Raw genomic sequence first — 227,626 nt, forward strand, 5'->3', positions numbered from 1 at the left:
GCACTTAGCTCAGAAGCATTTGGGAACCAAATGGCTATATTGTTAACATCCTGAGCTTTCAAATGAGTTTCTCTGCCATTTCAGTCAGGTGACAAAGGGGATAGATCAAATTACAACTTGTGACTCGAGACAAATGAGGAGGTCGTTATGGCAAACTCTATACCTGCATTTAAAGGGGGCTTAGATTCTTTCCTTGCGTTGAAAGACATCCATGGCTACAATTACTAGGTAATGCCTAATGATGTTGATCCAGGGATTTTATCTGATTGCCATCTGGAGTCGGAAAGGAATTTTTCCCTTTAGGGGCTAATTGGACCATGCCTTGTAAGGGTTTTTTCGCCTTCCTCTGGATCAACAGGGATATGTGAGGGAGCAGGCTGGTGTTGTACTTTATACTGGTTGAACTCGATGGACGTATGTCTTTTTTCAACCAAAATAACTATGTAACTATGGAATTAGACAGGCTAAACTCTCGACATACATGCAGGCTGCATGTCTCTGTTTACCTTCTGTGCTGTGCAAGAGATCTGGCCCAGATGGGGGATTAGGCAGGCTAAAGTCTCTACACACAGGATGCATTTTTCTGTTTTCCTTCTGCCCGGTGCAAAAGTTTAGGTCCACTGTAAAATTTTTGTGCCCCCCCCATGATGTCACGTTGTCTGACTGCATTACACGTTTGTTTCAGATGTGTGATTCAAAACCTACTGCAGTCAACGGGAACAGTAGGACAGCCAGGCAACTGGTATTGTTTAAAGGGGAACTGAAGTAAGAGGTATACGGAGGCTGCCATATTTATTTACTTTTAATCAATACCAGTTGCCTGGAAGCCCTGCTGGTCTGTTTCTCTGCAGTAGTATCTGAAGAACACCAGAAACAAGCATGCAGCTAGTCCCGTCAGATCTGACTTTAAAGTCTGAAACACCTGATCTGCTGCATGCTTGTTCAGGGGCTATGGATAATAGTATTAGAGGCAGAGGATCAGCAGGGCTGCCAGGCAACTGGTATTGCTTAAAAGGAAATAAACATGGCAGCCTCCATATACCTCTCTCTTCAGTATTAGCTATACCTCAGTATAGGTAGCCAGAGGTAGCCCCCTGTATTAGGTAGCTAGGTACAACCCCCCCCCCCCCCACATACACACACACACACACACACCGGTATAGGTAGACAGTCAGGACCCCCAGTATCAGTCAGAGGAGCCCCAGTATAAACTAGCCAGATGCAGCCCCCCCCCCCTTGGTATAGGCTGCCAGAAGAAGCACCCTCAGTATAGGTAGCCAGATGTTGTCTCCCCCCCCCCCCCCCCACACACACACACACAGTTTTGGTAGCACTAGCCAGATGTCCCCCCAGTATAGGTAGCCAGATGAAATTACCTTACCCGCTCTGCGGCTGTGTTGCTCCCCCTCCAGCACCGCACCCCATGCAGAAACCTACCTCCCCTACTCCTAGAAATGGCAGTGGGAACTTTATATATATATGTTCAGGTATACCAGGATAGTTGATCCTCACAAATGGTGTCCTGTAGTAAGCCCGATAGTGAGATATTGTTGGTGGAATAGATGTGTGTGCAGGCTTTACAGCTTCTCTGCTGTCAGGGAGCTGTCCATTCTATGGCACGAGCTTCTTACAACCAGCTGTTTAGATTGGGTTGCAGTTGATATGCCAGGAAAGATCCATCCTAGTTCATGATTCTTATGTAAGATGGATTGACATTCATTGGTAATCCTTCCTAACACCAGTGGCATAAGGATCCTACAGTGATGAAATGGGTTGTGTAAAGCAGTACGGACAATTCCAATCCCCTTCACACATTCATAATTTTATTTTCAATTTTGAGAAAGTCATAGTTTCCTTGAGTGAGGGGATTCAAAACTGTCAGAGCTGGCATATACCTACAGAAATCAACCAGCTCTTGATACTTTATTTTTGTTTACTTTCATAACATTAGTTAATTTCAATATTGGATCTGTTGATCTAATAGTCTATAAAACACTATTTTGACTGAATGTGTCTGTTCAGGAACAAGGATTCGAGGTCCTCACGCACTGGTACAGAACACCAGTTATCCTTCAGAAGATTTTTCAAGGATCAGCTGTTGGTGTGGCTCATCCAAAGAGGACTTGTATATTTTTTGGCATTGCCCCAAGCTGAAAGACTTCTGGAGATCCATACACATGTGGACAGAAATAATTTTATCCATATAGCGGAGCAGTGCTTTTCAGCGCTGCTAGATTTGGGCGCAGCCGGCGCCTCCATAGACTACAATAGGAATCATTCCTATTGCAGCGCTCAGTGAGTAACGTCGGCTCCGTCAGAAGACGGAGCCGAGGTTGCTTAAAAACATAATAATTCGGCCTCCAGCAATCGCTGGAAGCCGAATTATTTCATTCCCCCACTATCCATGGCGGCCTGGAGGGGGAATAGTAATTAAATCGGCCCGGACTTGTGCAGAAGCAGGATCAGCTATATACCGGCTGTATCCTGCGCCGAAGTCTACCGGCGCCGATTTCAAATGTATTCCCATATAGGTCCCTTTTGAAGCCTGTCACACTTTCTACGAAAGTGTACAAGAAAACAATCCTGGCACACCCCGTAAATGTTTTGAGTGTCACGATCCCCTACCTGTGGAAGCAGTCGGACCCCACATTTGTCTCTCATTGGTTGGCCAGGGTAGATAGAATATCCCAAGTGGAAGAGATCATTCTCTTAGCCCGGGACAGAATAGAGCAATAAACAATAAGTCAAAACCTGGGCTTGTTGAGTTCTTTTAGATTTAGACAACTACAAAACATCAATACATGATAGCCCTTCTAAAGTTTAGGACTGTTTTCTCTCTCTCTTCCTTTTCTTACCTTGCTTTTTCTCCTTCCCTAAATCTTTTCTCCCTTTTGTGCAATAAGGTTGGTGTCACAGGACTTAGTAGTCTGGCTCCATGGGTTCAGCTAGCCAATGGTTTTTGTTACCTAGTTGCATGTTACTTAGCATTGGCTCAGGTGTTAGACAGATGTGGAGTCATATTAGGTTTTGGATCTCTGCAAATATTGAAATGGATATAAATACTCTGTATTGAATGTATGCAACTGTTCAGATTGCAAGTTTGACCTTTATGACTTGCAATAATATTTGCAAAAGGCGTTGAAGAGGAACTTTAACTCAGGATTGAACTTAATTCCAATCAGTAGCTATTACCCCCTTTTCCAGGAGAAATCTTTACCTTTTCTAATAAACATCATCAGGCTGATATTGTGGTGAAACCCCTCCCACAGTGTGATGTCATGACCATGGTCCTTGCATTGTGGGAAATAACAGCTTTTTCCAAAGCAAGCTGCATCTCCCTCTGTGCATAGAACTCTCAGTAACAAACATTCTGTACAGATCACCTGGCAGAACTAAAGATGTCACCGCCAGTGATGCATTTCAGAATGTAAATCAGGAGAGGAAAGATTTTACAATGGGCAAACACTGACTAAATAATCTATGAATGACTATTGTAAACAATAAGCAATTTTATTCATAATTTTTACTACAAATGTTCTATAAATGTTAAGGTAAACTACAGTTTTTCAAAAGAAGACTTAATTTGAAGGTCAGCATCCATATTTCATAGGTTAATGCACTTTGTCTTGTAATAAAAAGTAATTTCATTGTGATGCCGGATGTTCCACTTTAAGCTTTACCTCTGTCAGAACCATAAGCATGTAAACTAATAAGGCAAAAGACAGGCACGTACTATTTAAAATTGAACCAAATTGTCGTTAGACTTGACTTTCAGCACTGGTATAAATGGTCTGACATGTTTATTACGTGGAAGCAGTGTGTGCAGTTAGTACACTATTAAAATGCCAAAGTGTAGGCGTTAATCTTTCTCATCACTTTTGTGGATTCCAGGCAGCTTGTAGCCAGAATCAGAATTATCTGGGATTTTTTGCCTTTATTGTGATACATAAAAGCACAGAACATACAAAGGCACAAAACCCCTTTGTGATTACGTACCGTAATTATTTCTACAATGTGGGAACATCTAGATATAATGGTATGTCCTTGATTCACCTAACTATGCAACATAATCCTTTTCCTCTAGCTGATACATTCATAGCTACTGTGTTGTCACAAACAGCCAGCTTTATTATACACTGACAACAGCCATAGCAATCATCACATAACTCCAGGAAGACACAAAAAAAGGTTGTATAAAAGGTGGCCAGGCGCTATAAGATCAGAAAAACAATCACAGTCTCCCTGATATTGGTAATTTAACTGCATTTCAACTGGAATGACTCAATATTAGACCCGAATCCAGGCGGAATCTAATATCGATCACAGCACTGTCAGATTTGTATTGCTTGGTGCAGTACATAGCCGTGTGGCTACTGGTCGAGCAACGCTTCTGACCATGGACACCTCCTAACACTTCCATTACAACTTCTACAAAAACATTCTCACTAGATCATTGTTCCAACGGATAAAATAGATAAACTACCAGAGCCGAAAAGGTTTGGAGAAATGGGGGAAACAGGAATGTATGGGCAGCCTCTTTCAGGTCTGGCTGAGCGCATCCCTCAGAACCTGACCGTGGCCGGGAGTACTCTACGCACAATGTAATTGTGACGTCATGCGCAGAGCGCTTCCGGCCACGGTTGTGCACTGAGGGTTGTGCGCAGCCAGGCTAGCGCCTGTGTACTGATGCCCGACTCCGGTGACCCGGAAGAGGCTGCCTGGGGGGCTTTAAGTTAAAAAAGGAAGGGGCAGAGAAGAACAGAAGGAGTGGTGGCCTTCAGGACAGCTCCCCATACATGCCTGCTCCCCCCATTTCTCCAAACTTAGTCGGCTCTGGTATTCTTTAAAGTCAGTGGCCCTTTTTCTCCTAAGTTTCCCCCTAGGTGATATTCTCACACCTTATCAACAAAATGTCTTTAAAGCCACGAGCAAGCAAGAAAATGCGATACTATAATATAATTTTGATAGCACTTTTAACCTACCATTTGGTTTTTTTTAACTGCAAAGCGCTGAAAAGGTTTTTGTTTTTTTTAAACCAAAGATGAAAAATTATCACCTGGGAAAAAAAACAGGAGAAAAAGTGAACTGAAGAATTGAATAAGTGCGTGTGTAGTGGTCCCTATTTGGACAGATTAAGAAATTACCATATTTTTAGGACCATAAGACAAATATTTTTCTCCCCCAAAAGCATTGGGTAAAGTCTGTGCGTCTTATGGTCCAAAGGTGTTCCCCGCCCCCATAAGTGAATGCTGCTGTGGTCTGCTGCCACCAGACTGACTGACACTGTCCCATATCCCCGCTCTCCTCCTATTGGAGGACAACTGGAGAGAACAATTTGGCATGAGTTGAGTCCCAGGACGAGCTATAAGCAGTGCAGATGCCTTTATTCCCTCTAAGAACTAACCAATCATGGCCGTATGCTGTTCTAACTGGAGCTGATGGTTTCGTAGGCAGGACCACGGCTTCATCATTGGGCCAGTCACTACACTTAGTAGCAGCAAGTGCAGCGGTTGGCCCAATGACGAAACCATGGTCCCACCTCCAAGACCATCGGCTAGAGTTAAAACAGCAAGCAGCCGTGGATGATTTGGTTTCAGCGCCCCCGTCTGTTTGGCCTGGAGGCTGATGCGACTCCTGATCAGCTGGATCCGTGAGGTACGCGTGGAGAGACTGACGGCGTCTGCTCTCTTCTGCAACACACTCCTGGACGTAACAGTTTTGATAAAAAAAAAATATCAGTGCTCTCCAATAATTTTGTCATATGTCATAGTGATTAAAATTACCTATTCTTTTCAGTCTGCAGCCAGCTCTTGGTTTTGAAGATAAACAAAACCCTAATTTTCCCTCGGTCTGAACAGCTCATATGTAGACATACCTAGTTACCACCTTCTATCCCGGGCATACATATAAAATTGGCGCTGGGAGAGATGGGTGCAGGATACAGCCGGTATGGCTTATCCTGCTGCTGCACAAGTCCAGGGCAAGGTTAACCACTATTCCCCCTCTAGGTTCACGTAGATAGTGGGGAATATTCGGCTTCCAGCTATAGCAGGAGGCCGAATGACAGTGTTTAAAAAGTAACTTCAGCTCCGTCTTCTGACGGCGCCGGAGTTACTCAGTGTGTGCCGCTATAGCTGTAATTCCTATTACGGCCTAGGGTGGCGCCGGCTGCGCCCAAATCTTCCTGCACTGAAAAGAACTGCCCATATCCAGACACTCCATCAACTCGGCCACTTTAAAGGAATTTTTTTTATAGTTTAGAAATTCCTTTAATCAGTTCAAATATCAAGCAATACATACTACTTGGTTTTGTTTACCATTAACAGCATTTTTCTGTGTTGTACCGCACAAGCAAATGGCACAAGGAAATGCAGAATATATTTGGTCTTTATGAGCCTTTGTATGCGCAGCGAGTGATTTGCAATAGTCCACTTATCTCTGTAATAACAATAACATGTGTTCCATCTCTGTATGCCATTATGGCAAATGCTGTATAACTGGCTTCTTATATGTTTAGTAGCTTATTTTCATTATTTATATGTGCCATCATTTTCCATGGCACAGAGGTGCACACCCTGCATGTGAAATATACAGTATATAGCAATGCTGAGATAAAATAGGATACAGTGAGTTTACAGCCTAATAGAATAATGGGTGACAAACAAGAGGGGTCATTAAGCTATACATAAAAATGTGGTACTAAATGATCCATTGAATAGCTTGGGATGAAAAACAAACTGCCTAAAATGTTCCAGGACAGATTATATGCTTTCCTGATGGTGGGTTTTTAATTAGCATCTATAATCAAAGCACGCCTGGGACAAAAAAAAAAAAAAAAAGTAAATTTTTACTTACCTGGGGCTTATTCCAGTCCCCACAGTTTTTGAGGCCATTTGGTGTCCTAAGGGTCCCCTCCATTGTGCTGCTGTTCCCTTCCGAAACATGGCTGACTTGGCTTGGTCGTAGGCAACTGCACATGCGAGGTCCTGTCCATGCAGCTCCAATCACGCTCCCGATGCCAGGAGCATTCTATGCGTGATACATTTATTCTCCAAACATGCACAGAACACTCCCAGTGACAGTAGTATGATTGATGGAGGTGTGGAAACCCGACTGTGCATGCGCAGCCACCCACAATCAAGTAGCACAACAAAGGGGATCCTGAAGACACTGAGGGGCCTTAAAGATTATGGTTGCTTTTGTTCCAGTTCAGGTATGCTTTAAAGGGACTCAGAGCTCAGCGAACTAAAGAGATTTTTACATACCTGTGGCTTCCTCCAGCCCCATAAGCTCCGATCGCTCCCATTCCGCCATCCTCAGTCTTCTGCAGCGCCGTAACCGGGTCCCCGCACTTCCGTCAGTCGCAGCCAGTCTATGCAGGAGAAGTGCGCTCTTTGCATAGCTCCAGCAGCTGCTGGAGAGATACGTAGAGGGCGCACTTCTCTTACGCCTGACTGGCTCCGACTGACGAAGTGCGGGGACTGGATCCAGGTGCTGCAGAAGACTGAGGACGGCGGCATGGGAGTGATCGGAGCTTATGGGGCTGGAGGAAGCCACAGTTCTGTATAAATCTTTAGTTCACTGAGCAGATTTGTTAGGAAATTTTGGAGAGGGAGATGCGTATAAGAAATCCATAGTTTGGGAAATGCAGGTGTCTCGAGTGGATAACAGATTAGAGAGGGCTTTGAGACGAGCGCTGGTGCCACCATAGGCCGTAATAGGAATTACGGCTATAGAGGCGCTCAGTGAGTAATTTGGGTTTTGGGTGCTGTCAAAAGATGCAGCTCAAATTACTTTTAAAGAGGAGCTGTAAGCCATACTATCTCAGAAAAGAAACATATATAAGTAGATAAATACTTGCTCTAAACATATGTATTGCACTGTCCACATTTTGATTTTAGTGATTTTTCTACAGAAAAAAGAGCAAATCCTTCTTAGCATTTCCCATATTAACGGTGGCTATTTTGAAGCCAATCCTGATGTAATTTCCTCCCTTACTCTCCTCTGCCTGATTTGCCCGCCCTTCACTATAGAAAATGCATTGTCTCAGCATGAGAAATATTGGCCAATCAGAGAGGAACAGAGGTGTGGGAGGGGAAAACAGGAGGGAAAGAGGCTTCTGCCAATCAGGCTGCATTAGTTAAGTCGGAGGGGGAAGTAGAGAAGCAAAAAAGGACAACCCAGCATGCCCTGCAACTTCCTTTTTGTGTACCAAATAAGAGTCAGGTAAACTGAGGAATGATCATTTATTAACCAGAAAAGTAATAGTGATTTTAACTTTTGGATTGCCTGGTTAGCGTCCTTTATTAATCGTTTACCAGATAAAAATAAAGAATTAATTTTTGCCCAACAGTTACATTTTAAAACACTAATTCGGCTGTCAGCAATAGCTGAAAGCCAAATAACAACATTCCCTACCATCCACGGCGACCCGGAGGGGGAATAGTAATTAACGCCGCCGTATATCGGCTGTATACTGCACCCGAGTCTCCAGGCGGCAATTTCATAGGTATGCCTTTGACAAGAGTTAAAAGGCAGGGAGCACACTTATTTGGCATGTGGAAAACATTGAATTCAATGGCCTACTCCGGAATCGCATATTTTTTGCGTTAGTTTTCCCGCATTTAAAATTCAGATGAACTCTCTTCCTGCACATTGCAAGAGTTTCCATTTCAAGGCATTTCCCCACAATCAAAAAAGTCTAGATTTAATTTTTTTTTTGCACGTTTGTCACATTTAAAAGGAAACCTGCAATCAGTAAAATAAAAAAAATATACATACCTGGGGCTTCCTCCAGCCGCCCCCCCCACCCCAATCGGTTTCTTGCCATCTGGACTGCGCCTGCGCTGACTGGGTGAATTATCGGGCCGCCTAGTGTTTGATCTCGGGGGGCCTGGGAGGACGGTGAGGGACAGATCAGCCTGAAGGGGGCTGGAGGAAGCCCCAAGTATGTATAATTTTTTAGTTTACTGGTCTCAGGTACACTTTAAAAGGCAGAAATCACAAAAAAATTTAAGTTATATAAATTACTTTTTTCCTATGTTGCTTTCACGTACAAAAGCTAGTAAAAATCTGACAGATTTTGGACTAGTGGGGATTCTCAGGTATTTATTTACAAAAGAACATATTGAGCAGCATTTGCTTAGTCTAACTACCAAAATAGTGTGCAAGTGAGTAGGGAGGCTGGCCAGCATCTTTGTATAGATCCTTTCCTGGGGAGTGCTTTTGTAAGAAAATAAAGATAATACTGAGAATATCCCATGAGGAAATGGACTAGTTTAAAATATGTCAGCTTTTGAATACCTACTGTAAGGGACTGCTACATAGGAAAAATGTAATTTATAAAGCATTTTACTCAGGGAGAAATGTACATTAGGCTACTTTCACACACCACACGGATTATACAGCAATGCAAATCTATGGCAATGCGGTAAGTGTAAATACAATACAAGTATGACCAAACTTCAGAGATGTACTTTTTGTGCAGCAGGGTGTATGGCACTGAGTGGGGGGTTGTGCTTCGCATATTACCCTATCAGTGCACTCTGCCGCAAGGTAGTATGCACGGGGTAATGGTGCGAGCCAATCATCATGCCCATGGCTCATCGCGGGACGATTGCACCACACCAGAAATTAGCCTTACATGTTTCTATTATACATTTTGCAGTTTTTCATAATGGTTCTTTTAAATGTTTCAGATAACCTCAGTAAGCCTATGTAGCCTCTCAGTATTAAATAACCAGATGTGCCCCCCAATATTGGGTAGTCAGAGGTAGACACACAAACGCATGCAAAGTATCAGTTCCTTAGTAAACTGAGGGATAAAGGCACTTCCACTTGGACACACATATTCGTAGCTCTGAGTGAAAATAGCAGCTTACTGGAGCTACAACACGTGAACATTGAGGTGAATAGTTTTCCCTGCAGCTGCTGAGCCAGCAGTCAAGCGGGGCTGGACAGCTTGTATTCTGAATATTCCACTGCAGTTAATCTGGGAGGTTCTGCTAAACTCAGCCCAGCCACCTAGGGTAGCAGCCTCTGCATATCTCCATTACTTTCCCCAGTTCCTACAGTGCACACATCACACACTCTTCTCTGAGCTGTGATGCTTGAATTAATTACAGGATCTCATGGCCACAGTGTGGAGGGAAATTAGAAAATAAAAAAGGGCAGGCTAGGGAAAGTGGGAACCCCTGCTCTTTAGCCCTATAGCAGCTGTTATAGCTGCACCTCTATTTGGAATCTCAAATTCTTAAGTCAATCTGTGTTCACCCAATGCTGCCTAACCGGTCTGCATCCAGTTGTGTGAAGAGCTCAAAGCACCCGTGATGAAAAAATGCATAATGTCAATATTTGCTTTCACAATATCATACCATTAAAATGTCAGTAGTGCTCATTGGTACATCCACACATGGCTTCTGAAGGTGCTCAAGCTCAGTGAGATACAAATAATTCCAAGTTGTACATGGTTTGTATGCATTCTATATGCAAATGAATACAGCTTGAACATGGACCAATCAAATTCCACCTTGGCAGATTGGATTTCAAGCTGCATGAATTGCATATTACTGCATCAACTGGAATTATTCGGCTCTTAATGACCATCCCTACTAAAAGATTGTTCCACGTTACTTGTAGATCTTAGTACAGCTGCAGACTTTGCATGCTTTACTTGCTAATTTCAAGCTACCTTGACAAAGCAGAAATCAAGGCTCTGCGGAGGCCATATTATTTGTAGCATCAATCCATGTTCTTCTTTCTGCAGGTAGTTTATGGGTTGGGCCAGAGCCAGGACAAGGTCCTCCAGCAGTCAAGGCTGAGACACCAAAATGCGCCCCTCCATCCCTCCCACCACACACTGATTGCTATTAAACTAAGAGGCACTCCAGGGTCCCCAACTCCCTTGAAACACCTTAATCCTTAGTTATCTGGTTTGCAGTCACTGCCATGTATCCCCATTTTCTTATTTCTCTCAGCTATCATTCCTCTATTGTGTTTGAAGCAGAGTGAGTTGTGCACCCCTTCCTTCACTGCGCCCTGAGGCTGGAGCCTCTTTCGCTTCTGCCCGGCCTTGGGTTGGGCAATTAATAAAATATTCATATTACAGACCAACTCCATCTTATTAGAAATCAGAACTTAGTAAATCCTCAACATACACGCACTCGTATTGTACATTCTTGTCATGTTCTCCACCCACCTGTCAGCCTGAGACCTAGGAGTGTTGCTGCTGTCACCCACTGACAGCTTTAACATGATGGCCAGCTTACCTGGTTCTTGCTAGGGTTGCTCACCAGACTATTAACCTCCCAGCGGTACGCAATTTCAATGTCTGCGTCCACGGGAGGATTTTTGCCTATAAAATGTTATTTATAGTCTTCAGCTAGCACTTCGCTAGCCAAGTATGCCCCCCAAGTGCCTCCGGTCCCCTCTGATCCCCCCCCCCCCGATCGCTGCCGGTAATATTTAGCCATTCGCGATCCCGCAAGAGCTGCAGCTTCTCCATGCAGCTCCACTTTCGCTATGGCGACGATCGGACATGGCGTCATCGACGGCATGCTCAGTTCCGATCCTCCCCATAGTGAAGGCGGGAGCTGATTGGGAGGCTGCGCCATCATGGGATCCCTGGGGGGTACGTATACTGGCGGCGATCAGAGGGGACCGGAGGCACTTGGGGGGCATACTTGGCTAGCGAAGTGCTAGCTGAAGACTATAAATAACATTTTATACGTAAAAATCCTCCCCAGGCCATGCGATCCCCTGCGGCGGCTAGCCCGACACTGTGTCGGGCTAGCCGCCAGGGAGGTTCATTAATCCAGAGTTCCAGTGAGCCTAGCTGCAAGCCATCTCCCATGTAAAGCAGAATAACCTGGTAGCTAATTAGCCAAGTGAGAACTAGGGTTGCTTATCACAAGTAGCTACGTCCTCATAGCCACTCGTAAACGAAATGTCCGCATTGAATCATCATGCTTCCTTCACCGCAGAAGAAGAAAGCATGGGAGTGACATGCAGCAGGATGTGAATGGAGCACATTGGTGCCTGGGTAAATCCCCCCCTCCTCCCCCAGCCACGAGCAGCTGATCTAATTACAATTTTGATTACAAGTGGCTACGTACGTAGACATAGCTACTTGTAATGAGCAACTCTAGTTCTCACTTGGCTAATTATCTACCAGGTGGGTCTGCTTCCCACAACATGGCATCTGGCTTGCAGCCAGGTTCACTGGAACACTGGATTAGTCAATAGTCTGGTGAGTCTGGTTTTCATCTGCTCTCTGACTGGCTGCCTGTGTTTAAAGCCCCATCTACACGATATGATTCTTTGTGCGATACGATTACGCTTCTATTTACGATCCGATTAAATCCGACATGTCCGATCAGCATTCAATTCGATTTGCCATTGCAAAACAAAGGCAAATCGAATTGAATCGAATCCCGATCGGACATATCGGATTTAATCAGATCGTAAATAGAAGCGTAATCGTATCGCACAAAGAATCATATCGTGTAGATGGGGCTTTAGAAGTCTTTTTCTGCCTGGACTCCACACCCGTTATGTTCAGCCAAGTGTGTGTTGTGGGATTGCTCTCTGTTTTAAAATGAACCTGAGTTAAGTTTTAAATGGAGGCTGCAATATTTATTTCCTTTTAAGCAATACCAATTGCCTGGCTGTCCTGCTCATCCTCTGCCTCTAATATTTTCAGCCATAGACTCTGAACAAGCATGTGCAGATCAGGTGTTTCTTGACAATATTGCCAGAACTAACAAGATTAGCTGCATGCTTCCTTATGGAGTACTTCAGAAACTACTGCAGCCAAATATATCAGCAGGGCTGCCCTGCAACTGGTATTGTTTAAAAGGAAATAAATATGGCAGAATCCATATCACTCTGACCCTAGGATTCACTTTAACTGACCTCTGCTTGTTTGACCTTGCTAGTTTAATGCCTGGATTGACCTCTGCTTTGGTTTGATTACGCTTCTGTCATAGTCATAGTCTTATGTCTAAAGACATGGTTTTATGATGAGTAATTACTTTTTTTACATAGGGCCATGTAGGTTTTATTTTCTTAGTAATAAATAAAATCATCACTTATTTTTTTAAGTATTTACAAGTGATATTTGTACATCACTTTTTTTTTTAAGTATTTATATAGCGCCGACATATTACGCAGCACTGTACAGAGTATATTGTCTTGTCACTAACTGTCCCTCAGAGGGGCTCACAATCTAGTCCCCACCATAGTCATATGTCTATGTATGTATCATGTAGTGTATGTATCAAAGTCTAGGGTCAATTTAGGCGGAAGCCAATTACTGTTATAATCGCTTCTGCAGCGTTTACTGCTGACTGCAGTGGTATTGCAAACCAAGCAGTTCTAATGTCATTACATGCATTTGCTTGCATAGTTTGGTTTGCACTTAAACTAGTTGCCGATTCCATCTGCAGTCGCTCTGAAGTTAATGACAGTTTAATATGCTTTTGTGTAAACAAACATTGTCTGCTGCAATGGAGGGGCAATCCCTTTCCTGCAGGCTGCATATCATTGTCTGCCTTTTCCTGCTATCAGCCTGTGATTAATTACCATTCACTTGTGTGGGAATCTGCAGGTCTGCTCCCATTGGATGACCTCAGTATAAAGAACTGCTTCCTGCAATGCCTCATGGGCTACCATAGTCTCAGATTCTGTCTGTTACTCTGCTTGTGCCCCACCTCGTTCCTAGACCGTGTGGACTGCGCTGACTCCTGCGAAGGGGTCAGCGAGTCCTCCTAGTTCTGCTCTTGTTTCTAGAAGTTGTTACTTTGCTTGTCTTGTGTCATATATTGGTTCATCGCCAATATATACGCATACTTGCACGTTTATTATTTTCCTTGTATTAGTGTTACGTTGATACATCAGTGTCGCTGATATATACGTACACGAACTGTTTATATCCTGTGTTCCGTTAGTCAGCGTTCCAGCACGCTGAGCTAGTTATCCTGTTCCTGGTCCTGTTTGTGGATTGCGTTCATCTCTGCGAAGAGATAGCGAATCCTTCTGAGTCCTGTTCCCTGTATTACTCCAGTCTTAGTCAGAGTTCCTGCTTATGTCATATATCGGTTCATTGCCGATATATACATATGTTAGTCAGACGTTACAAATAGTTTCATTGATAGCTGCAATTGTAATACGCTAGGAAATCATACTTATTGTATATTTATCTGTGTTACGTTCATCTATCTTGATCCTGCTATTTCCTGACTATCCTGTCCTGTCTTGGTGAGGCACGCCATTGCAGCAAACGCATTGGCTACCTCATTCCAGTCTGTTTTATTGTGGACGCTTGCTGTCACTAAGTAGTGGCTAGTTAAGCAAGCGTTCATTCTGTCTACCTGTCCTGATCTCCTCAGTCCTGGTTTATGCTCTCAGCGCTACTTTGCGCTGAGACGTTATTACAAAAGCATTGTTTGTGGCTGTTCGGATCTGCACCGGCTCTGTGCACCACAATCTCCTATTGGAGTCAGTCCTCTCCTCCACTATACTAGGGATAGCCTGTTTCCTTGTGCTAGTGTGTGTACCTCCTCCACGCCAGCTCATGCGTTGCATGCTGACTGTGGAGAATACACCTCCAAGCTTAACAATTACCTTATCTGTATCTTTTGGTATGTGGGAGGAAACTGGAGTGCCCGGAGGAAACACCCGCAGACACGTGTTGACCTGGCTGGAATTCGAACCAGGGATCCAGTGCTGCAAGGCAGGAGCGCTAACCACCACGCCACCGTGCTGCGCTACCCTATACATACCCTGTATAACCCTAATTCCACCTACATGCATCCACTGTAGGTGGAGTTGGGAGTATACTGGTGTGTGCAATACATGTACAAGGCCACTCATTCAATAATAACATTGTATGTATTATTTCCTTTAGCACTGTGGATTTTATTATGCAATTATTTTTGTGTTCCGGCAGAATTGGGGATCTGCTTTAGCTACATAGCTGCTGCTGAAGTCCAATTGGCAGAATTACCACTTTGCATGAATTATTATGAAATGTAGTTTTCATTTACACCATGTAATTATTCTCTATAAATTGCTGTACACGAATGATGTGTTCTGGTCTCTGACACACACCACTCCCTTCCCAAACCTCTAATTAAGCAGGTCAGTGAATATAGAACAGCCTACCTGCTCACATCGGATTATGTGTATATAGATTCCTTGAGTGGAAAGCTGAGCTTGCTAAAACCTCCTCACATTCAGACTGACAGCAGACTGTAAATATTTACTATTTGTCAATGAGATGCAACTAATTTGGATTTGCATGCCAATTGTATGTAACTTGAAACGGGCAAATCAAAATCAACAAGAAATGCATTTAACTTGCCCTATTACAAGCTGCATTCAATTTGCATGCAGTCTGGAATTATCGCCATCTCATTCACCATCTCTGTTTGCCAGATGGGCATAGGACACTGCGCTGATCGGAACACTTTTAGCCTCGCTGGACGCCGACTCCATCCATCCATCGGCTGCTGCTGCTCCACCGCAGCAGGGACACCTTTGGTTCAGCCCTTCCATGATGCTAGTCGCTACTCCGGAAGTAAGGGCTGCCGTTATCTGATGCTTCTGTGTCAGATAGATTATCTTGACCAGCCCTGACGAATTCTGCCCTGGAGTCGGGGCCCACCACAGAAATGAACACTACTGCACCTTGAGGAACACCCTGGCCAGCACTGCCAGATGCTAGCAATCGGGACCCTCAGCAGCGTCAGCCATCACCACTGGTTTCTTTCATTCAAGAAGAACTAGGTCATCACTGCTGAACCTTTGCCCCCCGTTTTTAGTATCTTAAGGATAACAGATGATTGCGAAGTGCGACTGGTGGCACAGTAGTATAGCAGCCTTTGCTCTTGGCTCTTGGACATTTTCCTCCCTTTTTCCTTTCACCATACAACCCCCACCCTTTCCAGAACCTGCATGAGCCAAAACAGTCTCCGGGTACAACCCCCCTCCCCTTTTGTACTTTGCAAAATAAATTATTTCGTACATTTCACAGTAATTCCATAGCAGCACTACATAACCCTTTAGAGCAAGAAAATACATTTACACACATACTGAGTGAAAATAACTTTATATATTATACATATTTATATACATAAAACATGGTATATGAATGTCTATAGCTGGACCACAACTTGGGAGTCGTCTGCCTCTCAATCTGTGGATTTGTTCAGGGAGTAACATGTAGCGTTTTATTCAGAAAAATAGGAATTAAAAGTAGCTACACCTTAAAAACAGCACTTCACCATAAGGGATTAGTCCTTTAAATGTGAGCTGGAATAAAAACAAAACAAAAACAGTCTTCAGAATATAGCCATCCTTCAGAAGGACCGGAATTCATGGGTGAAGGCCACACCAATGAGCGGTGTCTGTAGCCAACTGCAGAGGGCAGTAGAGAGCCACAAACACTGGTCAAGAAACAGGCCTAAACAAGAGAAGAGGTCCTCACCTCTGTCACAGACCTTGAGGCATGTTAATTGCATAAACACTACCAATAACTGTTACGGTTGTTTTTTAATCTCCACTAAGTGCAATAGAAAAAAATAAAGTGTCAATATCACAATAACGTTTGGTTTTCATGTCTGACTTTTGCCATGTGGTACACTGATGTCTCTTACAGGAGTATGCACTGAGGAGAGCAGAATTCCATATGTTCCTCCAAGATATATCGCCACATGGTATATCGGTACACAGATCCGTGAGAGCGAATGAAATATGATCTTCAGCACACAGGACCATTAACTTCTCACCAATGGAAAAGCACGGAAATCTATTGGGATGCTCTGACTATTCCAACATTTCTCAGGAACTGGATATATTTAAGTGCTTTTTAAGGAGCGAGAGAGAAAAAAAAAAAAAAAAGATTTAAAAGTGAACCTGTCAGGATAGCAATAAGAATCGGATATGACCAACTTGTTTTTTTTTTTTTAAAGGTGTAAGCTTCAGGGATGTCAGTCTTTTACTAGTGTTACCGCTGCAGTCACAGATCTACAACTAAGGCGATAGGTCAGCCAGTGAAATGTCGCTAAACCTGACCTGCAATATTTGTTCTAGGTGACGTGACTCACTATTATTACTCAATTATTATCTCCATATTTATATAGCACCAACATAGTACACGGCACCATTCACATCTGCCCACAAGACAATCCACAATCCAATGTTCCTAGAAACACAAGCACACTAGGGTCAGGTTACCGAAGATGCCAAATAATGTGAACAATAGCATGTTGTGGTAAGACTCTACAGTACGGAAAGGAATCACACGCATAACTTACAAACTCCATGCAGTGTGTCCCCTGCTGAGATTGGAACTCAAGACCTTAGTACTGCAAGGAAAGCACACTAAACACATGCACTGCATAGTGTAGACAAGCCCTTAGTCATCATGCTGTACTAACAGGAACTGATTCGCCAAGGTCCTCCTGAGCTGAAGAATACCAAGAACCTGAACATGACTACTGGAGGCAAAACTGCAATTGTTACCTTGTTCATATCAAATCATAGTGAGATTTAACGTATTGCAGTTTGAGTAACTGCAGTGAAATGCACGCACCCACAGTAAAGTTGCATATACATGCATAATTACTATTGCCTACAACAATCAGGACTCTCCTCTGGTGGCAATCTGGGGCCAAGTTTTGAACAAATACATCCCTAGTCGAGAGGCTAGGCAAGTGTTCTGTTGCTATGAATGGGGGCAAAAGGATGACGGCGCTTTGCATGAAAACGTGAAAAGGTGCCTGAACAAAGGCCTTACCCAGCACTCGTCTGCTTGGGAGTATCGGGGGCTGAGGTACGTATGCTAGATTGTAACCATCTAGCTTCTGTACAAGGCTTAAGACTGACTTGAATAAATCAATGAGAGCCTGTATTTAATAAAGGTTCTCATTGCAGATGCGTGCCTCTGCTTACAGCCGCACAACTGCTTAATTGTTCATCTTCCAGGAACTCTGCTATGTCCTGACCTAGCTACAAATGTTTTCCATGTAATGGACATTTAACAAAATGGTCTAGATTTGCATGGACACTTGTGCTCTACAATGTTTTTCAGATCAGGAGAATCTTGGTAAACTAATTCCACTATTGCATCAGTAAATTGAGAAATAAGGATAGGGACCAGGGTTGGGGGTAAATCACACCTTTCATTGAGTAACTAAGCAGAGTAGTGTTTTCAGACAACTCAGGATTCTATCAAGGATGGAGACAGTTCGGATTTTTGTTAGGAACCACATTTAATGGAGAGATCTGAGCTGTCACAAGATCTTGCAGGTGGAGAGATTGATATTTTTTAGAAGTTAACTCAATTAAAGCTGCTCAAGACATGGGTCTTCTACCCATGGCTAGCGTGGTAGAGAACTCAATTACCTGGATATGCCTATGGTACAGCACTCAACTATCAGGGTTTAACCCATAGTACATCACTCAACCACCAGGGATAAACCCATGGTTCCAGGCTCAACTATCAGGGATAAAACCATGATACAGCACTCAACCACCAAGGATAAGACCATGATACAGCATTCAACCACCAGAGATAGGACTATGGTAACAGGCTCCACCATCAGAGATAAGACCATGGTACTAAACTCTACAAAAATGGATAAGCTCAAGGTAAAGCACTCGACCACCAGGGATAAGACCATGGCAGACCACAGAACCAGGCTCAACTATCAGGCTGCTCCCATATTTCTATCCTGACAGGTTCCTTTTAACTTCTTTTTCTAAAAAAAAAAAAGAAGTAACTACATTAGTGAGCTTTGGCTACTAAAAATATATATTACATCTTTAAACATCGAAGCTTAAAAACTAAAAATTCCCTTTAACATATTAAAATAGTTTGTAGCAGCGGCTGAGTGTTCAGTGATGCGCAAGGCACACTGTGAGTGTTCTCGTAAATGTTTGCATTGACATACAGTACTAAGTGATACAACTACAACTCGTACCTTTCACTGCATAGTAAGAATTTCTTCTTTTTTTGTAGGACTATATACAGCCAACATTATTCTTTTAGTGCAAAATAATTTCAGATTGTACGAATATCGGCCTTACTGCCGAGTTCTTCTATAGCTTTTTGTTCAGTACCGTTTGTAACACTTTTACAACTACATTTTAGGCCTCCAACCATTAATGAACTGTAAGATTTTTTTAACCTGCAGTTTGCTTAACTTGAAGTCCTCTGAGAGAATCTCTTCCGTTAGTTGGACAAGTAAATTACCGTCAATTTTTTCTGAAACAAAAAATGACACAACATCTTCAGATAGACCAATAAATCGAAGCGACTTTGATACTTCTTCAATAGAGAGTCCTGATAAGTCAGATGGAGGTTGCCATGGTGAGCCATCTCCACACGACCTGGGTGCTAGCTGCATGTGCAGAGGCGATGAGAATGGGTATGAGATAGAGAATATGTCCTGCATGCCCTTTTTAGCTAAATAGTGTTCTTCTGAGACGTCTGGTGAGCAAGTCGGTGATTCTTCCTCTGCTCCATCTATTTTCATAGACAGTGAGAGTGGCTCTTGGGCAACGTTAACATCACTGGGCTTAGGTGCCCGTGGGGGTAATGCTGGACAGGACATGCTTTGTTTTGTGCTGTTATCAGGTAGGATTTTCTCAGTGCAGCTTTCCAAAGAGTAGCTTGCAGACTTTGGGCATCCAGCAGTGATGTCAGTAAATTCATTTGGTGTTACTTGTGAACACCCTGTCAAAGAATCCCCCACGCTAAAATCAAACGGAGATGGAAAATTTCTCTTTGGTGTGGCGGGGGTTTTCTGTCGAGGATAGCTGTAATAACTGCGGCATTGGTCCATGAGTAAATCATTTGCGTTCATACCTTCAGCCCCACCACAGTAGCGGTTTGGCCAGGAGAGGCGAGTCGGAAGGATTTCAGATGGTGAAGTCCCGGTAGGTAACTTGCTTTCCAGATCATTGGGCTCATTTTTGATCCAGTTACAAGGATAGCAGGAAACCTGGGCATTGTCAGAAGGAGGGGTGACTTCATTTTCTGCGACACCACTGCAAAGAAGAGATAATAAGTCTTAATACAGTACTTAAAATGTCTGCATCTGTCTCTATTTAAACCAGCTGCTTCTTGTGAAATATTATATCTGCAGTACTAAAGATAGAATTCCCCTAACTATACAGGCTGACATGTGGATCACGTATAAAATAATGGTGTTAAGGAACAGGAGTCACGTTCAGAAAACTATCAATGACTTTGTCAAAAGATTCTGCCATTCAAAAGGCCATGGCTTTCCTGCAAATGGATATGGGGCTTAAATACTAAGGTTGCACATGAACCCAGGAGATGCCACACATGGTGAGTTTTAAGATCCACAAAGAAAATCCTCTCACTGTAAATCAGCCCAAACCTCCTCGTTTGGTTATTCTGACCTATCCATGCATTTACTTGTGGACTTTTCTATTCTTTTATGTAGAAAGTAATGAGCAAAATTGGATATTATTTTTTGAATAGTGTGAAAACCGCCCAGCTTGAAGAGTTTTCTTTCTTAACAGTATAACAACAAATGTATGGATTTGTATTCTAAACGCTATAATCCTTGAGGCATATATCTGCAGCTTCCAGTGCCCGGAAGAAAGCTGAACATTCCAAGACCATCAGCTGACCACACTCATCTGTCTATATGATAGCATATTAGTGGCCAATGTATATTTAATTTGCTGTAAGTTGCCATGATCAATAATGCACCAAGGCTTCAAACAAAATTGCAAACTATGAATAAACCTAGCTGGCCCTTAACTAAAATAATGTGTGCAATGAGCTGTACTTGTGGTTCTGCCAAAGAAACAGTATTTTACTTAAAGTGAACCAGAGATGAAACAAAAGATTTTATACATACATATGGGGCTTCTTCCAGCTCCATCCGCCTGGATCACTCCCACGCCGCCATCCTCCTCTGCCCGCAGCTACGAGAACCGGGTCCCGCTACTGCAGTCAGTCAGAGCCAGTCTAGCGTAAGAGAAGTGCGCTGTTTGCGTATCTCTCCAGGAGCCGCTGGAGAGATACGTAGAGGGCGCACTTCTCCTGCGTAGGCTGGCTCTGATGAAGTCAGTGACAGGACCCGATTCTCGTAGCTCCAGGTAGTGGAATACGGCGGCGTGGGAGTGATTGAGGCGGATGGGGCTAGAAGAAGCCCCATGTATGTATAAAATATTTTCTTAGTTTCATCTCTGAGTCCCTTTAAGTCCACCTAAAGGATTGCATCCTACAGATAACCAACAAATGTCCATGATTTTCCCTCCCACCCTTTATCTTGGCTGGGTACCAATACCATCTAAATATCTTATATAGAATAAGTTGTAATTGCCTGTTCTGCAAAGTCCCTTTCCCATTTGTGACAAAAGACAGGTGGAGTCCTACACAACAGAGACCCCAAGAAATATGAATGTTGAAAATAATGTAAGGTTTTTTTCCCCTTTGGCCTGAAACCCACTAGGAGTGCTTTTCTGAGCGCTTTGTGATTGGAAAAGCTCTTGCTAATGTAACGCTATGGGTGTGATCCCACTTGAGTGATGTGATTTTATAAAAATCCTGCATAGCATTTCATTAGCAAGAGCTTTTTCAAATAACTAGCGCTTAGAAAAGGCTACTAGTGGGTTTGAGCCCTTTCTAGAATAATCTAAATATTTAAACCTTTATTTTATCCGAGTGTCATTAGCGTGTATTTTATTTACTTAGCTTTGGATCCGTATCCATCCCCAATTTTTGTACAATGCTTCCACCTAAGGCACGATTCCCACTATAGCAAAGGAGGGACATTTTTTGTCTGTTCTCCACTCGTTGCTAAGAGAAGAGTGAATGGCTGCTATGTTATACATAGGAACTGTTAAAGTGGACCCAAATTAAAAATACAAGAGTTCAGAAATAACATCTATTTTCGAAATTATAATAATAAATAGCAGCCTTTTTTCAGCTGCATGATGACAAATATAAAATATTTTACATTAATTGGAGGAACCCCTCCCTTCCTTTCATATTGCCGGGATTTTTCCAGCAAACTGGTGGAGTAGATGGTGTCCAGCAAAGGAGGAATTGCTAATGGCTGCCACCTGTATAACCCTAGTTATGCAAAGAGAAGGGTGAAAAGCATGCACTGAAATGCTCATAGGCTTGAAGGAGTGTTTATTTATCTTTGTATGTGACAGAGTGGTGCAACTAAATATTTTGAATTAAAAAAATGTTTAGCTTGGGTCCGCTTTAACACTTGTTACTCTACAACAGATCTGTTATGGGGAGGTGCATCTGCCCCAGCCGCATCACTATGGACCATCGGAGCAGACATTATACTGTCTGCTCCCGCTGGCTGCACATGATGCAGAAGTAAGTGTGAACAGGGCCTAAGTGGTGTTGCCCATGTTCTTTTTATCTAAAATCTGTAGGATTCTGGTGTCGGGATCCAGACTCAACTGATTAAATCAATTAATGGAGAAGGCTGGTGGAAAATCTGGATTGATACCTAAAGTAGTTAGGGCAAAAAAGCAAATAGCTTCTGACTATTTTTAAATCACTTGCAATGTTTGAAGTATAGGTTTAATCAGTGGGTGGGTAGATTATTTAATAAGCTAATGTAAGATGACCAGATTCCATGATAGATCTGAATGAAAATAGAGCGCTCTATAGTGTAGTAGCTTCAGAAGGTTTATTCTTAAAATACAAGTTATATTCATAAGAGTGAAAAATAAAAACACATATCACTGTAGCCTGTCTTATTATCCAAGCTTCTCACTGTATCCCGCTTGTGGCCAGGGAGGATCGTACTAATGGATCATAGAACCTAGATAGCATAGGGGAGAGTTTAGGCACCTCTACTCTATTTTCATTCAGATCTGTCACCACCCTCAACCATATAAGAGCTGCACTGTGTGTCTGGCAACAGATAGACGGTCTTGGACAATGCATCAACTCGCTGGAGCGCAATATTCTTTTCTACTTGGGGATTCCATGATAGAGCTGCAGTCAAGTCACAATCAGTTTGTTCCAAATTAACCCATTTAATATCTGGATCTTTTATAGGCCAGTCTACCGGTCTCTCTAAATGGATTGTAATATTTTTGAACATTGGGTGCAGCTAACCCACCATTATACCTAATTCTTGAGATTATTTTATAGGCCAGTCTTATTTTTACATTCCTCCATATAAAGCCTTGAAAAATGTTGTGCCAAGCACTAAACCTGGTGCTGGGGATTTCAATGGGCAAACTATTCTTCAAAAATAGGACATTTTGAGAAGTCATAATTTTAATGTTCTGCCCAATACCTTAAAGGCAACCCAAGGTGAGAGTGATATGGAGGCTGCCATGTTTATGTCCTTGTAAACAATGCCAGTTGCCTGGCATATGTAGTGTCTGAATCAAAACCCTGAAACAAGCAAATGGCTAATACAGTAAAACCTGAGTCAGAGTACCTGATCTGCATATGCTTATTCAGGGGCTATGGCTAAACCTATTAGAGACACAGGATCAGGAGGTCTGCCAGGCAACTGGTATTGTTTAAAAGGAAATAAATATGGCAACCTCCATATCCCTCTCACCTCGGGTTCCCTTTAAAGTATTGATGGTCTCAGGAAGAGACAATGGGCTACAGGGCTGACCTGTGACCTGCTGAGACAGGGGGCTACAGGTTCATTCTGTAATCTGCTGAGACAGTGAGCTACAGGGCCGACCTGTGATGTGCTGAGATGGGGCTATAGGGTAGACCTGTGATCTGCTGAGACAGTGAGCTACAGGGCCGACCTGTGATGTGCTGAGACAGTGAGCTACAGGGCCGACCTGTGATGTGCTGAGACAGTGAGCTACAGGGCCGACCTGTGATGTGCTGAGATGGGGCTATAGGGTAGACCTGGGATCTGCTGAGACAGTGAGCTAGAGGGCCGACCTGTGACCTGCTGAGACAGGGGGCTACAGGTTCATTCTGTAATCTGCTGAGACAGTGAGCTACAGGGCCAACCTGTGATGTGCTGAGACAGTGAGCTACAGGGCCAACCTGTGATGTGCTGAGACAGTGAGCTACAGGGCCGACCTGTGACCTGCTGAGACGTGGCTAAAGGGGCGACCTGTGATGTGCTGAGAAAGTGAGCTACCGGGCCAACCTGTGATCTACTGAGACAGGGGGCTACAGGTTCATTCTGTAACCTGCTGAGACAGTGGGCTACAGGGCCAAACTGTGATGTGCTGAGACAGTGGGCTTCAGGTTTATACTGTGATCTGCTGAGACAGCGGGCTACAGGGCCGATCTGTGTTCTACTGAGAGAGAAGGCTACAGGGCCAACCTGTGATCTGCTGAGATAGTAAGCTGCAGGGCCAACCTGTGATCTGCTAAGATGGGGCTACAGGGCCGACCTGTGCTCTGCTGAGAGTGTGGGCAACAGGGGCGACCTGTGCTCTGCTGAGAGTGTGGGCAACAGGGGCGACCTTTGCTCTGCTGAGAGTGTGGGCAACAGGGGCGACCTTTGCTCTGCTGTGAGTGTGGGCAACAGGGGCGACCTGTGCTCTGCTGAGTGTGGGCAACAGGGGCGACCTGTGATCTGCTGAGAAAGTGGGCCATAGGGTCTATAGATGAGAACACACTAGAATTAAACAATTACAACATTTGTGCAGCACAGCAAATGCATGTCCCTTTGTAAATGGAAAAGGGCTCAATCACTGAACATATGTGCTGCTGGACTCACTGCTGAGCAGCATGTTCTTTCCTATGGAGGAGCAGGAACAGGATTCTTCCTGCTGCAGCCATAATGCGGGATTACTAATGTAAGCACTAGCATTGGAGGAAACTTATGCCTACAGTCAACAGTAACGTGACCTGTAGCTTTACACAAGTACATTTAGTTATGTATGAGAGAGTGTCTGGTACACTTTAATTTGCTTTTTGGGATGTGCCAGTTTTATAAATGCAGTACTTAGACTCATTTTTATGTCTTACATATTATACTACATATAGACAACATTTTTATCGGCCGGAGTATAAAATTAAAGTGTGTACAAACATCCCCTGAAGTCACTGACCTCCTCTTCCATGTCACCTGTCCTCTCCCTTCCCCTCTCTACAGGACAGAACACACAAGGGGAAAACAGTGTATCTGCACACCGCTCATACACAAACTGCTGCCTGAAATCATCAGGAGAAATCATGCAGACAGCACTACAGAGAAGCACTTTTCCTCAAACAACTAGAATGGCTTATTTTAACATCAGCATTTTTCCTTACATTCCGGTGATCTTATAAAGCCTTTATATTACGGTATATACTTTCTGCAGGCTGAACAGTCTGATCATGCTGCTTCGCTAGCTGTTAATGCAAGTCTAGTGACTTCAAAGAGAGGCTTCAATTCACCTGCACTAGTTTTATTTGCTGAGCTTTACTTTATAATGCAGATCTCAGCAGTTCTACTGAACTTCAGAGGAGCGAGAGAGAGACAGTGAGAGAAAGAAAAGGAGACAGAGAGCGTGTGAGAGAGACAGCGAGTAGTGGGGAGAGAATCTCAGGGAGAGAGACTGAGACCGCTTCTGTAGAGCCCAGCGTACTCACATGCTGTGCAGCCCTGAGGAATAGTAGGAAAGCGTAGGACTGGGGGAACGTGTTTGCTGCCGGGTTAGTTTTCCTGTTGCTGGAGGAACAGATGGGGTGGGGGACGATGGTTTGGAACTGCGTGGAGGCACAGGTGGAGCATTCAGAAGTCTGCATTCTTCTTTTACCTAAATAGGAGATAATCATTAATAAATTATTACATATTTATAACTTACTGAAGCAATGAATAGCATTGGCAAAGCAGAAATCTTTTAACTGCTTTAAGTCAAATGACTCATTAAACAGAAATTTTCATATGCTCACTCTGCGCTACCATTGTAAAGATCAACTGAAAATGGCTTTTAATATGGTTTTATAGTTACACAAAGCTGCAGTGACACAGAACATCCTTACAGATCACAACACTATTTTCAGAGCATTCCCTTATTGGGGTTGTGTATAGCAGACAGCGAAATCAGAATCTATGCTAAACAACTGCAACAAGACAGAACACTTGCTGTTTGCAGCTTTTTTTTGTCTTAGCTCTGTCCATAGGCAATCAAACAATCGCTGTGCTGCTAAAAAACCAACAAACAAACAAAAAAAAACAGGCTGTGCTGTGCTAGTATGTGACTGACTTTACCTACTCTATATACAAAATATGACAGAGATTGTTTGTCATACAGTAAAATATTTACAGTACATGACATAAATCTGCAAATCTAGCTGACAGAGATAGAGTATGCCATTCTGATATTTCCAGCTAGAAGAGTTAAAAAGGATGTGTAACTAAGGATTAAACTTCATCCCAATCAGTAGCTGATACCCCCTTTCCTATGAGAAATCTTTACCTTTTCTCAAACAGATCACCAGGGGGCTCTGATTGGCTGATATTGTGGTGAAACCACTCCTACAGTGTGATGGCAGCACCTAGGTACTGACATCACACTGTGGGAGCCTTGTTGCATTGTGGGAAATAACAGCTATAAAAAAGCAGCATCTCCTTACACAGACATCACCTGCCAGCAGTAAAGATGTCGCCATGTGATAAATGTCAGAATGTAAATCAGGGAGAGGAGAGATTTTACAAAGGACAATCACTGACTAAATCATTTATAAATTATTGTAAACATTAATCACTTTTTTCATTACATTATTTTCACTGCAGTTCCTCTTTAAAAAAACAAACAACAAACAACAACCCCCCCCCCCCCCCCAAAAAAAAAGACAAAAAAAAAAGTATACAGTAATCTATCCTTTTACTTCTTAGGCAGAGAAATTGTCTTATTACACATTTACTCACCACTGACACATTTTATGCAGCACTTTATAGAGCACTTTATAGAGCACTGAATAGTGTATGTCATAAGTGGGGTTTCTAATTCTGAGGCATGCACCACAGTCCGAGGGGGGCAATTTTGAGGAAAGCAATCAGTACCAGTACCGTGCAGCTTTGCTTGTTGAATCATTCCAGCCCTATCAATTTCTTTTAAGGATTGATCTTACTGTCTTGACATCTTTTACTTCTCAGTTTGTTTAATAAGCTCCCATACAGAGTAATTATGACATACTAGTCTTGTATCTGCTCTTGAATTACTACAGTAGGACTTCATCCCACTGCAGAGACAGTAATTTATGGCCCTGGGCTATTAACCCTTACAGTGCAAAAAGAGGAAAAACACAGACAAGTTGTAAATTGCAGTTGGTATTATAGATATGTTTATATTACCATGCTTCAGGTACATGTTAAAAGCTGAAACGGATTGGTTGCTCCACTTGCACCATTATTTGTGTAATGTAACTACAATAACAACATTCTAGATATTTGCAGCCTATCACTCTTTTATGGTAAAGATCAACGCCTAAATAAAATAATGCTGTTTTACTATGGTGTAGCTAATGCTGTACGTTCACATGCTGAGCTCTGCGGCTCCTTGCACACTATACACACTGCGTTGAGATAGAATCACAACCAGGGGCGTAGCAATAGGGGGTGCAGCGGTAGCGACCGCATCGGGGCCTTTGGGCCAGAGGGGCCCCGAAGGGCCCTCCCTCAACTACAGTATTAGCTCTCTATTGGTCCTGTGCTCATAATAATCACTTCTATTGATACTTTGAATAGTGGTAATCATTAACAAACTTTCCCATCCCTTCCTTGCACCTCTGACTCTGTAGCTGCCATTGGCAGGTTTTGGTGCACCGTATCAATTGCTATGTATAGAGTGCTTGGGGGCTAGCTTAAGAGCTACAACCCAGATAATAGAACACAGCTGTGCCCACCCAAGATGAATATATATAGGTGGACTTATCTATTATAGTGGTCTCATCTGAAAGTGATTATCTTTCATACAGCCTGAACTGTGCATGATTATTTAAAATGCATTTTGAATATGCACCTTACATAACATATTATAAAATATATTATAATTACACCTGAATGGCATGTTATTCAGCGACTGCTATAATCTCCACAATGTGTTCCTTTGATTTTGCCCTGACAGGTCAGCCACATTCATGGCACTGCTATTTTGTGTTTCCTGTTTAAAGGTTGTGATTCTAATTACAGCCTAGTCTGCAGCAGGTCATCTCACTGAAACATCAATTAAATACTTTAGAAATGGCATTCCTGGCTTTGTGCCAGCAAGTCTATGAGTGGTTGTTCAAGCAGGTTCCTCTGCATAGCAGATGAGTGTCACGCAGCAGCTGTCAAACTGGCTTACATGTGAAAGCCTCATCATAAATGTGGCATAATAAAAGTATAAATTAGCGTTAAGTGTATAGTAAGTCAGTGCTTACCACTTGGGCATTAACAAGCAGTAAGGCCCCATTCACACTGGGGATCACAAAACGCTAGCAAACCCACAAGCGTTTTGCGACGGGATTTTTTTTTTGCGTTTTTTGCATCTTTTTCACTGAACAATTTCACAATTTTTGTATTTGCATTTACCGCAAATCGCCGGCGATCGCTGCAGTAGAGTCACTGCCATATACTTTTAAGTACACTAGCGCTCTTCAAAGTGCTAGCAAGTGCCTGCAATTCGGTGATCGGCGGTAAACGTACGCAAATCGCCCCAGTGTGAATAGGTGTCATAGTATTTATACACTTACCTAAAGCATTATTAGGAACACCTGTTTTATTTCTCATTAATGCAATTATCTAATCAACCAATCACATTGCAGTTGCTTCAATGCATTTGGGGTGTGGTCCTGGTCAAGACAATTTCCTGAACTCCAAACTGAATGTCAGAATGGGAAAGAAAGGTGATTTAAGCAATTTTGAGCGTGGCATGGTTGTTGGTGCCAGACGGGCCAGTCTGAGTATTTCACAATCTGCTCAGTTCCTGGGATTTTCACGCACAACCATTTCTAGGGTTTACAAAGAATGTTGTGAAAAACATCCAGTATGCGGCAGTCCTGTGGGTGAAAATGCCTTGTTGATGCTAGATGTCAAAGGAGAATAGGCCGACTGATTCAAGTTGATAGAAGAGCAACATTGACTGAAATAACCACTTGTTACAACCGAGGTATGCAGCAAAGCATTTGTGAAGCCACAACACGCACAACCTTGAGGTGGATGGGCTACAACAGCAGAAGACCCCACCGGGTACCACTCATCTCCACTACAAATAAGAAAAAGTGGCTACAATTTGCATGAGCTCACCAGAATTGGACAGTTGAAGACTGGAAAAATGTTGCCTGGTCTGATGAGTCTCGATAGTCAGAATTTGGCGTAAACAGAATGAGAACATGGATCCATCATGCTTTGTTACCACTGTGCAGGCTGGTGGTGGTGGTGTAATTGTGTGGGGGATGTTTTCTTGGCACACTTTAGGCCCCTTAGTGCCAATCGGGCATTGTTTAAATGCCACGAGCTACCTGAGCATTGTTTCTGACCATGTCCATCCCTTCATGACCACCATGTACCTACCCTCTGATGGCTACTTCCAGCAGGATGGCAGTTGGCTGATGGTGTAATGGTTAAGGGCTCTGCCTCTGACACAGGAGACCAGGGTTCGAATCTCGGCTCTGTCTGTTCAGTAAGCCAGCACTAATTCAGTAGGAGACCTTTGGCAAGTCTCCCTTACACTGCTACTGCCAATAGAGCGCGCCCTAGTGGCTGCTGCTCTGCTCTGGCGCTTAGAGTCCGCAAGGAGAAAAGCGCAATATAAATGTTATTTGTCTTGTCTTGTCAGGATAATGCACCATGTCACAAAGCTCGAATCATTTCAAATTGGTTTCTTGAACATGACAATGAGTTCACTGTACTATAATGGCCCCCAGAGTCACCAGATTTCAACCCAATACAGCATCTTTGGGATGTGATGGAACAGGAGCTTCGTGCCTTGGATGTGCATCCCACAAATCTCCATCAACTGCAAGATGCTATCCAACCAATATGAGCCAACATTTCTAAAGAATGCTTTTAGCACCTTGTTGAATCAATGCCACATAGAATCAGGGAAATCTGAAGGCGAAAGGTGGTCAAACACTGTATTAGTATAGTGTTACTAATAATCCTTTAGGTGAGTGTATACCGCAGGTCTTAGTTGCATGACATTAAAAATGGATCTCTCATCAGAAAATGGATAGTTCACAAGTAAAATCTAGAGACTGTGTTGCTTGGCTATATCCCAGCAAAACGTCTTTACATCACTCAATTCTCACCTGTCGCCTGAGGGATGAGGTACTGTACTGATCCCTAAAGGTGACAGTCATTGTTCATGTGTACACGCCCTAATGCCTGCTACACACTTTCAATTAAGATTAGCCAATCACTGACCAATTTTATCACCTCCATGTAATATCTATACTATGAACAGATTGTGCAGATACTACATGGAGGTGGGAACATTTGTCAGTGATTGGCCAACCATAGTTGAAAGTGTATCAGGCTTAAGAGGCTCTTAAGCACAAGCAACTTTTCCGCCCAACTATCGTCCAAACTTGGTTTTGGGCGATAGTTCAGCGTGTGACTAGGCGAGCCACTGATAACAGGTGGTTTGCCTGATCCAACAGGCGTATCAAGTCAAACGACTGTTGGTCTCGATATCATGCAATTGGCCGCGTGTGTACAAGTCGTTTGAATGACTTGTTTTGATTCTGGCAATATCGTGCAGTCTGACGTTCTGCTTGCGTGCACAGTATGCAAACAAATTGATTGTTCAGTTGGTTAGTGTGTGGATACATACAAGTTGTGCAACCGCTTGGTTGTGTGGTCGATCATATCATTGGATTGGTTTAGTGGAAAAGTTGCACGTGTGTATGAGCCTTAAGTAAGAGGTTTGCTTACTGCATCGGATCCAATGGACTGACAAGTGTAAATGTATCCCATGGTTTCCTCCTCACCTCTCCACACATCAGCCAAGCACTGGGTCTGTAAAAGTTTCTTATTGAAAATAGTCACCCAAATAACCAATTAACCTGTTAACAGCCACAAACGAGTTATCTCACTTTAAGATAATGCACTGCTTTTGTTTTCAGTCAGCAGAACTGTTGTGCTGTAAATATTTGGCTTGCTATGATCTCTATCTCCAAACAGGAAACATAGAAACTGAAAACAGAAGCCCTCTATTATTGTCTCACACTGCCCCCTAGTGACAAGTGGCCAGAAATACATATTACAGCAGTACTAATTAGAAGCTAGGAAACCCACCAAAGAAAAAACAAATGTGCTAAAATAAATTGCCTTTGAGAATTTGCAAGGCTCTAAATTAATTGGCTGCTAAAGGGTTACTAATCTTCAAGTGGGACAGAAAATGAGCATCTGTATGCAGTTTTAGAGTAGCCATTTCTTTACCCCTTATGTCCGCACCTTCCCTGACTGATTCCTGTCCAGTTCCTCCAACGCAGAATTCTAAAGTACAAGAACACTATTCATACAGAAGCTGAAATGTAATACACTCCTGTGCCATTTCTCTGAAAAAAATGCTTGCTTTTCTTTGCATTTAAAAAATATATATATAATGGCATGGCCTTCACTCTGCCAGTAATCCATCCCTACACATTTGTGATGCTGGCGTATCCTCCACTTCCAGGACAGTCAGCGATATTACATAAGCAGGTGTAGGTGTGAGTGTTTTGGTTGTAGCTGTTCTTCCCGGATTCCTGACATCTGTGTGGGAGGTGGGTTGAGAACACATTATAAATCCCTGTATGCTACCTGTAATTTGAAGCTTATGTTTCCACCCAAACTCATCTCAAGGGAGACGGAAGAAAAAGTGCTGCTGAAAACATAGTGTTCCTTCAGTTAGGAACTAAGGCTGATTGACATTACATATTATACACTCACATAAAAATGTACCTCACAAACATATTTGCACTCCCAGGTGCCCCTTGGCACTAAGGCATCATTGCTTGTGAATAGCGCTTGTGTCAGAGCAGCCATGGTGATGGAGATGTGGGTGTACATAGGGAAAGGCTTTTGCATGTCTAATTATCCAGATCACTCTACAGCATATCCATATTCATACACACACCCTATATTACTTCATAGAAACAAGTCATATCCAAACACATCCCATCAAATTGAGATCATTCCCATAGGCAGAGTGCAAAAGAACATATTCATCACTACAAGGCCACCAAAAGGAGAACACTCTGTCCCATGTTAACACGGGTGAACAATTTGTTCATGCATGAGTATTATAATCTAAGGCATGGGAATATTCACTGCTGTCAATGGGTGACCAACCAGGTGAAAAGAACTTGATAATTACCTTGTTTTCTTTGTATGATATTACAGGTGTTGGGTCACGGGTGGTGGTGGTAGTGTGAGTGTTTGTGTTTGGGTCAAGTGTATAATTTGCATAGGGGCCCATGGCTCTGCAACTATGCCACTGGTATATTATCCTTTCCATTATATGTTCAGGTAGCAAGGTGTTACTGCTTTGCTTCAGGACAGCTGGTGGTGGAGCCAATCATACTTCTTCAGCTGACCAAGTCATCCAGACCTACTGGTCAATGTCTGAGAATGCAACCTTAGAAATACACAGTAATGAGCCTTAACTGGCATACAGCTGTTACAGACCAGTTAGTCACAAGTGGTATACTATGGTCTCTTGTGTGAAAGACGGTGTAGGGGTTAAGCACTTAAATGAAGTGTAGTGTCAGCCTGAGGGTGTCACAGTGATCTATGCTGTGCTCACGTGTTTACAAAGCAAGCTAGATATGACAGTGCAGTTTCTAGGAGAGACAAAAAGAGTAAGGGAGAAAATGACATCAGGATTGGCTTTCGCGTCAGAGGCAGTGAGGGTGGAAAAGCCTGAAACAATGTTCTCTTTATTTAGTATATAAAATTCACTGGAAGCAAAACATGGACAGTACAATACATATGTTATGTTAGTTGAACAAGTATTTATGTACTTATATATGTGTTTTTTTTTCCTGGGACAGTAAGGCTGTTCTTGCGGCTTTAAGTCTTCAATACTGGTTAGGAAAACCTCTGCTGAGATGACTGTCTCAAGCCGAGTCAGATGAGAATCTGGTGTGTTTAGCTACACCATAACATCACTTAGCAATCTGTGTGGTGGGTCACTAAACAACAAGCAGCTAACAAGTACCTTGTTGACTAATGTGTGTCCTTCCTCCTCACCAATACAAACAATAGTTCACAATAGTTCATACTTTAGCGAGTCGTAAAGGTATACTTAAGCCTTACATTAAAAAAAATCGGTTTTACTCACCTGGGGCAGCCCCCCGCAGCCTTCCCACTCCTGCGCAGTCACTCGCGGATCCTCCTGTCCCCCACCGTCAGCTAGTGTAGTTTCGCCGACAGGCCTGGCCACGCGTAGTCTTCTTCCAGATCCCGTCCGCAATATGCGTGGCCAGGCCTGCACAGGTGCAGTGAGCTTGTCGGCCAAAAACAAAACTAGATGGCGGCGGGGGACAGGAGGATCCGCGAGTGACTACGAGGGCACGGGACGGATGCAGGGGGCTGGTAGAAGCCCCAGGTGAGCAAAACCGATTTTTATGTAAGGCTTAAGTATCCCTTTAAGGGCTGTTTGGCACTGAGAAACGCAATTCAATTGCGCTTCTCCCATTTTCCACTACGATTTTAATCTGATAGCTGGGTGTATGGTGCTATTCGGAAAAAAAATATCTTGTAATAGTGTGATTGCTATGCGATTTTCCTGCGCTCCTAAACCTTATATAGCGCACGATAAATGCAGCAGGTATGATGATTGTGATGGGGAAAAATCATGTTGCAAACACATCGCACTAATGGAAACTTCCCCGCACTGTTTCCAGTAGTTGAGTACCTGGCGTTTTGCAATCCAATAGCAATTGGAATCGCAATGCAAACTGCTGCTAATGGAAAGGAGGGAGCCCACAGCGGCGTTGCATTTGCAAGGTGATTGCAAAAGTACTGCCCACAGCATTTGTGCGATTTCCCCGGAGCGATTGCATTCATGCCAACTAGGGCAAAATTGAATCACTCAGGAATCACAGGAAAAGGCGGTTTTTCTGCGATTTGGAAATTCCAATCACCGGGAATGGGCAAATGCAGCAGTAAGTGGGCACCCAGCCAGCCTAATTGGCAATAACCAATCAGCAGCTGTATGAGGCTGTACGAGGGAAATATACCCAGCGCACATGCAATTTAAAATAAAATATTTAGCATCTACTAGAAACATAATTATGGGTTGCTATGCTATGATTTTAGCATTTTCTCTCAGATTAAAAGATAATTAAACATATCTGCTATTAAAGACTTAACCAATGTGGGATTTAGTGACTAGGCTGGTGGTGTTTTTATTTTCTTTTGAAGTTTTAACTTCAGTAAAGACATCTTGGTGTTTGCATGCAGGATGTGGGATGCTACCAGTAAATATGCCAGGAATGTGCAGTACGATGCACGCATATACATAATGTAGGATTTTGGGTGGCACGAAATATGAATTCAGTAAAAAAAAAATCCTTTTTCTGTCATTTTTAAAGGAGTCCATCAGGGTATTTCCTGTTGTTCATGACTGTCAGCCACACTCATCCAAATGTCACAGCACTTTGTTATCAGTCTCCAACCTAGCACATCACCTATCAACACCATAATGCTAATGTCAAAGGCCAACTAGTTATTTCAACACAGGAGCCCTACAAATCAAATCTATACAGTTTTAATATGTTTTAAGTGGACCTGAACCATAGCTCCAAACTGTCCCTCTTTTGGAGGGACAGTCCCTCTTTGGGAGCCCCGTCCCTATGTCCCTCTTTTCTCCTCATCTGTCACTCTTTCAGGACTTTGTCCCTCTTTCTATGTAAATATATATATATCTCTACTAAAAATGTGTTTGATTGACTCTAAACTTTATTCCCATCCTTTAAATTGATAGATTACTAATTTCAAAATGTTAATATGAAGGAAAATGAAGCAGGATAGAAAGGACCAGTGTGGTTTAAATGATAAAACAACAAATTTTCTTATTAATTTTTTATGGTATGCGTGATTAGGGGCGTGATCAGGGGTATTGCAGGGGCCTGGCTTAAGTGTCCCACTTTCTCATCTTAAAAAGTTGGGAGGCATGCCTGAACTCTTGCACAGGACAAAAGGCAAAAAAGAAAATGCCCCCTGTATGTATTTAACGAGTTTAATTTGTCTAAACCCCCCCCCCCCCCCCCCACCTCATCTGTGACTAATCACCACCGTAATTTGATCTCTCAGCTCTGTCCGCTCAGGAATCTCCTCTGCCATGGCAGAGCAGCTAATTTGTAAACACAGGATGTTAACCCTATGTCTGCTTCCAGGAAAGCAGGAAGTAGACACACTGCATTTGTATCAGTTGTATCAAAGAAATGTTTTTCTTCAACGGTTATTATGTGGTTTATTATCTATTAGAGCAGTGAGGAATTTCTGAGTTCATGTCCGCTTTAAAGGTGATTTTGCTGTTTTAACAAGGTGTATATTTGAAAGTAGTAATATGCCATACTAGCTTTGAATATAATTACCACAAACTTAGTTTTATTTATTTTAAAAAGTGAAAAGTGATGAATAATGCAAGTGAGCTCCATTGTCGCATACAGGTCCGTACACACGCCAGACTGCAGGCAACGACGGGTCTGCCATCACCTCCCGCTGGGCGGGTTTTCAGCAGACAGTCCGGCTTGTGTACAGTCTGTCGGCGGACTGATACGGCTGTTTCTGAGCGATCCGCTGGGCGCATCGCTCAGAAACAGCCGTATCAGTCTGCAGACAGACTGTACACACGCTGGACTGTTGCTGGAACGGCCACCCAGCGGGGGGTGACGACAGACCCGTCGTTGCCTGCAGACCTTAACTGTGTGTTGGGTTATCTAAAAATACAGTGGAAGCCATTGGTCAGAAGACAAACATCATACAAGTTACCACACCTAGTCAATCCAAAAATGAGTGGGTGGGTCTGAGAGTATAACCTGTGTGAATGCACGGAGGTTGCATTGTGTATGCAAGCCATTATAAGCTCTAATGGAATTAGCCCTCATGCCTTAGCATGATTAATGCCTACACAGAGGATAATTTTATCTGAAGCAAGGCCTGGTCTCAGATGTCTCATCAGGCTGTACAGTGGATGGATTCTGCTCCTGTTGATACTGTTACTAGGAAACAGTTTATGCGGCATTGGGATGAGTGGAGAACATGCACTAAAGCCAGCTGTATTTAGCACAGTCACAACTGTGTGAGCCTGACTGAGTGATTTGTATAGACTGCAGATGTATAAAAGATGCGCTGAGGAAAATGTGGATTTCCAATAAATTGTGTGTAAGAGAGCCACTTCACCTTGAGGCTTTAACATTCACTTATGCTAGGTACACACAATGCATTTTTTCGGTCGATTTTCCATTCGTTTGGTCTTCGACTCGGTTTTCTGTTCGATTTCCCGTTAGAATCTCTTATCTTTTCTTATCAATTTCCATTCTCTTCTATGAGAAATCGAGTAGTAAAACGATCGAAAGTAATATCGGACATGATGGAAAATACCTATCGAACATATCTATCGAACGCAAAAACACATCGTGTGTACATAGCATTACAGTGCATATATCTGTGTTTAAAGCTGAACGAACGGCATTAAATAATAATAAAAAAAAACAGCTATGGAAGGTAACAAATGTGCATGTGTTACCACAATCATCTGTCAATGGGCATAGATTATTGACTCATTATGTAATAGGATATGTGTGCCTGAGGGAGCTCCTCACTCCTGTACTACAGGAAGTTGTTCTCACAGAATCCCTTCTGCAGTCTACAACTGTTGCTGGAAACACATGGCGCGCGCATGTTACGGCGACAGGTCTTCCGTGTGTTTGAGGCGCGCGCAAGGAATGGTTGCTAATCAGAGCTGTCGCCAGGCGATTGACTTGGCCAATCGCCGGCAACAGCTGTTGCAGGAACCGTCGCTAGTCTCAAGTCGGTGCGGTCGCGTGTATGCTAGCCTCTAGCAACTCTTGTGAGTCCGACAGTTCATTGAACCTGCGACAGAAGTTGCCGCTATGTTGCAGACAGGTTGTTACCGCGTGTATACAATCGTCGCTTGTATACAACTGTCGTTGCTGGAGACTTTCAACTGTTGCTCGTCTCCATGCAACTGCAGACATCTGTGCCTCGTGTGTATGTAGCTTTAGAAATACATCTGCAGGGCATGGGGATAGGACAAAGACCGTTCATTTAAACATAGATCTGCAGCCTAGGGCATGGGGATGGGGCAAATACTGAACATTTATGGCCCATACTCACGGGCTACTTTTGCTGCCTGTCGCTAGCACACGGGAGCATGTGCGCGACAGTTCGGCGATAGCTCGTCGCCACGTCCCTCCGCATACACATGCGGAAGTGGGACTAGGGATGCGACGGAAGCTGTCGCCATCGTTCCTCCCCCCTGCCGGAAACTTAATGCTCCGGCTATTAGGTTGCTGTTGCTAGTCCGCATACACACGCGGACTAGCGACAGTTGCGGCGAAGTTGCGGCGGCAACTGTCGCCATGCGATTGACCACTGCCAATCGCCTGGCGATAGCAGCGACAAGCGACGGTCCGGGGTGCGCGCCTCATACTCACGGGCGACCTGTCGCCGCAACACGCGCGCGCCACGTGGTTGCGGCAACAATTGTAGGCTGTGAGTATGGGCCATTAGACATACATCTGCAGGGCATAGGGATGGGGCAAAGACTGATCTGCAGGGCATGGGGATGGGGCAAAGACTGAACATTTAGACATACATATCTGCAGGGCATGGGGGTGGGGCAAAGACTGAACATTTAGACATACATATCTGCAGGGCATGGGGCAAAGACTGTACATTTAGACATACATCTGATAAATGCTGATTACAGTCATTATGAGTCTTTGGACCTAATCCAATTCACCTTTTTTCTCCTAAGTTTTCTCCCAGGAGATTATTTTTCATCTTCTGTTTTAAATAAATTTTCAGCACTCTGCAATTGAAAAAGTACTAAAAAGTAGGTGTAACGTACAGAGTTGCTCAACTCCGAATTCGGGTGAAACCCGGATAGTTGCTAACCGGATTTCACCCTATTAAATACAATCACTTGTGCAGGCTGCGCGGGGGGGTCAATCTTACCTATCGGATGTCTTCTTCGGTCCGTCCCTCGGCACCTCCCACTATGCGGCCCACGCGCGTCGAGTACAAAAACTTTCTCCTTCAACCCGGAAGGAAGAAGTGCTTGTACTCACGTGACCGCCGCGTGGACCGCATTGTGGGTGGCGCCGAGGGATGGACTGAAGAAGACGTCAGATAGGTAAGGTTGACCCCCCCCCCCCCCCCGCCCAGCCTGCACAAGTGATTGTAATTAACAAGGTGAAATCCGGATAGCAACTATGGTTTCACCCTAATTCGGAGTTGAGCAACTCTGGTAATGTATTATTTTGAGTATATTCTTGCTTGCTGGTGACTTAAAAGGCATTTTATTTATAATGAGGAAATATCACTATGAGAAAAAGTGGACTGGATCAGGCCCTTTGTCGTGAACAGGCCATACAAAGCAGCACATTTGGGTTTTCAGAGCAACCGATTATGAACTAATTTCAGTCAAAATTGAGGTGCCAATTAATGATCAAACATTTTTTGTCCATTCTTACCATTTTTATGTAAGGTTAGGGACTACCTAAAATATCGATTCAAATTATATTCAACTCATACAACGGAAGATTGCATCATTAGTGAACACCTGACTATGGTAGACAGGGCTGTGGAGTCGGTACAAAAATCATCCAACTCAGACTCCTGAAACCACCGACTGACTCCAGGTACCCAAAATTGCTCCGACTCCGAAAGCCATCTAATTTTGAACTTCTCTGAACACAAATATAGACATGAATTTTTCAGCTTTATATAGAGCTGCAGAAAGTGTGTCAGTGATACAAAAACACATGCTGGTAATAATACAGTAACATCTACAAGACTCTAGATTTCAAAAGTCCTCAGAGACAAAACATTTTTTTACTTTAATGTAAGGTTAAGTAAAAGTTGTATACATACCTGGGGCTTCTTCCAGCACCCTTCAGGCTGATTACTCCCTCGCCATCTTCCCACGCTACCTGGATCCTCCCCTAGGAGGCCCGGTAATTTCGCAAAAAGGTTCCAGCGTAGTCCGGCCATGCACGCTCCCATGTCACGCTCCCACGTTCAGGAGCGTTCTGTGCCACTGCGCAGGTGCAGAACTCTTCTGGCTATGCGAGTGCGATTGGGCGCGAACAGCCGGGCATGCACAGTACGCCCCGACTTGCGAAGTTACTGGCCCGCCTAGCAGAGGAGAATGGCAAGGGAGTGATCAGTCTGAAGGGGGCTGGAGGAAGCCATGGTATGTATAATGTATACAACTTTTTTTTTTTTTTACTTGTTTCATGTTCCCTTTAAAGCACACCTGACTTGAGGCAAAGCTACCTAAGGTAAGTATAGAGGTATGTTCACATTGGAGCCACATATCTCTGTATGCTGTTTTTCTCCTTGTTCCCCCGGTCCCTGTAATCAATCCTTGAAAAATCTGACTTTAAGCTGAAGTCAAATTTTCAGATAGTAAGAGGCAGGCTTGCCGCGGTCTTCCTTTCTATGACCCTCCAATTCCCTCCTCTTCCCTACTCTATTCACTCCCCTCAATGGGCTGGGAAGAGGAGGGATAGGGAGGGTGATAGGACAGAACATCGCAGCCAGCCTGCCTGTTCTGGTATGAAAATTTGGTTTGAATTTATTATGGAGTGTGTGGAAGGAGTCAGAGGAATGGAGAGAACACAGGTATGTGGACCCAGCATGAACATACCTCCATGCTTACCTTTGCCTCAGGTCAGGTGTTCTTTAAAGGGATTGTCCGGCAAAAAAAAAAGTTTCACCCACCTGGGTCTTCTACCAACCCCATGCAGCCACCTGTGCCCTCGTAGTCACTCACTGCTGCTCCGGTCCCCCTCTGTCAGCTAGTTTTGTTTTTGCCGACCTCGGGGGTCGGCGGGCCGCATTACGTACATTTTTATGCATTCCCGCTGGTGCAGGAAATTTTTACACGTTGAACCACTAACGCGTAAAAACCTATGTGTTAAAGTTCCTGCACCAGTGGGAATGCGTAAAAATGAACGCGTTGAACCAGTAAGCCGTAAAAACGTATGTGTTAATGTTCCTGCACCAGCGGGAATGCGTAAAAATGTACACAATGCGGCCCGCGACCCCCGATGGGTCAAACAAAACTAGCTGGCGGAGAGGGACCGGAGCAGCAGTGAGTGACTACGAGGGCACAGAATGGCTGCATGGGCCTGGAAGAAGCCCCAGGTAAGTGAAAATCACTTTTTTTTTTGGGGGGCCGGATGTTCCCTTTAAGCTATTATAGTGTAAAGTCCCTGTTATCCGGAATTCTTTGTCTTGGGGTTTTTGGTGATGTTTGCATTAAAATACTCACTGAATATCCAGCGACGCCTTGCAGCCTTCATGTAGCTACTAGCGGCTTCCGGGATCTGTGCACAGCTCCTGGCATGTCACGTGACCCAATGCTTCCATGGATGGGGGACGCCAGAAACCTGCAAGGAGCAACAGGAAGGCTGCAAGATGTCGCTGGTGGCTCTGTAAGTCTTTAGAGGGGTAGCTTTGTGCTTTTTTCGGCCAGTTGCTCAAGCAACCGGCAAGCACATGTACCCGGCATCAGATGACCCCGGCTGGTGCCGGATACTAGGGACTTTGTGGTTTATAGGAAAACACACCAGTTCATTCCCTGAAATAACAGTTGTAGAACATTGAGCAGTGGGATACACATTGATACCCCTGGTACATATCTGGACTGTAAATGTGTAGTGAGCGCTACTTACAGCTTCTGATTTGGGAGGCACTGGAGGTGGAGGTAAGGGTATATCGCAACACTTGCTGGTCAGCAACGATCCAGGAGAGGAGAGAGAGGAAGTGCCGCATTTGGAATGGAGTGAGCCCCGGAAAGGGTCGCACTTGTTCTTCTCGCTTTGTGAACGGGTGAGCGGTTGCCCAGCTCGTTTTGCTGATCCCATTTCGAGCCAGAGTTCCTCATAGGGAAGTTCTGGTTTACTTGGTAAACTTACAGACTCTTCACCAGTTTCAGGGAAGAGGTAATCGCTTCCACTGTCACCGGAGTCTTGGAACTGTGGAGAATCTTGAGGGTACACAGCCCAGTCTCCACAAAGATCCCGACAACCGTGCAGATTCACCTCACTGTTTCCATGGAGGTTGTTTCCATAAACACAGACAGAGAGCCGATGGAAAGACTGGGTCAGCTCATCGCGTGCATAACTTAGGGAATTAGGTATGTGACTATGACCAGAACAATAGCTCTTCTTCGGGCTCTTACATTCTTCATTCCAGTCCACCTTGACATCTCTTACTGCTCGGGAGTATTCCTCTATGTCAAATTGTTCTTGGCATGAGTTGTACCAGTGCTGAATTATGGACTCCTGCCACATTTCACCTTTTGCTACATTTTCCGGAAGGCTAAACTTTGGGACAGATAAATGTAATGGGAAATGCATGGGAATGATTTTACTGCCCCGCAGCACACAACAAACCACAACAGTTTTTGTTTGAATGTTAACGAACTTATAACGGTGTCCCTCCCGGATCAAATGAAGGTCGTAGGGGTTCCGGGGAGGAGGGCTAGGCACAGTCACATTCACGGGCAGTCGTGTTTTCTCCACAATGTTGCGGATTGTGTGTTCTCCTTCCTGCATCTGAAGCTCCAGCGGGCTGCATGTGCTGAACCTTCCTTTGCACTGGAATGGAAGGCTTATGCTTTCATTAGTTCTATGATTCATGCAGATCAGGCAAGGCATTTTGCCTTTACCCAACTTGCTGATGGAGTTCAATTTTCCAATTTTCTTAAAAATGGTATTGAGACGTGACTTCTCCTTGGATGTTTTTGCATAAAGTATTTCAGCCTGGCCCATTAAAGTGAGCTCATCTCCCGTGCACAGCGTGATGTTGTAGACTTCTGTGTCTTCATTGCACTCTCCTGAAGCAACCTGAAATTCACAACAAATTACATATCAAGCGTTACTGTAGGCAGGGTGTTATCATGGAAAATAAGCGTTAAGTATCAAGACATAACAGAACACAAATCTCCGCTTATCACAAAGAATTCATAAAGAGGAATAACATACTCTTGCCTAATAGAGATCTATATCATCACAAGACTCTAAAGGGCTCTTTGATCTAGCACGGGGCCATCTATGAGGGTACTAAATTGCATACAATGTTACTTTGTTGTTCCTAGACTGAACTGTACTTCCTTTTATTTTTAATCTTGTAAGCATAATCAGTGGTTGTCAACTGATAGGACCAGGCACGACTTCTATAGTCTTGTACAAGCTCAGGTACACCACTTATGAATTCAAGAGCTAGCAATCCTATTTTTCAGAATTAAGTGACTTATTGTTCATTTTTATTTTCGGCATTTGCTCACTCTGAACCCACTGCACATATTGCCTGTAGTGGGCATTCCCAGTAGCCAGCTGCTACAACATGGTTCTTGTAGGTTTTGGTTTTCTTTTTGTCGTTCTATTCTGGACCACTTTTCCGTCAGCCCCTGACATCATTGGTTCACCCACATTGTAATACATCTCCTGTTAGCATATACAACCTCCCCAATCTTTTTTTTATGCTGTGGATGGAATTTTTACTGTAGATCCTGATACTATACCCTCAGCCTTTCCCTTCTACCGAAACTGTTGCTACGTTATACGGTTTCATACAAATCTTATACTTATGTTGTCTGAAATGATTGCTCACAAATGTTAAGTAATTATCCAGCGTGTGCACAAGGTACTCCCCAATTTCCTGAGGGCTCATTCACAGTTAGGTGCGGTGCTGACCCTCATAATGCACCGCACATAGTGTCCCCAATGTAGGTAGCATGAAAGTCTATAGACTTTCATGTTGCCATTCACAGTACACTGTGTGTTCCTGTGCACTGTATAATAAAGTGGCCGGGATCAAAGACTGTGTGTGGCATGCACCGATGGGGGATAAGATACAATCAACAGTCCTGCTCTGGACTCCAATCCACCCATGCACTGTAGGTGTCCTCCAATCTGTCTTCCAATGAGTCAGCACTGACTTCAGTAAAAATAGCTCTTTATTAGTTTCCAAAAAGGATTTAAAACATGATGCAGTAGCAAGCAGCGATAGCTCCGCTGTTTCGGCAATCAGCCCTTCCTCAAGCTGAAAAGCTTAACATCATATATCATCATCATCACAAACTCCATTTAAATAGTAAGCAAAAAGGTCAGGTGATCTATGTACTGGCCAATCAGCAGCATGCAACCTCCGGCGGACCTGATGGGGAACTTTCAGGTATAATATTTAAATGACTCTCCTAGTCCACTCCCCTTGGGGAGATCTACATATCACAACCCTCCCATCTATATACGTTAAAAAAATGCTAATGTGCAGCCATTACTAACCTTATACGGCGCTCTGGAAGTCCGAGCAAGGAGGACGCTCCAACCCGCCCCCGCCAGTACATAGATCACCTGAGCTTTTTGATTACTATTTAAATGGAATTTGTGATGATGACGATATATGTTAAGCTTTTCAGCTTGAGGAAGGGCTGATTGCCCGAAACAGCGGAGCTATCGCTGCTTGCTACTGCATCATGTTTTAAATCCTTTTTGGAAACTAATAAAGAGCTATTTTTACTGAAGTCGGTGCTGACTCATTGGAAGACTAATAAAGTGGCCGGGAACATCCTAACACACGACGCACATATTTTCATGCATTTTTTTTAATGGAATTAAGCTGCCGACGCATGCGATTTAGTGTGTTGTATCGCCCGCTTCCATGTGTTGCAAGGCATGCACAAAATCTCGTTTGTGCATGTGTTTCCCAATGTGAAAAGGCTGGTCTTTGACAATCAGACACACAGGAAAACCATGCCCAGCTGCCACTGTCATTTCCAACTGCATTTTGCTCCTCCTTGTCCTGCACACTCCTGTCTCTATAGGACAGTCAAGCAGCATGTTTTTACGAGGATTTGTTACCCACAACTATCATGGATGATAGTTTTAGGAGTTAACAATCCAAAGAGTGTAATGGGCCCCAACATTTCTCCTTCACTGTGCTCCTGGAGTCTCTTCTCAAACAACAACTTTTTTTTCCCATGAAAGGGGTGGGTGAAGGAAGAGTCACAATGATCCCTTACTAGTTCATTGCAACAGCCTTTACTAGTTGCGGCTTCTAAAGTGAAAGGTGCATCCCCATGAGCTAAAGTTGTAGGCTAATTATTACAATGCAAAAGATCAGGTGAACTGGCCAGAGTTACTTTATAAAGCATATTTGATACAGTACTTCAAAAAGCCAGGATGATGCACAAAAACTAAAACATCACAGCCAATCATAAACCATTTGTCACTACAACTGGTTGAACTTGCCAGTTAAGATTTTTACAGTATATTGTCATATCAAAAATAAATACAATACAATAACATTTGTAAAGCGCTTTTCTCCCATAGGACTCAAAGCGCATAGTTGTGTCTCACATTAATACAGGGTTGCTACATGGTGATGTTGCATAATGATATTCCAATCATTTCATACATTTTCAACTGACATCATTCAGAGAGGCAAAATTCTACTTAAGCTATTTTGTCCAGTCATGTGACTGCCCTAAGAAATAAAAAGAACAACATGACACCACACAGGACTGCAATGTTATCTTTCTTTCTTTGTTTTTTTCCATTAATGTCTGCTAAACTTTATGGCTTATGGGAAGATTACAAATCAGCAGATGGAGGAGCATATTTGCAGGAACAGATGATTACTTAATAGTCATAATGACTGTCAAGTACAAATCTGAGAGAGCAGACGGTTTAACATTCCTATTTTAGCCATTTCAAAATAGTATATTTTACTTAAAATGCGGATGTGGTTTACTTTTTCTAATTCGTACCACTTTAGGCTGGTTTCACACTGGGGGCAGCACCATACAGTAAAAAATACACTTCGGGGATTACCGCGTTAGTATGCGGTAATCCCCCTCTGGCTAAGGGCCACACAGGAAATGATGCTTGCGCTCACTTCCTGTTGAAGAAATACGGAAGTGCACGGAAGCATTTTGTTAAAATACGCTTCTGCACATGTGCGCCGCAATGCCAACATGTACATTTTCAACAATTTTTAACAAACCATTTGTTGCCATAGACTTACAAGACTTCCAGTGTGCCGCACATCACCGCAGAACCGCTCAGTAAAGTAGATCTGTCCTTGCGTTGGGATGCGGTGAAAAATCACTTCCGTCAAGCATCGCCATGAAAGGCTCAATAGACTTTCATTGGTGTGAGTTAAAATGACTGCACCACCCCAGTGTGAAACCACCCTTAATGTTTTTAAACTAATTTAGTACGGGGGGGGGGGGGGGGGGGGGGAAGACAACACAGTATTTAGAAATCAAAGAGAATAAGTAATAGTACTCATCAATGACTCAATAAACAAACCAATAATTCCAATATCAATGAAAGACACCCCAGCTTGATGGCTGCCAGCCATTTCTGAATGTAAACGTCACTTATATATAACCTTTGCTAAGCCCCATACCATGCCTCTATCAAAAAAAATTCCAGAAGACCTGAGAAAGTTTACAAAACTGTATCATTCGGGAAAAGGGTTACAGGCAATCTCTAAAACTCATGGAACATAAAGACTAATCCTATCATGTTGCCAAAAACCACCTACATTGCCCCCAAAATTGGTAATTTCCCAACAAAAAACTTGCCAGCATTGGGAAATGTGTAATTTCCTCTCCTATAAGGAACTATAACTATAAGTAACGATGATCCAAAGATTCAATAAACATGCAAATTCAACCTGGACTGGGAATCTGAACCAATAAAATGTCATAACCGCTGAACTGCCAGATCAATGCTGATGGTATTTAAGCAGCTGCAAAACCAATCTATTTTACCATATGAAGAGCTTCTGATCAAACAGGAGGGGAAGCAGTACAAGTGAAGGAATTTCTATTCAGCGTGTCAAGTGCTGCTGATGAAATGATTTGCTTACAGCAGAAAGCCATGATGAAACGTTTGCACACATCTGCAAATCTGGACATAAAATGCTGCAGCCCTGATCTGTCATGGTAAATGGGCAAAACAAGCAAGCTAATTATCTCTATGGTAATCGCTCTGCAGGAAACAAGTGACACGATGAGGGCTGCGTCTATCCTAGGCAGACGGACGAAGTAAACATGCAGCAAGCTGGTGTCGTGGTGAATTACAACAGAACAGCGTACGAGTGTGGAAGTCTGGATATTATTTCTGGGGCTTCCTGAGAGGAAGTAGTTCACAATTTGTGCTATCTAAACACCTTTAATAATTTCCTGTCCAACAAAGCAGGAAACATTGGCTGGTCCATTATTTACATTAGCTGATGAGCGCCGATAACACCAGCAGGTTCAGTAGAAGCTCTACACTGATTCAGCCAGGACTTTCACTAATATTTATGGCTGAAATGTGTCTGTGTTCTTTATCTGTAATGTCTGGGGATGAAGAACTGAAGTATGGGATATAGTTAGTAGACTAATTTGGCTGGGGGGGAGGGGGTTGGTGGGTGCTTGGTTTCTACTCAAAAAAAACCCTTACTGAAACCACACTCTTTCCTTAAATTCAGTAAGTACAATTAGGCACACATGATGTTAAAACAAAACTCTGTGCAAAAAAGGAAAAAAGGATAACACCATTTAATTCAATATCATGCTCAATAAAATGAATGACGCAAATCTATAGATTCTTGCCCTTATTAAGTTAAAGTGTAGCACATTGTATTTCCTGTATGTACATGACACTGATTTCTAGAAGTAAAAAGGCTTCAACACAGGCTACATAAACCTTGGAAAAGATTATCTTTTTGGATTGTCTCAATTGAGAATCTAGTGTATGTACAGCTGCCCCATGAGAAAATGCGCTGATCGACTAATGAGAGATGACCACATTGTCTTTTGCTATTCGCAGCCCTTCCTCCCTTAGCCATAGAACAAAAATGCTGCAGCTATAGCCAAGCAGTGTGCCTGTACAGTGCTCATTCCTAAAACAGTCTTCTTAAAGACCAAATAACAAACGTTAACCTTGATTTGAAGGTAGTAATCCTTTCTTCCCTATAATGCAACTTCTTCTATAATGCAGTTAAATCTTTCATACCGATATGGTATCCATAGATGGGGAGTAAGTCCCAGCAATAATTGCGAGAGGGTGAAGCAATTTCATAATTGCTCCACCCTTTCATAGATCACAGCCAGTGGAGAAGTGCACCTACTCTGTAAATGGCAAAATAATACAAAGTGTCTGCTGGCTCATTGTTATTCTTAAAGTGAACTCGAGACGAAGCTCAGGTTTAAAACAAGCCCTTACCCTGAAGAGAGGGAAGCTTCAGGATCCTATTGAGGCCTCCCTCGCTGGTCTAAGGGCTCATTTCCACTATCGCGAATTCGCATGCGTTTTTCGCATGCAAATTCGCATAGCAATACAAGTGAATGGGACTGTTTCCACTTGTCAGGATTCCTGTGCGTTTTTCTGTGCAGAAAAAATTCGGATGGCAGAGCCATCAGAATTCGCATACCGCATACCGCTATGCGAATCGCATGCAATGCATTTAATAGGAAATTCGCATGCGGTTTAGGTATGCGAATTTTCATGCGAATTCGCATAGAAACAATGGAAAAAGCACTCCAGCACTGCCAAGGTTAAATTCGCATGCATCGTCATCCATGCGAATTCGCATGCGACTTCGCATGAAAATTCGCATACACCCGCATGCGAAATTCGCATCCGCATGCGAATTTTTACCGCGGCGATTCGCACCGCACAAGTGGAAATGCAGCCTAAAGCCCTCCTCCACATCGGGGCCACACAGCTCCTCTTCCTGATTTATGGACGCTTAGTAGACACGCAAACCCGCCCGCGCATGCGCAGTAGCATGGAGCCCTCAGCTCTGGATTACTGTACAGGCGGTCCCACACATTCATGAATCAGGAAGAAGAGCTATGCGGCCAGATATGATTAGCGACAATGCTTTGTAGCTAATCTTTGAGGATTGCCCTCAGTGACGCAGGACATTAGGATCCGGAGGCTTCCCTCTCTTTAAGTATCCCATTTTGTACAAGAGCTTTAGCTCGGGTACACTTTAAGGCTTGTACACACACTCAACCAAACCGTCTGATTTTTGTCTGCTGGATGACAATCAGGTGTGCGTACACATAGCAATCGAGTAGATGGGCGACTGATAACAGGCTGTTTGCCAAATCCATCCGGCAGATCAACTCACACAACTATTGGGCTGATATCGTGGAGTTGGCCATGTGTGTAAAACGTCGTTTGAATGATGTGCAGTACTTGTTCTGAATGTGGCCATTCCGTGCAGTCCGTCATTTCGCTTGTGCGCGCATATGTTAATGAGTTGGTCGTTCAGTTGGTTGGTGCCCAGAAAATATAAGTCATGTAAACTGTTTGTTGTGGGGTTGGTCATATCGTAGTGTTGGTCATGCACTTTGTTGGACGTGTGTTGGACGTTGGTCATGTATTTTGTTAGACGAGTGTGTTAAAATAATACCACCTTTGTGACTAATCTTCATAATGAACTAGTACAAACTACTTCAGGTACATAAACGCCCCCCAAGTGGCCTCCACTGCTAAAGTCCTGAAAATATACCGGTATAACTGGCAGCAGCTTCAAACATTACTACTGTTTAGAGGGTATTATTGTAAACAGTGTTACTGTTGAACTACTCAAGTCTACACAACAGTGTTTTTGCCGTCGGTAGAATTGCTTATGTTTATGCTCATGATTATCTTTGTTCAAGTCTATGCAGATCACAAAAAGACTGCTAATACGAAAATTAAATGATCTTCTTAATTTAATAGCTATTATACTGTAATTTGATGACTATGTCTGCTTTTTTTAAAATTTGCTATGTGTTTGTGGGGCATGTTGTGTCTTGAAAAATCGCACCCAACTGACAGCTCTGACGTTCTGGAGAAAACAAGCAGCATTCACAGCTTTAATGTTTATTTCTGATGGAAACAAGGTCACCAGGGGGAGGATGCTGTTCTGAGCGCTAGAGCAACTCAGGATGATTCAGGAAATAGGATGATCATTAGAAACACTGTATGCATATTGGGCATTAAAGGGAACCTGAGATGGCGTGTCTGACTGTATTTATACTTACCTAGTGCTTCCTCCAGCCCCATGAAGTGTGTGGGGTTGCTCACCATCCTCTCCGTTCTCTTATAGCCCTTGGTAATCTGGGTAATCTTGGTAAGCCTCACCCACAGCTTCTCCAGAGGCACTCTAAGCCTTAGTAGCAAGGGCTTATGGGAGCTCAGTCTGGGCAGGAGGAGGTTACTAGCTAGAGATTTCAGAGGCAGAGGGGAGGAGAGAGGGGAGTGAAGTTTGTACAGGCTCAGGGCTGAAGATACAGATCAGCTTGCCTGTGTGTAATGTGACAGACAGAACATGGCTGCCCTCATTGTATCACAGGAATAAATCATAAACTGTTGAAGTTGTTAGCAGCTAGATTTGCTGTGTAAACTATCTAAACTTTAGATAAGATATATACAGTAGACAAGTTACTTGTAGTTAGTGTTTCATCTCGGATTCGCTTTAAGGGCCCTTTTCCACTTTCTGTGGTTCGCTTCAAAAAATATAGGCTGATTGTAACAGCTAGTGCGATTTGCCCAAATCTCAATTGCTGGCCTACACAATTTTTGGTGCGGTTGCGGTCCGTCTGATTGACCTTGCAATGGCTCTTGCTAGTGGAATAGTGCCCTATATGAGCGCCATCATGAACACAGACATGGAAGACACCATAAATTACTTTATTCCCTTATATCACTTGCAGTGGGTGGTGCCCTTTTAGAACCCCCGTAGGCTAGTGATGTGTCTGTACAGCACTTTACTCACAAACTGTCACCCAAGGGAGCAAGTTGGTATGGGCGATGATTCTTGTGCATTCAGTATAAGTACTCATTGGTTTTGTACAATAATGTCTTGCCTACTACGAATTAAAATAGTGGACAAAAAAATGAAAAGGACTTACAATTGAAAGGAATACTGAGGTAAAAAACTGGTGAGATAAACGTGTGCATACAGATAACTAGGCTGTGTTCCTCTTTTTTCTTTCTCTGCCTTAAAGAGTTAACATTTAGGTATACAAGGGACAGTTTCTCTCCAGTTGGTCTCAGCTGGACTATAGCTTAACCCTCACTGATAAGGAATTACCGCTATAACACTATTCCCTCACATAACAACAGCTTTTGAGAGCAGTGGAGAGATAGAAAATGTTAATAGTTCATAGATTATAGCTCTGACTTACTTTAAAGGACAAATCCGAGCTAGAAAAATGAATGAAATCTACTTACCCGAGGCTTCCTTCAGCCCCTAGCAGCTGATCTCTCTCACCCTGTAGCTCCACTCTCTGCGCCTCACCAGGCTGTCTTCTACTGCGCCTGCGCGAGCGCCGCTGTCAATCAAATACACGTTGTCCGGAGTGTACTGCGCAGGCGCAGGACTACTTTGCCTGCGGAGTACACTCCGGCTACGTGGACTTGATTGACAGAATCGCTCACGCAGGCACAGTAGAAGACAACCTCCCGAGGTCATCCTCAGCACTGAAAGCCAGTGGCAGAGAGTGGAGCTGCGGCGTGGGACAGATCAGCTACTAGGGGCTGGAGGAAGCCCCGGGTAAGTAGATTTCATTTATTTTTCTAGCTCGGACCTTCCCTTTAATGTATGTGTCATTGAGCAGAGACAACAAAACATTAAAAACTTAAAAATTAGATTTAAACATAAAATAAAATTGTGGGATAACTCAAAAAGTCATTTTGGGAGTAGGAGAATATAAACAATTGTTCCTCTCATCAAGTTATTTGCACCTTCGTATTCCTTTAAGTGTTGGCCTTGAAGAACATTTAAAGAGATTGTTTTAATCTCCTAACTAAAGCTCTGTGGGCTATTACAAGCATTCTCAGCATTCCCACTTATAAAGTAGTGTTACTTAAAGAGAATCTGTATTGTTAAAATCGCACAAAAGTAAACATACCAGTGTGTTAGGGGACATCTCCTATTACCCTCTGACACAATTTCGCCGCTCCTCGCCGCATTAAAAGTGGTTAAAAACAGTTTTAAAAAGTTTGTTTATAAACAAACAAAATGGCCACCAAAACAGGAAGTAGGTTGATGTACAGTATGTCCACACATAGAAAATACATCCATACACAAGCAGGCTGTATACAGCATTCCTTTTGAATCTCAAGAGATCATTTGTGTGTTTCTTTCCCCCCTGAGGGGGGAGTGCATAGCAGAACCACAACACTGAAGAACTTGGCAGCCTTCCAGACACAGGCTGACAAGTCTGACAAGGGAAAGATACATTGATTTATTACAGAGACTGTGATAGTACAAAGTGCTGCAGTAAGCCAGAACACATTAGAATAGCTTTTGGAACTTGTAGGATGATAAAAAACAGGATGCAATTTTTGTTACGGAGTCTCTTTAAAGAGATACCATGACCAAGAATTTAACTTCATCCCAATCAGTAGCTGATACCCCCTTTCCCATGAGAAATCTTTCCCTTTTCACAAACGGATCATCAGAGGGCTCTGTATGGCTGATACTGTGGTGAAACCTCTCCCACAATGGGATGTCAGGACCATGGCCCTGACAGTTTCCTGCCTGTGAACCTCATTGCATTGTGGGAAACAACAGCGGTTTACAGCTGGGTCCAACTGCCAAAAAATGAGCAAACATTATCTCCTGACATCACCTTCCTGCCAGCAGTAAACATGTCACCATGTGGTAAATGTCAGAATGTAAATCAGGGAGAGGAAAGATTTTACAATGGGCAAACACTGACTAAATCATTTATACATAATTATTGTAAAAATGAAACACTTTTGTATTACACTAAATCATTTACACATAATTATTGTAAAAAATAAAGCACTTTTGTATTACATTATTTTCACTGGAGCTCCACTTAAATACTTTTCAAAATATCACATAAAAATTAAAAATGAATATGTAAACAATTTACTAAGTTTAACTAAAATACGGTAATCACATAATACGAACGTCTAGACAGTACATCCTCTTTACTAGAAACATCGTATTTTGGATTTATAATAATACATTTCATGTTGTGGTTTTATACTTGGCTGACCCAGCTACCATTATTCATGTGATTATTGATTAACTGGATAGTACTAAGACAGCAGCTTTGCATGGAATGCTATTATTAGATAGAAGGAAAAAAACTATTTCCAAACTAATATTTGCCTAGCAAAATGGGATCTTCCTGTTTCAAGGTTATGTCTACATCAATGTGCTCAATTGTATGCACTGAGGTACTTCTACAAAATAAACTATTTAGGTTTAAAGCAGTGCCTGCAGTGTAATACAACCATTTGAATTCATCTATATACTGTATATTGAATACAGGCATTTCTCAGCTCTAGGAGCTACAAAAGATAGTCGCTAATGCACGGCTTTTTCCTCCGTGCTACTGCGCAGGCACAACCCTACTGGTTGCTATGCTACGGGTGCCTGCACAAACCCTATGGGTGCCTGTGCAGTGCGGCCATGCTTGTACATGTAGGGGAGCTTGGCCATGAAGGTGAAGAGAGACCCAGCTGGCAGTGGAGGGTCAAGAAGCCTCTGGAGCAAATAAAGTACCCTTCAGGTGTGTTTTAATTGATTCAATGAAAACAGCAGTTATTTTCCAGATGACCCTTGTAGTCCAAGAAGGATTGTTTTACAGACACTTGCAGAGTAGCCCATTTTTGTTTTATGGGGAGTGGCAGAGAAGATTTGTTCCCTTGTAGGAATTACAGTAGCGGCTGCCCAAGATGTTCTGAACATAAAGATCAATGGCTGGATTCTGTACTGGTTAAGGGTACCAACTTTGACATGGGGGACCTGGATTCAAATCCTGGCAAGGGTCAGTACCTATTCAGTAAGGAGTTCAAGGCAAGACTCCCTAGCACTGCAGGGTGTCCTCTTGAGCGCGTCCCAGTGGCTGCAGCTCTTGGGCGCTTTGAGTCAGACAGGAGAAAAGCGATATACAAATGTTCGGAATATTATTATTATCAATGAAGGGAAGCCATTGACATCAGGGAACACGATTACTCATGGTAGATCTTCACCCAAGATGATAATCACAATCATTTGATTTGGAAAAATTAAAATCCAGCTTTTCTGTCCAAGTAGGAATAGTTGCAAATTGATGTAAATGCACATTTTTATGATAATGTTATGTAATTCATATAGACTGAAAACAGACCAATGGAATGATGTTATTGCTGGATTTGATTGGTCCTTTTTAAAGCTGCATACTTTGTGGAAGCTGAAGTGCAATTTCCTTGTCCAGGGATCAGCCTCAAAGATTGCCCTGGAAGCTTTAAAAGGTCCATGTGTATACCAGTCGGCATCTACATTTCATTCAGTACATTCAGTCTCTAGCTGTGCATATTACATATAATGATTTATTGTAAGGAGCCAACAGTAATGTAAATTATTAGTACATGTTTTGGTAGAACAGTGCATCTAAAACAAGAAACAGTAGGCGGAAAGGCCCTGCTCTTACAAGCTTACATGCTCAAGCAGGGCTCGTTTGATTTGGCTGGGACTGGCCTTTGACAGTAATGTTAAAAATAATTGGACAAAATTGGCTTCAATTATGCTACACTGCTTAGAAAGAAAATCTTTACATATTTAAATAGCACCCATTAAGTTTTTCCACTTTAGATGAAAGAGTTACAAGAAAATTCCAACCTTCCTTATCTTTTTGTCGAGAATGTTACGGTATTTTTCGTATGATCTGTTTACTGTAACTGTGGCAACTAATTTCATGTGCAGGCAGTCTGACTCAGTAGGAATTAGCAGGGATCTTTTTGTCTCTCCTTACCTTGTTGTGAATAAGAAAGTTTACTGAAATACTTAGTCGTCATGGGAACCAGACTGCTTGACGTCAGATGCAAAACTGGCGGCACCTGACCTTTATTATTTAGACAATTCATTCCAGCTATATTGAACCCTGTTATTCTTTCAATATGCTATTATATATTATTTTCCTAAGCCAACTGGATACACCAATATAGAAGCCTGACTAGTGACTACATCACTCATGTGTTTAGTAATATAAAGACCAACACACACATAGTCATAAGTTAACTATATAACCATTTATTTCAGGAAGGGGAGGGGGCGCTATCATACTTCTCGTGGAACTGCACAGAAGCCTCAAAGATGATGGGGACTCATAAACACAAGGCTGTTTCACATAGATCCTATGGACCTGATGCACGAATGAACTAATATATTTGCATTGAGCAGCCAGTACTAAAACCAGGAGAGCAGTGTGCGTTATGCATTTAGTGCAACGGAAACATGCTAACTCATGGGGAGAACATGCCAACATTATGCAGCAATTGTTTGGCCAGTTTCACCACAGCAACCAGCGTTTTGGTTGGGTTGTGATCGGCTGACCACATTGCACCACTTAAAATGGGCTTTGGAGATGAAGCGCAGTAATCGCACCTCTGGCTGCAAGCCAAACTATAAGTGAAGCTCTCTAGTGCTCACTTCCTGTGGCCAAAATAAGAATTGCACAGAAGTGTATTGAAAAATATATTCTTCCGAGCATGTGCACCGCAAAAAAAAAATTAAAATATGTGCGTCGCTATAGACTTACATGGCTTCCGGTCAACACACATTGCCCGGTAACGCACTGTTGCTTTGGCGTCAGATGCGATGCTTCCGGCGCATCACGTCAGGTATGAAATGTCCCATAGACTTTCATTGCTTTAGCGTTACCCTGCAGTAAAAAAAAGAGTAACGCAACACAATGAAAACGTGGTAGTGTGAAAGGGACCTGAAGCCAGCACTCGAGTGCTGCAAATGTTCTTACTGCAATGAACGTGTGGTTTTGTTTCTGCTAGAGATGGTCAATGAGATGTAAATCATTTTGAGGAGATGCATGATTTAGCATGAAAATATATGCAGCTTGAAGATGGTCCAATTGAATCCTTGAAGATGGTCCAATCGTAGCCTTTTTAAAGGACACCTGAGGTGAGAGGGATATGGAGGCTGCCATATTCATTTCCTTTTAAACAATACCAGTTGCCTGGTACCCTGCAGATATCTTTGGCTGCAGTAGTGTCTGAATCACACACCTAAAACAAGTTGAGGCTAATCCCGTCAGAAAGATCTGATATGCATATGCTTGTTTGGTGTCCCTGAAAGCTAAACACATCTCTCAGAGAGGCGCCCCATATGCAGCTTGTGGACTACAGCGGCACTTTATTTGGCCTGAGGAATAGAGATGGTTGGCGAACACCTCACCCTGTACTACTTCCGGGTAGCTATGACCCGGAGTAGTACGGCTGCTCTGGGCCGGTCATGAGTGACGTCACGCTCATGTGCAGAGAGTGGCTGGCAACAGGCGCGCGGTCAAAGACGCGCACCGCCGGCCCAGCGCACTACTCCGGGTCATAGAAAGTAGTAGCGGTCCATAGGGATTCATTGGCGAACGGTTCGCCTACATCTCTACTGAGGAAGTGGGCTACATCCCACGAAACGCGTTGCCTGTGCTTGTTATTGTTAAACTGTTCTATCTAAAGTGAGTTGTCGTCTGTGAGGTAAGCTACCTCTTTTTCTTAATTTTGGTGATTTTACAGTCTTTTATATACCCATTGTGCGCCTCTTTACCTCCTACTGTACCTTAATCCCCCGCTTCTTAGCGAGGGGAATTTTACACACCAGGCCCTAGATGGAACTCCACCATATTACAGGGTTTAGAGCGTGTGAGAGTTTTTTCCAAGAGAGCGACCACCTCCAGGATCACTGGCATACCTGAGTGGAGTCAGGTTTAATACACTCCACTTATCTGGAGTGGTTCGGTTGCCCCTTATGCAACCCACCTTTGTGAGTATCCCATTGTTGAACACTTTTTGCTATATATTTATCAACCTGTGACACACTGCACCATTTGGGCTCCCGTTGTCTTTGGCCTAGTGCACACCAAAGCGGTTCGGCTGCGTTTTGCGATCCGCTTCCGGATGTGGAAACGCTTGGGTAATGTATTTCAATGGGCTGGTGCACACCCGAGCGGGAGGCGTTTTGCAGAAATGCATACTCCCGGGCTGCTGCAGATTTTGGATTGCGGAGGCGTTTCTGCCTCCAATGTAAAGTATAGGAAAAAGGCAAACCGCTCTGAAAAACGGCAGTTCAGAGCGGTTTTGCAGGCGTTTTTGTTACAGAAGCTGTTCAGTAACAGCTTTACTGTAACAATATATGAAATCTACTACACCAAAAACGCTTCCCAAAACCGCAAAATGCTAGCTGAAACGCTACAGCAAAATAAGAAAAAGCGTTTCAAAATCTGCTAGCATTTTGCGGATCTGCTAGCGGTTTTTGGTGTGCACCAGGCTTATGTTTTTCCTCAGTACTTTTTACCCTAGTAATTCTGGTTCAACGTGAGCCACCGGAGCAAGCTGTAACTTGTATTGTAGTATATTGCATTAGTGTTGGCATACCAATGCTTAAAGGGATACTTAAAGGGATACTGTAGGGGGGTCGGGGGAAAATGAGTTGAAGTTACCCGGGGCTTCTAATGGCCCCCCAAAGACATCCTGTGCCCGCGCAGCCACTCACCGATGCTGCGGCCCCGCCTCCAGATCACTTCTGGAATTTCTGACTTTAAAGTCAAAAAACCACTGCGCCTGCATTGCCGTGTCCTCGCTCCCGCTGATGGCACCAGGAGCATACTGCGCAGACCAAAGACCATACTGGACTTGTGCAATACACTCCTAGTGACATCAGCGGGAGCGAGGATACAGCTGCGCAGGTGCAGTGGTTTTCTGACTTTAAAGTCAGAAATTCCAGAAGTGAACTGGAGGCGGGGCCGGAGCATCGGTGAGTGGCTGCGTGGGTACAGGATGTCTGCGGGGGGCCATTAGAAGCCCTGGGTAAGTTCAACTCATTTTCCCCCGACCCCCCTACAGTATCCCTTTAAGTCAAAATTAAAAAATGATTTTTACTCACCTGGGGCATCCCTCAGCCACCTGAAGCTGTAGGGTGTCCTCGCAGCCTTGCTCCGATTCTCCTGTCCCCGCCGGCGGCTACTTCCGGGTTCGGCGACAGCCGCCGACAGGTTGGGAACGCGAGTGATTCTCCGCGTTCCCAGCCGCTATATCCCCCTCTATGCTGCTATAGCGTATAACATATACGCTATAGCAGCATAGAGGGCGATATAGCGGCTGGGAATGCGGAGAATCACTCGCGCTCCCAGCCTGTCGGCGGCTGTCGCCGAACACGGAAGGAGCCGCCGGCGGGGACAGGAGGATCGGAGCGAGGCTGCAAGGGCGCCATACAGCTTCAGGGGGCTGAGGGATGCCCCAGGTGAGTAAAAATAATTTTTTTAATTTTGACTTAAGTATCCCTTTAAGTAAAATAAGTGACAAATAATAATGTGGTTTAACCAGCCATGAAGTACAATTTATATTCTGAAGTTTCAGGATAAAGATGACTTTCCTCATTAGGTTCACAGTATGGTGTCACTGTGGTGTCACACAAGCACAACACAAGCTAACAATGATATTTTACAGGCTGGATTTGGGCCTCGGAGAGCCTTGTGACACAAAAGCTTAGTGACAATATCAAGACAATCACATTCCTTCAGATGGGGTAACAATTAGCATACAGAATTCCTAGAAATCAGGCTCCTTCTCCCACGTTCCAATACACAACAAGGAAGTGATAGTGAGCAAGAGAAAAATATGCACTATGCCTGATCATAATAAATCAAGCTACAGATATGGATGCAAATTGCTGCCACAGAGACCAATGTGAAGATCAATATAAACAGGAAGCTCAACAATGAAAATAGCTATGGGTACGATTAGGTTTCCTCTAAAGAGGTCAGTAGTTACACCATGGTCGATGTCAGGATGTGACCGCCAAGAGAGAGTAAAAGAATATGGGGAATTGCTTGTAGTGCCAAGCATCCTGCCTCCGTTTTTATCCCATTCTATTTTAATTCTATTGGAAAAGATGAAGCTGTTAGGGTAAAGCAGGGTGTAGCAGGGTAACACTAAATACAGTGTTACCCTTAAAAAATACCTGAGGCGGAATCCCTGCGATGATTTGGACACAGAGGCATGTTCTTGATATAACTACATGCCTCTGTGCCCTTTCCTTACCTCTGCTGGATCCCCCTGGCCGCTGTACCCCCCTCCCCCCCCCAAAAAAAAGAGAGACTCTTGCAAAACGCCCCCTCAGGCAACAGGAACACTTCACCGCCTCTTCCCTGCCCTCCATGCATTGTAAAAGAAAGTGCACAAGAGGAGCTGCTGAGCATGCCCGAAGCTCAAGCCGTCTCGTGCACTGTAGTTGGGCATGTGCTGTGACCCCCGGAAGTACTTCCGGGGTCATGGCCATCTTGGATTTTTTTGTTTCTCCTTTTTCACCCGGCGGACAAACGGAGCGGCAGAGAGGAGTGTGAAGTGGTGCGTCGGGATCCTGAAGATGAGCTGCATTAGGTAGTATGTAGTATAGGATATATAGTATAACCGCCTCGGGTTCTCTTCAAAGGACACTGTATCAAGTTTGACAAAGGTTCATTTTAAAATGTCCCTGTGGCTGGTCACTGCATTTCATCTAGCAGTAAGACTGTACAAAATAACATCTTTCTACCTCAGATGGCTGAATAGGCATAAAGAAAAAGAAAAAACCACAGGGACATCGGGAGCCCTTATAGTGTATTATCTCAGGTGAAAAAAGATTAAATGTAAGAGTATACTACTCACAAACGTGGGTTGCTTAATGAGGCAACCACTTGACTGCGCATGTGGGGAAGTCCTGTCACCACTCAGTCTTTTCCTGGGGTTGGTCGCTGCTCCTTAAAAAATTCCTCACTTCCAGAAGGTCGTAAGGGCCCCACTTGGTGGGGTGATAACCCGGATTACAGTAGCAGTAGGAGGCGCCCTTTTGTATTGTATTATACCATACTCCTCAAATAAATTGATAAGAGTAGTGGTGTTTGCCTATCTTATTTAAGGAGACTTCTAGATGAGTAGAAAATTAATATAAATACTTTATTGCGTTTAAGCACTTCAGACAACGCGCTTCGCGGCTCAAACCGCTTCCTCAGGTCAAGTAGTGTGCCTAATGTAGTGTGCAGAGACTCCGCGCGCCAAAACCTGTTATTTGAGAAGTATGGTATAATACAATACAAAAGGGCGCCTCCTACTGCTACTGTAATCCATCTTTCTACCTCAGCAGTGGTTTTCACCCCCGCTGTTTTTAGTAACTTGCTTCTGGTAAGCTCTTATCTACAGAGAAGAGTATAAGGCTATGAAAGCAACTACTCCTCCTGACATCTGCATGGACTTAGTACCAGTGGTGCAAAGGCCACATGATCAAATGCGCAAAGGGCTGGGAGGTGACATGGGTGGGAATAGGCATGGAGAGACAGTAGAGGGTATGGCTGGGTTTTCAAACTAGGTAGTGTAGCAAAACACTGGGAAATTACTGATTCAACAGAGCCACTACAGGATCACTTTAAAGAAGGATACCGTATATATTGATGTATGCAGTTCCCATTTCTTGCAAATTACATACTTGGAAAAATTATCCCACATGATTTCTTTAATTGTCTTAACACAATATCTATGATATATTTGAGCTACCTACATCGTATAAATACATCACAAATGTTTTACCTCATGAGATCTACTACGCTTGCGATATCTGGTACATCTCACTCAAACTCTGTACACTTTTGCATAAAATGCGCACGCACACACACAAGGCCAGTACAGATAATTTTGTGTATTATGGGAGCGTGGCTACAAGAAGCATATTTGGCTTAACTGTTAGGCAGGGAACACACTTGTCTTTCAGTTTTCTGCGTGCGTTTTCCTGCATACTTTTTCTGCACACCAAGTGTGTTTCTATGCAGGAAAACACACGCGTTTTTTCACAGCAGCTGATGTAGTTGATAGAGAAAACTGACAAAATGTGCAGAATCAGGATGCAGAATGTCAGTTTTTTTTCTGCGCGCGAACAACATATTAAGTGTGTACTAGCCCATTGATTAGCATGAGTTCTCAGTTTTTCTGTGCAGAAAACGCGCACGAAAACAGTCAAGTGTGTTCCCTGCCTTTAAGTGACCTGAACTCTTGCACAGGACAAAATGTAAATGGAGAAATGCACTCTGTATGCGTTTAGAGTTTAGGCTGTCCAATTCCCCCTCATCTGTGACTAATCACAACTGTAAATGTGATCTCTCAGCTGTGTCAGCTGACTTCCACGGTAGAGCAGCTAATTTGTGAACATAGGATGTTAACACTATGTCGGCTTCTGTGAAAGCAGGAAGTAGACACACTGCAGATTCATTACAGGATTTGTATCAGCTGTATAAACAAATGTTTTTATTTAAAGGTTATTGTTCTGTTGCTTTTCTTTTATAGCAGAGAGGAAGTTCTGAGTTCAGGTCCACTTTAAAAGAAGAATATTCACGAGCTCTTGCTGAATATGTTTAGAGAGATCCAGTGCTGGAATGATGAGGTGTAAGAATAATGGGAAGCCTATGGCCTATCCAGAGGCTTCAATCTACTAATAAAAACATCTATATTTTTATTAGTTTTGCTTCAGGTGCACTTTAAGAAAGATCAATAACATCAGCGCCTTGTGGTGTCTGCCATCCTATAAATACATTGGTGTTGACAGGTTTGCTTTAAATGGCAAGTGTAATTTTAAATAATATTGCTCTATTCAGCTTGTTCTACACCGAAGAAGAAAAAGTCAAACTACGTTACCACCTTTCTATTATATTCATAAAATGATTCCAACTGTCGCATCATTTCATGACTCTATGCAACACAACAATGCAATGCAGAACTCATCAGCCATAATGTGTTAATTAGCAGGCTTTATACTGCATTGTGCAGGAGGAATGGGGAGATTTACAAACACAAATCTAACCCATTACATGATATGACAAGCTTGTACAGGTCCTCATTATAATGTCTGCAGCTAATGTTATGCTAATGCGAGACTTGCACAAGATACTGATTTAATGTAGCACAATTCTAAGCAGTAAATGGCTTGAAATAAGAAAGTCCTTCTTATTCATTAGACTGAGTGAAGGTTTTATTGTATGAGACATGAAAAGGCATAAAAGGATCCTCAGAACATGACTTTCCATAAGCAGCAGTTGAATAGAATATGCAGTACATTACTGCTGCAATATTTTATTAGCGCCTACATTATATCGGCATATCACAGGGCTAAATAAGAGAAGGACCGACGCTTTCACAGGAGTCCTTTGACAAGATTTTCATGCAAGGCATGGATTTAAAATGACCAGAAGAATGGAGTAATAAAATGGAGTATTTAGGACTAAAAACATTCCCCTAGAAGTCATGGCTCTACGACAGGGCTGGACACAGCCTCGGACTCAGGCCAGGTTTTCCTACAGCGGGCTTCTAACATTTGAGGTTTATGCTAATGTTTTTCTATGGAGCTGGCTCCTAATTCATTATTTCTGGCTTCTGGATTGGACAGATTGGCACTTTAATTCCATATAAATGTGTCCACCCTTGCTGAAAGCAGTGAACAGATATCTGAAAGGGTAGAATATGGATGGAAGAAAGAAAGGAATACAAATAAAACAGCAGCAATAGAATTCACAAATGGATTATAAGCCGGGTTAATATGACCCTGGAGAAGCACACCTTTTAGCAATTTACTTGTAAAACTGGAACCCTCCCGTTTTCTGGCCCTCAAAAGGTCATCTCAAGAGATCTGACAAGGGACTTCCGCTCTTATCTTGTTGCTAACAGCTACTAAAAAATCAAGGAAGTCAAGGCACACTTAGGGCTTGTTTCCACTGTTGCGACGCGATTCGCCGGCATTCCGACGCTTGTAAAAACGCATGCGGATGCGTTTCTGCATGCGTTTTTACCCGCGATTTCGCGTGCGATTTCGCATGGCAGGGTGCCATGCGAAATTAACCATGACACTGCCAGGGCAAAATAAAATTGGAAAAGGTGCGAAATCGCACACGAAATCGCGGGTAAAAACGCATGTAAAAACCGCATGCGTTTTTACTATTAAATACATTAGCGGCGATTCGCACGGATTCCCGACGCAGGTGAAATCGTTGCCTCTTTTGTGCGTTTTTTCTCCGCAACAAAAAACGCACAACGCCACCGCAGGAGTGGAAACAGCCCCATCCACTCACATTACATGTGCGAATCCGCATGCGTTGGACGCATGCGGATTCGCGATAGTGGGAACGAGCCCTCACTAAAAGTGGCCACTAACGGTCCAATTTCTAGCGAAAAATCATTTGAGCGATCAGAAATTCTGATCGAATTTGGTTGTAAATAATGTCTGTTAATGGGCACAATCGATTATGAACGATTATAAAAATAGTCGTCCGATTGGATTTTCATCAAAACAAAATTTGGATTTTGTTGTTGGTTGTGATAGACAGGAAGCAAAGATTGGTTCGTTGATGTAGTGAACGATTTTTCTTCCGATCAGAATTATCTGATCGCTCGAACGATTTTTCGCTAGAAATTGAATCGTTGGTGGCCACCTTTAATGTAACTGACTTACAGCAATGACCTGTAATTGACTGATTGTATTGAACCCAATCATTAAAAACCCTTTAAGCATTATTATATCCTTTTAATCCTTTGATACGGTGTGCTCTCTTGCTGCTAGAATAGTGACATGTGTAGGCAGGCTGGCTGCCATGTTTGTATAAATCTTTCCAGAAAGTGCTTTTTAAACAGTAAATTAAACTTTTTGAGAGTCCCCCCTGAGAAGATGATTAGTCCAAAATCTGTTGGCAAGAGTTTCGAAGCAAGTGTATGTATGGTGTGTACAGATGTATTTTACATTTTCCAGTGTTTCACCAGTGTCCCTTTCAGCAGAATTATTTTCTGCTTCTAATAAATGATTTACATTTTTATCCAATTCTTCATGCTCTGAAATATGTAAAGTACTAAATTCTGCAGCTGCAACAGCAACTTAAAATATTGTGTTAGGAACTCTGCTTTCTTCTTCCATACAAAGCTCTACATAGGCTATTCCCTCCATACATTTCCTTATTAATCGCCAGATATTATCCATCCCGAAACTTTTGCTCCTCCTAAGAGACCCTCTTGTTATCCAGCTTGGACACATCCTCTCACGCCTGCATGCAGGACTTCTCATGAGCGTCACCCTTCCTTTGGCACTCTCTACCACAGCCTTTTGTGCTCCAAGCCTGGACATTTTCAAAACGTACAATCAGACAAACTCATAATTTTCTATATCTAGATTTTAAAGCTCACTGCCTCATCTGCTAACCCTTTTGTATACTCCTCCAGTGTCTCTGCCCCCCTCCCCCTTTTGTTTCCTGTTTCTGTGCAATTTATCAAATGAAAATCTATCAGTATTGATGATGTTACTTAAAGAGGAACTCCACTGAAAATAATGTAATTAAAAAAGTGCTTCATTTTTACAATAATTATGTATAAATTATTTAGTCAGTGTTTGCCCATTGTAAAAGCTTTCCTCTCCATGTTTTACATGGTGACATTTTTACTGCTGGCAGGTGATGTCAGTGGAAGGAGATGCTGCTTGCTTTTTTGGCAGTTAGAAACAGCTGTAAACCGCTATTTCCCACAATGCAACAAGGTTCAAAGACAGGAACCTGCGAGGACTATGGTCCTCAGTTTCCTGTGGGAGGGGTTTCACCACAATATCAGCCATACAGAGCCCCCTGATGATACGTTTGTGAAAAGGAATAGATTTCTCATGTAAAGGTGGTATCAGCTACTGATTGGGATGAAGCTCAATTCTTGATTACGGGTTCTCTTTAAACTGTATATCTATTGTATGCACCTGTACTTTTGTCACCGGTTGTCCTGATTGTACAGTATATATGATGGACTGCTCGTGTATCTATGCTCTCCATTGTATGCTTTGTAAGTTGTACAGCTCTTTGCAATATGTTTGTGTTCTATAAATAAAAAATAATGATAATAATTGTGTCAGAAACATGACAGTAAGTGTTACAAACATTGCTTTAACAGACTAGAACTAGCGCTATACTGCTGACCTGGTGTGCAAGTCATGTTCTGCTAAAAAAACAATAGTGGCAGATATCTGTGTGTACAGCAGGGTTAACTGCTTGGGTAAAACTACCTGTGATACCCACTCATCCAACGTACTGCAGATGCTAGAAAATCTATGAGCAGGGTGAGTGAGAGGAAGACCATCACACAGGTCCATAATGTGAATCTGTAACTCAATTTTAAGCATAACCTTGACATATAATGCAATATTGGTATTATGGCACTCGCTACATATTTCAACACTGGTGCAATTGTTGTACTACTACAAAAAGGAAAAAAAGAAAAGTATCTTTCCATGGCTACCTTGACATTGAATGTAATGTCCTCCATGACGTAGACCCGCTCAGGAAAGGCTTTGGCGACCTCCTCCACGCTGTTGAAATACTGCACTGGTTCCTTGATATCCCGATCTTGCTCAAGCAACTTGAACTGCCCTGGAAGAAATGAGAAGCACAAGCCTTGTGAGCTATGTATGTTAGACATCTGTCATTGTGGAAATGGGTCACTGTTTGTAAGACGCTCCATCTGAAAGGACAAAGCATTATGCAACGTAAAATATTCCTCATCAAAGTATCATTACAAATGTAAATATGGTCTCTAAAGAGAAATACAGTAAAATTTACTCAAACGGCAGCTCAGTCAAAATATTACGTAAAATAAACTCTTGTTTGATGAAGAAATGCTTTTATGTCTACAGTTTATAAGATGATCAGAATCTGTGGGGAGTAATATAGAGAATAAAATTCAAGTGACAACTTCAAGTCTAGAGGAAACTATTTTTATATTCAATAAGTTCCCTACAGAGCAGGGCTGTGGAGTCGGTACAAAAATCTTCCAACACCAACTTCTCAGTTTACGAAACTGCGACTCCAACTCCGGGTACCCAAAATGCTTGAGACTCTGTCTCCTTGGTCTAATACTTACCAGGGCTGTGAATGTTGTGCAAAAATCACCCGACTCCTTAGTTTATGAAATCACAACTCCAACTCCAACTCAGAGCACCCAAAATTGCTCCAACTCAGACTCCTGGACTCCAACTCCACAGCCCTGCTACAGAGCACTATCAACCATATATTCACTGTTAAGCCACAATTTTTACTACACCACCTTCTCAACAGGTTTGCAATCGCAGTGTAACCACACATCCTGTATATGACTGAACATGAACCCACCATTTGTACCCAGCACTGGATTAATGGCCCTGTCACTTCAGAATGCAGTTTTGTGTTTTGTTTTTCTAGTCTAAAGTTGGCAATTTTACCGTTACTAATGTGGGGAAAGCACTAAGGTAACTCGGTAATGCGTGGCGCTAAAGGGTTAATGTGCGGTTCTCCCCCGTGTTAGTAACCGTAAAATTGCTGTGTACCCCCTGTGTGCGTCAGGCCCATAAGAAATGTACACACGGTAAACTAAACTTGGCTGAAATGGATGTCTCAGGCAAGACTCTAATGATTGATTGATTGATGACCGATTCACAAAGCTTTTCTGTTGAAATATCTCACCTTACTTATTAACTCACAATTTATCTCTCCTAAAATGACTCACTTAACCCACAATTAATCTCTCTTTAAATTACTTAACTCATGGTTTATCTCATGCAATAGTTCTCCTTACATTTAAGGTAACAAATAAGTTCGTTTTGTGATCCCCCCCCCCCACTTAAAAGATCTGGTAAAAGGGATGTTTCAATGACAGCAGCCCCCGAGGTGGCAATTCTAGGATGTCTCGGAAGAGAATTAAGTAAGTGTTTAGGTGCCCCACAAAGTCAATTAAGATTTGGCATGGCGGATCCTTAAAGGGAACCTGAAGCGAGGAAAATTATTTAAAATAAACACATGACGTAGCTGCAAATGAATATTACATACTAACCTCACCATCAGTTCCTCTCAGAAGCCTCACCATTTTCTTCTTACAGTGATCTTTTCCAGTTCATATTAGTTGTTGTCAGTTATACATCAGCTGCTGTCAGTTACAACTGAATGTGCAAGGTGCAATATCCATGATTTCCTATGGCTTAAGTGGATGATATTACAGTTTAACAGTGTGCTGACCAGGAAGCTGTTATGGGGTAATGGCCATTTTCAAAATTGATCACAGTGGACAAATCAGACGCAGGAGAGGAGAAAGAGATTGAAGAGTAGACTACACAGGAGGTATGTATGACCCGTGTATGGTTATTTTGACTTTAATTTTCACTTCAGGTTCTCTTTAAACAATAGTGACCACGAGTAGTTTTTCCCCTCCCTACCCCGCCCATTAAAGCCACAGCATCTTACACCACACCATCGTTCTTCCTCCTATCTCCATAGAAACAGGCGTGTCGCTTGGCTGTTACCAGGGAAGGAGTTTGTATAAGGCAGTATCACCTGCAGGATGGAGCTCTGTCCTCACGGGTGACACTATCCTGTGTACGTAGATTTATAAAGGGCAAACAACTAAATTTACATCTCTTCTGTCATTTTGCAACTCCTATGCTTTGTGAATTCTGGACAAGCTGACTAACACCTGTGACAGATTCTTTGCTATGCTTATACCTGTAATGGGGACGGCTGTAAGAACTGATCTGGGGCAGCTACATCAGCTCTGTGCGTTTGTACTTTTTGCAGAGTGAAAGAACTGATCATTGTCCCTGAATATTTTCATCATCTAATATGACATACAGTATAGTGACAACATCCATAAGATTAATTTAAGTGACTGCAGTAAAATTTCAGAGAAACACCCTGTAGTCATCAAGATTGTGACTACAAATTGCCTCTCCCAGACAGACAGACAGACAGACAGACAGACAGACAGACAGACAGACAGACACACACACACACACACACACACACACACACACACACACACACACACACACACACAAAATGATCTAATCATATTGAACTCATATTTTTCTACATAATTGGCATAATTGTATATTTCCAATAATTTTATATCCAGCATGTACCAATTCGTTTTCTCTTTACAGTTCAGAATAGAACTGCAATGCAGCGCGCCTGTCCATATCAAGGAGAAGCTTTGCTGCTGCCTATTTTTATGACTATATGTTCTGTGTTCTCTATACACAGTGTCAATGCTTGATTTGTGATTGCCAGGTCTGGGGAAGAAAGCATAAACCTGCTGGCTAATAAAGCAATAAAAGAAACAGACAGATTCTATCACAGTGCCCTATCTTCCTTCTGTAATTTCTAAAATCCAATTCCCAACCGTATACTGCCAGCCAAGGACTTTAAACCTCAGGTGGAGAATCTCCTTCCTCAAAGCATTGGATGGAGAACAGCCAGCTTGGGATGACGCAATAGTCACTTCTACATCGTGAAAGTGGACCTGAATTTTTGCACAGGACAACAGCATAGAGAAATGCACATTATATGTATTTAGAGAGTTTAGCCCGTCTAATTCCCCTTCATCTGTGACTAGTCACAAGTTGTAATTTGATGTCCGCTGAGTCAGCTGGCTGCCACAGCAGAGCAGCTTATTGGTAAACACAGGATGTTAATGTGCTTACTTCCATGAAAGCATGAAGTAGACACACTGCAGATTTATTGAAGGATTTGTATCAGCAGTAACAAAGAAATGTTTTTCTTTAAAGGTTATCATGCTCTTGCGTATCTTTTGGAGCAGAGAGAAGTTTTGAGTTCAGGTCCGCTTTAAAAAGAAGAATGAGAGGCAGAGATCATCATATTGCAATGAAGAGTCATGTCAGGGCAGCAGCACGTAACACAACAAGGGTCACACAGAGGAGCACAGGGGCTAAGCTAGGAGGATGATTTTCCATCACGAGCTGTGATTAAATCTTGGAACAGTGACCGCCCCTCTTGTAGTTATTAGTTTGTGAAGAGATGAGCAGCAGCATGATGCACAAACTCATTGTGGTGTTATTACTTCCTGAAAGTTGCTATTTGCTCTTCTCCAGTTATAAATCCCATCCACTGAGATTAAAAAGATACAAATACACAAACAAAATTCACTTAAGTTAAAGGGGTACTGCACCTTACATATCAGGGCTGTGGAGTCGGTACAAAAATCCATTGACTCTGACTCCTCAGTTTAGGATTCCACCAACTCCTCGACTCCTCTAATTTGCATATTACAATCTTGTTTATTTAAAGTATGTAACATGAAATGAGTCTCTTAACTGCCAACGCTTAGGAATTTTAAAAGGCAAAAACTGAAGTGAGAAGGATATGTAAACTGCCATATTTATTCCCTTTAGTCATAGACTAAAACTAGTCCTTGGTAAGAGTACTTGAAAAAGGTAGACAAGAACAAAGAACATCCATCAGGCCCTAGGCAATGTAACTGTGGGTACATGTAAGAATGATGTGCAGGTACTCTGCAGGGGAATGAGGAAATTCTTCCTCTATTACACATTCTTCATGCACAATCTGAACCAGGTTTATGGGTGATAGACAACACCTCTGTGTTCAATGTACACAACATTCTCAGTGGATTCCCTGCAGCTCTGTGGGGAGTGCATATGTAGAGTGTAGTACTACTGTGTAACAAATTAAACCTGAGACAGATGAAATTAAAGTTTTATACATACCTGGGGCTTCCTCCAGCCCCCTTCAGGCTAATCAGTCCTTCGCTGTCCTCCTCCGCCACCTGGATCTTCTGCTAGGAGTCCAGGAACTTGAGCCAGTCGGGCGTAGTGCGCATGCACACACTCCACCGCCGGGAGCGTACTACACCTGCGCAGCACTATTGCGCAGGTGCAGAATGCTCCTGGCTGTAGGAGCGGCACGTGGCCAGACAGTGCTGACTGGCTGAATTACCGGGACTCATAGCAGAAGATCCAGGTGGTGGAGGAGGACAGCGAGGGAGTGATTGGCCTGAAGGGGGCTGGAGGAAGCCCGAAGTATTTATAAAACTTTTTTTTTCATGCGTCTCAGGTACCCTTTAATTCATAGTTACCAAACCAAATTTTAACATACCAAATTATTTGATTTCATGAACAAAGTACATTTGCATAAATCAGCATCAGTGCAGAATTATTTCCATCTCATTGACCATTTCTACTAGTGACACGGCTACACATCAGGCTTTATTCTTACAGCATATATGTTATTTAGTATATATAAGAGGTTCCTGTGTACACCTCATATATACTGTACAGTCACAATCAGATCTGTATATCTGACTTTAAAAATAATACGGGGACTGCTTTATTGAAGCAGCACAAGTAACTATTTTTTGATTGGTTTATTTAATTTTTGTGGACTAAGCACAGCTATTACTGTATATGAAATTATTTATGATGACTTATCTGAGAAATAGAACATTTTATCATATTTTCTATTTTAATTACAGTTTAAATTCATTAGGAGTCTGAGTCGGTGCATTTTTTCCTGACTCCGACACCAGGTACCCAAAATTGCTCCGACGCCACAGCCCTGTTACATGCAACATGTATTTACATAAGGGAAAGGTATTGACTACCATTCCTATATGTAGCTTAGTTAGTGCACCCGTGTGGCACACATACATTGCATTTCATATATACTGCTATTAATTTCAATTGAAGGAGCAACTGCTGACAGGTAAACTTAATATATTAAAGGACCACTACAGTGAAAACAGCAAGCAGTTACAAATCAGACAGAACCGACAGCTTTTGGATTAGTCCATCTCCTCATGGGGGATTTGTTGCATTTTCTTTATTCTTTAAAGCATTCTAGGATGGCAGGTGCTCGGTCCAACTGCCAAATCAATGGATGAGTGAGGAGGCTGGCATCGTAATACTTTGGCAGTTACTCACGTCCAATGCTTGGTAAGCATAGAGTTTCTCTCATATTGGTATTTTACGAACGGATTTTTGCCCTGAGGAAGTCTATGTACTCATGAAATGTGTTGCTGTAGTGCAAATTAAAATTTCCAGATTTCACATTGCTCTTTGTATCATCTTTGAGGTAAGCCGCCTCATTTAGTTATTTTAATACATCTTTGGAGCGCCTCTTTCTTCCTATTATCTTTTCACCCTCATTGACAGACGGTAATCCAGTCTTGGGTGCTGTGTATAGGGTTCCCTGCTTTTTACTTCAAGAGTGTGACCATACTTAGAGGGAGACTCAGATACCCAAGTGGAGAGGGTTGTACTCTCCACCTGCTTTATTGGTTGGTTGCCCCTAGTGATCTTATTTTAATACCAATCCTCAATCTGCTTATAGTTTACTACACCACCTGGGCTCCTGTTGTCTCTGTGTTTGTTTTGAAAGTACAGTTCTACTGTATTCCACCTAACACACCCCCATCTAAGCTTCCAGTTCCATTCTTCTTTCACTACTCCCTCCGTTTCCCTTACATTCCCCCGGCCCTACACAGCAATCAAGTGCCAGTACTTTGTCCCGTCCAATATGCCTATCTAGCTACAACTACAAATAATTATAATCTAACAATAATATGTGCCAGTCACTACATTCAGCTTGTCGTTACAAACGCTCTGTCACGTCAACTGACAGTCCCTACAATATCTCTCATACTGTAATCTCCCTAATGGTGGGGACTCTTTTCTAGCAACAACTACAATGTGCCTGAAATTCCATTACTTGGCAGAAACGTCTTTAGATTCAGGAACACTCTGAGCACTAGGACAACAGATGAGTTACAATGTCACCTGAATGCTAGAATACGGCCTCTTGATAAGAGGAAAATGTGGAGAATAATATCATAGAGGGTTAATTCCTGCACATTATACTGAGAGATAAGAATTCTTTTTTTTATTTGAAAAATGGAATAGCTTTAAACGACAACCTGAATATGCAAAATAAGAACATGTTCTGATGTGCAAGACTATCAGGAAAACTAGTTTGAATATTGTGCAAAATATGGCAATACTATTACTATGATCACCAATATCATTCATAATGGTAGACAAGTCATGATAGAAAAATTGATTCATAATACAGATATAGCTACAACAAATGTGAAAATAACTAGTATAGAGAAAACTTAGGAGATAAAAAGAGCATTGAATAAGGCCCTATTTGTTTTTTTGGGGGGTTTTGCATGTTTTTTTTTTTAAACTCGTAAATACGCATTTTTATACAGCATCCTGTAGACCAGGGGTCTCAAACTCGCAGCCCGCGGGCCATTTGCGGCCCTCGATACAATATTTTGTGGCCCGCGCCGGCAAAAGCTTCCTTATAGTTCGTTCTCAGTGCTCCCAAGTAATCCGCTGCATCCCCGCCACTAAACGAGGGCTGCAGAGCCCCCAAATCGCCCGGGGGGCAATCCGCTGGCATTTCCTGGAAGGGGCAGAGCTTTCAGCTTCAGCACTGTCCCTCCTGACGTCAATCGCGGCGCATCGCCGCCTCTGCCCGCCCCTCTCACTCTTCCTTCACAGAGAGGGGCGGGGAGAGGCGGTGATGCGCCGCAATTGACGTCAGGAGGGGTAGAGCTGAAGCTGAAAGCTCTGCCCCTTCCAGGAAAGTGCCGGCTGCTTACCTGGTAGCAGTGTTCCGGCGAGTCCTCCAGGACGGCCCCTCCTGAGATTGTGTAAGTCCCCCCTCCCAAATCGGAAACACCTTAAGAGAATTAAAATAATTAATTGATGCAGTATAAATCCCACCTCCTCACAATCTCCCACAGTTTATGCAAAGAGAAGAATAACGAACCACACTCCCCTTATAAATAAAAGTTAAAAGTCAGGGTTGGGAACTAGGCGGCCGTCCTGGAGGACTCGCCGGAACACTGCTACCAGGTAAGCAGCCGGCACTTCCTCCCTTCGTCCTCCAGGACGGCCCCTCCTGAGATTTAGCGAGAAATTTACCCTAGGGTGGGATGACTGCTTGCAGAACTTTACGACCAAAAGATTGGTCTTGAATGGAGAGGAGTTTAACTCCGTAATGCTTAACGAATGTCGAATGCCTGGACCATGTCGCAGCCCGACAATCTGTTCCAAAGAGACTCCTGACCTTTCTGCCCATGACGTCGATAAAGATCTGGTCGAGTGTGCTGTAATATGAGCAGGTGCTATTACCTGAGCTTCTGAGTAAGCAAGAGTAATAACCTCCTTAATCCATCTAGACACCGTAGCTCTAGAAACCTGAACTCCTGTTCTAGAACCTCCGAAAGCTATCAGAAGGTTAGCTGAATTTCTCCAGTCCTTGCTTCTTCCCAATGGGACATGAAGTCTAAGATGCAATATAAGTACCACCTCATTCTACCTATCCTGAGTGCATTGAATATTACCTTGAATCAGTAGGAGATTTAGCAATGGATTTAGGTGGGTATATCCATTTGTTGTGGAGGCTACGTGGAAAACTAATTACCGGTAACCATACTTTTTGGCTTCTGCTTGCCTCCACCATAGGTGACCAATGAGAGTTAGAATAGAACCTCTTCTCAGGATAGGACCACTCCAAGGATTGATTTCTTGGTAGATCCAAAACGATAGAGCTTTATGAATGTGACATAAGAGGCCCATGCGGTAGCTTCACCCTCATATCCAGTGAGCTTAATTTACCTCTTTTTTAATTGAGAAATTAGCACATAAGGAAAAGAAAGATTCTCTGATCCTTGTGGAAATCAGACCTAAGTTTCGTAGAAATAAGAGCGGTAACCTGAAATCAATTCTATTCTTCAGGACAGACATGGATGGTGGTTAAATGTATAGGGCCTGTATTTCTCCAATACACCTGGCCACCGCTGTCACCACCAACAAACATCTAAGGACTAAGTCTGTATAGTGATAGCCTTACTAATTCAGACGAATGGCAGCCTCACTTTAGGATGAGCAGACTGTTGGAATGAAAGTATACTTGAATTCTAGTCTCAGGTACTGAAGTCTAGAAAAGACTTGAGATACAGGGTCTCTTTAAGCAGAGTTTCTCAGAGAGAAATGATACAGTCATGTACCAGGAACATGTCCCTCTTGGAAGGCCACATAATGGGTTATCAGGTCTAACTGCCCCCGACAGTTAGACGGACACCATAAACAAAGCCGATATTTACAAAACATTGCATTCTTTGTAACTAGGTTATAAAGCAATGGCTTATTAATTAATGAGGTGGGTCACATGCCCATGCCAACACAAGATGCTTAATAAAGCCCTTTGAAAGGTGAAGAAGGCTGTCTCCGCTCTATCCCCTGTATGCTGATGAGTTTCTGGTGCCGGAGCAAAAGGTGTGTGGTGCTGTTGCCAATGGCAACCAGCATATACATTCTTACACAGACCATGCCTTCAGATATCAAGAGGCCACTATAAAATGGCCTGACCCTGCTTCACAAAGATCATCCAAGATCTGCAAGAACAATGGCACCTTTACCAAAGGTAGGGCTACAGCAGATGCCAAACCTGTTTTGGTCAGTCTGACGCAAAAGAACACCTGTGGTCTGATCCTACATCCCTTTTCGAAGTACCCTTCAAGGGGGAAAAAACAAACGTATGCTCCCCCCTGTGCCGCAACAAAAGTGTTCACACTCTCTGGAGAAAAAACGAACAACATTGTTCCAAGCAGAAACCAGGTAGCTGCAAATTGTCAAACATATTTGTTCGGACACCAGTTCTGAGATGGTTGTTTGCAACTCAACCTACATGCTAGAATAATATCCCTTCCTTTGAGATAAACTGATCTCAAGGAAGCACCTTGTTCACTGCCCAGCAGAATGTCTGAGCATAGGAAGTTTAAGATTATGGGTGGACTATAAGTCCCACTTGTTAGTTTAAACTGAGTCACAAGTGTAATTCCCAGTGTGAAGATTCACGAATCTGTTTTCCAACCGATTCTCTCATCTCTGGAGAGTACTCCAGACTGCCAGTAGATTAAAGAGAATATTTTCTCCAGTGAAGCACACCTGTCATGCATTTAATTGAGATTCAGATGCCCTGTACAACTCCAGAGTCTTGCATCTGTCGTAATAACGAATGGATTTTATAATCCATTCGATTGCAGATTTGGTTGAGAAGTCCATTTTTAGGGAGAGTCACTGGATCTGACATCCAGATCGATTTCTCTATCCAACCACTGACATAGAATTGCTGTTTGACATATTGTGTAGACAGTTTGTGCATAAGCAACAACTGGAATACAGGCAAAATGAAAGACATAGCTTGTCTGTGACCACCTTTGCTCTGAAAAACTATCAAGAGTGTTTTTGATCCAATCCTTTCTGCAGATCCATCCTAAATACTCTACAGTTGTAAAACAACCTGCATATTATCTTAGGCCTTCCTTCATTTTCACAGCTAGGTAAAGCTAGAAAATATCTTCTGTATACTCAGATTGCTGCGATTAAAATCATGTTCTTTCATAAAGATCCTGGGAACACTTGTAACCCATCAAGGAAGTACTCAGGACTGCAAATGAAAAAGACTTGGGATTGAATCCTGAATTGCTGTCTCAGCATTTATGTTGCGCTTCTGTCCCGACGGACGGAAGGCGTCTGAGCTGCAGCCATTAAGGTACGCTCAGTAGGCAGTAGCAGTTCCAAAGAGCCTCGCCCAAGGACTCCTTACCAAACAGGTGTAGGCTTTCTGAACAGGGAGAGCTAAGGTACTAATCCCAGTCCCCAGTGTCAGAGGTAGAGCCCTTAACCACCACACTAGCCACTGTCCCTTTAAAAAAAAATTTTTTTTTTTTCAAACTTGTCATCAGAATAACTTATGCATCAACCTTGCATCTATTTATATGCAAAAAAAAAAAACAGTGTTGCAATTCAAATGTCTATGTGCAGAATCCCTGCACATAAGTAAAAACACATCTGCTAATAGCTTGACTCCTGTGCATATTCCCTGCACAAAATGATCTTCTGAAAGCACACCTGCTACCAGCATCATTATCTGAAAAGAGCACTTGCTATTGCAAACAGAATGTCTGTGTATAATTATTACACACCATTGTTATCTGAAAATTAGCTTTGCAAACTGAAGGTTTCTGTGCATATTTTTTGCATGTAATTCTGCATTGCATTCAGAACATGTGCCAATCCCTGAACATAACTCCTATCTGAAATGCAGCATTGCATTCAGAATATCTATGTGCTAAGCCCTGCACATAATTATCTGATAAGTAGCATTGCATTCAGGATCTGTAAAGCACACCTGCTGGCAGATAAACTAAGCATGCATATAATTGTCTGAAAATGTATGCACACAAATCATTAACAGAAAACCCAAACTTGTTATAACATTTGTGCACAAATCATTACATGAAAGTATAACTGCTTTCAGAATATTATGGCCAACCAAAATATGTATGCATGTATTTGCATAATCCACACCACAGCCATTCATTGTAATCAGCCATGCTTCAATCAAAATGCACAATCCCTGATTGTGGAAAAATCTACTTTGAGACCCAGATTTAAATGATTCCAACAATCAAGCAATTGATTATGTATATGGCTGCTCCCCTGTGGTATGAACGCTTGAATTTGAGGGAATTGCCAGCACAAAAAGGTGTAGCCTGCATAGGGCAAGAGGGTAAAGCTGCCCTGAAAGCTGAGAAAGTTGTAGCCATTTCCTGTTTCATGGGTTTCATCAGGTCAAATAAAGCTACTGTGGTACTTTCAGGTCCAGGAGCATAAGACTTAGACTTGATATAACTGACCAAACAAAGTCTTAGAGGTTCCTTCAGGCAACTTGCAACCACATTTAGTACATCAGCTAGACTTTGAAGTACTTTTGAGTTTCTGTAGTACAAAACAACTCAAACACCAAGAGTCTTACTAACATGTACCCATTAACAATATGACAGGAGTCTGCAATAAACACAGCAATGTGTTTGCTTACCGGTGGATGTGACCTGACTGCTCAGTCTCACCAGTTGCAGCACTCTCCTGAGCTTCTGTGGTGGGCCCACTTGACTGCACCATGACCCCCTCAGAGCTGTAGCGTCTGCGTGTATAGCGTGGCCATGGCGGTTTACAAAACTCGCACTTTCAGCCGTCTAACACGATCAGTACGCATGACGTTTTATGCATGACGCAGTACGCACCACGCGCTCACGCGTATCCAATGATGCATACATGCGACCTATCATGCAAACTTGCGTCATATTCGGGCATGCGGAAAATCCGGCATCTCTGCTTACCGCCGCCATGCCCGCAGAAAGTATAATGAAGAGAGGGAACCTCTCCAGTCCCCTTCATTCAAAATAGGAAAAAAACAGGTAACCTCCTGCTTAGCTTCCTATTCTAGGCCGCACACCAGTAACAAGCCTAAATTATACTTTACAAAAAAATAAAAAAACAAAGAAAAAAACAATAAAAATGGTGCAGCAGGTGCCAACAGGCTTCCCCTACTGAAAGGAACAACCTTCCCTGGTGCTTCCGTGGTGAGGTCTGGGAAACAAACAAAAAACTGTGGGAGATTGTGAGGAGGTGGGATTTATACTGCATCAATTAATTATTTTAATTCTCTTAAGGTGTTTCCGATTTGGGAGGGGGGACTTACACAATCTCAGGAGGGGCCGTCCTGGAGGACGAAGGGAGGAATGCCGGCGGATTGCCCCCGGGCGATTTGGGGGCTCTGCAGCCCTCGTTTTGCGGCAGGGACACGGCGGGAGCTGCTGATTGACTTTTTTTGTGAAATGCCTTATGCGGCCCAGCCTCATCCTGACTTTGCCTCCTGCGGCCCCCAGGTAAATTGAGTTTTAGACCCCTGCTGTAGACTATTCTCCACCACCAAAGCATTATAATTGCACTGTTAAAAATGAGCCTCAATGTTAAAAAATGCTTTAAATCTGCAAGCGAATGCTGACACACAGAAACATGCAAACGCCGTGCTGTTTGCTAGGGTGAAAGGACCTTTACCGTAAAAACTCCTGCTGAACCTGTTTGCTTTGAAAACTGATTGACTGTGTCAACAGTGACATCAGCAGGTTTATATACTCCAGCTTCTGTCGCAGACCTGTACCTTACCTGGAACACAATTCTGCCTACAATAGTAAACAGCTAATCAAAACAAATGGCTCTTCTTGCCTTTATGAAAATAGGAGTATGAAGTTGAAGTGAGGGAAACAAATCAGTCAGCAAAGACTTCCAACCTGCTTGGCGGTTTTATTATTTTCTGAAAAGGTTTTAGAACAGCCTAAATATACATGGACTTCCCAGGTAGCCAAGTCTCCTTAAAAATTGCAGCTGGTGCCTAAAACCTGGTACACACCTTCAAGCTCTGAGTATACAGTTTCAGCAATGACAGCCCAATTACTATGCAAACATGCTGCTAAGTTATCGTCCACAGTGGGTACTGCTCCATGTAGAGATGAGGGTTCATAAATGGTAACCTCATAGGATCATGCGACATCAGGTGAGGGTGACGGCAGATTGCAGAATAGGAGGACATCAGCAGCAGGAATGGGAGGGGAGCGTGGAGGACATTTTACAGGAATAATTGCTTTAAGACAGCCCGGGTTATGAACTGTATAAAAATCTAGCATGTGCAGGAGTTCCGGATCTCTAAGCAACAATTGGTGGCCAAGTCCATTGTTATCCTCCTCCTCTGCCTACAGAGGCCTATCGTTCCCGGTGCCGTCGTCAAACTTCCTCCCTTCATCATAGACAAAGAATGTGTCACTTGGCTGTTGCCTAGCAACAGGTCTGTACAGCAGTGCGGCACTGCAGTGTCACCACAGGATGAAGTTCATTCCTCGCAGGTGACAAACTGTGGGCCAATTGTGCATGTATGCACCTTAGGTTCTAATCATCTCCTTACTGTTTCGGTGCAGAACTAGTTTTATTTTTCCTATAAAAGAAAGCTGCAGTGGAAGGAGTTAAGAAAACTGTCCCAGGACACAAAATGATATTTCCTCTACATCCGGAATGTGCTGTAATAATTAGTGTAACACAGTGTGGAGAATTGTTACTATTTGGAAGTAAAATGAGTTTAAAACAATTCCTGTGGGAGGAGGTATTTTCTTGTAGGCGCAGAGCAGGCCACTGCCAATACTTCCCTCTGCTAGCTGTCACTTATGCCCTGACAACTATACCAGAGAGCCAGGCATCAAGCTGCCACAGAAGCAAGCACACTGCCTGCTCTCCAATAGGTCACCAGATTTCATGTTCATTACCCACACTGGGATATTTCATGTGGATTAGTTCCCTGGGTACATTCCATCTTAATTGATTATTGTTGCCAAGGCTGAATAAGGAAACACATATAAAATAATAATACGTTTTAAGTCATCTACGCATGCAAGAGATTCCAGATGTACAGCGTACTGTGCGCAGTGTGGTTTTGTTAATACATCCCATCGCTAACAGCTCTTTAAACCAATCGGGTCACCCTCAGCAGGCAATCCTGAAGAGCACAATGGAAATGTGCAGATACCTCTTGTCCCTTTTTCAAAGTTGCCTACAGACATTGGTAGTAAACATGGCAAATAATAATTCAACTACCATCTTTCTTTTTGTGCTGAAATTGGCCCCCAGACATGCTCGCTTTGTATTACTCTTTTCTCCTAGTGGACTCAAAAAGTCAGAGCTGCAGCCAATAGGTTGCGCTCAGTAGGCAGTTAGGGAGTCTTGCCCAAGGCCTCCTACTGAATAGGTGCTGGTCTACTGAACAGGAAGAGCCAAGATGTGAACCCTGGTTTCCTGTGTTAGAGGCAGAGCCCTTAACAAGCAGGGCTGTGGAGTCAGAGATGGAGCCATTTTGGGTACCTGGAGTTGAAGTCTATGGTTTCATAAACTGAGGAATCGGAGTCATATGATTTTTGTACAAAATCCACAGCCCTGGTAAGTATTATACTAAGGAGTAGGAGAGTTGGAGTCGGAGCCATTTTGGGTACCTGGAGTCGGAGTTGGAGGTTTCATAAACTGAGGAGTCGGAGTTGTATGATTTTTGTACCGACTCCACAGTCCTATACAGTATGTAGGGTTACCCAGTGCCATAATACTTCAGCCAGCCCTACCCCCAATTGAAAGACACAAAACGTTTATATTGCGCTTTTCTTCTGGCAGACTCAAAGCACCAGACCCGCAGCCACTAGGGCGCGCTCTATAGGCAGCAGCAGTGTTAGGGTATCTTGCCCAAGGCCTCCTCACTGAATTGGGGCTGGTTTACTGAACAGGAAGAGCCAAGCTGAGATTTGTCAAACATAACCGAGGGACATGTAGTTATGTTTTGCACACATTTCGTAACACATTATGAGCAACAGAAGCGCTTTGTGAACACAAGGTTAAAAGGAAAAAAAGCCATCTCTGAGGTGAGCTTAGAAATAGGATTGCAAGCAAGGAAAACTGTTTTTAAAAATAAACTGCAATAACTGATACAGCTTGAGGATACTTATGTTGAATGCACTACAAAATTCCCTATATAAAGTTTCATTTTAGTGAGGGGTCGACTTTAATTTGGACGAATGTTTTGTCTGCTGCCAATTTGGTGTTCATTAGAAGCAGCCATCAGAGGCAGATAGACAAATCATCGTTTGTAAACTGTTGTCATAAAGCCACTGACATGTAAACGTGTTGCTTCAAGTGACAAATGTGCTGCTGGTCTTACCATTCATTATAGTGACACTGTGGGGGTGACTGTACATCTGTTCTGACGTGTTATCGGGAAAATGTCTGAGTGGGAGGAAGCCATATTGTCATGCTGCAGCTGGACGATTATTTGGTTAAACCTTTCCACAGTTAATACATATTCCCAGTGGAATTTCCTCAGGATAACTGAACGCTTAAATAACAGAAAGATATAAATTAATACTCAATGCCATCAATGGGGAAAATGTTATCGGTTTCTGAATCAAAAGCAATACGCACCATGAACCTACATTTCCTGAGATCAGTTATTGCTAAATTCTGTTCCTTTGGTAACAGCCTTTTATCCATTTATAGTTTTTAGATAGATCAACCCTGGCAAAGTAACATTTGCATTGACTATTGGCGTAACTACAGCCAAAGTTGCCCACATGATTGCTATGGGAACCAGAGATGTGAAGGCAGTGAGGAGATAGGTGATAAAAAAAAGTAATCTGCCAAGCATTTATATTGCCCCTGGATGTATTTATATATTCACATGAACCACTAACCCATCCCTTGTGCATGCTTAAAGGACGACTCCAGCAAAAAAAGTAAGAAGTTAATAACTGACAGAACCGACAGGTTTTTGACTAGTCCACCTCCTCATAGGGGATTCTCAGGGTTTTCTTTGTTTTCAAAAGCATTACCTGAATGGCAGTTTAACTGCAAAAATAGTAAGATACCAGCCAGCCTCCCTACTCACTTGCACACTATTTTGGCCGTTAGACTTAGCAACTGCCATTCAGGAAATGCTGTTGAAAACAACACTCTGAGAATCCCCCATAGGGAGATGGACTAGTCCAGAACCTGTTCTGTTATTTTAACTGCTTACTTTTTTCGCTTTAGTGGTCCTTTAACCAGTCCAGTTTGTCTAACATTTTTAGCCCGTTTTTGAACCTATTGTAAAACTCTAATTTCTTACCTACGATATGGCACCTAAAATTGTATTTTGTGTTCCACATCTGGCCACACAAGCTAATTACACAGGCCAATACTATACAGTACTAGTGTTCCAATGACCCTGTTTATGCATTCTAAAATCCTATTTGCTTTAGCTGCTGCTGCTTGGCATTAAATAGGTCTCCTTAAAGCAAACCTGTGAGGAACACAATGTTAAGAGATACTTATCCAAGTACAGTAGTGGAAAGCGTCTGATTTGTCCACAGGCTTCCCAGTTCCTCCACGACCACTGCTGCCTGCACTTCTTCTCCTGTCCCAGTAGCTTCTCCATACTAGCAGGCGTGAGTAAGAGCAGCTTACAGAATCTCTATACTCCCAGGACTTCTTTTTTAGTTTTATATAGTGTATTTTTCAGACCTTTACTGATTACCTCAATATCATTAGCAACATACTGTATTTGTCAGCTTACAGTTTTGCCAACCAGTTTTCTTTTTTTAAGTATACTTGAAGTTGTTTAAAATTGTAAAACTAAACAAAGCCAATGTAGTCAGAGTAAAAGGCTCTAAAAATGTCAATTTTATCTTAGTAAGTGTTATTTATTTTCCTAAGTGCAGAGGTAAACATTGGTGCTCATATATACATTCTGAACTGAGAAAATTCAGCTTTGCTCTAGAAGCTGAACATGGCTCCTCCCATTTCAGCTTCCTACCCACCTTGCCCAAGAATGGTGGGGGGAAAAGGAGTAACTTATCAATGTTAAATGATTATTTAAATATCACATTTATACTACTAAAGGTGCGTAACACGCACTACCAGCAGCAACGACGGGTCCGCCGGACCTTCCCGATGGGCGGACGTTCAGCCGACAGTAGTGCGTGTGTACGCGCTGTCGGCGGACTGATAAGGCGGTTTCTGAACGATCTGCTGAGCGAATCGTTCAGAAACAGCCTTATCAGTCTGAAAGATCCATCGTTGCTGGATGTAGTGCTGTGTACGCACCTTTAGATAAACATGTGAAATTGATCAGTTGTCTGGATCAAGGTTGTGGAGTCAGAGTCAAGTAGAAATTTTTGAGTATCTGGAGTCAGCGTTGGTAATCTCATAAACTGGAGTCGGACTCAGATAATTTTTGTACCCACTCCATAGCCCTGCAAGAACAGTGGAGTCAGAGTCAAGGAGTTGGAGGAATTTGGGGTACTTGGATTTGGAGTTGGTGGATTCATAAACTGAGGAGTCGGAGTTAACTTTTGTACCGATTCCACAGCCCTGGTCTGGATAACGGTAGGAAAACACATTTTTTTTTTCAAACTTTTTTTCACGTATTACCGTATATAGTTATTGGGTGCCTCCTAGACGGTTTCCTTTTCACGTGACTGTGACTATGCCGGTGCTAACGTATTCAGATCTTCACTACCAACAAGTTATGAGCTAAAATCTATACTAGAGCCACGGAAAACAAAATGCTCTGTAAGACTGCGTTGCCAGATTTCCATTACGGAGGTGTATCGCTCTAATTTTTTTCTGTGTTCCGTTTTTCACTCCTTGCGTGGGAGATTTATATTCAGGAGATGACATACTCTTGGCTCCAACAGCCAGCTGGCTGGGATTTCAAAATCTTAAGTAATATAGCAAAATTACTGCTAGCTAGACATTTCCTACATTGCAGAATTTGACCTGGCTGGTATTGCTGGCCTGCCTGTGACTGTCAACACTCCCAGGATAACACTGCTGGATTTCTACTGAACAGTGCTGATTGCAAAACAATCAAACATCTGTTCAAATGATCAAACTGATCAAATGACGCCATGGATGAACACAAGTCTGCTACCGTGAGAAAGATAATTACAAAAACAATCGAAAACAATGGGTATATTAACCCAAATACGTTTTTGCTATGCTGCTTTGGGGTAGCTCTGAAGTTCACCAGTGATCAACCACTGTTAAAGTATTGGAAAACCTCTTACTTTTTTATTTTTATGTTCATTATCTATATATATACTTATGTGAAAGTGCACGTTAAGTAGCCCCCCTTTCCAAAGGGTAAACTTTAGCCATGCTGAATCAGTGTCCGAGTCAGTCTACAAGAAAAATGATGTGTGGGCACAGATGAGTAGGATATGCTGCTGGCCTCTAATATCTATTGCATTCAAATGTGGTGATATCTCACTGCTGCTATACTCATCTTGTCTCTCCTCTTGCCATGGGGACTGTAATGGGAGAAGTCCTGAATCTCCCACTGAATTCTCTATGACATAATATGACATTCAGTAGTATGCATGAGATCTCTTGTAAAGGCTGTAACAGCTGGGAAGACAAAAGGATCAGAGTCCAAGATAAAACTAAATACCTTGAGCAGACAGTATTCCATGATATACAGTAAAAGTATACATGTGCTGGAGCGAGTAAATCAAGCAGCAAAATATTTAACAGTAATTCAGAAAGCCAATATAAAAGGACATCCATCTTGGCAAAATCTGGAGTTTCAGGAGATACTTGATTCCCATCCATCAGAAGGACATGCAAAGACTGCTGACCCATCTCCTATTCTGAACCTGTCTTGGGTAAACATTATTATTAGGAATCCTGGCATACATTTAAAATCGGCGCAACCAAGTTTAGACGCAGAAGCTGAAAGTGGAGAGGTCGGCCCATCTGCGGGTGATATATCGTGGGTGACATGTCTAACCCCCCCCCCCCATGCAAGGCTGGTGTGGGTGCATGCTGCAGAATGTATATCTACATCTTCTCGCTCGGGCTTGCATCGACATGTCTCCCCAACTGCTTCTGAACTGGCCACTAGAGCTTCAAGCTCACTGCAGTCACATGACAGTGAGCTTGGACCTGTAGCCGTCAGTTTAGAAGCTGCTGGGGAGTCATGGGGACCGGAGCAAAGGCAAGTAGATATACATGCTGCTACATGCTCCAACGTGCACTCTGCATTCTCCTGGCACACTCCAATGTGCCCTTTGCAAGGGGGAGGGATTGGCCTTTCAGGTGGGTCATAGATTTTGCCCTATTTTATAGACCCAAAGGATGGGTGGGTTGGCTTATCCATGGGATAGCCTATCCATGTGTAATATGGTATATACTAATGGGCCCCGTTTGACTCTAAACTGACCTTCTCCAATCATTGTGAGAAAAAAATGGGTCTATGCATAAAATGATGGCATAACTTCATTCACAAACTGTATGAAAAAATGACCAGAGTTGGTCAATGCTAATAATTCCAGCTTACATACAAAGTGTATGCAGTTTAGAATTCAGACATTTCCACTTTTTTTTATAAAATGGATGTTTTTTATTTGGTTTTTCAAAACCATAAACCACTTCGCTTCAAGAAACACGCCATACATTTACATATGAACATACAAAGAGAACAATCTCCATAACCAGCCCTCACCAAACAGCCATAACCTCCCTCCCACCCCTACCACTTTCTCCTCATACTAAAGTTCAAACATTTTTTAAAACCCGGTTGAAGGTCTCGGGTGGTATCAATGGTCCCTTGCCACCTAAGTTGTATCCAGGTCTAATTGTCCCAGGGTACCTAAGTTGTTCTGTAGCATACCATAAGGAATACGTAAACGGCTCTACCAGTGTCTTTAGATACCAAGCTGTTATGGTATGTACCGTAAAACCTATGGACCTAACTTTGGATCTTCAGCAAGCCTATGGACCTAACTTTGGATACACTAATATACAGTAAATATGTAGTGGAATGACCAAAGGTATGCATTTTTTTGGTGGTGAATAAAGCCGCTAAAAAGTCCCTCGGCTCTTTAAGGTTCATATTTGTACCTACAGTATACCGAGGATGCTTAATATCAGCTATCCAAACCTTTCATAGTCCAGAATCTCAAACCTTGCTGCAGATGTAATGAGCTGAAAAGAGCAGGAGCCTTTATTACTCATTATCAACACTAATCCATCAGCTTGCAGCAAATGTTGACACTCCTTTCTGCCAGCTTCTGTTTCAAAAACATTGTTGAATGCTTCTCTAATTTTAAGCTGAAATAAGGTTTGCTATTCATCCATGTAATGAGTACATCTGAACTGAAAGCATGGAGTTCTCTCAAGAGAAGTGGAATTACCCTTCAAAAAGGAAAATAAAAGTAGTTTTAGTTCCATTGTTGTTCTCTTACTCAGATCTACTTACAGACAGACCGGTCTACCCCAGAACTAGATGACATTTTTCAAAAGCTGATCACATAAAAGTTTAATTTTCCTAATTACGATCTGCACTTATATTTAAAAATGCTGCTTTAAATACATATGAAAAACATCCTGTAAAGCAAAGCATAAAAAGTCAGCTAAAAACCAAAAAAACACTACTTTTAGGCTACTTACACACCAGGATGTTGCGTTTAGGGGACGTTATAGGGCACATAACGTGCCCCTAACGCAACGCCTGGTGCTCTCTGATGTGGACGTCAGAGTGAGCCGCGTTGTGCAGCTCACTCTGGTGTCCGTGATGCGTACCCTTGGACGCATGCGGCATCACATGGTCCCGCCCGGCCAATCGCCGCACAGAGCGGCCGCTCCAGGAAGTAAACACTGCATGTCACACCGTGCAGTGAATATTAATTAGCCATGTGCCTGGCCGCTCTCCACTCCTCCCCAACAATACTGAGCATGTGCGCACAGTCTAACGCGGCTTAGCCGTGCATAACGCACAGCATGCAGCACTCTCAACGGATGTGCTGCGTTACAATGTAACGCAACGTGAGCACTGTGAACAGCCCATTGATTTTTCATTACTGTGCGGTGGGGCTGCGTTACAGGCTGCACCAACGTGCGCCTGTAACGTCTAACTGTGAAAGCAGCCTTATAGAACAACAAGTGAACTCTTTCCCCAGCTGGTAGACATATGATTCCAGTACATGAAAAACAACGTAGTGCGCTTCTAATCATTGTAATTTCACTATTGTTATTTTCCACGTCTCTTTATAAAAAGAGTATGCTGGCTACTTTCTCAAGCACTCCGTGTTCTAATCAGCAGAACATCTACTGTATAACTAATGAGAATTGTTACTCTCTATTCCTTAATCTCTGTTCTCTTAAGGTATGAATGGTACAACTGTTTTGTGTGTATTTATTTAGGAATAATATGTTCAGCAGTAAATCTAGAGTTTTATAGAAACCAATGTCTGGAAAAAAATTAATCTTCTGCATTTCCAATACTGGTAATTGTTTTATGTAATTTAGATCACATGACCACTTGAAATGTACTGAGGCACTATTTCTGTCACTACAGATCTCCTGTTGTCCCCATTTTTGCTTGATGAAGCAGGCTTGACCTGCGAAACGCGTTGCAATTCTGTGTGGGGTACCGTATAATAAATGTGTTAATTTATATATAAAAATGGGACTTCTTGTCTGCTTTTGGGAGGCAAGCCCACCACTTCCTCCAAGCATTTTTAAAGGTTTTATGGATTTATATCCTGTTGGCACCTCTGTTACACAATCAAATACACTGTGTCCACTCCTGGTGGAGGGGAGTGCTACCCCCTTTTTTGGTTCCTGTCTACAGAGAGCGACTTCTTAGCCCTGAGTGAGGACAGGCCTAATCTCCTCACCTGCCTTTATAGTGGTTGCCTGAATGGTAACCCATGTTTGTGAGTATAATTTCTCTCACTTTACCATTTAAACAAATCATCTTAACATACTGCACCATATTGGGCTCTCGGTTTTCTCCTTTTACTTGAAATGTACAGTATGTAAGCTACGTATTACGGTACATTCATTTCTCTTTATAAAAAACTAAATGTGTCAAGTTAAAACAAGAAAAAACGACGTACTCATGTCACTGTCCCTCAGACTGAGAAGGGATAGTGTGCTCCGCTCTACCATATTCGTAGCCTAATGCGCCTGCCAATCGAAAGTTTTGTATACAAGCTGCACAGAGCTAGGTTGAGCTGGACGTTCAAGGCTGTCTCGAAGAGTCTAGTGCATTTACGGGTGTAGCCAGAGAGTTTTGTACAGCGCACATTCCCTGCAGTGTTGCTCACAGGATCAAGCTTTAGTCCAAACTGTGCATGCATGCACCTGAAAGGACATTAGATCTGAAATGGTACAACTTAGATCTACTTACCATTGGCTTCTTCCAGCCCCAAATCATTCTATCTGGTCCCTTGGTGTAATTCCACCGCCCTCCAATGTTCTCTAGGCCCTTCAAAAGACTGCTAACCACAGCTGTGGTCGTGTGCTTCTGAGCATGCTTGGGCGCGCCTGGCTTCGGCTCTCTCGATAGCACTCCAGCTCTGCGCTTGTGCAGTTTACAAAGACTTAAACTGCTTAAGCGCCAAACATTCCCACCTCGGGAGCACAAGCAAGAGAGGTGTATGGACATGCGCAGAATCCCGCGACCACAACTGTGGTCAGCGATCTTTTGGAGGGAAAAGGTATGTAAGAATAGCAGTTGGTTTTTAATGATCCAACACAATGGATCCCCGATAACCTTCTATGATGTTGGGTGACACATACACTCTAGTTTTTTTTTGTTCAAGACAGTTAAGTGTGTGCATACAGTGGTGTGAAAAACTATTTGCCCCCTTCCTGATTTCTTATTCTTTTGCATGTTTGTCACACTTAAATGTTTCTGCTCATCAAAAACCGTTAACTATTAGTCAAAGATAACATAATTGAACACAAAATGCAGTTTTAAATGATGGTTTTTATTATTTAGTGAGAAAAATAACTCAAAACCTACATGGCCCTGTGTGAAAAAGAAATTGCTTCCTGAACCTAATAACTGGTTGGGCCACCCTTAGCAGCAATAACTGCAATCAAGCGTTTGCGATAACTTGCAACGAGTCTTTTACAGCGCTCTGGAGGAATTTTGGCCACTCATCTTTGCAGAATTGTTATAATTCAGCTTTATTTGAGGGTTTTCTAGCATGAACTGCCGTTTTAAGGTCATGCCACAACATCTCAATAGGATTCAGGTCAGGACTTTGACTAGGCCACTGCAAAGTCTTCATTTTGTTTTTCTTCAGCCATTCAGGAGTGGATTTGCTGGTGTGTTTTGGGTCATTATCCTGCTGCAGCACCCAAGATCGCTTCAGCTTGAGTTGACAAACAGATGGCCGGACATTCTCCTTCAGGATTTTTTGGTAGACAGTAGAATTCATGGTTCCATCTATCACAGCAAGCCTTCCATGTCCTGAAGCAGCAAAACAACCCCAGACCATCACACTACCACCACCATATTTTACTGTTGGCATGATGTTCTTTTGCTGAAATGCTGTGTTACTTTTACGCCAGATGTAACGGAACACGCACCTTCCAAAAAGTTCTTGCCAATCATTGAGATGTTTTTTTTTAGCAAAATTGAGACGAGCCTTAATGTTCTTTTTGCTTAAAAGTGGTTTGCGCCTTGGATATCTGCCATGCAGACCGTTTTTGCCCAGTCTCTTTCTTATGGTGGAGTCATGAACAATGACCTTAATTGAGGCAAGTGAGGCCTGCAGTTCTTTAGATGTTGTCCTAGGGTCTTTTGTGGCCTCTCGGATGAGTTTTCTCTGCGCTCTTGGGGTAATTTTGGTCGGCCAGCCACTCCTGGGAAGGTTCATCACTGTTCCATGTTTTTGCCATTTGTGGCTAATGGCTCTCACTGTGGTTCGCTGGAGTCCCAAAGCTTTAGAAATGGCTTTATAACCTTTACCAGACCGATAGATCTCAATTACAGTACTTTGTTCTCATTTGTTCCTGAATTTCTTTGGATCTTGGCATGATGTCTAGCTTTTGAGGTGCTTTTGGTCTACTTCTCTGTGTCAGATAGCTCCTATTTAAGTGATTTCTTGATTGAAACAGGTGTGGCAGTAATCAGGCCTGGGGGTGACTACAGAAATTGAACTCAGGTGTGATAAACCACAGTTAAGTTATTTTTTAACAAGGGGGGGCAATCACTTTTTCACACAGGGCCATGTAGATTTGGAGTTTTTGTTTCTCACTAAATAATAAAAACCATCATTTAAAACTGCATTTTGTGTTCAATTATGTTATCTTTGACTAATAGTTAACGGCTTTTGATGAGCAGAAACATTTAAGTGTGACAAACATGCAAAAGAATAAGAAATCAGGAAGGGGGCAAATAGTTTTTCACACCACTGTAGCTTTAGGTGTGTTCATACTGTGTTTACTCACCCAGTAGTGTAGACATTTCTGAAAAGCACCTAAACTGCTGCTTACCATTGTTATAAAGCCATGAAACCAAGCCATTTCATGAACTAACACCAATAAAACAGTCCTAGATGGGACTCTGATAGGCCCATTTCTATCCTGATGGGACCATATCAGCAGTTATCACATTCATTAGTGCTCCTTTCTGGGCGTGACTTGTGGAAATCACCCTAGCACATTGTCTAGGAATGTCTGCTGTTTAGATCACCATCAGTTATGACTATTGAAGGATTTCCATATTTTGACAACAGAGGACCTTTTCGGTTTATCGTCATCCCTTTAAAATTCGAACTACCTTCCTCATCTTATTAATCTACTTTTAGCTTCTGTTAATTTCTATGTTTTCTTGTAATGTAATGTTTCTCACATCCATCCACATGGACCGATCTGAGTGCTCATTAGATAACTAAACACGCGAGTGCCTGAAAGGCTGGAAAACGCCAGCCACAGGACCTTGAATCTTATCTGAGAAAAAGAAATGGATGTGGACCACTTCAGCATTTTCTAAATCACAATATGATTCCACATGGGGGTTTAGAAATCTATGACCTAAGAAATAAAATGATATCTATCCAGCAAAAAAAAGATTGCCACAGTGCATTTAGAAATAATTGCGACTACTTCAAAGTTGGGAATGTTGATGACTCATGTAAACTCCTCAAACACACCATCAACCATTATCACTAGTAACAAACAAAAAACGGCGGTTTCGCTGAGAACCAGTAAAATAGGAGGGTATCAACCACATTAAAAGACAACAATTATTGTCCATGTAGATCATTCCCTCCTGGCGGATCGGTTCAGACAATCGGTGTTGGTGGTTCGAAAGTCATTCGTATCGAACGCAAACAATCAATCACTCCAAACTAAAACCTTATGTGGCTAGAGACGCACTTCTAGGTCCTCAGTTTAGAACTTCCACTAGCGATCCGATCAGTAGACCATCATTATGCCGCCATTGAATTCATACATGCAGAGATGTTGTCCACTCGTCACAAACCATTGGGGATCACTGTTTAATGATCCGCTCAGCTGCCTGCGCAGGCAGGCAGCTTTTTGACCACTGTTCAGGTCTGCATTCTGCAGGTCTCTGGAAGAGAGACCTTTTGTCAGTTTTGCAGCTTGCTGCTGCTAGGGAATTTGCATACGTTGGTCATGCAAATTTCCTAGCCACATCCTCTGGAGGTTTGTACTATAAATACCATGTGATATCACAGACCTTTGCTGGTCATAAGGGTTAGTCCTGTGAAACACTCCTGGAGTGTCAGCCTTGCTCATTGTTTAAAGATTAGTTTAGAGTAATTCCTGGGACTGCACTAGGCAGATTCTCTAGTGCAGTTAGGATTGCATATCTGTTTTGTTTGTCTGTTGCGATTGTTCTGTCCCAGCGGTGGTCGACAGGAAGTCGTTCTGATCTTTGTTCTTGGAGTATAGCTGGAGCAGCGGTTGCTACCAGCTATCTCATCTAATCTGTCTTGCCTGGATCGCACTCGCCTTGCGCTAGTGCTGTGGATCCGTCTCTCTCACTTATTCCTGTTTTCATGTATCTGTCTTGTCTGCTACGAACGCTTGCTGGAGGCTCGGTGAGGTAACCGTTAAGCAAGCGCTCGCATCCTCCGTTTCATGTTTGTCTGTCGGTGGTTAGTTAGGCGTGCTTGTCTCTGTTGTGCTTAGCACGCGGAGACCGCACATAAACGCGTGCACTGTTGCGAATGAGTGCGGTGTTCGCGTTTAGTTAGCGTTTGTTATTTTCCTTATCTTCTCATTGTATATTTGTTGTGCATTTGCTACTCTCGTGCTCTGCCTTGCTGTAGCCTTGTGTCACCTCTGGCAATCGCCCCTCGCGTGATTGCGTTCCTACTTCATAACTGCTGTTGTGTATGCACCGTCGCAGGTTGGCGACTAGTTTGGTGCACACACATACAATCTGTCCCTTTGCTCAATCTCATTCGCAATCGCTTCTCAGGCGATTGCGTTCTCACTCAGTTTCCTTTGTTGTGTGTCCGCCGTCGCAGGTTGGCGGCTAGATTGGTGGACATACATACATTTCTCATCTGTGCTTATTCGGTCTTGTGTCGCTGTTAGGAACCGCCATCTCCGGCGATTGCCTTCTCACTTTATCTTCATGGTTGTGTGTTCATCATCACAGGGTGGCGACTAGTTTGGTGAACACACATACCCTCTGTCGCTGTGATCTCTCTCTTTCAGGGCTATCTTGTCCTGCGTTTCTTCCTTTCGTGCAATTCCTGTCTTGCATCTGTGGCAGGGCAGAGGAGCTGTTCCTCTGCACTCCACAGCTCCACCTGCCGACAGGAATTTCCCTCTACAGGTGCATTGCACCTTTTGCTGGGTTCCCTCAAATTATACGCTCATGGAGGATTTCCGCAGTGTCAGCGCACGTCTTGTGCGCTGATCACGGAGAGAATTCCACAATCGTTACACACTGCTTTTACAAGGTCAGGGATCAAATATGTGTGTATGGAGCTTCAATCTCACTCTCTCAATTTATTTTTTCCTTATTAAGAAATGCACAATTCCCCCATAATGACAAATGAAAAACAGATTATAAAAGGGGAGACACCAAGAGCCCAGTATAGTATGTACTGGAAAGAGTGAATGTGTAAAAGTAAGTATACATTTATACTCACAAACCAGGGTTACCATTCAGGCAACCACTGAAAGGGCAGGTGATGAGAATTAGACCTGTCCTCACTCAGGATTAAGAAGTCGCTCTCTGTAATCCATCAAATGAAAAACAGGATTTTTCACCATATGTGCATAAAAAACGAAATCGAAAACGATAATATCATAGTGATGTAGGTAATCAGATCCTTTAGTGTCTCAATTAAAATGTACCTTTCATTGCTCACCAAACTGTTCCTACAAATTGTTTGGCATCAACCTGTAATAAATTCAGCTGAATAAACTGGATTATAAAAGGCATACAACTGCCTGTATGGAAAGGTCAAAATGAAAACCTACTTTAAAAGTAGGAAACTTTTTTTTAAGCAGCCAAATGTTACAATTTTGTAGTTCAAACAAACTTAGTACAAACAGCTCACTGAGAACTATGTTGTGTCTCGTGACCTCAGCAATGTTGCTAGTTCCTGGTAAACAAAAAGAAGAGAATTCCCCCATTTTTAAGTGGTAGGTGTACTTGGAAAATGACATTAAGGTGAGGTCATGTCCCCGAACACAAAGAGCATCACAACTTTTCAAACAAGAGTGTGACAGATGGAAGGGAGTCTGGAATTCTGGGCACATTTCTTGTAGACACAGAACACTGTAAGTTTCTTATTCCTTTCTGACAACTGATCTCAGGCAGAAGTGTTTGTGAACGCCTACACTAGTACACCCACTCACCTCCGAGACCTGCCAATAGGTTATGCAGAGAAGGAACACAACAATTGCTTCAAGAGATCGTTTACAGTTTATGTTATTCAATACCAGGTGTTTGGCTGAAAGGTTCAGAGGGAGGATAGGACATTTTTATACCAGAGACAGAACACTTCTGAACCCTCCACAGTGAAACATATTTATAGTTAGATTTCCAAAGCAGAAAGAAATGCAGTCAGCAAGGATAGTAAACTTGCATGGGTTAAACCATTAGTAATAAAAAAAAGGCATTTATTGACACTAAATGCGTTCAGATGTCTATACTGCACCACCACAGTGGATAATGTCAGATTATAAATGGGTGCTATGATAAATCAGCTGATGGTGACACCCATGACCATATAAATGTAGGAATTTCAGCAAGCTCATTGCAGTAAGGAGTCATTCAGGTGTATGGCAGCAGAGACATGGAACAGATTACACCTTGTTGGAGTGATACGTTGCTCTAGAGATTCATATTTGTTAGGAACCAAACCAGATATAATCAACAGCAGCTGTTTGGTTGAATTGCACAAACATATAATACGGCTATGAAATCTTGCGTGTGTCATAGGCCCGCCAAAGAAAAGAGCTGCACATCCAAAGTTAATCTTTAATGGCTCAATGTAAAAGAACATGGCCAACATTTCGGAGCTACGTAGGACCCCTTTATCATGGCAATGTTTGGTAAGAGGCAAAAACCTGTCTGCTGCTGTACAAAAGTTCCTGTAGAGGAAGTGGGAGTCTCGCTCCTCTAAACCCTCGCAGGGAACCGATGTGTATTCATCAGCAGCAGCCCATAATAAAGCAGCAAACAGATTTTTGCCTCTGAACAAACATTGCTTTGATAAAAGGGTCCTACGTGGCTCCGAAACATTGGCCATATTTTTTTTTTTACATGGAACCAATAAATATTAACTTTGGAAGTGCCATCTCTTTTCTTTGTTAAATACAGCATAGAGGGCGTCATCCCTCTTTTTTTTAACTCCCCTGGGTTTGATCCTTTAGTGTGTGCAAGACAATACTACAAATATGTCATAGGCCCAATTCACACAAATATGATAGGTCACGGAGGTCTGGCAAAATACAACAATTTATTAAAATAAAGCAAAAAAATTTCAATCATGAATCTATTGGACTTAAAGTGTACCAGAGCTGAAAAGTAAAAAGATTTCATACATACCTCCAGCCCCATCTGCCTGGATCGCTCCCACGTTGCCATCCTACGATGTCTGGAGCTCCGGTACTGGGTTCCAGCACTTCCGTCAGTCAGAGCCAGTCTAGCGTAGGAGAAGTGCGCTGTTTGCACATCTCTCCTGCAGCCGCTGGAGAGATACGTATAGGGCACACGTCTTCTGCATAGCTGGGCGCGATGACGGAAGTGCGGGGACCCGGTACCGGAGCTGCAGACATCGCAGGACGGCGCCGTGGGAGGATCCAGGCAGTTGGGGCTGGAGGAAGCCTTAGGTATGTATAAAATCTTTATACTTTAGTCAGCTCTGAGTCCCTTTAAAAAGTCTGCACCAGTTTTGCAGCCAATCATAAGGCTGAAGAGAGCATGGGGAGGATGGGTGTAACCATCTGTGGCTAGCACCGTGGAGGCCACTCCCTTCCTATTACCAAGAACAGGAAGGAACATAAAAAATAGGAAACGTTTACACAGCTACTTAGACATTATTTGTACAGTGTCATTTTAGAACACTTGGTTCGATAGTGTTCCTTTAAATAAACGTTTGCACTTTTGGTTAATAAACGACACAATTTGTATTAATGATGCAACATGCCCAGAACATGATAGCTTGCATATGTATCACACCTCGTGAAAAGATGTGTTTTAAATAGATAATTGAGTGAGAGGCAGAAGATAAGAACCATCTATAACTTAAAATGATATTAATTAAACCGATAATGGTACTGCATCACAAAACATTGATTCACAGAATTCAATAGTTCAGAATACTGGGTCATTTTCGCACAGCGTGTTAGCTGAACTATGTCTACTGTGTGGGATTTAGCAGATCACTGTATAAATACCATATATTTCATTCATAACATGCATGTAGGCTTCCGCTGAGATGCATTCCACAACCACATTTGCGACTAAGCCAAATAAGGTCATGAGTAGGCTCAAGATTTACAGCATTAAGGAAAGACTTACAAAAATAATCTATGAAAAAGATTGTCAAAGTACACATAAGAACATTTTACAGTTTGGACAAAGCTATAAGCATGTATAGTAATACAGATATAGAATAATCACTTTTTACCACTGGAGTTAATGCTGTTAATCAGAGATTCCAGAGGAATTTCTGTTTGTGTAACTGCCCTTGTTCAAATGGAACATTTGATTCCAACATCCTACACTTGCACCTCCGCCTGTTTAACATGGAGCCGGGTCAAGGACACAGAAAGAACGCTCAGTAGGAAAACAGCTAAGTGATGACGGACTTGCACAGCTCCAAAGCCTAGGTGCTATTTTTTGCTTTGTAAAAATACAAATTCTAGTAAAAGTGTTCTCCGTTTCATACCTTTGATTTTGTGCTGGCATCTCAGCACTGACCGATGACAGGCTCTAATACCTACGTAGTTAACCTCCTGTGCCTGCTACTTAAATGCTAATCCTCCATCATGTCTAATAACATTCCCTCCAAAGTACATCCAACAAGACATTTTAACTCTTTAAGTTAGCTAAGCCTCCAAATAAATCCAAAACAAACTGGATCCAAAAATTTTAAGAGGTATGTTTTTTTTCCGAGTTAAATTGAGCCATAATGCTGTCACTTACAGTAGGCAGTAGATATCTGACAGAAGTGACAGGTTTTGGACTAGTCCATCTCTTCATAGGGGATTCTCAGCAAGGCTTTTATTCTTTATAAAGATATTCCCTAAAAAGGACTTAAACATTGATGCTGGTCAGCTTCTCTGCTCGCTACACAGTTTTTTTTGGAGTTGGACAGAGCAACTGCCATTCACCAAGTGCTTTTGAGCATAAATAAATTTCTGAGAATCCCCCATGAAGAGGTGGACTAGTCCAAAACCTGTTGCTTCTGTCAGATTTCTACTGCCTGTCCTACTGTAAGTGACAGCAACATGGGAGAAAATGTATGGCTCATTTTACTCTGGAAAAAAACGTACTTCTTGTTTGTAAATGTTTGCACGTATTTAAAATTTTACAATTTTTCACCATAGTGTCCCTTTAAAGTGAACCACAAGTCACAAAAAAAAAAAAGTTTTACTCACCTGGGGCTTCCCTCAGCCCTCTGCAGCTGTCCGGTGCCCTCGCAGCCTCGCTCCGATCCTCCTGTCCCCGCCAGCGGCTACTTCAGGTTTCGTCGACAGGCTGGGAATGCGAGTGATACTTTGCGTTCCCGGCCACAATAGCAATATTCCTTCCTTCTAATATCAGTATAGAGGGCGCTATTGTGGCTGGGAACGTGAAGAATCACTCGCGTTCCCAGTCTGTCGCCAAAAACGGAAGTAGCCGCCGGCGGGGACAGGAGGATCGGAGCAAGGCTGCGAGGGCACCGGACAGCTGCAGGGGGCTGAGGGAAGCCCCAGGTGAGTAAAACTTTTTTTTTGTGTGACTTAAGGTTCACTTTAAGTCAATGTAACCTCTTCTCTGAAGCATCATACATGAGGCCTGGTTCCCAGCAGGGTCGGGACTCATTCCCTCGGGCAGCAGTTCGGGGTATGTCGGATCTATAGGATCCTGAACACACAATAGATCCTCACGGTCTTTAGAGGGAGTAACAGCAGAGTTTAACTAATGTTTATTACAGGTAAACAGAATATTACTGGAGTCTCGTATTTTTATTTTCAGTTCAGTCTACTGCAAAAATTTAATTAATTCAGTTGCAAAATGAAATAAGGTAAATCTTAGCTGTTAGACCATTACAGCTCTGTCCTTTTATCAGCAGCATTTCCTTGAAAAAACAGAAGGATTTTTTCTTCGTTTTTCTTTTTAGGAAGGTGCTGAATTCTACTATTGTTCAACTGACTGATTTGCATAGATAGACAGGTACTTTTAAAACCCTTGCAAGGCAAAATACCAGTAAATAAAAAACAGAAAGGTACTTTAGACAAGTTAGATGTTTACCATATGAACCCATGAATTGCATATCTCATAATATACTATAAACTATATTTGTTGATGAACAAAAGTGCGGTGATAATGTTTTGCAAGGACGGCGCTTGGCAATATTACAACGGGCAGCGTGTACCACAATGCTATTAGCGCATTGCTACAGTTACACATTAATAATAGTAACTTTTGTTAGTAATGTGCATTACTGTAACAACTCTTGCACTACTCCAGTACCGTGGGTCACGCCACACACTGCCGGTAGTATTAGTAATAGTGCCGTTTGCTGTCCAGGCAGCTGGTACTGTTTAAAAGGAAATAAATATGGCAGCCTTCATATACCGCTCAATTCAGGTTCGCTTTAAGTCTAATTTGGATTAAAGGGAACCAGAGACGCCGGAATCCTAAAAAGAAAAAAAGATTTTATACATACCTGGGGCTTCTTCCAGCCCCATAAGCCTGCATCGCTCCCACGCCGCCATCCTCTGCTTCCTGGATCGCCGGTACTGGGTCCCGTCACTTCCGGCGGACGCGGCCAAATGTCCGCATGAGCAGGGGCTCCCTCCATACCCGTACGCATGCGGCTGTGCAGTATGCAGCTGCACGCGTACGGGTGTGCTGGGAGCCCCTGTGATTGTCCGCTTGCTGCCGCCGACTGGCCGAAACTACGGGACCCGGTACCGCCGGATACAGGAAGCGGAGGAGGGCGGCGCGGGAGCGATCCGTGCGTATGGGGCTGGAGGAAGCCCCAGGTATGTATAAAATCTTCTTTCTGGGGCCTCTGGTTCCCTTTAAGCCAATCAAGCTACCAGTATGTTTTTGGGACATGGGATGTGTCTGGTGGAAACACAAAGGGGTGTATTAATTAAACTGCATTAAAGAGAACCTGAGGTGGGTTTGAAGAATATTATCTGCATACAGAGGCTGGATCTGCCTATACAGCCCAGCCTCTGTTGCTATCCCAAACCCCCCTAAGGTCCCCCTGCACTCTGCAATCCCTCATAAATCACAGCCACGCTGCTGACAAACAACTTGTCAGAGCTGGCTGTGTTTATCTCTATAGTGTCAGTCTGCTGCTCTCCCCGCCTCCTGCAGAACTCCAGTCCCCGCCTGCATCCCTTCCCTCCCTGCTGATTGGAGGGAAGGGATGGGGGCAGGGGCCTGGGCTATGCAGGAGGCGGGGGAGCAGCTGAGACTGACACTACAGATGTAAACACAGCCTCACAGCACGGCTGTGATTTATGAGGGATTGCAGAGTGCAGGGGGACCTTAGTGGGGTTTAAGATAGCAACAGAGGCTGGGCTGTATAGGCAGATCCAGCCTCTGTATGCAGATAACATTCTTTAAACACACCTCGGGTTCTCTTTAAGCAGAATTACGTGCGTAACATCTTACCACATGATGCATAGACCAGAATGCAATGCATTAGGCTTTACTCATAGTGCATAAAACTTTATGCATGACATTCTGCTTAACACAGTTTAGTGCATCTGTTACAGGCAAAGTACAAAATCAGGCATTCTATAGAATGCCTGAAGCGATTAGGCAAAGTACGAAATTTCTGTTTCGTTACGTACTGTGCCTAGGCATTCTATAGAATGCCTGAAGTCGTTCAGGCAAAGTGTAGAATACCCGGTTCTCTATAGAATGCCTGCTTTTTTTCCCACACTTTGACTGTAACAGCTGCAATACCTATGCCTGTCAGCGAGGCTAGTGATGATGATGGGTGGATGCATGCTGATATTTAAGGCCCGTTTCCACTAAGAGCAGTGTGCACCACATGTATGCTATAACACATGCACGCCAATGGAAGAGTTTCCACTGCGTGCATGTTGTGCGGAGCGGTGCAGAGCGATCCGAGAATCTGCAGCACGCTGCAGATTCTCGCACGGCCGCAGCCACGTCCCATCTCCTCCATTGACTTCGGGAGATGCAGAAGTGATGCGGCCGGTGGCAGAATTGATGCGACGCGGCTAGGTAGCCGCATTTGCATCACCTTGTAATGGAAACCGGCCCTTACTGTTTGTGTAAAGTGCTGCTGTGAAGTAGCCTTCAGGTGCTGCCGGGGGGGTGCCCATGAGCAGGAAAGAGGAGAGAAAAGCTGGACATCATGTGCAGGGGGGAAAATGGCAGTTGGGTTTTGGCAGTTGAAGGCTACTGAGGGGGAAGTGCCTGAAAAGCCATGATGCAGCAACTAAAAAAAAAAAAAAAAAAAAGTTTAGCGTCATGATACAATGCTTTACTTGCAGCAAGAAATAAGCATGATTTTTTTGTGAGAAAATAGAGGCAGAGACTAAAGAAGAGACCAGCCATTGGTGAGACTGACAAAGCAGAGCAGAGGCACAGACAAGAGAGCACCACTGAAAAACTAAAGTAAGGAAGAGAAAGAGAGCTGCAGACATAACAGGAGAGGAGAGAGACGCCACTCACATCTACAGGCGTTTGGTTGTACAGTCACTGTATGTGTTACAGGCAAAGTAAGAAATTCAGGCAAAGTACGTAAAAAAAAACCCAGACATTTCGTACAGAATGCCTGAATTTCGTACTTTGCCTGTAACATATACACTCTAATGTTTCTGGTGGAAACTTATGACAACATGACATACAAACCCTAGGCAGCTAAAGTCCTGGCTGAGAATAACACCCAGGACTGTAGCGCTGCAAGATGCCACAATGCCGCCCCCCAAACCCGAGCGACGCTCACTTAGGGCCCTATTCCATTCCACTGCCCACAATTCCATCCTATGTTCAAATCGCAACAACACCAGCAAAGTGTTTGAAATCGAGGTTACCTTCTACCACCAATGAATTTTTCCCCAAAAAATTCCCCCCAAAACCAAACACAGCCCATGCTGCATTTTACCTGGGTAACGGGCACGCAAGAGAAACACCCACCAAAACACAATGCTATGTACATTTCTTGTGATTTTTTTTCGTGACAAAACCAATGGCACCATGAAAACGAACAGAAGCACAAGCAACAAAAATTGCAGGAAATTACATGTGGTATAAAATACAAATCTTATGATTGCATCAAAGTGCATTTGTGATCACAATGTTTAGTGGAAAAAAGCCATAATTCAATAAACTCAGTACTTATTGTTATTCTGAGCTGAACTATAGATACAAGCCATTAGAAGTTAAATCAGATTTAAAATAAACTTAAACACCTCAAATAATGAAAGGTTATCAAGTTTCTGAAAACCGCAAACATGACTTTATCAACTGTCTTGAGATAAGGAATGAGAAGATATGGAGAAACCACACACATTGCAGCGCTATTATTTCACTGACAAATGTACTAGGGTTTAATTCACAGCCACAGGACTGATACTGACAAGAAGGATTCAGCTACTCTCCTCAACAGGATACACGAGGGACAAATAAAAAAAATGCTGATCTACTTACCTTGGGCTTCCTCCAACCCTTTGAAGACTCTGTGTCCCTCGTCGCTTTTCTGCGGTCCCCTCGTTAGGGGCGCCAACTGGGCCATGCTACATTGAAGTCGGTGCACACAAACTAGCAACGCAAACTTGTTTCAACTATTAGTATCAAAATATCCTAATTTTTTTTTTGGGTGTAGCAGTTTCCAAAACAAAATAAACACTTCTTGTTGTCATTTTAGTCGAGAAATGAACATTGTTGTCTTATTTCATGGGGGAGAGGGGGGGGGGGGGGTAATATTGTTGGCCTCAACCGTACTGATCTCAACCTGCCATGTCAGTTCACATACCCCTTTAAATTCCCATGTAGGCGTACTCACCAAGCCTGTAATTAGCCAACACATTTCCTGAAAAAACGCAAACTGTCTGATACTAACTGACTTATTCAACAGCATAGTAGTTTATATTTGAGAAACATGCATTCTATTATTCTACTGTGTGTGATTTGTGATACAAAAATGTTGGTGATTCAAGAAGTTTATTGTGCTTTAAAAAAAAAAATAGAAACAGCATGACCCTTGGATAAGCCTACCCCCCACATTAAAGGGAAAGGAGATGAGGTGAAATCACCCCCAGTACAGGTAGTCAGTGGGAGCCCCCAGCATAGGTAACTGAAGTTGCTTGTGAAGCCCCCCCCCCTCCCCATATATACATCTAGAGTTGGCCCTTTTAGCATAGGTAGCCCGAGGTTCCCCCTAGAATAGGCAGTCAGTGGTAGTTGCCATCAGTATAGATAGCCACGGGTACCAGCACCCCCCAGAAATTAGTGGAGTGGAAGCTCACCTGTCCAAGCTTCAGTGATGACATCACCATCCTTCCTCTTCCAGAGTAAGGGTCTCCATGGACCCAGTAGCATTTCATGCCACATAACCTGCAGCTATGTGTTAAAGAATTGGTGTTTGAACGTGGAGAGGTACCGTTCCACTCGCACACTTCAGGGGGCCTGCCGCAAGTCTCTATGAGACCCGTAGCGGAACCCACCTAGAAAAATTCAACATGATAAAGTCATATGTATAATAACCAATGATATTCTTATCTTCAGGAAGACAGACAAAGGATTCTCATTGGTAGTTCTGAGCAATTTTGCACTAGTTCTGTTTCAGTTTTACTTCAAATCACTGGTTTGATGTGCTCCATGTTTAGCCCCAACAAATCAGCATCACCAGCAAATGTCCAACCAAACCTTGCTGGCTATTCATATAGGACAAACTGTATGCATTTTTTCTTACAGAAATGAGCCAATAATTCAATACAATTTAGAAAATATTGCCACATTGCCACAGCTTGATCACAAGCATTTTATATGGTGGTACTGAACTACCAAAAAGAGTATTCGGAAACAAGAGATCTAACGGAACAATGCCAAGAAGCTTGCCAAGCAGATTAAAAAAAAATTGTGTTTGAGGTGACAAAACAACATTAAATATTTACTCTTCCAAATGCCATAAATACAGCATCCAATATTTTACTTTTCTAAATAGCATAAATGACACAAGCGGTTTAAAGCACAGCTGAACTGAGAAGGATAGGAGGCTGCCATATTTATTTACTCTTCAGCAATATCAGTTGCGTCCTGTCGATCCTCTGCCTCTGATACTTTTAGCCATAGACCATGAACAGGCATGCAGATCAGATATTAGCGAGAGGTATGTGAAGGCTACTATATTTATTTCCGTTGCAACTGGCATTGTTCAAAAGGATATAAACATGGCAGTCTCCATATCCGTCCGTCTCCGTTCAAGCGTATAAAAGAGTAGTAGAGAAACGGAGGTGCTTATCGTGACCTTGAGACTGTACTGCATGTCCTCCTATTTGTTATTGCCTGAGGAAGCAGGAATATACCTGCGAAATGCGTTGCATGGTTGTCTGGAGTATATAAATAAACCTGTTAAAAAGCTGACAGTATCTTGTCTATTTCAAGGAGGCGAGTCCACCACCACCTCCTGATAAATTTTAAACTTTTTAGTACCTTTTATCCTACTGGCACCTCTGTTCATTCTTATATTACGAATATCCACCCCTGGTGGAGGGGTCACGCCAGCCACTACGCGTCATTACGCATTGCCCATATCTTTAGTGTATTATTCCCACTTCTGCCCTACATGACCTATAGGGAGTCATGCACTCGCATTATCTGATCTAAAATAAAGGTCAAGAAAGTTAGGGTGCCAAGCCAAGGGGTTTCACCACAATATCAGCCACACAGACCCCCCCCCCCCCCATCCCGAATGATCTATTTGAGAAAAGGTCAGAGCCTGGACAAGGTCCTCCAGCACCCAAGGCTGAGACACCAAAGTGCGCCCCTCCATCCCTGCCACCCGAGCCATCAAACACTGATTGCTATTAGACTAAGAGGCGCCACAGGGCCCACAACCTCCCCAACACCTTAATATCTAGTTATCTGGCTTGCAGTCACTGCCATGTATCCCCTTTTCTTATTTCTTTCTGCTTCAAACACAATTAGGAATGACAGCTGAATGAATTCTGCGCCCCCTCCTACACTGCGCCCTGAGGCTGGAGCCTCTCCAGCCTATGCCTCGGCCCGGTCCTGGAAAAGGTAAATACTTCCCATGAGAAAGGGGGTATCAGCTACTGATTGGAATGATGTGCAATCCTGGGTTAAAGCTACTCTTTAATGAACCCTGAATTTATGTCCATCATGTGATCTGCCAAACTACTACCAGTTTCCTCCTCCCAAATGGCTCATTTATGGACGTCTCTCTTTGTTTCTAGAAACAAAGGCTTCCCCTCCTCTTCTGTCCTGTATGTACACAAGAAAGGCTATCATGAGCACAATCTGCATTTCTCATCTTCGTGGAACTATTGAAAACCTGCATGGTTTAAAAGAGGAATACCGTAAATAATAAATGATCCATCAGGCACAAACATGAACAACATGTATGCACAATCAATCATTGGGATATATTACTGCACAGTTAAGCCCCATACACACACTCAACAGCGGTCTTTTATGCTTTCACAACTTTTGTTGTGAAACAAGTTGAAACACCTAAAAAAAAAGTATTTTGCTATTGTTCAAAGAGTTGATAATCTTATCAGCCCTATAAACAATAGCAAGAGACTTTTTAGGCGTTTAAACTTGTTTCACAACAAAAGTTGTGAAAGCATAAAAGACCGCTGTTGAGCGTGTATATGGGGCTTTAGAATGTTTGTAGAAAGAAAAGCGAACCATAGACTACACCTTGTTAATAAGCAATGTCCAGTTCTATAAAAACGATTGAATGAGAATAGGTAAGTCAGTTGGGCAAGGCCTATTTTTAATATTAAGGTGTGGATGGGTTGTAAACCTCTGTTGTCTGCTCCAATTGATTTCCAAAGAAGGCGACATTGTCGTCTGCCAGATTGGGAGACTATCACATAGTATATGGTTGGGTTATGTGTGGTGAGCATTGAAACTATCTTTAATATAAGAGTAAGTAGTAATAACAGTAATCTGAGCATCAAACAGTCTCTCATCTAGGACACAATAATACGAACAGAAGGAGTGCAGATCTGTTGCTTAGCAATTATATCTAAGTGTTTAAACCAAAGACAAGGAATCTGAATATTCTGTGGAGAGAGTGCAGGCTGGCGTCCAGGAAAGAGAAGAAGAGGAGCACTTGTTTTATAGGGGTAAAAAAAAAAAAAAATACACTATTGCTAAGAAAAATATATGAAAGAACAGGAATGCTGAGCAGATAGGACTTCAGGTCAACACAGATACTGTATCTACAATCAACACACGCATGCCCGCAATCAACACACGCATGCCCGCAATCAACACACGCATGCCCGCAATCAACACACGCATGCCCGCAATCAACACACGCATCTCCGTAATCAACACACGCATCTCTGCAATCAATACACGCATGCCCGCAATCAATACACGCATCCCCGCAATTAATACAGGCATGCCCGCAATCAATACACACATGCCCGCAATCAATACACGCATCTCTGCAATCAATACACGCATGCCCGCAATCAATACACGCATCTCTGCAATCAATACACACATCACCCTTTTAGGAAAGGTATGGAAAATAAATAAAAGTATTTCCCATATACCGTATTTTTCGGAATATAAGACGCACTTTTTCTTCCCCAAAACTGGGGGGAAAAAGTGGGTGCGTCTTATATTCCAAAGGTACGGTATTTTCGCCCCATAACATACTTACCGGATCCTGCCGCCGCGATCCTAGCCTCCTTCGTCTGTCCGCCGTCATCCAATGTCGCAGCAGCCGTCATCAGAGGGTCCAGCAATCTCATCCAGTATCCCCGACTGATCCCCGCTCTTTAAGTGTCCAAGTCGCCGGCTCCTCTTCACTGCAGTCATGCTTGTATGCAGGCTCGCGGTGATTACGCGCTGCCGGGGCCGCCTTCCTCCATAGTTACGGCGTCCTCTTCTTAGATACAATGCCCCCTTCTGTGTGACGAGCGGCGCCGGGGTCACGCATGACGTCAGGCGCACGTGCGCCGCTCGTCACGCAGAACGGGGCACTGTATCTAAGAAGAGGACGCTGTAACTATGGAGGAAGGCGGCCCCGGCAGCGCGTAATCACCGCGTGATCACCCCGGGGCTGCATACAAGCATGACTGCAGCGAAGAGGATCCGGCAACCTGGACACTTAAAGAGCGGGGATACTGGATGGGATTGCTGGACCCTCTGATGACACCTAATGGGACCCTCAGATGATGGCGGCTGCGACTCTCGGGTGATGACAGGCAGATGGAGGAGGGGAGGATCGCGGCGACAGGATCAGGTGAGATGCAGCAGGGGTGTAGTGTAGTTTGGGTTGGCTGCAGATGTTAGTGAGGGAAGTGTAGTATACTGTAGTGTAGTGTAGTGTAGTTGTAGTAGGGGTTAGTGAAGTAATGTGTAGTTGATGGGGGCAGCAGGGGTGAAGTGAAGTGTAGTGTAGCAGGTGTTAGTATAGATGGGCAGTGTAGCTTAGATAAAGACAGTTTTGGGGGAGTTAGAGGTCCATAAGAAGCCCCTGCACCATAGACGCACCTAGGTTTAGTTTATTTTTTTTTCCTGATTTTTGCCCTCTAAATCTAGGTGCGTCTTATATGGCGGAGCGTCTTATATTCCGAAAAATACGGGTAACTCAGTTTTTACAATACTTTTAAATACACTCTCTAAGTACTTTATTAGGAATGCAAAACTAATAATGAATGGAGTCATACTTTGTCCTTTAATACAGGCCGAGTCCTTCTTGGCAACGTTTGGAAACATTCTTTGGAGAGCCTGGTCCATGCTGACACCACTGTATTGTGCAAGTTCAGTAGATAACACATCTTGCACATACTGGTGATGAATCTCCTATTCTACAACATCCCAACCACCACCAGCCCAGGCTGCCGTTACAAGGAAACCTGGCTCCATGGGTTCTTACTGCTGATGACAAATTCTGGCTCCATCATTTCTGTGCCTAAAGAAGATTCATCAGACCACCGCTGCCTCTGTTCCAGGATGACCGTTACTGAAAGAAAACCAATCTTGTGAACATTTAGCTAGGCTTTTATGTCACCACGACAATCTGATTTACTGTTGCTTTTAACACTGAATAACTGACCATTGTGCTCTGATCCTGCTCAACAATAAGGAATTTTGTCGGCCTCGGGCGCTCAAATTTCCCTATACTGCCACTAATCACGGCTTTCCCCAATATTTCTTACAGTGGAGCTCTTTTTTTCCATGTCGCCGCTCACGCCCACATTTCCTGTTTCACAGTAATTGTCCCACAGACACTGACATCAGTGTGATGCTTCAAATTGCTGCACTGCCACCATGCATATCATTCAAGTGTTCTACTGTGATTTTTGCAAAGTCATCAAACATTGTAAACAGTTTACAGAAGGCCTCAGTAGATGTCATAATAAATACTTACAATGAGGATGACATGCATATATATTTATAATGGCAACGAGTGAGTCAAACGGAAGTTTTAGCGTAGTTTTAAGCTTTATACTCTGGCAACTGTGTCAGTGTATTTGTTTAAATCGGTTTCGTAACACAATGCAATTATGGCACAGAAACAAAAATATTTCTGTATTAGGCCCAGATCACACTGGCACGAATGGAAAACGGATCCGTGTAAAAACTGATCCGTGGCATGGATCACTTTTTAAAAGGCTCAATTTTCCACCCGTGACCCTCCGTTAGTGTGCGGTCAATCCTACACATCTGCTGGTCTGGAAAGAGAACGCAGCACACCCAAACTTGCGTTCCGTTGGGCAAAGCGTGCCAAACCAATACATTCAAATAGACCAATGTGAAAGATCTATTATTATTTAGTATTTATATAGCGCTGACATCTTCCTCAGCGCTGTACATAGTACATTGTCTTGTCACTTAACTGTCCCTCAGAAAAGCTCACAATCTAATCCCTACCATAGTTATCACTAGGGTCAATTTACGGGGGAGCCAATTAACTTATCTGTATGCCTTTGGGACGCGAGAGGAAACCTGAGTGCACAGAGGAAACCCAAGAACAGAGAGTGCCATGGCTGAGATTTGAAGCAGGGACTCAGCACTGCAAGAGGAATGTGCTAACCACTACGCCACCATGCTGCCCTTAGGGCCCGTTCAGACTATGTGCGTTCCTAGCCGTTTTTACAGAACGCATACAGAAAGATTTTACGCATAGAAACGGCTACTAATGTTTTCTAATGGCCTCGTTCACATGTATGTGTATGAGACGCATACGTTTCTCATCCGCATTGCTGCACGCAGTTCTGTGCGTCACGCACAGAAACGGACACAATGAAAGTCTATGGACGCGTATCAAATACGCATTTTTAGCGTACGTTTCCCTCTGCAGTTACCAGAATTGTTTTCTGTTTCCCGGGTCACGTGTGTGTGCAAAACGCAATAGAAAACGCATTAGAACGTGAGAAAAACGCATGCGTTTTTCAACTTGCGTTTCTTTGAATTTATACGCGTTCTACAAACACTGACAGTCTGAACGCCCTGTTCAGACTGTCAGCGTTTGCAGAACGCGTATGAATTCAAAGAAACGCAAGTTGAAAAACGCATGCGTTTCTCGTGTTCAAATGCGTTTTCTATTGCGTTTTGCACACACACGTGAACCGGGAAACAGAAAACAATTATGGTAACCACAGAGGAAAACGTACGCTAAAAACGCAATAGTACGCGTATTTGATACGCGTCCATAGACTTTCATTGTGTCCGTTTCTGTGCGTGACGCACAGAACTGCGTGCAGCAATGCGGATGAGAAACGTATGCGTTTCATACACATACATGTGAATGAGGCCATTAGAAAACATTAGTAGCCGTTTCTATGCGTAAAATCTTTCTGTATGTGTAAACATTGGATCCATATCTACTGGTTAACATTGGATGCATTTGCATCTGTTCATGTCCTTTCTATTATGGCCCGCTAAACCTTTCATTTTTTTTTAGGCCAATGTGAACAGGGCCTTACCATTCTGTTGCATTTGTTTTAGATGATGGAAAAAAAAGAAGAAAGCAAGCTACAAAATAAATTATCGCTGGATTATTACCAACCTTATACTAACACAATGAAGACATATACCATTAACTGAACACAATTTCTTCCATTACACAACATTTCCATTTTACACACCTCCTTTAAATGGGCTTGCTGAAGGAGAACTGAAAAGGCAGGGCAGTTCCAAGTATTCTCCCTCCCTCAGGGCTGCCTTCTGCACGGCAAACAATTGATTTGTGAGAGCTCTGAGTATTTTAGTCAGCATGTCAGGGAGAATTCCGCTTTCTTGATGAATGTGGAAAAATCCTGGAAATCACTTTTAATTTAATCCACAGAGCTGTTCTATTTTTAAAGGGATTCTAAAATGAGGGATATGAAGGCTGTCATCTTCATTCCCTATCAAACAATGCCAATTGCATGGGTGTCATTCTGAGCTTTTGGCTTTAGTTGCAAGAAGCATGCAGCCAGAGGAGTCAGACCAGAGTGAAAGCATCTGATCTGCATACTCATTCTGGGCCAGTGACAAAGTATTAGGCCCCATTCACACTTGAAAGCGCAAAAACCCTGGCCATTACCGCCGGCGTTTTGCAGGAGTGATTTTTCCGCGATTTCACAGGGCAAAATCACTGGAAACTGCAGCGATTTTCCCGCGATCGCGTTTAGCGCTTCTATAGCACTGAAATGCAATTGCCGGGAAATCGCCTGAAAATGGTGCAGGGTACGCGTTTGCGTTTGGCGATTTGTGTTAATCGCAAATCGCCCAAGTAAGAACGGGCCTATAGGGTATTAAAGCACTAGTGCTTTCAAAAGCGCTAGCGCTTGAGCATTTGGCCAACCTCCATATTCCTCTCACTTCAGGTTTCCTTTAAAGTGAAACTTAAGGTGGCCATACACAATTCTGCCAAAATGATCAATTTTTTCCTGTTTTATCCATAGAACGATAAATTGCACAGAAAAGTCCAATATAATTTTGTAGTCCCACTCACTGTGTCTTGAATTAGCAATCAACTGCTAATTCAATCTAATAAAAAAAAAAAAAAAAAAAAAAAAAAAAAAAAATGAATGAATTGATGAATGAATTGCATGTAAAAGATTAAAAAACAAAAAGGAAAAAAAGAAAACCTTGTAGGGTGTATGGCCATAATGAACACGCTCTGTATGAGTAGACTGTAAAAACATTCTAGTCGTATGTTGTGACAGGAATTCAACAAAGTGGACTTCCCTTTATCTAGAGTGACCATACGTCCCGGATTGCCCGGGACGCGTCCCGGATTTGGGGTCCGCTGTCCCAGGCAGCGGGACGTCCCGGCCTCGGGACTCTGGCCACTCTATCCTCATGAACTGGCAGCGGCGTCTATAGACGCCGTGCCAGTTCATTGCCCGCAGCCCCGCTCCAGCCTCCTTAGTCTTCCGGTGTCTGTTCCGACACCGGCAGGCGAGCAGGGATACGGCAAGATGGCTGCCGAAGCCCTGTACTGGAGACTATTTGTGTCTCCAGTACAGGGCTTCGGGCGCCATCTTGCCGTAGCCCTGTCAGCGCGGGAGACAAGAGAAGGAGGAATGTGGTCCCGGGAGCAGCGCGCCAGAGGCCGGAGACTTCTGCCAGGTGAGTAAATGCTTTCTTTTCCAGGTGAAATGTTTGCCTGCATTGCGTTTTTTTTCCAGGTGAAATGTTTGCCCGCATTGCGTTTCTTTTCTGGTGAAATGTTTGCCCGCATTGCGTTTCTTTTCTGGTGAAATGTTTGCCCACATTGCGTTTATTTTGTACTGACATGTTTACCCGCATTGCGTTTATTTTGTACTGACATGTTTGCCCGCATTGCGTTAATTTTCTGGTGAAATGTTTGCCCGCATTGCGTTTATTTTCTGGTGAAATGTTTGCCCGCATTGCGTTAATTTTCTGGTGAAATGTTTGCCCACATTGCGTTTATTTTGTACTGACATGTTTGCCCGCATTGCATTTATTTTTTACTGACGTTTGCCCGCATTGCGTTTATTTTGTACTGACATGTTTGCCCGCATTGTGTTTATTTTCTGGTGAAATGTTTGCCCGCATTGCGTTAATTTTCTGGTGAAATGTTTGCCCGCATTGCGTTTATTTTGTACTGACATGTTGCCCGCATTGCATTTATTTTATACTGACATGTTGCTCGCATTGCGTTTATTTTGTGCTGACATGTTGCCCATTGCGTTTATTTTCTGGTGTCCAGGGTAACTGTTACTGCATTTATTATTTAATGGTCATAGATGGTTATGTTTGCCGCTTTGTGGTTACGGTATACTATTAGCATCACACAGTTTCTGCACACCCATGATGCAAAGTCTCGATTGTCCACATCATGGCGTAAACACTGCTTTCTTATGCCTCGCTGTTACATCATTACGTTAGCTCCGCCCATACAATGTCATGGCCATGCCCATTTTTCGCCCCCCTCCAGTCTTCATCGCTGCGCGCTCCTCAGTCCTCCCCACTTTTCGCCGCCCCTCCCCACGCCCCCCCCTCCCCGTCCCAGGTTGGACCCACAAAAATATGGTCACTTTACTTTATCCCATGAAATTGTTAACAAATGTTATATTAGGAAAAGGTTTCGATAGGGACTAAAGGCTACATAAAGAGGAGCTACATTGAGATAATATATAGAAAAGATGGGGGGGGGGGGGGGGGGGCAATAGCCATGATCACCAACTAGAGCAATAACTAATTAACCGTGTAATATGAAAGTGAATCTGAAGTGGAAAAAAGCTGTCTACATGCACATTTATAAATGTTTCTATATATATATTGGCTATAGAGCCAATCTTATAATAGGGCTGCCAGCCACATTTTTAGGGCACCACTCTGCCTTTAGTTAGGGGGACTCCCAGGCAGCAGTGGGCTGGATACAGGGACTCAAGTAAAATATTTCCAATACCATTAAATAAAGAAAATAAATATTTACATTAAAGTGCCCATTAACCGTACAATTTTTTCACCAAATGTGACCTTTCGATTCGATTTTTACGATCGCATTGTACAGAAAATTTGCACTTTATGAAGATAATCGATAATGAACGATTCTTTGGTCGATCGCTAAATAGGATCACATTGATCCGAAAGCTGGAATTTATGATCGAATTTGAAGAAAGAAATGTTCAGTAAATGTGAACAATCAATAATTGCCTTCAGATTACTTACAATCATTCAAATCGCATGGAAAGATCACATTTAGCGAAAAAATTGTACCGTTGATGCGCACCTTAAGACACATTTTTGAAATATGTGTAATAATAATAATTTCCAAGCCACCAACTGTACTCAGGTACCGGTATATGCCCCCTCCTCGCTGTGATTGGCCATCGCGGACGGCAGGCATGACTCCCACACTCCTGCCCCGTGCAGTGTAGTGTGTGCCACCAGCTAGTTGTGAAATATAAAGATATTTAAAAACCTCACTATTTAAAGTTCACTTGGTTTTAGGCTGAGTTTGTGATGGAGGTCCAGTTCGGTGTTGCCAGGGTTACTGTGGCTTCCTGACAATAACAAATAATAAGCTGGTAGAAGATGGAGGGAGAGAGATGCGACCAGCCATCATAAGTACAATACAGAACTTAACAAACCTCTAATTGTTCCACACCTGATCAAAATCTAAAAAGAAAAAAAAAAAACTCCACATTTTTCAGGAGTTTCACTAATAAAGGAAAACGAGCAATAAAAGGTTGAAGTCGCCATTATGAAACTTACACACTCAAGTGAACATGAGTTTATTTAAACGAACCTGAAACTGCTCATCGCAGACTCCTCTGTAACCATGCAACTTTAAGCAAATGGAAGGAATTACAAGCTGGATGTATGAGTGGGCGTTAAAGAATGTGTGATGAATGAGAGTCTTGAAGGAAAAATAAATTGTGCTTAAATGCTGCCACCAAAACCATAAACAGAACATTTCTTACAATCTGAACATCATACAGCACATTATTTCTTAAAATATACACAAACACCAGCATCATCCTTCGTATGAAACACGGGTTTAGCAACTGCAGTGTTGCTTCACTAGAACAGTAAACTATGTATCCTGTCAGACTACTTAAGTCTAGGAGGACCAGCACCCAAATAGGGATCCACATGTGCTATGCATAAGTGATCCTGAAGCCCAACAGCGTCATAAGCAGTGAAAAGGAAGATTCTGCAGCACCACACATCTATATATAGCTCTTTATTAGAAATAAAAACAGAGAGGTGGCCATTTACCAGTGATGGACGCAATTTTGGACACAAGGGGCTTAATTCACAAAAGAGTGCTAACTGTTAGCACGGCCGTTTTCGCACGAATGTTCACGCGAAACGATAACGATTTTCACGCGCAAATGCGAATTTTCGCATGAAATCGATATCGTGTTCGCGCAAATATTCGCATTTGCGCTCTAAATCAATTTCAAAAATTTGCGTGAAAACGGCCGTGTTAACAGTTAGCACTCTTTTGTGAATCAAGCCCAAGGTCCATTTTCAAGTTGTGTTAGGCTCTCTCAGCCTATCTCAGCTTGAAAAAGGACCTTGTGTCTAAAACAGCATCTGTCGCTGGTAAATGGCCACCTGCAGAATCTTCCTTTTCCTAACAGACTGCTGACTGCTTGCAAGGTGCTGCCTATGGTTAAACATAGGACCACTTTTAACCTATCTTAGGCACTAGGAGCACTTTTGCATCACTTTTGGCAGAGCACTAAACCAGTGGATCCCTATGGGGAAAGTATTACTAGCAGATTTTGGGAGCGATCCCAGAGTGAACTGATGCAGTGGTTACAGTAGCCAAATCGTGATTGCTTCAGGATTCATGCATTTCTACCATAAAAAAAAAATCGTGGGCGTTTTGCAATTACCACAAAGTGTCCATAGTGGGTACCAGGCCTTACACGAGTTCATGCATTTTAATTAGTCTGTGGAACTCTATTTAGTCTACACTGTTCTTTCATGTTTACATCCAGCCATACACTAGTCAATCTTGGATTCATTTAACAGCCATGATCATTTGGCTGATTGGTCATACCACACATCATCCAGCTCTAATCACACTGACTATCGCCTGTCAATAAAAAACAGTTCCTGTGCATTGTTTATACTACTGGCTAAAGTACAAATCCATTGACTCCTACTTGGTCGGTCAAAATGTTCCATCAAACCTGTTTTTGCCTATGAAGGGCATACACCGAGTGGCCTAAGCATTATACACACACTGCTTATTTGAAAGTAAACCAGTCCAACAGTGACATAGCAAAGCAGAGTTGCTTACATAAGGAACGCTCAGCTTGGGTGATGTAGTTATCACATAAGTTAATGTCAAAATGGGTAATGCTTCATACACACTTGAGATAAAAGTCTTTGGAAAATACAAGATCACAGACCAATTTTCCCCCCGTTCCATGTAGTATGAGAGCCATACCTACACAGTCTATTCTATGGAGCTGAACTCCCCATCAGATAAAATCTTTGCAAGATGCTGCACACAAAGATGCCTGTACACACTCAAAAGATCATTATCTGCAAAACATCTGTTCCTGCAAAAGATCCATTCCTGCAAAATGCATTCATAGTCTATGAGATCTGCAGATCCTCATACACACTTGGTTTAACAGACAATCATCTGCAGATCAGATCCACCAGGATGGATCTTCAGATCTGCAGATGATTGCCAGATATGCAGATGAAGTCCGTTAAACAAGGTGTGTATGAGGATCTGCAGATCTCAGACTATGAATGCATTTTGCAGGAATGGATTTTTTGCAGGAACAGATCTTTTGCAGATAATGATCTTTTGAATGTGTATGGGCATCTTTGTGTGCAGCATCTTGCAAAGATTTTATCTGATGGGGAGAGCAGCTCCATAGAATAGACTGTGTAGAGTATGGATCTCATACTACATGAAGGTTGTAAAATTGGTCTGTGATTTTGCCTTTTCCAAAGACTTTTATCTCAAGTGTGTATGAAGCATAAGACAAAAGATTTAAGTGACTTTAACTGAGGGATGATTGGCGGTGCAAAAAGAGCTGGTGCTAGCATCTCTAAACAACTCTCTTATGCTAGGTACACACCATACAATTTTCTGGCAGATTTACCTGCCAGATCGATTATTTCCAACATGTCCAATCTGAGTTTTGATTAAAAAAAAAAAAAAAAGATTGAAAAATCGATCGAAATTCAGATCGGCCATATTGGAAATAATCGATCTGGCAAGTAAATCTGCCAGAAAATTATATGGTGTGTACCTAGCATAAGGATTTTCTTGCCCAACAGTATTCTCAGGTGTTTAGAGAGTGGCAGTTGAGAAAAAACTTCAAGCGATAAGGACTATTCTGGTCAAAAAAGGCTGGTAAACAAAAGAGGTGAAAGGCGTGTAGCACGCATAGTCCACAGCAACAGAAGGGCAACAACACAACAAATTACAGCTGAATTCAAAGCAGATGCATTACAAAGCATTTCCCAACGTACAACAAGACAGACTTTGCAAAGGATGGGCTTTAGCAGCAGGAGACCATCAAGAGTGCCTTTGGTATCACAGAAAAATAGGAAGCCGCCTGTTGTGGACCCAGGAACGACAAAATTGGTGAGCTGAGGACTGGAAAAAAAAACAACTATCCTGGTCCGATGAAGCTCAATTCCTGCTCCATCGTGCAGATGGCAGAATCAGAATATGGTACAAACTGCACAAATTAATGGACTTCTCCTGCCAAATGACAACTCTTCAGGCTGGTTGTGATGGAATTATGGTGTGGGGAATGTTTTCCTCGGATACATTGGGTCCTTTGAGATCTGTGGACACAACTGAGCAGCACAGCTTACCTCAACATTGTTGCCAATCATGTGCACTCATTTATGGCTATAATGTACCCTAATGGAGATGGTTACTTTCAGCAAGACAATGCACCTTGCCCCAGTGCTTGATTGGTCTCAAGTTGGTTTGAGGAACATCCGAGTTAAACATGCTTCCATGGCCAGCTCAGTCCCCTGACATCAATCCTATTGAGCCATTGTGGGACGAATCGAAAGATCACTTTAGAGCTTGGAAACGCCACCATCTAAACTGATCCAACTTATAGCTGCCATTATATTAGCATGGGCCAACATTCCTCAGCAACGGTATCAGCATCTTATTGAGTCCCTGCCTAGAAAAAAAAAATCGGTTGTGATCATAGCTAAAGGTGGACTAACACCTTATTAGAGAACATCTCATTTTTTTTTGTAAGGTACAACACAGTGGTGTTGGTGTGTATAAGTTGCAATACAAGGAATCCACTTTCCTTTACCCATTTAGAGCATCTATGTGGCTATACGGGCACTACAGTAAGAGTATAGCGAGGAAGCTGTGAGGATAGGATTGGGGCAGTGACTAACCTGTTGGGTTCTGGGATTCTCACTCACCTGCACACACAAGAAGCCACCTATGTCCTTGCTGGTCAAATCCCAACAAGAACCTAAAATATGTTTCTTTCCATTTAATACAGAAATGAAATACACATTTTTAATGCACAGATGAAGAAATGGACATGGTAAGGGTTAACCAGGCAACAGCTAATGAAAATAAACCCGTGCAGATTTCCAAGGCTGCGTACAGGAAGCAGAGTTGGCATGCGGTACAGAAATGTTTTAATTGTGGGTGTACAGGAACTAAAGACCACTGTGTATTCTCCTTCAGTCATCTCACAAACAGAACCATGCAACAGAGTGGATAACAGCTGAGGGCAATCTGTATGGGATGACAAACACAACACTGACATTATTCTTACAGTCCAGGAGATACGCTTATAAATAAGTGGACATGTTGTAATGCTCATAAACACGGCCCCAAGCAGAAAAGTATTCAGTTTTCCTCTCAGGAAGCTCCACTGAATATTTGTATTATAGAAACGTAAACTTATGTAAGGTAAAAAACTTTCAAGAACCTATGTGCTAATTAAATTGTGTCCTCAAGAGCTAAATGTGCTCTCTCTCAAGGCGGGGGGGGGGGGGGGGGGGGGGGGGCTGGGGCATTCAACACTATGTAAAAAGAAAACAAAATCATGGGATAAGGACCCTTAAACATGAAAAACCACTTGTCATGTCTAAGAGGAACAGACTGAACCTCTTGAAATATATGAAAATAGCCAGAAGTCCGCTTCGACCAGATGAGGCTCAAGCTACTTTCTCCATACACAACTTTCAAAGAGCGAAAAAAAAAAAAAACAAGTAATCTGCACAAAACACTACCAATTGTTATTTGTGGTGCTGTCCTCATCTTTATTTTATAATTTACTGAATAAAGCCTCATATACATACTAGTTGGAGCTCTGCTAAGGCGGTCCCACACCTGGCTGATATTTAAAAGACACTGATAAGTGCATTGTTCTTGCGCTTATCCTGCACCTTCTGGAGGCCACTCCGTGTCTAACCTCATAATCCCTACGACCCACTTCACAGAAGTGCATGCCACTCGGGTATGCTTGGGTGTACCCAAGCAATGTGTCTGTACAGTGCTTCTTGCCTGCAGTGCTGCCCTCAGGGAGTCAAACTCAATCCTTAGGTCCGGTTCACATTAGCGTTCCCTGTCCGGATTCGCCGGGCCGGATCCGGACCGTATACTGTACAAAAGGAACGTACGTTTCGCATAGCAATGCAAAGGCTATGCAGACGTTTACACGTGTCCGTTCCGTACAGTACGGAGCCGGACCGGATCCGGACTCCGGACACTTTTCCAACATGTGCTATTTTTTGGGTCCGGATCTCCGGCCCACGCACCCGGACCGGAGCCGGACCTGAGCCTGACAGCACCACCCGGAACACAGAAACCAATGGGAAACGGAAGGCACAGAACACACTGCTTACAAATACCTGACGTTCTACCCCACTTCCTATGCGTATCCAAGTGAACGGGGCCTTATAGAGGTCAGGACAGATAAAAATGCAGGGGGTGCCTCTATGTGGGTATGTGACTATGCAAAACAATGTTTTTTTGTTTTGTTTTAGAAAACTAAGATATCTGCTTTTAACTTAGCTGTAGGATTAGTAGTGGTTCCTGGTTAGTTGGTCTGCAGTGAGTATTTGCATGAGTGTGTGCAAAGGGTTAATTTATTTTGCAGTTTGCTTGGCCACACCCCCTTTTGCACATCCACTTTACCTTAGCGTCCTGACTTGAGGAGGTGAGCCTTGATTCTGTGTATCCCTCAATTCTTACAAGTGACACTTATCGAAGGTGTGTGCACACCTTAACCACTTCAGCCTACAGTGTGGAAAATCTCATGCATCCGAGCAACGCTCACCTCCCATTCATTCGCCAATAACTTTATCGCTACTAATCACAATTAATTGATCTAGATCTTGTTTTTTCCGCCACTAATTAGGCTTTTTTTAGGTAGTACATTTTGCTAAGAATTATTTTTTTTCTAAATCCATTTTAACAGGAAGATTAAGAAAGATATATCCGTCCATATAGAGAGAAGTGGTTAAAGGACAACTGATGTAAGAAGAATGGAGGCTGCTATATTTATGTCCTTTTAATCTGGATGGATAGTGGCTGGATGGTGTAATGGTTAAGGGCTCTGCCTCTGACACAGGAGACCAGGGTTCGAATCTCGGCTCTGCCTGTTTCGGTAGGAGACCTTAGGCAAGTCTCCCTAACACTGCAGCTCTGGCTCTTAGAGTCCACCAGGAGAAAAGCGCAATATAAATGTTATGTGTCTTGTCTTTGCCTTTTAATCAATACCAGTTACCTGGCTATCGTGCTGATCCTCTGCCTCAAATACTTTTACCCATAGACCCCGAACAAACATGCAGCAGATTAGGAGTTTCTGACATTATTGTCAGGTCTGACAAGATTAGCTGCATGCTTGTTTCTGGTGTGACTCAGACACTACTGCAGACAAATAGATTAGCAGGGCTGCCAGGCAACTGATACGGTTTAAAAGAAAATAAATACAACAACCTCTGTATACCCATCACTTCAGCTGTCCTTTAACATGCTGCTCAGGAGTCCAACTGTGCTGGCTGCATTACTGTTATGGATCACTCATTAGTCCTGGGTTCACCACCCAATTCACAGAACTGCCCACAAAGTGAAGGAACAGACATATGGATTGGTCCTACGTTAAGGAGCCCACTAATAATACAAATTTGACTGTTCAACCTTACCAAATCTATTTAGCAGAAGGGTAAACTGAATGAACATTTTAACAGTAGCATTGTTAGGGAGTCTTGCCTAAGGTCTCCTGATGGAAATAGCTGAACAGGAAGAGCAAAGATTTGAACCCTGGTCTCCTGTGTCAGAGGCAGAGCCCTTAACAGCACACTATCCAGCCACCATAGGATCCATTCATCATCCTTTTTCACATTATGCTGCAATCTGGCAAAATAGCCTTGTAGGGTGAACTGAGCCTTATTAGGAGCAGATATTATACTGATGCTTTGCAGTCACAGATAGTGCCAGCAACACTCCCATCCTCCTATCAGGTGCGTAATAAAACCACACATTCCATTAGCGATGATAGTTTTTGTAGATGACGCAGAAAGCATGGATCTAGATACAGTCATAACATGTTCCTCCTCTGATTTCTTCTGCAGTAAAACATTTTTACATTTCCAATAAAGTTTACATACTGTACAGTGCCATGTTTATTACCAGAAACAGTTTCCACATCCTGAAAAGCAAAGTTTATTTCCATATGAAATGCAATATAATCCAGACCATAGTAGAGGAAATACGTTATTATGCAAGAGTAGTGCTCTGACTAAAATATCTAAAGACTAACATCAGGCAGTCCTATGTGGACAAGTAATATGTGTCAGCTGTTGAGGACGTTATACTGATCCAGACCAAGTATACTGACCCAGAACAAGTAAACGGATCCCCACCTCTGAATGCAAAAATCTTGGCCGATTATTGGCTTTTTTCACATTAAACGAACATGGACTGCATCACCTGGCTACACACAAGCCCTATGCCAAACACTGATAACTCGTGTCCCTATTCAGACAAGCCCTGATGCCATTTCCCTAGATAAGTGTATTCACCAGACTTGGGTTATAATAAAAGCAGTGTGAAGGTAGGGTTTACTTATCACAATTCACAATAATAAAATTTGTCTACTGGTAAAAAAATAATTGTCTCTCTAAAATAAAAGGTCAGTGACCCACTGCATCCTAGCTGTGCAGAGAATTGTAAATTCCTCCCTCCACCTGTGATGTATGACCACTCCTAATAATCACTGGGGTCCAGTGATCCCTACCTCAATTCTCCTGTATGTTAATATAAGAAGGTTCACTACTGTGCATGCATGCGCTATGTATTTAAGACCCAGCGGACCCAAGGCACTTGTTAGTAGATTGGTTGGAACATGTCACTAGTGCACAATCCGTACGATCCTCTGCCAGTAACAGAACCTGATGAGTCATAGGATGAAACTAGTTGGGCGGAGCCTAAGGAGCGAGGGACGCTAGACGAGCTCAAGGAAACTTTATACGCGCTTTTATACCGGACTTTTGTGAGTGCACTTTTAATTTTTTATATAAAAAACGGTTTTACACTATGCTGGTCCCTGTTTGAGTCTTAGGGACACTGATGCTGGAGGAGGATCGTTGACAGTATCTGTGGAGCTTGATTGCTGGTCTGTGCTGGGTCGGCCATGAGATTTAGTGAGAAGCTTCATTGAGTATACGGTGAAGGAACACAGGGTGTTTCTGTAACATCTGGGAGCACTGGTGTTGTGATGAGCGACTTAGCCACATTGTTATTATCAAACAGTATCACACTATTTTAGTGCTTTTCTGTTTTATGCTCCCATGGTTTGAGGACACAAGAGGAGGCTGAACGCATCCAGAAGATCTTGTTCACTGGCTGGGCCAGAAGCGCCATTAGCTGATCCTGAAAAGGCAGCTTAACATCTGGTGAGCGTATATTGGTTATTGGTTATTACAGGAAGACTCTCTGCACTTTATGTAGCCTTTTAGGAGCCTGGAAACAATTGCACATGGACTTTCTTTGTGGGACGTTTAAAGTGTATGAGTTAAGCACAAAAGACAATTTATCGGTGAACTGTACTGTAGAGCGCCCTGTTTAAAGGGACTCCGAGCAGTGCAGAAACTATGGAAAGATGCAGATCATTTTAAAGCTCTCTTTCTCCTCTTTCCAATGATATATAAACCACCGCCCTACACCTTTTTAGTTTTTGCTATTTTCGCGATTGAAATTGCCGCGGCCGCGATTTCAATCGCAGAAATAGAGAAAACTAAAAGGCTTAGGGCGACGATTTAGGTGTCACCAGAAAGAGGAGAAAGATAGCTTTAAAATGATATCCATCTTTCCATAGTTACATTGTATTACACAGGGCGACTTTTTCCTAAAGTCAGCAGCTCCATTCTGCTGAATGGAGCTGCTGACACTGGGGAAAGTGTCGTCCTGTGTAATACAAGTAACTATGGAAAGATGGATATCATTTTGAAGCTCTCTTTCTCCTCTTTCTGGCGACACCTAAATCGTCACCCTACACCGTTTAGTTTTCTCTATTTTCGCGATTGAAATCGCGGCCGCGGCAATTTCAATTGCGAAAATAGCGAAAACTAAAAGGCATAGGGCGGCGGTTTATATATCATTGGAAAGAGGAGAAAGGGAGCTTTAAAATGATATGCATCTTTCCATAGTTTCTGCACTGCTCGGAGTCCCTTTAAATCTTACATATTTCATTTAAAGTGACACACACACACTTAAATACAGGAGCGACCCAGATAAACCGTAGTCATACACACAATTTTTATTAAGTTTATTAATTGAGGAGCGCACATTATAGGTTATTTTGCTGGAGACAGTAACAGTACCTGCTTCACTAACTGTTCTGCTCCACTAACTCATATAATCCGAGGGGGTAACTTTTTAGCACTTTTTTTTGTGGTGAAAAATTAGGCTTATATGCGAGTATATAAGGTATATGTGGCAAGCATGGCCGTATTTACATCTTAGAAGGTTATGGGTAAGTTCTGGTGCCCTAAACTGCATTCTCTATCACACTCGAAAATCCTGACGCGGATTCATCCACCAAACTGCACCACAATTATGCTGGTTGCCTCAGTTCCCTGGCTGCCCATTACCTCTCACCCTTTCACCTGCCTGGCTTGCCAACAATCACTATCTTGGAGGAGGGCTTATGTAACCACCCCCAGAGCATATGGAGTTGGATGGGGTGCTTAAAGGGATCCATCCAGCTGTCTATGCTCCCTTGGTGGTGACGTCAGTGCGGATTCAGAATGATAAGTATGAATTTGCTCACTTAGCCGAGTCTTCTCTGTGTCTAGGTATCTCCTTCTAGTGGGCACCCTGTGCTCTCAAATTATGACCATTGGAATTACAGAAACTGAGGGTAGTTGAACTGTCATTTTAACTTATTTCCCTTACTTTTACATAGTCCCCATATTGCTGGAACTGGTATGATGTTGGAGCCATCTCTGAAGACATAGCTGAAAGACTTTCACCTGTCACATAAGAGGAGAGAAAAGCTGATCTACAGAGCAAATAAAAAGCGGTGAACCAATAACAAGGCTTCCTAGTTATTGATGATCAAAAATGTTTCTAAATCGGCCTTATGACACATACAGAGTATACAAGTCTAGGTGCACAATTATTTGAGAGACAGTCCAAACACTGGTTGCACAACGGTCTGTCCGCCAGAGCACAAGCAGACACTTCAAGTATTGTCGCGCATAGACCAGCACACTATAAACAATAAGTTCAAAGAAACTTGTCAATTTTTATTCAGAAAGATGTTTTCAATGAATTGCGGTGACAACATATGTACGTAGCCGGGCATATAATGCATCAGTCCATTATAGATGGCCATTAGGTGACGCATGCATTATCTAATACCACAGAGAGTATCCCTAGGTCCTATAATGTCCAAACCTGCACCTCTACAATTCGGAGTGCCACAAGGATCAATCCTATCCCCTCTGCTGTTTGCAATCTACATGTTACCACTCGGTACACTTATCCTACGTCATGGCCTGACGTACCACTGCTACGCCAATGACACACAGCTATACCTGTCCTTCAAACCTGGTGGAACAGACCCTACCCCAAAAATAAACTCTTGCTTAGCTGAGCTACAGGCATGGATGAATGATAACTGGTTGAAACTGAATGCTGACAAAACTGAGGTCCTGTTTGTCCAAAGCCAACACTCGCCATCAAAACAGCTCTATCCTAAAGCAACACCAATCAGGATTGGGAATTCAGACATAAACAGCTCCAACCTTGTGCGCAGCCTTGGAGTACTAATCGATGGGGAATTGAGTTTCAGAAACCAAATTTCATCTGTAGTTAAATCTTCCTCATTTCATCTGAAGAACATTGCAAAGATTAAACATCTGATTCCCCCAGAGGATCTTCCAACCCTAGTCCACGCCTTCATCACCTCACGGCTGGACTACTGCAATGCCCTTTATGCTGGCCTCCCTAAAAAGGACCTGCGTCGCCTGCAATTAGTGCAGAATGCTGCTGCCAGATTGCTAACAAACCAGCCTCGCCACTGTCACATTACACCGATCCTTCGCTCACTGCACTGGCTACCAGTAGAATGGAGAATACTCTTCAAGATTGGACTGCTGACATTTAAATCCCTGCACAATCTGGGCCCTGGGTACATGAAAGACTTGCTGAAGCTGCACCACACCTCTCACAACCTCAGATCAGCAAGTTCTATAAACTTGGTCACTCCCAGAGTGCACCTCAAAAAATCTGGAGATAGAGCCTTCTGTCATGCTGCCCCTACTCTTTGGAACTCCCTGCCACACCCAGTAAAGACAGCACCATCCCTGGACCTATTCAAATCCAGACTGAAAAGCCACCTGTTTAGCCTGGCATTTCCAGACTTATAAAATTCTTCCTCTGTACCACGATGGTCGGAGCCATGCTTATGCGCTTTGAGTCCCATGGGAGAAAAGCGCTTTACAGATGTTATTTGTTGTTGTTGTAGTAATACCAGGTCCAGCAACATGAATGCTGCTGCAATTTTGCCCCTTTCTTGTACCTTGCCAGATGTGGTGCAATTTTAGGGTCAATGGACTAATGTATTATATGCTAGGCTATGCTTACGTGGTCAGAATTTATTGACAAAATATTTGCAAATTAATACAAGTTACTTCAAACTTATTGTTTGTAGTGTGCTGGTCCATGCAATACAATAATACGTGTGTAATAACTACAGGTTTCAGGATTTGTATGTTCATTCACCAGGGCTTATATCATGATGTTCCGAACAGCAAAAAGTACAATAATGCTGTCGCCAACAATGGTTCTAAGAAGCCTTTAAAGCTTGCATGAAACAGTTACAGTGCATTTCCCTTTCATAGCATCCTGTACAATGAGTGTAGGAGCACACGCACTCTGACTCTACAATGAACACTTCACATAGGAAGTAGAGAACAAGTGAAGCTTTATGTGTAAGTATGCAGTGATAGGTGGATAGTCATTCACAACTAGCAACCAAAAGCAAAAAAGAAGATTTAAAACCAACTTGGCTACATACAGTTCTCAAAAACACTGAGGGCAGATGCCCACCTAAAAGCGCTAGCGTAATCGCCAACGCTCAGTGCTTTTAGAAGTGATTTTTCTAAGCAATTCTAGGCATGTGCCTAGTGATTTTCTATTTATACTTAGTGATTTTTGGAGCGTTTTGGTGCAGCATTTTTTCTTTTTAGTTACAGTGGAGCTGGAAGTGTACAGGTTTTGTTTAAAAACCGCTTGGAAAATCGCTCTGTTCTATCGCTTTTCAGAGTGATTTTCCACTTTCCTATACTTAACATTGAGGCTGAATCGTCTCAGAAATGCTGCAGGACTCACGTTTGCGTTTGGGGGGGGGAAAAAAAAAAAAAAAAAAAAAAAAAATCACATCACTCTGGTGTGATCCATCCCATTGAAATACATTAGCCAATCACTTTTCAATGCGCTAGCATTTTGAAAAGCGCTCAGAAGCACTCTAGGTGTGCACCAGCCCTCAATAGGTAAGAAATTACTTTAAAACAGCACCTGCCTTATAAAAATAGTCTGCAGAAGCATGTCAACAAATTAATAGGCACAGTATGTGCATTCAAACTGCAGTACCAAATTACGCAAAGGCTGAACTGACCCCACTGTTGTCTCAAAATTAAAGAGACCCTCAACTACACATGATTGATGGAACTCTAGTAATGATAAAAACAACTTGCATGAAATTTAGTTGCGCTATTTGCATAAATCTGCATTCAGTTGCACTATTGAAGGATGTTCGCTTTCAAAATGCAAAGGCATTCCGTACTAGACCCCTTCACTACGTTGTGGTGCCTCCAGAGTTCAAGGGGCCCTACTACCAATATGTGACTTGGAAGCCAACTTACCTGTGGGGTTTTCCCAAATACAGAGGTGTGCAAAACAGGCTGGGTCCTGGGTGCTCACACCACCCAGGACCATGCTCTGCAAGCTAAAGCTTGGGAGAGGAAGATGCAGCGCAGACAGCCCACCAAAACCTGCTCTCGCCACCTGGGGGGGGGGGGGGGGGGACCATCCACAACTGCTCCCACCACTAAGGGACTTTCTGAAAGTGATTTTACACATCCTGCTATGTTAATATCATCAACTTAAAAACGGATTGCATTGTGTATTTCTGCAAGCCGCTAAAGATGCACAATCAGCGTTTGGCTCAGGGCAGAGTGCCCTAAAGATGTGCCCCCAAATAACCGTCCCACTGTGTTCTGTTGCATGGGAGTAAAGGTAGGGAAGAGGGTGAGGGGAACAATGGGCTCGGGTGTCAGTCTGGCATTACTGTCACTTATCAGCATACGATTGTTGTGATGTTGATAGACACCTGAACACACACACACACACACACACACACCCACACCTCGGTCGTGATGGTCCAGAATGGCTGCTATGGCCGCCTATCATTTAGCATGTGTAGAAGGGCTTGTGTACATGGGCAATGCAGGTGCAAGTAACAAGTTCTATTCTGATGTGGTTGGAAAGCTGCAAGTGCAGTACAACTGCAGTATGAACAGAAACACTTTTACTTATTGTGGTTTTGGTACAACTATACCACAGCCGTAGGGCTGTTTCACACTACAAGAGCTTTTTAAGCGCTAGAGATTTTGAAAGCTCTTGCTTATGCAATGCTATGGGGGATTTTTACAAAGTCACATCGCTCCAGTGTGAACACACACATAGGATAACATTAGCAAGAGCTTTTCAAATCACAAAGCGCTTAAAAAAGCTCTTGTAGTGTGAACGAGCTCTTAGGCTGGGTTTCCACTGGGGTGCTATGTGTCTTTCCAAAATTGATGGAGCATCCATGTTAATGTGAATTTGCATTCAAATTGCTCTAGCCGTATTATGCACAGCTATGGATGTTCAGATGCATTCTGCCAAAAAACTACTTGTGAGCAACCCACCAAACCAATCCCAAATATTGTCCCTTGCATCTCCCTGCTATGACCCACCCATAATCCCTGTCCATAGGTAGCATGGGAAAGATTGGCAAGGTCAGAGGCTGTAGTAAAAGCTCCTTTGAAAACGAGTGGAGAGGATATGTGAGGTGCAATGAGGCAGCACTGCAACTATGACTTGGTAGCCCTCCATAAGATGACAGCATCCTTGGATATCTCTTTATTACATAGCAGTAATGTAGGAGGTCCATGCAACTACAGTGGGGATGAGGCAAGCTGCTTAGAGGAAGTAGTCAGGTTTGGGGGGTTCTGGGACAGTAAGCATGAATTGAAACATATGTACATGGGGTTTAATGTGACCCCCAGGGCAGGAACAAAACATTGACTGAGGTTGTGATTCTCACACTAGAGGTTTGGAGTTTAAAGTTAGATTTTCTCACTTCCTATCAGTACAGAAAGTAGGAGAAATACTTACAGATGGGGACTCTTGAATAAAAAAAATGGCTGCAATTGGATGTTTTTATATTTGTTTCAGATACTGAATAGGTCAGCTTCTACTGGCTGCGCTCCTTTAGGAAGTCATATCATATGGCCAGATGACTTTCAATGGGCAGGAGGCTCCTTTAAACAGTACAAAGGCCTTGTGTTTTTATCGCATTGCTTAGAGTCAGAGGGCACAAAATATGTCAGAACTTTTCTATACTGTACTGGCGGCTGATAAATGACTATAAACAAGGGTTGTAGACAAAATAGCTTTTCATAAGTCAAATATGATTGTTGGTGCACTAAAGCTAGCTTCCTTCCCTTTGTAGATTTAACTTGTGGGTCAAGCAGGAGTGACCATGTCATGCCCAAACTGAAAGAACCGAAAGACCAGACTAGATTTCCCAGCATTACAGTAGAAATGGTTGAGAGTAGTGGCAAAGGGCAGTATATGTGGGTTTAGCAGATATGGTAAAAAGTTTGCACATTTGTTTCTTTAGCTGCACATTTCTCCAACTCATCCATACTCCGTTTTATGCGCAGGGAAAGGGCAAGATCTTGCGTGAGTCAGTATGCTGAGTTGTGGGATTCTCTGAAAAGGAAGTCAGCAAAGCGTAAGAGGGTCTTGTCCAGCTGCAGACAAGCACAGCAACACTTTTTTTTTTATTTCAAAATGAAATTGCGAAAAGTAATTCATAAAATTTACAGTAAACTCTGTGTATGCTTTCAGAATTAAAGTGTACCTGAGACGTAAACTAGTACAGCATTCATACTTACCTTGGGCATCCTCCAGCTTCATGCCATCCTCCCTGGCTGCTCCGTTGTCCTGTGGTAAGCCCCTGTAAATTGGCCAGTCGTGCTACGTTGCACATGTGCAGCCCAGCCACGCAATCGCCCCCTCACTCTCCTGGCCACGGGAACACATTAGGGGGCGTGTACACAGGCATGCATGCGCAGTGGAGCGTAACTGGCCATACCAAGCTGACCAAAGGAAAATGGAGCAGCCTGTGAGAACAGTTTGGGGCTGGAGGAAGCCCCAGGTAAGTATGAATGCTGCAGTAGTTTATGTCTCAGGTTTCAGAAGAAGATCAAATTTAAGTTTAGCTGGTCTTTAAATTCAAGATTGGGGAGAGTCCTCCACTGGTGTTTCTCATGTCTGCTGTATTTACTTGGTAAATGTACCTGTATTGCTGGATGTGACTTACATGGTTCCGCAATACAGACCGCAGGCGCTGTCAGCTGAACACAGCTTCATACACTCTCTGCAGCCTGCGCGTTAGAAACGAACACCCTCTTTTTAATGCCCAAGTGTATTTTCCCTTCATCAACTCTGCATGTGCTGAGTGAGACTAGGAGCCACGAACTGCCCTTCCTGAAAGCCTTTTATTCCTTAATATCATTCCATTCCTTAATAGTGACCATAAGAATGTAAAGTACAGAATGCTGGCTGAAACATTATTAGTATTTGTTCCTTGTATTCCTGTGGCTCTTTCCTTCCAGCTTCGGCAGTGGATCTAAGAATAGAACATCATCACTGGCAAGAACAAGTACTTTCACCTCCCCCGTTCACTCAGTACCATAAATACAGTAGCCATTTACCCACAGGAGCTGCACAATGCATATGCAAAGCATCAGTAAGTGCCTTGTCACTGGAAATCATGATTAGCATCACAAACACTGCAAAGCAACCACAATATATTTCTATGTGCAATGGCTGCTTTGCGGCATGATTAGCGAGTTTAGACGGGTTGCGCAGTGTGCTCGCATTTGCAGAAAGAAGATCACATAGCTTGCAATTTGCTATGCGATTTTCCTGCGGTCTTATGGACTTATGGGGAAAAATTTACATTTTATCATTTTGCGACTCTCAAAAAAACAAAAACAGACTTCAAAATTTTATAACAGGGATTGATTTTTTCCTCATATGTAAACGCAGTGCATGCTGAATTTTGTTTTTTATTCAAGTTTTATTACATTTTCATTTATCAAACATACATAATAAAACAGGGCAATCATCAGCACCAGCAAATAAACAGAGGTCAGTGATATGTGTAAAAAAAAAAAAAACTAAACAAAACAAAAAGAAAAAACCATGGACACCATTCATCTACTGTTGACTCATAAGGCTATCCGCAATGTGTACTCCTATGCACTTAAAGTAAACCTGAGATGGCGAGGGAGAGAAAATGTATACATACCTGGGGCTTCCTCTAGCCCCCTCCTGACTGATCGCTCCCTCGTTGTGCTCTTCTTCCACCTGGATCGTTTGGAATCTGGCCCCATAAGTTCTCTGGTCTGGGGCGTTCAGCGCATGCGATGCCGCAGGTGCCCCCCTCTTGCTCAGAAAGCTCCTGACGACTAGAGTGTGACGGGGGGGCACCTGCGGCCAGACTGTGCCGACTGGCCTCGACTGGAGTAACAACATCAAAGTAAAAACATAAATTATGAAATGAATTAAAAAATAAAAATATAAACATAAAAATTAGAAATCACATGGAAAAGCCTGTAAAAGAGGTTAAAATTCAGGAAAATAGTGATTGCTTGCATCACATCTGCGACTTTCAGTGGAAAAGGGCTGTTATTCACACTATTCACATGGCTGTGCTTGCTTTTTTATGGACTGATATTACCGGCTATAAGATACACGCTTTTATTATTTAAGGGGTTTGGACAAAACACATTCCCCCTTCCCGTCATGTCATCACCCCCTCCCTTTAGCTTTAGATTGTAAGCCTTTGGCAGGGCCTTCCCTCCTTGTGTACTATACTTGATTGTGCATCCTGCCCACAGAATAACCCAAACTTGTATTATTGGGTGCCTCTCTGAAAGGCGCCTGATCTTTGCAGATGTGATACACCCGGCACAGATTGTCGGCCTCATTTCGTGAGATGTCTGGGCTCACAAAATGCATTGCCTTGTGCTATTAAACGTTTTCTTACAGTACCGTAAGTGGTGCCATCTTTGAGGTAAGCTACCTCACCATTTTTAATTTTGTCATATTTTATTCTCTTGGGTGCCTCTCCTGCTTTGTGTCTTCACCCCACCCACCCCCAAGCTGTGACCTTTTTGAGCCTCTGGCTTCAGGTTCCTTCTTCTAGAGAGTGACCGACGTACGAGCTCAGCCCGCACCCGCATGGTGTACCCGTGCTGGTTTGGATGGTCTTGCAACCCACCTTTGTGAGTACCACAAGTGGTACCTTACTCATCAGATATTCTTCTATTTTTGGGACTACTACTCCAGTATACCATTGGGCATTGGGTGCCTTTATTTGCTCATTACCTGTACTGTTTTGTCTGTCACCCCTATTATCATTGTCAGTAACCTTATTTATAGTACAGTGAGAAGAAAAATCTATGATAAATAATATATGTTAAAAGACAAGTGATCTATGTATTTGTTCACTTTGAACAATAATGTAAATTCATTTGAATAATGACTGTGCAGCAAGAATTCCCATTCATCACAGCAGCACCCTCACTCATTGAAAGGTTCAATTCATTGATGACAAACAATACTGAGTTCATTAATGTCGAGTGTTCCGAGCGTGACGCACGATTACCTCCAATTCATGTGATTATCCTGAGAAGCGTTATGCTTCCATTTAGCTCACCTCGCCGTCTGCAGGGAGATGATTTCCAAATTATCCTTACATTAGCCACTATTACTGCTCTAGCAATAAACTGAGAGGAGGATGTTGGAGCATTGTTTGAAACCAAACTCTGCTGAGGAACAATTACTGTCTTTCTTTACAGCTGACATTTCACCAGAATTCTCAGACAAAACAATTACCCAGCGTCTTCTAAACCTGCGACAAACGTTTTCACGTTCATATAATATGCCATTTTTGCAGTAATTATATCAAAGAGTTGAATAACAATGAAAAACACAAAGAAAATTGCCAAGGCGATAATATAGATTCCCTGTGTAGCAATTTTAAGCTAAAAATAATTTTTTTAGTGGTTCTTCTCAGTATTCTATTGTATCCAGTCAAGTCATTCATTCTCTCTTTAGCAACAGGAGTTTTATTTTTTTTGACTTGAAAGCACATGCTCAGAACAGCAGACTGAATGCACAGATGTGCAGTTACCCATACATTATAGTCCTTTGCAAAAATTTCCATTGTTGTAAGTCTCTTTTACGAAAGGAGGCCAAGGGCGGTGTATTTTACCGCCTGTCAGGCAGCGTGGACATGCGCTGGCTAGCACTTGGCATGGGTGTCAGGAATATACTGGGGGGCTTATGATGTAAGGATAATATTTTCATTTTTCTGTCTGCTATGTACTTCAGATGCGTATGTATGGGTGGTCATCTGGCTTTGGGGAAGCTGTACTTGTCTGTGTGACAATGTGGAATACAATTACCCTCAGTTCCTCTGAGAGCAGGGAGCTAATTAGAAGCCCTATTGTCCCATTATACAAATCAGGACAGTGTCAGGGAACTTCAAAGGCTAACAAAGGACTCTAGAATTTGCATCTGATAGGCCTGCTGGGATGGGGAGGAAGCCTTAATCAATTGTCACCTGGAGTGGGGAAAAGACCTTTTTGATGATCTGAAAACTGATACAGGAAAGGTTTTCAAGTGGCATATCACAGGAAAGGATATGACACGCGTTATGTATGGACTAGGCCTCTGGAAATCCAATTATGACTGAGGATGTAATCAAATCTAGCTCCCCCCCCCCCGTCCACACAGGCTTACAGCCTCGAGGCGAATATTTCATTATGAAAACCAGGGGACAGCTACCTCAAATCAGTCCTCTTCTGACGGTAGCTGCGGCTGGACTCCCGGCCCAAGCTAAGGGGCTCCTGATCCAATCAGAAGGGTGTCCGTACACAGAACTCAAGTCCAAGATTCGTTTATCTTGATCCCTGTGTATTTGGGTAAGCAAATTGCTTTTGTGTGTATCTTTGTAACTCTTAATTTTGTAACTTTTTTACTTTGTTTTTTGTAATCTTTTGTATATATTCTGTTCTGCATTGTTCCATGTTTTTCTGGAATATTAAATTATTATTTAATAAGCTTGACTTCTGCCGTACTAAACTAACACTCATAGCCTAGAGGAGACTGCAGTGTAGCTGTGTATAAGTCCGTGCCTAATTGTATGCTTGAGCAACACTACCATATGAAATTGCAATTGCATTGTGTGTGTGTGGCACTTCTGCGCTCGACAGCCGAGTGGGAAGTCTAACAGTATCGTTCGGAACGACTGTTAGTGGTTTTGCTGCACGACAGTGTAACTTGCATTACAAACCATTGTCGGATTGTGCTGTGTTACTGTACAACTGTACGGTGTGTGGGTGCATGGCGTTCTCGTATTCGTCCTAAGCGCGAAGCTGACCCAAATACGAAAACGCAGATTGCGTGTTGAGCCCTCAACAGCTGAGGGGACGTGTCTAGCAACGCTAGTGGTGGCAGTGGGAAGTGTTTGAGGGGTTCCAGCCTTGTTTGTAGCTTAAATAAGGCTGTTCCCCGCTTAATCTGGTCAAACCCGCAGTCGGGAACCGTATACGCAGGCGTGCCGCGGGCCGGTTCCTGACAATGGGCAATGGAGAGTCGCCGCACTGAGTCACATCTGAGCATGGGCGAACTAAAGACACACAATGCATTTTGTTTGGTGCCAGGTAACTGCACCGCATGTAGAACACTGGCACACCTGAAGGTACAAGTGGTGCCATTCAGCCACAGTAAATTGCAGCCGAAAGGCACTCATTGGCTGGCAGACTTAATTGCCTGACAAGTGCGCAGCTCAAACTCCCATGTGAAACAGACCAGGGCTGTGGAGTCGGAGCAATTTTTGGGTACCTGGAGTAAGAGTTGGACGTTTCATAAACTGAGGAGTCAGAGGATTTTTGTGGCCCTAAGATGGCTGTGGAGCCGGAGCAATGTTTGGGTACCTGGAGTCAGTAGTTTCATAAACTGAGGAGTTGGATGATTTTTGTACTGACTCCACAGCTGTGAAAGAGACGTACATCCTAACTAACTGAATACAGGATAAACTCACAATTACACAAACTTTTACATGGCTGACATTAAGCACTGTGGAGTTTTGTACGTGGTGATCCTCATGTCTGTTTCCTTAATGCCACAATTAGGATGACGTAAAATTGGTGAAGAAATCTCTGATGGCAGGACTGGTGAGCATAACAATTCTGTGACTGGACAGCAGGGCAATGTAATTCTCCATACATAAAGAAAGAGAACCGAGAGCCCAATATGGTGTAGTAAGTCAAGGCAATTGGTATGTTGTGAAGGAGTAAAATATATACTCACAAACCAGGGTTACCTCCAGGCAACCACTGTATAGGCAGGTGAGGCGATTGGCCTGTCCTCACTCAGGGCTAAGAAGTCGCTCTCTGTAGACGTGAAGAAAAAGGGGTATCCCCCTCCACCAAGGGTGGATATATACTGTATTATGAACTGAACAGAGGCGCCAAAAGGATAAAAACAATATTTAAAATGTTTAAAAGATGCTTAGGAGGCAGTGGTGGACTTACCTCCCTCAAGCAGACACAAGAATGCTGTAATGTCAGAGTCACACCTGGCGCCTTTGTGTGACTCTGACATTACGCCGCCGTGTACTCCTAGTTTCACTGCCTGATTAAGCGGGTGTAGACCTGCGAAACGCGTTGTACTAAACCCCTGGAGTGTACCATTAAATTTACCTTTGTTGAATAACACAGCATTCTTGTGTCTGCTTGAGGGAGGTAAGTCCACCACTGCCTCCTAAGCATATTTTAAACATTTTAAATATTGTTTTTATCCTTTTGGCGCCTCTGTTCAGTTCATAATACATAATTCTCCATACAGCCACCCAGCATAGTCTCTACACATATTTTCTTTGGCAATGGAGGGGTGGGGAAGGTTGTGACAAGCATAGTCATATTGTTTTGCTTCAGCTGAATGTGAAGAAGAGAACAGAGATGACTCATTTGGAGGCTTAGTGTATTTCAGTCCCATAAAGGTGTCAGAATCAATAAGTCTTACATGTCTCTTCAGCTACATATTCCAGGGATAAATTTTGCCTTAAAAGGAACCTGAGGTGAGAGGTGTATGGACGCTGCCATATTTATTACCTTTTAACCACTTCCCTACCACAGGTTTTTCCCCTTATAAACCAGAGCATTTGTCACCTGTCAGCACTCCTCCCATTCATTCCCCAATAATTTTATCACTACTAATCACAACTAAATGATCTATAGCTTGTTTTTTTCGCCAGCAATTAGGCTTTTTGGTGGTAGTATTTGTTTTTAGTAATTGCTTCATTTTCTATGCATTTTAAAGAGAAAAAAAAGAAAAAATACACTATTTCTCCATTTCCATCCATTATAGTTTTAAACTAAACAATGCTATCATGGGTAAAACCCACACATTTTATTTGTTAATTTGTCCTGGTTATCCCAACATTTAAATTTTGTTCCTAGTACAATTTGTGGCGACAGTATATTATTTCAAAATAAAGGTGTATTTTTTCTGTTTCTTAACTTTTTATGAATGATCACTGCCATTGGCTTTGGCAGCAATCATTCACTATTTTGGGCACTCTGATTGGCTGGAGGGAACATTGTTCCCTCTCACCAATCAGAGCCCGGCGGGTGCCCATACGTGCGCGTGCACGATCGCGCACAATAAATGTACTTATGTATTATTTTTGATTGATCACAGCCATTGTCTTTGGCTGTGATCATCCTTTACTGGGAGGGGGGGGGGGGGGGGGGGCGCTTCACTGGCTTTAGAAAACACAGTTCCCGTCCACCAGCGGCTTGCCGGAGTTGTGGCCTCTCAATCGCGATTGCTACAAAAACTTTTTGTATTAATTTTTATGGATGATCGCTGCCCATCCTTTAGTGGGGGCACATATAGACTTTTGGGAACAGAGTTCCCAACAGCTGGCCGACGAGACGGCCCCTCGTGCACGCGCGCGATCGCCCGCACTGAAGCAAAACAGAGCGGTACGTATATACACGCCCCTGATCTGCAGGTGAACTTTACAGGGGCGTGTATATACGTACCAGAAATCCGGAAGCGGTTAAACAATACCAGTTGCCTGGCAGCCCTGCTGATTTATTTTGCTGCAGTAGTATCTGGATCACACACATGAAATAAGCATGAGGCTAATCTAGTCAGACTTTAGTCAGAAACATCTGATCTGCATTACTTGTTCAGGGTCTATGGTTAAACTTATTAGAGGCACTGGATCAGCAGGACAGCCAGGCAATGTGCATTGTTTCAAAGAGAATACTTATGTCAGCCTCCATCTGTCTTTCACCCCAGGTTCCCTTTTAAGTCTTTCCTGATAATGGTGGGTGATGGTTTACCTGTAATTAGTGTATTGACTAACTTGCAGTTCCTTAAAGGGATCCAAGCAGCTCTTGGCTTCAAATAGTTGCAAGGGCTGACATTGTTCAGAAGCTCAACCCCTGCTGTTTTACAAGTGCTGTTATCCAGGCTAGGTGTGACATTCTTCAACTGTAACTGATGTTTTCTGTTTGAAGTACAATGGGGGTTTGTTTGTGGTCAATTAAGTCTAAAGAGGCAATTTCTTATCTGTCTTCCACCATCTCCTGCTCAGGGACCGCAGGTCCTTTGCGGTCGGACAAAGTGGCTAATTTAACTCTTAGATGTAAAAAAATGAGGTAAAATTAAAGTTTTTTTTAATAATAAACCACGTTGTTAGAATGCATTTTTTATTTGGTATAGAGCTGCCCTGGGTGTTAAAAATGATGCTCGGTTCACTTTAACAGCTGGAAGGCCAAGTTTGCCCATGCCTGGCCCAGGTTCTCAACATGTTGTACGCATACCCCAGGGGGTACTTCTGATGGCTCCAGGGGGTACTCAGGCTTGATAAACGTAACCAAGAATAACAAATTTAGAGTTAAATCTTATTTTAACAACACCAAATAAGTATTTTAGCTAATTAACAGCAATAGTAAATGCTCAGAAATAGTTTAGAATTAATTGTCATGTACTACAGTTAAATATATATTTGTCAAGGGGTACTTGTGATAATGTTTACTATGCTAGGGGGTACTTGGTGAGTACAGGGTTTTAAAAGGGGTTCATACCAATAACATGTTGAGAAACATTTAGTTAGAGGACCAGGCAAAACCCAGGCCAGAAGTATAAGAAATCTCTGACATGCAACAATACAAAGAGAACCAGACAAAAATGTAAAAAGGCAAGAAGTGAAATAAACACATCTACATAGATCAGAAGAAATTCCCTGTCCTCGGTTCCTCCCCAGTGCTTGGCGTTTCTTAATTTCTCAGTTTACTTTGTTTCCTTTCCCTAACAGAGGCGCATGCTGCGCTGAATGGTTTTAATTAGATTCCAATCCGCCTCTTGCATGACACATGCCTCCTGGCTAGGCCAGGACTGGGCTAGCTACATTGGCAAGAGTTTATCAAGCGACTTGGTGCCAGAATCTGGGGCTGATTCAGCATAAAGCTGATATTTGATGGATAAAGTGATATTAAAGGAATACTGTACGGTGTCAGGGGAAAATGAGTTGAACTTACCCAGGGCTTCTAATGGTCCCCCGCAGACATCCTGTGTTGGCGAAGCCACTCACCGATGCTCCGGCCCCGCCTCCAGTTCACTTCTGTAATTTCAGACTTTAAAGTCTGAAAACCACTGCGCCTGCGTTGCCATGTCCTCGATCCCGCTGATGTCACCAGGAGTGTACTGCGCAGTCCCAGTATGGTCTGTGCCTGCGCCATACACTCCTGGTGACGTCAGCGGGAGTGAGGACACGGCAACGCAGGCGCAGTGGTTTTCAGACTTTAAAGTCTGAAATTACAGAAGTGAACTGGAGGCGGGGCCAGAGCATCGGTGAGTGGCTGCGTAGGCACAGGATGTCTGCGGGGGACCATTAGAAGCCCCGGGTAAGTTCAACCCATTTTCCCCGACCCCCCTACAGTATTCCTTTAAATGGTTTCCCAATGCCCCTTTTAACCCTTTGACCTGCAAGTCACTGCATCAGAGAATATCTGTTATAGAAATGTAAAAGCAAAGTAAGAGGTGGCCAGTGAACAGTGCTGATACTTTTTGCATAATGAGCAGGAAGAATTAAGAATGGAACTTCCCAGGTAAACTAATCTGGCACTGGGTTTCTGTAATAGGCGGCCTACAACAAATCTACGTCATGTATGGAATTCATCAATCAATCAATCAGTAAAGGCCGTGCTTAGAGCTCAGCCTCATGAAGATACAAGTGCTTGCTTCTACCATTGGATAGCCCAGGTGTCATGCTGGGAATACATGATACAATTACCTGTCTGATCGACGGGAATCAGGCAATTATTTCCAACGTGTCCAATCTGTTTCTGATTGAAGAAGGTATTGATTTTGCAAAGTTATCATTTGAAAATCGATTCCTTTATCGATCGGTGGCAGTTTGGACATGTATACACGGTATAACTTCCCATCTGATCACCTGTCGATCAGAAGGGGAATTGCATTGTGTGTTCCTAGCATTAGATACTTGTTTTGCCTCCTAGATCTGCTCTAACCTGAGGTGCATGTGGATGGCTGAATGTTTTCCCAAGCCAGGAATCCTCATGCTGCAAATCTGACATTTGCACAGTGTCACTCCCATGTGGCAAGAAAGCATTTGCCTGCATTTGTATATGTCAGCACTGCAGAATTGTGTTCGATGAGCAGCTTATTCTTACTGCAAGGAAAGTGCTTGTATGTAAAGCGGCTACGCTGTTACAGAAAGCAGCAGAGTTTAGCCCTTTTGTAGACGGCAACGTAATGGATATTCAACATCACCTTCCAATTAGATGACATATTAACAACAGAACTTCTGGTTACTTCCACCGCAGTTTCCTAATTTTGCTCCTTTCTTGCATCGCATTCACAAAAGCATCTGGCCACTCTTTCCGCATTGAAAAACCACTACCAGAAAAGTGAGTATCAGTAGCAAAGGTGCATCGTGGTCTATTCAATGAGGTACTCATCAGCACGTTTGTTCATCGTCCACAGAGTACGGAGGATCTACCACAAGCAGTGCCTCAGGGATCCCACATGCCTTCTAAACATCATCCGGCACTCATTCACAGTCCTCACTGTTGCTGCACTGAGGTCTCAAATGCAAAACACCATGCCAGAATGTGAGCAGCAGTTTAGATGGGCAAATGTCTATTGTGACATTCATATGAATGAGCTCAGACACTTTGAAAAGCAGCTCCACACTAGGGTTGGCAGAACTCCAGAGTGGCTCTAGCAGTAGAGCTCCAGCTCCAGACAGGCTTCACTACCAACAGGCTTTATAACGTGTAGACAGGCTTTCCTGTGTCAGAGGCAGAACCCTTAAACGTTACACTTATGCTGGGTACACACTGAGATTTTCTGGTCGATTTACTGTCAGATCGATTTTTTTCAACATGTTTGATTTGCTTTCCGATCGTTTTCCGAGCATTTTCCGATCGAATCCCTATTAAAATGCACGGAAATCGATCGGAAAATGAAGTTTATAAGCTAGTTTAGTTACAGTGCAGCAGCATTCCTGGCAACCCTAGCAGAGCTTTAATTTTTTCTTCTTAATTAAAGCAGAAGACGAGTGTGAGGGTGATAAATTAATGGGGTATTTTTCTCATTCGAATTCAGTTCAAAAACAACTTTAAAAGGACACTTAATGAGAGAGAAAAAAAAAAAAAAGAAAAAAAGGAGGCTGCCATACTTTTACTTATTTCCTTTTAAACAATGCACATTGCCTAGCTGTCCTGTTAATCCTCTGCCTCTTAGGGTCAGTTCACACTTGCTGAAAAAACGTATACGTGAGATCTGAGCTCCGTGAAAAACACAGGAAGCGGATCTTATGATAAAAATAGTATCCGTTCCCACTGGTTCAAAACTCGGATCCGCGTACGATCCGTGTACCGCGGAACACAAGACGGAACGCAGAGTCCAGACCTGGTACTTTCCCTGGACTGGACAGGAAAATGTCTCCAATGAAAGTCCATGAAAATGGAAACTGACCATTCTCATTGGGCTAGTTGCAGCAGCTGTGTTGCCTGTTTTGCGCGCATCCCGTCGCCACAGCGATGTCATACTCGCGCGTCCCGCCACCCATTGCCGCTGCACGGTCACTTTTAAACAGCCCTGTTGCTGGGGGATCTCTATTGGGCTGCAAAAGACCAATGGGAATCCTCAGCAACAGGGAGAATTCTCATTCGTTCATGTTGAATCAATTAAAAAATGATCCGTTGCTAGGCAGAATTGGCATGCAAAGACCATGGAAAGCCGAATGCATCTGTTGGCCTCCGGGCTGCTGCTGAAGGGACCAAGTGACATTGACTGGAGGGACAGGTGAGCAGCGATGCGTACGGGGCGATGTGAGCGATGCTGCAAATGTACGGATGCGGAATAGTTGGGTATTTGCTGCATGCGGTTGCAGAACGGACGGTACCCATCCGCCTCGCAGATGCGCTTTCCAATTCTGTTCTGCAACCGCACCAATGTGAACCGAGCCTAATACTTGTAGTTGTAGACCCTGAACAAGCATGCAGATCAGGTGCACGGAGTGAATTCTGCATGCTCGTTTCAGGGTTGTGATTCAGACACTACTGATGTCAGAATATCAAAAATATAACAGGGTGCCAGGCAACCGATAATGTGTAATAGGAAATAATTATATAACGTAACTATTTCCCACTCACTTCAGGTTCCCTTTTAAAATAATGTTCACTTACAATAACCTTTATTTAAAAGGAAAGTGACCTATGGAGGCATCCATATTTATTTCCATTGAAACAAGTTGCCTGGCAATTTTGCTGCTCTCTTTGGTCTGTATTGCCTGAATCGCACACCTGAAACAAGCATTTGGCCAATTGTGTCAGATTTTTGTTAGAAACATCTGATCTGCATGTTTGTTCAGGGTCTATGGCTAAGGGCTTATTTCCACTAGGAGCCGCAGCAGTTTCCAATTTGGGCCACGGCTCCCATTCTGCTGCGTTGCTGCAGCCCGAATCACTATAGAGATTGGTCTGCATGCTGCATAAATCTGCAGCATGCTGTCCAGATTTGCACTGCAATGTGATCTGGGCAGCAAACCATTCATTGGATAGGCACCATTTCCCCACCCCTCCAGTATGCGGGAAACTGTGCAGATTCAGCTTGTATTTGGGCATAGTGGAAAAAGGCCCCAAAAGTATTAGAGGCAATGAGTCAAGCAGGACAGTCAGGCAACGTTTAAAGGTAAATAAGTCAGCTTCCACAATCTTCTCACACTTGCACTAGCCCCCGCCAGCTGCCCTGTGCCAACGCCATACTGAGCCTCCGTTCTCCTGCCGCAAGTCTTGCACTGCGCATGCACAGGACGCTCCTGGTGACGGGAGCGTGATCGAGGATGCATGCGGCCAGGGCGCCGCAGGTCGACAAAAAAGAAACTGACCTCACTGCGGTGGACCGGAGGATTGGTTTGTCCCGTTGCAGGCATTGGGAGGTTGTAGGGGGGTAGTACTGTAGAAGCCCCAGGTCAGTGAAACTTTTCTATATATCTGAGATATTTGTTGGAGACGGTCTGCTGTATTTCACTGGAAACAATGAACCACTCACACAGACACTCATATTCTGAATAGTGTCACTCAGCAATGGTATTGTAAACAGAAGAGCAATGGTTGTAGGGGAAAGCAGGAACGTGCCTGAGTACAGCTAACTGCCCCAGTGAGTGTGGACACAGCAGAAAGGAGAGTGTTGTGCTGTGAGGACAGGCTGCCGGCTGGGCTGGTTCACTTTCTCTGCAGGCTGCCAGGTGACTCACACCAGCTGTAGTCACAACCATCTCTAATTCTCTAGCCCTGAACAACATTCTTGTTTCAAGTATCATCAGAGTTCCAGGAAAATCATCAAGATTCAGTACATTTGTAAGTGGAACGGCAGGAACAGCACAGCCCACACAACATTGCGCATGTTTTCATGTCACTAAGAATACTTCACAATTCTTTATTGCGATACTGAAACCAGCTTGAAAGGACCACCAACGCAAAAAAATTTAAATTTTTAAATTCATGTAAAAAAACATACAAATAAGAAGTACCTTTCTTCCATAGTAAATTGAGCCATCAATTTCTTTTCTCCTATGTTGCTGACACTTACAGTAGGTAGTAGAAATCTGACAGAACCAACAGGTTTTGGACTAGCCCATCTCCTCATGGGGGATTCACAGCATGACCTTTTTCCTTTATAAAAACACTCCCTGAAAAGGATTTATACAAAGATGCTGGCCAGCCTTCCTGCTCGCTGCACACTTTTTTGGCAGTTGGACTGAGCAACTGTCATTCACTAAGTGCTTTTGAAAATAATAAAATCTCTGAGAATCTCCCGTGAGAAGATGGGCTAGTCCAAAACCTGTCGGTTCTGTCAGATTTCTATTACCTACTGTTAGTGACAGCAACATAGGAGAAAAGTAATTTACGTCTCATTTTACTCTGGAAGAAATGTACGGTACTTCTTATTTGTATATGTTTACATGTATTTAAACTTTTAGAATTTTTGTGATAGTGGTGCCCTATGGAGAGGGAAGGCTCTGGATCCTATAGAGCTTTCCCATTCCTCTCTCTGTCGTTGGTCCAGCACTGTCACCCCTGTAGCAGTTATTCGACCACTTGGGTCCCCAAGTGCTTCTGAAGATTGCATGCCTTTCAAAGACTTACGGGGGTGGCAAATTTGAAAGCAGGACAGTGGGGGAAGGAGGACAGAGAGAATCGGGAAGGCTCTATGGTGTTGATTCATGGAGTTGAATTGCGGCCTTGCGGCCAATATGCGCGATATTTGTGGTCGTGCAATGTAGTGTGCCATACTTGCCGCTTACTATATTAATTAGCACAGTTACTATGTAGTAGTAATGCTACATAGTAACTACAGTATGTTAATATAGTAGCAGCCATACTAATGAAATATTGCAGTCACAATACTTCACAGCAGTGGCTGGCATTTAAAGGAGCATGCGTTGCTATGTAAACAACATGCGTAACTAAGTAAGGCACACTATGTTGCACAACCGTGCGTAGCGTGCATATTGGCCGCAAGTTGTGTTTTAATGATGAATCCACCTCTACGAGATTCACAGCCTTTCCTCACTACAAAGTGAGCATTTGAAAAACATTTCTAGGACATTTTAGACTTGCTTTAAACAAAGCCGGAAGGATTCTCAAGACCAATAAAGTTATTCTAGGCCAGGGAAACGGACCTTCCTAGTGGGCAGACACACATCAAATGCTTCGCCTATGGCCTGTTTTCACTTCACAGCAAATTGGAAAACCACATTAGAAAATCATGAGTTCTATTGCATCATAACTGACATTTCTGTACTAAATTTATTAAATCCTTTCATTCAGCCTCCCAATTCCTTTTATTTGCATCGGACTTCTGACTTGCTGCCAATGCCGTCCAATCTATACCAGAAAACTAGCCATTTAGCCTGGCTAAGGAGCAGCCTCCCAAATATAGGCTAAATACAGCCCCGGGTTCCTCACTGCGAGAGAGACATTCCAGCATGGAGCATCTAGGCTACATACAGTGCAGGTCATTATTATTGTGGTGGAACTCTGGCAAGTGCATCACAGCATTGGCTGAAAGCTAACTGCACTACTTAAAAAGGAACCAGAACAGAGTAAAGTTATTTAAAATAAACACATGATGTACCCGCAAATTAATATTACATACTTACCTTGCCTGCAATTTCTCTCAGGAGCTCTTAATTTTCTTCTTACAACGATTCCTTCCAGTTCTGACAAGATTTGGTCAGAACTGAAATATATCAGTTATAACTGAAAGGACAACGGATGTGCAAGGTAAGGTTCATGTTTCCCTATGGCTCAAGTGAGCGATATTACGGTTTAACAGAATGCTGACCCGGAAGCTGTTGGGGTAATGGCCATTTTCCAAATGGAAAACTGGGAATTCCATTGATCACAGTGGACAAACAGGACGCCGGAGAGGAGAAAGAGATTGAGGAGTAGACTACACGGGAGGTAAGTATGAACGGTGTATGGTTATTTGCGGCTGCAACAACAAAACAAAAGGCATGTACGTGTGTCAATTCCCCTTTGTGATCGTTACCCTGTCACAGTGAAGGGGCTTGCGTATCACAATGAAGCGATGACCGCCGGCTATATGAGTGTCTCGGGGGGGGGGGGGGGGGTGGCACACCAAAGATTAATAAGGTCGTTGCTTCATTGTGGACAGACCAAATTCAATCAGCTGGACAGTCACTGTTCTGTCATTGAGCTACCACAGCCCAGCGACCATATGGGCTTGAAAACCGCTATCGCCTGCACTCTGGCCATGGTGCGCACCAGTCCAGCACGGCCGTCACAATACAAACAGCTGTTTGCGGTGCATTACACAGGGAGTTTGGTGTGTCAGTGTGGAGCAGTACTCTAATTACACTCCCTGATTGATGTATTTAAAGCACTTTAGGCCTCCAATTTAGCATGCAATGTGATTTCTGCTCTTAAATCGCTGCTTTGCGTCAAATTCAGATTTTTCCCCGGGACTTTTGGCGTCTATCCCACTCATCCATGCAAAAACTCAAATGTTAGACCCCTTGAAACATCTTTTCCATCACTTTTGTGGCCAGCATAAATGTTTCTAGTTTTCAAAGTTTGCCTCCGCAAACGTTTGCGGAGGTTCACGAACCTAAAATCGGAGGTTCGGGCCACCTCTAATAGTGATCACCAAGTTATAGTGGCAGGCAAGTAGTGACAAAGGCAGGTAGAAGGTGACAGGTACTCACTCCCCCTCCAACCACCTCTCTGTGATTATTACAGGAATAAAAGCAGCATTACACAAGAAAGTGCGCTATTCATACTCTGACAGATCTATATCCTTACATAACATTTGTAAATACAGACCTCATTTTGCAAGGAGACAATTAAAAAAATCTGTGTAGCAGTGCATGGAAAAAAAATCACCCGGGAGAGTGCTATAGCATGAAAAGCCAAATAGGCCAAAGAAGTATACACCCAGCTAAAGCATGAAGTTTAGGAGGAGCACACAGCCTATAGCAAGACACAAAGAAAGCATTCTTATCCTCACTAGTGGTTCCTTTATTGCGGTTTAGTGGGATCTAAGAGCAGGAAATGGATGTAAACTGCTGTAATTAGAACAGCTATTCTCACCACGAGGGCACATGTACTCTATAGCACTGGATAAATAGCTTTTCTGGAGTGCAAATCTCAAACCTTGTCAATTTTATAAAAAATGTAATAAAAGAAAAAATAATCTAGCAAGGAGGGTATGAAAATCATTACTCCTGCTCTATTACAGAATACCCAGCAGCTCATGGTGAGCCAGAAGCTCTAGAACAGTATAAGGGGCCCAAACCAGACCAAAAAGCCCTTCTACTGAAAAGAAGTGCTGCTAAATATTTGCCTTCTTAAAGTGAACCTTAAGTCAACGATATAAAAATAAGATTTACTCACCTGGGGCTTCACTCGCGTTCCCATGCCTGTTGGCCGGTGATGGCCAAACAGGAAGTGTTCGCCGGCGGGTCCTGGAGCGTCAGAGTGGGGCAGCGACACCAATAGGCTGCTGAGGGCTGAGGGAAGCACCAGGTGAGTAAATCTCATTTTTTATCATTGACTTAAGGTTCACTTTAAAATAGAAGGTATTTGCAATAATTTAGCGTTAAGTGAGCAAGTGTGCTATAAGCTCACTATACACCAGTGGCTCTGAATGTGCCCGGCTTTGAGAGGCATAAAGAGATGATTTGCATATTCAGGAATGATGCAATAATTCAGAGTGTGGTTTCCCATGATGCAATTGTGGCTCTATTGTGACACATGAGGAAATTGAAACAAAGCCTACTCCAGGCTCATCCACAAACACATATTTGAAATGCAATGATTTTGATGAGAGGCTGAGTTTTTCAGTCCTAGAAAGGAGAAGGTTTTAGAAAATGGGCGCTCTTGGCTGAAAGGCAACTGAGCACCTTTTTCCTAAAATATATAAATCAAACCTCCCTCTATGAGGGTATGCATGCCGGAAGGTGTACTCCTTTAAGGCGAGTACCTTTCCTGGCCGGGAGATGTATGCCCTGCGGCGGCAACTTGCGACACCACTGAAGGGACTTCAAACTGCTGCATCTGCGAAACTCCCTGGAGAAGTTGGAGGACTGCAACAAGATAGGGGGCAAGGGAACAGCCTCCCGAAGGTAAGTATGGCCTATCAACCCCCTCCCTACGGCCCACTCTATTTATGAACCTTCTGTAGGAATGTAATTTATGTAATTTAAAGGGAAAAGGTGCTCAGACCCCATTAATATTCACATTAGAGATGAATATAGAAGTGTTTCTGGCAATATTATCTGCTCATAGTCAGCCAATTGTTCCAGAACTCATTGGATGGCGCTTCACAGTGCAGATGGACAATGACCCAAAGCATACTGCAAATACAACCAAAGAGTTTTTGAAGGGAGAGAAGTGGAATGTTATGCAATGGCCAAGTCAATCACCTGACCTGAATCTGAGTGAGCATGCATTTCACTTGCTGAAGACAAAAGTGAAGGGAAAATGCCCCAAGAACAAGCAGGAATTGAATACAGTTGCAGTAAAGACCTGGCAGAGCATCACCAGGGATGAAATCCAGCGTCTGGTGATGTCTATGTGTTCCAGACTTCAGGCTGTAATTAACTGCAAGGGATTTGCAACCAAGTATTAAAAAGTGAAAGTGTTATGATCATTTTGTCCCATTAACAAGTGGGAGGCACATATGCAAACTGTTGTAATTCCTAAACTGTGTTTTTCTCACCCAAGCCTCAATTTTAGCTGCACAGAAGAAAACTGCCCTGGCATTTCCCCCTGATGCTGTGCAAAGCATGATGGGATTTCTGATGACGTTCTCGTTCTGCTGTTTTGGTGCAAACATTTTTTCCTTAAATGTCGAATTTGAGATTTGAAGCCTAGCGTGCAGCTATGAGGGGTGATCACGGCACAGGACAGTTGGAACTGTGTCTCGTGCTCCCTGTCACCTCCTTTCAACCAAAAAGATGGCTGCCCCCATGAAATCACAAATATTTACCTGTTCTTATAAAACAGGGTGGGAAAGAGATTGGATTACCTATCTATTTTAATTAACATAACTAATGTAACTTAATGATAGTATGTTTGTTTAGGCTGAAGTTCCCTTATGGCAGATCTTTCTTGCACACACAAAGCTGAATAATTGCACATATCTTCCGATTTAAGAAGTCAAAATTATATTTAGTATTTCTTGAAGTAAAGTTGACAATTATTACTCTGTGGTGTGTCGTACTAGCCACATTGAAAGCTGGGAACAATTATTTACAGTTTTTCCACAATTCACATAACTGCCCATTCCTGAAATTACTCCAGAAATGTAACTCTGTACCACATTTACACAAACACCATCTTTAGAAGCTAATTAAGCTTTCAGTTTTGGGATTATGGGCGTAAACACAAACCGGCAGAGACCCAAGCAAAAAAAAAAAAAAAAAAAAAAAAAAGAAGAAGAGGAACGTACAAATCCATGCAGATCGTTTTCTTGGAAGGATTTTAATACAGGATCCTAGAGAAGCAACACAAACTACTTGTTCCTTTTGCTACCCCATAAAGTTATATTAGCACCAGCACACACTTTATATAGCAGTGCACTAAAATAAGAATCTGATATTACCAAGCATATGGTTATTTTGAGAAATAAACTAAGGCTAGGAACACAAGCGTTGTGGAAAAGGCTAGCGTTTCTACCTCGAATGAAAGTTTATGGACTGCAATCCTTTGATTGTAAGCTCACAAGGCCAGGGCTCTCTCACCCTTTTGTGCCTTGGAATTTGTTATTCATTTCGTAGCTTGCACTCTGTTATACATTTTATTCATCATGTTACATTTGTCATTGTAATCACCAATCCTGTAATTAGTACCAGTGTCCATATTTTATGTATACCATTGTCTGTATTGAAGGGAACCTGAGCAGATGCCAAGGGTTTGCATATAAGCATACCCACAGCTATTTGGTTAAGAAGAGACACTTACCGCCCCCCCCCCCTCCCCTTAGTGAAGTGTTCCTGCTCCCGGGCTAAATGAAGCGTGGCAGGACTAGGAGGAAGAAGCCAGGAAGCCTGTGCATGCGCTCAGAGGACGCACATAGCGGCCAGCCCAGGAAACTTACCTAAGGGTTTCCTGTTAACCAAATAGCCGTGGGTATGCTTATATGTATACCCACGGCATCTGCTCAGGTTCTCTTTAATAAAGACAATGGTATACATCAAATATGGACCACAAAATGGCGCGTGGCAGAGGGAGGAGAAATAAGCCAGGAAGCCTGCGCATGCGCAGAGAGGGTGCGCAGGCTTCCTATTCTGGGGTCACAGCGCGACTTTATGTAAGAGTCGCTGATCCCATGTAATGGATAGCAGCCAGCCTGGGAGCAGCAGCGCTTACTTATGAGGGCAGTAAGCGTCTCCTCTGAACCAAATCTGTTCAAGGTCCCTATAAAGAGAAACCGTGACCAAGAATTGAACTTCATCCCAATCAGTAGCCGATACCCCCTTTTACATGAGAAATCTATTCCTTTTCACAAACTGATCATCAGGTGGTTCTGTATGGCTGATATTGTGGTGAAACCCCTCCCACAGGAAACTGAGGACCATGGTCCTGGCAGGTTCCTGTCTGTGAACCGCTTTGCATTGTGGGAAATAGTGGTTTACAGCTGTTTCTAACTGCCAAAAAAAGCAAGCAGCAGTACTTTTACTGACATCTCCTGCCAGCAGTAAAAATGTCACCATGTGATAAATGTCAGAATGAGAATCAGGGAGAGGAAAGATTTTACAATGGGCAAACACTGACTAAATCATTTATACATAATTATTGTAAAAATGAAGCATGTTTTTTTATTACATTATTTTCAATGGAGTTCCTCTTTAAGTACCTTTAAGCACCCCATGTTTGGTTTTCTTACTCTGTACAGCGCAACAGAATATGTTGGCGCTTTTTAAATCAATAATAATAATAAATGTAATTTTACATGGTGTGCTTTTTGAAAATGCATCACAAAATAAAAACCCACAGTGCAGAAAACACATGGTTTTCTGCACTACATAGTGTGGTCCCATCCTCAAATGGATATTTGAAGTGTGGTAGTAGGTTATTCAGCCCATATAAACTCTCTGTAATTACCAACTACCACAGAGCTTTGTGTGCTGCACAAGTTCAAAAGACGTAAAAGCAGTTTGCTTCAAGGAGGACTAAAACACACAAATGCTCTGTGTCAGTGTGTGACTATCATGTGATGCCCAGTGAAGCAATGCAACTGCCAAAACAGTACTACCGCTACACTTCTCTGTGGTCAAATGCTAAAAAATGTCAGTTATTATGACTATTATTTTGTATTTACGTCAAACGATCATCTCTCACTGCTCTGTACAAGATAATTGTTGGAAAGCCATTAAAATCGGAGTAAAGGTCTTACAATCCGATTACCAGAAAATAACAGTACTGCAAGTTTAATGTCATCCCTGTTTCTTATGACTTAAGTGCCTCCCCCTGACCGTAAAGTGAACATTTCTGAATTGCTTTTTCAAATCATGCATTAGAAGTAGCATTTACAGGCTATATCTGCAAAAACAGTGCAACGTCTGTTGAAAAAAACCCACTAAGTTGTTTCAGGCAGTAAAATTTGTCTGACGGTGTGGCAGTCAGGCCACAGAGCCTAGGAGGCGCTAGTGTGATGAGAAATGGCTGTCACCAGTTGACGAACCTGTGCTAACCATCCTGGTGCTTTAAGAACCTTACTGCCTCCGGAGTCCGGCTCCAGGATGGTATGCGCTAGAACATGAAGCGGAGGGGTTGGGTGGGTTTGGAGGTTTAGGGTTGTTGATGTTTGCACTGGCCAGTGACCGGGGGCAGCCAACACATTTGCAGTGCGGTTCAGCGGGGACAACCGCATTTGTGTAGACATTTATGAGTTTGGCTTAGTGTTTGTACAGAAAAGCTTTCACACTCTGCTGCTTTGTGTAACCTTTGCTCTTAATTTACTTTTTTATAACTGCTACAAGCTTTTTTTTTTTTTACTCAAACAAACATGCACTTCTGTGATGTTGAACATGGATAAGAATGCTGACTTATATTATTGCAAATAGAACCACATGCAACACATATTTCTTTTGTGATGGCTCGCCTTGAAGCAGGTGATTTTGGAGCTTTGGTGCTAGTTGCTGCTTGGTGGTTCCATAGACTTTAGGGCCCGTTTCCACTATAGCGTTGCGGAATCGCCGGCGAATCACCGCAGGCAAATCGCATGCGGGTGCGATTCCGCATGCGTTTGCCGCGATTTCGCATGCGAATTTAACCATGTCACTGCCTGTGTAAATTAACATTAATACCTATGCGAAATCGCATGCGAAATCGCGGCAAAAAACGCATGGGGAAAACGCATGCGATTTCCCTATTAAATACATTGCGTGCGATTCGCCTGCATTCCACACGCAGGCGAATTCTGAGGGCCCTACCCTGCAGATTTTTTCTGCACAGAAAAACGTGCGGGGAAACGCACAAGTGGAAACAGTCCCATCCACTTGTACTGACTGTGCGAATCCGCATGCGGGCAACGCATGCGGATTCGCGATAGTGGAAACGGGCCCTAATGGAAATTTGCAAACTGCTTAGTTTGGGGTGTGGGGCACAGAGCTATAATATGGCTGAGTGCTTGCATAAGTTATGAGATCGCCGACAGTGGCAGGGACGAATCAGTTCTGAGTTTGGCTATGGTGTAACTGGCCATAGATAGCATCAGGGAAGGGACTTTAGAGGGACTGGATGGCAATGGGTTCTCATTATTATTATTTTGTTTTTATATAGCGCTGACATCTGCAGCGCTGTACAGAGTAGATTGTCTTGTCACTAACTGTCCCTCGGAGGAGCTCACAATCTATCCCTACCATAGTCATATGTCTATATTGTGTAGTGTATGTATTGTAGTCTAGGAACAATTTAGGGGGGGAAGCCAATTAACATATCTGTAAGTTTTGGGGATGTTGGAGGAAACCAGAGTGCCCGGGGAAAACCCATGCAGACACGCGGAGAACATACAAACTCCTTGCAGATGTTGACCTGGCTGTGATTCGAACCGGGGACCCAGCGCTGCAAGGCGAGAGCCCTAACCACTACGCTACCGTGCTGCATTAGGCTATAAGGCAGGGAGGGAGGTTAGTGTTAGGCATGGAGACATTATCGATATTCTAGCCATCAGCAATATCTCTGTGACAAATTATCTGCTACTTATTGCGCAGGCAGGGAACATCCATTGTGGTATCATATAATAGACATTCCGAGATCCAGTAAAACAGACTATGTGAAAAGGCCCATAGGAAGACAAGGGTCTTTTGTACATGCCTGTTTTGCTGCTGCCCACTCTTGAAAACAGTTTGACAGAAGACCTAGTGTGAATGGGCCCTTACACAGCATCAAAAAGGCTGCTGGTCAGTTCTCTTTAGGTCTTGACTGTTTTCCAAAGCAGGTGGCAGCAGTTTGCATCAAATATGGACAATCTGACATTTCTCACCAGCACAATAAATAGCGGCTATGCATTACCATACAGATGATATGGCACGCTTCTGCACAGTAGAAAGCAGTAGACCACAAAAGCAGATATAGCACATATTGGGAATACTAACCACTCCAGCAGGTCTTGTACAGTATGGACTGATCCTGAGGGAAATTACTACTGGTCGCCTGGAGAAGAGTCCTACTCTGCAGTATTCCAGTGCAATGAACTCCGGCTTTATTTACACTCCTTCCTTTTCAAAATCTGGGCTTAAGCTTAGTGCACACACCAGATCATACATGTCAAACTCTGGCTCACCTGCTAAATTTGGCCAGCAGAGCCATCAAAATTGGCCCTCTAGTGGTTTTCTCACTTTGCATTATGTTTGGCCCACTGAAGACCACCAAGGAAGATATATTGGGGGTGAAGGCCTAAATCACCAGGGAAGCTAAATGGGGGAAGGAGGGGGAAAGCACAAGACACCAAGAATCTGAACAGGGGAGGGGAGTCACTAGACACCACAGAAATGATTAGAGGAGCGATGGGGACACTAACCAAAATGGTTTTGGGGTGGGAGGGGAACCACTAGAAACCAGGGAACTGTATAGAAGGAGTGAGGACCACTAAACACTAGGGAACTGTATAGGGGAAGGAGGAGGGTCACAAGAAACCAGGTAACTATATAGGGGAGAGGGGGGAGCCACTAGGCACAAAGGCACTCTATGGGGGGGTTATACCAGGGAGCTTTGTAAGGGAGGGAAGTGGCTACTAGACATTGAGGTTTACCGACGACTTGGTCACAGTATTCAATTTTGGCCCACTTTGTATTTGAGTTTAACACCCCTGCATAGGGCTGCACGATTTTAGGGAAAAATCGAAATTGCGATTTTTCTCTCAGAAATTGCAATTTCGATTTTTCCCCGATTTTTCTCAAAACATGCTTTTGCATTTTGGGTGTGTGTGTGTGTGTGTGGGGGGGGGGGTGTATGGGCGATCTGGTGCAGCAGCAGCTTTCATAGTGCCCGCACTGCTCAGTCCGCTATCTGTAGTACCTTATGTCTGCCTGGCCCTGCTGTGCGCGGATTGGCCGCTCATTAACACTCATACATATTCACTGCTTCTGGCCAATCCGCGCACAGCGGGGCCAGGCAGACATAAGATACTACAGATAGCGGACTGGGCAGTGCGGGCACTATGAAAGCTGCTGCTGCACCAGATCATCAACATGAACTGGCCAGAAGCAGTGAATATGTATGAGTGTTAATGAGCGGGGGGGGGCGGATCCATTCGAGCAGCGGCTGGGCACATGCAACTTTACCAATCACTGGATAGCGATGGAATGACGGCAGCGGTAGGCGGAGCTGTACAGAGCATACAGCTCCGCCTACCGCTGCCGTCATTCCATTGCTATCCAGTGATTGGTAAAGCTGTATGTGCCCGGCCGCTCGCTCGAGTGGATCTGCCCCCCCCCCGCTCACTAACACTCATACATATTCACTGCTTCTGGCCAATCCGCGCACAGCGGGGCCAGACAACCGAAAAACCGAAGGTACTGACGATCAGGAGATCGTCTTGCCACGAACCGCGGTTTCGGTTTTAAACCGATAAACTGTGCAGCCCTACCCCTGCACTAGATGAAAATCTGCCAATGACCACCTCTACCGAGAATCTAGCGAAAGTACAACGGCCCCCAATGCTTCCGTCAATGATCAGATTAGAATGGTGTATCAACTTGGCCGAGCGCTTGCTGAGGACATTGTTCTCCCCACTCATCCGGCTGGCGTGAGGTCTTCCCATATAGCAACAGAATGCATCGCTAGCTTACAGGTTAGCAACGTGTCTGTAAAGCCTCAACCCTGCAATGTTGCCAGGTCCCGATCCTTGTCTAGTGACATGCCCCGTATCTGGTGTATGAGGGTTTTGATCTGTCACTACAACATCAGGGATTCATAATTAAAACACATTTCCACTAAAACATTTCTGGAGATAGCTTGTACACTGTCAACATTTGTACTTCTAATAAATATCAAAAAATGAAAAACAATACACTCTGATGAGCAATGCCTGTGAGTTATAAATACAAAACAAAGAAGGAGTAAGTAGAAAAAATATAGCAAGCCTTATGCATTAGCCATACCATCCCGCTTAATAACAGGATACAGCAGAGTAATGAACATCTATTAAATGCATTAACTAATCAAACCAGTCTTAACAAGTTTTCACCAACCCACTCAGACCAACCCACAGATCTGCTCACAGCTGTTTCAGCTTCTACTCATAAATTCATGCAGCACACTAAAATCTGTATACTACACAGGACATGTATGAAATGTTACCCTAAAGTGGATCAGTTCGTCCAGTAACGCCGCGGTGGATTGCTCAGGCCCTGGTGGGGCGATTTGCATATTTATTTATTTTTATATACATGCAGCTAGCACTTTGCTAGCTGCGTGTCCTACCCAATCGCCGCCGATCCGCCATGAACGAGAACCCCCCCATCCGCAGACCCCTTGCACAGCCTGGCCAATCACCAGTGCAGGCTGCACTATGGGGTGGATCGGAACTCCCTGTGACGGGGGAAGCCCTGCAGGAAATCCCGTTCAGAACGGGATTTCCTGATAGGTATTCACGCCGGCGGCGATCGGAAGGGTGGGAGGGAGAGAGCAGGGAGGGGGGAATCTACTTGTTTGTGAATTGCATCTTTTGATAATTTCCCCTTCTTTACCCACCTAATTACCAAATGGTTTAGACCAGGTCTAAAACATTTGGTAATAGTGAATTCCCCTTTGATGCAACTGATCAAACTATTAGTAGACTAAAAACCATCAGTAGAGTAGTCTAAACTGCTTACTGAGAGAGGCCATAGAAGGGTGATTTGGGTGAGAAATAAGAGGGAACACTGCACTAAGCCCGCTTTCTCTCTGATGAAAACTTGACTTTTTAAGGAGCAAACACCAGGAAGAATAAGGAGAGGACCTAAAAAACGCACAGAGGTATGTACATCATGAATATACCTTAGTCACTGTTCTCACCAGGCTCTTTTAACCGGGTGCTCCACCCAGTTAGTTTTGATGAGCACCTCGGCTGTCATCGGCTCACCTCCTCCTATGCTATAAGCAGAGTTGCGCACAAAAGCACCAGCCCTGCATTCTCTCATCTCACCCCACCCGGCTACTTTTTCATGCCACCCGGCTGGAAAAAAATTCTGGGGAGAACACTGCTTTGTACTTACCTTAGGTAGCTTTGCCTCAGCCAGGTATACTTTAATGCTGCCCAGAAGTTCTTTCTGGTTCCACAGAGGGATTTGAGAGGAGTTCTGGCTCGAGCCAGGGAAATCCATTTGGGACTGCTGAGGAGAAAACCTCCGCCATCTTGGTGTAGCCTGAACAGAAAAGATGTCCTGTTCTCTTGCTCAGCTAATAAAGAGCACCAATGAGGTCTTCTGCTGCGGGAAAGTTTTCCTTCTCTGCGTCTGGTGGAATATCTGAGACAACATAGCCTTGTCCCTGTGATAAGCTGTGGCAGATTGTGGCTCCTGTATGCTAGCGAAAGAGCAGTTCACCTAAGCAAGCCACAGAGCTCACATGAAGCCGGTCTTGCTTTGTGGTCACCGTGCATGCACCAGTCAGCTATAGTTTAAGGTGTTAGCATACTTATAATGAAGTGTGGGTAAAACATCTAATCTGTAATACATTATACCTGCTGGGCTTTAGCCCCACACTTCCTTCTCTTAAGTGATCTTAAAGTGGATCCGAGATAAACTTTTACTCGTTGCATAATTGTGTCCCTTTCCTATAGTTTATAGGGCATTCCTCAAGCCAAATACTTTTTTGTTTTTGTTTTAATACTTTAATTCCCTATAAACTAAACAAGCCTCGCCCACAGCCCTCAGAGTGCCAAGGCATTTTCAGACAATAGCAAGGGCTTACAGGAGCTCAGTCTGGGCAGGAGGAGGGGGAGGTGTTATTAGCCATTGATTTCAAAGGCAGAGGGGAGGAGGGGGAGGAGGAGGAGACGGGAGGGGGGGGGGGGGCTGAATTTACACACAAGCAAGCTGATAGCATCTCCAGCCCTTAGCCTGTGACAATATAACAAAAAGAACATGGCTGCCCTCATTGTATCACAGGAATAAATAATCATACACTTTTTAAACTTTTGCAGCTAGATATGTTGTAAACTATCTAAACTTTAGATAAGATATATAGACAAGCTACTTGTTCTAGTTAGTTTTTCATCTCGGGCACAAATAAAGTAAACACACTAAAGGCACACGCAAGCTAAAGACTTGGCTGAGGCAGCAGTATATAGAGTTGTCACTTAACTGTCCCTCAGAGGGGCTCACAATCGAATCCCTACCATAGTTATATGTCTCTCTACGTATCGCGTAGTGTATGTATCGTAGTCTAGGGCCAAATTAAGGTGGAGGCCAATTAACGTATCTGTATGTTTTGTGTGAGAGGAAACTGGAGTACCCGGGGGAAACCCACACAGACATTGGGAGAACATACAAACGCCATGAAGATTGCAATTTCCAACAAAAACCGTGCTCCAACAAGGCAAAAGGATCCAGGAGATAATACCAATTTAGCAAGCTTCACAACTCGTGGGACAAGTGTACTAGAAAACAAAATAAAAGAGGAGCGCTCTATGGTGCATTACCGGTTTATTATAGATAAAGGATAAAAGTTGCACTTACAAGATGCAAACGCTTTCAAAGCACATCACCCATATAGGGTAGTCAGAGATCCCTTTTCCTCTCTCCTCCTTCCAAATCCCGTATCTGTGGCCAATAGCAAGGGCGTCCAGGTGTACAACAGACCGTCGGGTAGGGTGGAGTTGGAAGGGCCTCCTTCACAGTACCTGCAGCATCATGACGCGTTTCAGAGTGCTTACGCCTTCATCAGTGAATGGTTTCGGAAGGAGTAGAGAGGAGAAGGGATCTCTGACTACCCTATATGGGTGATGTGCTTTGAAAGCATTTGCATCTTGTAAGTGCAACTTTTATCCTTTTTAGCTATAATAAAACGTTAATGCACCATAGAGCGCTCCTCTTATTTTGATTTCCATGCAGATAGTGCCAAAGCTGGGATTTGAACCAGGGATCCAATGCTGCAAGATGAGAGAGCCAACCACTATGCCACCTTTCTGCCCATATTAGCAATTATTAAAAGATCTAGCACTTTTACTCTCCGTTAAAATACCAAATATGCACTCTTCTTACTATCATGCTATAAATATAATCATTTCATTCAGTTAAGATAAAAGTAAAAATAAGAATACTAATCTGTCATGATGTTGCTGTTTAATTTCCAGCAGTCAGATTTGACACACAGGAGCTTATAGAGTGATATTAATGAAACATGGCAGACAATGCAGATGCCTCGATATCACAGCACAATGCTGGCGGCAGTAAACGTCCAAGCATTGCAAATGTCATTACTGTGTGTGTTACATAAAACCCCACACTGAAGACTTACACAAAATAAATCACTGACTCTGCTAAAAGCGCTGCGCGGAAGAATGATGGTTACAGAATGGGAACATAATATACTCTGTTATAGACTGCCTATATAGCTTTTATGGGCATCTATGAAATCAGGATGTATAATGTAAATTGTATTCCTAAATATCTTCCTTGTAGCAACATCCTGGTAAAATAACTCCCACTTATTGTTATGTTAAAGCCGTATGTTGAAACAGGAAGGCGCCTTGGTGGTTGTGTGATGGTGGTGTGCGTGGCCTAATAAATATTTGGCTATGTAAGCAACTCTGTATTTTTCTACTAATTCTTTACTAGCCGGTTTTATATTAAGCTCTGTTTGAATGTAACTGAGTTCAGTGGAGTCTGTTTTCTGCATCTACATTACACTGGAACATCTCTATGCATCAGTGAGGAGTATGTGGCTTACTCAAGCCTTGTCTTCTCGAGGGTCCAAGTATTTTTAAAGCAAAAAAACAACCAAAACTTTTTACTGTACATGACTTTTCTGAGTTTTATAAAGTAGGGGTATGCGGTCCAAGGCAGATGGTGATAGAGGCCAATGACAAAGATGCAGAATTTTCTCTCATGTAAATCTGATCATGTGACTGCTTTGAATGTTTCTGACTGGCTGACAAACAAAGGTCCACATATTTTATTCACCAATATCTCACAGGATTCATCCGATTAGAAACCGTTAAAAACAAAATGGTCACAGCACCTCTATCTTGTACTCATGTATTATATATCACTCTTCACACTTATAAAATGGTCAAAAGTAGTAAAATATAATCACTCTAATGCTATGAACAAAAGCATAGTGAAGTGATCCCCTGTGTACTAGTGGCCCTGGCCAAGCAATAAAGTGTAAAATGCAAATATTGAAATGGCACAATAAATGAAACCGTGAATTTGGGCTATTGACAATACAGTATATGCAAAAGCCAAAGTCTATTCACATAACAAATGGCGTCAAACAAAATATACACAGTAATAGTTATAAGCGGTACAGTAAATACCTATGGGAACAAATATTTCTATATATCACATAGATCCAGATGCATGATGATAACTGGCAAAAGAGTAGTACACCTTACACCCAGGAACTATGGAACAATGAGACACGAGTGGAGAATTTTGTATTTTCATTTTATGCAAATTTCTGATGCATATAATTAAGCTCCATACACACGCTCAACAGCAGTCTTTTATGCAGCACAGTTATCAAACAACTTTTGTTGTGAAACAAGTTAAACAACCAAAAAAAGTTGCTTGCCATTGTCCACACAACTGACATCTTATCAGTTGTGTAAACAATAGAACAACTTTTTTTTGGGTTGTTCAACTTGTTTCAAAACAAAGGTTGTTTGATAATTGTGCTGCATAAAAGACCGCTGTTCAGCTTTAGACCTAGTGCAGTAGCAGATGCTTTTGATTGGTTCAAGTCTACGCTGCATAGATTTAACATAGAATTTGAATCTACTCAAACTCTGCATAAAGTCACGGGGTAGGTGGGGAGAACAATGCTCTCAGACGTCACTAGGCCTAAAAAGGGATCCACAGAGGGGTTGGAAGATTCTGTACACACACTAGATTCGAGAAATAGGCGTTCGTTATTGCCCCCCTTGGACAAGTTTCATCTAGTGTGTATATAGAGCTTTAATGTGGACAGCTTCAGGGAGTTGGATGCTAGATTGCACGATACAATTGGGGGCCTGGAGGTAAGAAGTTACTCACATACCAAGACAGAGTACCTTTTGCTGTAGCCATGGAAACATAAAATGGCTAGGGTACAGGTTATGGTTGGGGGACTGGCTCCTTGCACTTGTACTGATGCAGTATAGGGAAGTGACAGGAATAGTCTGATGAACAAAATGTTTCCATGATACACATTAATACAGCATTACTAAAAGGACAACCAGCCATTTTGGCTGTTTACTGTTATCTGTAAATACCATGTTACCTTAAGAATTTGGTGACCAAGCTCATATATTACTCTATTTAGCCGTTTTATTGCTTTTAAAATGATATAAAAACAGAAACTGCTCTCAGCTTGGCCATCAGTCTCCATTCTCACTATATATGTGGGTATATACAGGTGCAACATACCTCCATAATGCACAGGAATCTCAATCTTTGGGCCTATGACGTAATGTCCCTCTTCCAAACTGTGAGCTGTGATTGTGGTCCACTGCCGGCATGAATGGATGAGGAGGAAATCATTTTCCCGAAGACCTTCAATGTTGTCTCCTTAAAAAGAAAACAAAAATTAATGGGAATAGCTTTAAAAACAAAGCATATTATAACTGGCATAAGCATAGGCATTATACATTTAGCATGCATTCTAAACATTTGCATTACGATGAAGCCTGGCACTCACTGGCTGTATAATGAAAGCAGAGGCAGTAAAAATGTAAGGCCTGTACACACAAAATTTGGTTGCGCCAGTTGTTCCAGGTAGGTTTGGATGCCTTTTTGAAGCTTGTAATGGCACCACCCATGTTTAACTACATCTTGTTAACCATTTGGAATCTTGGAAAACCACACCGAATTACTGTTTTAATGTATCATGGTAGGCACTGGCAGCTCACTCCCACCAGCCCCCTCTCCACTCCATAGAGCAGAGCACAGTAAATAGGCAAAGAGGCTAGATAGTGCTTAATCAGTAAGGGTAAAACAACCCTGAAAAAGAAAACCGAGATAATAAACAGAACAAGTGATAGGGCATCACCATCTACATCACCATATCTACCGTATATTTTTCAAAAACAAATCTATCCTTACTGCAGTTTTTTTACTTACCCGAGCTTCCTCCAGCCCCATAAGCATGGATGTGTCCCTCGCCGCCTCAGTGCCGCCATTCTCCAGCAGTTAACCCCCAGTAAGCAGCTCAGTCGGACTCCGTCTTGACTGAGTGACCGCCGCCGCCAGAGGTCCGCCGCTGACGTCACTGAGCTGCCTCCCGGGCTCACTGCGGCTGAACGGGTAATCGCAGGACGACGGTGAGGGACACAGCCATGCTTATGGGGCTGGAAGAAGCCTGGGTAAGTAAAAAAAAAAACTGTAGTGAGACTCATCTCTGAGTTTCTTTAACCACTTCATACTCCAAGGTTTTTCCACTTTAAGATTCCTTACTACGATTTTGGCATTTCAGCTGTCATTATGAATATGGCAATAACTTTTTTTTATTACTTATGCCATCAAAGCAATCCATATATAGTTTTTCAGGACAATCTAAGCTTTCTTTGGGTAACATTTGTTTTTCAAGATGTATTTAATTGTATAAGCATTTTATAGGGAAAAATATTGGCATAAGTGCACAAAATGCACTTTCATATTTCAGCCTTCACAAATTTTACGAGAAGTGCCACAGCTGTAAAACTTTTCAATATATGTTGTCTTTTCCCGGTTAAAATGATGCCCTATTTCATCAATAGTTGCCCTATTTCATCAATAGTTGCCCTATTTCATCAATAGTTGTGAATGTGGCGTATCATCACCAACTTGTGCATCTGTAGCCATTGGATCCGATCGCTATGATGCACAGTTTGGGGACCCCAGTGCGGTACAGATACACTGCTAGGCAACAGCACAGCGATTCATTTGTACAGTGCTGGGTCCCGGAGCTGCCGCCCTAGCAATGACTTTGGACGACAGCCATTACAGGTCTCCACTAATCTTAGGGCTAACCATAGGTGACAAAATAGGTTAGGTAGGTAGGAGTTCATATTTTACTGGGGGGGGGGGGGACACTATTAGTTAAAGAGAACCCGAGGTGGGTTTGAAGAATATTACCTGCATACAGAGGCTGGATCTGCCTATACAGCCCAGCCTCTGTTGCTATCCCAAACCCCCCTAAGGTCCCCCTGCACTCTGCAATCCCTCATAAATCACAGCCACGCTGCTGACAAACAGCTTGTCAGAGCTGGCTATGTTTATCTCTATAGTGTCAGTCTGCTGCTCTCCCCGCCTCCTGCAGAACTCCAGTCCCCGCCTGCATCCCTTCCCTCCCTGCTGATTGGAGGGAAGAGATGGGGGCAGGGACCGGAGCTATGCAGGAGGCAGGGGAGCAGCTGAGACTGACACTACAGATGTAAACACAGCCTCACAGCACGGCTGTGATTTATGAGGTATTGCAGAGTGCAGGGGGACCTTAGTGGGGTTTGGGATAGCAACAGAAGCTGGGCTGTATAGGCAGATCCAGCCTCTGTATGCAGATAACATTCTTTAAACACACCTCGGGTTCTCTTTAAGGGAGACACTCACTTTAATATTTTTCCCCTTGTTTCCTGAATGAGTGCTGCTATTAGCAGCAGTCATTCATACATTGTTAAATGAATGCACGCACACGAAAAAACGTGAACGTACACACATGCACTCGGCGACGATTTAACTAAAGGATGTGAATTTTACATCCTGGAATACAGAGGAGGGCCAATTAGGACGTAATATGCAAGATTAACCTAACAGGTTAAGATGGCCATACACTTATTTTTTCTATTTGATTGCTGGCAGATTCAATCACTCTTCAAATCCGTTGTCACTCAGAAAAGCATTTACAGTGGAGTGGGCTGGTATCAAGTTTACATCAAATATGTTCTGTATTTATTTTGGTTGTATTTGGCAAATATTTAAGATCGTAAAATATTTGTCATAAGAAAAAAGTATTTTATAGGAGAAAATAGTTTTCCACACATCACTATGCAGCAGTTAAATGGTCATCTCCCAAATGTACTGTAGTTAGATTGCCAACAGGACTTACACACAATGTCCTATGGGTTTGGGGACAATGTGAAGATCTTAACAATGCTGTAGAACATAATGTACTTTTAGCATACACACTGCCCAGAAGTTGGCATGTTAAGTCCTGTGCATCAGAACCATATTAAAATACAGGGCATGAAATCTGATTAAAGAGGGTCAGAGTTTCAGGAAGAGATTAGGCATTAACAAGTAAACATTAAATATAATAGTTTACATATGAAACAGATACAAGTACAAAAGGCTAAGACACTTAATTATTAACTCCTTAATGGTAAGTCCTACCATACAAACTGAACTATAAATATATTTTGTTATGACTGAGAAAACAACATTGTACAAGTTGATCATGATTAAAAGGTCATCTAGTCTGTACTCTGCAAAGACATCTAGAACGAAATCTATCAAGCAGGATGCTATGTTACTGACTGCAGTCACTGACAGAGGTGTCCATCAGATGCTTTCTCTTGCTGAAGCCAACTGCTTTTTTCATCAGAAATGCCACTATACTGCACTAAAAACTTTCATCTTTAAAGCAGATCTGAAACAGCATAGTAAAAAAATATATATATTTGTCACAGCTGATATAAATCCTGCAATAAATCTGCAGTGTGTCTACTTCCTGCTTTCATGGAAGCAGACATATCATCCTGTGTTTACAAATGAGCTGTTCTGCTGTGGCAGAGGAAATTCCTGAGCTGACACCGCTGAGAGATCAGATTACAATGATGATGCAGATGAGGGGGAATTAAGACAAACTCTCTAAATAGATACAGGGTGCATTTCTCAGTTTTCCTTCTGTTCTGTGCAAGAGTTCAGCTCCACTTCAACAGGAATCAAATCACAATACCACATTATTGCACTCAAAGTATAGTGGATTCTGTAGCAATAATGAAATTAGATAAAAGTGCAGTGACGTAAAGCGCGCACATGCTTCAAAGATCAATCAAAGTGAACTGTGCACAACCCTTCCCTGTACATGGAAAAATAAGCAGCACAAGAAATGTGGGTGCCAGATCCGATGTTAGCCCGAGTTTCTCTTTGTGCAATTCCTGTCCATTTCCCTGCATGCGAATTTGGATGCAACATTACAACCCACTGAAATCAATAGGCTTCCAAATTTGCATGCACGGAAAAAAATTGATATGTCAGCATTTTTTCACATCAGGCATGCGAATCCCCACAGCCATGCAAATAATGGGTAAAGGGATTCAGATGCGCTCTAGCATAATCACAAGTGCCAGCGTGCATCTCCGAGAGTCTCCAAGTAAAAACAGGCCCTCAAAGTATTGCTGATAGTTAGATTAACAGCAATAGTACATTACTACCTACTTCCCTGACCTATACTTTCCACCAAACCCTCTCCCCACCTGCTCTGTCCAACACCCCCAGCCACACACACTACCACCCAACCACCTAGCACTAACCCTATGATAAACGCAGAACCGCAGCTGCTCCCCTAGCACCAGACCTCTCTTTGTGGAGATGACTTATGGGGTATTTGGCAGTTATACATTTTTATACATTTGACATGCTAGAAAATGGGCACAGCACCAGTTTAACATGATGGGACCAATATGACTGAGCATTATTCCACCAACATGGGGATGTATATGTTCCGGCCAGAACCCGAAGTGTGGCCACTTTGGGTTCTGGCCGGCCAATGTGCGAAGTGGCCGCAGCGCAGCGGCCAATGTTAGAAATGAAATGTTTACGCCGTCTCGCTGCGGCCAAATTTATTACAACTTGCTTAATTTAATTAAATATAGCCGGCGGCAATGTAATAGATGAAGCCGTCGGCTTTCACACTGCCTCTCTCCTCCCCCCCCCTACTCTCTCTCCTCTCCCCGCCTCCCATACAATATACGTAGCAGCCGGGGACATGCAGCCGGAGAGTCGTTCGTCGCAGCAGAGCGGGGAGGCTGCAGACATTGCTTCTGCCAGCACCCGCTCTGCAGGAACGGCAGGATTCCCCTGCCGCGACGAACGACTCTCGGGACACGCGTGTCCCCGCTGGCTGCTACTTATTGTATGGGAGGCGGGGAGAGGAGAGAGGCGGAGGGGGGGGGGGGATTGGGGAGAGGAGAGAGGCAGTGCGAAAGCCGGCGGCTTCATCTATTACATTGCCACCGGCTATATTTTATTAAATTAAGCAAGTTGTAATAAATTTGGCCGCAGCGAGACGGCGTAAACATAACATTTCTAACATTGGCCGCTGCGCTGAAGTGGCTGGCCAGAACGCGAAGTGGCCACACTTCGGGTTCTGACCGTAACATATACAATAAACCAACTTCTCTTATGATAAACATAACAGATAGTGAAATAAATAAGAAGTAAAAGAAAAAAAAAACTAAGATTTAATACAGAAATACTATCTAAGTACTATTTGCTACACAGACATGTATACAATTACTCCCAGATTTTGCGCACTGTGCAGAAATGTCTAGCCTACTTTAAAGACAAGTCATCAATTAAGTCTCCAGTTTCTCCTCCTGCTCCAGCCAGGATCAATAGTTTGCCTTTGAGGGTGACCTTCAGGGCTGGAGGCAGGAAGGTACTGCTCAGACTAAAAATGCTCCTTTCTAATTATCCTTCCAACCTGTACATTTGCTTCATTAGCTAGACATAGGTTAAAATGCCAGGAAAAATGCAAACATTTCATTATAATGATGAAGACCCACATGGTTACACTACACTATCAGTGACAACTAAATATCAATGTCATTTTAGATTTTTTTTTCTTAGAATACTATATTTTCTGCGCCTGTGCGAGCGCCGCTCGTGATCGTGCTTACGTGTTCTGGAGTGTTCTGCACAAGCACAGTACTTCTGCGCCTCCGCAGAGTGCTCCAAGCCACATGACCGCAGTCACGAGCGGTAAAGCCTGGCAAGGTCGGCATCTGCAACAAAGCGGACCCCGGGCCACCAGCTGAGAGCGGAGCCACTGCGAGGACACATAGGCTGCCAGGGGCTGGAAGAAGCCCCAGGTAAGTAGATCTTATTTTTTTTTTTTTTTTTGTTCAGCTCGCACCTTCCCTTTAGGGACACAAAAATATATCTTGTAACAGATGAGTGACTGAAGCAGCCAATATCTGCTCCTTCAACCAACCATGACTGTGGTTAACTAAAGGAAACCTGAAGTGACATGTGAATTTATCAGATAAACATAGGTACAAATATAACTAGCCCTACAGAGCAGATCCAAACTTGAATAGAAGGCAACAAGAGTCAACAGAATAAGTTACCATCATCATAGCCAATCAAGTCAACCATGCTGTTTTGGTGTATTAACACCATATCTCCCCACAGCAGCCTCTAGAGGCCAGCGGGAGCAAGGATTCAGCATCAGGATTTATTGCATAGTGCAATAATAATGATGTGCAAAGTACAACAACATACTAGAAGTAGTCTTTCAAACTAGAGAAACATTGAATATAATTTGTAGCAGTGAGCAGCTCCAATTTGCCCAGTACTGTTCTTTAACATGCAATCCTGAACATGAAGCCACATAAGAATGAGTTTGGACAACACGATAATATCATAATTCAAGGAATGACTTTTACTGCCGAATGCAACAGGAAGGATGTTTATTCCACTAAGATGAAAAATAGGTCAGTGCATCTAGAGGGGTTTCTACATTCCTCTGGAGTGCCTTGAAGCTGAACTTCATGGACAGCCTACCGTATTTTTCGGACTATAAGACTCACTTTTTCTCCCTCAAAAGTGTGTGTGTGTGTGTGTGTGTGTGTGTGTGTGTGTGTGTGTGTGTGTGTGTGTGTGTGTGTGTGTGTGTGTGTGTGTGTGTGTGTGTGTGTGTGTGTGTGTGTGTGTGTGTGTGTGTGTGTGTGTGTGTGTGTGTGTGTGTGTGTGTGTGTGTGTGTGTGTGTGTGTGTGTGTGTGTGTGTGTGTGTGTGTGTGTGTGTGTGTGTGTGTCTTATAGTGCGGATGTAGGTGCGTCTTATAGTGCGAATGCTACACTATGGTCCATGAAAGTATTGCCCGCCCCCATCCAGGCCGGTGTTCTCTGCCGCTGCTAGCAATCCATGACTCCCGCACTAGCAACCCTAATCTACGCTGGTGGTCCCCGCCGCTCGTAACCCATGTTTCCTCTGCACCGGTAGAAACCCATTCTTCCCATCTATACTGGTGGTCCTGCCGTTGCCCGTAACCCATACTTCTGCCCCATTAGCAACTCATGCTCCCATCTATGCTGGTGGTCCCCGCGAGGTAACGGCAGAGGTAAATGTGGAGTGGAAGCCCTCACCCGTTCATCCTGAGCACCCCTGTGTCCTCTATCTTCTTACTTCTTCCGGCTTGTATCTCCGTGTGCATGCGCACGGCCTGCCGACTCGCGCAGCTGTGAAGCGGCATGGACACACTGTTTCCGGGATCTTGTAGCAGCTCTGGAAGGAGGACAATACATCGGCGGCGGAAGACATCGCTGGATCAGGTGGAGCTGTCCATGTGACTCTGGTCTTGCAGCAGCTCCGACAGGCTTCTGGTACCAGCGTTGTCCCTGCTTATCTGAAGCCACCCGAACGACAGAGGACATCGGCGGCGAAGGAGGACATAGCTGGCTCTGAGTCACGTGGGCCATCAGCTGGAGCTACCCACGTGACTCTGGTTATTGCAGCAGCTCCGGTGCATCTGGTACCAGCGATGTCCCTACTTCTCTAACGTCACCCAAAGGACATCGGCGTCGAAGGAGGACATGCTGGCTCTCAGTTACATGGGCCATCAGCTGAAACTGCCCACGTGACTCCAGTTCTTGCAGCGGTTCCTGCTCCAGCAGACATGCTTGCCACAGATGCCAGGATAGCACTAACGGGACTCTGACACTCTGGACCTAACTGCAGGAGACCCAAGACAACATATATAAAATTGTAGCACAAAACTGGCCATATACACCTAGTACATCTCAGTTAAATAAGTGATGCTTTATTGAACATACAAAAACTGCTGCTATACACCTTTAACGACCAAAACACAGAGTATTAAAACCTATTTCTGCGCAGAAATTAGAATAAAAAAAAAAAAAAAAAAAAAGACCCAAGACAACATCCCTAGTAGCCCAGAATCAACATCCCCAGTAGCCCAGCCTCTCCTCTAATATTGGTAAGTATGAAACATGCATTTGTAGATTAGTGTATGTAGTAGGGGTGTTGAAGCTTAGTGTAGGTAGTGGGGTCATTGTAGGTAGTGGGGCATTGTAGCTTAGTGTAGATAGTGTGGGCATTGTAGCTTAGTGTAGGTTGTGGGGGCATTGTAGCTTAGTGTAGGTTAGTGTAATGTAGTTAGTGGGGCAGCAGATGTAAGTGTAGAGTTGTTAGTGTAGCTGGTGGGGCAACAAGGGTTAATGTTGGGTAGTTACTGGAGCAGCAGGTGTTAGTGTAGCTGGGCAGTCAGTTTAGCTTAGTTAGAAAAATTTGGGTGGAAAATGGTCCATAAGACACCCCTGCACCAAAGACACACCAGGTTTAGTATAATATTTTTTTCCCTGATTTTTGCCCACTAAACCTAGGTGCGTCTTATAGTCCGAAAAGCTGTGAAGTTCTGCAGCTTGATGACTAGGGTTTTTTTTTTTGTTTTCCACTACCCATTATATAAAAGACTGACCTAGGCAAGCTCGGCTCCAGCTTTGAACACTGATGCATTTAAAATATCTGAGGGAATCATGTAAGCACTGATCTTGATGCACACTGTGTAGCACCGCTGAGTGAACTTGGGCCCTACATTTCTGCTCAATTACTGCTAAGCGTTATCAAGCTTGAATTCTCTCAAACTAGAGCTGAAACAAGTTACCCAGTGCGGTGTAATAGCCCACACAGAAATCAAAAGATACTGCAACAAAAGGAAACCATTTGCAACATGCACATTTTGGATAAAAAGCGTTAATATAGGCACAGCTAGCTTTAAAGCCATTTTGAGGTTAGGGTTCTTTTGTGATTTAAATAATTGTAACTATATTGCTAAAAAAGTGATTATGTTGTTTAAATGGTACGTCTGCTCCTCCCTGGGCGACTGTTATGCTAAATTGTAGGTTGCCAAGGGAACACCACAGCTCTGTACTGAACACCACATACACTCATTACATAGAAGTTCAACGCCTACGCCCTTGAGAACTTTAACCTAGGATTGAACTTTATCCCAATCAGCAGCCAATACCCCCTTTCCGACAATAAATATTTTCCTTGTCTCAAATAGTGCACCAGGGAGGGCCTGTATGGCTGATATTGTGGTGAAACCCCTCCCTCAGTGTGATGTTGTAACCATGGTCTTGTCACTTTGCTGTCTGTGAACCTTGTTGCATTGTGAGAAGTAACAGCTTTTTCCATCTGCTAAACAAGCAGACTGTGCATAGAACTCTGAGTAAACTAATATTCCGCACAGATCATCTGGCAGAACTATAGGTGTCACCACCAGTGATACATTTCAGAATGTAAACCAGGGTGAGGAAACATTTTAAGATGGGCAAACACTGAATCATCTATAAATTACCGTAACATTGTAGAAAAATAAGCAATTTTATTAATGATGTAATTTTCACTGCAGTTCCTGTTGCAACCAACATAAGAACATGCCTTAGCGCATGTTATGGCCATCAGATACAAAGAGGCCATTTCAGAAACTCAAACTGACCGTCTCTGTGCTTTCAATATTCAGTTTCCAAAAAACATGATATTTTCTCCCCTTACAGAACACAAAACTTTAAAAATATTTATCAAAATTAAATTATTTAGAGGAGTACTTCATGAAGCTTTATTGGAATGAACATGGAATAAGACCACCTGAAATGTACACAATTATAAAAATTTGCATTCTTCAGCAGATAAATGCAGACCTTTTTCATAATCCCTAAACTGTCTGTCTGATCAGACTACCTCAATGTTACCAGAGCTTGCGCGTTGCTTTCTTAGGGCCTGTCCCCACGCGTGCGTTGCAGATTTGAGCAATGCACTACATTCTGTTTTACGCAAGGACATTAGAAAGTACGTAGAAAGTACTTTCTGATGTCTTCACTGAAGCGCTGTATTGGGAGAAGTTTTTGAAAAGGTCATGTTGCATTTTTTGTAAAAAGCGCAGGTACGGCAAGTCAATGGGTGCATTTAAAAAACAAAACACATATACATGCGTTTTTGAAAAAGCAACTAAAACGCACTGGTGTACACAGGCCCTTAGGGCTAGTTCACACTATGAGAACCTTTTCTAATGCGAGGTACACACAATGTAATTTTCTGACAGCTTTACTGTCGGATCGATTATTTCCAACATGTCCCATCTGATTTCCAATTGATTTTTCGATCCACTTTCAGTTCAGTTCTATGAAAAATAGTTCGAAAAAAACAATCGGAAATCAGGTCGGACATGTTGGAAATAATCTGACAGTAAATCTATCAGAAAACTGCATTGTGTGTACATAGCATTACAGCCAGTGATTTGAAAAGCTCTTGCTAGTGTGATGTGTGTATTCTCTTTTGAGTGACGTGATTAAAAAACAAACAAACACAGAATTACACTGTGCTTTCCAAATCACTGGCACTTATGGTGGCCAGTAATGATACAATTATTTTTGTCCAAATGTACCAAATCTTTGTAGGCACTCCCTTATATTACAAGAGTAAAGCTGGATTAGATTGCATCATTAGTGGCCAAAATTAGAAAGGGGCTCATAGCGTGAACCAACCCTTATATAGCAATGCAGAAGATCTGGCAACATGGAGGTAGTGTGAACCAGCCCTTAAAGTGCCCATTCAAACCTCACTTTTCCCATTCGATTCCCTGCAGAGTTGATCACTCTGATTAAATGGGATTGGAATCTATCCATTTAAAAATGTTCCATTCAATCAATTTTGATCAAAAATTGATCAAAAGTATTGATCGAAAAGGAGTGAAAATCTAGGTCGATTGGGGGTGGGACAAGAGCAGCAGAAGATCCATAGGCCATAGCATTGCATTGCATTGAACAGTGACCAATCAAAACTAAATATGTCTATGTATCCTTAAGCCTGGTACACATCACAATTTTGATTGGCAAAATGATACCACCTCCATGTAGTATGAGGGCCAAAAGATGTTGAACACCGTCAACAGATTTTGTAGGTAAGCACTCATACTACATGGAGGTAATAAAATTGAACGCGAGTACCAGGTTTTGGACTTCTAGGGGTGAGCTGAACTCCACAAATCATATGAACTTTAAATATAAAATGCAGCAACCAAAAATTTCCAAACTGATCTGGAGGCACCAAAAACATCCAATGGTAACAAGTGATCAAAAAAGCATTGTGCTTGCCTGAAACTGGCCATCATGTAACACTTCCTGGAATTCTCATTCACTGGTGTGTAAGTAACAGACATTTACTTATAGAAAACATCTACTATTTTTTAAACTGTTATAGAGTGTAAAACCAAGGACTAAAATGCTGCTTCGAGCAAAAAACACTTAACAAAGGAAAAGTGAACTGTCACATGCCATCCAGTGCTGTCATCCCGGGTGGATCAAAAGCTTTTGATGTTTGCCACGGGAAACCAGCCAAGTGAATCAGCAGCCATCAATGGAACGACTACTTGTACCGAGAGCTGTATAATAACAAACACATGAATGTTTGTATTGTCCTTGCTAAAAATTAGAGATAGGGTGCATTCCAAAGTTTCTCAAATCCGAATCTGGACCTTAAAAGGTTCTTGAATTTCTCAAATCTTAAGTATCAGAAGAAATTCTTCCATCTGTGTTAGAAACCTGTCTGTCTAATGTTACCTATCTACTGTATACAGTGCCCCTGTAGATAGGTAAATGCACTGCCCTCCCATCATATAGTACCACCACCACTTTACAATGCAGTATACATTACCTCCCCAGCATCTCTAGTGGCAGATCTCCCTGTCAGTAGGCCTCTCAGGCGGTGGGTCTCTTTCCAGCAGCAGTTTGTCAGAGGGTAGTCTCTCTCGCTCACAGGGCAGTTTCTAGGCCTAATACTGCTCAAAGCAAAATTGAAGCCCCCCCCCCCCCCCCCCCCCCCCCCGCAGACTGTGGCACACTGTTGTGATGCAGCAGTTTCTTCCCACACCCCAAAAACATGCAGATACCTTAATGGGTTTCCCCTAACAACAACAAAAACTGGCCCTAGAATATGATGGACATATAACTACGATAGGGATTACTTTGTGGTCTCCTCAGAGACTATAAACTCATTACAGTGCTGTGGAAGAGGTCAGCAATATATAAATAAATAATAGTAATAAATATAAATTCTCCTAGAGCATTCTGGGAGACCAGGTGCTATTTTTGTTGGCTTTCGAACAAAGTATACAAACAATCCGCAGTGATGCACATACCAGCAGTAAAGATGTAAAGGGGTGAGGAAAAGATTTTAAAATGGCTGGAAAGTGTAATGGTTAAGGACTCTGCCTCTGACACAGGAGACCTGGGTTCGAATCTCGGCTCTGCCTGTTCAGTAAGCCGGCACCTATTTATTGAGGAGACCTTGAGCAAGTCTCCCTAACACTGCTACTGCCTATAGAGAGCGTCCCAGTGGCTGCAGCTCTGGCGCTTTGAGTCCGCCAGGAGAAAAGCGCGATATAAATGTTCTGTGTTGTAAATAATTTGTAAAGTAATATTGTAGAAAACAAAAACTGTTTTATTCATAACGTTATACTCCGTGAAGTTCCTCTATAATCAAGCATTACAGTGTTCTGTATTTCAGGAAAGAACATTTAAAAAAAGACAGCTGAGTGCACAGAATTCCAGGTTAAAAAGGTCCTGCGCAGAACTGAACAGATAAGAATCTAAGGCCACTTTCCATTAAACTAAAACCACATAGGAGGTATGATACTATTGTTGTAGAAGTAAAGGCTAGTTCATGTTGGGCGCCTTTACGCGATCGCGATTCGACAGCCCAAATCTCGCAATTTGTGCTTGTGATTCCTGTTCAATAGAACGAGAATCACAGCGCGGTCGCCCCTAAAATGCTGCATGTAGCGCATTTTGATTGATCGCAATCGCAAATGCTGCAGTGTGAATATATCCATAGGGATACATTAGCAGCAGCACTTTGCTAATCACCGGCAATCAGCAAAAAGCTGAAAAAGCGCCCAGTGTGAACCAGCCCTAAAGAAGTGATGAGGACAATGGTTTTTGTGAATTTTAATTTGTGAATTTTAAAAGCAGAATTACAGTACAAATATATTTCCAATAGAATAGCCACACTACGATAACATCTAAGTAAAAACGTTTATTTCTTTTTCTCCTGGGAGCCTTATCCGTAACTGAGCCACAGAAAGCCTCGCACACTTGCTAAACTAAAGTCGTTTGAAATGTGGGACAAATGACATATTTCGTCATGTTAGACAACAATCATGTGCAAAAATGTTGCTAAATGATAAGTGATTAACATTGGACATTTTGCCCGATCCATCCGGCGGTTGGGCAGATATCGTGCAGTCGGCAACGGACCTCAACTGACCTGGATGTTGACAGTTCTCTTATCTCTGAACTTAGGAGATAAGACTTGAGAGGGCTTCTGTCTGCAACAGTCTGAAAATAGTAGTGTGATGCTTAAGGTTCATACACACCTACCAACTATCTGTCCAACTATCTACCAAACTTGTCTGTTAAGCCCCATACAACTTTTGTTGTGAAACAAGTTGAAACAACTTAAAGTCTTTTATTATTGTTCAAATTGCTGATAAGACTGATAAGAAGTAAATCCAACAGTTGGATTGACTTCTTATCAGTCTTATCAGCTTTTTGAACAATAACAAGACTTTTTTTGTTGTTGTTTCACAACAAAAGTTGTTTGACAATTGAGCTGCATAAAGGACCACTGTTGAGCATGTGAATGGGGCTTAAAAGAAAAGTTTGGCAGATAGTTGGTAGGTGTGTATGAACCTTTATGCAGCACAATTATCAAACAACCTTTGTTGTGAAACAAGTTGAAACAACCCAAAAATGTTGTTTGCTGTTGTTCACACAACTGATAAGACTGATAAGACGTCAATCCATCTGTTGGATTTACATCTTATCAATTGTTTGAACAATAGCAAACAACTTTTTTGGTTTGTTTCAACTTGTTTCACAATAAAAGTTGTTTGATAATTGTGCTGCATAAAAGACCGCTGTTGAGCGTGTGTATGGGGCTTTAGAGATAAAACTTCATAATTATGCAAGGTGACTGCTTTTCTGCTAGTTGAATGTTCCAGAGAGAGAACTGGGATTTTCAGAGATGACACTAGGCCAAAAGACAGATGGATTAAACGCTACCCATACATGCGAATCTGCAAAGAGGCGCTCAGTGTGGCTTTGATGCTGTTAAGCTGTATGCTCCTTTTTGATTGGCCTGATGAAGCGGGATTGAGCCCGTGAAACGCGTTGCCTATTTTTACTGTGGAGTATAAATAAATTGTTGTTTGACTGTTGATGCCACAGTCCTTCCTTTGTTTGCTTTGTCTGCATGGATGGGATAGGCCCACCACTGCCCCATCGGTTTTAAGCTCGTTTAAGTGACTTTTTTTCTATTGGCGCCTCTGGAAAGCTTCTACATATTGCTAAGTCCACCCTTGGTGGAGGGTTGTACCAATCTTCATCCCATCTACAGAGAGCGACTTTTAATCCTGAGTGGGGTCAGGTTAATCTCCCCACCTGCCTTCACAGTGATTGCCTAATGGTAACCCTGGATTGTGAGTATTACATTGTTATATTACTCATTCTTAATTATCATCTATACAATACCACACTATTGGGCTCTAGGTGTCCCCCCTCCCTTTATCACCACAGTGCAGTGAATATTAGCCATGTGGCTAGTCACTGAGCATGTGCAAACAATGCTCTTTGGGTATAACGTACAGCATGCTGCACTTTCATTTAACGTGCAGCGTTATACCCTAACGCTACGTGTGCACTGTGAACAGCACATTGATTTTACAGTGCTGTGAGTTCGGCTGCGTTACTGGCTGCTGTAACGTGGGACTTTAACGTCCCACTGTGAAACCAGCCTTAATCGCATGTCCCACCAGACAATTTAGCTAAAATTAATAAAATAAAGTGAATCATCTGATTCCAGAATTTGGGTACTGGATGTTTTCCCGAGCTTGCAACATATTCAGAGCAACTCTTCATTAACAATTAAAGCCCAGCGTGTATTTACAAATGACAGTGCACAGCATTCACTGAATGCTCTCTTCAGAGAAGTCATTTCATTTCAGCAGTTGTCAATAAATTACCCAGCACATTGTCTTCTGATTGACTCACAGTTATTTGACAGTTCCAGGTAATTTAACAGAAACAGGAAGTGAGGCTTACAGAATGCTTTGGTCATAAACCATGAAGTGAAAGCAATGGATATGGGATGGAACACAGAGGCACCAGACAGGAAGGTGACTTTATTGGGACGCAGTGTAGGCTGCTGTTATTTCTTGGGACTTTGAAGAATATATGCTGTGATCTGCCAGCCCAAATAGCTTGTATGAATAAAGAAGATAAAAACAATTCAAAGGATGGACCACTCTGATGTTTGAAGCATCATATTCAATTCTGCATGTTAGGTTTCCACAGCACACTTAGTAAATAAAAGCACAAATCTAATTCTTGCTACAGCAGGCCAGAGCAAATTCAAGAGGACTGATGGGCAATACAGCTAAAATACCGCTTCTAACTTGCATTACTCATTCCCACTAATGTGCCTTTAGAAATATTTGCAACTGCCAGTACATAACCACTTTATCCACAACTAGAGTATATGTACATCCTCTGTGACTTCATCTTAGCCAGAAGAACAGCACAGTGGCCTAGCTTGCAGCACTGGGTCCCCGATTAAATTCCAAGCTAGGGCACTATCTGCAAGGAGTTTGTATGTTCTCCCTGTGTCTGTGTGGGTTTCCTCTGGGCACCTCCAGTTTCCTCCCACATCCCAAAAACATAAAAAAAAGATATATCTTTCATTAAGTTGTCACAAGTAGGGATAAAGTTATTGTGGATTAAATATGGACATTGCTAAAATGTCAAAATTGCTCTGATCCATAAGAGGGAAACAAGGTATGGATACACAAACAATAACAATAGTGGCGCTGAAAGGGATATTCATGCTCTACCAACCATCATAGCAGGCAATGCCAATGTCCACACAGCTCAGTTTTAGCATTTTTCACAGGGCCAATGGCGCAACCATGACAATAATTGACTCTAACAATAAGATGCATCACCAGGAACTTGGTGGAGGAGGATGGATTCATATACAACCAATAAGTGTCCTAGTTATACAGCAAAAAAACAAACAAAAAAAGCTGCTAGCAGTACAAAGCTTCAGCAAATGTTGCATCTGTTTGTCTTTTAATAGGTTCTTTTTTTTTCCTAATCTGTTACAAAAATCTAATGGTGTATGGTTGCTTTAAGGCACACTTTAGACATGAACCTAGCCATGAACGAACTGCCTTTATGTTACTACAGCCAGTGATGCAGCTATGGACAAATCACTAGGACAGTGGAACCCTATGAGGGTGATTCCACTATAATGCAAGAAATTGTATCAATAAAATTGCAAACATGCTGCTTGTAGCATTTTCAAAGCTATTGCAGGAAGGGGGCGGGGGGAGTGGGTAGTCGAGGGGCCCATTCCTTCTAATTCGCTTCTAAAATCAATTTTAAAAAAGTTTTAACAAATTGAGCTAGCTAGCATTTGCGATTAACACTTTAAAAGCACATGTAATAGTATAACTTAGCTTCCTGAGTGTTCATGTTTAAAGCAAACATCTGTATTTCTACAAGGACTCTCCACCAAGAATCACATCAGTGGCGCACGGAGGGGGTTGTTCTGGGTGTCTAGAACACCCCCCTGCACCGAGACCGGAAGTGGGGCTGCCGCATGGCCCGGCCGGCTGGGGAGAGAAGACAGAAGAAAATGATGGAGGCGCCAGCCGCGCTAATAAGGGATGCGGGAGCCGGCTTTATTTCTCGCTCCCTCCCTCTGAATGCCCCTCGCCTGCGGTGAATGTGTGCCCGGCTCCCCCATGAGTGTGTGCGCAGCGGAGCGGTAGGTCCTCTTACCGCAGATCAGGCACACCAGCAACTGGAGTCTCATGCTTCCTGTTTACCATGACGTCACAGGAAGCATGAGACTCCAGTTGCTGGTGCGCCTGATCTGCGGTAAGAGGACCTACCACTCCGCTGCGCACACACTCATGGGGGAGCCGGGCACACATTCACCGCAGGCGAGGGGCATTCAGAGGGAGGGAGGGAGGGAGCGAGGAATAAAGCCGGTTCCCGCATCCCTTATTAGCGCGGCTGGCGCCTCCATCATTTTATTCTGTCTTTTCTCCCCCGGGCAATCTTCTCCCCACACAGGGGGCGGGCACCTTCCTTCACCTATCTTATACTGGGGGGCATATACCTATCTAATCTATACTGGGGGGCATATACCTATCTAACCTATACTGGGGGGCATATACCTATCTAACCTATACTGGGGGGCATATACCTATCTAATCTATACTGGGGGGCATATACCTATCTAACCTATACTGGGGGGCATATACCTATCTAACCTATACTGGGGGGCATATACCTATCTAACCTATACTGGGGGGCATATACCTATCTAACCTATACTGGGGGGCATATACCTATCTAATTTATACTGGGGGGCATATACCTATCTAACCTATACTGGGGGGCATATACCTATCTAACCTATACTGGGGGACATATACCTATCTAATCTATACTGGGGGGCATATACCTATCTAACCTATACTGGGGGCAACTATATGGGCTACCTATACTGGGGGGGGGGGACCTATAGCTGGCTACCTATACTGCTACCTATACTGCGGGCACCTATACCTGTCTCCACGTTGGGGGCGCATTTTACGCCCTCACCCTGGGTGCAATTTAGCCTAGAAACTGCTAGTATTTGGCTCCACCCACACCATATTTTGGCCACGCCCACACGCCACTTTCAGGAACCCCCCCCCCTTGGAAATCTTGGATTTGCCCCTGCACATGGAGAAGGGCTGTGGTCACAGCCTGCCCACCCATGTGTAGTAGTGGAGTTCTAGAGATCTGGGCTACCACTATCCAACACATGGACCCACATCTCCAGCTATGTGGATACCATCAGCTGTTTGCTATACTGCCCGCTCCCCAGCACTGTGTTCTCACAGAATTGGGGATCATCACAACTAGTTTTACAGCCAGCACCCATCATTTGTATCTCTGGATTTAAAGGACACCTGAAGTGAGAGGAATATGGAGGCTACCATATTTATTTCCTTGCATGCAGTTCATTAGTGATTGGCCAAACACGGAAGAGCAGCAGCAGAAAAAGGGCACAGTGATTAACATGTTAATTGTGGGGTCCTTGCAATTGGTGAACCGCTGCGATCCAAAAACATGATCGCGGTCGTGGAAAAGCAACCTAACCTTCAAACTGACCCATGCTGGACACCATCTACATGGAATTTTAATGGGCAGCAAAGTGTCGTAGTGGTAAGTGATCTCACCTTGCAGCACTGGGTCCCCGTTTTGAATCCCAACCAAGGCACCATCTGTTGGTATGTTCTCCCCGTGTCTGTGTGGGTGTTCTCCGGGAAATCCAGTTTACTCCAACATCCCAGAAACATCCAGATCAGTTAATTGGCTTCCCCCCTAAAAATTGTGCTTAGTCTACATTGGGCATATGATTATGGTAGGGATTAGATTGTGAGCTCCTCTGAGGGACAGTGAGAGACAAGTCTATATACTTTGTACAGCGCTGCAGAAGAGGTCAGTGCTATATAAATACCAGGGCCGTGGAGTTGAGTTTGCATGTTCTTCCTGTGTGTGTGCGAGTTTCCTCCGGGCAGTCCGGTTTCCTCCCACATCCCAAAAACATTTAGATAAGTTAATTGGCTTCCCCTAAATTGGCCCTAGACTACGATACAGACATAGACATATGATTATGGCAGGGATTAGATTTTGAGCCCCTCTGAGGGATAGTTAAAGAGACACTGAAGCGAAAAAAAATAAATATGATATAATGAATTGGTTGTGTACTATGAATAATTACTAGAAGATTAGCAGTAAAGAAAATATTCTCATATTTTTATTTTCAGGTATATAGTGTTTTTTTCTAACATTGCATCATTCTATAATATGTGCAGATTACACAACACTCAGCATTCAAAATGATTCTTTCAGAGCAGTCTGTGAACTAATGACCTCTCCTCTGGCAGAGAAAAAGTAAATAGTTAACTAACAGTTGAGATAATAAAAGTCAGAAAACAGCCCTCTCCACGACTTTGAAAGTCGTAGAGCTTAATGGCTTTTTTGTATAGAGATAACAACTGGAGTTTCTTAACTCTTCCTGTACTGTGAACAATTAGACTGATGTATCTGATCTTAATGCTTTATTTCTTAGCTGTACTACACATACAAATCATAATATCATATTTTTTTTTTCGCTTCAGTGTCTCTTTAAGTGACAAGACAATATACTCTGTGGAAGAGGTCAGCGCTATAAATACTAAATAATAATAAAAATAATAATAATAATAATAATAATAATAATAATGTTCTCCGTTTTCTACCCACCACATACTGAACCATATGCCAGGTAAACAATTGTGCCTGTGGTGTGGTGGTCCCTTTAAGGGTATGGAGTTGAGTAAATTGTTCTGAGTTCTCTGTAGAGTGCTGTAGAAAAAAGCCAGAGCTATGCAAATATGTAAAATAAATACACACAAGCTCAGCCTCACAGATGTGCCTTCCAGTGCCCTCTTATCTCAATTACTGTGGCTCTTATCTTGCCCAGACAGAGTCTATCTGCAACAGACATGAAAATAATGTTAAGCAAACACATGCTGGACCAGTGAGTGGAAATGAATTGAGAAGGTCCACTCTACATCATCCAGCATTTCCATAGACATACCACAGTAATGTGAAGACGAAAAAGCACAGTCATTCCAAAATGCCACATCGTAACGGGCGCTTTTCTTGGAGACAAACATTCTTTAATGTGTCATTCTAGCCAAATGAATGAGACCGTAAGGTGGCCAGGCTGAAATACAATAACCTAATATCAGAAAATCCTCTCATCATATTGTGTCATTTTGCTCCTCAGATTACTGTATGAGTGTCCAGTGTCATCATGCCCGACCTCAATTCCTGCCTGTACAGCAAAAAAAAAAAAAAAAAAAAAAAAAAAAGCATGCACTGCTAGATTCATTTCTGCGTATTCTCCCCAGTCAAAAGAGATATGTATGCTCCTTATCTCTTGTCTCTGTGATGAATCAAAGAGGAACAAGGGATTCTGGAGCACTGGAAAAGTTCAAGAGCTCTGCCTAGGTTATATAATGACATGTTTCACCCCAGAAAAGATGTGTTTTATCTGCTAATGTACTACTGACAACCAGGGAAATGGGTAGAAAAACCTCATACACTTTACATGCATTCTAACACATGTAGTCCCTTTCATTCACACAGCTGAGCTGCACCTTAGACCTGCCACAATACAGATAGTCCCCAACTTATGAACGCCTAACTTACGAACAACCCGCCAATATGAACAGCGTGGACTGAGACTTCATGGGAACAAGTAAAAACATTTTTTTTTTTTCAAATTGGACTTGTAGTTTGAGAAAAAACGATTTAAAAAAATTCAAAGAAAAAAATGGCTTTTAACTCCTTCTCGACCACCTAATGCCGATAGGCATCGGGATGGTGGCAGCCCCAGGACCGCCTAACGCCAAAGGCATCAAGTCCTAGGGTGGGGTTTTGCAGGGGATCACGCGCGTCGATGCACACACATCCCGCATGAATGACGGAGCTCAGCTCCGTCTTCAGTCTAACAGCGACGATCGCCACGATTAGACTGTTAGACGGCAAAACCGCAGTCTATTTACATTGTACAGCAGTGCGATCTATGGCAGCGCTGTACTGGGGACAGCCGTTGAGAACGAACCTACAGTCCCTATGTCGTTCACTAACCAGGGACTACCTGTACTCCAGACACACGCATCACACATGACCAACCACACAGACTCAAAGTAAGACTACGTTGTGTTGGAAGTAACTGAATACATTATAAACATAATCAGTGTAAATTACAGAACTACCCTGGGATCAAGCATTGATTATCTGACATTCCAAATAAAACATATCTTCAAGAAAACAAGATAGATTTACTAATGATAATGGCCATTTACCAGCAAAGGCAGAAAGCTCACTATCACTACTACTAATGCAAACAAGATACTGCTGAATGGCTAATGAATGAAACAGAAGAAAATCTGAGATGCTCATATTTATACATGAGACCTTTGTAGGTTATGTGCATGTAATATATATTTCAAATGCTGTACTGCAAGTCCAGCAAATAAAAACCTTAGGTTTAGAAATCATGCCTTTTTTAATCTATTGAGTCAGCTAATAACTAGTATTATCTTTAAAGGAATACCATCGATACCCAAGTGTTCTAAAATGACAGTGTGCAAATAATGTCTAAGTAGCTGTGTAAACATTTTCCTACTTTTCATGTTAAATATCAGAGGCAAAAGCTGTAATTTATTGAGGGTAGGATTTAGCTATATTGGGACAAATCAATTGCAGAAGGGGTGTCTGCTTCAATGCACAGCCAGAGTTGCATATGAGACTACAGAAAGCAAATATTAAACATATCAAACTCTGAAAGCAAAAACAGTATGAAAAAGCTGTGTCAATTAGTTACATTTCCTCTGCTCTCTTCAGTCAGGTCAGTCAGAAACACAGGACACAGGAGCTGCAGCTGTTGGGAGCTCTCTTCTCTGTCACACACAGAGCTACACATAGAGTTAACTGATCAAGTGTGAGGGGAATTTCCCCTCTCCTCATGGCTCAGTCAGCAGTCAGTTTTGGCATCAGTAAAGTTTGAGACAGGGGTTACACTTGTTGGCATTCGTGCCCGTTTTCTGCACAGAAAAACTGTTTTCATCTGAGAACTCATGTTAATCAATGAGCTAGGTCACACTTGAATGCAGATTTAACGCGCGCAGAAAAAAAACTGACATCTTGCGCAATTTGTCAGTTTTCTCTATAAATTACATTAGCGGTTGTAAAGTAGAGGTCACACTTGTCTTTCAGTTTTGTGAAAAGTGTAGAAACTGAAAGACAAGTGTGACCCCTGCCTGAATGTATTTTGCTAACAGTAAACAAAGAAGTTGCTACTAACATGTATACACCAGTACTTAGCAGCACTTCCCAAACAATTCCTGCGTCAATTGAAAAAAATATGTGAATCGATAGTATTGCAAAACTGCAACCAAGGTTTTAACTTTATCCCAATCAGTAGCGGATACCCCCTTTTCCATGTGAAATTTTTACAGTTTCTCGAATAGATCATCAGGAGGGTCTGTATAAACAAATATTGTGGTGAAACCCATCCCACAGTGTTATATCAGGACCTAGGTACTGACATCACTGTGGGAGCCTTGTTGCATTGTGGGAAATAACTGTTTACAACTGAACAACAACCAGTATCTCCTTTTGTGCACATGTATATCTATGAAAATTTAAAAAAAAAACTTTTAGCCTATCGCAATTTTAGTGGGTGTGGTTATGAATGACAGTTGGTGCTATCTAGTTTGTTTTCTTGTCTTCCAGAAGTAAAGAGGATGACGTGCGGGCTTATTGTGGATCAAACACCATGAACAAATTACTGTATATTCCTGCGTATAAGACTACTTTTTAACCATTGAAAATCTTCTGAAAAGTTGGGGGTCGTCTTATACGCCGGGTGTCATTAATGCCGGGTGATACGCCCTATCCTGTTACCGCCACTCAGATCTCCTTGCTGAGGGAGCGCAATCTATTCTTCCATACCGCTCTGATAAACAGGTAGACAAGGAGAGCTGACCAGTCTACCCAAGGAGAGTTGACCAATGCAACAAGTCAATTGATTATATACCGTTATATACTGGGTAACACATACAGTACAGCACCAGTATCTGTTCATACACAGCACCAGTACATGATTTTTTTATTTTAATTTTAATTTGGTGTGCGTTGGAAGAGGGGTAGTCTTATACGGCGAGTATATCCCAAACTATATTTTAACTGGAAAAGTTGGGGGGTCGTCTTATACGCCCAGTCGTCTTATACGCCGGAATATACGGTACATGTGGAATATCCGTAAATAACAATCATTTCTTGATCTCTCTTTTATTTTTTAGCTTCTCACAATACAATACAAACTGTAGATATCGGGACTATGTGTGTTCTGTGCTCTCACAGAATTGGGGCTTCTCACCACTGGTATCACAGCCAGTACCCTTCACTTCTCTGGATTTAAAGGACACCTGAAGTGAAAGGAATATGGCGGCTGCCATATTTCCTTTTAAACAATGCAAATTGTCTGGCTGTCCTGATGAGCCTCTGCCTCAATTAGTTTTAGTCATAGACCCTGAACAAGCATGTAGATCAGATGACTGACTTAAGTTTGACTGCATTTCCCACATGTTTTTTTAAGGTGTGTGATTCAGACACTAACCATGCATGAAAGATCAGCAGGACTGCCAGGCAACTGGTATGGTTTAAAAGGAAATCAATATGGCAGCCTCCATATTCTTCTCACTTCAGTCATCCTTTAAAATAATTCTCCTCACCTCACTTCAGCTGTGTATATGCTACATGATTATTTTAACAAAGTAGACATTTCATTTGCATTGAGTGCCCATTGTTTATGTCATCGCAGGTAGGAGCGGTACAGGATCCAGTATGCTATGTACCCGTAGTTTTAGTACTGCATCAAGCAGCAGAAAGGTACAGGTGGTGGTACAACTGATATTGTCAGATTCCTACTGCTTGCTGAAGGGTAATAGTTACATTCCATATCAATTAGATGAAGTTTGATGGATGTTGAGAGGCTCAAGGTGGTCAAATCACAGGTAGAAGTCATGCAATGTATGCCTAGCTTTATTCATTCCTTATTTTTAAACCTGAGCAATGAAGAGATCACCCCCAATAACAGCCAGCTGTGTCTGCAGGCTCTCCCAGCCCCCAGATTGTCATCTCCGGTCACTGGCCTCATTACAAGATTAACTGTACCAACATCCTACCATGCATTAGTAATTGTGTTTAATAGATTAGACATACAATTTAATAAAATCAAATTTAACCTAAATATATAAAAATACTTATCAGACTGCGACTTGGAAAGGAAGTTCTTTCATTAGGTCTAGGCAAGAACAGTGCCTGACTGACACCCCCATAGCCTAAAGGTGCCCACTAATAATACAATCTTCATTGTACAATCTTACCACTTTATAATACGAGGGACAACCTAAAGCATCCAATCAAAGTATATTCACATAGTTTACCTTTCTACTGCATAAATCTGATAAGATTCTACCATCAAGACTGTATCATTAGTGGGCACCATACATTGTATAAAGTGATACAAATCTGACAGTGGTGATGATGCAACTGATATTCTATCGGCTTCTGAAGAAATCTAATTGAACAGTAAGCATCTAAAGCCCCATCTACACAATACAATTTTTGTGCGATTCAATCGGATCAAATTCGATTGATCGATTAAATCCGACATGTCCAATCGGTATTCGATTTGATAGTGTGGTCGAATGTACAAAACAATGGCAAATCGATCACACTACCGATTGGATCGAATCCCGAGCGGACATGTCAGATTTAATCGATCAATCGAATTCAATCCAATCAAATTGCACAAAAAAATTGTATCGTGTAGATGGGGCTAAGGGGTAGGTAGAACACTCCGCGGAGGATGTAATGGAGGGGTCAGGCCTCTGTAGGAGTGGGTTTCATGTGGGGCAGTACAGGTAGTGTAATGGAGAGCTCTCTCACCTTGCAGCGCTGGGTCCCCCGGTTCATATCCCAGCCAGGGAACTATCTGTATGGAGTTTCTATGTTCTCCATGTATTTGTGTGGGCTTCCTCCAGGCACCCTGGTTTCCTCCCACATCCCAGGAACATACAGATAAGTTAATTGGCTTCCTCCTAAAATTTGGCCCTACACTACACAATGGACATATGAGTATGGTAAGGATTAGATTGTGAGCTCCTCTGAGGGATAGTTAAAGATTATATACTTTGTACAGCGCTGCGGACGAGGTCGGTGCTATATAAATACTAAATAATAATGTAAACAGCCATTAGGCCATTCTGTCCCTGGCACCTATCTGCCTCTGTGCTGTCTGCTGCTGGTATTGAAGATAATTGAAGGTTAGTTGCTGTGGAGGCGCCCAGTTTCCCGATGCTTTGCCTACACATGAAACTGAATTAATAACGAGTGGAGCAAGGTGGTGAAGCTACTTATATTGACCTTGTACATCTAATAGCATATGGATGCTTTCACTGCAGGTGACTAGGTCAAATTGATAGGCATTAAAGTCTATTCACATTGGTAGCTATATGGTGGCAAGTGGCAACAGAGGAGATTATCCTTATGACTAGAGATGGCCCGAACCAGTCGCCAGAGAACTTGTTCGCACAAACTTAGCTGGTTCGAGTTCGCGGTGAACCGCGAACACTTAGCGAGTTCGACCCGCCCCCTATACTACATCATCGGGCTAAACTTTGACTCTCTACATCACAGTAGAACCGTTCGCCGGAGAACTTGTTCGCACAAACTTAGCTGGTTCGAGTTCGCGGTGAACCGCGAACACCTAGCGAGTTCGACCCGCCCCCTATACTACATCATCGGGCTAAACTTTGACCCTCTACATCACAGTCAGCAGACATGGCAGCCAAAAAGGCTGCACTCCCTCCTGGAGCCCCCCCCCCCCCCCCCCCCTATAAGAGGCAGCAGCGTCGGCCATGTTCTCACTCTGTGTGCTGCTGTATTAATGAGAGAAGGGAGAGACATTGGGGAGATAGGGAAAGCGATAGGAGCTCTGTTAGCTTGCTCCTTGCTGACATTTGTTGATGAAAAGCACCCCAAAACAGCTCTTTTGAGAGCTAATGGTGTGTGTGTGTGTGTGTGTGTGTGTGTGTGTGTGCGTGCGTGCGTGCGTGCGTGCGTGCGTGCACAACCCTGTCTGTTGCAGCTGGCCCTTGCTAATTGCTGTACTGTGCCAGGCCCAGCACATTCAGTGCATACCTTTCACTGCATTTTGTATTGTACAATACCACCACCAGTCAGTGCATACCTTTTCCCTGCACCTGTGTGACTGCACAATTGTATTATAGCAGCAGTCAGTGCATACCTTTTCCCTGCACCTGTGTGACTGCACAATTGTATTATAGCAGCAGTCATTGCATACCTTTTCCCTGCATCTGTGTGACTGCACTATTGTATTATACCACCAGCAGTCACTGCATACCTTTTCACTGCACAATTGTATTATACCACCAGCAGTCATGTCAAATAAAAGTGTTCAGTACCTCACCTTTATCAAAATGAATGAGGCATGGATCACGGAGGGCTACTGCATAGCCCGAAGACTAAGTCAGTCCACACACAACATCTCTGCCTGTCTGCCGGCCGCTGCTGCCTGCCCCAAGACTAAGTCAGGCCCCCTACAGCATCTCTGCCTGCAGGCCCCTTGACTGCCTTCTCCGCCACCACCAACAGGGTCCAGGGCTCCAGGTGGATTCCTGAATTTTTATTGCTACCAAACATAATAATTTTACTGGTGCATGTACATGCCTACCTAATTTTTCTGGCTGCACTGCGACTGCAACAACAAAACAAAAGGCATGTACATGTGTCAATTCCCCTTTGTGATCGTTACCTTGCTGCAGTGAAGGGGCTTATGTATCACAATGAAGCAATGACCTATATGAGTGTGTTGGGGGGCACACCCAAGATAATAAGGTCATTGCTTAATTGTGGACAGACCAAATTAGATCAGCTTGACACTCAGTCACTGTTCTGTCATTCAGCTACCTCAGCCCGACCATATGGGCTTGAAGACCGCCATCACCTGCACTCTCGCCATTGTGCGCACCAGTACAGCACGGTCGTCACTACACAAACAGCTGTTTGCAGTGCGTTACACAGTGAGTTTGGTCTGTCAGTGTGAAGCAGTACTCTAATTACACTACCTGCTGATCCATGTCTACACACGCAAGATGTTTTCAAGCACTTTAGGCCTCCAGTTTATGAATGCAATGCGATTTCTGCCTTTTAGGGATTATAACCCTGCTCTACGTCAAATCCTGATTCATTCCCGGGACTTTTGGAGTGCATCTCACTACGTCATGCCCCCCTCCAAGTGTTAGACCCCTTGAAACATCTTTGCCATCACTTTCGTGACCAGAAACAGTGTTCGTAGTTTTTCAAGTTCGCCTGCTCATTGAAGTCTATTGCGGTTTGAAAAGTCCGCAGGTTCGCAAACTTTTTGGGAAGTTCGAATTCGAGGTTTGCGAACCAAAAATCGGAGGTTCGAGCCAACTATACTCATGACCAAGCATTGCCACCCCTACATAGGAAGTAAATCTTTGCTCCACTCCTGGGAAATCAACAGTGGCCATTGTTATCAAGGAAGAGGTGGGATTTTTGCCAAATTTCTCTTAGGTCAAGCAGGTCATATGCAATTTTTTTTGTACCCAATGTAGCTAACTGGAGGATAGTAGCAGTGCGGAGAACATAGAAGTGCTAACCTGCTGCCTAGCAATGTCCACGATTGATGCCATTGGTTGAGCATGCAGCAGGCTGCTGCCGACTCATCTTGCACACTCCTATATCCACAGAACAGGACAGGCTGCAGCAGAGCATGCCTAGGAATATGACACTAGGAGATTTGGGTGTAGGATAAAGCAGATATAAGTCTTACCCCGCTACTGCACAAGTCCCAGTGGCGTTAATTACTATTCACACTCCACGTCGCCGTGGATTTTTTAAAAACAGTATATGCTTAGGAAGTCCACCTGATAAAATAAAAAGATTGCACACGTGGTTCGCGTTCTCAAAAACTGACTGTGTAAAGCAATATATGGTAAAACAATCAAACTAAGATCGCGCACACAGTCTCAAGATAAACAGATACAGTATCTCACAGTCTGTAGCCCAAGAAGATTGAAAAATCGTTAAGGCTGGGTTCACACTGTAATAGATCAACACTTGTTGTCTGTCGCTCTCTAGATCCAGACTCTCACGTGGGCATGGGGGGGGGGGGGGGGGCGGGGGACTGTCCCTACACTGGTGGAGGGGTTTTTGGTGACAGTGTAAGACAGAGGAAAGGTGTTTGGAAATTGGCCCTGGCAGTTATACGCTATGTAATGTTATTTGTTTTTTATTGCATATGACGTGAGAGTCTGGATCTAGAGAGCGACAGACAACAAGTGTGTCGATTTATTACAGTGTGAACCCAGCCTTGACGATTTTTGTATCTTCTTGGGCTACAGACTGTGAGATACTGTATCTCTATCTTGAGACTGTGTGCGCGATCTTAGTTTGATTGTTTTACGTCGCTGTGGATGTAGGGGGATTATGTATAGCTTCAGCTATTGCTAGCGGCCAAATTACAGTGTTTTAAAAGTTATTTGAGGTCTGTCTTTTGACAGCGCCCAAATTACCCACCGACCGTTACTATAGCTGTAATTCCTATTACAGCCTATGGTGGCGCCGGCTGCTCCCAAATCTCCTGTTTTAACAGCGCTCGGCAGCAGACCAATCACAGGGATTGTACAGTGATTGGTTGCTAAACAGTTACTTAAAGGGGCCCATACACTGGTCGATTTCAGCCATCTTTCACACACATCAAATACATTCCTGTCAGATTCGACCTGATAGGCATCTGACAAAAATCTATCTGATGGTCGAATCTGCTGGAATTCTTTAAGTGTATGGCCACCTTAAGACTGTCAGCAACAATTGTTTTGGGTGGCAATTAGCCTAGGTGAGTATGCAGGTTTAAGTAGTTATTTATTCACATTTACAAAAAGGACCCTTGTAAAGCAGGGAATTTAGGCACCGTCAGACTGCAATTTTAATTACAGCTTTAGTGGCCAGAATTTGGCTATTAAGGGGCCCATACACTCAGCCGATTTTCTGGCCGACCGATCGATCGTTTGCAAATCGGTTGGCCAATCGACCGATCGATGGCCGATTTCGATGGATTTCGATGGATTTCCATCGAACTGGCAGGATGGAAAATTTAGGTCGATCTGATGAGATTGCTTATCAGTTTGCATTGGCCTTAATGGAAATCTGATGGCAAAAAAATGCCATCAGGTCGAAATTCAATAGATTTCAAACTGAAATCTATTGGAATTCTATCCTGGTAAAAAATGTTCTAATAACGCATCAGATAGATCATCAGATGCATTTCTTATCTATCTGCTGCCAATCTGACGAGTGTATGGGCACCTTTACATGGTCGAACCCTGGCCATCATGATAGTGGCATCCAGCGGCGCATGGAGTTCACCTATGCCAAGTAGCCGAACTCCACAAAACAACAAAGAAGTATAAGTGAAGCTTGGCTACCAAGTAGCTGAACCCCCGATATCAGTAGAGGGAGTCAGAAAGTAGTGCATAGATATCTAAAATCAGCAGGAGTTAGGGCTCGTTTCCACTATCACGAATCCGCATGCGTCTTGCGTATGCGGATTCGCATAGACAATATAAGTGAATAGGCCTGTTTCCACTTATGTGTCTGCGGGAGCGTTTTATTGTACGGAGAAAATCTGCACGGAACACCCTGCAGAATTCGCCTGCGTGTGGAATGCAGGCGAGTCGCACACAATGTATTTAATAGGGAAATCGCATGTGTTTCCCCATGCGTTTTTTGCCGCGAATTCGCATAGGTACTAATGTAAATTCACACAGGCAGTGTCATGGTTAAAAATCGCATATACCCTCACCTATGCGATGCGAATTCGCGGCAAAACACGCATGCAGAATCGCATCCGCATGCGATTTCATCAGCGGTGGAATCCAGGCGATTCCGCACCGCAATAGTGGAAACGAGCCCTAAGTGTTAGGGCACCCGGGTTCAGCTATTATGTAGCCGAATCCCACATCAGTCTTATGTTAGGCGTAGGAGAGAAAGAGAGGGGCTTACTGTTAAGGGTGGGTGGGGGGAGGGTTAGTGTAAGAGAAAGGTTAGGTAAAGTGATAGTAAAATATTGGTAACATCACCGATCTACTACTGTACTGGTATTATCGCGGGGTGCCTTTTCTAGATGTACATAAACCTTAAACCTTGTGCAAGTGCAAACAACTGGCCTGCACCCAAATGATTTCCTTTACATATTTCTGTCCTACATAAGGAGATGTCATGTAGAGTGGTGGAACATCCACATCTGTTCCTATACCTCAGAGCAGATAATGTGATACACAACATACACACTAAAGCCTCATACACACACCTGATTTAAAGGACCACTAACGGGGGAAAAAGTAGGCAGTTAAAATCTGATATAACCAACAGGTTTTGGGCAAGTCCATCTCCTCATGGGGGAATTCTCAGGGTTTTCTTTGTTTTCAACAGCATTTTCTGAACAGCAGTGTAACTGCCCAAATAATAACATACCACAGCCAACCCTTCCTACTCATTTGCACGCCATTTTGTCAGTTAGACTTAGCAACTGCTGTTCAGGAAGTGCTGTTGAAAACCATGAGGAGATGGACTGGCCCAAAACCTGTCCGTTCTGTCGGCAGATTTTAACTGCCTACTTTTTTCGCGATAGTGGTCCTTAAAGTCGGCTGAAGCGTCCGATAACGACCACCTTAGCCGATGCCCAACCCGTGACCCATCCGCCAGATGGATCTGTCCAACCCCAGATGCCGATCCCCCACAACAATCCCATTGTTCACGATGCCATGCATGCACCGTTCGTCATCCCTGTCATCCCCTTACATAGCAACACAGCACATCATCACCTAGACAGCTGACAAGCATGTGTGCAGCCCGGCCATGTCCCCCAAGGGAGGGCAGCTCCTGATCCCTGACGAGCGACATGCGTTGGGCATGTGTACGCACCCTAAAACACAATTTAGTTGGATAACAATTAATTTACCAGCTGGTTTGTGAAATTTGAGATGAAAGCTATGCAATCAAGGAAATAAATACACTTCATGTAGACAGTAAGGCCTTGATGGAAGATGAACCCAGCATCCCAGGGCTGCAAAGCCAAAATGTGAACCAATTACCCCACAATGCTGGTTTACATGAGAGTGATTTTTGGATGTTTAATAGGCTAGTAAGCCTGATCCAATTTAGCAACATACTTGTTTGATACATTTCCTTGTAGGCATTTTAGCATCTAGAATCACATAACATATTTCACACAAGTTAGTGACCCTTTATTGATTTCACATAAGGGGGCTAACAGACTAAGAACAGGAAACCGGCATATAATTCCTTTTTCCTGGAAAAGCTCTCAACATGCACAGTAGAAAAAAAAAAATCAATGCTTGGCAGTGGATAATAGTTATATCTATTTTCCATCATGCTACACATACTCAGTACACCATTGGCCCATTTGTATTGCTGTTATAGCATATAAGAGAATAGATCATTTATTTCCACTTTAAGATCAGGCTGTATAGAAGGGAAAGAAAATATCTTAATGTGCATGCAAATAAACTAGTATACTGTTTGTTATAAGCAACTTTGAAATATTCAGTATAGAAATTGATTTATAATACAGGCTTTCTGTATTCAAGGTTTTCGATATTAGATGGCATAGAACCATAGAAAAATCCATGTTAGCACAGTGGCTGAGAGATCAGCACTATCCCCTCGTGGTACTTCAATGCTTTAGAACTTTAACCCGGGATTGAACTTCCCAGTAGCCGATATCCCCCTTAGTAGCTGATATCAGTAGCTGATGCCCCCTTTGCCATGAGAAATCTTTACCTTTTTTCAAATAGATCAGTGGTTCTCAACCTTTTTAAGCATGTGTATCCCTTTGTGATTCCTAGGCAAATGTACCCCCTACCGGAAAAAGCAGTGCGCAAAGTGGGCGTGGCAATTACATGATGTGGGTGGAGCCAAATACTAGCAATACTAGCCCCAGTATAGATACCCAGGTAGTGTACCAGTATAGATAGCCAGGCGGTGCCCCAGTGTAGATAGCCAGGCGGTGCCCCAGTGTAGATAGCCAGGCGGTGCCCCAGTGTAGATAGCCAGGCGGTGCCCCAGTGTAGATAGCCAGGCGGTGCCCCAGTGTAGATAGCCAGGCGGTGCCCCAGTGTAGATAGCCAGGCGGTGCCCCAGTGTAGATAGCCAGGCGGTGCCCCAGTGTAGATAGCCAGGCGGTGCCCCAGTGTAGATAGCCAGGCGGTGCCCCAGTGTAGATAGCCAGGCGGTGCCCCAGTGTAGATAGCCAGGCGGTGCCCCAGTGTAGATAGCCAGGCGGTGCCCCAGTGTAGATAGCCAGGCGGTGCCCCAGTGTAGATAGCCAGGCGGTGCCCCAGTGTAGAGAGCCAGGCGGTGCCCCAGTGTAGAGAGCCAGGCGGTGCCCCAGTGTAGAGAGCCAGGCGGTGCCCCAGTGTAGAGAGCCAGGCGGTGCCCCAGTGTAGACAGCCAGGCGGTGCCCCAGTGTAGACAGCCAGGCGGTGCCCCAGTGTAGACAGCCAGGCGGTGCCCCAGTGTAGACAGCCAGGCGGTGCCCCAGTGTAGACAGCCAGGCGGTGCCCCAGTGTAGACAGCCAGGCGGTGCCCCAGTGTAGACAGCCAGGCGGTGCCCCAGTGTAGACAGCCAGGCGGTGCCCCAGTGTAGACAGCCAGGCGGTGCCCCAGTGTAGACAGCCAGGCGGTGCCCCAGTGTAGACAGCCAGGCGGTGCCCCAGTGTAGACAGCCAGGCGGTGCCCCAGTGTAGACAGCCAGGCGGTGCCCCAGTGCAGACAGCCAGGCGGTGCCCCAGTGCAGATAGCCAGGCGGTGCCCCAGTGCAGATAGCCAGGCGGTGCCCCAGTGCAGATAGCCAGGCGGTGCCCCAGTGCAGATAGCCAGGCGGTGCCCCAGTGCAGATAGCCAGGCGGTGCCCCAGTGCAGATAGCCAGGCGGTGCCCCAGTGCAGATAGCCAGGCGGTGCCCCAGTGCAGATAGCCAGGCGGTGCCCCAGTGCAGATAGCCAGGCGGTGCCCCAGTGCAGATAGCCAGGCGGTGCCCCAGTGCAGATAGCCAGGCGGTGCCCCAGTGCAGATAGCCAGGCGGTGCCCCAGTGCAGATAGCCAGGCGGTGCCCCAGTGCAGATAGCCAGGCGGTGCCCCAGTGCAGATAGCCAGGCGGTGCCCCAGTGCAGATAGCCAGGCGGTGCCCCAGTGCAGATAGCCAGGCGGTGCCCCAGTGCAGATAGCCAGGCGGTGCCCCAGTGCAGATAGCCAGGCGGTGCCCCAGTATGGATAGCCAGGTAGTGCCCCAGTGCAGATAGCCAGGCAGTGCCCCAGTGCAGATAGCCAGGCAGTGCCCCAGTGTAGATAGCCAGGCAGTGCCCCAGTGTAGATAGCCAGGCAGTGCCCCAGTGTAGATAGCCAGGCAGTGCCCCAGTGTAGATAGCCAGGAAGTGCCCCAGTGTAGATAGCCAGGCAGTGCCCCAGTGTAGATAGCCAGGCAGTGCCCCAGTGTAGATAGCCAGGCAGTGCCCCAGTGTAGATAGCCAGGCAGTGCCCCAGTGTAGATAGCCTGGTAGTGCCCCAGAGTAGGTAGCCAGGTAGTGCCCCAGTGTAGGTAGCCTTGTAGTGCCTCAGTGTAGGTAGCCAGGTAGTGCCCCAGTGTAGATAGCCAGGCAGTGCCCCAGTGTAGATAGCCAGGCAGTGCCCCAGTGTAGATAGCCAGGCAGTGCCCCAGTGTAGATAGCCAGGCAGTGCCCCAGTGTAGATAGCCAGGCAGTGCCCCAGTGTAGATAGCCAGGCAGTGCCCCAGTGTAGATAGCCAGGCAGTGCCCCAGTGTAGATAGCCAGGCAGTGCCCCAGTGTAGATAGCCAGGCAGTGCCCCAGTGTAGATAGCCAGGCAGTGCCCCAGTGTAGATAGCCAGGCAGTGCCCCAGTGTAGATAGCCAGGCAGTGCCCCAGTGTAGATAGCCAGGCAGTGCCCCAGTGTAGATAGCCAGGCAGTGCCCCAGTGTAGATAGCCAGGCAGTGCCCCAGTGTAGATAGCCTGGTAGTGCCCCAGAGTAGATAGCCAGGTAGTGCCCCAGTGTAGGTAGCCTTGTAGTGCCTCAGTGTAGGTAGCCTGGTAGTGTCCCAGTATAGATAGCCAGGTGGTGCCCCAGTATAGATAGCCAGGTGGTGCCCCAATATAGATAGCCAGGTGGTGCCCCAATATAGATAGCCAGGTGGTGCCCCAATATAGATAGCCAGGTAGTGCCCTAGTGTAGATAGCCAGGTGGTGCCCCAGTGTAGATAGCCAGGTGGTGCCCCACTGTAGACAGCCAGGCGGTGCCCCAGTGTAGACAGCCAGGCGGTGCCCCAGTGTAGACAGCCAGGCGGTGCCCCAGTGTAGACAGCCAGGCGGTGCCCCAGTGTAGACAGCCAGGCGGTGCCCCAGTGTGCAGCTAAAAATGAGGCTTGAGTAAGGAAAACAAAGTTCTGATGCTGTGAAACTGTTAAAGAAACACAAAGCCTTTTCAGTGCTGCTGAGTAGATTTTTAGTCTGGCAGTTCACTTTAAGTACCAGGATTGACTTCTGGCCAGCGTATCTGCATAGAGTATGTATATACTCCCCATATATTGCTGGTTTCCTTGCAACCCCAAAAACTTGCTGGAAGGAAGATTCTTCCCAAATTGGCTCTAGAGTACTATAGGAATATCAGACTATGACTACAGTAAGGACATTATATTGTGAGCTCCCTTGCATTACAGTGTACTGTGTAATCCTCTGTGGAAAAGGTCAGTACTATATAAAAAGGTATGATAATTTAAAAAGGCTATTACTCTCTTCATCCAGACACCAACCCCAGAAATGCAGCAGCCTGGGCTGTGCTGATAGTGTTTATGTTGGAGCAGCAAAAGTAAAAGCAAAGCGCTATAACCAGTGAATTTACACAGAGTCCCCATTAAAATCCATGAAGGTGCTGGACTCAAAAATGCCATTAACACGCTTTAACTAACTTTGGGTTTTCTTGTCAGAGAGATGTCTCCCAGCTAGTGCCCCCGCTCTCACTGCACCCCGGACATGATTGCACGCTGGATGGCTTGTCGGCTGTACTCACACAACTTTGTTTGGTGATTGAGGGGTCTTCCTTTCTGGCGAGTGGACGCTGTAAAGGACGCCGGGGACACAGCTACAGGACAGGTGAGGTGCATACTTTACATACAATGCTATTATGATTACCCCAGCAACTTAGCAAGCGCCACATGGTCAGCTTTTTCTGGTTTATCAGAAAGTTTTGGGATGTGGGATGAAACCAAAGTGCCTGGAGGAAACACTCCTTAACCTCCTTGGCGGTAACCCCGTGTGTGACACGGGGTAAGCCGCCGGAGGGTGCCGCTCAGGCCCTGCTGGGCCGATTTACTTAATTTTTTTTTTGCTGGACGCAGCTAGCACTTTGCTAGCTGCGCCAGCACCCCGATCGCCGCCGCCGCGCGCCCGATCGCCGCTATCCGGTGCGGCGCGCGGCCCCCCCCCCCCCAGACCCCGAGCGCTGCCTGGCCAATCAGTGCCAGGCAGCGCCGAGGGGTGGATCGGGTCTCCCAATGACGTCCCGACGTCGCTGACGTCGGTGACGTCATCCCGCCCCGTCGCCATGGCGACGGGGGAAGCCCTCCAGGAAATCCCGTTCTTTGAACGGGATTTCCTGATCGGTGATCGCCGAAGGCGATCGAAGCGGGCGGGGGGATGCCGCTGAGCAGCGGCTATCATGTAGCGAGCCCTCGGCTCGCTACATGATAAAAAAAAAAAAAAAAATTTTTAAAAACTGTTGCGCTTCCCCCTGGCGGTATTTTTCATACCGCCAAGGGGGTTAACTACCTAAAGACCGCGTCAGTAGCCCCAGGACCGCCTAACGCCAATTGGCGTCAAGTCCTGGGGCTGGCTACTGCAGGAGATCTCGCCCATCTCCTGTTGGTAGACGGAACTCTGCCTTCAGTCTCTGAGCAGCGATCCGCTCCGGAAACTTAAGTACAGCACTGTGATCCATGGCAGCGCTGTACTGGGGACAGCCGTATGACACAGCTGCCCCCTGTGGGACACAGGAGCGATTGGCAGTGATAGGCTGGCCGGGGGAGGGAGGGTGATTGAAATTAAAGTAAAATTCACATTTTTATTTAAAAAAATAAATATGTGTGAAAAATAAACAAACATCTGGGGGGCGATCAGACCCCACCAACAGAAAGCTCTGTTTGTGGGGAGAAATGAGTGGGGGGGGGGGGGGGGGGGAACTTGTGTGGTGTGTTGTGCGGCCCTGCAGCGAGGTCTTAAAGCTGCAGGGGCCCATTACAGTAAAAATGGCCTGTACTTTACGGGATTTTAGCACTGTGGTCCTCAAGTGGGGAGCCCATACAAGATGCATGCAGATAGTGACGTGGCCGGATTTAAACCATGATCCCAGTCCCGCAAGGGGAGAGCGATATCCATTATGCCACTGTGTTGCTCAGTGGGGTACTGAATGGCAAAAGCAACGACACAGGAAAGTTTGAATCATTTCATTCACTTAGTTCCATATTCAGATGTATTTAATACATGCTGTATGACATTGCCTCTTGAACCACTGTTCCCTGCTGCTATTTTCCATAGAGAGTAAACTGTATGGGCTTTGATTGATGCAGGGACTGCGTAGTTCCACCAGTCTTAGCCCTAGTAAGACTAGGTGACGCACACACCACAGAGATTAAAGGACATCTGAACTGAGAGGGATATGGAGGCTGCCATATTTATTTCCTTTTAAACAATGCACATTGCCTGACTGTCCTGGTGATCCTCTGCCCCAACCATGCAGAGGTTTCTGACTGAAGTCCAAATTGATTTTGATGCAGGACGCAGTGAGCAGTTCAAGATAGTGCTGAATTAGTCAGGACTAGTCCTGGTGTGCGTTTTACAATGTTAGGTTTATTAGGGCTTTAATGCACATGTAAAGAATCTGTTTCTCATTTGCAAATATTTTACTTGTGTCTTCAGCACAACATCCAATTTAAATGTTTGAAGTTTCTGAGCTGCCAAGTGACAAAAAAAAAAAAAAAGTAAAACTGTGTTATAATTAAACTTAACCTCTAAAGATCAACTCCAGGCAAGAATATAAAAAGATCATCGCTGACAATCCACCCACTCAATACCAGAATGAAGGCTGCACTTAAAAGAACTGCAACTTCTATGCCCGCTCTGATCATTCTCTCACAGTGCAGCCTTGAACTAAACAAGCTGACAGAAACTGAGTAGATCACGAGAAAAACTGTGAAACCTGCATGGCTACATTTTCAGTAATTCCTGAAATTCTACAGCAAAGTGTTTCTTTGTTCCTGAGATGAACTGCAGCAAAGGATTTCCTGTATGCTTACCTGGAGCTTCTTCCTGTAGTCTGTCAGCTTGCATGCCATCCTCCCGGTCCCCTTGGTTATGCCAGTCAGCCCCGTAAGGTCTGCGACTCGGCTGAGTTGAGGACTACTGCGTATGCATGGTCCTGGCCATGCGCGCTCCCTGATTGCGCTCCCATAGCCGGGAGCATTCTGCACATGTACAGTTTGTTAAGACTAAATGCATTTGCACAGGACACTCTTGGCCAATGGGGGACAATGGCACAATGGAGGAGGTGTACAGCCAGGAAAATCGCATGTGCAGCTGTGGCCCGCAAACCAGCTAGATAGCAGACTTCACTGCAGCACAGCGGAGGGGACCAGATGGACAACAAGGGAGCAGATGGGCTACGGGGGGGGGGGGGGGGGGGGGGGAGAATCGGTACAAAAATCATCCAACTCCGACTCCTCAGTGTATGACACCACCGACTTCAGGTACCCAAAATAGCTCCGACTTCGAATCCAACCCCTCAGTCTAATATTTACCAGGGCTGTGGATTTGGTACAAAAATCATCCGTCTCCGACTTCTGTCTCCTCAGTTTATGAAACCACTAACTCCAGGCACCCAAAATTGCTCCAACTCCTTGACTCCGACTCCACAGCTCTGGCCCTAAGTAGGCAAAAATCCTTTGCTGCAATTTCAGGTTTCCATTAAAACACTATAGCATCCCAATCGGTCAATGAAGTCATCCATCACTTTCAAGCACCAACAAAAAAAGTAAAAAACGTAAAAGGGGAAACCTGCAGTTCCCAACAACAGGGATAGTTCCCATTGGCTCCAGGAAATATTTCCAGTAAAAACCAGGGCTGTGGAGTTGGAGCAATTTTGGATACCCGGAGTAGGCGTTTGAGTCAGAGGTTTCATAAACTGTGGAGCCGGAGTTGGATGATTTTTGTACCGACTCTACAGCCCTGGTGAAAACTGCAGAACAGAATAAGTTTTCATACCAGGGCTAACCTCTGAACGTGTATTGCCTTATGATGAGATTATATTGCTCAGGTTTACTCCAGGTTATTTTTCAAAAACAAGTTTACTTCTGGAGAAAAGACCTATATACAAGTGTAACAGTTTGTGCATCTCAATCAGCATAATATACAGTGAAGACATGAATCTTCAGGTGTACAAATGCAATCGACAGATAACAATGGTGATGTTGGAACTTATCAGAATATTCATGAAAATAATAAAAAAAAATGATTTGAACTAACAAAAAAAAAAAAAAGAGGAGGGGTGGAGTAAGGTAATAGCAATAAAAATAAATTAAACAAAAAAAAAAAGTGGCCCCACACACACACCATACATTTTTTTAATATCTGTTCAATTCATGAATAACAATTTTTCTGACTGATTGTAACAATTCAAAAATTTGACCAATGTACAACAAAAATGTAATTCTGTTACATTTTCCGCCAATCATGAATAAAATAATTGAACGCTTAGAAAAACATTGATTGGAACTGTACATCAATTAACTGACAATCCATCACACACCATACAATTCTTCATAAAGTTGGTCTGAAATTTCCAACATGTTCAATCTTCCCAAAACAAAAAAAAACAAAACAAAACAAAAAAAACGAGAAATATGATCGGATTTATCAAAACAAAAAAAAAAAAAGCTCTGGATTTTTCGGGACAACGGATCTAAATTATCGAATTGGTGAAAAAATGGATCTGAATTGTATGGTGTGTGGCCACCTTAAGGAGGTTCATTAATGGTCCAATTTTTGGTGAATGACTATTTTCGATCAGATTGTGTTGCATAAAAACAGAGAACTTGGTGGGTCTCCTGAACGGTTGTATTATCTATCATTCCATAAAGGCCCCTTTTACACTTACCGCGGTGAGTCGCATTGCAGTACTCTCCCTTACCACAGCTCGTCGCATATTTAAGTCAATGAGACAAACTGACTGTGGTGTAGTGGAGTGCTCTGGGTACCGCAGAAGTCACGCACAAGCTGCATTGCTTTACCCAGCAACTTCTGCAGTAATCCCGGAAATGCAACCGAAGTCACATGTTAATTTTTATTTTTTTTCCGATACACAGCAGATATAACTTTTGGCTGCAGTGCGATTGTCACAAACCTTATTAAAGTGGACCTGAACTCTTGCACAGGACAGAAGGAAAACAGAGAAATGCACCCTGTATGTATTAGAGTTTAGCCCAGGCATGGGCAAACTTGGCCCTCCAGCTGTTACAGAACTACAAGTCCCACAATGCATTTGCCTTTATGAGTCATGACTGTGGCTGAAAGACTCCTGCAATGCACTGTGGGACTTGTAGTTCCTCAACAGCTGGAGGGGCAAGTTTGCCCATGCCTGGTTTAGCCTGTCTAATTCCCCCTCATTTGTGTATAATCACAAGTTGTAATCTGATCTCTCCCCTGAGTCACATGACTGCCTATGGCAGAGATGGCAGATAAGCCCATTTGAAAGCACTGGATGTTAACAATATGTCTGCTTCCATGAATACGTAAGTAGAAACAGTGCAAATTTATTTTAAGATTTGTATCAGCTGTAACAAAGAAATGTGTTTTGTTTAAAGGTTATAATGGTGTTGTGCATCTTTTAGAGCAGAGAGGACATTGTGAGTTCAGGCTCGCTTTAACAGATATAAACATGCTCTGCAGCTATGTGACTACTGCCTGCACAGATCCAGGAAAACATGTGTCTGGAGTGGGCGTTTAAGATGCTTTTGTCTATGTTGCCGTCATCACTAAACTCTCTAATCAGAAATATCCAGCTCTAGCAGCTCACAAAATACAGATCTTTGTCTGTTTAAATTGAATTAGTATGATCTCATGACTAGGCTGTGCTGTGGTTATACAGTGAAACTGCAGCCAGCATCATCCCATATACTAAATACAAATCTGCACAATTTCATGGCTGTCAGTGGTTAATGCACGGCCTCTAATATAAAACGCAGATAGAAACACTGGGGGCAAAAATGACTGGGACTTATCGATCAATGTACAGAAGATTACAGAGGAGGCCCAGCGCACTCAACTCTGGCTGCTCCTTTTACTTCCAAAAGTGCAGAACAAACTAAATGTCCAAACAATGACATAAAGCTACTTGTGCACACTAGATTTTTTCTTTTTTTTTTGGGGGGGGGGGGGTCCAGGATGTTGGAGGCCTCCCCTTTAACACCCATCTACTTGGCCAACTGCAGTTCTGTTACTGTTCAGCCTCCCCCTTCATACTTCAGAATGGGCTGCTTGGTAGCAGCAGATAGATCATCAGATAGATTTCGGATCTGATGCGTTTAGGAATATTTTTTACTAGGAACAGATTTCCAATAGATTTCAGTATGAAATCTATTGAAAATCGATATGATGGCATTTTTTTGCCATCAGATTTCCATTAGGTTCAATGCAAATTGATAAGCAATCTCAACAATCAACCTAGATTTTCCAGCATGTCAGATCGATTGAAATCGGCCGCAAATCGATCGGCCGGGCAATCGATTTCGGCTCAGTGTATGGGCCCCTTTAATGATCACGATGCCTACCTTCCATTTCCCCCCCCCCCCCACCTCCTCCAACAGTGCCCCTGATGCTCACCAAGCAGTGAACAAGTGCTTCTGAACTGTGCATGCCCAGCCTACAATCAAAACCCACAACACTCGTTCTACTGTGCACGTGTACTTCCTCTTACTGTGTGTGTGGCTCGGAACTCATGCCTGCTCCGTTCAGATTCGCACGTCCATGGACTCTTGCACACTACATGCGATTCCAATTTTTTTATTTTTTTTATACATTCAGATTTTTTTATTCCGATTAAAAACATGTTAACAGGTAAATCTAACAGAAAATTGTATAGTGTGTACCTAGCAGCCTTAGATGAATTGATGCCACACCATACCATTTTCTGTTACATAGATACATAGATATAGATACATAGATTTTTTTTTCAAACATGCTGGAAGAAAATCATTCTGGAAGGTAAATAACAGAAAATTGTATGGTGTGTACCTAGCATGAGACAGATAAATATTAACAGGGAGGGGAACCGGTGGGATCCCGAAGACAGCATGAACAAGGTCAGCAGCAGATAATCAGCCCACCATGGGTCTAACTAGAGGACAACTGAAGTGAGAGGAACATGGAGGCTGCCATACTTATTTAATTTTAAACAATACCGGTTGCCTGGCAGCCCTGCTAATCTTTTTGGCTACATCAGTACTAATAAGTGGCCAGCAGGCCTGTGCAGTGACACCACAGACACTGCAGATGCTGAGACTCAATGAAAGCTTATGAGAGAGGACAGTATCCATTCTCAGTAGGCTTTATGCTGTACACTTTCCTGCACTGCTTCTGTCCTCTACCTTCATCTGTCACCTTCAGCCTTCTCCTGTCACTGTCTGATTGCCCCCACCTCTGCTGCCGCTAGGCATAAACTGCAATACTGTTGGGGCTCCCTGCTGGAATTGGAATAAACCAATAGGAATTCTCCATCCCCAGGAAGGATTCTCATTGGTACACTGAGGTTTGCTTTAATGCTACAACAACAACTAGCTGAGAAACCATTGTGGGTTTATATAAATACAATCAGCTGAGCAAAAGTTAAATAGTTACTCGATTATGTAGTCTGAGTGATGCAACACTACAGTGTATTTGACAGATTTAATCACAGAGCAGCCACTTTACTGCGTCACTGTGTACATTACTCAGAAAGATTCCGCAAGCTCTCTTATTTATGCAAAAGGTCTTGCATAAGTGTAAAGTTACTGTGTGTGCAGAGGCACAGGGAGGACAATGTCAGTCTGTCATGTTACAAGTTCAATCCCTGCATACTTCCGGTAAGCATGCATAGGCAATAGATAGTAGAGGTCCATAGTGAGTATCACAATTCAGTAAGGGAGCACACATTGCAAGCATTATGGGCTGCACTAACCAGAAATATGCTACACTGATGCTGCAGAGATTAGCATCTACGTCTGCATTCAAAAGGTGTGGCAAAAGAACAGCCGTATTAGATGGGCCTAATCTTACTCACGTAGTAAACAATAGAAAGTGAAAGCCTACAGTGAACTTGTCTTATACTCCAGCCAAAAAAAATAAGCAGCTGAAATTTGACAGAACCAATAGGATAGAGACTAGTCCATCTCCTCATGGGGGATTGTCAGAGTTTTGTTTTCAAAGCATTTCGTGAATGGCAGTTGCAAAGTCTAACTGACAAAATAGTGTGCAAGTGGATAGGGAGATTAGATTGGCTGGTGTTTTGTTATTTTGGCAGAAAAACTGCCATTCGAGAAATGCTTTTGAAAACAAAGACGACTTAAAAGGTGCCTATACACTCGTCAGATTGGCAACAGATAGATAAGAAATGCATCTGATGATCTATCTGATGCGTTTTCAGAACATTTTTTACCAGGATAGAATTCCAATAGATTTCAGTTTGAAATCTATTGAAATTCGATCTGATGGCATTTTTTTGCCATCAGATTTCCATTAAGGCCAATGCAAACTGATAAGCAATCTCATCAGATCGACCTAAATTTTCCACCCTGCAAGTTCGATGGAAATCCATCGAAATCGATCGAAATCGGCCGTCGATCGGTCGATTGGCCAACCGATTTGCAATCGATTGATCGATCGATCGGGATCGATCGGTCGGCCAGAAAATCGGCTGAGTGTATGGGCTGCTGAATCCTCAATAAGGAGATGGACTAGTCCAAAACCTGTCGGTTCTGTCAAATTTTAACTGGAGTGGTCCTTTAAAGAGACACTGAAGTCTCTTAAAAATCCTTTTTTATCCCAAAATATTGTTTAACATATCAGCCCTAACTAAACCGCCGCTGTACACTATCTAAACCCCCCCAAACTCGCCCTCCCTCTCCCCTGCAAAATCCACGACTTTCTTGGTCGTGGATTTTGCTGCCCTCTACTCTTCTGTGTGAGGCAGAGCTATGAGCTGCAGCCCTGCCTCTACACACGTCTGTCAGCCGCGTATCTCTGCCCCTCCCTCGCCCTCGTCAGTGAAGGAAGACAGAGGGGTGGAGGAGAGGCGGCGATCCGGGCTGACAGACGCACAGAGGCAGAGCTGCGGCTCATAGCTCTGCCTCACACGGAAGTGCTGCCCGCATCGCCCCCCGTGGAGTTTGGGGGGGATTTAGATAGTGTACAGCAGCAGGGATGCAGCGGTTTAGTTAGAGCTAATATGTTAAACAATATTTTTGGTTAAAAAAAGGATTTTTAAGAGACTTCAGAGTCTCTTTAAAGGACAACTGAAGTGAGAGATATGGAGGCTGCTTTCCTTGTAAGCAATATCAGTTGCCCGGCAGCCCTGCTGTTCTATCAGGGCTGTGGAGTCGGTACAAAAATCATCCAACTCCGACTCTCCAGTTTATGAAACCACTGACTCCGACTCCAGGTACCCAAAAATTGCTTCCGACTCCTCGACCCCAACTCCACAGCCCTGGTTCTATTTGGCTGCAGTACTGTCCGTATAGCACCAGAAACAAGCTTGCAGCTAATCTTGTCAGATCTGACAATAATGTCAGAAACCTCTGATCTGCTGCATGCTTGTTCAGAACCTACGGCTAAAAGCATTAGAGGCAGAGAATCAGCAGAATAGCCAGGCAACTGGTATTGTTTAACAGGTAATAAATATGGCAGCCTCCATATCCCTCTCAAGTCAGTTGTCCTTTAAGGCTTGGTTCACACATAAAAAAAGGTGTTCAGTCCAATGACAGGCAAAAATGGAGCAGGAAATTTGGGCGCACCATGTGCCATCATAAACCGTAATGTGATTTACGGCTACAGCGGCGCTAAGACAGTAATTTGGGCCCAGTCAAAAGATAGAGCCCAAATTACTTTAAAAACAGTGCAATTTGGCCACCAGCAAAAGTTGCCAGTGGAATTACAGCTTACTCCGAGTCCACTGTGGCCAGGAGGGGCAATAGTAATTAACGTCACTGGGACATTTGCAGGAGCAGGAAGAGCTGTTTTTTTTTGTCTTTGCCCTGCGCCCACATTTTCTGGCCCCTTAATTACAAAGTATGGGTTGGCTCACACTTGTTTCAAAACCGTATCCGTGGCTCCGTTTTTTGCCCTGGACAAAAAAAACAGAGCCACGGGTACCAATATTAAAAATAGCGGCCGTCTTCACACACTTCAAAAAACTGATCCGTGGGCTCAGTTTTAGAAAGCTGAACGGAGAGTCTGGATTTTGCAGATTTTCACAGAGCCTGGATACCCGCGGAGGCAATGAAAGGCAACACAAAAACAGATTGCCCTCTACACAGAGAACGTTGCACACAAAACGGATGCCAAAGCAGATTGCCTACAGCCTGTTCCTCCCCCCTCAGCATCTTCTCTGCGGACCTTCTTATCCAATAGAAACACACAGGAAGGAAGGACACGTTTTTGACATGTTTAAATGGACTGGAAACGTATGCTGCAAAAACACAACATTTTGAAAAACGGATCCGTTTAACGCATTCTGAACTGCAACCTGACAAGTGTGGACCGACCCTATGTGTCTAGTCCTGTCAGTTTTTGACAGTTGGCTTCAGGTTTGTATAGGTCTCTATGGCTGTGTTCACACATATGTGTAAAGCCCCGTCTACACGGGGAGATGTTGTGGCGATCCGGCGGCTCGATTAGCCGCCGGATCGCCTCTTCCGCGTCCCCGCACGTGCCCGCCGCGTCCCCGCTCGCCGGATTAGATTCCCCGCCGGCGCCGCTTATCTTCCACTCGATTCCCTGCCATTGTCCCCTCGCGGGGAGCGAGCAGGGAATCGGCGGAAGCAAGATCCGTCCTATCGGATCTTATCAATCGAGCCGCATCAGCGGCTCGATTGATAAGGAACATCGCGGCCGCATCTACGCGTGTAGATGCGGCTTAAATTTCCAGTCCAGTCAGATGAAACTGATAGGACAGTACGGGAACGGACCGGAAATGTACACCTTATATGTGTGAACCAGGCCTAACATAGTAATATTGCCAAGGTGCAGGACTACAAGTAGAAGACACAGCCCTCAGAATATATTATCTCAAGCAGAAGGCCCTCAGGTATCGCAAACTGGAGTGAAGTTCACTATCAGCCTGTGTGCACAGATGAGTAAAGATATGTAACCACCCAATCAGGTGCTTTTTCTGGCTTAACACAAACATGAATTTAACCATTATTTGCATACACAATACAAATCTGTGAACCCTGGGCACAGCACAGGCGAGATTGTGGGAATGTGTTGGAAAAGCGAACACTAGAGATTGCAGGATGAATAGGTGAGCATCAACCAACCCGCTAGAAGCTGCTTCTTCCCAATCCCTGTAGGTGACAGTAATTGTGTTTGTACCCAGGTTGAGGAATAATAATTGAGGGATCTAATGACACTTTCTTTTGCACTGTGACTGTAGTGTTAAAGCAAACCCAAGCCGAAGCTGAGGTTCAAAATCTGATACTCACTATGAAGAGAGAGAAGCCTCTCTAATGAGGGATCCTAATGAGGCTTCTCTCGGTTGTTGCAAGCCCCCCGTTGTTGAGCGCGGCCACCCTTCATATCGGGGCTGTGCAGCTCCTCTTCCTGGATCAAGTACACACCATGGCCGCACGAGAAGGGCCACGCATGCGCAGTAGGACACAGCCGCAGCTCCGTGCTACTGTGCATGGAGGCTCAGTCAGCTACTGTGCGCACTTGATCCAGGAATAGCAGCTGCGCAGCCCCGATGTGATTAGCGACAATGCCTTGTCACTAATCTTCCAGGAGGGGGCGTGCTCAGCAACAGGATGCCACAAAGGGCGAGGGAAGCCTCAATAGGAACCTGAGGCTTCCCTTAAGTATCTGATGTTGTACCCAAGCTTTGGCTCGGGTACACTTTAAGGCCTGTACGCAAACTAGATTGATGGCTTTCGACACGATCCCTTGGGTGACATCATTGGGCTTAGGCTGTACAGACGCATAGTCAGCTTACAAGCTGAGAACATGTGCTGTTACAAGGCGGGGAGGCGGAGGGTTGAGGGAGTGGCACAGACGTGATGTCACACGGCGGGCGGGGTAAGAACATGGCTATCAGCCTTCACTTGACCGAGTTGATCCACCTGGCTGATCATTGGCCAGGTGGTGGTTGGGGCTGCTGTACATATGTCGGTTTATCAGCGGAGGCAGTTATTGGCTGCTTTAAGGCTCACACACACTCAACAAAAGTCTTTTAAATGCATGTATAACAACTTGGACAACTTTTGTCAAGTAAAAGACATGCAAACGACAAGGCATCATCACTAATCGCCTCTCATCAGTGATGACGCCTTGACGTTTGCATGTCTTTTACTTGACAAAAGTCGTCCAACTTCTTCAAGTTGTTCGATAATCGTGCATTTAAAAGACATTTGTTGAGCGTGTGTATGAGCCTTTAGACTACTTTATCTAATGTGTGGGCCTTTACTGATAAGTAATTACAGCCCATAAAACTTGCAAAGCAGAGAAACTATAGTGCAGGGAACAGATAAACGTCTGTACTAGGGCTGTAATATATTATAGTCACATAAAGAGACAGCAAACTTTACACTTTGATTTATAGCTTTTGAACACAAATTCAAGGTGGCCATATACTAATAAATTAGTGGTAGATCAGTAAAAGATATATTTCTTCTTGATATCAATTCTTCGCCCGTTCTACCGCTCTGTGCCATTAGATAATAGACAAGATTTCAGCACAAATCTCATTTAAGGTTGATGTCACCACTGTAGCTGCTAGCTTGGTACTACCCAATGCAGTAAAAAGCTTTGTAAAGCTTTGCTCACGAGCTGCTGTCCAGGGCCCCATCCTTCCCCATTTTGTGCTCCCGTGAGATGAACCAGCCTTTCTGATCTATACCAGGAAAACCCAATTCTCAAAAGAATCACAAGCACTCCACAACTGTTGCACTAAGCCGCCGCCAACAGAAATCCGCTGCCGCCGCCCACACTAAATCACCACCCACAACTGTGCCACCCACAGATGCTTCCTGGTCCATGTAGAATTACAACCTTTGGTTAGTATATACAATAGAACCTCATTATAGTAAACTCTGCCATAGCAAACCTCTGTATACAGTAAACTCAGGTACCAGCAAATGCCTCTGTATACATGTTTGACCAATTCTGATATGGTAAACTTTTGATATAGACACTAATTTTCCTGGTCCCTTGGAGTTTACAATGAAGGGAGTCTGCTGAACGGAGCTTGAAAGATACTGGTCAAAATCCTTGTAGTATAAAAAGAGGACAGTTGCCAGGATGCCATGGTGATCTCAGCTTCCGGGTCCAAGCATACTTACAACTGTGGATTAGTATTACAGACATGCTCAATAGTTCTTCATAAGGGTTGATATTTATATCGAATCTGCAAAAAATTGGGTAGTATATGGCCATCTTCAGACTATAGAATTCCTGGATAGCTCTATTTATGATTAGGAGTGTAGATACAATTATTTATCATATCAGTTCATTTTTCGGTCACTTTTGCTTGAAAGATCCTAGCATAAAAAAAGATTAAAATCAGCATGTTTATCAATGTTACGTGTGTAAAAATGGTCAGTTACACAATAAAGATTACAATTGGCTGTCTGCTGCCGTCTACTTCCTCTGAACCTAAAATGTGCAGACTACAATTTACAGAGGAAATCTGAAGTGCAGCATGTGCTGACACCCAAACGCAAGTGAGGAAATGAGGCTGACCCCTGAGCATGAACCCTACATAGCTGGGGGGTGAGGAATGAATATAATGAGGCATGCAATTCACACATATCTGTGTAGTTTACTATTTAGGAAGTGCAACTTACTGACACTGGGGGAACCTGCTTTTCACAGCCAATAGCTACTAAAACATCTGAGGGATTAGGCTGTGAGCTCCTCTGAGGGACAGCTAGTGACAATCTATATATACAGTATATATAAAAGTGTGTGTGTGTGTTCGTGTGTGTGTGTGTGTGTGTGTGTGTGTGTGTGTGTGTGTGTGTGTGTGTGTGTGTCTCGAAAACGGCTTGACCGATGTGACTCGAAAACGGCTTGACCGATTTGAACGAAACTTGGTATAGGATAGAATTCCAATAGATTTCAGTTTGAAATCTATTGAAATTCGATTTGATGGCTTTTTTTTTTGCTATCAGATTTCCATTAGGGCCAATGCAAAATGATAAGCAATCTCATCAGATCGACCTACATTTTCCACCCTGCCAGTTCGATGGAAATCCATCAAAATCGATCGAAATCGGCCAACCGAATTTTGATCGATCGGTCGGCCAGAAAATCGGCTGAGTGTATGGACCCCTTAAAAGTGTCTGGGGTTTAAATTCAGTAAAGGGGCGGAGCCAAACACAGCCAATCAGATTTGTTTGCTGGATAAACTGCTTCCATTAGCAGAATTTTGATGCCAGGAACCCAAAAGCTCACAAACTTGATCATTGAGTGACTGTTTGTCAAGGTTACAAAAACTGGGTGGAGTCAAAAACAGATTTTTTCAGGGAAATTGTAAACTGCAGACTTTCTTCACGGTTAATGGCAGGGTTCTCAAACTTTGCACAGCTGGTTACTGGGTGACTGGGATTAATATTCAGAAAAGTGGGTGGAGCCTAAAAATGCCAATCAAAAATCACATATCGCTTTTCCAGGAGAATATTAAATTTGCTTCCATTCTTGCACTGTTAAATGGCACAAGCCTCAAACCTGGTACAGTTGGTCATTTGGGTTACTGGGGTTCAAATTCAGAAAAGGGGACAGAGCCACAAACAGTCAGATGTGTTTCATTTCATGGGAAAGTACAAATTATTGATGCCAAGGACCCCAAAGCTCACACAATTGGTCATTGAGTGACTGTGTGTCCAGGTTACAAAAAGCAACCAAATTTCACTGGGAAAATATAAACTGCAGCCATTCTTACTCTGTTAATGGCAGGGTTTTCAAAATTTTCCCAGATGGTCACTGGGTGACTGAGATTAATATTCAGGGAAGTGGGTGGAGCCTATAATAGCCAATCAAAATTCACCTGTTGATTTTCAAGGGGACTATTTAAATTGCTGCAATTTTTACACTGCTAATAGCAGATGCTTCAAACCTGCTACAGTTGATCATTGTATGACTGGGGTTCAAATGCTAGAGAGGGGGTGAAGCCACAAACAGCCAATCTGATTTGTTTCATTTCATGGGAATATACAAATTATTGATGCCAAGGACCCCAAAGCTCACAAACTTGGTCAATGAGTTTGCGTTAGGGTTAGAAAGTGGGCAGAGCCAACACCAGTCAAATACATACACAGGCAACACCTGGTCATCAGTGGGAAGAGACAAATACAAATTTCCCTGGGAAAATGTAAACTGCAGCCATTCTTACACTGTTAATACTGTTTACACTGTTAATGGCAGGGTTCTCAAACTTTGCACAGTTGGTCACTGGGTGACTGAGATTAATATTCAGAAAAGTGGGTGGAGCCTACAAAAGTGAATCAAACTTCACCTGCTGCTTTTCAAGCGGAATATTTAATTGCTACCATTCTTGCACTGTTAATGGCACAGGCCCCAAACCTGGTACAGTTGGTCATTGGGTGACTGGGGTTCAAATTCAGAAAATGGGGTGGAGCCACAAAAAGCCAATCAGATTTTTTTAATTTCAATTAAAAATTATTGATACCAAAGACCGCAAAGCTCACAAACTTGGTCATTGAGTAATTGTGTGTTAGGGCTAGAAAAAATGGGCGGAGCCAACACCAGCCAAATACCTACCCGGGCAACGTGGGGCAATCAGCTAGTACTACATATACCACAAGGGTTTCAGCCTTGGTTTCCACTTGTGTTAAGCCCGTTTGAAGCGGAGCCGGTAGTTCACCGTCTTCTGATTGATTTTCTTGTTTGGTTCGCATCTGGAGCGGATGCTTTACCAGCATAAGCTCCTATGACAAACGCATGCACTATCCTGAAAAGTGGTGTAGGCTAGGACTTTGCTTTCTGTTTACTGCAATGCACTGAATGGATCAGTTTTAAAAGTGGACCTGAACTCATGCACAGGACAAAAGGAAAACAGAGTAACCCACCCCGTTTGTGTTTAGAGTGAAGAGCCTGTCTAATAATTCCCCCTCAGCAGTAGCTAACCACAATAGTAATTTGAGCTCTAAGCTGTGTCAGCATAGGAGTCTCAGCAGCCTCAGCTAAATTTGTAAACAAAGTATATAAACCCTATGACTGCTTTCACAAGTGTAGGAAGTTGACACACTGTATATAAGCAGTAACAACTTTGTGTTTTTCTTTAAAGGTTATTATGCTGTTGCTTATCTTTTAGAGCAGAGAGGTTCTAAATTTAGGTCCGCTTTAAATCAGCAGTGGAAGAGAAGCAGACCATGTTTTTAACATAAGGATCCATTTGCTGCGTTTCGCTGCACTGCAGAAAATGTACTGAGCAGGTAAGGTTTCTGTGCAAGTGAGAGTCGAGCTGTGTCACATTCTTCCCATCTGCTTCTGTTTAGAAGCCTTTACACACCAGTTTTCCTGGGTAGGATGAGGTGACTGTTTGTCAGTTGCAGTAGCAGACCCAGAACATGTTTACCTGACGCATGACTCACCTGCCTGGCAGAAGTAGTTCTGTTAACACAGATTCCAGTGCAGTGATCATTTTTTTTATGTTTTAACATCCCTTTTTGCACCAGTCTATAAATATTATCTTGTTCACACAGATGGGGGATGGTTAGTGAGATGCAAGTAATTCTGAGTAGATGACAACCTTTATGCTAAATTTCAGTTTAAGAATGGGTCAAATGAACAACTGATGGTTCATTTAAGCTGCATATATTTGCATACAATTGTGCACCAACTCAAATTATTTGTATCTCGTTGAGAATTCCTTAGACTCCTATTACACTTACCGTGAGCACCATCACGGTACTCTCCCCCGCCGCAGCTAGCCACATGAGACATGCCACACGGTTTGCAGTGTAATGCGATGGAAGTGCTCCAGGCACCACAGAAGTAACCAACAAGCTGCAGTGCATCCTGAAACCACCCAACTCCAGGTACCCAAAACTGCTCTGACTCCTCAACTCAGACTCCTTAGTCTGAGGCCAATTTCAGACTGCGGATTGGCGGCTGCAACGCCAAAAAAAGGCCTTCGGGGATTACCACTTTAGTATGCAGTAATCTCTTTCTGGAAGCCGGTCAAGTAGTAAGTGACACTCACTTCCTGTGGCCGAAGAGATCATGTGTGCGGAAGTGTATTGCTAAAATAGGCTTCCACGCATGTGCGGTGACTAAAACTTGCAGCAGGAATTTTAACATGCGTCCCCATAACTTACGGTCCACCTCACGTCACTGCACTAGCCACATGATAACGTAGGTATTCGCTCACGTTAGGGTACTTCTGGGGCAGCGCACTGCACCGCTGGTAGTATGATCTACACCATAGACTTTCATTGCCCTGCGGTAGGCTGCGGCGAAAAGGTCCCCAACCAGGTCTGTGGAGTCAGTACAAAAATCATCCGACTCCTCAGTTTATGAAACCACAGACTCCAGGTATCCCAACATTGCTCCGACTCCTCGACTGACTCCACAGCCTTGTACAGGCTCATCCGATTCCTCCACCCACTGTATTCCTATTTGGAAACTGCAATGAACATTTCCCATAAACCAAAACTCTTTTGCCAAAAACACCACACCGCTTTTATCAATGCAGAGAGCATTTCAAACAGCAACACACCACCTGATTAGGCTCTAAGGGGTTGATTCACTATAACAAATAGCCTACCTTATCAGCGTTAAAATGCCTTATCAGAGTAGCATAGCGAGCACTACAAATGTATGCCTGCTAATTGGCAATGACGAGAGCTCCACTCATCCTGCCCTGAGCCCCTGCGGGTCCAATCACTATCCCCGCACTTGGATTGGCCCAATAGGCTGCCTTTAACTTGACAGGCAGCCTATTAGGCCAATCAAAGTGCAGGGATAATGTCCTTTAAAGTGATTGGACCTGCAGCGGTTCAGGGCAGGACGAGTGGAGCGCTCCTCATTGCCAATTAGCAGGTATAAGTTCGTAGTACTCACTATGCTACTCAGATAAGGCGTGTTAACTCTGATAAGGCATGCTATTTGTTATAGTGAATCAACCCCTAAATGCCTTTAGCCTGCAGGTTCAAGTACATGTGTTTAACCTCTAAATAGTTTTATATAGAGAGAGGTTCTAAGAATCCCCCATGAGGAGATGGACAAGATCAAAACCAGTCAGATTTGACTAATTAGTGCCAGCAAAATAAGAAAAAAATAATAATTATCTAACCCTACTCTGGAATAAATGTGCGTTTAAAGTGTACATGAGACGAGAAAGAAACATTACCCGGGGCTTCCTCCAGCCCCATAAGCACAGCTGAGTCCCAGCAGTCTTGCTCAGTCGCGTCAGTCGAGGTCTTCTGCGCATGGGTGGCCCCTCCGCACATAAGCAGAAGAGCCGGACTGGCGCAGCTCGGCCAGTTACCAGGTTAATATACTCAACCCCAGTGACGGCAACCCCATTGTTCATGTCACTTTCCCGTCTGCCACGTGACGTTACACACGCGTCACTTGGCGCCCCTGCATAGCAACACAGGGCGTCATCAGCTGCACAGCTGACACGCATGTATGCGGCCCAGCAATCTAGCCCAGGGGATCGGTTCCTTGTCCCAGATGGGCAACATCTGTTGAGTGTGTGTGCATGGCCTAAAGCCATACAATTTTTTGTGCAATTCGATTCAATCCGACATGTCCGATTGAGTCGGACATGTCGAATCGAATCGATGAATCAAAACACACACAAAAATTGTATCATGTAGATGGGGCTTTATACCCTAAACAAGTATGCAGATAAGATGTGATTCAGACATTACTGATGTATGAAAGATAGCAGGATGCCAGGCTTCTGGTATGGTTTAACAGGATAAATATGGCAGCCTCCACACCCCTCTCAGTTCAGTTGTTCTTGAAGTTCAAAGTCCCAAACCAAAATTAGTTTTACTGGCCAAAGCAAGTGTTCCTTAGCATTTTGACCCACGATACGCCAGTAGCTAGTGACAGGTAATCCACACTTAGCTGAGCTGCATGTGCTGTCCAAGGACCATAGCCAAATGCTTGTTTCCCATGTTTGAATGAATGCAGAAGATAAGGTATGCCCCATATAGGCATCAGACTGATGGTCAAATTAATCACGAATGATCATTTCTGTCATCAAGTGTCTATACCTTTAGGCTCAGTTCATATGTGCTAGATAGAATGTGGCCATGATCAGATGCAACTTCATGGGGGTGCCACCTGTCCACCGCTCATCCCGAGTGCTAGCAAGCGTCCGGGCCAGCAGGACAAGTAAGAGCACTGTCAACACTCTGTGTCGGTCATTGCCAAATCTAGCAATGCACTGCCAACCCATGAGCGATTAAGCAAAATTTTCCATCCTGCATGATCAATGGAAATCGATCGGACAACATTTACGTTAGTGATTTCTAACAGATTTCATCAGTGATCAAATCTGCCATACATCGGCATGTAAAACCGCCTAGTGTATGGCCAGCATACTGAAAAGGAATTTATTGGACTACAATTCACCAACAATATGTTTTATGTTCTGACGCCTAATGATGTACTAAATATTGTGAGCACAGGAGTAGAATTTGGACAGATTCACTAACCTTTAACCTCCCTGGCGGTATGATTATTTCTGGTTTTAGGGTTTGAAACCGATGCAATTTTTTGCACACTTTTAGACCATAAAAATCATACTGCTAGATAAATCTGTGGCAGCCCTGCACATTACATACATCCATTGGAGCCTGACTCAAGGCTGCCGCTAAGGAGGTTAAAGGTGCTGACAGATTATGGCTACAATCATAGTGGGCAGTTTAGCTGCGTACCTTCTAAACACAAAATCGCAATGCAGCGGAGGGGGAAGTCATGCAATGTGAAGCATACAGTACATACAAATTGTGCTTCACTATCTGATTAAATGTGTTTTATAAAGTACTGCACTGCGTTGTGCTGACGAATTTCACCGCACTGCTTACGCCCTTGGTGTGAACGTACCATTACAATAGAATTGCAATGCGTTAGCAATTTATATTGTCCGGTGCAACGCACCACTGTACGCACTAGTCTAATTTAGGGGACTCAGCAGGAAGCCTCACAGGGAAATTCCATTAAAGGAGGCGGGAACACAGAACTTCGTCTCTGCTCTAAAAGATAAGCAACAGCATAATATCATTTAAAGAAAAAACATTTCTTTGTTAGAGCTGGTCCACACTAGGTCCGGAAACGTATCCGTGGCTGCATTTTTCAAACCTGATGAAAAACGGAGTCCCGGATAGCAATGTTTAAAATAGCAGCCAGCCTCACCCAAGTAAAAAACGGATCCATCGGCGTTTGCGGGGATCCGTTTTCAAAACCTGAACGGAAGGTCTGGACCTGCTGCATTTTCACGCAACGGATCAGGACCACGGATACACGCAGGGGTAGTGAAAAGCAATGAGAAAACGCAACTCCAGCTCCACAGGCAAAAAACTGATGTGAAAACGGATAGCCTGAGCTTTATGATTGGCCCAAAAAAATCCTCCCACTCCTTCCTAATGATGGAGACGTTTTCTGTCAGGGAAAAACTGAACGGAAACTGATGCAAAACTGATGCACTTTCATCAGTTTACAGTACGGTGGGTACTTCCCCTAATCTTCCCCGGATCCGGACTGCAGTGTCCGTCCTGCAACTTTGTCTAGTGTGGACCTAGCCTAAGGGCTGGAACCCACAGGAGCGCTTTTGGCAGCGTTTTGGCAGCACTGCGATACGCAAGCAGTTTGCCAAAACGCTGGGCTAATGTTAATGGATGGGGCAACTTCCACAGGAGCGTTTGCGTTTCCCAGAAACGCAAACGCAGGACCTGCAGCATTTTGGGAGCGTTAGCGCTTCAATGTAAAGTATTGAAACGCTAGCAGAAACGCTCAGCAAAACCTAAACTGAGCGGTTTTGCTAGTGTTTTGCGGTTCAGCACACTGTAAACAAAATGAAAAATAATTCACAGGACCAATCAGGATAAAAACGCAAAACGCTAGGCACCCGCTGGGGAACAAAATACAATGTTGCAAAACACGACCAAAAACGCGCATGAATTCGCTTGCAAACCGCTCAGACAAAACGCTAGCGGTTGCGTTTTGCGTTTGCGGTTTTCAGTGGGTTCCAGGCCTTACAGCTGATTCAAATCCAGCAATAAATCTGCAGCGTTTACTTCCTGCTTTTATGGAACTGACACAGTGAAAACATCCGGTGTTTAATTAGCTGCTCTGCCGAGGAAGCCAGCTGACACAGCTGAGAGATCTAAATACACTGGTGATTAGTCACAGATGAAGAATTAGACAGGCTAAACTCCCTAAATACATACAGGGTGCATTTCTCTCGGTTTAACTTTTCTCCTGTGCAAAAGTTCAGATCTACTTTAACTTAATTGGGTGGACAGCACCCTGAGGGCCCGTTTCCACGATAGCGTTGCGGAATCGCCGGCGAATCACCGCAGGCAAATCGCATGCGGGTGCGATTCCGCATGCGTTTTTTGCCGCGATTTCGCATAGGTAAGGCTGTATGCGAATTTAACCATGTCACTGCCTGTGTAAATTAACATTAATACCTATGCGAAATCGCATGCGAAATCGCGGCCAAAAACGCATGGGGAAAACGCATGCGATTTCCCTATTAAATACATTGCGTGCGATTCGCCTGCATTCCACACGAAGGCGAATTCTGAGGGCCCTACCCTGCAGATTTTTTCTGCACAGAAAAACGTGAGGGGAAACGCACAAGTGGAAACAGTCCCATCCACTTGTACTGACTGTGCGAATCCGCATGCGGGCAACGCATGCGGATTCGCGATAGTGGAAACGGGCCCTCATGAACTGCTAGGTTTATGATAGGTTGTAGGAAACTACGCCTACAGCATTCGGCCAAAGACACCACGTTGTGCTGTAGAGGGTGCTGTGATTGGAGAACTGTTCCCTATGAGGTTAAGTGCTGGGTCCCCTAAACTAGACTAGTGCTCCACTTACCCATCACATTGCCTACTGAAACTTCTGATCACATTCAGTTTATCAATCAACACTGAGATCAGTAACAGCAGCAAATATAAGTCAGATGGTGTGCAAAGTTTTACAGTGTATCAGTCTAGTGATCTGCAAACTTGGTTCTCCAGCTGTTGAGGAACTACAAGTCCCACAATGCATTGCAAGACAGCCACAGGCATGATTCATAAAGGCAAATGCATTGTGGGACTTGTAGTTCCTTGACAGCTGGAGAGCCAAGTTTGCAGATCACTGTACCAGTCCAAACCATGCAGAATAGTAAAGCTTGTGATTAGTTAATAAGGACTTAAATGTGGTTTCAGTAATCTTCTAGAGGTTATTGATCTGTTTATCGGTATACCTCAAAGGAGAAATAAATAAAAATAAAACAGTAATGACAGCGGTCATAGTTCTGTCAGTACAAGCAGGCTCATTTTAAACAACCCAAAACAATATTTTAGATGACACAACTGTATGCCACATTTTACCTTCAATCCCCCCACACAATCATAACTTCATTGATGTACTTTAACACGTTATAATACTACACACTGCAGTGACTGAATCATCTCCTACTTTGCCTAGCTGGATATGATCACATCACATAATATAATATACACACACAGAAGCCTGCTTTCCTTTGGTCCATCCATGTAACCATACGTCATTCATGACGCCCCTGGCAAAGCAGCCCAATCACAACTGACCTGTGGTGTCATTTATTACAGCAATATGGCAGCTGCCATGGAAAGTCTGATCAGAACTATGGAAGTGGCACACTGTACCCCTTGGCAGTGTCAGACACCCTCTCCATTGCTCTGGGCAGACACATAGGCATGCAGTGGGTAGAGAAGGGCATGCAGTGTGCCTAGGGGTGCTGGGGATGCCAGTCTGGCAGCTCTCACTGCAGCAGAGCCTGGCAGCAGCCTATAGTGAGAGCTAAAAATAACCAGGAGACGCAGGGCAGCAGCTCTGCAGCGCTGGAGAATGTCCCCAGCCGCGCACCGCGCACACACCGACTACACACAAGTACCCAGCTCTGCTGCACTCACCACAGTCCAGCCTGACAAGTTGTGGCAGACGGTACGAGCTCACAATCACATCCAGGGGGAAGGAGGCCGAGCTCCACTTTACATCCTTCAGCGAGGGGGCTGAGAGCTCCATCTTGTTCCCCCGTCCCCTGCCAGGGGGAGACACCAGGAATAGGGGCTCCAGGGGTGCTGCCCGGTGCCCTGCTGGGCTGGAGACTAGTGTGCTGTCCTCAGCTGCTGCTGCTGTGCTGCCCGAGGCTGCAGCTCATGCTGCTGGCTGGATACATGCAGCTCACTCTCCCCGGCCCGCCACACACGTCCCCGCCGCTCTGCCGTCCACTTGGGAAGTACTTGCTGCTGCCGCTGTTGTTGTTGCTATTGCTTCCCTCCTGCGCCTAGTAAGGAACACCATACCAGTGCTGGCGACACTGACTAATCAACAGGGAGTAGGAGACGCCTGTACACTGTACAGCTCCGGGAGACCGCCTCCCAACCCAAACCAGGCTGCAAGGGGAAGACTGCCGACATGATCCACAAGCCGCTGGGAACTCGTAGCCAATGCTGGCCCTCCGCTGCTCTCTAACGGCAGAACACGGTACTGCAAGGATCAACCACTGGCACCGACATCACATGCTCATTCATAAAACTATGATGAAATTATAAATCCAGGATCCAAATATAAACACTCTGGCCCTTAATTAACACGTTCTCCAAGGTGATATTATAAAACCTAGTCAATAAAATGCCTTTAAAGAATAATTTTGACAGTACTTTTCATCTACTTTATTGGTATTTTTTCAATTGCAGAGTGCTGAAAAGTTTTAAAGCGAACCCGAGGTGTGTTTAAAGAATGTTATCTGCATACAGAGGCTAGATCTGCCTATACAGCCCAGCCTCTGTTGCTATCCCAAACCCTACTAAGGTCCCCCTGCACTCTGCAATCCCTCATAAATCACAGCCATGGTGTGAGGCTGTGTTTACATCTGTAGTGTCAGTCTCAGCTGCTCCCCCGCCTCCTGCATAGCTCTGGTCCCTGCCCCCGTCCCTTTTCTCCAATCAACAGGGAGGGAAGGGATGCAGGCGGGGACTGGAGTTCTGCAGGAGGCGGGGAGAGCAGCAGACTGACACTATAGAGATAAACACAGCCAGCTCTGACAAGCTGTTTGTCAGCAGCGTGGCTGTGATTTATGAGGGATTGCAGAGTGCAGGGGGACCTTAGGGGGGTTTGGGATAGCAACAGAGGCTGGGCTGTATAGGCAGATCCAGCCTCTGTATGCAGATAATATTCTTCAAACCCACCTCGGGTTCTCTTTAAAGAGAAGTTGAAAAATTCTCTCCTAGGAGAAAGATAGAATTATATAAGAGCCTATAACTTCTATATGCTGGCCACATACAGAACAATATACTGCGGTGTTAAGTCATAGTTTTGATTTGCAATTATATCGGTAGGAAATGATGTGCAGAATGCAGATTTATACAAGAGAAAAAAACCTTTTCACCAGGAAAGTGCTACATTTTCACAGGGATTCATAATAGTAAAAAAAATCTTACTTCATTACAAAATACTGTACAAGGTTGGGCTGACTGACTCCGGCACGTATTTCTGTGCAGTGAATGACATTGCAAATACAATCCAGCAATCACCTGTCTGTCACTCACAGGCAATGCTAACAGTGCTCTCTGTTAGCACTGAAATGAATAAAAATATATATATATGTGTTGTAAATCTGTAGTGCTTAAAAAAAATAATACTCAGAGAGAGAAGGTTCCGGGTCCTATAGAGCCTTCCCTTTCCTCTCACAGTGCCCACATGCTACTGCTGTCACCCCTGTTCAAATTTGCCTCCATGGGAGGTTTTGGAATGCTTAGTCCCCAAGTGCGCCCTCCAACCGCCCAGTCTCCCTCTTCTCCTCTGCCGCAAAGACTGGTGACTCTGTACTGCACAGGCACGAATACACACCTACACATGCGCAGTATGGAGCGGCCTGCTTTCAGAAGCATTCAAAAAAAGCACTCCCAAGGGCTTCCAGAGGCTGAAAGTGCTGTTTTCAAAACGTTGGTCTTAGACAGCTAACGGCAGTGTCAGCGCTTGAACCATTAACAAAGTGAACCAATTGCTGGACACTTCTCCTGCCACCTCCTCCCCCCTTGACTCTATCCCATTTGATACCCTCCAGCACCACTTCCTTGACCAGGGTCCGGTACTCACATCCTTTTTCAACCTCTCCACCCGTACCTTCCCCTCTGCTTTCAAACCAGCCACTGTACTTCCCCTGCTGAAAAAAACTTTACTCAACCTATTCCTACCCTTTAACTACCACCCAGTCTCCCTCCTCCCCTCTGCCGCAAAGCTCCCTAAATGCCTAGTCCGCAGACACATCACCCACTACCTCAACACCAACTCCCTACTCGACCCCCTACAATCAGGAATCCTCACTGCCCACTCAACAGAAGCAACTTTTGTCAAGGTTGTCAATGACCTTGACAAAGCCAGAGGCAATTACTTCATCCTGCAACTCCTCGACCTCTCCATGGCATTTGATACAGTAGACAATCCCATCCTCCTCATGACAGCACCTTGGCCTGGATCTCCTCATACCTCTCTGATCATCTTTGCACAACCTCTTTCAACGGCTCCTCCTCAATCCCCCCCCCCCCCCCCTCAGTCAGGGTCCCCCGGGGCTCTTTTCCATTTAAACCTCCTCCATCTGAAAAGTCTCATCTCCTCCCTGGGCTTCAAATACCACCTATATGCCAATGACACCCTGTTCTATCTCCATACCCCTGATTCCCGACCCCCCCAGCCATGACCAGGTCTCCTCCTGCCTCACGACTATCTCCTCTTGGATGATAGCCACATTACTGAAGCTTAAAGAGAATCTGTACTCTAAAATTCTTACAATAAAAAGCATACCATTCTATTCATTATGTTCTCCTGGGCCCCTCTGTGCTGTTTCTGCCACTCCCTGCTGCAATCCTGGCTTGTAATTGCCAGTTGTAGGCAGTGTTTACAAACAAAAGACATGGCTGCTAACCAGCTTGTGATAGGCTCAGATAAGCTCAGTCTGTGACTCATACAGAGCCTGCAGGGGGCCTGGAGAGGGTGTGTACAACTTCTATCCTATCACAGCAGAGCAGCACATTCAGCCTGAGCTGACAAACCTGACAAAGGAAAGAAGATTAGATTAGATAACAGAGATATTACAGCGACTGTGCAACTAGGAAAGGCTGCAGTAAGACACACCACATTAGAACAGGTATAGGAACTTATAGGATAGAAGAAATAAGGCTGAAAATGTTGTTACAGAGTCTCTTTAAGGGCTGGTTCACACGGGCGTCTGTCCGGCTTTTGGTGGTGTTGCCTTTGTCAGCGTCACGTTCGGCGGTGTTGAGTTTAGGCTTTCAGTTGCGGTCGGCATTTTCCTCCCCATAGGGGGACATTAGCCGCGGCGGTTAACAATCCCAGGACGCTACATGTAGCTTCCAGGGTCGCCTCAAACGCCAGGGAAAATCGGGATCTGAACGCCATGTTCGTGCAAACGCCGGTAAAAGCCCAGTACAAACGCTCCTATTCACTTGAATGGGAGCATTTAAAGCTGAGTCCCGAACGCCGGTGGTAAACGCAGGGCAGATGCCCATGTAAACCAGCCCTAAGTTGGATAAAACTGAGCTCCTGATTTTCCCACCCCACGCTGCACCACCCCTTCAGGATATTCATTTCACGACCAACAGGACGACCATCTGCCCTACCTCCCAGGCCTGTTTCCTGGGTGTCACCCTGGACTCTACTGTCTCCAGGGCCAGATTTGAACATTTTGCCGCCCAAGGCCCACCATCATCAACTCTGCCCTTGGAGAGAGCACAGGATGGGGGAGCACAGAACCAGTGCTCCACTACTAGCCCCTGTGGAAGCAAGGCAGCCATGGTCTGGGTTTGTGACTGTTGTGGTTTACATGTCTGGCAGCTTAAAGTGAACCTTAAGCGTAAAAAAAAAATGTGTTTTACTCACCTGGGGCTTCCCTCAGCCCCCTGCAGCCGATCGGTGCCCTCGCCATGTCCGATTCTCCCATCCCCACCGGCGACCACTTCCGGTTTGGCCGTCAGGACTCGACAGGCTGGCAATGCGTGTGATTCTTCGCGTTCCCAGCCACAATATCTCCCCCTATGCTGCTATTGCGGCCTTCCTTGCCGCAATAGCAGTATAGGGGGCGATATTGTGGCTGGGAACGCGGAGAGACACGACGAGGGCACCGATCGGCTGCAGGGGGCTGAGGGAAGCCCCAGGTGAGTAAAACTCTTTTTTTTTACACTTAAAGAGGAACTCCAGTGAAAATAATGTAGTAAAAAAAGTGCTTCATTTTTTACCATAATTATGTATAAATGATTTAGTCAGTGTTTGCTCATTGTCAAATCTTTCCCCTCCCCGATTTACATTCTGACATTTATTACATGGTGACATTTTTACTGTGGGCAGGTTATGTAGCTGCTCCTAGCTGTTTTGGCTGTTAGAGACAGCTGTAAACAGCTAATTCCTGTCTGTGAACACTGTTACATTGTGGCATGTTGCCCAGAGTACCACGGTACTCAGAGCTTCTTGTGGGAGGGGTTTCAGCACAAAATAAGTCATACAGCGCCCCTGATGGTCTGTTTGTGAAAATCATTATATTTCTCATGTAAAAGGGGGTATCAGCTACTGATTGGGATAAAGTTCAATTCTAGGTTGGAGTTTCTCTTTAAGTGCCTCTTTAACTGCCTTAGTGTGCCAGCCCACTTCCTGCCCCTTTCTTCCTGGTGCCCTAGGCCATGGCCTTTGTGGCCTTGTCTTAAATCCGGCCATGACTGTCTCCTTCAGCCCCAACTTCCAAAGTGTTACCAGAGCCTGCAACTTCCCTCTCCACAACATCTCCAAGATCTGCCCCTTCCTGACCCCGGACACTACCAAGCTTCTCATTCACGCCCTCATCATTTCCCGACTTGAAAATTGCAATGCCCTTCTGTTAGGTCTCCCCTTGAACCATGTGGCCCCCCTTCAATCAGTTATGAGTGCGGCTGCTAGACTCATTCTTCACATTGCTCTGCTTTCACGTCTCCTGGGGTGACAAAAAAGCTAGAAATAGCACTGCTTACGTGCCTGAAGGACTTCTCCAGAGCTGCCCCCACCCTATGGAACTTTCACCCCCCATTCCATAGCCCTACCTAGTGTGTCCCTCCCCTTTAGATTATAATCCTATAGCAGAACCCCCTTTCACCTCAGTGTATCCTTCCCATGGACTAACTTGGACTTGAATTGCTTGGACTTGATTGATGTAAAATCCCATGATCGTGTATTTTATCACCTGCTTATATCTCTCTATCTGACACTGCTTTTTAACATTGTATGTATGCCTATTTATTGTCCCTTGCCAACTCCCTTGGCCTCTCTCAGCACGTAAACTCCCCCACCCACTCTGCTGGTCATATCCACGATCTCATCTTCTCCAAATCCGCCTCCCTCACCAACCTGGACATAGCACCATTCCCTCTCTCTGACCATCACCTCCTCACCTTCACCATCTCCCAATCCTCCTCCTCTGCCCCCCCCCCCCCCCCCCCATGCCTGGTTGATGGCAAAGGGATCTGCGCAATCTGAACCCAACCATCCTAGCTGACCCCCTCCTCTCCCTCTCCTCCAACCTCCCCACCCTGTCATGCCCCAATCAAGCAGCAGCCCAATGTAACAAGGCCCTCTCATCAGCTTTAGATGAAGCTGTGCCCCTAACCTTCCGCCCCAAAACCCCCCTCAATCCCCAACCCTGGCACACCACCCACACACGCAACCTCAAGAAAGGGACATGAGCCGCTGAGCGGAAATGGAGGAAATCGCGTCTCAATCCCGATTTCCTGGATTATAAATCTAAGCTACTTTTCCCCACTGCAGAAGCTAAACAAAAGTACTTTGCTGCCCTGATTTGAACTCAAGCCTCCAACCCACAACGTCTCTTCACCACTTTAACTCCCTACTTAACCCCACTCCTCCCACCCCTTGCTCCACCATCTCAGCCAATGTCTTTGCCACTCACTTCACCAGTAAAATCTCAGCTATCCGAAATGAAATCTCCCTCCTACATTCTTCAATTTCCGCCAACCCCCCCCCCCCCCCCTAGGCCACTGCTATGCCTCACCTTCCAGGCCTCTCCCATGCCCCATCCCCCCCCCTCACCTTCTCCATCCAGACTGTTCCTATGCACCCACCCTCCCTAACCTCCTTCACTCCTGCCACCATTGAAGAGGTGAATCTATTGCTTGCCACTTCCCCTGCTACCTCCTCCCCCTCGACCCTGTCCCCTCTGACACCCTCCGCCCCCACTTCCCTGACCTGGCCTGTGTCCTCACCTCCTTGTTCAAACTTTCCCTCTCCACCAGCACCTTCCCCTCAGCTTTTAAAGAGGCCACTGTACTCCCCCCCCCTGCTGAAAAAACCCTCACTCGACCCTACCCTCTAACTACCGACCAATCTCTCTCCTCCCTTTTGCTTCAAAGCTCCTCGAACGCCTGGTCCACAGACGCATCACGCACTACCTCAGCACCAACTCCCTACTTGACCCCTACAATCTGGTTTCCGTCCTGCCCACTCAACAGAAACCGCTCTTGTCAAGGTAGTAAATGACCTTACCCTTGCTAAAGCTGAAGGAAACTACGCCATCCTGCTACTGCTTGACATTTCCTCGGCATTTGATACAGTTGGCCATCCCCTCCTCCTTTGAACCCTACAGTCCTTAGGGATTTGTGACCACACCCTTGCCTGGATCTCCTCATACCTCTCTAATCGCCACTTCACCACCTCTTTTAATGGTTCCTCCTCAACTCCCACACCGCTCTCGGTTGGAGTCCCCCAGGGCTCTGTTCTGGGCCCCCTACTGTTCTCAATTTACATCTCCTCTACTGGCAAAGTCATCTCCTCCCTGGGCTTCAAAATGGGTATCATCAGCTATATGCAGATGATACCCAAATCTATCTCCACACCCCCGATTTCTCCCCTCCACTATGGACAAGGTCTCCTCCTGCCTATTAACCATCTCATCCTGGATGTCAGCTAGGTTCCTGAAGCTTAACCTGGATAAAACTGAACTCATAATTTTCCCGCCCCGCTCTGCACCACCCCTCCCAGATATTCACATCACTATAAACAGCACTACCGCTGCCTGGGCGGCACCCTAGACTCTGCCCTCTCCTTCAGCTAACACATCCAAAATGTTACCAGAACCTGCAACTTCCACCTTCGAAACATCTCCAAAATCCGCCCCTTTCTGACCCCAGACACTACCAAGCTTCTCATCCATGCCCTCATCATCTCCCGCCTTGACTACTGCAATGCCGTACTATCTGGCCTCCCCTTAAAACGTATTGAACCCCTTCAATCAGTCATGAATGCAGCAGCTAGACTCATCCATCTTTCCCACCGCTCTGCTTCCACTTCTCCCCTCTGCAAAGCCCTACACTGGTTCCCTATCAGCTTCAGGATGAGTGGTTTTGTGCCTTACCTACAAATCTGTGCACAAGACCTGCCCAACCTACATTTCTGAGCTCGTCAACAGATATATACCTGCCTGTTCCCTCCGGTCCTCCAATGATCTCCGCCTGACCTCCCCACGCATTTCTCATTCCCATGCACGCTTACAAGACTTCTCAAGTCACCCCACCCTATGGAACTCCCTTCCACTCCCCCTCAGACTCGCTCCTTCCTTCAACACCTTCAAGCAAGCCCTCAAAACTAATTTCTTTAAAATAGCCTACCCCACATCTACCACACTCTAACTCTCTGTCAAAAGTCAAACCTTTTCCACAGTCCTACCTTATGTGTCCCCCCACCCTTTAGATTGTAAGCCTTGGTAGGGCCTCCCCCCTTCCTTAGTGTGCCCTTCTTAATTTTACTACCCCGGCAAATACACCCTTCTCAAGGACTAACTCGTACTTGTTTTGCTGGGTCTCTGTAAAACGCATTTTATACCTTGATTGTATGTATAACCTTGTGCTATGTTGTATAACCGTTTGCTACCTCTCTGTCTGTCACCCTTTGTTGCAAGGTATTATACCTATTTATTGTCCAGCGCTGCGTAATATGTTGGCGCTTTATAAATACAATAAATAATAATAAAAATAATAATAATTGTCCAGCGCTGCGTAATATGTTGCATAATATGTTGGCCCCAAATACAAAACAGCTGCAAAAATGCAAACAGCTGCAAAATTGTCACTTATCAATCTGATTAACACTTTAGGCTCATATTGCTCACCTTTCTATATCTATATACAGTATTGCTACGTAACACTGCCCTCCTAGTGACGTTTAGACTAGGCTGTTAATTAAGCAGAATTCTTGGCACTAGTCTAGCTTAGAGAAACCACCGCAAATCCCTATAGACTATTATTATTAATTTGTATAGCACTAGCATCTTCCGTGGCGCTGTACAACAGAAAACAGGGTATAACATTACAACATAAACAATACATTCATTAACAATACAAGACAATGGGGGATACCGCTGATGCAGTGAACAAAATCAACTACAGATCTTAACAAAGGGGTGGGAGGTATGCACACACATAACACAGCTTTGTGAGACAAAAGGGGAAGAGAGCCCTGGCCCAAATGTCTTATGGCCCATACTCACGGGCAACTTTTTTGGCCTGTCGCCAGCACATGTGAGCGTGTGCGCGACAGGCCGGCGACAGCTCGTCGCCACGTCCCTCCGCGTACACACGCGGAAGAGGGACCAGCAGTGCGACGGAAGCTGTCGCCGACGTTCCTCCTCCCCCCGCCGGAAACGCCGTATTCTGTATGAAGGTTGCTGTCGCTAGTCCGCATACCCACGCGGACTAGCGACAGTTGCGGCGGAGTTGCGGCGGCTCCGGGTCAATCGCCTGGCGACATCAGCGACGAGCGACGGGTCGGGGTGCGCGCCCGTGCAACGCAGCATACTCACGGGCGACGTGTTGCAGCGACAACTGTAGCCCGTGAGTATGGGCCATTACAGTCTAAATGTTTAAAGAGACACCGAAGCCGGTGTAAAAACTTCTTTTTACCTATTATTTATGTGAGGCATGTTTGCCCCTGCTAAAACGCCACTATCCTGGGGCAGAACGAGGGGTCTTTACCCGCAAAATCCCCTGGGGCACACTGCAGGGAGCGCTTCCGTGAGAGGCAGAGCTTTTAGCTGCAGCTCTGCCTCTACATGCGTCTATCATCGCGTATCTCCGCCTCTCTCAGACTTCCTTCACTGAGAGGGGTGGGGAGAGGCGGAGATCCGCGGCTGATTGACGCGCATGGAGGCAGAGCTGCAGCCGAAAGCTCTGCCTTCGTGAGCAGCATAATCCACGACCAAGAAAGTTGTGGATTTTGCAGGGGGGATTTGGGGAGTAAAGACCCCTCGTTCTGCCAAGGGATAGCGGCGTTTTAGCAGGGGCAAACATGCCTCACATAAATAAAAGGTAAAAAGCCATTTTTAAACTGGCTTCAGTGCTTCTTTAAGGTACAGGACAGTAGGAAGCTGTGCATGAAATGGTAGAAATGGTGGTCAGTGGCCCAAGTGTCCTAGGTAGGAAAGAATGTTTGCCTGAAGAGGTGAATTTTCAGGTTGCGCCTAAAAAAGAGCTTTTTAGCAGGGACATTTTGTTAGGCAAGACAAATATTGTGTACTGACGCCCCCTACTGACAGTAAAAGAAAAATTAATGGAGGCCACTAGAATATTGCCATAAAAAGATCCTCTACGTCAGGGGTCAGGAACCTTTGTGGCTGAGAGAGCCATAAATGCCACATATTTTAAAATGTATTTCCGTGAGAGCTATACAATATGTTTCAAACTGGGACAGTGCGCATGCGCAGCAGAGGGCTCATGTCCCTGTTGCCATGGTGATGTGTGTACAGTTGATCCGACCAGGCAGGGGAAGTGTCAGACATGTCTTCAGCTTCTCTTGGGATTCAGCAATATCAGCAATTTCCCTGAGAGCCAGACAGGAGAACCAGACAGGAGAAATACCGACTAACAGCTTGTACGATTAGCTAGCTGACTATTTGAGCCTGCACGCTGCTTTAGAGCTTGATCATTACTGAATTCCCCCCCACCACCACCACCACCACCACCACCACCCTCGGGAGGGTAGATATTATTGTTCCACCAATTAGAAATTTGTAAAAAAAAAAATTACAATTCTGCATATGATAAAATTTTATATTTTTTTTTTTCATATTTTTGCATGATTTAATTTTTAGTCAGTTTTTCGGCCCCAGGTCTTTTGGTCATATCGACCCGTGCTCAGAGCCCTCTCCCAATTCCCTTTCTCGATTATTAATTACGTTTTGTTTTTTTCATTTGTTTCTCTGATCACAGTACACAGGAATAAGTGTAGCGACATCTAGTGGTCAAAAAGTAAATTTACACCTATATCATACCTATACCTATAACTGTATTGCAGTTTTGACAACTTGACAAAGAGCATGAGGCTCGAAACAGCGGTCTGTCGTTGGAGGACTGCCTTTTAACCCTTATGACACAATAAAGTAACTACGTTTATATTGGTGGTGCCTGCTGAAGTGGATTCTTGCACCTATATCAATGAAATAAATAAAAAATAAATCTTTTTTTTTTCTGCCTCCTCATTGGGAGAGACATAGCTGGGTGCATGACATGGATTTGTAAGGGAAGGAAAAACATGTGTACTGATGCTACCTTGTGCAATAAAAGAGAATTGAATTCCAACAGTACTAAAATACAAAGTAATTAATTACAAAATAAATTAATTAAATGTATTAACTATTAAATTAATAATAATATTATTGTTAAATAAAATACCTGCTTTCGCTCACTGGGCTGCGGGCTATCCTCAATTTGCTTAACTTTTTAATCTAACTCCATGTCTACTCGGATAGCGGAGATTGCACGCCAGGACGCTCCCCCATAAGCTGGGCTTCGGGCTCTAAACTCAGGTTGCCAGTTCAATGGCTGTGTGAAATCTCCACTCTCCAAGTGGACATGGTGTTAGAATAAAAAGCTGTCTGAGCAAAGCGAGGATCGAGCCCACAACCAGTGAGCAGGCAAGGGAACAGTGATTCCACTAAAGCAGGTTATTTATTTTAACAATATTAATAATAATTTAGTCTTTCGTTTACTTTGACAATATTATTATTATTTAATACTTAATTAATGTTATTAATGTATGTTGTAATTTATTACCTACTTACTTTATTTAGTTCTGTTGAAATTATTTTTTCTTTTTCTGTCACTAGGTGGCATCCATACACAATTTTTTTTCATTCACCTACAAAACCTCATCCCCCAGCTATATCTCCTCCAATGAGGAGGCAGAAAAAAGTAGCACTAAAGAACTAAGAACTAGCGCTGAAGACAAAAGTGTGGCTTTTTCTGACAAAGTTATGCATAAAGCATAATTTCTAAGTTGCACAGAGGGATTTGCAGTTTGTCCCCTTAACTAGAGTAGCGCCAAATAGTCCTCCCAGGGAACTTTGGAAGACCAGTCTTTGTTTCTGCTGGCTTCAGAACACACAGTAGACAAACATTCTGCAGTGGTGCAATCTTTACATAGGATTTTTTTATAGCAATATTCTGATGGGCTCCATTTGAATGGCCTGTGAATGGCCTTGTTGCCAGTTATCAACGCCCCCAAAAAACGATTTCCACTTGGAATTCTTTATATCTCTTAATTGTACTATTCTATGTGGCTGCAAGCGTACTATTCATGTCATCTTCCTCCCAGTACCAGAACAGATGCCGGCCTTTTACATCTGGTCTCCTGTATGTGTTTTAAATGTTAAAAAGGTAGTATTTTGCACGCTGATTTTATGCACTTGCACGAGTGTTCCTTCACTCCTGCAATTTTAGCACGCAGTCTCAGTTCTGAATTTGATAATACTAGTCTGCTAGAGAATGTACATATTTGTGTACACAAGCAATATAGAATAGTTAATGTTTTTGCTTGAAACAGATGTATGGATGAGATTATGAGTTAAACCCCTCCCACATGTGCCAGAGAAGGTATACAATGCCTCAATTTTTTTTCTTCAACCACTAAGGCGGGATGGGTCGAGAGTAGGGCGGAGTCAAGTGTCAATTTAATTTGCCGTCTCCTTCTGAAACTTGCCCAGAGTACATCGTGACCAATCCGATCGGTCTGTCCAGTGCCTCCGCACCCACCTCCACTCCCACATTTGGTTCACTTGAAACAATTGCATAATCTATACACAATTTTTACCTGTCTGTATCTCATAAAGTGACTGACACAAGTGGCACAACAATAAATGCTACACTTGATGGTGGGATGGTGCCAGTCTTCTGTTTCTCCAGAATAGTAAATTTATAGACACTTTCTTTTTTTCTTGGACGGGGCACATCCCCAGTGGAGATCCCACAGATGGCAGGACTTAGTGAAATCTAACTGACCACTTACCGTTTTGCAATTGTGTGCCGTACAATTCCCCGTTCATCCACCATATGCTGGACTCTTTGTATACAGCAATGTTGCTCCCCAAGACTATGACAGATCTGAGGAATGATGGAAGGAGGACTATTGGACTTTACTTCTAATACATCTTAAGTTATCAAGCAAAAAACCCTCCCTCCCCCCTGCCCCTCCTGACCTCCTCTACTGCACCTGCGTGAGCTCCGCTGTCAATCAAATCCGCATTGTCCATAGTGTATTCGCAGGCACAGCAGTTCTGAGCCTGCGCAGTACACTGCGGACAGCGTGGATTTAATTGACAGCGGCACTCGCGCAGGCGTGGGATATCCCGGCTGCAAGGGGCTGGAGGAAACCCTGGGTAAGTAGAGAAGGGGGAGGGTTTGCTTGATGACTCCTTTAAATATCATGTTTGATCTGATTTTTTTTCATCAAAGATGTTAATTGACAAATACATATGTTTCAATGGGTACTTGAAATAATGTTATTCATAGCGGTGGGGGTACTTGACAAATATTCTTTTTTATAAAGGAGTACGTGCTATAATAATGTTGAGAAACACAGTTTTAAATGTTTTCCGAGAAAATCCTTCATATATTTAAACCCAGTCATTAAAATGTATTTAGTTATAGTGCTGAGCAGCCCTCCCTGGGTGAATGTATGATGTACAATGATTTACAATAGCTGTTTACAAAAAGAAACTACAAAACAAACAATACTACTGCTTTATTATGTATATTGATTGACAGTAGATACATATAAATGTATAACAGCTTTCAAAACATACACATCTCTACACAGTAGCAAACCAGAGGATATGTTGTGTTCAGTGCTTAAGTCATATAAACATACACACGTTTTTTTGTTTTTATAGCTTTGACCTTTTGTCACAACATTTGCCACAACACTAGTAATACAAGCTCTGCTAAAATAACATTCTTAGGGTCCATTCACACTGGGGCGCTTTCAGTTCTTGTCCAGCACTTTGCTGATCCCTATGGGATCATACACGGTGCAGCACTTGCGATTTGCGGAAATTGAAAACACGTTGCATGCAGCATTTTTGCAGCGGTTGCAATGCGATTCTCATTCCACTGAATGTGAATTGCAAAGCTCAATCGCTGAACAATCTGCGTAAAAAATTGCAACATGAAATCCTGATCGCAAGCGCTAGGCATTGCAATCGCAAGTGGGAAGGGGCCCTAACTGTCATCATTACTGGCTGATTCCAACCACCACCAAGCTCATAATCTATTGGGAATCCTTATGTCTTTTCTTACATTGCCCCCTAGTGGAAACTGCTTGCCTAAATTTAACAGATGCTATTAAGAATATTAGGGACACTAAAACCAAGGTAAAAGCATGCACAATAATTAAAGAAAATCTGTTATTTGCAAAATAAAATACAATGAGTGGGTGCAACAACATTTTGACATTGCTGTGGCTATGGTTATTAACAATTCCCTGTAACATCGAGGCCAGACCAGTGTTGGGCAGTCCAACCAGGTGTTTGTTATTTCACTATTTACCGTACCCTCCACTGCTTTATCCACTGTCATTTATGTGGCCTCAACAATTGTTTGTCTAAATCCAGCTCACACTGGGTGCGCTATAGGCACGTCCAAATTCCAAACCTCCAAGGATGCCCAAATGTGCCGTTTCGGTTAGCAGGTTCTGCGTCACACTGAGCGGATAGCGATTGCAAGCATTGGAAATTCACATGTACAAAGATTTATAGCAGCAAATGTGTCTTGTAAGTCTCCAGGACTGTTGTGGCTTATTTTCATTAATATTATCCAACAGAGTTGCTGCTAACCATGTCACAGAGTCCAGAAACAACACAAAGCACTAACAATGTATTGCTGTAGGAGCAGCAGACTGATGGTGTCACAATGGAAGTCTATGGAGCCTGAATAAGGCAGCAGAAATTCAGTGGAGTAGCATTACCAATGACTGCGCTAGAAAGTTACCAAAGACACACTGCGGTTCCCACATCTCTGTACTGAA

General features: G+C 43.7%; 1 protein-coding gene across 1 annotated transcript; it reads right to left on the bottom strand.

Annotated features, from left to right (window-relative positions):
* Window positions 1-16,091: 16,091 nt before the first annotated feature.
* GAREM1 (GRB2 associated regulator of MAPK1 subtype 1) lies at window positions 16,092-213,735 on the bottom strand. Its single transcript, XM_068237318.1, has 6 exons — window positions 213,190-213,735; window positions 156,075-156,215; window positions 64,469-64,599; window positions 40,838-42,013; window positions 25,583-25,749; window positions 16,092-20,052 (listed from the first exon to the last, which is right to left on the bottom strand). Exons 1-6 carry the CDS (start codon window positions 213,299-213,301, stop codon window positions 19,143-19,145), a joined length of 2,637 nt encoding a protein of 878 aa, XP_068093419.1. The 5' UTR covers window positions 213,302-213,735; the 3' UTR covers window positions 16,092-19,142.
* Window positions 213,736-227,626: the final 13,891 nt, after the last annotated feature.

Source organism: Hyperolius riggenbachi, chromosome 5 (assembly GCF_040937935.1).
Source record: "Hyperolius riggenbachi isolate aHypRig1 chromosome 5, aHypRig1.pri, whole genome shotgun sequence".
NCBI classification, from domain to species: Eukaryota; Metazoa; Chordata; class Amphibia; order Anura; family Hyperoliidae; genus Hyperolius; species Hyperolius riggenbachi.

Coding starts and splice junctions, on each gene's coding strand:
- GAREM1 (XM_068237318.1), bottom strand. CDS start 213,301: ATGGAGCTCTCAGCCCCCTCGCTGAAGGATGTAAAGTGGAGCTCGGCC. Junction 156,216..213,189: donor ACTTGTCAGGCTGGACTGTG/GTGAGTGCAGCA, acceptor TTTCTTTTTAAG/GAGACAACATTGAAGGTCTT. Junction 64,600..156,074: donor GATTCCTGTGCATTATGGAG/GTATGTTGCACC, acceptor CATTTCTTCCAG/GGCAGTTCAAGTTGCTTGAG.